This window comes from Dipodomys merriami, unplaced genomic scaffold (genome assembly GCF_024711535.1).
Source record: "Dipodomys merriami isolate MVZ:Mamm:240054 unplaced genomic scaffold, mDipMer1.0.p SCAF_1, whole genome shotgun sequence".
NCBI lineage: Eukaryota > Metazoa > Chordata > Mammalia > Rodentia > Heteromyidae > Dipodomys > Dipodomys merriami.
This window is the reverse complement of record NW_027202270.1, coordinates 63592469-63880826: the sequence shown is the minus strand read 5'-3', so window position 1 is coordinate 63880826 and position 288358 is coordinate 63592469. Positions and strand designations below refer to the sequence as shown.

At 40.4% G+C, this 288358-nt stretch overlaps 2 protein-coding genes across 7 annotated transcripts in view; both read left to right on the top strand.

Moving 5' to 3' along the window:
- The window catches only part of Kif5c (kinesin family member 5C), a 160794-nt gene extending 70242 nt beyond the window's left edge, over positions 1 to 90552 (top strand). The window contains exons 5-26 of the mRNA XM_070023492.1: positions 2014 to 2062; positions 2294 to 2349; positions 3078 to 3165; positions 7443 to 7567; positions 10213 to 10317; positions 10653 to 10801; positions 25079 to 25227; positions 36652 to 36827; positions 42783 to 42851; positions 44857 to 45063; positions 47490 to 47636; positions 52542 to 52730; positions 55213 to 55330; positions 58273 to 58349; positions 59585 to 59694; positions 61616 to 61717; positions 61949 to 62009; positions 67765 to 67836; positions 70892 to 70996; positions 72822 to 73038; positions 75108 to 75219; positions 86386 to 90552. Coding sequence (XP_069879593.1) covers positions 2014 to 2062; positions 2294 to 2349; positions 3078 to 3165; positions 7443 to 7567; positions 10213 to 10317; positions 10653 to 10801; positions 25079 to 25227; positions 36652 to 36827; positions 42783 to 42851; positions 44857 to 45063; positions 47490 to 47636; positions 52542 to 52730; positions 55213 to 55330; positions 58273 to 58349; positions 59585 to 59694; positions 61616 to 61717; positions 61949 to 62009; positions 67765 to 67836; positions 70892 to 70996; positions 72822 to 73038; positions 75108 to 75214 — 2478 coding nt within the window. The 3' untranslated portion in view covers positions 75215 to 75219; positions 86386 to 90552. The remainder of the gene's footprint in view (positions 1 to 2013; positions 2063 to 2293; positions 2350 to 3077; positions 3166 to 7442; positions 7568 to 10212; positions 10318 to 10652; positions 10802 to 25078; positions 25228 to 36651; positions 36828 to 42782; positions 42852 to 44856; positions 45064 to 47489; positions 47637 to 52541; positions 52731 to 55212; positions 55331 to 58272; positions 58350 to 59584; positions 59695 to 61615; positions 61718 to 61948; positions 62010 to 67764; positions 67837 to 70891; positions 70997 to 72821; positions 73039 to 75107; positions 75220 to 86385) is intronic.
- Positions 90553 to 102758: 12206 nt separating this feature from the next.
- On the top strand, positions 102759 to 277713 carry Lypd6b (LY6/PLAUR domain containing 6B). 6 transcript variants are annotated; one of them, XM_070036529.1, is made up of 8 exons: positions 102759 to 102872; positions 161787 to 161856; positions 235116 to 235196; positions 253512 to 253601; positions 266952 to 267099; positions 270216 to 270314; positions 274912 to 275039; positions 276554 to 277712. In XM_070036529.1, exons 4-8 carry the CDS (start codon positions 253521 to 253523, stop codon positions 276731 to 276733), a joined length of 636 nt encoding a protein of 211 aa, XP_069892630.1. In that variant the 5' UTR covers positions 102759 to 102872; positions 161787 to 161856; positions 235116 to 235196; positions 253512 to 253520; the 3' UTR covers positions 276734 to 277712. The 6 variants fall into 6 exon arrangements, with proteins under 6 accessions (XP_069892630.1, XP_069892825.1, XP_069892700.1 ...); XM_070036724.1 differs by having other exon boundaries at positions 235116 to 235388; XM_070036599.1 differs by lacking the exon at positions 161787 to 161856.
- The last annotated feature ends 10645 nt before the right edge of the window (positions 277714 to 288358 follow it).

Genomic DNA, 288358 nt, shown 5'->3' with positions numbered 1-288358 from the left:
GCAATAGCTATGTGCATCTGATCATGTAAAGTAATATTTATCAAAATGCAGTCCAGGAAATGGAAATGAGGGTTTTTTCCTCTTTGTTGATGTGTTTGTATTCTTTTCTTTTTGTCTTGTTTGTTTGTTCATCTGTCATTGGGAGGATAAGTGAGGGGCAGAGAAATGGTGGGACAATGAGTGAATAAATGCAGAAGTGGTACTCTCTGACACTATGTCAAAAATGAACCACCCAACTTCTAGGTGGGGAAGGGAGGGAAAAACTGGGAGAGAGCAAGGGACAGAGTGATATTGTTCAAAAAGAAATGTACTCTTCATCTCATATAACTATAACCCTTCCATATGTCATGTTTACAATAACAATCAATAAAAAACAAAAGAACTAGAAGTTCAAAGCAGTGAGTTGTTTAAATATTAGATAGTTATCCATGAAAGATGAACTTACAGCAAAGTTGGGAAGATGTTCAAGTAGACCAATCTTGTTGTGAAATAGGCCACCAGAAGAAGATGCCCAGCCTCAGATTCCAAGGTTCAAAGCCAGGGTCTCAAATCTTCCAAGGACTGGGAAGTAGTTCTACATGGAGACACATGAAAGATAATGAACCAGGGCTGAGTTAGGATAGGGATTACTGCTGGGGTAGGAAATGTTTATGTTTCACTAAGAAAAGACTGGACTGGTCCAGAGCCGGGATGTAGGGTTTCATCTATGCAGGGGCAGTCTCACTGTGTAAGTCTACCTACAGTCATGGTGGCATCATGGTGGGATATATTCTGAGGAAGGTCATGTTGTATTTTGTCTTTCTCTGAACATCATAGAGTGTGCCTGTACAAACTAGGGAAGCTATAATGTCACTAGGCAGCAGGATCTTATGGGACTACCATTATGTATGTGGTCCATTGTTGACCCAGACATCATTCTATGGTGCCTGATTATATTTTGCTGTTTGTCCATTACATCAGAAGGAAGATTTAAACAGATTGTAGGATGCTAGAAATTGTTTTTGACTTCATTAAAATCTAAGGGCTTCATGTGCTAGGTGAGAAAATTGAGGCCTACTATTTTGCTATGTGTACCTTCAATACTAAGACTATGTATGTAGTTTAAATAGTTTTTTAAATTATATTTTTATTACCTTTAAGTTGTTGTCCAAATGGGTTACCCTTCAACAAATCAGTTTGTAAGTACAATGGATCTGGACTGATCCCTTTCATCATTCTCCCCTGTCTTCATTTAAGTAGTTTGTAGAAAATCAACCAACATAATTATCCCCTGGAGAATTCAGAATTCAATTCCTAGATCATAGCCCCTTGAGATTCTGATCCAGTAGGGTTGCAATAGAGTTCAGAATTCTGCAATTGAAGCAAATTCTGTGGGTGAGACTGATACAAGTGGTCCTGGGCTAAGGCTTGAGAATAATTATTTGGGGGAGGGTATCCCTTTCCTCTCACAGAGTAATCATTTTTCATTAAACCACATTTTCCTCAAATCCTTTCTAGACTCTGAACCTGATTACCTTCACCAACACTCTACAAGTTACCTTACTGAACTCTTGTAGTTTCAAATGCCCTGCTTTTATCCTCACACCTGTGAAGGTGTGGGCTGTGTTCTTTTCCAGGACAAATGAGATTGTCAGTTTCTTGCAATCAAATGAGGTCTATTAATTTTTGAAAATTACTTGTAGATGATGTTATCTCTAGTGACTGTTACACATAGAAGTTTGGTTAGTGTTTCTTTAAGGTAAAACCTGGAATCCTGTAATAGTCCTTCTAGCATGTGATGTCTTCTGAATGGAAACCAACGAGTCAAGTGGGGCTGGAGGTTGATAATAATTAGTGAAGATGCACAGAGCAAGCTGATCAGGCTGGAAGCTCAGGACTCAGGACCATCACTTGCCATCTCCTTTTCTATTCTTCTTAGCAGTGCATCAGGAGAAAAGGTTTTCATACATTCTAATAATGTTTTTGAGATACAGTGTGGCATTTCTATTCCAATTTCAATTTGTCTTTAACCAGGTTTCCTATTTTGAGATCTACTTGGACAAAATAAGGGACTTACTTGATGGTGAGTAACTTGACTGCTTGTCTTTATTTGCTCTGTAACTCAAGTCCAGGAAGGTTAAAGTGAGTTACAGGACTTGCCTTCAGGCTGTCTGCTCATTCTTAGTCACAGCTTAAACTTACAAATTGCTAAAAGATTGAATTGCTTATCTTCTGTAACAATCTCTCTTTCTTCCAACACTGTGTCTTTAACTTTTCTTTTCTTCTTTGCATGTCCTCACTATCCTCTCTGCAGTCTCCAAAACCAATTTGGCTGTTCATGAAGATAAAAACAGAGTCCCATATGTAAAGGTATGAGGAAGACTTGATTGGCATTGTGGTTAATTTCTCTCCAGTTACTCCTGAAATAAATACTACGTAAAAGGCCTAGAATATTACATATCATGCTTATCTGATTGAAAAGAAAAATAAACATTTAGTAATAACAATTTAACTTTTATTTACTTAAGTTACACTTATCATTTATAGAGTCTATCTTTATATAAGAGTCTATCTTTTTTGTGCTGAGGATCAATCACATTTCCTTATACATGCTAAGCATATACTCTATCCTCAAAGCCTCTTTATGTAAATTATTATTTAAATTGCTTAATATCATTAACATTTAAAGAGGTTTTATATTGAGTGCAGTAATTTATGCTTTGTAGTTAGGGATAGCTACATTATGCCTAGAGTTTCAAAGCATCTATTGATAACTAAAGATAGAAGGCAAAGCTGCTTTGTCCATTCCTTCTTCTCATTGATTTTTTTTAACCTTTAATATGACTGCGTACTCCAAAACCTAGGAAAATCCAGCATTTCTTTTATAATTTATTTCTAGTATGCCAAGGGTTTGCTCAGATTTCTCTTTAATGTAGAATTCAAGCCCTAGGCAGGAGGAAAAGTAGTTGGGATCGATATTGCATTCTGGCTCTTTATCTAGACTTTTAGAAAGAAATGAAAAAATACTTAGTTGCTTCAGAGTCTTACTGCTTTTCAATTCTTTAATGGCTAACCTGACCTCACTGTGGTGCTTGCAGGGATGCACCGAGAGGTTTGTGTCAAGCCCCGAAGAAGTCATGGATGTGATAGATGAAGGCAAAGCGAACCGACACGTGGCTGTCACAAGTAAGTACAGTGGTGGGGTTTATTTCCCTGAGATTTAGGATGCAAATGTCTCCTAAGTGGGACATGTAGGTGATAAGGTACAACTAAAATAATTCCTGGGAAGGTGGTTGGAGGGCAGCAATTAGCACACAGACTCCAAGGTTCATATACCACCAGGTTGAGCTTGGGCAAAGCAGCTCCTGGGAAGGTTAATTCTGTTGTGCTTAGAGCAGTAAGGTCCTGACAATATTGTATGAGTCACTCACTGGGTTCTGATAATAGGTTTAGCTGGAACGTTAGGGGAAGCAAATAGCCAATCAAAGATGTGAGAAGTTAGCTTCTAAGTTTATTTATTTAAACCATGTTACTGTTCAGTTAAAAAAAAATCTCAAACCAGAGGTATGGCTCAAGAGAGAAATTTTCATATTAAGTACATTTCTTTTTGGACAGTATCATCCCTTTCTTCATTCTTCCCCAGTTTTTCCCTTTCATCTCTGCTCACAAATTGTTAATCCATTTCAACATAATGTCTACTTAGTACCACTTGTGCATTTGTTCACCCTTTGTCCCTCCCTTACTCCCTTTTCTGTACTCCCCTGCCCCCCAAGACAGATAAATGAACAAACAAGACAACACACACACACATACACACACACTTCATACGAAACACCAGAAGGCTAGGTTATCAGTGGGCACAGGTCAGTTGGCTCCTTTGCTCCACTGCTTCTGCCTTGACACATATATGTGTTTCACTACACGTGTGGTATGAGAGCCAGCAGCTGAGGTTCCTTCAAGAAATTGAGGTCATCTGTTTTATATGGAGGATATAGACAAAGAAGAGGGAATCCACAGAAAGCTGAAGGAACTAAGGTTTCTTAGCTTGGGGAAGAAAACTAGACGTGGACAAGATGTGTGGGCAGTGCAGCTTACCTTAACAACATAGTCTAGTGCTGATGTTGAGACAAAGGGTCAGCTTGCTCTGTGCCATCGCAGTAGGAGGACCACCAGATGATTGAAGCTTGAGGGAAGCAGGTGTTGACCTGTCACATGGAGAACTCTGCAAGCCTCATGCTGCCTGATAAAGTCCATGACCTGGGAACGTAGTGAATCAGCTGCTGTTTTGTAGAAGACTTAAGTTGTGGTTGGTTGACTGGTCTAGGTTCTTCAATTTTCTTCTACCTGTGGTTCTATGATTCTGTGATTCAGAACTGTTAAGTTTTCTACCCCAAGAACATGCAGCATAATATTCATATATGGGTCAAACTCCACTTCTGTTTCTCCTGCTTCAAAGTTACTCACTGTTCTGTTAGTCACAGATGATTCAGGGCGTGCCTGATTACCCCTTTTGGTCCTTTGGCTCAGAACTGCTGGGCACAGTGGCTTATATCTGGAAATCCAGCTACTTGGGAGGCAGTTGGTCCCAGCCTGGGCAACAGTGCATGACTCTATGTGAAAAATAACTAAAAGCAAAAAGATATAGAGGTACGGCTCAAGAGGTAGAACAATTGCTCAGGAAGTACCAGGTCCTGAGTTTAAACCCTATTACAACCACCACTACCAACAAAAAAAGAATAAAAAATAACTTTGTCTAGGATGTTGTCATCATCATCATCATCATCATAATTTTATCATGTGTTTTCTTTTTCTTTTTTTTTAAACCAATCATGGGGCTTGCAGTCAGGGCCTGGGCACTGTCTCTGAGCTTCTTTTGCTCAAAGCTAGCACTCTACCACTTGAGCCATAGCGCCAATGCTAGCCTTGTCTGTTTTATTGGTACTGAGGAATCAAACTCAGGGCTTCATGCATGCTGGGCAAGCACTCTACCACTGAGCCACATTCCCAGCCCCATGTGTTTATTTCTGGCAGTACTGAGGGCTTGAATTTACAGCCTCATGCTTAGGCAGTCCCTCTACCACTTGGGCCATGCCCATGGCCCTTTTGATTTGGTTATTTTTTTGAGATAGGGTCTCACATTTATGCCCAGGCCAGCATGGACTTTGAGCCTATATGTGCTTTCCACATAGCTGGGATGACAGATGCACACCACTGCACCTAGCTTTTTATTGGTTGAGATAATGTCTCCTAAACTTTGCTTTCTTTTTGCCCACCATCTTCCTGATCTTTGCCTCATGAGTAGCTAGAATTACAGATATAACCTACAGTGCCCATCCCAACTTTTCTGTCTGTGTGTCTGTGTGTGTGTGCGTGTGGACGTGTACACATGTGGCACGCATGTGTGTGTATGTCAAAACATACAGAACATAAAATTTACTATTTTAGTCATGTAGGTGTGTCCAGGGCTTTATTATAAGTACAGTTACGTTTGGTGCCATCTCTAGAACATTTCCATCTTTCCCAACTGAAATTCTTTATCTGTAAAACACTAATTCTGCATTTCCCATCTACCCAGCTACTATCGACTATCTCAAAAATTTGATAGCTCTAGCACCTCATCTACATGGAATCCTCAATGTTTGTGCTTTTGTGAATGGCTTATTTCAGTCCCCCCCACCAATAGTATGCAAGAGTTTCCGTTTCTGCACATCCGTGCCAACACTTGTTATTTTCTGTGGGTATGTGTGTGTGTTTATAGAAGCCATCCTAATGATTGTGAGGTGATTTCTGTTTGTGGGTTTGATTTATAGTTTGCTGATTATTAGTGACATTGAACATCTTTTGATGTGCTTATTGGCCATTTGCATATTGAGAAGTGTCCAAATTCTTTTTTATGCACTATTTGAGAGGTTTTATTATATTTTTAGTTCTTTATATATTTAGACATAAATATATAATTTATAATTATATAGGTATATAAATATCATATATATATAATTTATGCTATCTATGATTGGCAAAGCTCCCATTTTTTAAAAAAATTTATTTTATTTTATTTGTGAACTGTACAGAGGGGTTACAATCACATGGGCAGGATAATGCGTACATTTCTTACCAAGCATTGCAGCCTCCTCCTTTGGTTTACCCTTCACATCCCTTCCCAGCCTCCCCCCTCCCCCCCAATCCCAATCCCAATCCCAATCCTTCTCCTTCCCCCCCTTCTCTCCCCCCCCCCCCCCCCCCGCACCGACGTTGTAAAGCTCGTTTTGGACATGACAACTTGTACTTCTCATTGTTGGCAAAGCTCCCATTTTGTGGGTTGTCTTTTTATTCTGTTCACAGTTTCCTTTGATGCAGTTTTTTCTTCTTATTTTGTTCCTTGTGCTTTTGGTATCATATCTAAGAAAGATCACATCCAGATGCCTTTATGTTTTCTTCTATAGGTCTTACAGGTTTAGCTTTTACATTTAGGTTTTTGATCCTTTTGTTTTGTTTTGCTTTGCTTTGCTTTTTGCTGTGATGGAAACTGAACCCAGGACTTCTTGCATGCTAGACAAGTGCTCTACCATTGAGTTATATCACCAGCCCTTTTAAAAATTTTATTTTGGTACCTGGGATCACTAAGTTGCTTAGGCTGGTCTCCAATTTGTGATCTTCCTGCTTCATCCTTCCAAGTAGCTAGGATTACAGGTATACTTAGCTCTTTGATCCTTTTTGAGTTAGTTTTTTTTATGGTTTAAGCTAAAGCTCTAATTTCATTTCTATTATTACAAGTTTTTAAAATGAAATCTGTAGTTGTTTTCCCCCTGTTTTTTAAAAATAAAGTAAGGTGGCTTTGAAAAATGACCACCAGTGTTAACGGAGTGGGATATTTGCTGAGTCTTTTTGCCTCTTCGTTGAAGGAAGAATTTTTCTAGCAGTCTTCTAATGAAGCATATTTAATCAGTGAGAACTTCTGTGGATGTTAAAGCATGTTTAATCTTGAGAATTAAGCATGAGTATAGAGATGTATGTCTTAATCCTTCCTTAAGGAAGTTTTAATCCTTCCTTAAGAAAGCTTTAGGATATTCCTGATAAGACCTAGCTAACATGTATGACTAAAATAGTCTTCATCAGGTACTAATCACCAAGATACGGTCTGAGGGATGTAAAGTGGAGCCAGGAGGAAGCTGTGAATTTCTGGGAGAGCAGATGGGAATGGGACTTCAGACACACCTGGAGAATCTATAACCTTAATTGCTGGCTGGTAATTTTAGGTTAATTTCTTTGCTACTTGAAGACATTTTAAGTTTTTCATCTTCAGCATTAGCATTGTTTTTAAGTAGAAGCAGGGGTTTCTGTAAATTTTGAAATTGGCTCCAATTCAGAGAACTGGAGCTACTGTGCACGGTTGTGTTGTGTTTTTAAGACTAGAGATTTGCTACAGTATTTTCTATGGAGCAATAAACGATTTTCCTTTTTAGACATGAATGAGCACAGCTCTAGAAGTCACAGTATCTTCCTGATTAATATTAAACAAGAGAATGTAGAGACTGAAAAAAAACTCAGTGGGAAGCTTTATTTGGTTGACTTGGCTGGAAGCGAAAAGGTAATTGGTTTTTTATTTGTATTATCTATAATTTTCCTGTTATATTCTGTCATGTACAATCGTATAATTTTGTGCCTTTTTATTCCCTGGTTTTAAAGAGCTTTAAAAGTTTTTAATATTCAGCTAAGGTTATTAAATTTAACCTTTGTTTTCCTACTCTTTCTCTTTGAGTCCTGAAGTCCCCTGTTTGCATCGTGGGCAGGAATTTTGAAGGCTTCCTCAGACTTTATTTAATTGACCTAATGGCATTAGGTGGGTGTTTGTCTGAACTTAGTATGAGAAAGGCACTGCACAAATGTGGGCAGCACATCAACTTCTGAGGAAAGAAGGAGTTCCATGTTGTGTGAGACTTACGACAAGAAAGGACTTTGCTGTTGGAACATGGCAGGCTACCTCTGCAAGTTGATCTTGCTGGTGGAAGATATGGAGGCCAGGGATTCTCCCTGTATTCTCTGCTTCTCTCTAATAGTGTGTTTCATGAAAGTGTTTCATGCTGGTAGGCTTGGTTCCTCCAGGCCTGTGGTTAGTCTTCTTTATTTTTAATTATTTTTAAATTTTAATTTTCTTGTCAAGATGCTGTACAGAGAGGTCTGTGGTCAGTCTTTTAACCATGTGCTTTGACTATTCTCTAGTTTTGTTAGGACCCTCCTTTGTCATCTACCCTCTGTCCTGTGCCCTCCCAGACACTGATCTGGGTGCGCCACACTGCACATCAAATGGGCTTCCAGGAATCTCCAGTGGCCCCTTAGCAGTCCCCCTCCAAATCATCACTGCTGGCTTCTGCTGCCCCAGCATGGCTGGGCACGGGCAACATCACAGAGCCAGCCCCAGTGCACAATGCCCTTTCCTGCCATCATCACTGACATCAGCTGGCTGTCCCTATCAGGACAAGGCTTGGGGATGTTAGTCTCTAACTGTGCAGTTGAACCCCACTCACAGCACTGCACCATATTTGAAGTTATGGCCACTAATAGCTATGTAAGTAATGGTTACTTGAATTTTCCTCTCATTTGTATTTGCCGTGAGAGAACACATCAGTTGTGCCTGGTTAAGAACTATGTGTGTTGGTTAGTTTAGTTTAAATAGACACGAGGCTGGATGTCGTAGAGCAGCACTGTTTAGTTCCAGACTGACCATTAATTTGACTGTGGTGGCCTGTAAGGGTCTACATAACATGTCTTGCATAGAGATGAGTATTTAGGGCTGGAATGTACCCAAGAATTGCCTGTTGGCCAGAGATCAGAGTGGAAGACTTATTTATTTATTTATTTATTTTATTTTTTTTGTCGGTCGTGGGGCTTGAACTCTGGGCCTGGGTGTTGTCCCTGAGCTCTTCAGCTCAAGGCAAGCACTCCACCACTTGAGCTTCATGCATAGTAGGCAAGCAATTTACCACTAGGCCACATTCCCAGCCCCCAGAGTGAAGACTTGTTTGTACAGTGTTAAGGGCTTGTTGCTAATGGCCCTGAGAAGTGTTTTTAAAGTGTGTTTTTCTTGTGGCTCTTTTGTTCACATGTATCCATGTAAATGTATCAGTGTAACCTAGTAGAACAGAACTCTGGGCTTTGGTTCCCATCTCTTCTGAATGGCTTCTTCCATGGTGTCAGCACGACATCTTTGGAGCTCACTTCCTTGTGTGTGAAAAAGGAAAGTGAAGATAGTCCCTGCCTTGTATATTTCATGGACTTAGGATACTGAAATTTGAAAGCATCTTTAAAAACACAGTGTGAATAGACCGTTATGATTTGTGACCCATCATATACCTAATGCCCCTGTCTGTAAGCAGGGTGTCTGCACATGTAATTCCAAGAGACAAGATCAGTCCTATTTGAAGAAACCTCTGCCTGGACACGCCCCCCTCTATGGATTCTCTTATGTGTAATTGAAATTATCTTTGTATAGTTTGAGCTTATTCCTTCTCTCCCTATTCTTTAGAGAGCAGCAGCTCACGCTACTGCACTTGTCCAGGAAGCAGAGACATAAATTGTATTTAGTCCCTCCGGCTCTTCCACTCCTCTTGCCCACTGCCTTTCTACCCAGAGCAAATGCTATAAATATGAAATTACCAGTAATAACACAGCAGAGGAGGCACTTTGCATGGCCCTTCTGGCTGCAGAAGGAAAGACAGTTTTATAATGTAAAACATGGTGTTTTGATCTACCTCTCCCAGATTTTTTGGGTTTTGTTTTTCCCCTCTTTTTAACAGAGTAGGCAGGCAAGGAAGAGTCTGCACAGCCATCCCCAGCACCTGTGCTCCTTTGCCTGAATTTGGAGCTCTGAATTTACATTTCTTCCCTCAGCCCATTCTTCTAATGTGTCTCCCTGACTTCTCTGACAGGAGGCAGTGGCTGACTTTCTCAGGACCCAGTTTACCTCTGGTGACAGTGTTTCCAGAGCCTGGTTTCCCTGGATGGATGGGATGTCCCCCAGGGAAACATCCACAGCTCTCCCACTTGATGCAGCCATTCCACTAAAACCTAATCGAGAGGAAAATGACAGCCGGAGAGACCAAATCCCCAGCCCCCAGCTCCAGAGACCATTTGATCAATGTGATGCTTACTTTTGTTTTTCCTGCTTTCCAGGAGGATTTCCCTTTTGCTCTCATGGTGTCATCCTCTGAAACAATTTTTTCTTCTCTCCTGCAGGTCAGCAAGACTGGTGCTGAGGGAGCTGTTCTTGATGAAGCTAAAAATATCAATAAGTCTTTGTCCGCTCTCGGAAATGTGATCTCTGCCTTGGCAGAAGGGACAGTAAGTGATCCTGGCCCCTTCTATTAAATAACATTTTGAGAAACTGCCTTTGGGGTTTGCATTTTTTCTGTCACACACATCAGAGGTTCATTTGTTTTCCTGTTTGGAGGAAGACAGAGGAAATTCTGACTGTGGACGCCTATTGCTGGGTGATCCAGTTTATTAGAACAGTCATGCTGATTTCCAGTGATCCAGATCTCAGAGTGGGCATTCTAAACTCTGGAAAAATCCAAAGACCTAACTACTGGTTATAAATTTGCTTCTATCTAAGCTCAGTGTCTCCATTCCTGACCTGCCTGTTTGCTAACCCTCTAACTTGTTCTTCACCAAACTAGAAAACCCATGTGCCATACCGGGACAGCAAGATGACTCGGATTCTCCAAGACTCCCTAGGTGGGAACTGTAGAACCACCATCGTCATTTGCTGTTCTCCTTCTGTCTTCAATGAGGCTGAAACCAAGTCCACACTGATGTTCGGACAGAGGTGGGTATGGCCTCTCAGGATATGCGTGCTAAGCTGGTTTTTAGGTCCTAATCATGAGTTGTGTGGAAAAAATGTCAGAGAACAGTAAAGTGGGAGGCTCGTAGTCATATACTACATCTTGCAGGTGATTGTCAACTTGAAGTGTTGCTCATTGAGGCCAGAAGATAATTGTGTTTTTAAATAAAGGTCAGGAATATGCCAGGCAAATGTAGGGATATTTAATAAAGTCAACAAAACATCCAGAGGTGTAGATACATCTGTTAGGAACTGTGGGGTGTTACTTTTGTTCTTCGTGGAAGTTAACTTTTGGGTTCATCTGACTCCAAGTGTATAAATCTCAAGATTGGTAGCCACCTTTTACTTCACTACTTGGAATCCTTTACAAAGTTCTTGTCAAATAACTGGACAATGGTAAGTAGAAGCATAAATAGAAAAGAGAAGGAAAGGAATCCATCTCCCCTCTGAGACAAGAGGTACAGATTGTATGTGGGGAAAGAAGTAGATGGCCATCACCATTTCTCCTTCCAAAACGCCCAAGTGAGACCACCAAGGCCTCTGTAAGCACTCATGGCCCTAGAACCACTGAGTAATCCTAAGGGAGCATTCGTATATGGGGGGGGAGGGGTAGAGCTGCGGGTGGGGGGTAGAGGGGGGTTGCGTCTTAACCTTCCTTTCATGTCTTGCCATTTACGTTTTCACCTTCCTCCTCCTGTTGCCCAAGGCTGACCTTCAGTCTTGTTTTCTTAGTCCTGGTGTCCAGGCCTCATCTCTTAGTGCTAGTTTCCAGAGCGTTTCAGCCATGGGTTCTTTGGCACTAGTTTCCTGAGTACTGGGGTGATGTGGATTGAGATGATTGTGATTAGCGTCTTTGGTGCTCAGTGGGCCTGACTTGGAGCTGTGGGTTGGAAGATATGTATTGTCCAACCATCATTCCATTCAATTCTGAATAATCCTGTGGTTTGTAGATAGGCTGTCTGTTCACTGTGGGCCTTAGCTGCCTCATTTGTAAAAGAATATTCCCAGTGTTGTCCCCACCCCCCATCTTCTTCCTTGGAGTGTGTATTGTGTGGTTATACCTGAAAAAGGGAGTATTCTGCCTTAAGTTCTAGTCATTTCCAGAACCCTCAACAGAACATAGAATGACATGGTGACCGTGGCACCTGCGGGATGCCTAAATAATTAATGATTACGTTGAAATACTAATATATCTTTGAAGTTGGATTTAGGTCCTTACTTCCACCCAAATGGCTTCCTTGATTAAACAAGTGCTGCAGCCACTGGAAATGTGGTAGGACAGCACCTCGTTTCCTCAAGCACCCAGGATACTTATAGTCACCATCTGTTTCTGGGTAACACAGAATGCATTCTGCTCTCACTGCCCTTTCCTTCTCAGTGTCTTCACTTTGAGCCTTCACAGCTTCCTGTGAAGGTGTTTGACCAAACCAAACTAACTGCATACATACATACTCACTCAAACAACACTTCATCTCAGGGTACCATGGCACCATGGGGTATTGGATTATCTGATTTAAGGTTGCTATTGTAAAAAGTCCAAGTGATTATTTTCTCTCTTAGGCCAGCATAAACATTAGCATAAGCATTAGTATCAAATATGTGTTAGACATGTCACTCCTTCCAGCAATACCTCTCAGGTAGGCATGATCTCCCCTTTGCAACAGAGGATAAAATTGAGGCTGAGGCTCCACACCATTAGATAGCACACTGGAGACCACAGAACTTGCTAACCATGTAAGATGTATTATTTAAACCACTGCTTTTCTCACATACAGGTGATTTGATTGAGAACTTTTATATTAGCCTGTTTTCCACTGCTACAACAACACATCTAAGACTGGGTAATCTATCTATCTATCTAATCTATCTAATCTATCTATCTATCTATCTATCTATCTATCTATCTATCTATCTATCTATCTATCTATCTATCTATCTATCTATCTATCTATCTATCTATCTATCTAGTTGGTTGTGGGGCTTGAACTCTGGGCCTGGATGCTACCCTGAGCTCTTCAGCTACCACTTGAGCCACAATGCCACTTCCGGTTTTCTGGTGGCTAATTGGAGTTAAGAGTCTCATGGACTTTTCCTGCCCTGCTGGCTTAGAACCATGATCCTTAGATCTTAGTTTCCTGAGTAGCTAGGATTACAGGTGTGAGCCACTGGTTCCTGGCTGACTGGGTACTTTATAAATGAGGTAGCCATCTTGGCTCTTTGGAGGACCCCATGGTTGGTGACAGTAGTGCCCATGAGAAGGAGAGATCACATTGTGAGACAAGAAGGAAGCCAAAGAAGCTGGGGAACTTTGCTTCTTTTATAGTGATGCTCTTCTGAGTCCCGCATCCATTCCTGCTGAGTATAGTCTCCCCAATAACCCAATGACTTTGTAACAGGGTCATTTCTTGGAGATTTTACCATCTCTTACCTTGCCATACTGAGGACCAAATTCCTTGGTGGCACTATCAAACATTATCCAAACCCTTAGCAACATGAATTTGGGTGCAGTGGCTGAGCACAGCCCTCAGATCCAGAAAGCTCAGTACTGAAGCTAAGTTCTGCCACTGGCCTATTCTCTCCTTTACTTTTCCTTCCTGAGCCTCAAGACTCTGCACTGTTGAAAGAAGTAATATAACACTGATTGCAAGTTTCTCTTTGTTCTGTCTTAAAACAATCTTAAAGTACTGAGTTTGGGGAACATCATGGTAGTGGAGACTAGACTGCATGTAAGGAGCAGCATGGCAATGTAAGGGATAGGATGGAGTGAAATTAAATTATAAATACATTTCTAGGCTGAATAAATAAAAAGATATACTGCTTATAATTTAGGATAATGTCAAATATGTTTCCAGATGAAGTAGGTTGGTCTAATTTTATTGGAGTCATCTTGATTAGGAACAACATGATTGTAGGAAATGAATTTGTCATTGGTGTTGGTTTTCCACTGATCTTTTACCATGACTAGTGTGCAGAGGTCTCAGTAGATAATGCTTCATGATGAACAGGAGGACCTGAAGCCTGTTGTGTGGATTCTTGGATTAACTGACATCTTTGTGGCCTGGAATGAGTTGGAACTGCTGTGCTAATATATAATTAGAAATACATGAGTCTGTGCTCTCTTCCTTCTGTCCCCAAGTTAGCTAATTGATACTTTAAGGGTACCACACTTCTCCATAGGGCTTATACCTGCTTTATTGTTAAATGTACTCATTGAACTCAATTGTACAGCAGACATGGGTCTGAACATCGGATTAGACATGGTGGCCGATAACTAATGAGATTACATACTTTGAACTCAGAGAAGCTGCTGGGTACATCCTGAATTCAGTGTAACGAGGGTTCATTATGTTCTGGTTGCAGGATGGCCAAACCTTAGGGCAGGAGAAGGGGCTTCATTATTCCTTTGTGGTTCTCTCAAGAACCTAAGGGAAGTCTGTGTTTGTTACTGGGGTGAGCAGGATTGATGCTCTGAATAAAACAATAGTGTGTGCTTTGAAGCAGCAGAAACATGACAAGAGCACTGGCAGCTTGCATCAGGATTTTAGATGGAGTATGCAATTTAATTTTGCCTTGTCTGGATCTTGGTTTCAATGAAGAATATGGGCTGTCTTGTTCAGTCAGGCTTGTTTCTTTCGTCCCGAGTGCCTAGTACCATGCTAATGAACAGGTAAAAGGCACCATATCTCCCTCTGAGAACTTCAAGTGAGTTGAACATACTCAAGAGTCACAAAGCCAGACTTGAAGCACTGTCATTGATTTTTTTTCTTCTGGCCTCCAGTGTGTTATTCTTTAGTCTTTAATTACTCTTCCGAAGATGTTTTATAGTGCTACTTGAAAAAGATGTAATTTTTGAGGTGTGAACTCAAATCACCCAATTATCTTGGAAGCCTAGTTAATGTTCCTTGATTTGGGGTGTTGAAGGGAAGGAAGCCTTTAGGGGGACAGTCCAGTCAGTACCCGAAGGCCTGACTCAGCCAATGTTTGGCACCATGAGTTATGATTGATCGAGTATGAATAATGCAAAAGCTTTAGTTGTATGTGACATGTGGCAAGAGAATCGATAATTTAGTATAAGTAATATTCTTCCTCCTTTTCCTGATATGCACTGCTAAAAAAATCATAGTATTATTTTAATTGTGTCACCTGCCTTTTTTTTTTTTTTTAGTGGTAGCTAGATTAGACTGAACCTGCATAGTATATGTACAGTATTCATAGCATAAGATGTCACCTGCAGAGGTGGAGGGGAAGTTTTAGCCAAGGCATGCATTTGGCCACACTTCCAAACCAAAACAGACTGAAATCACAGTGTTGCTGAAACACCAGTAGGGTTAATGTTTAACTCTTGGAGGAAGAAATACTGTGTTGATTTAAGTTTAAATAGAGACCAGTTCCTTACTGAAGCCATTAAAGTTTGAATTTTTCCTCCCCAATCTCCTCCTTATAAGCAGGGAATCCTCTCTAGACACAGAGAAGCAACAGTATTTGGAGCAACAGTATTTCCTAAAGAAAGTTTAGGTGCCACAGGAGCAGATTAGAAAGTATAGTGTTATTTTTATGTGTCACCTTGGCTGGGCTATGGTACCTAGGTGTTTCATCAAATACAAATCTAGCAGTTGTTGTGAAGGCATTCTGTAGATGTTATTAATGCCCACAGTCTTTGGGGAAAGATTTTAAGATCTATGGGGAAAAGTCTGAATACCTACAATCTTTGACGAAGTCTTTAAAGATTTTGTGGTTAATGTCTACAATCTTTGAGGAAAGTAGATGACCCTGATAATGAAAGTGATGATGACTCTCATCCAGCCAACTAAAGGCCTCAAGAGCAACTCCTGCTGTTTCCCAGAGAAGAAATTCTGTCTCAGGACTGGACCATCAACTAACTCCATCTAAAGTTTCCAGCCTGCTGACCTGTCCTGTCACTTTTAGACTTGATAATCCTATAATTACATGGGCCAGTTTCTTTAAATAAACAATAAAAACAAGATACATTGTGATATATATATATATATACATACATATATATTCATACACTAGGATCATATCTATCTATATAGATAATAGAGATAGATAGATAGATGGATGGATAGATAGATAAATAGATGGAAGGATACATAATCCCCCTGCCCTCTCCTTACACTCTCCTCTATTGGCTTTGTATCTCTGGAATATTTGTCTGATAGAAGATGTTAGACCTCCTCCTATCCTCCACAGAGAGAGAATCTCAATCATGTAATCTCTCTCACACAAGCACCATTTGTGGTATACAGTCATGCAGATTAGATTTGTTCATGTATTTATGGTGTAAGATTGTTTATAGCACCTCAACCAAATATGAATAATTTCCTGATTACCTGGAGAGTCAAAGAAGATGCAGAAGTAAGAGATATGAAGGCTCTAAGAACCAGCATCTTCCTTTTCTCAACGTATGTAGAAGAAATTGCAGTGATAGACTCTGTGCATGTGTGTGTGCATGTATGTGTGTGTGTTCAGTAAATACCAGTATAGGAGATAATTGAGGAAATAGGTGTAAGTAGGATTTATCAGGAGGCAGAGTGGTCTGACTTAGTGGTTGTCAGTCTTTCCCCAGTTTAACAAGGGCTTTGTTCATGTCTAAATTCCTAGGATGCCTTCAGAGCATCGATATGGGTGCTCAGTCTCTGGGGTGGAAATGGACACATTCAATCCAGTTAGAAGCCTGGGCATATGTCTATCAGAATGTAAACTGCAGATTTTGAGATGCAGAGACTAAGGGCACCGAGAAGGCAGCAGTGCTTGAGAGAAAGAGGTAGACCTCTTTGTTTTCTTAGTGGAATATGCCTAATAGAATTGTTTAATATAACCATCTCAGTATTGGCACGGGGTGAAAGATGGATTGTGGCCTCTGTTCTTTGCTGCCCCTTGTCTGCCTTTTCCGAGGCAACATTCATTAGCTTTGAGGTCTAAAACCTTGGCCTAGATTTCTCTCTGCAGGGAAAAGAGATATTATACCTGGGCAAACCCAGATCATATGTTACTAAAGTGGCTCTTGATGCTCTTCAGCAAGCCAAAATAAAGAAAGAGAAGCTGAAAAATTGACACCTTGATAATGGTTCCCATTGAGGGGTGTCAGTTTTGCAGGCATATCTTGCCGTTAGGGTAGAATTGGATTACATTAAGTTTCTTCCCTAAGTAGCCTTTGGCTAGGATTTTGTTCATTCTTTCTATGGTTCTAATGTGTGGAATATGCATGTAGGTTTGCATGCACATTTTGGGTTCTAGTTGAAACCTAAGAATTTTTAGAAGTAAAGACTTGAGACCTTTCCACGCTCCTTTGTGAATGATTAGGTTACTTTGTATTAATCAAATTATCTCCCAGCCAGTTTGAGCAGTGGCTGAGTAAGGCTCCAGGGGATCATTGGCTTGTTTTCTCCTATATCCGACATACAATCCCTCAAGCTGTGTAGATGGATGGTAATGCTATTGCTAACCAGCCTGCATAACAACACTGGCCAATGAGAGAAAACATGGTAGTAGTCCCATGAGATTGTATCACCCAGTGACCTCATATCATCTAATGTGTAAGCATGCTGAAGTTCACACAAGGATGAAATTGCCTGATGGTGTATTTTCTCAGGACGTGTTCTGTTGTTAAGTAATGCATGACTATACAGTTATGAACCTCCAACAGGGAAAATTGGTAAAACCTCCCGTAAAAGGATTTCTTAATTTCTGCTATCTTGTTATGTTTCCTTGTAAGTTGTCTGAAATTCTTTTGGAAACCAGGCTAAGCAGTCACACATGTCGGTCTGTGCACAGACTTGAGGATTTGTGTGGATTTACTGTGTTTGAGCATGCTGATAATAACACTGATAAGTGTGATTACAGGCAGTAAGTATGTGGGAAGAACCAAAATAAAAGAGTTGGGAAGAAAAATCCTTTTTTCTCTCTGTTTTTAAAAAAATAAAATTAATTTTTATTGTAAAGGTGATGTAGAGAGGAGTTATAGTTGCATAAGTCAGGTAATGAATACATTTCATTTTGAAGAGTGTCACCTCTTCCCTACTTTTTAAAAAGTTTTTCCCTCCCAACCCCCTTCCCCCACAAATTGTATAGCTCATTTTCAACATCGTGTCTAGTGTGATATAAAGTATACAAGGCAAAAACACTGAAGCAGGAAACTTACACTAAAGGCAGGAGCTGAAAATTCAAGAGGAAGAATGTGGTTTTGGTTTTTTGTTTGTTTTATTGTGAGAATACAGTACAGAGGAGTTATAATTACATGGGCAAGATAACTAGTACATTTCTTATAAAGCATTGTTGCCTCCTCGTTGTTTTGTATATTATAAAATATATTTAATTAATTAAGTCTTTATAATATATATTTATTTTTTAATTATATAATTGTACAAAATAATAGATTTTGTTATATTTTGTATATAGTGCACTTTGGTTATTTTCATTTCCTCACTATAATTTTTTAAATTTTATTTAAGTAGTTGTACAAAGCAGTTTATGAATACAATGTATCTTGATCAATGTCATCACTTTCAACATTCTCACCTATCCCTGTCCTACTTACCTCTTCCTTCACTTTTTTTAATTTTATAGGATAGTGAATTCTTGACTTCATTCTTCTTCTTTCTCCTCTTCATTCATTTATCCCCTCTCCTTTTAATGCCATGTCTACCATATTTCAGTTAATATCTTTGTAGACACTTGCATACAACCCAACATACTTACTTACATATGTATAATGCTAATCGTAGCTTCCACATATGAAAACATGAAACATGAAACCTTTATCTCTCTGGGCCTGATTTACTTCACTTAACATTGTTTTTTCCAAATCTTTCCATTTCTTTACAAATGATATTATCATTCTTTTTAATGGATGAGTAAAATTACGTTGTATATATACTACCTTTTCTTGGTTTGTTCATCCATTGAGGGGCATCTGGACTGATTTAATACCTTGCAGAAAGTTCCTACCTGTGCTGGTAATAGTTTCATGGTCCTCTGGTCTTATGTTGAGGTCTTTGATCAATTTTGAATTGATGCTAGTGCAGGATAGTAGATAGGGATCTAGTTTCAGTTTTCTGCATGTTCAGTTTTTCCAGCATCATTCCTTGAAGAGAAGTTCTTTCTTCCCACCTATGTTTTTGGCTCTCTTATTGAATATTACATGGCTGTACATCTGTGGGTTTATTGTTGGGTCTTCTGTTCTATTCTGTTGGTCCTTAGGCCTGTATTTGTGCCAGTACCAAGCTGTTTTCATTACAATAGCTCAGTAGTAGAGTTTGAAGTTTAGTATTGTTATGCCTTAGGCACTACCTTTCCTATTAAGGATTGCTTTTGGGATTTGGGGTCTTTTGTGGTTCCATATGAATTTTTGGATTGTTTTCTCATCTCACTGAAGAATGAAATTGGCATTTTGCTGAGTATTGCATTTAATTTGTAGACTGCTTTGGGAAATAATGCCTTTTTTCACCATATTAATTCTGCCAATTGGGGAGCATGAAAGGTCTTTCTATTTCCTTATGTCTTATTCAATTTCCTTTAAATTTTTGAAGTTTGTACTGTAGTTTTTTTTTTGAGGCTATTACACATGGAGTTGTTTTCCTGATTTTAGTTTTAATCTTCTCATTGTTTGCGTATAGAAAAACTACTGATTTTGTGGGTTGATTTTTATATCCTACTACTTCACAAAAGATTTGAATTAGCTATAGTGGCTTAGGGGAATAGTCTATAGTAGAGTCCTTTAACTGTAGGCACACGTCATCTGCAAAAAGGGATAGTTTTACTTCTTCCCTCCCTATTTGGATCTCCTATATATTTTTCTCTGCTCTTGCTAGGCATTCCAGTAGGAAATGGTTTTGAAGTGATAGTAGGTAGGAACTCATGATCTAAATTTGCTTAAGTTCATGATAAAAGGAAAAGAGATTATAGAGATTCTATATCCTCTTGCTCTAGGTCTCTGAGGGGAATGGGAGACAGAGACTCTATTTTATTTTGCACAATTGCTTTTAACATCCTAGATAGAAGAATATTTGTTTTATTATGAAAAACCTTCTGGGCATAGAAATGTAATCTGTCTTAGTGATTCTAGTTTATTACATAATTGAGAATTTTTTGTGTCCAATGAGATTTGTTTCCTCCACTAATTAATTTTTTTATTACTGAATATAACAAACTGGCAGTAAATAGCATAAATGTAAATATATAATTTACAAAGGTTTTATTTTTTTCTTGGTTGTGGGGCTTGGACTCAGGGCCTGGGTGCTGTCCCTCAGCTCTTCAGCTCAAGGCAAGCGCTCTACCACTTGAGCCACAGCACCACTTCTGGTTTTCTGGTGGTTTATTGGAGATAAGAGTCTCTTGGACTTTACTCCCTGGGCTGGCCTCAGATCTCAGCCTGCTGCGTAGCTAGGATTATAGGTATGAGCCACTGGCACCCGGCTACAAAATTTTTATAAATGTACATACAACTGTACTCACTTCTCACTGTCTTAGTAGCCTCTTAGTCAGTTTCTATGTTTCAAGAGTAACTTGTCCTATCTTTGGTCATGATCTATTGTATTGCCCATCTTTAGACTTTATAAAAATGGGATCACATAGTACTTTTTTGTAGTTAGCTTCCTTTATCTGTTATTACATCTTTAATCTGTTATCTACATTACTTGGGGTAGTAGTTTATTCTTCACAATTGTATAGTATTGTTTGAATATGGCATATATGTATTCAATCCATTGTTGATGACTATTTGGTTTGTTTTCATTTTGAAGATATTTAAATAAAGTTATTATGAAATTGGTTGTCATGCTTTTAGGTGAACATGTGTCCTGTATCTGTTGGCTAAGAGTGGAGTTTCTGGATGATAGTTGAGATGATCAGTGTTAGGAGAGGCTATCAAGTGCCTTCTAAAATGATAGTAATAATTCATGTTCTCTTCAATAGGAGTACAGAGTTACAGTCACTGTTCTTCCTCACTCAAAGCTGGCATTTTTAAATAGCTTAAATTTTTAGCTATTCTAATAATCATCTTGTTGTAGTTTTAATTTGCATATCCCTATGATTAATGGCATCAAGTACCTTTTTCTTCATAATGTTTTATTGGCACTCCTTTTATGATGTGCTTGTTAGAAGTCTTTGAAAAAAAAGTCTTTGGATTTTTTAAAAAAATCTTTGAAAAAGTTGTTCTGTTAAGCTATTCTGTATGTTTAATATACATACGCTAATTAAATATCTTCTCCCATTGTACCTTTTAACTCTGTTAATGGTGGCTTTTAGTGATGAGAGGTTTTAATTTTAATGAAGTAAAATTTATTTTTTATGTTCCACTTAAGAAATCTTTGTCTAATCCAATCCCTTGAAGAGAGTCTCCTTTATAAGCTTTATTGATTCCCCCTGTGTATCATCTGGGATAGAATGTTTTATGTGGCATTGAAGTCTTCTTACATAAGATGAGTGGACTACCATTTCCTCCTGTCTTGGATGGGCATGTGATTACAGATTGGATGGTATGTATCTGGGTTTCTACTCTGAAGGTTGTTTTTTTTGGGGGGGGTAGGTTGTGGGGCTTGAACTCTGGGCCTGAGTGCTGTCCCTGAGTTCTTCAGCTCAAAGTGAGCACTCTACCACTTGAGCCATAGCACCACTTCCAGTTTTCTTGTGGTTAGTTGGAGTTAAGAGTCTCATGGACTTTCCTGCCCAGGCTGGCTTTGAACTGAGATACTCAGATCTCAGCCTCCTGAGTAGCTAATATTACAGGCATGAGCCACTGGCACTCAGCCACCATGTAATAAGTTTTAATAAGTTTTATAAGTTTTGTAAGTATTGCTTAACTTTCATCTTCAAAATGACTTTCATCTTGGCTTTATGTTGTTGTTGTCCATTGTGGGGCTTGAACTCAGGATCTGGAGCACTGTCCCTGAGCTTTTTTGTTCAAGACTAGAACTCTACCATTTGAACCATAGTTCCACTTCCAGTTTTTAGGTATCTAATTGGAGAGAAAAGTCTCATGGACTTCCCTTCCTGGGCTGGTTTCAAACCATGATCCTTAGATCTCAGCCTCTTGAGTAACTAGGATTACAGGGGTGAGCCATCAGTGCCTGGCTTTATTTTTGCCTTTTTTATTTCTATTATAAACTTTAGAATTAGCTTGCCAATTTAAACATGCGTGCACACACACACACACACACACACACACACACACACACACACACACACACACACACACACACACACACACACACACACACACACACACACACACACACACACACACACACACACACACAAAACACATTACCTCTTAGAAACAATTTTGTGAGAGTTAATATTCTTCCCTACCAATGTTGGCTGATTTTTTTCATATTGCTTTTAGGATATGTAAAAGCCTTTTTCCTGGCCCTTTGGGGTGAATGATGTTTAGGGACCCACTGGTGGTTTGAGTTTCGAGTGAAAGTTGGTTTGCATATCTTCTTTCTTCAGGATCTTTAATGTGCCATCTCTGCCCTATCCTATGCCCACACCCTTGGCTTGTACTATTGTGATATGATTAGCCAGTGGAAAAGGGACACAGGGAGTCTGAAGGACTGGCTGTGCCCCAGAGCAAAGATTGTTAGAGATCCCAACCAAACAACCTTTTTTCTGCTAACCCTCCTCTGGCTTCCCCTTCAGCCTCTGTGTGATAATGCCTCTCTCATTACTAGGTCCTCTCCATATTTTTGGTAAGCCCTCTCCAAATTAAACAGTTTGAACAGATCATCTGTTTCCTTTTAGGACATTGGATTCTACAGAAATAGAAGAAAAGGATTGTTGTGGGTTGCTTTAGGAGAGTTTTGAGAACCCAGGCCTGTTATGTTGGTGACAGTTTTGCTGGGCCTGTTTGCTGTGCCTTCCTCTGGCTAAACGTGGCTGAGTGTAATGTAGAGGCTCCATCTCTCTCTTTCTGGTATCATTTGGAAGCATCAAGGGACTTTTTTTTAATTTAAAAAGTTAGATTAGTAGTCTCCAAGTGTCCTTTTAAATGACAACAGGCATTTTAGCCATGAGTTATTTTTCATTTTCTGCCTTACTAAGTTGATAATGGATGCTGCTGTGTTTGTGCTTGTATCTCAGAAACATCCACAGCATCGCCTGAGGACATTAGAAGGTGAGGCGAGAATGTTACTAGAACAGACTTTCAAGAAGTAATAAAACCACTGCTATTTGAAAAACTAGAATTGCAGCACTTCTGGGGATGGCAGCCTCAAGCTACCTAGAATGAGAATTTTGCTAATTCCTTAGTGAGTTTTACACTGCAGTCATTTAACTCTTCTTTTGACAGTAGAATTATTTAGTTGTCTGCTTTAGGAATTAATTTTTGGAATGATATCTCTTACCACTGATTTCTTACACTAAAATAGAAATTATATTCTGAATGCCATATGATGACAGCAATAATTAACCTGGGTCATACCTCATCATGCTGACAAACAGGACAGTGCCAGACTGTTTGGAGTTTTAAACAAGAAAATGCAGCAAATGAAATGATGCCACATATTTACCCATGATTTTCACCGTCTTAAAAAGTAAATAATACAAGGAGCTGGTGGCCCATGTCTGTAATCCTAGCTATTCAGTAGGCTGAGATCTGAGATCACAGTTTGAAGCCAACCTGGAAAAGAAAAGTCCATGAGACTCTTATTTCCAATAAACTTCTCAGGAAAAGCTGGAAGTGGTGCTGTGGCTCAAGTGATAGAGCGCTAGCCTGGAGCAAAAGAAGCTCAGGGACAGCACCCAGGCCCTGAGTTCAAATCCCAGGACTGGAAAAAAAAAGTAAATAGTAAATGGAATTCTGCTGTGAGGAGTTTGCTTTTGAGTGAGACACTGCTAATTGGGTGCTAAATTTCTGTGAATGCATATGTACACTTTTTGTTTCAGTCCTGGTGCTCTCAGAGCCTAGGTGCTGTGATTTAGCTTTTTCTCTCAAGGCTAGCACTCTTACCACTTGAGCCAAAGCTCTACTTTTGGCTTTTTTTTTGTAGTTAATTGGAGAAAATCTCCTGGGTTGGTTTGAACTGCAGTCCTTAGATCTCAGCCTCCTAAGTAGCTAGGATTACAGATGTGAGCCACTGGTGCCTGGCTGAACTTTTTTTTTTTTTCTTTCTAACTTCCCATTTGTGCAACTGTTGATTCTCCCCTCATCCCCAGCTTGCCTTGGGTGTCTGTGTCTAGCCACCATCCACCTAACAACACAGACTTTGGCCATATGAAATTGCTTAAACTGGAAGTGATAAAGTGGTGTCCATTAGACATGCTTGTGACACATGTTATTTTTTTTTAATGTTTTAAATTGGAAAACAGAAATTAAAAAGTTTTAATTTCCAGCTGGGTGCCCGTGGTCACGCCTGTAATCCTACCTATTAAGGAGGCTGAGATCTGAGGATCAGAGTTCAAAACCAGCCTGGGCAGGAAAGTCCATGAGACTCTTAGCTCCAATAAACGACTATAGAACTGGAAGTAGTGCTGTGGCTCAAGTGGTAGACCATTCATCTTGAGCTGAAGAGCTGAGGAGCAACCTCCAGGCCCAGAGTTCAAGCCCATGACTGACCAAAAAAAAGTTTTCAATTTCCACCTTTTACAAAAAATGAGATGATGGCCTTTACTCCAGCCTGGTGATGCTTGTCTTTTTGGGGGTGGGTAGGTGGAGAGAAGGTCTATGCTCAACAGAGAACCACGGTGTGTTTTGGCTAGCCTCACTAGCCAACACATTAGGTACCAAATGGGAATGAGAGAAATAACTGAAAATCTGCTTTATGTTGTTGATGTAAGAACTCCAAGTTCCAAGAGGCCAGAGAATTTTCTCATTTGTCTTGTTATATCTCCAGTCCTTGTGTTCATTCACCTGAAAGGAAATTCTGCTTAGGAAGGTGTTACTAGCAGTGGTAACCAGGAGGCATAAAGGAGGATGCTGAACTTTGGAGAATGGTTCTTAGCTTATGTAGGGCTGAGGACTCAGCTTGAGACTGAGGTGGAAGGAATTGGGTAAGAGAGAATCCTGAGTTGCATCCTGGTGGGATGTGAAGGAAGAATGGAAAGGGTGAGTTTGAAACCCAAGAAGCAAAAATGCCATTAATCCAGCAAGGAGGGTGATAGGCATGGTTAGCACATATAGGATCCCTTGCTCTGCCCATGCCAGTCTTTGCTTGTAAAAGAAATCTGAGCTTTAGTTACACGGAAATCAGTGAATATGAATATCTGTTCTCAAGAGTTTCTCCCTTATGAATGCTTCTATTGCAGAGCTAAGACCATCAAGAATACAGTATCTGTGAACCTGGAACTGACAGCAGAAGAATGGAAGAAGAAATATGAAAAAGAGAAAGAGAAGAACAAGACCTTGAAGAATGTTATCCAGCATCTGGAGATGGAACTAAACAGGTGGAGGAATGGTAAGGATGGACAGAGGGGAAGAAGGAGGCAAGAACACCTGCCTTCTCTTTTCTGTGACTGTCAGCATCCTGACCCTGGGCAGCTCTTGGCCAATGGGACAGCTGTGGAGCCTGGGCCTCAAAACACCCTGAGTAGACAAGGACAAGCAGATGTTTCCTTATTCTCTGGCACAGGGCCCCACCTCTGGCCCCTTGCATGGCTGGTGCACACTGGCATGGATGACAGTTTGTAAGTTGGCTTGAATCTATTTCCCATGAGCTGGCCTCTGTCTGTAACTCGTCTTTCCTCTCAAGAACCCTGTTTGAAATGTAGCAGGCAACCCTTGAGACTTTGTGGCTCAGGTTGCTTTTGACTAAATGAAAAATGTCATTCACTTCCAAGAGTTTTACCATTGGTTTGGTGTTAAAAGTCACCCCTGGCAAATACTAAATTCCCCCCCCCCCCCACTTCATCATCATGCTCTGCTTCTTCAGAGCCAGAAATAGAGGCTGGCGAGGCCCTGTGCTAAAATGGAGACTGATGGGTCTGTTTCGTGACTAGCTTTCCTTTTTTTTTCCCCCAAAACATTCTCTTTGGTTTGTTCCAGTGAGAGAAAATATCTCAGAGAGATATATTCATCTCAGAGAGCTGACGTGTAGTGGGTGGGTGGGTTGTGGGTGAAGTGTTAGGAGGGGTTTCCAGATCCAAGTGCAGACAGATTATTTTAGTGATTTTAGCATTGTGATGGAATTCAGAGGGTGAATGTCTGTATGTATGGAAGGGTATTGAGTGCTTGGAAGTCGGTCCTCAGATCCTATACTGCTCTGCTTTGTCAATTCAAGTGCTCCAGGAGAACATAGCTCTCAGCTCTGGATGAATACAGGAGCCTGGGGGCTGCTCTGTAGGATTAGGAAGTATCCTGTCTGTTTAACAGAAGATCGTCCATGTTTGCCTTAATAGCCTTTTGCTATTAAGGGTAGGATGTCAATGACCTACTCTTTAATTGAGAAACAGTTACGTGGCAAACAAGAATTCAAGAGAGGATTAAAAAAAAAATGACCCACTAGCCTAAATAACAGGATTCTTCTCTTTTCCAAAGAGTTTTGTAGCTGTACATGTGTTTTGAAAGCTGCTAGAGTGATTGAATAATTCAGCACCTGGGGCTGGTAGCTGATTCCTTGCAGTTTGGCAGGGCTTTGAGAGTCGGGAGGGTAGAAGGTGAGATGGAAAGTGGCTATATGAAGTTTTATTCTATTTCTGGAATCCTCCTGGGTCAGTTCTCTGTTGGATGACTGTAAATCCTTTGGTAAAGGGCTAGGAGATTGGCCTTGGAGACATTGTGGACTGGGCTATTAACCTTGGTATTTTCCACCCTTTCTCATCACCTGTCATGCTCGAACAATCCGATTCACCATCTGTCACCCAGTGCTACCCTCTGGGACCTGTCCCTGCCTTGATTGCTCGACTCACCTGTGAGCCTGGCGTCTCAGGGGTTGCTCTGCCCTGCTCATGGCCTCCTCACTTGGCCTAGTTTGAACTGTTTGTTTGTTTTTTTTTTCACTTCATGTGCATGGTGAATCTCCTGAGAACTTGATTGTGGCTTTTGATGAGATCCCTTAACTTACATAATTTGGGGGAAAATAAAGCATGTTTTCTGACACACAATAGACCTGTGCTGAATGTATGATAAGCAAATGTGTGTTTCATGTAGACTCTGGAGACTAAAGGGTAGACAGTAGGATGTGATCATCAAGACAGACTCCAGTTACCATCAGTGCACATGTTGTGGGTGGTGTGTGTTACACACCAAGGAGGGAACAGACACCAAGCCTGGGGTGGCAGGGAGGACTGACTTGTGTTTAGAAGCCAGGAGAAGCTTCCTCAAATAAGCAGCATGGAGAATCAATCTGAGAGAAGCAGCAGTTTGTTGGGTGAAATAAGAGGTGTGAGATCATGATGAGGGTTCAAGGGGGTGGAAATTGAGTTTTTACCATAGTTCTATGAGGTGGGAAGAAGACGATCATTGTGGTTCTGGATCGGGGAACCATGATCTGAGATGAGCTTGGTATTGGTGGTCCCAGAAAAGGCTATAGGATTTTGGCCACCATGTTGGAAGCAATGAAAAACCATTTAGGCTGCAGAGGGTAAGATTTGAGTTTTGAACATCCCCTATTTGTGTTAGAGAATGGCCTGGGTGGGGAGAAATGAACTAAGGTAGTCTCCCAGGGGTGAGGGGATGGTAGTTGATTTGAAAGACATGGAAGTAGGAGAAAGAGAAATGAATGGACCCAAGAGGTATTTGGAAGGAGAAATTAGCAGGGTTTGGGGCGGGATTAGCTATGGGGAAAAGGAGGTATCAGAGGACTTCCAAGTTTTCTGTCTTAGCCAAGATGAATGGAGGTCAGAGCCCTTTCTTGAGGTGGGAAATACTGGAGAAGCACCCAACAGGGAAACGGAGATGAGAAGGGAAGGATGAAGGGATTGGGAAGCATCTAGAAGAATATTTCGGGTAATCATGTAGGTTTAAGGGTCTGAAGCCCAAGAGCTCTGTGGGCTGTAGAGGGAAATTCAGGCATCTTTGATCTTTTGGTAATGATTGAAGGTGAAGTAGGGGGTGAGAGAACCATGTGGACCATGGAGAGAAGAGAGAGAATGGAGGAGGAAAGAGTCTTAAGGGATCTCTGTCACCCCATCATCATTTCACTATTGAGTGACTGAGATGGGACAAAGGAAAGGGGGGGTCACTCATTAGAGCTCTGTTTCCTTCCTTCCTCCTTAAATGTAGAGGACACACAGTGATGTAGATTAGTCTGTGTGGGAGGCGGGCAGTGAGGAGACAAATGGCTCTAACAAACCCAGAGTACAGAGCTATCTCAAGGACTGACTGCCGGTCACAAGATCTATCAGCGTATGACACATGCACAACAAACCAAAGTGAGGGTTTTTTTGTTAAGCTTCAGGGGCTGGGTATTTAATCTACAACCAGTCTAGCCTTTGGGTCCACAGGTTTCACAGCTCTCCCAAGGGGATCTGACTCTGGTAGAGCTGGGACCTGACCCCCACAGTTCATTTCCTTCCTGTCATCAGGACTGTCTGCACATGGAGCTAGCACTCATGATTTATGTGCAAGCCAGTGAGATGAGTGTGAAAAGTGCCACCCCAGAGAAGAAAGAGCCCAGAAAGCCCTCTGGTGTCTGTGTGTCTGCCCTACTTCCTCAGAGCTGCTCCTGAGGGCTGGGCTGCTGTGGGATGGCATAGAGTTGGTATTCTCAAATCAGTAGGGCAGCAGTGTTGCCAACTTTCTTGAAATGACTTGCGGCAAGTTAATTCATCTCAACATTTCCGATCTAGAGTTTTCCACATTGGGATGTGACCGAGTTATAGACTTGTCAGAACTGTGCACCCTCCTAGAAAGAGATTGCTTTTGTTGCAGCATGTGTTTGTAATTTAAAACTTCACGGCTATACTCCAGCTGTGAGGGAGCAAGGAAAGAGTGCCGCAGAGAAGTGTGTGTGTATGTGTGTGTGCCCGTGTGTGCAGTGTATGCATGTTTGTACTTTTTACTGCTTACGGACATGGCGGTGGCAGTACAGGCAGGGGGAAATCAGCTGTAAATCAGTGGCAGCAGACAGCCGTGAGGGAGGAACGGAGACATGCCTGATCCAATTGGCAGTGACAGTGACAGTATAGGACCACAGGAGAGGGCAATCCCAGCAGCGTTCAGAAGGTATGAAATCCCACCCTCTCCCATGCCCAGAGGCAGATCTACCCTCCCACACTTCTGCTTAGACCAATTTGCAACCCATAAAGCTTAGTATGTTTGTGTGCTACCCAAATCTGTATGTTGGAATCCTTCCCTCAAAGTGATGGTGTTAGGAGTGGGGCCTCTGGAACATGATTATTTCCTGAGGATTAGCGCCCTTAAGAGAGTGCTGGGAGATTTTGCTTCTCTTTCTCTCTCTCTCTCTCTCTCTCTCTCTCTCTCTCTCTCTCTCTCTCTCTCTCTCTCTCTCACACACACACACACACACACACACACTTTACCCCCTCCCTCCCTGTGACTACCCTTCCCCCCAGCTTTGTGAAGAAGATAAGGTGACAAGATTTTACCTAAAAGAGGTCCCATACCAGAATACAACTCTGCTGACAGTCTTAGACCTCTATCTCTTGGCCCTTAAGAAATACATTTCTGTTGTCTAGAACCTGTCTTTGTTACTTGGTTGTCGCTACCGCCTCGACCAGCAAGGAAGACGCGACACCGAACTCTTCTCTCTGCAGTTTATTCAGGACCTTTGAGTAATCTTCTGACCCCAACCCCGGGGAGAATTCCCCACAGCCTTAAGTACCCGCTGGGTAGCCAACCCTGATACGCCACGTGGGAACCACCAATAGGTTCAGGTGCGCGGAAGCAAGCCAGATTCTTTGCCTTAGCCATATAAGGAGTTGTTTACCACAGAGAGCACTCGCCATCGGGAAGGCGGAGGGCGGAAGCCCGAGCCATCTTCCAGGTGCGGCCTCTCGCAGCTCTCTACACTTGGTCATGGCAGCCCTGTCTACCTGAGACAGCGAGTTACTTGAGCATGCAGGCCAGGCAGTTTTCTTCTCTAGGCACAGTTGAATCTTGAGTCTAAAAATAGGGCTTGTGGCTTTCAGCATATATTCTGCATCAAGCCTTCATTCATTCATTTTTGACATGGTTATTTGAGTAGGATATCTGTGTTCATGTGCATGGTGGCTTAGGAAGAGACTATAAACACACGAAGAGAGCAGCCCCTTTCCCGGTTCAATTCCTCAGTATCCTAGTTTAAGGTCCTAAGGTAGCAAGCAACAGCAACTGTCCCTACTTGTTATACTAGAAAGCAGTGCTTCCTTCAATTCTCTTTGTCTGATTGTGTTGGAGATTTGGAGGCCTAGGATAGAAGAATCATTACCATTCTTGGCGGTTCTTTGTGGAGGAGCAGGATTCTGAAATAAATTGTCTAATGAAGACTATATGTATGGTAATTCCTTCAAAGGAAGTGGAGATGCTGTTCTGAGAATAAATATCCAGTAATTTAAAAGCATTAGAAGTCCACCATAATCTACTAGTGACATCTTGTGGGCTGCAGAGAATTACCAGTCTTTTCTCAAATCTCGTGGCTCTGCTGGCACTTGAGCCTCATGAAAATTGGTTCACCTACTTGCTTAAGGAGCAGATGGAGTGGGGAAGTGGCCAGAAAATAGATTTCTTTTTAAGGTCTCTGTTGATTTGTGGAGCATATGTGTGAAAAGGACTTGAGCAAACCATATATGGGGATAGATTTCAATAGCTGGTTTCAGAGTGAATTATTGGCTTCCACATCACTCTTGCTTTCATCCATTTGAAAAAAAGCCACTTTCTTGACAGGGAGATGGTAAGATCTGAGGTCAGGGTCATGATGCTCACGATGGATGGGCTGCCAGATTGGTCTTTATTATGCTTACTTCTGATACTTTGAATTTTACACCAAATCTAAAGCAAGCGCGCACGCACACAACACACACACAACACACACACACACACAACACACACACACACACACACACACACACACACACACACACACACACAGCCATGAATGTTTTAAGATCTCTGAGTCAGAAAAAGAACTTGAAATTCCAGATGTCCAGAGAGAATGGCCTGACAGTCTGATGTATCTGCATAGTCTTTTCTCTTTAACAATTAAATATAAGACTGAATAACAGTGGATGTAGATGTATTCCATCTGCAGAAACCAAGTACATACATGGTTACCTCACAGATTGAGAAAGTATGGAAGAACTGGTCATCTCTAAAGATTTGGATTTGTTTAAAACTTGCCACACCAGCTGGCATGCTTCAGTAACTAGGTAAATCTGTTTCCTGTAGCCTTATGTGGGGGTTCGTGGATCTTTGTGACTACTGTCATGGATGCTGTTTGCTTTTTTGAGGGGAGAGGTGATGGTGGCATTGTGATCTTCCTGTCTCAGCTTGCCAAGTGATGGAATTACTGCTATCTGCCACCATGCCCAGTGAGATTTGTTCTTTCAGCATTAATTCTATAGAAGATGCCCATGGTCATAGATTCTCAGAACTGGAATTTCAAGTGATGAATTGAGATAGCTTCCCCTTTATAATAAAATTTTTTTAAAGTAATTGAGATAGCTATTTTGCTAGGCCCTGTTCTTTTTCTAAGCACAACCCAACTAATAATAATACTGGCTGCTTGGAGCCTTTTTAAGAGGTCATGAATATAAAGGGAATGTGGAGTCCTGGGTGACCAGTTTATGAGAAAATTGGGATTAGAGGATGTCTTAAGCTGCTTGTATTTTTAGGCATTAGGGTGAAGGATGCATTTGTATGCTAACTAACTTTATAAGGGAATCATTTTTCACCCTGACATTTTATAATAATACCTTGTAGGCCAGCTGCTCCTGCCCACCTGGCAACTTAAAAGATTTCCTTTTCATTTCTTTGATATAGAAATTACTTACAGTGGATTTGCCACTGGGCTTATTTAATTGGTATTAAAACAAAACACCTTGTTTGCCAAATCTACCATGGTTTCTGGTGGCTGCTGAGAGTGCACAGCAATTCGTGCCCTTGGAGTTGTCAGAGAATGCAATTACCTTTCTGTGTTCTCCTGAGGCCTTAGGGACCCACATGTCACAAAAAGGATAACTAGCTTGTTACTATTTCCGGTGTGAAATTTTAATGAATTCCTGACAGTCTAATGATTTTCTTTCAGTTAAAAAAAAAAGAACTGAAAAACCCCACCCTATTTTAGAACTTTTAACTAATAGACCTAATGAGAATTTTTGATTAGTCTGTCATTCTCCTCTGCCACAATTGATAGATTTTTTTTTTGGTAGAACTGTTATTTATGCTCTCTGGAGGTTTTCATTTTATAATTAGAATGCTCTCTGCAAGCCTTGTAGGTATGCTCCAAGTGAATGCACCCGTGTAAACACAAATCTCTTCAGTCCTTAAAGGTAATTACATCTGACAATGGTAAATGCCATGATGCTTATTTAAAGAAGGAGAGGTTTCTGGTTGGGGGAGGCCTTTCAGTCTAAAAATTTAGTATTACTAAGCTCTTTCTTTATAGACAGCAGGTATGGGCCTCGGGGGCTAGACTAGGAGAAACCTGCTTTTAATAAAGCTGACAAGAATAAAACCAGGGCTGATCTTCACTTGAGGGTCCTCTTGTACTTTGCTCCCAGCAGACTTCAGGGCAGTGGTCCTCTCGGGCTTGCTTCCATCTGTCTTCCTTGTTGCCTCAATATTCCATAATCATTTCAAGGGGGGGCTTCTCTGGAGATTCGGTCCACTGCAGTGCAGGGAATGTTCTCGATTAAGGTGGTAAGATTGCCATGGAGACAGACTGCCTGGTGTCAGGTCTTACATGGTCTGGGAATTTACAGTCCCCAGCCATCTTTGTGAGCTGGACAGTGTAGTTACCAGGGACCCTTCTGGAAGTCATTTTCTCAGTCCTTTGAAGGGCAGTGGTGTTTGGGAAGGCAGCCCTGGGTTCCTCTCTGGGCAGGAGCTGTGCTGCTTTTGTTTCTTCATGTTGTTGCTTTGTTCTTCTCTGTCTGAATGGCTGCTGCAAAAAATAATCCTGACTGCCTGACCTTTAGAATATAAACTGGCAAGAGCTGGCTGGTTAGATGTAGCTTTGTTGAGAGATGTGTTGAGGCTTTGATTCAGAGAACTGTTCATGAGAAAACAGAAAGTCGGCTGTAGGTTTCAAATATCGTTTTAATAATAATAAAAACAAACCTGAAAAAGGACTTGCATAACTACATTGTTTTATTTTTGGAACTAGGCTTCAGCTGCGGAGGTATTATAAAAATACTAGAAACATTAATCTTAGAATCAGTAACAATAATAATTTAACTGTGAAGCCTCAAAAATTCCACATTTGTTAGTGTAGGGGTCTGGGTAAGAGTTGGAGTTCAAAAAATAACACCTTGGTGCTTTTTATAGTTTTCACATTTTTCCTTGGAAACACACTGTGATGGAGGTTTTGTGATTTGTTCTTTAAGAAAAGCAAACTAAGGACATGAATTCTTTATTAATCAGATCTATGAAATGGCATTTTATGTTCTGCCTCAGCACTGGGGATGTTTGTGAGAGTCTGTCGGTCACTTTCAGGGTGCCTTGTGGCAGCTTGTTAGGTGTTTGAAACCTCAGATATTGCCTAGTTCTTCTTGATGTTGTGATTCCTTAATAGGAAAAAGAAAAAAAAAAGGGATAACTGTAGGGAGAGTCAGGCCTGTGACTTTTACTTAGAGCAGGTCCCTTGCAGGTCGCTGGTGTTCATCACCAATAGAAGAGAGGCATGAATTTAAAAAACAAAACCAGAACCACAACAAGACCAAAATAACCCCACTGTGTAATTCCTTTTTTTACCCAAGCTCCTGATCACATTGCCTTTCTAGCCATTTGGAACATGGAGTTCGTTCTTTCCAGATGTTTTTGTACCTTATTTTGTTCCTTGGAATGAGTAAATCTTTGGATAATATGGTTTTGGTTTGACTAGTTTCTGGTCTTGTGCAGCTAAAAATTTTACCCTCATCATGCTTAAATGGGAAGGTCAGATTCTTAGCACACTGGATTTGCCCTGTTCCCAGATTCCACACTCTAGACCTGAAGAATTATCAGTACCTTCAGAACCAAGTGGAAGGACCATGTGCCAAGTACCAGTGGTAGATTTCTTTGAAAAGGAGCAGAATTAGAAGGGGGGTGGCGAGGGGAGAGTAGGGATGCTCTATACTGCTTGCATTGTTTATGTTGATACTGTGTCCTAAATTATTTGCTTGCTTAGAAAATATCCATCCATCCATCCATCCATCCATCCATCCATCCATCCATCCATCCATCCATCCATTCATCCATCTTATTGTTCTTACAGCTCATGGATTTAGTAGGCTGTAGGGATTATAGATCCTTTAATTGGATGAAATCCAGCCAGCACACTAAGGTTGTTGATGGATGTTTTAAGCCAGGAACTGGAGCTGAATGAAATATTGATTTGGTTCAGGTTCAGTTCAAAGACTACTCTGATATTCTGGTTTTGTTTCAGGTCAATAATTTTAGAACAAAAAGGCTTAGGCATAGTACAGTCTACTTAAAAAGCAAGAGAAGGTTGGCTCTGTTTAGTATTTAGCAATGCAATAGTTTATTCTAAAATTTTGCTTCAGGTGTCTGTTTCAGATGGAACTGTGATAGAAAAGTGAAACCATTGGTGTGAATTTTACTTGACATGAAGGTGATTTTGTGATGATCAAGAGAGGTAATGAAATCACAAATATGGTTTTATTTATATTGAGACCCATGTGTTTGTTCTGGGGAGTTCTTTGAGGCATGATCTATACTGTCAAGGATAGTTGATGAAGATCTTAGTTCTTCTATCATTTATTTGAAAGTTTCCCTTTGGCTCAGGGCCATTTCTTGGGGAATTTCCATAAAATGGATTTTATGGGCTAAAACTGGGTGAGGCTCGAATGTTGCAGATGAACAAAAAGACTATAATGAAATGAGTGTGAGGTTACTGGCAAACATTGTGAGGAAAATGTGTTTGGTTTGGTTTGGTTTTGCTTTGCAAGAGGATACTGAGAGATTCACTTGGGCCAGGTAATTTTTTGTTTGTTTGTTTGTTTTTGATCTGGTCGTGGGGCCTGAACTCTGGGCTTGGGCGCTGTCCCTCAGCTCTTCAGCTCAAGGCTAGCGCTCTACCACTTGAGCCACAGCGCTACTTCCAGCTTTTTCCTTTTTGCTTATGTGGTGCTGAGGAATTGAACCCAGGGCCTCAGGCATGCAAGGCAAGCACTCTACCACTGAGCCACCTTCCCAGCCCCCCAGGTAGTTTTTTTTAAATATATATTTTTATTGTAAAGATACTGTACAAAGGGATTACAGTTACATGAGTAAGGTAATGAGTATATTTCTTGTCGAGCATTGTTACCTCCTCCTTTGTTTTTTCCCTACCATCCCTTCCCTCCCCACCGCCCCAACTTCTCCCCCCCTCCATGCACCCAAAGCTATAAAGTTCATTTTCAACATAGTGTCTTATACATCTCATTGTTACAATAGGTTATCCTGTATCCTTATTTCAGCATTTTGTTATTTTCCTTCCCCTCCCCAAATCAGAAAAATGTATATACAAGATGCAGGGCACTGGAATCAAATATAGTGAAAACAGGGGTTATACCACGGGGAAAGAACATACAAAAAACAAGGGAGGAGATAACAATGCTTGATAGGAAATGTTCTCATTACCTTGCTCATGTAACTGTAACCCCTCTGTATAGAATTTCTACAATAAAAATGTATTAAAAAAAGAAACAAAAAAATCACACAGTACATTGTAAGTACATTAAAAACAACAGCAACAAAGATAAAACCTCTTGTGTCCCTATCTTGGTGTTCATTTCACTTAGCATCATCTTATATGGTCACATGTACATAGCTTTTGACCTTTTCTGCTTGTCCTAGACATATACTAGTTATTGCAAATAAGGGAAACCATGGGACCTATGTTTCTTGGGGCTGGACCAGGTAGTTTTCTTGACTCCTTTCATGTGCTCTGTCTTTGCAAGGTGATTTTCTTTCTTGTTAGGACCAACCACTGGCCAGCTTGATGATTGATTCCTCAATTTGCATTGCCAGATTTAGCAGTTTCCTTTGAAGGCTTTAACAAACTCTACTCTGCAGACTGATAACTGATATGTATGGTGGATCTCTGCATGGTATTCTAGACTGGCAGTTTTTACTTTTTCTGGGACTACCTGACATCACAAGAAATTATTCAGTTTGAATGCTCCAGCAGAGCCAATTAATTTTGACTTCCTGGGGAAGAGAATAGAAGTGGGAAATATGTTTGCACAGTACCAGTGGCGTCCTCTGGTCCAGGCTGCCCTGACTTCCTCCTGCAGGCTCAGAGATTCCCAGGATGGGAGGACTGGGACCCCACAGTGTGCTGTTTAAACAATGGTGATGTGTTCCTTGATTTGGCTGTTCCCACTAATGACTCAGTAACGTGGTTAATTGGTAATTAGGATGTCTCAGAGGTCTGTTTCCCTTTGAATCAGTCACTAAGGAGAATAGGATTCTAGTCAATCCCAGCATATTTCTCAACAAAAGCAAAGTGTATACAGAAATTTCCAGACACAGATGCAACTTGGATTAGTTAAAGCCATGTGGCCATTGGAACCAGATAATTTATATAACTTGCATTGGGAGGGAGGGCCAGACTCCTTCCTTAATCTAGTGTTGGTCAACTAACTTTGACCTTTCTCCTCAAGCAGCCTAGGAACAAACTATGCAGGAGCTCTTTATTGTGCCCTCTGTAATTTTCATTGTGGGTAGTTTTAGAACTCTTCCTATAGGAGGGCCTGCTCCACTTCTTCAGTTCTCACTACACCTTTGCTCTGTTTTGCAGGAGAAGCTGTACCTGAGGATGAACAGATCAGTGCTAAGGACCAGAAGAACCTGGAACCCTGTGATAATACCCCCATCATAGACAACATTGCTCCTGTAGTTGCTGGCATCTCTTCAGAGGAGAAGGAGAAGTATGATGAGGAGATCTCCAGTCTATACAGACAACTGGATGATAAGGTCTGTAGCCACAGTTGACAGTTCCCACTCTGGTGCATTCATATCCAACCCCATGTACCAGGCTAATCTTCCCAATTCCCATTCTGATTTGGAGCATGCAAACTCAGGGAACTTACTTCCAGTGAGAAGAAGCACTTGGGGAGGTTTGAGTAGATGAGAGGACTTTGAGTTAGACTGAGAGGTAGAACCTGTTTAGAACTTTGACCTCTAGAATGTCAACTGGTTGATTATTACAGGAGAGTAGAGGTATGTAAATGTGTGTAAGCCTGTGTTTAAGTTTTCTTTTCTTTTCTGCTGTGAGCCTGTGCCTCTCCTCTTGGAAACTTCTTCAGTAGCTCTAGCTGGGGGCAAGTCAAATGTGAACTTAATCATGTAGTCCATGGGATGTGAAGTGTAATCATATTGTAGACTGATGGCTCCTTAATCTGTGAAGTATTATTATTGAATGAAGAACTTTGAGCATATTAATTAGGGATGCTTAACTTTAGAACAAACATTCAGGACTCAAATAATCCTGTTAATGAGTAAGTTAGGAGTCCTTGAAGAATATGTATCATTCATCCCCAATAAAGGTCAAGTAAGGAATCCCAGAGGCATAGGAAATGAAATTGATGTTTCATGTGATCTTGGCTTATTGCCCTTAGAATACTCTAAATCCTTTCAGTTCATTTCATTAAGGTTGCTGGTATTTTTAGTCTACTTTAATCTCGTCTGCTGTGGTTCAACCTCCAGTTCTTTGGGGATACATCTGGCTTGGTTATAACAGTTTTGGAATGTTAACATCACCGTTCATCCTAATTAGAGGCCTGTCGTTGGGGTGAAAGCGCAGTGTGGAGTCACCTTTCCAGACTGAATGTGACTGGTGGCCTAGAGTTCTGTTTGTTTGTGATTCGGGGCATTTGCATTATCCACAACATTAATCCAGGGTCACTGTACCCTTCTGAAAACTCATTCACAAAATAGACACACCTGTAAGTGAGTGGGTCATGTGCCCTCCATGCTCTGGACATCCCATCACCTTCTATTTTTATGCAGGCATTTTGCGGAAAGCCTTGAAGTGAGAAAGAAGCAGATCAATACTAAGTTAATAGTATATGCACTTTCTTGATTTCCCCAAAGAAGTGCCATTGTTGAAATAATAAAGAAATACTGCATGCCAGATTTCCTTATTTTATAATTGATGGACTGTAGTAATCCATAGAGTATTAGTGAACTAGGGGGTGAGATTTTATACTTGTGGCCTTCCATGGATGGAACTGGTGTCATTTACCTTGGTGGCATGTAGAATTTTCACTGACCTGGGAGAGAAGCTTTGGAGCATCTCAAATCTAGATTGTGAAATGTAGTGATGAGAAATGAGCTCAGTGACATGAAAGTGCGATATCCCAGGTACTCATCTAGTGGCTGGTGAGCTGGCCCTAGAGTCCCTGCCTCTTCACCCAGCAAAGGGCCATTTTCTGTTCTATTATCATTTTACAGCAGATGGTTATTGTGATGCTGAGAGATGCAGGAGAGAATGAAGATCTAGCCTTACAGGGCATCAAGATTTTGGTCTGCCCTGGTAACTCTGCTTGTGAGCTGCCTGATTTTGTCTTATTAGCTTTCAGTCTTATGTGTTCTCTCCAAGGTCCTAGAAGATGTTTCCATGTTTCTGGTGATTGCAGATGACTCGATATTTTGAGAGTCGCGACATGGCAGCTTCGAGATGATTGAATGGTAGAACTGAAAGTGTCTAGGTCTCAGTGAGACATTCTGAGTGACTTATTCAAGTTCACCTTGCTTAAAAGTGACAGATTCAGAATGAGAATACATATCTTGTGTGTGTGTGTGTGTGTGTGTGCGCGCGCGCACGTGTGCACACACCTTGAAGAATGCTAATCTTGTTCTACAGCTTGAGCCACATCTCAGTTGGCTGATTCCATTTTGGCTCTAGCCCTTTAACTAGGTAACTTGTCAGTGAAGCTCCAGTGAATCTTTTCTGTGCTTTCCCTCCAGGGACTACAGGCAGATATTCACCTAGGGTCGTGCCATGTGATGGGAAACCCCACATGGTGACATCAGACCTGGGACCCAAAAATGCCAAGTCCTGGGCTGATGTTCTTCCTGCTGATGGTTCTTTTCTCCTGTATAACACTGGGTTCACTCCTGGCATTTTAATAGGTTGCCGTGGAGATGAAAATTCCCTAGTTCAGAGCAGGTACAATGTAAATATTAGTTCCCTCCTTTCCAGCCTTCTCCACTTGGTTCTGTTTGCTTGAGGGAGAAGCCATATCAATGTGATATTGCACGGGAACCGAAGCAGTTATAACGGAAGCACCCTGATATTGGCATTGCTTCTCTCTCATTCTTAGTTGGAGATCTGTGAGAGGAGGCAAGTTTAAGTAGAATTATAAGTTGATTACTTATCATACTGGTTACAGTTGCAGTGAAATCATCTCAATAATTAAAATGTACTAGTGATCTTTTTTTTTTAATATTATTTTATTTTATTTGAGAACATACTGTACAGAGGGGCTACAATTACATGGGCAGGATAATGCATACATTTCTTACCAAGCATTGCAGCCTCCTCCTTTGTTTACCCTTCACCTCCCTTCCCAGCCTCCCCCCTCCCCCCACCCAATTATACACCCCTCCCCCCCCCACCGACATTGTAAAGCTGGTTTTGACATGACATTTTGTACTTCTCATTGTTGCAACAGGTCCACCTGAATCCTTAAACGACTTGTTTGCCCCCATCTCCTCCACATGTTATACTGACATCAAATATAGTGAAAGCGGGGGTTACACTGTGGGGGAGGGACATACAAAGCAACAAAGAAATAATCTTATAAATGCGTTAGAAACATATGCATGAAAGAAACGAAAACATTAAAATACTGGAGGGGATGTGGACAGAAAGGAACCTTACTTCATTGTTGGTGGGAATGTAAACAAACTTGTTCAACCACTTTGGAAAGCAGTATGGAGGTTCCTCAAAAGACTTCACATAGATCTCCCCTATGATCCAGCAATCCCACTTTTGGGCATTTACCCAAATGTATACAAACAAAATCACACTAAAGCTACCAGCACAACTATGTTTATTGCAGCATTATTTACCATAGCTAAGATATGGAACCAACCCAGATGCCCCTCAGTAGATGAATGGATCAAGAAAATGTGGTATATATACACAATGGAATTCTATGCCTCCATCAGAAAGAATGACATTTCCCCATTTGTTAGGAAATGGAAAGGCTTGGAAAAAATTATATTAAGTGAAGTAAGCCAGGCCCAAAGAAGCATAGGTCCCATGGTTTCCCTTATTTGCAATATCTAGTATAGGTATGAGTCAAGCAGAAAAGGTCAGATAATGTGATGTTAGGAAAATGAACCCTTAAATATGTATTTTAATGTTTTCGTTTCTTTCATACTAGTGATCTTTTGGCCACTAACTGACTACATTATTTAATGTGTAAGAAAATCCATCTACAAGATTATTTTCTGAAAAGTACTTAGAAATCTGTGATCTTTGACCAGATTTTTATAGTCATCATCAGATTGGAGGGTGGTTAAATTGGTCTTGAGAGATTCACCTGACCGTGTAGAGATGACTGTGTGTGTGGGGAAGCTGGGGTACATCTTATTCTGCAAGGCTTGAACTAACCAAAAAATCACAAACAGGCTCATGCCTGTAATCCTAGCTACTCAGGAGACTGAGATCTGAGGAGCCCAGTTCAAAGCTAGCCCTGGAGGAAGGTCCATGAGACTCTTATCTTCAGTTAACCACCAGAAAACTGGAAGTGGAGCTGTGTAAGTGTTAGAGTGTTAGCTTTGAGCAAAAATGCTCAGGGACAGCACCCAGGCCCTGAGTTCAAGCCCCATGACCACCACCACCAAAAAGGAAAGAATCACAATAGACCATGTTAATTCGTAGGAAGCTGACTTAGTAAAGGGTAAATATAGTTTAGAAAATGTCTCTATGCAAGTGATTCATATCCTTTTTAATGTAATGCTTGTTCTATATCCATCCCACATGGGGCCAGGGTCCTTGTTTTTTTCCATTGTGTCTTAAAAATCATGGTATGCCAGCTTGTCACCTGTCTAAAAGGCAGCCTACATCTATGCAGTATCATGAGTGCAATGTAAGAACAAAGGGCCCAGCATTCCGTTTCTCTGCCTTGGTACTTCTGATCTGGAGCAGGCTGCTCTTTGTCCCTGGGGAGAGAGATGGTGGCTCCCTGATGTTTAGCTCTTTGGCTCTTTTATGTTAAGCTGTTTAATATTTATGTCTTGAGGAACATAAACACAAAATTGTTCCTAGTAACTGACATGCTAAGTTTATAAAGTAGAAGAGAAAATATTTCCTCCTAAATACTTTGCTAGCTGTGAAAGTACCATTTTTGGGCAGTTCCACTCTGGTGTCATTTCTCTAATTCTCTTGCCAGAAATCTCAGTTGGAGAGGGAAGTCACCAGTATTTCATAAAATCACTCAAGAAACATGGGTGTGAAGGGGGGGGGGTCAATGGAAACAGCCCACAGGCATCATACATACAAGAAAAGGAGACACGGAGTCTGGACTGTTCTTGCTCTTTGGAAAGCATTCATCTGTTTACTGGTTTCAAATGTATGTACCAACATCACCGAACAGGATGGAGAGGATACATGGGCACTGAGGTGCTACAGGCCCTGGGGTTCCCCCCTCTCCACCTGACTTGTGGATTTGGCAGAAAGCACAGTACAGGTTTTTCTTTCTATTGGGTATTGATGAAGACACCTAGGCAGAACCTGGCATGGAACTGAGTTTAATGCTGTGTAGGGTTTTTCTCCTATTCCTAAGTGGGAGAAAGACAGATGTAAAGCCAGTTGTTAGGTTTGTAGTCTGTGCTTCAAATTGCATGAATTCCCAAGAGCATTGCCACAGCTGCTGCGTTCTGACACATTGGGTATCGTCCTGCCTGCGCTGTGGGTGGACAGTGCCTGGGGAGAGGCAGAGATGCTTGAGCCAGCAGTGAGAGGCAAGCAGTGAGTGTCCTTGCTTTTGTGGCAGCAACACCTAGTGGCAGAGCATGGGAGGAGAGCGAATGGCCTGTCTCACGTCAGTGATAGCCTGGGAAGCAAGCCTTAATGCCTGTGTACCTCCAGCTGCCTTCAGGGCTTTTCAGATGGTTCAGAAAATTAGTTTCCAGTCAAGAGAAGTCTGCTAATGCCTGTACATATTTTTTACTCACCGAAGTAAAAGCTTTGCAAAAATACTGGTCTTTCCTTTCCTGTCTCTCAGGAGGCACAGATCACTGGTTGCTGTGTTTGACAAGGTTTGGGGCATGGATATCTTATAGTAAAGACAATGAAAGATTCACTCCTTTTTGTTTTGTTTGGCTTTGTCAATACTGGGGTTTGAACTGAGGGCCTATGTACAGCCCTTCAGCTTTTTTTTGTTTTGTTTTGTTTTGTTTTTGCTCAAGGCTGGGACTCTACCACTTGAGCCATGGCTTCACTTCAGGCTTTTTGGTGGTTAATTGGAGATAAGAATGTCATAGGCTCTATTGCTTGAGCTGGCTTTGAACCATAATCATCAGATCTCAACCTCCTGAGTAGGTAGGATTACAGACATGAGCCACTGCTGCCTGGCAAACTCCCATTATTTTTTTTTATTTTGAATTAGGAATTTACTGTTAAAACTTTGCATAGAGAATGATATATATCCGTGTCCCAGCCCTAGGACTGATGAATAAACAGTACATAGGGGTGTATGTGTAGGATATTGCAGTTCCCAGAATATCCAGAAGTTCCATCTGCTGAAAAAGGTGAGTGAAGGCCCATGCTAACCAAACAAGGTCTCAGAATTCCCACCATCTTATTAACAAGCGTATGACTGGCAACTTGGTGCCCAGCTATTGTCGGGGAAACCAGGATATCAAAAATGACATAAGTAGCAAAAAAAAAATTTTAAACATGATGTTTCCTTTCAGGATGATGAAATTAACCAGCAGAGCCAGCTGGCTGAAAAGCTAAAGCAACAGATGTTGGATCAGGATGAGGTAAAGAATGCAATAAATTCCTCTTTGCAAAGTATTTTTATTGCTCTTTGTTGTTGATGTTCATTCCAGAAATTTAATTTGTGAAGCATTTCTTCAAAACTCATTGAATCATGGAGAAATTTCTTGGTAGGTTTCCTTTGAATGCCTGCTAAAAGCTGCTTTTGGCTGAATTTAGAAAATAAACGTCTGATTCTGTAGAGCTCTGGGGTTCTGAGATTAAGTAGCTGCTTGAGAAGTTTAGTCCTAGACAGGCAGGGCAGTGGTTGGGCAAGGATGACTTTTTAAAAAATTGTTATTGTAAAGGTGATATACAGAGGGGTTATAGTTACTTGAGCCAGGTAGTGAGTACATTTCTTTTTGAGCAATGTCACCTCTTCCCTCATTTTCTCCCAGGTTTTCCCTTCCCATCCACTCCCCCACAAACTGTATAGTTCATTTATAACATAGTGTCTAGTGAGTATCACGGCCGCATTTGTTTACCCTTTGTTCTATAATTTTGGTGCTCCTCCTTACCCTCCCCTAGACAGATAAACTTATATACAAAATAAAAGGTATAGGAAGCGAAAACAGTGATAACAGAGGGGAAAAATGCCTCTTGTTTCCATTTCTTACATCATTTTATATATGATCATATGCACATAGCTATTGAGCCTTTGCGATCCTCTCCTAAGAATGAAGGATGACTCTCTTCTTGGAGCCAGCACTCTAAAGCCTGGTTATTTTAGGTTTTTTGCATATCAGGTGGCCCAGGTTTTGATGTAGACTATGTTCTCCTTTTATAAGGAAAAACAAAAACATATCTAACAAAGTTAGAAGGTTGAGGAGGGGGAAGAAAGAAGAAAAGAAGTCCTGGTGCTTTATTAGCATATATTTGATAGTAAAAAGGAGTCAAATCATCTCAGTCCCTCTCTAAGGGCATTCCGTTCTGCAGTAAATGTCTTTATTGCACTGTTTTGCCAGGAGTTTTACAAACAGCAACCTAAGCAAAGGACAACCAGCCAGCCAGTCCATCACACATAGGTGATGAGTGGTTTCCTTGCCGAGGGTCACGTACACATTTCTTCCTTTTGTGCTTTAAGGTTCTTTTCCCCCACCTTCATTGCTAAAGTTCTATGGATTGGATCATATGATATAATCATGGCTTGGATTGATGTTCCCAGTTCCAGACAGATGTAACTGTTGCTATAGCCATTCTCTTCCTTTTTGTTCCTCTTCATCTCTCCAGTGTTAATGATTGTGGCTTCTGCTTAAGCTCTCCCCTTGATAGGGAGGAAATCTATGTCATTGTAATCAAATGAACCCTATTTAATTGATTTCTACTTTAACTAGAGTTGAGGTCCTCTGTTTGCTTAGCATTTCCTGTCCTCTACCTCCGTTCTGTTCCTTGCATCACTAACCTACTCTTCCTTGCATAGTAAAACTACCTGGGAAAACTTCCTTTTGTTACAGTGCATATTCTAATACTTTTCCCCGTTCATCACAGGAAAATCAGAAAATAACAATAGAAATGAAGATAATGAAAGTATCCACAAGATTAGGCACTTACTTCTATCTAGTATTAATGTTTAGGGGAGATCTTTCTGTATACTCATGACACATGTTAAGAAATAATTGCCTTTTAAATACAATTTTGGTTGACTTTGAAGTCTACATGCTTATAATGTGAAATCATGACATTTTTGAGCTATGTAAATATTCTCACAAAGCGTTTAGAAATGACTCCTTCATCTTTAAACACATGGAAAATAGCCAACTAGCTAAATGGGCAGTTGTTTTTGGTGTTTAGTTTATTCTTTGACATAAGCATCTTTACATTTAAAAATAAAAGGAAAAATACTTTTTTTAAAAAATTAAGAAAAAAATTGGCATCCATAACATACAGTGGCATTTCCTCTCATCCTGAGCTTTCCCGACTTGTTTCTTGATATGTGGTTGCAGAATTACTTTATATTGGGTAGAATACAGACCATAGATTCATAGACTCCATGCTGTCTCATTTCCCCAGCTTTTAGCTTCCACAAGAAGAGACTATGAGAAGATACAAGAGGAGCTGACACGTCTGCAGATTGAAAATGAGGCAGCCAAAGATGAGGTGAAAGAAGTCCTTCAGGCCCTGGAGGAGCTGGCTGTCAATTACGACCAGAAGTCACAGGAAGTGGAAGACAAGACGAGAGCCAATGAGCAGTTGACAGATGAGCTGGCCCAGAAAACGGTTGGAGCATTTGTGGCTAGGGGAGGGACTTCATCCCTGTACTCTATATTGATGTTTGTTGACTTAGTGCTTATTCTGTTAGATGCACTCTCTGAGGCCACTTTGACAGTTGGAATACTGTCCACACATCATGGGACTTTATAGCTTAACTGTTTTATATTCTGCCAATTTATAACATCAGCAGAATTTCTTTGTGCAGACTGGAGCCAGAAAAATCCTAAATTAAAAGTTTGACTTCATAACTCCTAAGCTTTACTCAAGACATTTGAACTTCTTAAATACTCTATTAAAATGTCAATAACATGGTCCTTGCATGGTGTGAGGACCAGTAATGGTTTATGAAAAATATTTAACATAAACCTGTGCATAAGCTACAATATTTATGATCAATGAATAAGCCTCAAAGTGTTATTACTAATAAGAGTGGAGGACCCACAGGAGGTATGGACTTCATTCTTCACGTTTCCACGATCCTAAGTGAAATCTCCTTCACCCCAGCTTCTTGTCCTACTTCTTACCTTCAGGAGCCCAAGACTCTGCTCTCCCTGTTTGCTGACCTGTATTAAGCCACTGCTTCAGTCTGTACATTGATTTATTTTCAGATTTTTTTCCTTGTGGAAGATGCTGCAGGTTTTCTACGGTGAGCTAGCAGCAGGCTTCGGGCACAGTGGGCCTTTGGTGTAGATGGATGGTGGTAGACAGTTGGGTGGTGGAAAAGCTTGTGGCTCTAACTCACTACCTGTGGTACCTCTGAGCAATGGACTGGTGTTATGCGATTGTGGCCAGTGTACCTTTTGGAAAATATTCAGTCCCATGCAAGGAGAAGAGCAGATGGTGAGGAAGGTGCTGATATGTTGGCTTTGGAGCAGAGAGGAAATGCTGCTACTCCTTGCACTCTGTTGAAAGGAGAAAGACCTTCCTGATGGCTTCCCAACATGGCGGCCACCACTTCTGTAGCTTTTAAAAACAAAGTTCAGAAAGCAGTGACAGTGCCACACAAAACAAACCCCTCTCGAAAGTCACTTTGCAGAGAAGAACCCTTAGGTTTTTCCCTGTTTAGTGTTTCTCTCTTAACTAGTCTTTGGTGCTAGTTTGTCACAAGTTCCGTAACCTTAAACGGGGCGCTGGTGGCTCACACCTGTAATCCTAGCTACTCAGGAGGCTGAGATCTGAGGATCATGGTTCCAAGCCAGCCTGGGATAAAAGGCCCATGAGGCTCTTATCTCCAATAAAGTAGTCGAAGGAAACTGGAAGTGGAGTTGTGGTTCAAGTGGTAGAGCACTAGCCTTAAGCACAAAGAGACTCAGGGACAGTGTCCAGGCCCAGAATTCAAGCCTCAGGACCAGAAAAAAAAATACAGTTCTTATTTCAGTCAAAACTAAGTATTATTCGAATCCTCTTTTTAGTCAGATGATTAAAAATACTCTAGTAAAACAGCTATTCATGGGAAAATTATATAAAGGTCTCTGAATTAACCTCCACAGTTTTAGGGGTAGGGGGATTTCTTCTTTGATTTTTGAATTAATACTATGACACCAGAAAATAGTTGTTTATATGCAGTGTTAGCTACTTGGGAGGCAGAGGTAAGATATTGTGTTCTTTACCTGGTTTAGGCAAAAGTGGAAGACCTACTGGAAAAATAACGAAAGCAAAACAGATGGAGTTATGGATCAAATAATAGAGCACCTGAGTTCAATCTTTACTACTGCCAAAAAAAACAAAGTAACAACAGCAAAAGAAACCCTAAACAAACAAAAAACACCTTTTAGTAACATGTGGAAGATGGAGAATAGATGCCTTTTTAGTTTGGTAGGTAAGAAAATAGAATTTTTGGTATATAGTAAGGAGTCATCTATTGTTGAACTTACGTAATCTGAAAAAGATGTTCAGTGTTTAATTCAGCTTCTCTGCAAAGATTAGAAGTCTTTCTAAGTTGTTTTTTAAATACATTAATGCTCCTCTGGACCATGTTTTTCAGACCCAGCTATTATTGTGAAGTAGGTGTGAATTTGGAAGTGGCCCAAGGATTGAGTTGGCTTGAGTAGAGGTGGACTGGCTAGTAGGCAGTTCAGGCCTTGAACTAAAGGAGGTGCATCTAGGGGTAGGAAGATATAACTAAATGTTATAACCTCAGGGACCCCTGTTTTTGTTTTCTTTTTAATAATGTCACTGACTTGGAAGTTGGCAGCTGAGTTGTAAACATGTAACATATTATGCTGTACAGTTTAATTTGTAGATATGAAGTCCCTCTTCTTTTTATTAGACAATGCAATCTTATACTCCACTTGGCCTTAAAAGTCCTTCTAGTTGAAATCACAAGAAATGATACAACTCCATCCCACATGAAGCCGGTACTCTTTGCAATGCTACATGTACGACATTGATTTGTAATCCTTTTTAATGTGTGGTTGCAATTTGTTTTTCAGACGACATTAACAACCACACAGAGAGAGCTGAGCCAGCTACAAGAGCTTAGCAACCACCAGAAGAAGAGGGCGACTGAAATCCTAAACTTGCTGTTGAAAGATCTGGGGGAGATAGGTGGGATTATTGGCACCAATGATGTGAAGACTGTAAGCCACCGTTTTTAAATCTCTGTACTCATTCTTATTGTGGTATGATTCTAAGTTAGCAAGCTCTGCTTTTAATCTGTTCTCAGCCTCCCATGCTTAGCAATGTGCTGAGCCTCTGCCTGGTGCTAGGAAATATTTGAATCAGTGAAAAAAAAAGGGCTGGCAGAATGCAGGGTAATTGTCAGAGTGAGGAGAGAAAAAAAAATAATCTGCCTTTCAGATCTTGAGAATGTCTTCAAATCTTGGTTGGCTTTGTGTAGATTGGTTTAGACTTGCCAGTGTCATAGAAGTTTGCAATTGGATAGCCGGAGCAACAGTTCTAGGCTCAGAAATGTTTTCCATTTTCTATAAAAAACCAATTCAGTGAGACTTCCCCAGTCAGGCTGTAGAATAAGATTTTAACAGCAACTGAAGACATAAAACCACATTTAATCATCTACAGCCTAAGAAGTTGGAATCTTGTTAGTCTGATGTGCATTACCTGGGAGTTTATTGGCAATACCAGCTCTGAGGCGGTATCTTAGATGGATTGATCACTGTCATCTTCACAAGATTCCCTAGGGTGATTCTCATGCTGGTTAATGTTAGGTGGATAATGCAAGAGACCTGGCCTTTCTTTCTTTTTCCTTTCTGTTAGCCTCAGCCTATTTTTATTTTCATTTCATTGGGATTTGGCCTCCTGGTAGCAAAATAGCTACTGTTATCACAAATCATCACATCTCGAAGCAACCACACCCAAAGCGGAATGGGCTGAAGAAGCCGACTATTATCCAGCAGTACATCTCCGGAGTCTCTAGGGTACATCTCCTACATTACATGATTGGCCTGCAGTGGGTCACATGACTGCTTCAAACGACAAGAAAAGCTGGGAAAGCAAAGGAGAATAGGATTAATTATAATTGGCATAAGCCAATCATGATCAATGCCTGATAAATAATACACACTGATGCTCCTGAAAGCAAGGAGAGGGGGAGAAATGGGGGGGGGGGAATAAAGCTGATCTGAAGATGAGAATAGAGAGCAAAGAGAAGGAAAATGTTAGCAACTAATCATTTGATAATTGGTCACAATATAGAGATACTGTTGCCATTAACTTGTTAAATATGTTAGGGACTTTTTTAAACCAGCTTTATTGAGGTAGAATTTATATATATATACACATATATATATTTATATATATGTATATATATACATATATATATTAAATGTACTATACTCAGTGTGCAGTTTGAGAAGTTTTGATTTGTGTACATCATGAAACCATCTCCACCCTAAGACAATGAACACAGGCACTGTCGGCCTTCAGTGCATGCAGGACTGCTTTTGGTTGCTATCTCTGTGATCAGAACTGTCTGCCAATACCACAATGTTTTGATGACCATAGCTTTATAATAGTGTAGTACTTCCTACAGAGTAGTCATTGGTAAATGTGTGTTGATTTAATGGAGCCAGGGAATTGTATTACATTGTTTTATTTCTATCTCATGAATCCCCCAAACTGAATTTTTATAGTTTGGCCATTTTACCTTTAAAAGGCTGAATTGTATATTCATCTGTTTCGTGGGAACACCCAGGCTGTGAGGTGGGATTGCTAAATGCAGGAAAAGGCTCCCAAGATTAGGCAGGCTTCCATTTATAGACTCTTAGGTCTGGGCCACAGAGAGCTACCCTGGAATGGTATCAACCAATCTAGGAGTTCTTGTAAACATAATTATTTGTTCATGAAACCTCTGTAGTAACTGAATATTTCATGAATCTTTGTGAATGAAATCATTTGTAGCACAGATTTCTCGGGTATTATAGGGTTAAGCCTGTTAAGTTCCAGTTTGGTGATTTTATATTTGAGGATTTAATTTTTCGAGCCATATGCTGGTGTTGAGCAATAAAATCCCAACATCGGGTTGATTAAATGGCCCTCACAATGCGAAGGTGGAGTTGATTTATGGAACTTGGCGCCTGCTCCTGATAATGGTGAGGGAAGGTATTTTTATGCTAAGTTCTAAAATAGAGCTGATGAAAATGCTAATGAAATCAGAGTGTCTTAGTGCCTTTGCCTCAAAAGGCATCCCTACCTTTGGGAATCTGAAGTATGATTGAGATTATTTTTAAGTATGCAATTGGATGCCTCTGAGATTATTTTTGGATTCCAGACATTGGCTGTTCTACTTAATTTCATTGATAACCCTGTTGATAATCATTCTCTTCTCCCTCCCCCCCCACTTATACTTAGGATTTAATCCTCAGAGCAGTGGGAGCTTAATGAAAATCTATGTATCTTTGGACTGTATGTTCCTAATTTGTAAAATGAAAAGAGTGAATCCAGATAATCTCACTTGTTAGGTTGGAAATAGTGTGACTTCTGTACCTGTTAGGTTCATCATGATAGCTACAGCTACTTTTCTTAATGGCTATGACTATCCATTGATATGGTAGTTATTTTGATATAAGAAAATGAACAGATGAATAAGGTCTGTTTAGTGATCTTGAAGTTTCGTTTCCAAAATTCTATTCAGTTCTCACATGTCTCTCCTGGTCCACAGTTCCAAATTATAGCATACTTGCACAGCCAGGAAACCAAAAAATACAAGCTTGTCTTGGAACCTTTCCAGAGTCCAGACAGTGTTTTGTCTAATAATCAGAACAAGATAACTCAGCAGACACAAGATAGATGAGTCCAGTGTTAACTTTATTAAGGTGCCATCCCTTTTCATTTCACTTATCAGAATCCCTAGGTATGCTTTAGAACAAAGATGTTCAAGAGTCTGAACACAAACCCAACAGGGTTGAGATAATATCTGCAATTATTATGTTTCAATTCAAAAGAATAATAAATTAAAAATACAGTTGAGGCAGAGTATATGAGATGTATTGACTTGGCTATCTACTTTTATTTTGTCCCTCGGGACTTCCTTTCATCCTACTCTGACTTTTAAGACTTTTACAATAGCCATTCTTTTTGGAATAACTGTCCTGGAAACTGTTGAACATAAAATGTCAAAATATATGAGCTGCAGCGGCAAGAATTGTCACAGTTAAGAAAATATTTGTTTGGGGTGTTGATTATTTTTTTCCCATCAAGCACAGGCTTAAAATCTTCTACATCTCTCAGGACAAAAGTTGGCTTAGAAGTTTGGAGGAAGAACTGCTTAGCTCTCACTTTGTAGGGAGCCCAGACAGACAGACACAAACATACACAATTACTCTTTCACAACTTGCTTGGGTCTGGGCACAGAAGATGATGGAGAAGACAGTTCTGCCATGTTCCTGAGCTATTGGTCCTGTAGTGTTTTCCCACTCGGAGCTGTGAGTTCTACATGAAAGACATGGATATTCTTTACTTATTTTCTTTCTTTCTTCTTTTCTCCTTTCCTTTTTCCTCTCTTCTCTTTTCATCCTCCCTTCCCCCCTTCTTTTTCTATTCTGACCTTGAACTTGAGATCCTCTGTCTCAGCTTTCCAAGTGCTGGGACTACAGACTTCACTACCCTGGTCAGATGATGTTCTTTATCTTTCTTTAGATATATGGGACAGACTTCATCAGACTTAGGAAGATACTTTCTTACTCTATTTCATTCTGGGCCTGTTGGCATAACAAAAGTGAATGTAAATGCTTGCAGACTTCTCTCAACCAGTGTCTCCATGCCACTGAATTTATAAAAAGAATGTAATGATAGTCCATGTTGGTAGGTAAAGCTTTAGCACTCAGAAATACAACTACCTTAGCAGGCATCCCTAAGGGTAGAGTTCTAGTTGTTAACTTAGGCTTTGCTTTGTTCTGATTGCTGTTGGAGTCATTATTAATAAATACTGTTGAATTATTGTAAGAGGATCAACGCTACGTTTATTATGTTAAAGTACTTGGCACTGTCAAGTATACTTCAAACTTGCTACCGGTTTTCAGGAATGATACTTGATTTCATTTTTCTCAGCTCTCAAATGTCTATTGAACAAAAATGGCTATGTGAGTTAATCACAGCAGTAATGACACAGGTGGGCAGTGCAACTATACTGTGGACCGTTGAAAGCCATAGAGTCATTGTCTTGAATCTACGGAAAACAGGTGTTTATGGCTGCATTCTAAACAGGCTTCTTGTTTTCGTATGAGGTGTTAGGCTGCCCTCTGCTGGCTAAATGTAGTAAACATACATGGCGTCTTATTTGGTCCATTGCTTGTCTGGACCATATTTGCATCTTAGCATAATGAGTTTCCTTCCCAAATATTTGGCATCGGTTTTTGTGTCCACTGGAACTATAAATTGTAAAACCAAATATATATTATGCAGGAATTCTGACTGTCAGGATCTTCCTCTTCTAAAAGTCAGTTTGGATTGTTGATTTCAGGTCTTAAATCATGCTTGGAAAGAAATGCAAAGGCAAGGAAACAATGGATTTGAAAGGAAGGATACATTCATATGCAATAGATCAGTATTTATTCTTTCACTTACTGCATATAGAAACATTCAAGGCATAAGATTGCTTTTCTATCTGAGTTAGCATACTGGAGAATGTAATTGAAGTTTTGATTTGTTTTTATAGAGATTAAGAGTTACCCATAGTATTATTTGGCCTTGTTGTTATAGAGGGACAGGGTTTAAGATAATGATTGTTTCTGAAGTTGTTTCCTTTAAAAAAATCTTCACTATATTTTCTCCCCATGTCCTGTCCCCCCCCCCCAAAAAAAAAACAATTGCAATGAGAAGCCTAGTTTAATTGATGATTAAATTGGGTAAAGGTTTATAATTGGAAGTTTCACCTGGGGTCAAGTCCATCATACTTTTCATAGGTCCAATGATGAGATTCTTAACTTGAAATCTTGGATATCTTGAGGCTCTGCAGTCAGGCTTCAGAGGCTCTGTGAAGCTCTGGAAATTGTAGGTGACAGATGTGTGTTCCCTCTTGTGCTCAGTTGGCAGATGTGAATGGAGTCATTGAGGAGGAGTTCACCATGGCCCGTCTGTACATCAGCAAGATGAAGTCAGAGGTCAAGTCCCTGGTGAACCGCAGCAAGCAGCTCGAGAGTGCCCAGATGGATTCCAACAGGAAGATGAATGCCAGTGAGCGGGAGCTGGCAGCATGCCAGCTGCTCATCTCCCAGGTGGGTCACCTTTTCCTCCTCACTCACACTGTGTTCTCTTGAGTTCTGCTTCCTCTGCGAGCCCTTACTGGTACTGCAGGAGTAGTTTATGCATTTTTATTGCCTCCTGAAGCAAAGGCTAGGGTTGTTCCTTTGCTGTTTTTGTTTATTTTGAGACAAGGTGTTACTGTGTAGCCCATGCTAGCCTAGAACTTATCACCTTCCTGCCTCGGCCCTCTGGCATTATAGAGTTGTGCTACCGTGCCTGGGTTGCCCGGGTTTATTCTTAAGGCAATATTATGCTAGATGAATACTAGAAAATTTTCTAAGTTCCTTCTTTGTCTTCTTTTTTTTAAAAATAGGATGTGGCTATATATCTCTACCTATGGATGGATAGAAGTATATATTCCCAGATTGGGTAGAATCTCCAAAATACTTTATCATCTAAGCTAACATACCTTCATATTTAATCTCTACCACAAGTACAATTTAAGATGGGAAAATAGAAACCATTGCTGCTGCTGCTGCTACCATTACTAATAGTAGCAGCAGGTAATACTTTATTGAGTGCTTGCCATGTACCATACACTGTGTTAAACACTTTATATGCATTTTCTCACTTGGTCCTAAACAGACCCTGGCAGGCATGTTTTATTTTTGTTTCTCTTTGCCCGATTAGGAAACTGAAACTGAGGTTAAATATTTGTTCAGATACATACAGTCAGTGAGTGGTGATAGAGCTGAGACACAGACCAAAGTCAGGATGAGCCCAAAGCCCATGTCTCCATGGGACTTTCAAGCCCAAGGGAAGGTTTCATGTCAGCAAAGCTAGTTACTCTTCTTCCCAAGAGAATGGCAGTTTTATTTCACTAAGATAGTTTCAGTAGACAGGCACCCCATTTCTTGGGTGGTTGTTGATACCTGAGCTTGCGGCATAAGTTTGAGGTTTTTTTGTGAGTGTTCTAATTGAGTGCTGTTCACTACCTTATGCCAGACATGAAAAGCAGCTTAAGTTACTTGGAGAAAACAGATACCAGCATGGATTGGGGTGTCAAACAATACAAGAGACAGATAAAAACGTATTTCCTTCAATCATGCTTTTAAGCACACTAATAAGTAATCATGGAAACATCTCCAATCTGATTGCCTAACATGGATCCAGCAGGTTCCATTTTATATTTAACATAATAAACAAGAATGTATCGAAGGGACTGTTCACTACTGGGTTGTGACAGTGAAGTTGATAAACCTGTATTGTTGCTAAAAACATAGTTGGCTCAGCCCTTTTGGAAAAATTGCAAATACAAAACCATAGACATGTAAGCATGTTGTGGTCTAATTATTTCTCTCATTCTGTTCTCTTCATACTGTTCTTTTATTGGTAATGAGATGGAAATTTTTTCTTTCTTGTGGTATTATTATATGTCAGTTAAAAATGTTAAAAGCTGAGTTCAAATCCCATGGCTAACAACAAAAAAAGAAAAAAATGTTAAAAGCTTTGGCATAATATGTTGACTAGTATTACTTTACATTAAAATCAAATAAATTACCCAAATATCTATTGCTAGACTAATGAAAAAGTTATGTGGAAGAATATCATTCACGTCTTTAAAAATCCATACTAGCCACTTGGAAAGTATAGTTATATTGAGTTAAGGGAAAATGAAAATGCTGAGTTATGTCTGTGCCATGCCGTATGCCTTGTAAAATGTCCTATAGCTAAGACCAGGAATATAGGGGCAAGGGTTGGTAAGTTAGAGGGCCTTGTGGATGACATTTATACCACCTTTTCTGAATTTTTATAACTTACTATCTGATCATTATATATTATCATTTATAAGAAGGCATTTTTATAATTTATAAAAGTCTAAAAGGGAAATGATAATCATTAGGAAACAATGTACCTCAAATCCGATTTTTAGATGACCTCTGACACAATAGTGTGAGTCTTGAGCAGTCCCACCCCTAACCATTGGGGGCCAGGGTCAGGATATGAGTGGAAGCCCTGTGGCCTTCAGCCCGGCATCCTCTCTCTCTAACAGGATGCACCAGCTCCTTGACTAAGTCCCTTCTGCACCTCTGTGAACTGGTGTGTGATCATTGCAAGGGAACTTTGGGCTTTGATGTTGGGGATTGAACTCGAGGCTTTGCGTGTACTAGGCAGATGATCTACCACTGGACTCTCACCCCAGCCCTCTGGCACACTGTGAGGAAGGCAACCAGCATGGGTATTGATCTCCACACTCAGTGAATGATAAAGGAGGGACGTGGCCATTAGCAGAAGCTGTGGAGAATGAATCAGAGAAGCATGTGGAAGAAAGACAGGACTGTCTTACCTCTCAGTTCTAACTCCCAGGCAAAGGGCAGAATATGCATCATTTGGTATTAGTCCTGAGGAAAAGGTGTGATCTGTTGGGTTTTCCTATTGGACTGTCCAAAGCAAGCCTAGGTGACCACTTGCCAGGCACTCACTCTTCCTTCTGATCTGTTTTCTTGTTCAAAGCATGAGGCCAAGATTAAATCTCTGACAGACTACATGCAGAACATGGAGCAGAAGAGGAGGCAGCTGGAAGAGTCCCAGGACTCACTCAGTGAAGAGCTGGCCAAGCTCCGAGCCCAGGGTAAATATTGACTACTTTGCAGGTGTCAAGTGCTTTGTCTAAGTCAGGCAGTCTCAAGTTGGCTGGAGTCCTAATGTTTAGTTTTTGTTCAGTTAAAGCACTTTTAAGAGAACAATAGCATAACCGAAACAGATAAGAGAAAAAAATGGAGAAAACTTAGGTAGTTCTCCTCTCCACAGTGAGTCTACCTATATTTCCATTTTCTCTTGGTCTACCTTGCTGCCCAGGCCAGAATCCTCCCCTCCAGCCAACCAACTGCCCAGTGCTCTCTGGTCTCTATACAAGGAAATAAAGATTGCAGCTATGTCTGTCTGCGAAGGGCTTCACTCTCAGCTACTGTGCTGCATCCAGAGGGATGACTTTAAAATTGAAATCGATCTTGTGCCAGAACTCATGTGTCTCCCCTTACCTTGCAGTTCTGCTGCTTTTAAAAGAATGTTTGATCTCCCATCCTAGCCTACCTGCTTGAAACAAACTTTTCCCTTTGTAGTACCAGAAATGTAGGGAAAACTTTATAAATATGAATAAATTCAAGTGGAAACTCATAAACTAGAATAGAAATCCATAAACTAGAACAGAATTAAGAAAGTGCATCATAGTCAGGTACCTCTGTAATCCTAGCTACTCAGGAGGCTGAGATTTGAAGATCGCTGTCTTGAGACTCTTTATCTCCAAGTAACCATCAAAAAAAAATGGAAGTGGTGCTATGGCTCAAACTGGTAGAGTTTTAGTAGTAGAGTGATAGAGTGCTCAGGCCCTGAGTTCAACCAACAAAAGCAACATCAACAAAAAAGAAAGTGAATTGTGCAATGTGAGACTAAACACACTTTGCAGGTTGCAATGAAAAATTATTTGCCACTAAGGGCTGGTTGCTCAGACCTGTAATTCTAGGTACTAAGGAGGCTGAGATCTGAGATCTGAAGCCAACCTAGGAAGGAAGTTTGTGAGATTCTCATCAATAGTTAGCCCGCCCCCCCCCCCCAAAAAAAGCAAAAAGCTGGAAGTGGAGCTGCAGCTAAAGTGGTAGATGGTTAGCCTTGAGTGAAAAATCTAAGGGACAGCACCTAGATCCTAAGTTCAAGCCCCAATACTGGCACACACACACACATACACCCAGACAATTATTACCCTTTTTGGAAAGCAATCTGAATAACTATACCACTTTTATACCATCTTATCCTCAAATACTCATTTTAGATGAAAGGTAAACCACATGGCCTGGTGCTGATGACTCACACCTGTAATAATAGCTATCCATGAGTCTGAGATCTGAGGATCCTGGTTTGAACTCTGTCTGGGCAGAAAAGTTTTTGGACTCTTAATTAACCAGCAAAATGCCAGAACAGGAAGTGTGAGTAAGAAGCTCAAGAGGTAGAGTGCCAGCTTTGAGTAGAAAAAGCCAAGTGTGTGTGTGCCAGTGCGTGTGCATACACACACACACAACCACAAACAATATAAAAGCAAACCATTTTAACAGTTAAATAAGCCCTGCAGAAGAACTTTTTTTTCCACAGAGGAGATGAAAGTAATGAAAGTGTGGAGAAAGACTCATGATACAATGTTGGGTGATGATTGTAATGAAGAATTGTATATTTATTGTGGTTATAACTATTACAATAAGTAGATTATTCCATCCTTAAAAATTACTATTTAAAATCAAAAATGATTTTGATAGCATGTTAGGACAGTCAACGATGTTATCTTTTTTCATTCCCTTTGTGATTTTACCATTATTTGTGCAGTAAATACATGTTGTTTCAAAAGCAAAGACAAACTAAAAGAGAGCATACTCCCTTTGTAGTAACTTGGTACCATTTTCATTATGTGGGAAAGAATAGAATGTACCACCAAAATCTGGCCCTGGGAAATAGCTTTTTAAAAAATGTTTTTATTGTGAAAATATTGTACAGAGGGGTTACAGTTACATGAGCAAGGTAATAAGTACATTTCTTATCAAGCATTGTTGCCTCCTCTTTTGTTTTTCCCCTACCATCCCTTCCCTCCCAACTACATTCCCTCCCCCCCCACACACACACACCTAAATTGTAAAGTTTGTTTTTCAACATAGCATCTTGAACATCTCACTGTTGCAATGGGTCCACCTGTATCCCTATTTAAACATTTTGTTTTTTAGGAAATTGTGTTTTTCCCTCTTGTACATGGTTCCTGCAGTAATGGCACTGCCACCTGCAGTGAGGCCACTGAATAGACATAAAACAGACTTGAAAGGAAGTGGAACTGGCCAGAGAGAAATCATCAATTAAATGTGACTGATTTGAACCTGCTTACTCCTACCCCGCTTCCTCAGCTCAGGCTGCCTATGCCACACACTCAGTGACCATTCCCGAGACAGGACTGCTGGGCCTGCCAGCCCTGCTCCACACGGGCCTCCTGGTGGACCTGGTATTTCCCTTGTTCTCATCCTTAGATTGTGGTCCTGCTCCAGATTCTTAGAAAATAAACAGTTTACCCATACCCATAGGAGATAAATGAGCACTTTCTAGAACTCTCCCAGGTGCATGGGCCCAAACACTGCCTTGCATTCACAGGGTGCCTTTTGATCTGCAAGGCATTGCTTATGTCATGTCCTCACAAAGGACAGGTGGGAAATAAGTTCCTAAGGTGTCAGGTGATTAGCGCCTGGAGGAGGACTTGGAGCGGGTGGGCTGTCGCCACCTAGCACGGTCTCCCTGCAGTCACATCTATCTCATGGCTGTGGTCCAGATGACCTAAGGATACCATAAGAGACACTGGTATCAGCTCTGGGCTTTTGGAGACCCTTTTCTTCATGTTGTGGTTGTCATTGGTGTTATCAGCTGATGTCCCTCCCTGTTATCATTTTTTTCTTGCCTTTTTTTTTTCTTTCAGTTTTTTTGGGAGGGGGGGAAAAGGGGTGAGTCCTACCAGCTAAATCATAAATCATCATTTATAATTCAAAACAGAAAAAATGCACGAAGTCAGTTTCCAGGATAAGGAAAAGGAACATCTCACGCGGCTGCAGGATGCCGAGGAAATGAAGGTATGTATTTAATCATTCCTTCCTCCAAGTCCAGCACGTATTCAATGCATTGAAATCCGCCTTTAAAAAAATCTGCCTTCTATAAGATTTGTGTATGGCAGTGTAGGGAGAGGAAGATTGGAGAGACCACTGCTAGGCTTCAGAGCAGATCTCAGAGTGTGGCTGGGCATAGACATAAAATGAAGAGAGGACTGTACAGGATGTCACAGCTAATGGCACCTTTCCCAGTCTTGATGAAGAGGAAGAGTAACACCTCTAATCACCGCCCAAGCCAGTGATTACACATCGCTGCATTCTCAGGAGAGGTTTAACTTTGGTGGAAATGTTTTGTCTTCCTGGAACTGGAAGAAACCTTTTTCCTTCACTCTGTAAACAAGGAACAGTTCATATTTGAGTTTCTACTTTAAACGCACAGATATTTGTTGCTTACAAATAGACAGTGCAGGAAAAGTGACTTGGAAATAAAATGTGTAGGGGAATAGCATGAGCTGTATGCAAAGACTAGGGGCTGGGAGCTGGTGGCTCATGCCTGCAATCCTAGCTACTCAGGAGGCTGAGAGCTAAGGATTACATGAAAAAACAGCCTGGGCAGGAAAGTCCATGAACTCTTACCTCCAGGTAGCCACCAGAAAGACTGGAAGTGGCACTGTGGCTCAAAGTGATAGAGCTTAGAGACAGCATCTAGACCCTGAGTTCAAGCCCTATGATTGACAGAAAAAGAGACAAGGGATTTGCATTCACTTTTGTTAGATTGTGACCCTCATTTGGCAAAATCCCCACAGTTAAAGCTTGACCACACGCGCCTTTGTTCTAGCCAACAGAACGCACGGGTCCTCTCATTTCAGAGTACTTAGAAAGTCATCTCGCATCTGCAGTGGGCAGGGTAGGAGTGTATGTCAATTGAAAAGATGAGAAAGTGAGGTCAATAGGTTATGCATCTGTGTGAGGTCACTCGGATAGTAAGAGGCCCATTCCTGCTAGGTGACCAGTCACAGACTAACTTTCTATTTAATCGGTAAACTGATTTGTTCCTAGGGACCAAGTTGATTTTAGAACAGATTCTCAGGCTTCATTGTGCCAGTAAGACAGGCCGGGGTGCTGGGGCATGAGATCCAGAAACGCCCTTAATTTGGGGATCTGACATCTGAGGGAGGTAGGCCTGGATCCAGGGCTTGTCACTGAGTGGGCTGGGTGCCAACGAGTGGATGACACATTTCTCCTGGCCTGGCTCACAGAAGGCACTAGAGCAACAGATGGAGAGTCACCGGGAAGCTCACCAGAAGCAGCTGTCCAGACTTCGAGACGAAATTGAAGAGAAGCAGAAAATCATTGATGAGATTCGGGAGTAAGTTGGCTGGGGGCTTGTGGGAAGTGGGGGTGGACATGGCTCAGTCTTCTTGGGCCAGTCTGGAAGGATGTGGCTTTTAGCCAAGGGCCCTTGTCTCCTCGTCCCATAGGCTCTAGAGCACTCTCCACCCTGGTGAGCTGAGGGCTGGGCATGCTGCTTCTGAGTTCTGTTCTCCCATCTGGAGCCTGGCCTCCTGGAGTTCTAGTGCTGCAGGTGGCAGCCAAGCCCAGCTGCCCTTCCTCAACACCCCTCCCTCCTCATCCTGGGCAAGCTCACTACACTGGTGACTCAGCTGGGCAGACACATGCCCCAGGAGTTGGGGAGATGGTCTGTATGCAAGTATAAGAGAAAAAAAAAATTCCTACATTGGGCTATCAGATCTGACCCTATCAGGAGTTCTCACAGGTTAATAAGCACTCTGGAGAAGGTAGTTGCCACCTGGCACTTTCTCCCCAGCCCTGGGCAACTACACAAGTGTCCTCAGGGACCCATGCTGTCATGTTTCTCTGTTTGCGAAGAGGTTGGCAGCCTGTGGCACTGCTGCCAGGGCTGCTGCTGTTGCAGTTTAACTCAGAGCTGTTGGGGAGCCCCTCATACCCCCCCTCACTGACAACACAAAAGCTTCCTTTCTGGTCTTCTCCTGTGGGTTCTTCATGTTTTTGCATAATGGATCCCCTTGACACTCTGAACAGAAAAATATTTTTAAGTGCTCTGGGGTGAGGTGGGGGGGGGTGGCATAGGAGAAAACAACAGTGTTTGTTACAGAGAAATCCATTCAATTGCCATGTAGTTTCTATCCATTATCCTCAAATTGAGTACCCCCTCCCCCCCCCCCCCCCCCCCGCTCCCCTACTAGACCAGGGTTCCTACCCCCTCTCACTTCTATCGGGGATGAAGAAGCAGATTTCTATATGGGAAGTAAAGTTATTTACTTAGGGTCACATTGCTAAAGAGGAATTAGACTAGAGTTAAGAGCTTAATTCTCTGGACTACTGATCCGAATCTCTTCTCAAAGTAAGTGAGCCGCTCCCACGGTGCATTTGCATTTTAAAGGAGAGCCATGTGGCAGGAGGGGCTCCTTGCACCTAAGAAAAGCATTTACCATCTCCTGTACCCTTCTTCTGGACCCTCCCCCGTGCTATCACTGGCTTTGTGCTTTTTTCCTGGTCACTATTCTACTCAGCCACCCTCAGAAGATTCAGATGTCCGAGCCAGGAAGAGGGATGGAAGGCAGGAGAGAAAGAGGGAGGGTTTGTGAGACAGTTGGTGGTGGAGTCGCATCTTTGGAGCTTGGGCCTTTCCAGTAGATACCCGGCTTTCATTCATGTAACATAGACATTGGTCCTTATAGTCATTTAGGCATGGGTATGCAAAAGACTTTATAAATACTGATATAAATGTTGACCAAATGAAGCCAGGACTCTCTACTCTTCCGAATTCCTTTCTCTGAATGCCTCCAGGAGGTGGGAACTGTCCTTTTGTGAGCTAGACCTTTGGACCTGGGAGATAGCTTCTCAACATCTTAACTACAGAGGAAGGGATGGCCAAATAAGGTTACCTGAGTAAGAGCCTGCCCTACTCTGCTGAGGAGGCAGAATTTCTCAAAGGGGGACTGACTGTTTTAAAACATCAGCCCTTTTCTAAGGTCATTATTTTCCCCTGAAGCTCTTGCACAAAAGCAACCTATAAATACATCCTCAAAGCCTTTGCTTCATGCATCTTAGATGCTTCCCAGAAATTAGTTTTCTCCTGGGCAGGGAAGAAGCTGTGAGGTTGTTCTCTGATCCTTCAGAATCCTCCAGAATTGCTGCTTTTATTGCACAGAACTAATGGGGCTGGAAGAGAACCATGGTTTTAGGTGGATGACTCAGAATTTCAGGCTGATTTGGAATATATTGCTTTTTCCTCTCAATTTCAGTTTGAATCAGAAGCTGCAACTGGAACAGGAGAAGCTGAGTTCTGATTATAACAAGCTGAAAATAGAGGACCAAGAGAGAGAAATGAAGCTGGAAAAGCTCTTGTGAGTGCACTTGAAATATTTCCTGATTCCTCTCACCACTGGGAAGTCTTTGAAAACCCTGCTTTTGTTCATTCCTAGATATTCTGGTTAGATTAGGTTTATTTCAAAGCAGACCATGGCTATTTGTGTGCTTGTGAGTTTGCTTTGTTGATTTATCCATAAGCGCAAATAGTGTCTGCCTAGTTCTAATTCCCTGATGGTGGCTTACGATTCCATTTATTTTTTTCTCAGATTGCTCAATGATAAAAGGGAGCAAGCAAGAGAGGATCTTAAGGGGCTGGAGGAGACAGTGGTGAGTCGAGACATTTTTCCAACTCATTTCATCTGTTGAAGTGTTTATTCTACACGTGTTATCAGTATGTTCTGTTTCCTGGCCTTGTGCTTGCTAGACAGGTGCTCTATCACTTTTTTGAGATAGGGTCTCCAGCTAACTGCCCATCTATCTACCACTACCTCCTACGTGGCTGAGATGACAGGCCTGAAACACCTTGCCCAGCCTTCCTGGGTACCTTTTTTTTTTTTGGCTGGTCATGGGGCTTGAATTCTGGGCCTGGGCTCTGTCCCTCAGCTCTTCAGCTTAAGGCTAGCACTCTACCTCTTGGCCACAGTGCCACTTCCGGTTTTCTGAGTGCTTTATTGGAGATAAGAGCCTCATGGACTTTTATGCCCAGGCTGGCTTTGAACCATGATCCTCAGATCTCAGCCTCCTTGAATAGCTAGGATTACAGGCATGAGCTACCAGTACCTGACCTATATACCTTTCTTAGGTACCATTTTAGATAGAAAATATCCTATGCAAAATATTCTAGAATTACTCCTGACACAATCAATCATCAGTCCTTAGTGATGGTGTCCTAGAGACCCTAAGTAAGAATTGAGCCTAGTTGCAAATCATTGCCTGCAGTTCTATAGATTCTGCACTTCAGTTTATTTTCATTCAACTCTTGCCATATTTTCTTAGTACCTACTAAAGGCTGGAATTCTTAGAAGAATATGCTTACATACAGCCAATTCAACAATGCAGATAAGATCACTGCCTCTGTGAAACTTACCTGTAGCTGAGAGGCACGGTAAACAATAAGGAGGGAAATCATGCCCTTTTATCTATGGTTGTCCTCTCCGAAGTCAACATACTCCAACAATAAAACTACAGTGACAAGAATTAGAGAGAAGGATCATACTGACATAACTTATTATACAATATTATAATTGTTCTATTTTATTATTGTTGTCCTCTTGTACCTAATTTATAAAGTAAACTTTATCCTAGATACGTATGCATAAGGGGAAAAAGTTATGTATAAGGTTTGCTACTATCTGTGGTTCTAGGCACCTAGTAGGGGTTTGGGAATGTTTCCCTCATAGCTAGGAGGGGGCTATTACTAGATAGTTATAGAAAGCTTGGAGGTGGTGGTTAGAAAAGGACCATAAGGAGGTGATATTTGAGCAGGGATTTGTAGTAGGCAAAGAGGTATGTGGTGGAGTATCTAGAGGTGAGCATTCTAAGCAGAGGCAATGGCTTGTAACCAGGCCCTGAGGTAGGCTGATGCTTGGCATATTGGAGCCCAGCAGAGAGGTTGTTTGTGGTTCTAGCTGAATGAAAGAGAGGTAGAAAATAGGCATAAAATAGATACAGACCTGCAAAGGACTTGATCCATGCAGGGTTTAGACAGAGAGAGGAGTGGCAGACCTTGGCATGTCTCTGGAAGTGCTCTGTACTTGAAATCCTCGTTGGTGTCCTCCATCCTGTCTGGATTCATTGGCCTCACACTCTCTGTCAGCTCTTGTTTCAGCTGCTTTCTGTATGGCTGCCTGGTTCTCAGGGTCCATGAGCCCTTCACCGTGAGCATTGGGCATGCCACACAGCGGCGGTTTAATGCATGTCATTCTCCCATGGGTGGGATTCGGTAACAGCATTTGTATTTGTAGGTCCCCAACAACCTGGGACCCCAAGCTGTGGGCATGATTCCCGAAGCCTGTGTGCGGGCTCCCGGCCTAGTTAGTATTTGTTGCTCTATAGAGCCAGGTTGAGGAAAGAGGACACAGCCCTTGAGGTCAGAGGTCAGATAGAGGGCTGATAGGAAGGTGGGCCCCTCCAGGGGGAAGGCTATGGGAGAAGGCAGCTGTGGAGACCCCAAAACGAAGCCATAACATTACTGCATCTACGTGTTTTACCAGAGAAGTGTGATACCCCTAATTGTAGCTAATTATAGAAATTCAGTAAAATATTGAACATTACATTTTTACTGTATTCTCGGCAGCCAGAGCTGAGTGATATTTCCGGATGTTTTCTTCTTGTATCCCCACAATCCTCATGTACTCCCTCACCCGTCCCCCACACCCTGCAATTGCTCTACCTCCCCTCTGTCCCCCTCACACCCATAGCTCAACCCTGCCTCACACACCACATGTGTGTCCCACACTCAGGCTCCCATCTGTGTTCACCCATCCACTGTCGTCCACACACAGGTGTTCAGAGGTTCACACACAGCTCACACCTCCTTGTATCACTGTACATCTACATCCTCATCATCATACTTCCTCATTTACACAAGTTACTTGGGGTGTACTTTGTGCTCAGACCCTTGCCCATTTCTACACTCCCTTGCATGTCATTTGCATGCTCACTCAGTATGCTTTCCTGACACCCCTGCATGTGATCACAATGACACACTCACACAGGTCAGTTGCTCACTCATTCCCACCTGTGCTCACCTGTGCCCAAACCCAGGCTCACGCGCATGCTTCCGTACTCACATGCCTCGCCCACTCTGATCCTCACCAGCTCCTTTGCCTTTTTCAATGCTTGGATGACTTGGATTTATTTTTCATCACTAGATTCTTCTGTCTAATCATATGGTGTTCTGCCTTCCCCGGCACTAACTGGTCACACACATGTCCATCTCACACCCAATGACTGGTCCACTGACTTGTGGCTCCTCATCCTCTCTCTTCCTTAACACCCACATGCGCCACACACAACACACACACACACAGACACACACACACACACACACACACACACAAATTTATATTTAAGATTGGCATCCTCCAGTATGTGTGGTGGGTTTGTTTGTTTGTTTGTTTGCCAGTCCTAGGTCTTGAACTCAGGGCCTGGACATTTCCCCTGAGCTTTTTTGTTTTTTGTTTTTGCCTTGAGCCAAGCTCCCTGTCCTGCTGGCTTTTTTGCAATTAATTGGAGATAAGATCTCTTGGACTTTCCTGCCCAGGATGGCTTCAAACCACAATCCTCAGATCTTCGCCTCCTCTGTAGCTAAGGATTGTGGGTGTGAACCACCAGTGCCCGGCCTCCAATGTGCTGTTTTAGACTCGGATGCTCTCTCTCAGGCTGTAGACACTGCCCTTAGCTGCCTCTTCTTGAGGCCTCCTAGCATAAGGCCTCTTTGCCTCTTGAGTGTTGAGGAAGGTAGGGACAGGGCCTGGCACCCATGGGTTAGAGTTTGAGTAGCCAACTGCAGACTGGGCAGTTTGGTGGGAATTATCAACTGGCCTTCATTGTGTCCCTGAGCTCTAGTCACCTTGCTCATGCAGTGCACTGTGCCATAGGTCATGGTGGGCTGGATCCTGCCTCCAGCCGTGCTGACACCTCTCTAGTCCTATCCTCACTGTCCACTGTCATGGAAGATGAGCCTTGAGCTTTGGCACAGGGATCAGCAGCCTGTGGCAGGAAGAGATCTGAGAGAAGTGAGCCAGGGTGATGAGGAACAGGATAAAGGAAAATCACCACCATAGGAAGTCAAGTGGTAAATGTGCATAAACTGCTTTCGGTGTCTTTGACTGCCCCTCCCAAACTGTTGATAGCTGAGACTACCTAAACACCCGAGAAAGGTGCCGGGCTCGGGACTCTGTATTGAGTAACACTGTATCCCAAGGAAACACCGGTCCCTGGGTGAGGTATCACACCTTCTCATTTCCCTGGTGTGGCTGTGCTTTTCCTGTGAAAATACTGACTGTGATTACAGTTTAGTCAGTAATGAGATCTCTGAGGTGGCAGGCTACTCAGGGCAGTTGCAGGCATTAAGAAGAGCAGGGGAATGATCTCCCAACAGCAGGGGCCAGGGACAGTGTGTCTATATAATTGTGAGCACCAGTCCCCACCGCCTGCCCGTGCTGAGAAGTAGCTCAGCCAAGGACAGATACCTCATGTTCATTATTCATAATAACAGACTTGCTTGGCTTCCTGCAGAAAGCGATTTGCCTCATTCGAGGATGCAATTGACTTCAGGTGCTTCTTATTTCAACACCAAATTGGACTCCGTAATAAGGCCTTAAATTAACAGAGATTCCTTATTCTCAGTCTCTTAGTGTTTCCGAAGTGTTGTGCCTGTTCCTTTTTAAGATGAGAGTGTGGGAATTGCATTCCCTACCATTCTGTGGTAGGTCAGTCTAGACAGATTGCAACCCTTGTGTTGGTGAGTGAAATCCTACTCGCCTTTAGGAAAGTGATGTAGAAGAAACATACATACCTCTTATAATAAATATATAATAACTTGAACCCAAGGAAAACTTTTGAACTTCTGGTCTTGTTAGCAAACTGTTGGGTTTGGTTTAGGCTTTTTGCCTTAGCTATATGATTCATAAAGCTTTGTTCATAGAAAACAATTAGAATTGAAGGCAAGGAACCCCACAAAACATTTCTCCAAGAATTTTATTACAATGGAAGAAACAATATAGACCTAATGAAGTCATGGTGCATGGTATTCAATGTGAAACATGAGTAAATTCATATTAATAATGTTTATTGAACACTTACGATGTGTTAGAAACTATCCTAGGTGTTTTCTAAGGATCTTCTCATTTAGTCTGGACAATTAAAAACCATGCTTTTAATCCACATGTTAAAACAGGTAAGCTGAAGCATAGGAAGGTTAGGTAATTGCTCACAATCCTTTGGATAAAAGGCTGAGAACTGGGCTGGGAAGGTGGCTCAGTGGTAGAGCGCTTGCCTTGCATGCATGAGGCCCTGGGTTCGATTCCTCAGCACCACATAAGCAGAAAAAAAAAGCTGGAAGTGGCACTGTGGCCCAAGTGGTAGAGCACTAGCCTTGAGCTGAAGATCTGAGGGACAGCGCCCAGGCCCAGAGTTCAGGCCCCACAATCAGACCAAAAAAAAAGGCTGAGAACTGCTGTACAGATGAGATGAGCTCAGTGGTTTAAAGGAAGCATGTAGGCTTAGACCCGAATGAGGGTGCGGTTAGGGTGAGAGAAATTACGGCTTTTAATTTCAACTTGTCAGTATTACATATAATGTTAACATGATAAATAAAAAGAAAACAAGAAGCTGCGTTCCAGTGGCTCATGCCTATAATCCTAACTACTCACGAGGCACAGATCTGATCACCATGGTTCAAAGCCAGCCTGGGAAGAAAAGTCCATGGGACTCTTTATTTCCAATAAATGACTCAAAACAAAAAAAAAAGCCAGAAGTGGAGCTGTGGCCCAAGTGGTAGAGCAAATGAAGTTCAGGAATAGCACTTAGGCCTTGAGTTCAAGTCCCAGGACCAGCCCAAAAAAAGAAAAAAAAAAAGAATGAAAGTAAAGGAAAGGTAAGTGGAAACCATTTAGAGGCAACATAGCTTACTTGGAAATTTTTGTGAGATAATTTGAACAAACTGGTTCCATCAAGAGTGGCACAGAGACCAGGTAATCTGAGTTCGAAGCCAGTCCAGGCAGGAAAAGTGCATGAGACTCTTTCTCTCCAATTAACTACTAACAAGCCAGAAGGAGAGCTGGGGGTCAAGTGGTGGAGTGGCATCCTTGAGCGAACAACTTAAGGGACAGTACCTGCTCTGAATTCACCCCATTGACTGGCACAAAACCAACCAACCAACCAACACAAAAGCCCTTGCACTGTGAGGTGCTGCTGTGGAGGGAAGGGTGTGATGTGCTGGGCAAGTCACAGGAGGCACCAACAGAGACAATGCTGGGCTCCAAAAGCAAGTTGGAAAAATCTGGGGCAAATGTGTCCCAAGTTCAGTGTCTTCTCACTGAAGTGGCATTAAAGAAAACCCAATTTTCTTTTCCAGTCTAGAGAGCTGCAGACTCTTCATAACCTCCGCAAGCTCTTTGTCCAGGATCTGACCACCCGAGTGAAAAAGGTGAGTTTCATTGTGTCTGAATGAGTCTGAGAAGAACAGAAGAGACGGCTGAGAGAATCATTTTCAGTTGAAATATTACCTGCTTAAACTGGGGCTGGCAGTACTTAAAAATTAATTACTTCATACCAGAGAATGTTATTAAAAGAATGTGCTAGAGGCAAAATTACTTGGGAACATTCTCCCATCTGATTTTTCCTTCTTAGTAAAAGGAAGCTATAGTGCTTGCTCTGGCCTTCCTTTGCATAAGCATATATTTATTTGGCCCCTTCTGAACGCAAACTATGTGCTTGGCACAGAATGGTCTTATCCTCAGGCAGTGTTGGTCTTGCAGCTTGATGTCAGATGGCCAAGGCCATCAGGAGGCTATTAGGGGCTGGGGACAGAGCTGGTGAAGTGGGTCAGTATCTATTCCCTCCTCCCCCCCTCCTCCCTTCCTTCCTCCCTTCCTTCCTTCTTTCCTCTTTTTTTTTCCTTTTGTGATGTTATCTTGGATTACTTACTCACAGCTGGTACTCTCCTACTTGAGCCACACCTCTGACCCAGCATTCTGCTGGTTAATTGGAAAAAGAGTCTCCAAGTTTATTCTGTTCTGGCTAGCTTTGAACTTCAATCCTGAGTAGCCAGGTTTACGTATGCAAACCACAGGTGCCTAGCTCCCCCATCCTCTTTTCCCACAAACCTTACATCGTGGGTAGTCAGAATTCTTCCAAAGCAGATGTGGAACGAAGCTCAGATATTAAGGTGTTAAGATGACATTGTATCAGATTTCGGGGAGGGGGGGAGAGCCAGATAGGTTTAGAATGCAGGTCTGTGGGTTTCTCTGTTTCTGAGCGTCTTTGGTCTTCATGTTATATAGTAATCTTGGGGAGATTCCACATTGGGACTCCCTGGGCAGCTTGCAGAAGTACAAGAGGTGATGGCAGCCAGAGAGCAACTGCTGCAAAACATTTTAATATGGAACAGTGGGTCATAGGCGAGATATGACAGGGTCAAAGGAGGGTGTTAAGAACAATGCTCATATGCATGTAAAGGTGAATGTATGTTTGAATGTATATATCTATTTATCCTTCATGCATATGTAAGTTTGAAATCTCAATGGGAGGGGGCCAAATATAGTAAAAAGAGGAGGTCATTGATGGAGTCTGGATTGATAGAGCTCAGGGTCAATAACATGATAGATATACTACTTGCTAAGAAGAAAAAGTTTATTTTTTCCTAGAAGTTAGTTTGAGAGCCAAGTATTTACAAGGAGCTGCATGTCTGTGGAAACAAGCCATACTTAGATCCTCAGTTAATGTGGAGGCTTGGTCCTTAGGGAAGGAGGGAAGAGAATGGAGAAGACTTAGGGAGGTTCAGGCAGCTATGGTGGGCATTTGCTGGGAATGGGCAAGTAGGTCGCTGAGCAGTAGTATGTATGTCAAGCTGAAACACAGAGCATGAATTTGGCTTGGTGCCTGACAACATTAGAACGGCCCAATGAATTTACAGTCCCGGGAATGCAAATTAAGAGAGAAAGTAGAGCATAATGGGATAGCAAAGTGATCAAGGCAGTAGATAAAGAACACAATCAACAAATGCACATGAGTGTGGGATCTGGACCAGGTAGGAGAGTGAGGCTCTGCAAGGAGAGACTAGAGGGAGGAAGGATACCTGATGAGAGTTTATGACAAGAACCGAAAAGATACAGCCTAAGGGAGGAGGAGGAGGCTTAAGAGAGGGTTAGGAGCTCAGACTGCCCCGACTTCATTGATAGAAAATCCTTGTGATCTACTTTTAGACCAGTATGATTTTTGTGTATATGTGTGTTTGTGTGTGTGCAATCCTGGGGCTTGAATTCGGCCTGGGTGCTGTCCTTGAGCTTTTTTGCTCAAAGCTAGCAATCTACCACTTGAGCCACAGCTCTGCTTCTAGCTTTTTGGTGGGGAATTGAAAATGAGAGTCACAGACTGGGCTGCTTGGGCTGGCTTCCAACTTCAGTCCTCAGATCTCATCCTCTTGAGTAGGGAGGATTACAGAGGTGAGCCCCTGGCATCCAGCAGCAAGCTGAGTTTTAACCAAAGATTCTTAGGGGATCCTATTGCAGGCTCCAGTTTTAGAACCTGTGTTTGAGATGCTTCCGTTTGAAACTATAGAAATAGTCATAAAATCATTACTCTTCAGAATGGGGTGAAGAGCCGGGTGCTAGTGGCTCATGCCTGTAATCCTAGCTACTCAGGAGGCTGAGATCTAAGGATCATTGTTCAAAGCCAGCCCAGGCAGGAACATCTGTGAGACTTAGCTCCAATTAACCACCAGAAAACCGAAGTGGCGCTTTTGCTCAAATGGGAGAGCGCTTGCCTTGAGCTGAAGAGCTCAGGGACAAAGCCCAAGCCCAGGATTCAAGCCCCATGACTGAAAAAAGAAGGAGGTGAAGATCCCTTCTATAATCGTATCAAGCAAATGTGTTTCGCAATTTTTGGATCCAGGATCTGTTCACACATGTATTTTCTGCAGTATCTATCTGCACCACCTTGCTTGTCAAAAGTGAGTGTTTTTGCCAATTTCAAGATCTGATAAATTTCAAGGATTTTCCCAGCACCTGGATCCTGTGACTGGGTTGAGACTGACTCACCGAGCCGTTGCCAAGTTGGGAGAAGGGACAAAAAAGGCCATTAACACTAACTGGTGGCAGTGTAGACACTTGTCTGGGACCATTGGTGACTTCTTAACATGGGTCTTTGCTTTATATATACACACTGGTTCTTTCTGAACACAGTTTTCTTTTTCGTCTTTTCTTTTTTGTTAAGAAACTCTATTTACCTACCTGCAGGGGGGAAAAACAGCCCTGAAAGTTTTTCTTGTTTAACTTTTTTTCTTTTTCACAATACTTGCAGTGCAAACTAGGGAAATTAATTGGGCCATTTGTTGACGTTAAACTTTTAGAACTTTATCTCTGCTTCTGGCTTACCTTTTGGTGGAAAATTTTTAAAGGACTTTTTACTATGTGGCATGCACATACTGGGCTGGGGTTGGAGGTGTGATGGCCACCCCCAGTTGGCGCTCCATGTTTACACAGAGTGTGGAGCTGGACAGCGATGATGGAGGGGGCAGTGCTGCCCAGAAGCAGAAGATTTCCTTCCTGGAGAATAACCTAGAGCAGCTCACCAAGGTGCACAAACAGGTAGGAGAGCTCCGCTGGCTTCAGCGACCGCCCTTTCCTTCCTGGAAAGCAGCCTCACCAGGTGGGCCACAGTTTGGAGAGAAGGCTCTGAAGTTGATAGCAAAAGGGATATACCTTGTCAGTGAATGTGAATGCTGGAAGGGTGCTTACAATCCTAGTTACTTCTTGATGGGCATGGTGGCATGCCTATGTAGTCCCAGCTAGTTAGGAGGCTTACGTGAGCCTACCATGTGAGACCAGCCTGGGAAACATATCAAGAAATGATCTGGAGAAAAACTAACAATAAGAATCTTTTAGTAGTGATTTCCTTGATATATAAAAGAGTTTCTCTAATGGCAGCCAGCTATTAAAGATAGAGTGGGAGCTCTCTAAGTTTGGGGAAGTGAGGCATTCAGAACCCTACCTTTCCATCCTGCCTTTACCCCAACCTTGGACTCCAGTTGGCCTGTTTCCTGTGATGCCCCTGAGGCCTTTGTGGCATCTAAGAAACACCAGGCACGCCCATTAAGCTGGTTCAGGTCCCTTTCGCACTTTTTTTTCATTGTTTTGTTTGTTTTTGCTTTTTACAACCAAGGGAGGAAGTACACAGCTTCCTTCCCATAGGTAGGAGAACAGGGATGTATCAAAACCAGTCCCTCCCTCCTTGCCCTGTTGCCCTGTTCCTGGTGAGCTTGGGTACCCTCTCTGACCATTACCATGCCGTGACATGTGATCAGTGTCACAGAGAGTGATAGCCATTTACACAGACACGCGCGCGCGCGCGCGCACACACACACACACACACCAAGCACTTAGGCAGGTCATTTGTCTTCATCTTTTCTGAATACTGGCATACTCCTTACTCTTGGGGATGGGACAGAAATGGTCCGACTGTTTGGACCACATGGCCACAGGGATGTAATTTCCTTTGACATGTTCTTTTTCAACGTGCTAGTGAATGGCATTTTCCCCTAGAGGCAGGATGATAGATCAACATGGTTGAAGTCATTCCAGCAAATGGTGAGAATTACGTAGGCTGAAACGTTCAGGCAACTTGAAATTTGGCTTCTGCAATCCATTATTTTATTCATGGGCTCAAGGAATACTGATTAAAATCCTAATTTCTGCCAGGCAGTTGCTGGGGTGGGGGTGGGGGGTCAGTAAAACAGGCCAGACTTGCAGGAGCTGGCTTTGATACCTTCCCAGTTTTCAAAATTTTCTTGATCTGCTTGGATCCTGACAATAGTGGCATTCAGTAGTTTCTTTGTTTTATAGATGTGAAACCCCCCAAAACATGTGGTACTCACATAATTTATACCAAGTTGGGTGGCAAGAAATAATGGGACTGACACTTGAGCCCACATTTCACCCAGGGTCAGCCTGTTCCTTGTGGCTAGATGAGAAGAAACAAACACTCCCCTCTTTTTTTCCTCTCAGCCTTTGTATCTGTGATTGGGCAGGATCCCAACACAATGCTAATGTAGACTGATGTTGACATGAAGAAGCACCATAGAAAGTTCCAGAACATGCATGTGTTTCATACCCTGCTTTTGAACGGACTTTAAATTTCTCAGTTTTCTCATGTTAATCACACTTCTCATGCACCAACAAAACAGGAAATAAGTCTTGCCTCAAAGTTTTGTGAGGCTAGAAATAGCCTTTAAATTTACATCTTTCCCACTCCCCAATTTCACATCCAGTTAACCCAGCAAACTAGAGTCTCAGGGCGTAGGATTTTTCCTTTTCTTTACCACTCACTGTTTCACTTGTTCAGCTGTTGCTCACTCTCATGTGGCTGTCCAGCCGGCAAGTGGTAACTGTGGCCCCCTTCACCTCTCTTGGACAGCTGGTCCGGGACAACGCCGACCTGCGCTGTGAGCTGCCCAAGCTGGAGAAGCGACTTCGCGCCACCGCCGAGCGTGTCAAGGCCCTGGAGAGTGCACTGAAGGAGGCTAAGGAGAACGCCATGCGTGATCGCAAACGCTACCAGCAGGAGGTGGATCGCATCAAGGAGGCCGTGCGAGCCAAGAACATGGCCAGGAGGGCACACTCAGCCCAGATCGGTATGCACAAACCCTCAGTGATCCATGAGGGGGGACCTATAGGACCCCCTCCATAAGATCCTGCTGATCTGAAAGGTTGCAAACCTACAGAACTTGGCACAAACCCTCAGTGATCCATGAGGGGGGACCTATAGGACCCCCTCCACTAAGATCCTGCTGATCTGAAAGGTTGCAAACCTACAGAACTTGGCCTCTCATGCTCATCCATGGGAAGCACCTGCTGCCCCATCATGAGACATGCCCTTTGCCCTGGGCTCTTGAGAGCTGGAGAGCTGGGCCAGAGAAGCCAGCTGGCTTTGGAGGCAAAGGTCTGGCTAGAATCAGAGCCACACTCTTGGGAATATTGGTATTCATATTCTCAGAAAAGCCTGCAAGGTTCCTTGTGTTCTGCTCCCAGCAAAGCTATAAAGAAGCCAGTATAGAGCCAGGGCCCCCGGGGAAAGCTGCTTGCAAGTGCAGGTCTGGAATAGCCTGGGAAGAGCCAGGCTGGCAACAGTGAGCGGGTGTGGCATCAGGCTGGCAGGGAGCCCTGGAGTTCCAGCCCCTAGAGGACCTACATGGATAGATTTGGGCATTTTGCCTATTTATGAAAGACAGTGTAGCTACTGAGTCATGGCCAGGTTAAAACCATCAGAATGAAAAGGGATTTAGGGATGTTCTCTGGAGAGGTTTTTTTTTTTAATTGAATACATGTAGTCTTACTTCCCATCAGATATTGCTGTCTTGTGATGTCTTGTGAGCCAGCGATTTGATGTTTCATTTAAAAATCCCTTAGATTAGTGATTCGTTGAACCTATTAGATTTCTCACCCTTTGAGAATCTAGGGCAAATTGGACTCTGTCCCCAGAAAACTCAGCACAAGTAGAATTCTGCATCTGGTTTTAGGGATTATACCGAGTGCTGTGAAATCCATGGGTCACCTGTAGATCAACCACAGATTAAAATCCAAAGTCCTTTCCTTCAGATTCTTTCTTATTTATTTACCAAATGTGTGTGTACATGTGTGTGTGCGTGTGTATGTGACAGTGTAATACTGGGGATTGAACTCAGAGCCTCACACTCTCTCTTGGCCTTTTCTGCTCAAGGCTAGTACTCTACCACTTGAACATACCTTCATTTTCTACTCTTTTTTTGTTTTTTTCTTTCCATATATATTTTTATTGTAGAAATACTGTACAGAGGGGTTACAGTTACATGAGTTACCTCCTCCTTTGTTTTTCCCCTACCATCCCTTCCCTTCCCACCTCCCCAACTCCTCCCCCCGAACCCTGAAATTGTAAAGTTCGTTTTCAACATAGTGTCTTATACATCTCATTGTTACAATGAGTCAACCGATATCCTTATTTAAGCATTTTGTTATATCCCTTCCCCTCCTCAAATATAAAAATGTACATACAAGATGCAGGGCACTGGAATCAAATACAGTGAAAACAGGGGTTATACCATAGGGAAAGAACATACAAAAGGAACAAGAGAATCACATAGTGCATTATAAGTACATTAAAAACAATAGCAAGAAAGAAAAAAACCACTTGTGTCCCTGTCTTGGGGTTCATTTCATTTAACATCATCTTATATGGTCATGTACATAGCTTTTAACCATTTTTACTTGTCCTAGACATGTACTAGTTATTTCAAATAAGGGAAACCATGGGACCTATGTTTCTTTGGGCCTGGCTTACATCACTTAATATAATTCACTCTTTACTTTTTTGCTGATTAAGTGGAGATAAGAGTCCCATGGATTTTTTTTTTTTCTGCTCTACTGCTTTCAAACCGTGATCCTCAGATCTCAATCTCCTGAGTAGCTAGGATTATAGGCCCGAACTATCTGCACCCAGCTTAAACATCGTTTTCTTAAAAATAAGTGGATGGTTAAGTTCTCTCTGCCCCCTGAACATGTAGGTACCATGGATCACTAACGGCACTGTGAAGAGGTCAGGCTTCCTGCTTTCAGAAAGGTTTAGTGATGTTGATAAGCACTGTGATTCTTGTCACCTGAAATGGTAGGTATTTGGGTTGCTGCTCCACTTCCATCTGAACATTGTTTTCTCTCCTTTTGAATACAGCTAAGCCTATCCGCCCCGGACACTACCCAGCATCATCTCCAACAGCTGTTCATGCCATCCGAGGGGGAGGAGGCGGCTCTTCAAACTCCTCTCACTACCAGAAATAAATAGAGTGAGTTCCTGCTGTCTGGGGGTGGTTTCTCTTTGGGACAGTCCTGGGGCTTATTTGGAGGCAGAGTTTTCTACTTGAGCTCCATGCATGCGATCTTTTAGATGAGAATTGTCTTGGGACTCCAGACTTGGCCTGGGGTCCCCACTGGGACATCTGGGGCTGGTTGGGAACCTGAGCCAGGCCTGGCCTGATCACCTCCAGGAAAAGGTGAGGTGTGGTACATGACTCACCTGAGCTTTTCTTTCATCCGTGGGGCTCCCCTGTGCAGCCAACATTCAGAAGGGCATTACCTGCTTGTCAGCTGCAGTAACTGAGCAGGCAGAAGTGGGAGGTGGCTTCAGGTGTCAGCAACTGAACAGGAAGAGCCCCGGTTATTGGCTCATCTTTTTCTACTTACTATCTGACCCCAAAGAACAGGGTTTTAAGGTAGTGTGCTCATTTACATTTATTTAGGTGGGTCTAGACGACTTTTTCTTCAATATAGTAGTCTCTAAGTCTCTCTGCCTATAACCCACATACCCAACGACAGAATGAAAGTGCTCTATGTTTTAGGAAAGAAGAAAAAAAGCAGAATCCGAAGCTTATCCTTGGTGACTAAATAGAGAGGTTCCTGGGTAGCCTGGCAGACAGCAGATGGCCAGAAAGCTTTGTTTAGCAAATCTCTGACTGTGTGTGTAGATGGGGAACATCGTCCTTAGACTCTGAGCAAGGCAGATGAACTTACACCTTGAGAAGTCTTGATGTTCATGGGTAATTGAACATGAAGAGCCCAGGTTATTGGCTCATCTTTTTCTACCTAGTATCTGCCCCGAAGAACAGGGCTTTAAGGAACTGTGCTCGTTTACATTAGTTTAGGTGGGTCGAGACCACTTTTTCTTCAAGAACGAGACCTTTCTGCATTGGGGTAAGAGCTGGAGCCCTCACTCAGATGTGATGACAGCATTGCTAAGGCTCAGCAGAAAGCTCTGGAGATGATTTGGTGGCCGGTCCTGGCAAGCTCTCACTTGGACTCGGCAGCGGGCCACCTTGTTCATAACAATTGGATATTATGCCTTTGCTGTTGATGGCACGTTGTCAGTATTGAGGCTGATCCTTGAAGGGTCTGAAGGATCATGTTGGGCAGTTTAGAGCAGATAAGCTTAGAAACAATGGCCTCAAACTGCAGTGGGGGCTGGAGGTGGAGCTCAAGGGTGGACCATGTGCCTAGATGCAAAAGGCCTGGGATCAGTTTCTAGTACAAACATTTTCAGCACTGATAATGGTAGCTATCTATCAGCATCATGGTGGCACCAGGGGCCAGGCTCCTGGAGTAACTTGAGGGTTAGACTTGTCTTTACCATGAACCCTAGGCGGTTTGGATGTCTACTACAATCAGAGAACTACTATTCTGCTGTTGCTGTGGCTTCCATAGGATGGAAGTTTTCACCTTTCTCATGTAAAATAAGTCTGAGGGATTCTTGTCAATGGAAACTTAGTCTCTTAACTTTAGACTCACTTCCCTCCAGAAGATCACCTCATGGTCACAAAGTGACTTCTACACTTTCACCCCTCATGTCTATGTTTCAAATGCAGTCTGTAAGAGGAATCAGGGGAGAGGCAAAACCAGCCCTCCTGGCTGAATCAGCATCCTTTAAGTCGCCTTCCTTCCAGAAGCTCCATTCAAGCTGATGCCTTCATCCCTCTGACGTCTAGAGGCAAGGCAGGCTGAAAAGGGAGTTTGAGGACCAAGAGAGTGGATGGTGGATCTAGCAGCCAGCACTCTGTAGTTCCCTGACGCTATTGAGGAGCTGCTCTGGCTGTATGCATTGTATACATTATTCCACCTGCTGTATGTATATGTCTGATTCCTGAAAGTTTTTAGTAGGTACATTGGTCCAAAAATGATATGATGGATAGTCACAGTATAGAATCTGATAGCCTTCCAGGCCTACATTTCATGTAAGGTCCATACAACCAAAGGTCAGTCATTTATCACCAGTATGACCTCTTCTGCTACTGATGATTGAAAGTCAGGACTTTTGGTGAGACTTTCATGACCTTCAGAATGACAGCCCAGCCCAGCCTCATCCATCAGGCAGTTGTGTGTGTATAGTGTGTGTGTGTGTGTGTGTGTGTGTGTGTGTGTGTGTGTGTGTGTGTGTGTGTGTGTGTGTGTATGAGAGAGAGAGAGAGAGAGAGAGAGAGAGAGAGAGAGAGAGAGAGAGAGGGAGAGAGAGGGCAGAGAGGGCAGAGAGAGCAGAGAGAGCAGAGAAAGAGGAAGGGGGGGATATGTACTGGTACTTAACTCAGGATCTGGGTCCTATCCCTTAGTGTTTTTGCTCAAGGCTAGAATTCTAGCACTTGAGCCAGAACTCAACTTCCAGCCTTTTACTGGCTACTTGGGAGATACTTGCTGCCCTGGATGGCTTTGAACTTTGATCCTCAGATATCAGCCTACTGAGTAGCCACTGGCTACTCGGAGGTGAGCCACTGGCACCTAGCTTTACTCATGGTATTCTATTTTATCTAAAATTAAAACTTCCTTAATTCTATCCATCTAGCTCTATCATTTATCCATCTAGTAGGTAAATACTTTTCTCCCACTGTCATTTGCCAGGATGATAGTGTGGTTGAAGGACTAACTCTGAACAGAGGATCTGGATTGTTGTCAGATGCCAGGTCTTTCACTTTAATTAAATTACTTGACCTCAATCAGTTTTCTCACCTGTGAACTGGGGAGAAGCTTCTACACTGACATTGACATGAAGTTAACATGGGTTCTGCTTCTGACCCTGGTGGCATATGCCAAATGCTCATGAAAGTGCTAATATGGATGAGTGCAGAACTTGGCACCCAGTTGCTGGTTGATAAATGTTGAATTTGTTCTCCTTTATTAAAGAGGGAAAATTAATCTCTTTGCTACTTTATAACCACTTGACACTTCTGACACCAGATTCTGCAGTGGTTATAGCTGGGTGTCTGACCGTCTAGTTCAGTTCTGACACTGTCTACTTGGAGACAGATGAGCCTGCACAGACCCGTAGGACAGTCCACCCTCTACTTCAGTCTTGGATTGTGACCTGTGCTTCTGGATATAAATCAAAGATCCAACACATCTTTAAGCTCAATGAAACTGTTCGAGCAGCCCACAGAAACTCGAGGGATTACGTTACTCATATTTACCCAATTGTTTTTAACTAGAAATGATACAAATGAACTACAGATGAACACAACAAGGCCTAATGGATGTGTGTGGATCCTCTGTAGGAGTCTCCAAACCATGATCTTCAGAATCTCAGATTCCTGATTAGCCTGGCAGCGATGTGAAGGATGTGGGGGTAGAGATGGGTGCCTGTTTACTATAAGGTGGGAAATACTGCAGCTGATTTCTAGGCTGAGCAGGAAGGGTGGAGGAAGAAATGTGGGTGCAGGGAAGAGACAGGTAAGGTGGGAAGGAAGGTTAAATGCATCTCATCTTAGTTGCTTCTCTTGTTGAGCAAGTAAACCTTGTTTATGAGCACAGAAGGCAGAGGATAGGAGGTGGGGCTGCCAGCGTGAGACCAGCAAAGGGGAAGTGAGCCTCTTGGACAGTGCCAAGTGAGTGCTTTTTGAGGCCTCATGCTTAGTTCTGTACAGACATCTGTCCAACTCCCTTGTTCTGAGGACCATGTTCATCACTGGTTCCTGGCAATGCTTTTTCAAGCCATCCTGGGACTTGTCAAAACATAACCACCAGATGGCGCCAGGGGGGCATTGCTGAAATGTTGGCTTTAAAAACTTAGAAAGCAGAGAAGCCTCTTTCTTTTCCATTCCTTTCCACTCCTCTCCTTTGTTTTTAGAATGTTATGCCTCGAACTTGAGGAGTGAAGAAGTACTTTTAGGCAATGAAGCTCACACAGTTCTGAATGGCATATATTTATATATGTATACATTTTAAATAGCACACATTTTCTCCTTACACAACTAGGCAAACAATTTAAACCACGGATTAAAAAATTAGAAATTAAAAACCACAGATTAAAAAAAATGCAGACTACTCAGCTTAATATAGTTTAGTAGTCAAGTGTGGTGGCATACACCTGTATTCCCAACTACTTGGGAGGCAACGCTTGAGAATATTGTGCTTCAAGACCAGCCTGGGTAAAAAGTTAGTGAGACCCGCCCCCCCTCCACTCCATCTCAATTGGGTGTGGTGACTTTTGCCCATAATTTCAGCTACAAAAGAGGTACAAGGAGGAGGATCATAGTTTGAGGTCAGCCCTGGAACAAAATAAGACAACCTGTCTGAAAAACAATGAAAGCAAAAAAAGGACCAAGAGTGTGGTTCAAATGGTAGAATGCCCGCCTCAAAATTGCAAAGCCCTGAGTTCAAACCCCAGTGCTGTCAGAAAGAAAATTACTATAAGATAATCATGACATGACCCATTATTCTGTTTGGTGAAATGAAAGCACTGAAAAAATCCCAGCCTGCCTTCATTGAATCTTTCTTCAAGCCAAGACACAGCGTTTTCTACTGAATCCAGCTCTTTGCTCCATAGCTCAAAGATTATTAACGTTGTGAAAAGTTGTGCCAACCCTGTCATTGCTATAGTGAATGTGAAGCTGTGGGTGTGTGGAGGTAGGCCGGAATGTGAATGTGAATGTTTGAGATTTCTGTAGCAATAAACACACAGAATTTTGATATTTTGAGGACTGTACTTCTACCAACAACTCTGTGTTAGGCCTAGAAATGGTATGCTTTTTTGGCAAACTTTCAGAACACATTTGATTTTTTTTTTTTTTAATCACAGTGACACAGACAAAAAAAACCAAACAAACTCATTTGAGGCTTTTACAGTACACCTGAGAAAAGCAAAGCAGTGTTTTTCTGTTACCTGGGACAGGGCCCTTGTACCTCCTGGCAGAACCCCTGGTTAACAGAGCCATAGCCTGTGAAGGAGCCCAGGAGATCAGTTGTGTGCTCTCTTTCTCTGTGATCTCTCTCACATCTCCTGAGCTAGGGACTGACCTCAAAAGATGGCTGTCTTTCTAGATCTCACTCTAGAGTGTCTGTTGTGAATATATTCATTGTTAATATGTGTAACATTTAACCTTTTAAATGGTAGGATGACAACCTAAGTAATGAAGATCTGTCAGCTTTCACCGCTACTTATTTGTGACATAATGGTCAGCTGTAACTGAGACTCTGAAATCCTGGATCCTTTGTTACCTGTGGATATGCTCCATTGAGAGCTCCGGTAGAGCCACTAGACCCAATATCTGAAATGCACAAATCAATTTTGAGTCTCAGAAGTCCCATCGTAGGAAGATGCAGTGAAACTCCAGGTGTACAGCAAAGATATTTATTATTTTCTAGCCTACCACTTACATCCCAGGTTTCCGGGGTTTTCAATGGCCTGTCCACTTTGCCACATTCACTACCCACAGTTGAAGTTCTCAACTTCATGTCTTCTGCCTCTTCCATCTACGAAATGAGAAAGTCCAACTTTTCTCTGAACCCCAGGCCGAAAGGAGCTTCCTCTCCCAGCATTTGGCTACTTACTGCAACAGCAAGGCCCTTTCTGACTGGTTCTTCCTGTGTGCCATCTGTTTCCTTGTTTGCTTGTCTGACCCACTACTTGCTGTTTTCTGTTTCTGAATCCTGCTTATTTTGCATTGGACTTTACTTTGACTTTTCTCCTGGTTTTGATACTCTACTAGTAAATAAATGCCTTGTATGTACCTAAGTGCAGACTCTCTCCTCAGCAGATGTAAGTTCACATGCACACGGAGCTGGGCCAGGAGTGGTTCTCAGGTTTAGTCTCTGAAATAGTGAACCAAGGGTCTCACAGATGGCAGTGGCATGAGGGAGCCATTAGCCATGTGTGATCCACCTATCAATCACCAGGCTATTCATCCTGCAACTAATGATTTCATCACCCGCTGGAGGTACACACAGGGAGGACTATGCCCAGGACAGGGTAGCTGGGTGGGCTCAGGACCTGTAGTCCTAGCTCTCATGCCCCGAGTCAATCACTCCAGCTTTCTGCCTCTGGAACATGTGCTCACCACCTACCTTCCTACAGGGTGCCGTGAGGGTATGTCAGTCTACCAAAGGTTAGACTATGCAGGGCATAGAACGAGCACTCAGAGATATTCTGAGGTACTTGCATTACCCGATGCTGCCTCCTCATCCTGTGTTCCAAAGACAAGGGAGGAGCTACTTGGACCTAGTGCCTGTTAGTGGTGGTCCTGACCAAGTACTTCATCTTCTGTGTAGCACATCTCAAATTTCTTGGTCTCACTCTCTTGAAAAGGATCCATGACATCAAACGACTTTAGTATTTATGGGTTATACTTACTCATATGTATTGTGTAAATTACGATGAAAATAAATATTGTCAGGTTAATTTAAAATAATTATAAAACCCATAGTTGATGCCATAAATGCCATTGTGTGTGTGTGTGTGTGTGTGTGTGTGTGTGTGCATGTGCGCACACTTGTATGCATGTACATATACTTGCTGGTCCTGGGGCTTGAACTTTTTTGCTCAAGGTTAGTGTTCTACCACTTGAGCTATAGCTCATCTGCTTTTTGGTGGTTAGTTGGAGATGAGTCTCATTGACTTTCCTGCTTGGGCTGGCTTTGAACTGTGATCCTCGTATCTCAGCCTCCTAGATTGTAGGCTTGAGCCACTGGCAATTTCTTCCTTTCTTCCTCCTTTCCTCTTCTTCCTCTGTTCTTCTTCCTCCTCCTCTTCTTCCTCATCTTCTTCTTCTTCCTCCTCCTCCTCCTCCTCCTCTTGCTCTTCCTAATGAAAAATAACTATTAAGAGAAAGGCTTAGCCCAATTACACCATTTTACATTTTTGTTTTGCTTCTTTGATGTTTGGCTCAATAGTTGACAGCTGCATTGATTCTCCTGTCTGTTTCTACACTTTGTACCTGAAGAAAAGTGGCCTTGTCAGGCGGGAGATTTCAGCCTCTGAACACAAAGAAGGCAGTGGCATAGAAAAATCAGTAATCCTCAACTTGATAGGCTTGTCTTCTGGGTGAGAGAAGAGAAAAAAAAGTCCCAGAATACCTGGTGAAAATTAGTCTCTTGCAAATATTGACTAATCTTGTAGTTTTGTTTATGAGAACAAACCTGCAAAACTACAGATGAATTGCAAGTTCAGAGAAGGAGGGCAGAGGTAGCTGCAGGCAGGCAGGCACCATGATGGGCATTTAGGGCTTTGCAGCTTGTACCTGGAGTACACAGGGAAACAAATGCAGCTCCCACTCTTGCCTTGTTCTTTCACACTTCTCAGTTTCCTGTTTCTCAGAGTGGTAGATTGTAGGCAGTGCCTCTAGGACACATTGTACCAAAGCTTCAGAAAGATGAATCCACTCCCATGCTGCCAGTGTTAAGTAAAGCACATTGGTAATTCTTGTAATGTGGGATTGAACTATAAAAAGACACAAGAAAGTATAAATCTGTGTACCATTTGGATTAAGCTTAAATCTACTGCAAGCAATTGCAAAAGCCAAACTTGGAGGATTGGAATCTCTAAATACTTCTTGTGAAAACCCTTTATATATAATTCGCTTCTTTCTGCAGCCTTCCCCACCTCTGCTAAAGAAAGGTGATACATATATATATATATATATATATATATATATATATATATATATATATATATATTTTATTTCCTTCTAAATCTGGTCACACGTTGCCACTCTGAATTATCATCCCCAGGTTGGCACAGTCTCAAAGCTGGTCCACTAACGGGTCACTTGTCCCAGTCCCCTGCCATTAGATGCATTTTGATTTGTTTGAACAATCTAAGAGAGGGTCAACAAGAAAGTGCTAAATAGTCAGAGATTTCCAGTCTTTCTGGACTGGACACTGTCAGCTGTGGTTTCTCTAAACCACTTGTCTTTAAATTTTAAATTTTATATCCATCTCACGTTTGAGTTTCTCAGAGAGGATGGGCATCCAGGCAACAAGGAGGATGGATGGGAACTTCAAGGTCAATTCATTTTTCCTGGGCCTGTTGGAGACTCAAGGCAGGGAAAGCCCATGACGATTTTTAACTCCAAATGAACAGGATCCTCCTTGTCTTTGGAAAGAAAAGACTGTGTATCAGGGAGTTCCTCTACTTCCCCTTCCATCCCCTGGTCACCATCTCAGTTCTGTCCCATTGTCCCTGAGGTGATTATACTCAGAAGACTAGGCCTCCTTCATGGCCCCCACTTCTTTCAGACTGTTGGCCCAGACATGCCCCATCTTGCACATGGGGGAGGATGAGGGGGTTTGAGCAAAAAGCCTTCTGTGGCAATTGTGTCACTTCATGGTCTGCTGGAGTTATTGAGGCTGCACTGTGGAGTTTGAGTTTCTAATGCTTGCTGTGTCAACACAGGTTGGCTGCAGCCCTTGGATCAGGCTGTAATTCCACAATGTCAAGTATGTGCCCAGCACCTCCCTGCCTGGAGGCGCACAGGAAGACCATCCCCACTGCCTGAGGTTGGGGTGAGGTGCTGAAAGAAAGGAAATGGAATTTCAGTACTGGTATTCCAAAAACTACTACTGCGCTTCTGGGGTTTCTACTTCCTGACTAAAGAGAAGCAGAATGGCCAATGTTAAATGTACCCTTCCCAGGTGTAGCACCTGTGGGCTTGTTAAAGAACCTGCACACAGGCAGCTATGCAGTTGTGGGGGATGATACAGTTAGAGGAAAAGAGTGTGGTGACTAAGTAAGTTCCTCAATTATTTATTGTTTGTGTCAGGAGGAGTTGGGATTCTTAACAAGAATGTGTGGTTTTCTCCTTCTACTCAATTTCTGCTCCTCTCTGTTTCCAATTACTTTTCTCTAGTCTACTTTTATAACCCCTTTCCATACTCTGAATTTTTCTATTTATATATAACTTATATCCCATTTATTTATAAAAAATATGTGAGTTTGCTTACAATATTGTAAGATATAAATCATGAGAGTGAGGAGAAAATTAAAACAGGCCAAGAAAGTATTACAGCAGGAATCTGAGATGTTTGCTGCAGCTGAGCATTGATTTAGATAGAATTCTTCTGGAGCAAAAGCAGGATGTCAGGGTATAGAGTTTTTATTTTTATTATTTTTATTTTTACTTTTTTTGGGGGGTCCAGTCATGGGGCCTGAACTCTGGGCCTGGGTGCTGTCCCTCAGCTCTTCAGCTCAAGGCTAGCGCTCTACCACTTGAGCCACAGTGCCACTTCCAGCTATTTTCTTTTTGCTTATGTGGTACTGAGGAATCGAACCAGGGTGTCATGCATGCAAGGCAAGTGCTCTACCACGGAGCCACCTTCCCAGCCCCTAGAGCTTTTATTTTTTATTTTACTTTATTTCATTTTATTTTTGGTTGGCTGTGGGGCTTGAACTCAGGGCCTTGGCACTATCCTTTGGCTTTTTTGCTCAAGGGAAGTGCTCTACCACTTTGAGCCACAGCTCCACTTCTAGTTTTCTAGTTAGTTAGAGATAAGAATCTCATGGACTTTCCTGTCTGGGCTAGCTTTGAACCACCATCATCAGATCTCACCTTACAAAGTAGCTAGGATTATAGGCATGAGCTGCCAGCACCCTGACTTATAGATGTTTTTTTGTTTATTTGTTTGTTTTAACAAAGAAGAACAGCTGGACTTTTCTGAGTGCCTGTCATTATACCATCATTTAGTTTCTTGAGAATAAAGCTCTATTCTCTTCACCCCCAGAGGACATGGTCCAGAACCTGAGAGGAACCACTTAGGAACTGGTCTATCCTCTCATTTTGGAGACCTGTCCAGGGCCAGAGGAACCTCTGCTAGGTAGTGGAGTGGAACTATCACGTTCACTGAAATAGCCCAGACTCTGAAAGACAAGTATTGAATATTTTTTCCTCACATGAGAAAACTAGACCCTTAAAAGGTAAAAAGGAAAAAAAAATGTCACGATTACAGATGGGAGGCTGTTTGGGTAGGGGCTGGGGTGGTGAAAGGAGAGTGATTGGTGAAGAATATGATCAAAGTTCATTCTTTATACACGTGTATGAAAATAGAACAGTGAGCCTCATTAAAACAAGAGCAGAAGAGCATAAGAAAGTATAGTAGGGCTGAATATGATCAATATGTCTTAGGGGATATGATCAATGTACCTTATAGGATATATGGTACTGCTGTTGCATTGAAACCCTTTTGTGCAATTAATATATTCTAATACAAATATAAAAGGGGGGTGTTGTACTCGGGAATTTCATTACTCTGGAAGGGGTAAAATGATCCTTTTGGAACTAGAACCTCTTCTCATAGAGAGCTCCAGTCCACCATGCCTGACTCTGAGCCATTTTGTTTGATCGTCTCCTTAGGGAAAAGGAGTTGCCTTGTGATAACTGACTTTTGGAAGAGAATGTTGAAATTGTGTCAGGACAGAATACTTAAAACCAGGATGTTGGAGGCTATGTTAGGTACCTAACAGCCATGTAAAATCTTTCTGTATATAATACTAGTTGCATATTGAAATGATAATAATTGAAGCTATCAGATTACATAAAATGTTATAAAATTAATTTTGCTTGTTTTTAATTTTTTTTGTGTGTGTTAGAACTAAGGTTTAAACTCTGGACCTTAGCTTTTTTTTTTTTTTGTCAGTTGTGGGGTTTTGTCGGTTGTGGGACTGGGCGCCGTTCCTGGGCTTTCTTGCCCAAGGCTAGCACTCTACCACTTTGAGCCACAGCTCCAAGTCTGGTTTTGGGGTAGTTAATTGGAGATAAGAGTCTCCTGGACTTTCCTGCTCAGGCTGGCCTCCAACTATGATTGTCAGATCTCGGCTTCTTGAGTAGCTTAAGATTACAACATGAGCCACCAGTACCCAGCTCTTGCTTACCTTTTTTTTTTTTCCTTCTCAAGGCTGGCACTCCACTGCTTGAGTCATAGCTCCACCTTCTTTTTTTTTTTTTTTTTTTTTTGCTGGAGATGAGATTCTTTAATTGGAGATGAGATTCTTAGGGATCTTTCTATCCAGGCTGGTCTTGAACTGAGATGCTCACTCATATTTAAGCTTTCTGAGTAGCTAGGCTTCCAGGTATTAGCCACCAGTGCCCGGCGCTGCCACCAGTGCTCACATTTTAAACACCTTGAATTTCAAAAAAGCAATCCTTTGCAGTAAATTTCTGCTGAGTCCTCTAACTCCTGTCTCCTCTCTGGTTCTCTTTCAACAGATCTGACTCTACGTAGCATGTCAAGGACTACATTAATCACCACTTCCTTTACTTCCCTCCCACCCCCGCCCCCACCCCCAATGGTTTCCATTTCTTTTCCATTTGCTTACTCCAGCCATCTGCAGTACACCGGTTTCAGGTGTGTTGAGCTATGTAGAATTTCTGTGTGTACAGATGTGTACTTGGACTTTTCTCTTTCTGAGAAACTGGAAGATGGTTAGTGAAGACCCACTTACTACTGTTACCACTGACTCAGCCTCCAGGGCATTGGGTGGTCTCTGGGGGGTCCTTGGAGCTTCCTCTCTCTGCAGTACACAGTCCCATCGGAGTGCCCTGATGTGCCATTCCCTAGGAGGGAACAACCAAGTGCCGGAGGCCGGTGGCCATCCTCTGCCTCCACTGTCTGGTTTCCTGTAAAATAAACACATTACTTTATATTTTTAGGGAACAAAAAAGTGCTGCTATAGGGTTCAAAATTTTCATTCTGAACACTTTTCCGAAAACAAATTACCCCAGAGGAGCATTTTGAATATCCTGGTTACATCTTGGAATCTGTGATATACACCTTTTAGTATGGCACCTGTTAACAATGCAAAGCAAATTTCTTCAAGGCAGAAAAACAATCCAACAGTAGCAATGCCGAGTTTGTTCATTCAAACACAGCTATGTAAATGTGAAAAGTCATGAGATTCACCTCTGAGCTACCTGCTACTGAACCTGCAGCAACTAGTCTCTGCTGGCCCTGTTGATTTGAACATCATACCTTCGAGAGTGTTGAAAACTACTGCAAGTTGGATGAGTGGAGATTGGCTGCCCTCCTCCTCGCTTCTTCCCCGATCCTTCCAGAACCTGCATTGGGGATGGCTTCACCATCTTATGCTTGAACAGGTACTGCTAAAACAAAACAAAACAACAAAATATTCAGCATCATTCCAATAGTTGAAAAAGAAAGCTCTTGAGGAAAGTAATTAACAAAATCTGCCTGTCTGTGAATAAGTTGCCATGACATTGTTATTTTAAGTCATCATTTTAGGCTATGTATTTGGATTCTCTCTTTGGCACCAACTAAGATTTGTGTTCTAAGCACAATTAGAAGAAATCAGTATAAATGAATTCCTTTCTTTTCTTTTCTTCCCCCCTTTTTCTTTCTTATCTATTACTTTATTCAAATACATGGCTCTAAAGCAGACTCCCTTAACTTCCAGTTGTGCATATTAAAAGGATCAATCTCCATGTAGTAAGCTTTGAGGGAAACTGACAGAGCTTCAAGTAAGCTGATCATGTCTGCTGCTATTGTTTTGAAAAAATTGGGAGTAAATCTGTTGACAACACAGCTAGCTGCAGTGATATTTCCCATCCTTCATCATACATGCCCAAGAAGTGCAAGCTGACACTGTACGTGCCCAAGAAGTGCAAGCTGACACTGTCTCCTGTGGCTGTCCCACTAGAATGATGTGTGTGCTAGGAGAGACTTTGGGCTTTCTTGTGGCCATAGGAGGATGGATCTGTGTGTGTGTGTGTGTGTGTGTGTGTGTGTGTGTGTGTGTGTGTGTGTGTGTGTGTGTGTGTGTGTGTGTGTGTGTGTGTGTGTGTGTGTGTCCCTGCGTGTATATGTCCACGTGTGAAGTGCATTGGCTTCTAAAGTTTTTTTGTGTTTTTTTTTTTTTTTTGGTGGTGGTATTGTTTGTTTTTGCCAGGGGGCTTGAGTTCAGGGCCTGGGTGTTATCCTTAGCTTTTACACTCAAGGCTAACACTCTACCACTTGAGCCACAGCTCTACTTCTGGCTTTTTGCTGGTTAATTGGAGATAAAAATTTCACAGACTTATGCACTTGGGCTGGCTTCAGACTGCAATCCACAGACCTCAGTATTCTGGTAGCTAGGATTACAGGCATGAGCCACTGGTTCCCAGCCTCAAATTCTTATTGTATAAAATTTTCCTAACAAAGCAATGCTGTTTTGACCTAATTTATTTGTTAAATGTTGCACTTTGTGTTTTGTTTGGTGGGGGAAGAAGAAAGGAAAGGGAAGTAGTTATTTCATTACAATAATGATTTTGCACTCACTCACAAATTTTTATTTTATTTTATTTTGTTGCCAGTGTCTATCCAACATAACAGCTCAACTCCTATTTGGAGTCTGATAGAAGGGTCCTTGTAGGACAGGTATCACAAACCTTATCAGGTAATAACAGATGCCACAAATTGTACACTTGTTCATATGTGTGCTTCTGACTGTGGAAGGTAAAACACAAGTCTTTGAGAGGATTGCCAGTTAAATTATCATCATCCATACTATATACTGTTGTCCATTGGGCAACTGTATTACTTGAAAATTGAACAAGAGACTGATTTTCTTAGCTTTCGTCAATATCCATCATAAGATGGATTATTTTAGATTCTTTCCAAACTAATTTTTCCCTGGGTGCCCTTTTTCTACTTCTGAAGATCGCTTGGCCCTTTCATGTTTCAAAAGGAAACGTTCATTTGTAGTTCCATATTACTTGATCTCTACAAGGGCCTTACAAAATTCACTTGACTTTTATTCACAGAGAAAGTTAGCTTTGATGTCCTTTAAAGATAATTCGGCTAGTTGCTGATCAGCCAGTCAGTTCACCTAGCTTCAATCTTTATAGGATCTCTGATCTAATTTTCCTACACTGTGATTAAAAGGTAGGCACCTCATTGGATTGCATTATGTAGTTATTCAAGTGGACACCTAAATTTCACTTTGTATAATGAGCCAGTTGTTCTATCAGGACCTATTATGTTTAGGTTTAGGCATGTTTTAGGCATTTTACAAAATGGTACACCTATGCAATTTTTTTATTTTTTAGACATGACTGCTTCCTATATTGTAAATGTAAAGCCTCATTTCTGAACCTCCAAGTATATGATTATGTTCTTTTGATTGTATACTGCTTTTACTAGTGTGTATGTATGTAATTTTTTTCTCTTCTGAATAATTTTCTATTTCATGCTACTTCTGGGAAGTTTACTCTTTGGTGCTGTCAGAGAATAATTGGATGATTTGTGCAAATAATCTCTACCTGCAGGATGATGTGTTGCTAATTTAAGAGAATATTGTTTGAGATACAAGATTTACGGTTAGAACTTGAAATACATTAATGCCAACTGAGTTTTTGGTCAATTACTTAAAGAATTCTGTATGCACATTATCTTTTCTTCAAATGCTGTACAGTTTGCTTTTATTGAATGTCAGGTAGTAGAGACAGAACAATAAGAGTAGTTAAGATTTTAAAGGAAATAGTATCATATGATTAACAAAATATGAATTTGTAGAAATATGGGGATAAATAAAAAAATGTTTGTCTAAAATATAGTATCTAGTGACTTTTTGAAGCCCTTGAGTTCACATAAGCAAGTGATACTCCAAGACAAGAATCATGCCTCAGCAGGATCCAAGGGGAACTTACCAGTTCCACCTTCCTGGAGGAATAACCAAACGTAAATAAATGCTTGTAATGATCTTCTCTTGAAGTGCTCAGTTCAGCAGGGCAGGCGCCATTGGGACTCTTAACTAGAAGACATATTGGAAAGTTCTTCATTGGCAGAATGTATGGGATGGTTTTTCTTCATTATCTCACCATTGTGTCATCACAATTATCTCGAATAAGCTAGAGTCTACCCTACTATAAAACAACTTCAGTTAACACTAACAATTTAGACATTTTTAAAATTTAAAAAGGTATCAAATAAGAACCAAGCAATTGCTGAAGGAGTCACCAAACCATGAAGTTGGCTTACTTACAATGAGTCTAACAGTTTTAAAGACTTTCCACGGTGTGCAGCCATGGGGGTGGGGAGGGTGGGGAAAGGGCATCCTGTAGCATTACATGTGTCTTGTTTGTAAAGTGTGATGTGTACTGCAGATGTGTGTTCTCTGGGCTTTATGTATCTGTACAGTAGTTTTCATTTTTAAAAAGTTGTGCACAAACTTGTTCCTGTGGTCTGAGGGGGAGAATGGAGGACCGGTGCAGTACGAGAGTACGTGCCTCAAAGGATCTGGAAGTTACCTTCCCCTAGCCCGTGGAAACTTTTGGTTATCTCTTGGATTCTAAGATGAAGATTTATGGTACTCTGGCAGATTGCATGTTGTATAATTTGAAAAATACTAAAAATGGATAATAAAATTGAATTAAACTTTGGCTGGTCTGTGTTTCCTTATTTGGTCATCATCCTTCAGGGCCTTTCTTACTCAGGTTGTTAAAATGGTAGGTGTAAAGGAGCCACAGTCTGCCCTGGAAGGATTGCATTTCAACAAGCAGCCACTCTGATGTGCAGCAGGAACAAAGTCAACTTCACTGTTTGCTTTTTTTTTTTTTTTTTAACTTTGCTTGAATATCTGCTCAATGTTGTTCTTTTCATTGAGTCATTCAAAAACAAAATACCTGTTTGTCCTACAACTCTGAACAGATAGCTGCAGATTTTTAAAAAAGTGTCTTATGAGCTGTGTGTGTGTGTGTGTGTGTGTGTGTGTGTGTGTGTGTGTGTGTGTTGCTCATGATCAAATCCAGGACTTTGTGATTGCTAGAGAAAAATTCAATCACTGAGTGATGCCTTCAGCATCCATAACTCAAGCCTATAATCACAGCTACTTCAATGCTGAGATCGTGAGAACGTGAGATTGAAGAATTTCTGTTCAAGGTCAGTCAGGACAAAGCATTCAAGAGACCTTGTCTCAATAAAAAGTTGGTTGAAGCAGTGTACATCTGTCACCTGTCATCCCAGCAACACAAGAATCATAAATAGAAGGATCACAATTTAGGCTAGCCTGGGCAAAAAGTAGGACCTGTTCAAAAAACAATGTGAGCCCAAATGGCTGGGGAGCATGATTGAAGGGTAGAGCACCTGCCCAGCAAGAACAAGGCCCTGAGTATTGCAGTCAATAAGTAAAGGAAGGAAAAAGGAAACGGATCCAGAGAAGAAGCTCAATAGATTACTCTATGAGCTAATTTCCTGAATTTCTGCCTGAGAAAACAATTCTTCTAATGGAAGACTAGAGAGCATTGGCATCCTTTTGCTAACCAATTGGAGCCCTGTATGTGCTGAAAGTGTGTTGGCATTTTGGGGGAATGATTGGGCTGTTGGTATTCCTATTTTACTACTTAGTATAAGGCTACAGATCTGAGATCCGTTAGAAGATAGAGACCCTGGAGTTAAAGCTTTTGGAAATAAATGGCAGGACATTGTGTGTGTGTGTGTGTGTGTGTGTGTGTGTGTGTGTGTGTGTGTGTGTTAAATTATTAGATTTCTTTAAAAGACTTACTTTGGGTCACTGAAATCTCATTACCATTCATGGAATTGTGTATGTAAAGATCCTTGTTCTTATTTTTGCTTGTTTGTTTGTTTGTTTGTTTGTTTGTTTGTTTGTTAGGTCTGGTGTGGTTAATGGTAAGAGCCAGCCAGTAAGCCTCTTTATTTTAATCAATTAAAAATGGAAAGGTTGAACGCCAAGTGAATGGTAATGAATGTACTTGGCACTGAGATGACATGCTTCTATGATTTTTTTTCTATTTTTCTTGAAATTATTCTCCAAAAACTCAAGAACTTGTTAAAGGTAAGCTCCAGTATTCCAGTGTGGGTAGGTGAATTCTCAGACTGACACCTGTTTAAGGTGGGAAAGCAGTCCTCAGAAAGAACAAGATTACAAAGCAAAATTCAACATAGATGGCAGTGACCCCCTACAGATCCCAGCATGCATCAGCCAGCAATGCAGTATGGCTGCTCTGATAAGTTCCTAAGTGTCTTTGTGAAGGTTTCCTGCCTTAAGCTCTGCACTGTTCTGGGGCTTTGCTTGGAAGCACAAAGCTGGAGTGTCTGAGGGACAAAATGGAACTAAAGCAGTGATCTGCAAAGGCAATTACCACTGATGTGTGTGTGGCAGGCTTACATCTGGCATTTGTGACAGGCTACATCTTGCGATTTGTCTTATGTACCTGATTCTGATTGTGCAGAAGCAGGAGGCTTCTCTCCTGACACATCAGATGAAAATGTGGGATCATTTGACAGAAAGCCTACTGAGCCATGGGATTTTTTACTTTCCCTTTGGCATTTGGTGGTTATTTATCCAATCTGCAAAGAAAACACCAATTTCTCTGTGGTTAGTTGGATTCAAAATGGTTGATGTTTTTAAAAAAAAAAAAAAAGCAAAAATCTTACAGGTCACCCTCACGGCAGGTCTTTCTTGCAGCACCCCGGATGACAAAGCTTGAATTCTCCATTGGCTCTGCTCCCCCTGTGCAGCAAAAGAAGTTTCCGCTGACTCAGGTCTCCTTCTAGCACTTGCCAAACTTTAACCCTGACCCATGACTGGATTGCAAATAGTTCTCATAGGGTATAGCTCCTCCCAAAGATTTACCCACCACAAAATCTGTTTCCTTCAGGATGTGTATATGAAATTAGAGAAATTGACTAACTTGTTCTAGATGACATGAAACGGCATCAGGAGCTTGAAGTGCTCGGAAAGGACAGAAAGCAGTCAATTCCAGAGACTATTCTGGCTGTGAGCCAGACACTGTTTTAAGTGCTTTACATACATTAATCCATCTAATCCTTCTAATAACCCCATGAGCTAGACACCATTATCTCCCCATTGCAGGCAAGGAAAGGACACCGAGAGGTTAAGTAGTTTGCCCAAGGTCTCACAGCTAGCAAGAGGAGAAGCAAGGATTTAAATCCCCATAGTCTTATTCTGAGGTTTTGGTTCTCAACTACTGGTAACACTGCCTCAAAACAGTGACATGGATGTGTGTGTGTGTGTGTGTGTTGATAAATATAATGATAACAAGCAGCCAATCTCTAAAAACCCGTTGGTAAACAATTTATGAAAACGTTAGTGATGGGAGCTGTTGGCTCACACCTGTAATCTTAGTGACTCAGGAGGCTGCCATTTTAGGATCAGTCAGCTGGGGAAGAAAAGTTTGTGAGAAGACTTATCTGCATTTAGCCATCAAAAAGCCACAAGTAGAGCTGTGACTTACGTGGTAGAATGCCAGCCTTGAGCAAAAAAGCCAAGTGAGATTGTGAGGCCCTGAAATCCTGCATACTTTATACTTCTGCAACTATTTGTAGGACTTGAAGGCCTCATTGTTTTAAAATGGGGAGTGAGTCAAAATAACCAAGGAGAAGCCTACTGCAGGCGGTGCAGTTCCCGGTCTGAACTTCCTGTTCTAAAGGAAGGCTGCATTTCAACCGTGCCCTTACCCATGTCAGACCCAGGCTCCAACATGACACAGCACACTATTAGTGCCACAGTCACTGTGAGTTTGACAACTTATGTCTTTGGGACATCATCTATCTCTGCACTTGCACATCTGTAGCAGATCTCTTCCTCGGGTTCTTTTCCAAGTACTTATCAGCACTGCCCATCTCATCGGCTCTTGGAGAAAGTATGGATGGCACTGGAGGGGCATCCTTACATCCACAAGGATATCTGAAAACCATCACAGCCCCCACTGAAGACAGATGACCTGTCATGATGATTAATTGGATCTCATTTTAGAGCTTTATGTTTTAGAAAGAGTAAACATGCCAATCATACCACACATGCATATGCAAGCCCAAGTACAGAACAAGGTAGAAACAGAAGTGGGATTTCCTTCCTAGCTCCCTTTATTGAAGACTCCATTACCTGTGCCTCTCCTGTCTTGGGATATTTCTGATACTGTGGTCTGGGAAGCCCAGACTCATGGCAGATGTCCAGCAAACAGAATGCTAACTCTTTCAGCCAATGCCCTAGTAGCTGCCTGCCTACACCCCTGGCCTCCAACCCATACCTCCAGTGTCCTTGCTGTCTTCTAATGCCCCCTTCTGGTGTGGCAATGCAACTGCAAAATTCTCCTGAACTTTGGGCTATCCGGCAATGACATTGCAGATATAGTCTACAATGGGAAGAAAGATGGACTAGGATTGAATCTGACTCTGAACTACCCATCCATCAGCTAGAAACATGGTCAACATGTTTTAACTATTCAGAAAATCAAGCACCTTATCTTTCACACTTATATTATTGAGATTTAGCTCATTGTCCTCTATTCTTAATAGTGTGTTATAGGGATTAAATGAGAAATTGCGAGAACGCATTTGGCCCAAAGATAAGGGAGTGTTAAAAAAAAAAAAACTTTCCTAGAAAAGGTATTTCCCATCTATTGCCTTCTATCTTATCACCAACAGAAGAAGAGAGAGAGGCATTAGGAATCATCTACTTTTTAGCTCTTTATTTAGAAACCTTCCTTTTTCTCACTCTCAGTCAGCTGGGGATAGTATAACAAAAGTATCACAGACCAAGCCAAGTGCTGGTGGCTCAAGCCTGTAATCCTAGTTACTCAGAGGCTTAAAATCTGAGGATCATGGTTTGGTGCCAGCCCAGGCAGAATAGTCTGTGAGACTCATCTCCAGTTAACCACCCCAAAACCAGAAGTGGAGCTGTGGCTTAAAGTAGTAGAGTGCTAGCCTTGAGCAGAAAAGTTCAAGGATAGTGCCCAGGTCCTGAGTTCAAGCCCTGTGACTACCTGCCCCCCCCAAAAAAAAAAAACCACAAAAAAATCACAAACCAGGTGCCTTATAAATAACGTGCTTATTTTTCACAGTTCTGGCGGCCCAAAGCCTGAGCTTAGGATCACAGTTTGAGGGTCCTCCTTCATGTTGCAGACCCTGACTTCTGATAATGTACTCACACAGTTGAAGAGAGTTCTTTTGGCTTTTTTTAAGGGCACTGATCCATTCTTGAAAAGATCCTCCTCATAACTTGTTCTTCAACTGCCCACTCATAATGTTGTCACATCGGGACCAGGGTTTCAGCCTATGAGCTGAGGTGTAGGATACATGCAATTCATTGTTCTCACTTCTCTTTTCTTTTAGGGGCCAAACCACTCTTAGGCTATTGTGATGAGTCAGCACATATCAGTCCCTGTGAAGAAGCTCAAGGAAAAGGGTTTCAGGCCAGTTTCTGTATTGTGCCTTGTGGCTTTTCACACTGGAGGCTCGTTAGGACTCAAAGTTCTGACCCCAACTCATGATTCAAGTTCATGTAATTTCCCACATATAAGAACAGAAACCCAGTAATTATAGTTAATGCTGAGAAATGAAATCCCAGCAGGATCTTTGCAGGAGCTAAGCAAGTTCCCTAAAGGGAGATTAAAAGACTCTTAGGAGTCATTTAGCCAAGCTGTATACAAAAGCACTCAACTTCTACTGGTATCTGAAAACAGGATCTTTTCTGTAGCAAGCCCAAGTATCTGAGAACTCCTTTCTGTATCAGACCTCACTGCCCAATTCAGTCCTCTCCTCAGCAAAAGAAAAATATTGGGCTGGAGAGGTGGCTCAGTGGGAGAGTGCTTTCCTTGCATGCATGAGGCCCTGGGTTCAATTCCTCAGCACCACATAAGCAGAAAAAGCTGGAAGTTGTGCTGTGGCTCAAGTGGTAGAGCTCTAGCCTTGAGCTGAAGAGCTGAAGGACAGCGCCCAGGCCCATAGTTCAGTTCCCACAACCGACCAAAAAGAAAAATATGATCATAGCCTCTGCTTTTTATGTATTGACTCCGTTCAGGTGGTAAACCCATAAAGGAACCACAAATCTCAGGAGGTGAAGTAACTTGTTCAAGTTCACATTGTTCTGTTGAGTGGAAAGCTTGGATTTCTTCTGTTACTGCCCCTTCTCTACTTGTCATTCACAAATCTATCAAGTTTTATCAAATGCATTTCACAGTTTTCCTTACGAGTTATAAATGAACAGTGCCTTTCAAATGGACTTTCAGTTGACTATATTGATAGAACAGAATACATGCAGCATATGAGAAAACATCTGGTAGATAATAGAAGCGTCGAATAGAAAAGGGACATTAAGATTGAGAATCAGCTGGTTCTACCCAGCGAGGTCAGATGAGTTCCTCATAGCATTCATGCAGCCAACAGATAATCCCGGCCCAGAACATTCCCCTCAATCTGTCCCTCTAGCCTGTGGCACAAAAAGATCAGAGCTGTAGTGGCAAAACAGGATTAACGATACTGCAGCCCTTTCTAACATAGTTTGATTAACCATTGCTATTTGTTATGTGGAAATGTTTGCTATTGTCATTTGTTGAGTTTATACTATGTGCCAGTGGCCCTGTGCACTTCAAGTCTTTTTTCCCCACCAGTCCTGAGGCTTGAAATTAGGTCCTGAGCCCAATCCCTTGAATTTAGGGCCTGGATGCTGTCTCAGTATATTTGCTCAACCATAGCTCTACTTCTGGCTTTTTGATAGTGAATTAGAGAATAGAGTCTCACAGACTTACTGCAATCTTCAGATCTCAGCCTTGAGCAACACAACAACATGAAGCAGCTGCTCTGACCACAGGGCCTCACTCCCATGGATCTGTGCCAGTGCTACAGTTGCAGGCATGAGCCACCAGCACGTGGCATCACTTTGGGATTCTGAGACTGGAGTTTCAGAAGATCCATTCTTCCCTTATGAACCAAAAGCTTCTAGCACATTACCTAATGACCTAAAGCACCTAGTATCTTATTCGATGTCCAGTAATAGTGCTACATGTGCTTTCTGGAATCTTTTACAAGGAAAAGATGAGAAGTGTTATTAATCTCAGTCTACAAATGAAGAAAGCTAGGTAGCCCAATGCTACAGAGCTGGGAAGTGGTAAAAATGGCATCACAGCCCATGTTCTTAGCTACAGGGCTGAACTTTCCTGGGGCTGCCTCATTGCCAAGGAGGACAGCAGGGAGAGAGCTCCAGTCTTACTTACTTCACTCGCAGATCCAAGTCACCTCACACCGGAGGAGCAGAATTCTGTGTGCAATAAACTGAAGCCTTCTGCCACAGTGTTAGCAATTATTCATTCTTTCACCTATTATCTGAATACCTGCCTTATACTCAGCAGAGCTGGGTAGAGGTGGTGACAGGAAAAGATAGACTCATTTCCTTCAACACAAATTAGAAACAAGTGAACAGCACTTTCTAAAACTATTTAGTACATTTGGTGGCTGTGGAGGTGATACTTTGAACTTGGTGGTCAGAAAAGGCTTCTGTGAATAAAAGCAGCATCTGTGGAAAGATCTGGAGAATGATATCAACAGAAGGGACAGCAAGCATAAAGGAAGGATTGCTAGAATTTCGAGTTTTCACAAAGAATTTTTTCTACTAGCGTATTGAAAATAATCCCTTACTTACCTACAAATGAGAAGTACCTTTATGTTGCCTTTGAAAGTGAGAAGTAAATTGGAGCTGGCCTCTGGTGGCTCACGCCTGTAATCCTAGCTACTCAGCAGGCTGAGATCTGGGCATCATGGTTTGAAGCCAGCCCAGACAGGAAAGGTATTTCCAATTAACCGCCAAAAAGCCAGAGTGAAGTTGTGGCTCAAGAAGAATGAAAATGCTAAGGGACAATGCCCAAGTCTTGAGTTCAAGCCCCAATACTTGAATTAGAGATAAGAGTCTCACAGATTTACCTGTCCAACCTGGCTTTGAACTGCAATCTTCAGATCTCACATGCTCGTGTGTACACACATGCACATGCACACACACACACACACACACACACACACAGATGATATGACACCAAGGGCTGATGATTTAGCTCAGTGGTGGAGTGCTTACCTATTACCTAGCATGTGCAAGCCCCTGAATTTGATCCCCATCACAATAAAACAATAATAATAATAAAAAACCCCGAAAGGACATTTTATAGCCAGCAACTCCAGGAACAGACTGTACATCGACACTCCATGCTTCCCTGCTTGTTCTGAATTCTAAGGAAAAAGAGTTAGTATATTTTAGACAGCCAAGCAAATTGCACTGGCCCACTGTGTGACTCCATTAGTATAAAAAATAATGCTGAGGGATTGCTATGGAAGAACTGATTTCCTGCCCAGCCTCGGGGTCAAGCACAGACCCAGGAAGCCACCTGCATTGTTTTATAGTCCTCTTCTCAGGGAAATGGAGCTGCAGCCTGCCACCTTGGAAATTCTGCTTGCTGGCCAAGTACGTGAGATGGATGCCCAACATACTTTGGGAAGGTTATTTCAACTTTCTGCTACATCAGGCTTCTGAGAGTGGTGAACATCAAAAAAAAAAAAAAAACCAAAAACTAAAATACACACACACACACACACACACACACACACACACACACACACACACTCCACACCACACCACACCACACACATATTCTTTGTCCTTACAAAGCTGGAGAGTCTCACAGACAGCAAGAGGCAATTGTGGATTTTGTCTGACCACTCTGGAGCTGGTGTTTCTGGGCATCCCTGAAATATCAGCTTGATACCACCCTTGCTGCAGCTGGTGCCTGCCCTATTCTTAGGTCAGACCCTCACCCCCCTCCTACCTGAAGGAAGTAGCTCCCAGAGTGGGGCTTACACAGTTCTACACTCCAAACAGACCTTTGTCCTCTCTCCCTTTCGCCCCGCAGGCAAGGCCCAGGGCTAGTGTCTAATCAGCTTGAGGTGTTAGGAAGCAGGACCTGTCTATGTTGTTGTAGGATGTCACTTGAATATGTTAGCTAAATAGCCTCAGGCCTTCGAATAGTCACACTAGTTAGATATGATTATGTAGAGGGGTATGTGTGTAGGGGGGGGCAGGGCCCCCTTTCCCATGAAATCATGTCAAGAAAGGCTTCTTTAAAATGTAAAGGGCTAAACACAGATGTGGCCACAGTTTTTTATTTCTTCTTTGCTTTAAGAGTGTTGACTGGGTGTGCTGAAGTTGTGGAATCCGGTGACTTTTCTCTTCCTTCCTTTGGGAGGGTGGAGTGGCACAGAGGCTCCTGGGCAGATGTGTGTCCAGCTGTCCTGACCTCTGGGCCTGCTCACTCACCTGTGAGTGAATGTGAGGTCACCTGGAGGTGAGAAGTGCTGTCTTACTCAGAACTCACTTTCTCTTCAGAGTCATAATTTCCCCTGGCCGGTGTCTCAGGCAGACCAGGGTCAGTTTCTCCCTGAGGATGTTTGGAAACCATGGCCTGTGTGGAGGAGCATCATGACAAGTCTCTCTCCTCCAAAGCCCCTGACAGGATGGCAGTGACTCTGGTTCTTGGTCCATACCTCTTTGCATAGCCAAGGACATCTATGGACAGCTCTTTAGGACAAATGTGTGTAGACACAGAATATTGAATCCAGGTGCAAAATCTGGGATCCTTGGTTGCGAATTTGTACTCTAAGGCTAGCTCTCAAAAGAGAATTCAAGTCTTCAAACAGTACTGAGAAAAATGGAGCCACTCACTAAAGGTTATTGTTTTTATACCTTTTGTTTTTTTTCATATGATTTATTAGTATCTCATTTTATAGGTGAGGAAACTGAGGCACGGGGTCATTAACAGACTCTAAGTGGTGACTGCCTTTGAATTCAACAGTTCGAACTTCCAAGCCAGTGAGCTTAAATTCTGATTGCTTAATAAAGATGATTTTTCCTGAATTTGGAGCTCTTCCTAATCCCAACATATCTGGCTCTTTTCCATACCAGTGACTCCCATATTGCTTATAATTAACTGAGTGGTGTTCTGTGCTAGGAATATTACATGCTCTGACTCATTGGAAAATGTGCTCAGAGAGAAAATAACATACAGCATTCACATAACATACACATTGAGTCCTAAATAAATGTAGGAAAAAAAATTAGGGAGGTAAATATAGCGTGACGATCAAGCACTTTCAAAATTTCTTTTCCTATGTGGAAAGAAACTGAAGATTACCTAGTTCCAATGTCACTTTCGTAGGCACCAGCAAAGAATGAAGAATAATAAACCCAGTAATTTGCAAGAGTTAATTGATCTGAGAGTTTTAAGAAGTCAATCAGTGACTTATGTACCCATTTCCAGCTCTTGGTGTCTACAAAGTATGAGAGAACCCACCATGCACTGGCATACATCCATGAGAGTGAGGCTCTGTGGTCAGAGCAACTGCTTCATGTTGTGTTGCTCAAGCACTTTGGACGCATTATTTCCTGCACCTCACAACAGTGTTAGACTTTCCTATGTCAGATACCATTTTTGAGTAGGAAACTTTTAGCAGAGATATATAGTCTCCTCCCTAACCCCCACACACTTGTCTAAAACTGCTTAGTAATGCCAGGAGAAGTTGTAGAAGGAGGGAAGAGGAGGAAGATGGAAGAGGGAAAGGGAAGAGGAAGAAAAGAAGGAGGAGGTGGTGTAAAGGCATTCTAGTGGCATCAGGAAAGAACTTGTGCCTTCCTGATCACACAGGCCTTTCTGGATGGCAACATTTAACAGGCTGGCCCAACCAAGGATCACACACAGTGAGTGGATCCTAAATCCCAGTGGTGGATCACACACTCTGCTGACTGAAACCAACACATGAAAAGAGCTAGGCTCTTATTGTATGTGGGACCCAGAGTGGCTCCCTTGTTCATCTCCATCTTCTGGCACCAGTGGCCCTCTTCCAGGGGGAGGCTCTACCACCCCTCCACCCTTAGTCACCAGCTTCTCCACTCACCATAGAAAGAGAAGCAACTTTGGCAGGGCATATCCAAGTCAGGCAGCCCCTGTGACTTTTTCTCAGGTTGGTCTTGCTCAGTGTGATACCAGGCAACTTGGCCCTGGCATGAAGCCTTTACTAGACAGCTCCATGTTTGCCTTTGAAGACTTAATATGTTGTCCACAGAAGTGTCCTCAAACAGTTCCTAGAAGGAATGATTTCCATGCCACTTTCAAGTTGTACAGTCATTTCTGTAGTACCCTTGGAATGTTATGTTCCTCCTTTTCTTCCCACTCCTCCCCCCTCCCCTCCCCCCTCCTCGTCTTCCTTCTTTTCCAGGTGGTACTGGGGTGTGAACTCAGGATCTCACACTTGCTAGGCGGCTAGGCAGATACTCTACACTTGAGCCACATCCCTAGCATGGATATGAGTCCATAAATGAAATCAAATGTGTGTGCCTGGCAGTATTGCATATCAGTGTGTGTGTGTGTGTGGTCATTTGTCTGTTGAGTAAAACCCTTAAAAAATATACCACTCTGGCTGGTGCCGCCGGTAGCTCATGCCTGTAATCCTAGCTACTCAGGAGGCTGAGATCTGAGGATCGTGGTTCAAAGCCGGGCAAAAGTCTCACAAGGAAGTCTGTGAGACTCTTATCTCCAATAAACCACTCAGAAAATTGGAAGTGGTGCTGTGGCTCAAGTGGTAGAGTGCTCGCCTTGAGCTGAAGAGCTGAGGGAGAGCGCCCAGTCCCAGAGTTCAAGCCCCATGTGTGTGTGTGTGTGTGTGTGTGTGTGTGTGTGTGTGTGTGTGTGTGTATGTATGTATATATATATCATTGTGTTTTGAAGCTGCTGGTGGCCTCAGTAAATGCTAGGGTAGGGGCTTGCGTCACACTTGTCCTTGAAAGGACCATGGCTGGAGCAAACTCCTGCCCTTTCTTTGCAGAAGTCCTACTTTCCTCAGCAGCAGGTCAGAGCATTCACCTTCTGCTGTGTTTAGTGGTGCAAGCCTGGGCTCCAGGCTCAGCTCTACCACCAGCTCTGGGATCCTGGACCAGTTGCCCAAATCCTGGACTGCTTTCCTACCAGGGCAAGTCTAGCAGGACACCATTCGGTTTCAGTTTCCACTCTGTGAAAATTCCACATTGAAGATGTGTTTGTCCACTTATAAAGGTGGAGGGGGGGGGAGAGGGGGCGTGTAGACCACCCACGAGCCAGCTGCTTGCCTGGCAGTGTTGGGGACGGAAGTAGCGCAGACTGGAAGGGTGCGTGCAAGCCAGGCAACTTGACTTAGGCTTTCATTTGATCAGATAGGAACGATGCTGGAGCAAGTCTGGGCTGCGGGGGCGGGGGGGGGGGGAGGGGGTCAGTAGAGTACCAAGCTGAACTCACAGGTAGTCAATGAACCCCTGCTCTGCCCCGGGTTTGTTTAAGGCAAGTTTCCTGCCGTCCTCGCTGGGGTTTACATCACAGGAGAGGGGAGGGCATCACTCACTGAGACGATTGCTTTATTTGTAGTTTAAAAGGGGTGTGTGTGTGTGTGTGTGTGTGTGTGTGTGTGTGTGTGTTGAGGTGTAGATAGGAGGGAGTGATCCGAACAGGGCTGAGTTGTTCCGGCTTCTCGTTTTCACCCCTGAGGGGCTCTGCTTCTCCATCTCACCGGCAACTCCAGGGTTCGGACTCGCGCCCTTCGTGCTCGGAGGGCGCCAGCCTTCGCCCCGGCCTCCCCCCCCCCCATCTTTCCTCTTCTCCCCTCCCCGCCCAACCCCAACCCTGCGGAGAATCTTCGTGCTTTTTTTTCCACGCGGAACGGGGAGCCCGGGCGGCCCCAGCGGGCGGGGCTCACCTGTCCCGACCCGGCCCCCTCCCGCGCGCGCCCCAGGTGGCTCGGGGCGGGGAGGAGCCGCGCCCCGCCCCGCGCGGCCGCTACCAACGCCAGCTCCCCACCGGCGGGGCGGGCGCGCCGGAGCCCGAGCCTGAGGCTGGCGCGAGGGCGCGGGGAGGTCCGGCCGGCGCGGACCGCGCAGGTGAGCCGGGCTGGCGCGGCGGGCTGGGGCTGGAGGGGCGCGCGGGGGCTGCGGCGCGGCTGCGGCGGGCGAGGCGCTGCGCCCCGCCCCGCCCCGCGCCCGCCCCGGGAGCCGGGAGCCTGCGGCGGGGTGGCGGTCCCGGAGCCGGGGCCGGACTGGCCGCTGCCAACAGCGACACTGGCGCTGGGGAGCGAGGCGGGGAGGAGTTGTGCGGGTCTCCGAGCACCCCGGGCGCCGCGGGCCGGTGCGGGTGCGGGAGGGGAGAGGCTGGGAAGGGGCGGGGGGGTGGTGGCAAACTACTGCGGAGGGTGCGGGGTTGTGCGGGGTTCAAAGCCGCCGGTGGAGCCGGAAGCCAGCGGGCTCTGCCTTCTTTCCCCCCGCCCCCTGCGGTGCTTCGGGCGCGGGTGCCTCTGCCTGGCCCTTCACTTTTGGTGTTAAATAACAACCAACCAACACGTTAGTTCGTTACCAGGGCCTCTGAAAAGCTGGGGCTGCCCGGCCGCTTCCGTTCCACGGGGCTTTGGTTGAATAGGGAGGCTGCGGGTCTGTGTGCCCTGGGGCATGGTTAGGATTCGGGAGTGCCGCCCGCCTCCCCGGGGACCCGAGTGACAAAGTGGCAGAAGTGTAGTGTGATGTGATATTTGAATTGCAACGACGAGCTCTGTGACCTTGAGTAAGTGACTTAACTTCGCTGAGCCTCAGTTTTCTTAAAGGTATCATCATGGTTACACCATACGTTGTACACTGCTTGATGAAATTCTCCATGGTTCCCCCTCCCCCCCCCCACCCCCATGGGCTAACTAAGATTTCCAGAGGTCTCCAGAGGTCTGCACGTTTCTGAACAGAAGGGAGATCCAGGAGGCTTATGTTAGCAGCCTTGAGGAGGTGTATGAATTGGGGGTGGGTCTCTCTCTGTACCACCCTGGACTGCTCATGGTGGGCATTGCTCCAGGGCACCAAAATCGAGAGGTGCCAGTGCTCAGGTCTGGCACACACAAAAAAGGGGGTGTTATTAAGCTATTCTCCCTATGAACAACTCTGTCAGAATTCTTCTCGTTGGATTGGACTTTGCTCACTTGAAAATTGCCTTATGCAATGTAGGCATTCACTGAAAAAAGAAGTGGAAGTTTTAGGTTTAGTTTTAGCTAAAGCTAGGAGCTCACATGAAGTTCCAGAGTTCTTACCCATAAGCATCTAAACTCTTTTATTCTCTTGTATAAACTGGCTCATAGCATGGAATAATAAATGAGGTTGGCACCTCATCTTCGGGCATTGATAGATAGATAACTTGCCCTCATTTCCATTTCCTTCATCCTTAAAGTAAGTCTTATTGAAACACTGAATCAAAGCAGGGCCAAGCCGTCTCAGCAGACTGGAGGTGGGCTTTTACAATAGGGATGGACTTATTACACAGGTCTATCTGTGCTTGGGATGATCAGCTCAGCCATTGTTATACACAGTTCCATCCCAACTACAGGAATTGTGAGTGAGGAGAAAACCTCCCAGAGAGTGCTCTGAGTTCTGGGAAAGCAATCACTACTTAATCTCTGCCCTTGTTCCCAAACACCTAAAGAAAGTTCAGATAGACTAGATACACTGTATTCCAGAATAGAGAATAAATGGCCTGGGTGCCATCATTTCTTAGTCAAGGCTTCATCCAAGGCACTGGAAGAACCCTGTGTGTCCACTTTTCATTCATTGTTTTGTTTATTCATTCACTTCTTCAACACTTAACATATGCACAGCACATACCAGGGCCTCTCGTGATGGGGAGAGTGCTTGCTTTCTTTGAGAAGCTCACAGTCTAATTGTAGGAATGCACATGGAGATAATGTGGTCTGGCTGTCCTGGGACTCTGTGAAGACCTCCCAACAGAACCATGGTTGCAATCAAAACTGGAGATGAGTAGGTTGTAAGGGAGAAATGGCCAAAAAACTTCCCACACCATGCAGTCAGGCTTCAGCTCCAGTGCTTTCTGATGCAATGTAATATCAAGCCGGGTATGTTACTGTCTCCCTTAAGGTGTTTGGGGTGTGTGTGTGGTTCAAAGCAATCTGCTCTTGGTTAGAAGGAGTTTTTACAGTTGCTTTTCCCTACCTTCTATGGGTTGATCAGAGCTCCATCTTGCCTTCACATCCAACATAGCATGAAGGACAGGACTAACTTTTCAGTCTTCCTTTAGATGAGAAAAGTAAATTTCTCCAGAAGTCTCCTGTGCCACTGAGGGTCCAGTGGCCTGAATGGTCATAACCTCACTCCTATATCAGTGATAGGGAGAGGGGAAGAGGGGGCTATCATCTTTTGTCCAGGCAGACTTATGCAATTGGGAGACAGCCTTACTTTCCCTGAGGTTCCATATCTCAACACAATCAGAATTCAAGGAAGAAAGTGAGATAGCTTGGGGGACTCATAGGTGGGCAGTGACTTGTATCTCCTCAGGCAATGGCAAGGGATTCATCAAGGCCTGGCATAAAGGGAAATTGGGGATATTCAGTACAAGAGGAAAAGTCTAGGGGGTAGCTGAGGGAGTAAAGGAGCTAAGGTTGGAGTAGCTAGAACAGATCCGTGCATACTATGCTGGATTCCATGGTAGGTGTCACTGAGAAGGCCTTAAAAGGTCTGAGTTTTAAGGATTTCTGAGATTTCTTACTCTTCTTAGTAATCCTGACAGTGACTCACTCTAAGGCTCTGAGGGTGGGGGTTGGTTGGTCTAGGAGGGGCCATGTGCTGTTGAAAAAAAAGCTTACAGATAGTTCTGCTAGGCCCTCTGTTCCCCACCCTTCCCCTGGGCCTCCCCAGCCCTCCTTCTGAGAAGTCCTGCTTGCTTAAAATCATGGCTTTGTTTCAGCATTGTTAGCTGTCTTCACACCAACAGGCTAGGACTTGGTGAAGTTGTAGCTAGTGGTAGATCCTGGACTAGAAAGCAGTTTTCCTGACACTGAGTTACTGGGTGACTGCATTAGAAGTTGCATTTTGTAGGAAAGCAGCCTCTACTGTCTACTATTTTAAAGTCATTTATTTTACCTGTTTTCGTTGAAAGCATGAGGTGAGTATAGCTCTTTGCTTCCATTTGGTATGGTGGCCATGAGTAGACATTTGGTATTTCATTGAGCAGCGATGTCTCATGATGCTGTATCCTCAAAGATCTAGTTAACAATTGGAACTAGACCAGGTCACTAATCCTGGAGGAGGAGGCAGGAGGAAGGCAATACATTTTTTTTTTTTTTCAGTTTTCATCAGTGTGACTGCTATTAGTTGGCCAAGATCCATGGAAGAATGTGCAGGAATGAGGTTAGAGACCTGTCTGGGGAGACCATTTACTCCATACTGAGCACCTACTGTGTGCTGCATATTGTTTTAGAGGCTAGAGATACAAGAGTACTCAAGAACGACAGAATTCTCCCCTCATGGAACTTACAGTCTCCTAGAAGGAGATAAATTAATTGTGTTTTGTCTAATACTACAGGAGCTGAGTACTACAATGAAAATTAGTCTGGGTTGAAAGAAGGGTTCAGTTGTTAGAAACAAGCCAGTCATAATGCTGTAAATCTCTCTTGATTTTAGTGGGAAATATATCATGAGCAGCTATGGATTGGGGGAAAAATGGACAGATATTCTCTTGGAAGAAGAATTTTTTTCTTAAACCTCCCATTATTTTTACAGTTACTTATAAAAACAGAGTACTAGGTGATAATGAAGAAATACAAGCAAAGAAAAAATAATATTTTCTTCACAAAGTGTTTAGTTTGGGTAATAGGAGAAAAAGTATAGTGACTAATGTAAGCATAGTGACTAAAAGTAAGTATAGTGACATCCATTGTTAGGGTTCATTATTTAAAAGATGAAAAAATAAATTTTGGTGCTTTAGAACATTACGACTTTTCTTGGTATTTAAAGATCCAGTTTTACTTGATAGGAAAAGTGCTGTCTTTACTAATGATTGTAGGAAATTTACCTCTCTTGAGTCTAAGGAAAATGAGCACATTTTTTTTTTACGAACTCATTTTTGGTATTTATAAAAAATATTTCAGGGGTTAATGGATAAGAATTTTCTAATTTTTGTATTTTATGACTGAATGTCAATGAGAAGCTATGTTTGGATCTGTGATTAGAAAGAGTACACAAATTCAAATTAAAATTTATAATATAGGAATTTTATAGAGGTAATTTTGCTTAGTAATATTTGTGGGTCTGTTTGTTTTTTTGTTGAGTTTTACAAGTTGTTTATATAGTCTGGATGAGTCTTTGGTTGGAAATATGATTTGCTAACTGTTACTTCTAGTCTGTTCCTTATCTTTTTGTCTTCTTAATAGTGTCAGTATCTAGTAGTGTAATTCTCAGAGTCATGTTTTTTTTTTTTTTTTTAAAGAATCAGGCTTTGCTGTTGTATTTAAGAATCCTTTGCCTAATCTTGCAAAAGGCCCATATGTTATTCTAGAAGGCTCATAGTTTTGTTTTATATTGGGTTTATGATCAACTTTTGAGTTAAGTATTTTGTATAAGGTGGAAAGAATAGGTCAAAAGCCAGGCACTAGTGGCCCACACCTATAATCCTAGCTACTCAGAAAGCTAGGACCTGATGATCAGTTTGAAGCCAGCTGGGGAAGGAAAGCCTGTAAGACCTCTATGTCTAATTAACCACCAAAAAAAATCCAGAAGTGGAACATTGGCTTAAATAGTAGAGCTTTGGACTTGAGCAGAAAAGCTCACAGACAGTGCCCAGGCTCTGAGTTCAAACCCCAGGACCAGTATATACTTACACACACACATACACCCCCACACCTCCCCACACAAAGGGTTGGTGTTTTTTGGGGGGAATGTGGAAATTCAGTTTTTTTCTGGTCCCAGTTAAAAACAGTAACATTTGCTTTTGTCAAAAATTATTTTGGTGTTTTTGTCAAAAATCACTTATCCATAGATGCAAGAGTTCATTGATTTTGCAGCTCTTTATTCTAATCATTGACCTACTGGCCTGCGCGATGTATCAATACTACACTGATTTAATTACTGTATATTTTAACAAGTTTTGAGAGCAGGTGGTAAAAGTTCTGCAATGTTGCACTTTTTCAAAATTTATATGGGACTTCTTTGCCTTTCCATGTGAATTGTAGAGTCACCTTGTCAATACCTACAAAAAAATTCTATTGGGATTATGATTTAAGTTGTATTTAATCAATAAATTTAGGAAAAATCAACATCCATGAACATGGTCATTATGTGCATTTATATGTCTTTGATTTCTTCAATAAGCATTTTTGTAATTGTAGACTGTCATGTCATCTACGCACATAGATTTTGGTGGAGAGTCCTGGATACTTTTATTTCTTTTGCTTGCTTTATTGAACTGGTGAAGAATTTTAGTACAGTGTCAAATAGGATTGGTGAAAGAGTATTTATTTCCTTGCCTTGTTCCTTATTGTAGGGAGAAAATAATCAACAATTCACTATTTAGTATCTAGCTGAGGTTTTTGGTAGATTTCCTGTAAGATTATTGAATTTCTTATCTGTATGTAGTTTATTGGAAATTTTTATTATGGTTGAATTTATAGTTTATTAAATACATTTTCTCCATTTATTTTCAGAGATATTCATTGTATTTAATATGATGAATTATTCTGAAAGTCAAAAGGCTTTGGGACCACAGATAACCTCTGCTGTATGTTTCTCTTTTATTAAACAATTGCTTAAAAATATGGACACTTCAGCCCAGAGTTTGTACTAAAATTAGCAGTTGGTTAGATTTAGCCAATAATTTCTGACTCTTTGGTCATAGTTTGCTAATGCCTCCTTCAGTTATTCAGGTATCTTTTGCAACAGTTAAAAAGAAGAAATTAATTTTATTTGCTTTTCACTTTGTTTCTAGCACTTTCAATTTCTTCCTGTAGATCTACATTTCTGCTGGTATCATATTGCTTCTGCATAAAGAACTTTGTTTAACATATCTGTTAGTGCAGATTTCTTGGCAGTTAATTATCGCAGTTTTGGTTATTCTGTAATAATCTTTATTTCTACTGCATTATTGAAAGGTTTTGCTCCTTTGTTTTCATACGTGCATGCCTTTGGAAAGGGGCCTTCTATAGTTCTTTTCTTTGTTCCTTTATGTGTAATGTTTCCTTTTTCTCTCATTGTATTGAAGATTTTCTTTGGTGTTTAGTTTTCAGCTTTTTAAACAGGATATGCTGAGGGTGGTGTGTGTGTGTGTGTATGTGTGTGTGTGTGTGTGTGTGTGTGTGTGTGTGTGTGTGTGTATACGTGCACCTGTGTATGTGTGTATATGCTTCTTGTTTATTCAGCTTGGTGTTCCTGTCCTTCCTAGACTTGTGGTTTGGAATCTTTCATAAATTCTTGAAAAATTCTTAGCAATTGCCTTTTTTTAAATCTTTAGTTCATCTTTCCTCCTTCTGAAATATCAGTTATATCTAGATTTACTCTAGTTATTCCTAAATTAGAATTTTAGTATAAATCACTCTGTTTGTACATTGTATAATTATTCTCCTTTTTTTTTGTTCTGGCCTTGGGGCTTGAATCTGTAGCTTATGAACTGTTCCTGAGATTATTTTGTCCAGCTCTCTTCTTGTTTTAATTTGAGTAATATCTATTGAAATTTTCCTTAGTTGTGTCAAATCTATTGAAATAATGCCTGTTGGAAGCATTTCCATTTCTGTCACTGTTTAGCCTTTGAAGAATTTCCAAGTGATTCTTTTCTGTAATATCTATCTCCTCCTAAAATTATACATTTCCCAAAATTAATAATCATATTGTTTACCCATTCCACTGGGGTCTTTTTACAAAGAATTACAGTTATTTCAAATTCTGTTTGATAACTTCAACACCCAAGTCATATCTGAGCCTGGTTCTGTTTATGTGTCTATTTTTTTTTTTTTTGGTTGGTTGTGGGGCCTGAACTCTGGGCCTGGGTGCTGTCCCTTAGCTCTTCAGCTCAAGGCTAGTGCTCTACCACTTGAGCCACAGCGCCATTTGTGGCTTTTTCTGTTTATGTGGTGTTGAGGAATTGAACCCAGGGCCTCATGCATGCAAGGCAAGCACTCTACCTACGAGCCATCTTCCCAGCCCCTATGAGTCTATATCATGAATGCATGGTTTTGTCTTGCTTTTCATGTGCCCTAGGATTTTTTTGTTGGTGTCAATTAGACATTTTGGTAGGGCATTAGACACTGAAACAATAGTTCTTATGCTTAGAAATAAGCCTGCCTTCCTACTTCTATGCCTTTGCTACAAGGATTGGTCAGTCTCTTAGGAGTTGACTGGTTTTGAGGTTTGTTGCTGCTATAGTTACTTCAGCACATGGTAGATTTCAAATTCTTTTAGTGATGCCTTATATCACTAGACGTTTTCTTAATGTTCATACCCCTGTGGGCCTACGGTCTCCATTTTGTTCTCTGCCTCTGAGTATTCTGACTCCATGTTCTTTCAGCTCTTCACCTGTATTCCATTCTTATTGGTTATGTGAAGCTTCTTAGATACACAGATGCACCTGCCCCACACAAGCAAATTCTTATGTCTTGCCTCTTCTTGCAGATACTGTTTTCCTTAGGTTTTTGGCTAGTGTGTTCTCCTGTGGCTTCAGTTGTTTAAGGAAGTTGAAGAAGTTTTGCATTTGCAGTTTATGTGGTTTTTCATGTGTCATAAGCATGGAGTGATGCTCCTTTCAGGTCTGTACATCCTGAGGAGAAGTCAAAACACCAGGTTCATGTTTTTAACTCCTTTTTATGAGCTTAATGTAAAATCTAGATTCTGTTTTTCTTCCTTCTGTGTGCTTTACAATGTCAGTTTCATATTTCATGCACACAGAATTTGTGCTTCATAACACATGCTTGAGAAGTATTAAAATAAAAAAAAATTTGGGTGCCAGGGTCTTGGTGAATGTATTTTGGGATCTGGGCTTAAGTGTTTTTTTTATAAGCTCCCCTGGTGATTCTGATGTTCATCTAGGTTGAGAAGCCCTGGTTTAAGTATCACTTGCAGCCTCTTCTTTCACAGAGGTGCTATGCCAGTATAAATGGCCAAATGAAATTTTAGGCTGCATTCATTCATCCAGTGGATTTGTTTCTCCCCTAATTGGGCTTTTAGAGGTAGTGAATTGCCTGAGATCTAGACTCATGGTCTCATAGAATGGGGAGGAAACTTAAGAGTTCTTCTCATTTAACTTTCCACTGCTTACATGAATAACCTCTTACTCTTACAACAATTTATGGCTGGGGTGCTACTGAAAGTGTTTCAGGGCTAGAAACTTTCTACCATTCAAAAGAATTTACCCCATTGCGAACTAGTTTTTCTCATTAGGGATGATTTCATTCTATTGAATTGAAATGAGCCCTTATGTAATCTACCAAATAATTCATATAATGTGCTGCTGTACATACTATTTGAAAAGCAATCCACTAGTATGACTCAGTGCATGTGCACACACACAACCATAAAAACATTTTATGAAACAGTACTTAACTGGGTTTTACCAGGTCTTGTGCTGCTACCTTGATTTTGAAATGTACCAATAATTTGCTTCTTGCAGTATGAGAAATGCTTGTCGGCCCAGGTAACAATGAATAAGCTTTCAGAGGGTACAGACCAGCTTTCTCTCAAAGGCTTCTGAATCTGTGTACAGTAATGATATTCCTCCAGTAGTGTTTCCAGCCTCTTCACTGTCCTGACAGTTGCATGCACTAGGCACTATTGTGGTGACGGGTGAAATGTCCATAGTTCCCTGCTCCTGGACTTTGTGGGGACTCAAGGCATGCAAAGTGAGTGTGGATGATGACATGGCTAAGTGTTCTTGAGGTCACAGATGAAAGGAAAGTTTTACTAGGGAAGACATATGGAATGGAAGGTTGAGAGGAGGTGGGGAAGGTTTGGAAGACAAAGGGAGATATTTTACTGGTCTATTATTACTAACCAGCTATTTTGGCTCATTCATTTATATCTGTTCATTCTTCTCTGAGTCCTTCAATGATGTATTACTAAGAAACATGCATTCTCAAAGCACACTGTGTGCTGTTCTTCATGATCCATTTTGTCTATGAGGCAAAGCATTCTTGTTTATCTTGAGACAGTGCCACCATCAAAACATTGCATAAAAGCCAGATATCACATCGTATATGAATGTATTATTCATTTGGGGACTATTTTACTATGGTGGGAAGTGGGGAGGGAAGTACACTATGGGAAAACAGGTACGGCGTATGCTATCTGTCCCTTTGAAAGGTACAGGAACCACAGTTTTTGAGCAAGTATAAGAAGAATTAGAACAAAACTGAGGGCCTGAATGTCCCATTATTGTGTGTGTACCACAGGGTGGGTATTAGTGTTTTAGAAAGATACACATTATAAGTTTCTCCCAGAATCTAGTGCCAAGATACTAGCTTATCCCTTAGGAGGAGTTGATACACAGTGGAGATCTTTATTATTCTTTGTATTTCTCTTTTTGCCTTGGCAGCTGGGAAGCCTGGAGCTAAACATAAAATAAACATAAAAATAATTGTAGTGATAATTTTGAGTTCTAAGTGTGAATGTGCCCTGTCTTAATATGATTTCTGTCTTTGTAAGACAATAGTAGGATCCCACCCAGGAGATACTTTCCTACATCACAGAAATAGTCACTATTTGTGTTTCAATCATAATTAGCCTAATTTAAGCATATGTGTGTATGTAGATACACATATGTATATATATACACACACACAAAATGATACCTTTCATACTATATTAAAACTAACTTTTTAAACTTTGCATTGATACAGATTTTCTAGACCATTAAATACTCCTTCACAGCATTGTCTTTAATTGATGGTGTATTTCATCATAAGGCTGTATCTCCTTGCTGTACTTCCAGCTTGGTTTCAGCTTTTGGCTAAATTTAGCTTTTGTCATGTATGGTGTGTACAGCTAAGTCTCTGAACATATCCATAATTTCCTTTAAATAAATTTCTAGAAGAGATATTATGTAAAAAGCTTGAAACATATTAAGGTTTGGGGTATATACCTTCCACACTGTCCTCCAGAAAGGACCAATCTGTAGAGTTTGTGATCCCTTTTTTCTCAAGCTTTCTCCAGTACCAGGATTATTATATTTTCAATCTATGTTAGGGGGCAGGACTTCTGGCTCTTTCCCAGTGAGGATGCTGGCAAATCCTCTTTCCTGGAAAGCTGCTATAAATCTGGGGAAAATGAATAGCACCACGTTATCACTCTGGTAATCCATCAAAGAGTGCAACCATCTGAGAAGTGGTTATCCTTGAGAAGCTGCTGAACTTGGAGCGAGAATAATGGGAATCTGTGGTGTTCTTGCCTGGAACTGCTCCCCACAACCCTTGTTCCCCCTTAGTGGGTGCAGAGGTGTTGCCTGAACTGGGTTGATGATCCACATCATCCTCACTACTGCTGAGACTGTGGGGAATCTCACAATTTGTGTCCGTGGATGGCTCTGTGCCTGGAAGTGTTTTTCCAGTCCCTTCCCCTCTGTTGCAGGTTTCCTTAAAACAATTCTTTTTTGTTTAAGGTAAACACTGGTGTTCGTTACTGAAAAAAAGAAAATAAACAAAGAGAAGAAAGTGCAAGGCATCCATAAGCCCACTTGATGTGTATTCTGCATCACCTTGTTTTCACAGAACTTCCTGTGATCATGGGAATGTTGTGTTGTACCCAACACTGTGGCCACTGTCCTCAGGTTTTTTTTGAATACTTGATATGTGACAAGTGAAACTGAAGACTGGAAGTTTTAATTTTGCTTAATTCTAAGTAATTTACATATAAATATTCATACATAGCTAGTGGTTTCGATATGAGTCTAGTTCCATTGATTTTATTGTGGAAGAATAAATCATAGTAACAGTGGATGAACACATCCAGTTATCTAGATTTTCTTTAATTTCTTTCCATTATATTTTGTAATTTTCAGTGTGCAAGTCTTAACGCTGTTCCCAAACGTTTTCTGATGCAGTGCACATGAGGTTATCAGTTTTATTTTTAGGGTGTTTTTTGGTAGTGCATAGAAATATAGTTGATTTTTTTTGTTGTTGTTGGTGGTGGTTGTGGGGCTTGAGCTCTGGACCTGGGCACTGTCCCTGAGCTCTTCAGCTCAAGGCAAGCACTCTACCACTTGAGCCATAGCACCACTTACAATTTTCTGGTGGTTAATTGGAGATAAGAGTCTCATGGACTTTCCTGCCCAGGCTGGCTTTGAACCGTGATCCTCAGACCTCAGCCTCCTGAGTAGCTAGGATTGCAGGCATGAGCCACTGGTACCCAGCTCAATTCTTATGTTTTGATCCTGTGTTCTAAAACCCTGCTGAACTTACTGGTCAGTGCTAATAGTGTTTTCATGAATTCACTGGGATTTCCTACTCACCTACCAGTGGAGGTATGTTACCTATCTTCCTTCTTTTATTCCAGTCTGTATGCCATCCATTCATTCATTTGTTCTTGCCTAATTGCCTTTGCTGGGAATGACAGTATGGGGTCAGAAAAAATCAGAATAGATATCCTTCCTTGTCTTACCTCTCTGATATTTCCCATTGGTAGCATTTATGAGACTTTTCTATGATCACTTTTATACTTTGAGAGTCTAGATAGTAGAGTTGCTGGCTTGTTTCTCACAGGGAAGGAATAAAACCTTTTTGTGGCCTATGCATTGGGAAGGTTGGCATAGTAGCCATTAAAAAGAAGTCCTTTAGCTGAAATGTCTGCTCATGTAATATCTATATGCTAAAGAGTTGGGCTGAAAGTTTTTCTTTTTTTCTTCTTTTAAATTTGAGATCAGGACTCAAACTCAGTACCTGATACTTTTGCTCATTGGCTAGCGTTCTACCAACTAAGCCATGCATCCAACCCTGTCTTCTCTTTCTCTTTCTCTTTCTCTTTGTCTTTTTCTTCCTCCCCTCCTCCTCTCTCTACATGTGTATATATATATATTCTTTTTTTCTTTCTTTCTTATGTTTGGCTGAAATTTTCTAACACATAAGCATTCACTCAAAACACAAATGAAATACTGGTATTTCCATATTGCTTGCCATTTTTTTGAATGCCCACCATGCTGCAGGTCCTGTACCAGGATAGCAAGATGAATTAAACATGGTGCCTCATCATGCTTATAGAGAGGACTTTGAAGCAGATAAACAGGAAACTTGGAAGTTAAAAATTCTGGCAAGTGATTTCCACTAAAGAGTAAGAATCAGAAGGAAACAGATCATAGATATAGGCTTCACCCTTGAGATTTTAGGATCTTAATTTATTGTTGAAACATTTACTTTCTATCTTGTAGAATCAAGTAATTTCAAAACGAACTGGAACATTAGAAATCATTTTTTTCCCTTGGGGTTCATTCCCCTAACATCAACTTATCTGACCTTTTCTGGTTGACTCAGACATATACTAGTTATTGCAAATAAGGGAAACCATGGGACCTTTGTTTCTTTGGGCCTGGCTTACTTCACTTAATATAATTTTTTCCAAGTCTTTCCATTTCCTAACAAATGGAGCAATGTCATTCTTTCTGATAGAGGCATAGAATTCCAGGGAATGAACCCCAAGATAAGGATTCAAATGTTTTTTCTTTCATGCAATTGTTTCTAACATATTCATAAGATGATTTCTATGTTGCTTTGTATGTCCCTCCCCCATGGTATAACCCCTGCTTTCACTGTATTTGATGTTGGTATAATTTGTGGAGGGGAAGGGCAAAAGCAAATCATTTAACTAGGGATACAGGTGGACCCATTGCAACAACGAATGAGATGGACAAGTCCTTATGTCGAAAAAACGAACTTTCCAACTTTGGTGGGGGAGGGGAGGATGGGAAGAGATGGGAAGGGGAAACAAAGAGGAGGCAAAAATGCTTGATAAAAAAATGTACTCATTATCTTGCCCATATAATTGTAACTCCTCTGTACGGTATTCTCACAATAAAAAAAGAAAAAAAGTCATTTTTTTCTGTTCCCATTAGAAATCATTTATCACTTTTCAATAGGAGTAACCTCTTATTTTATTCAACCATTCCTATTCTTTCTCATAAGCAACTCTTCTTTGGAATATTTTACTGTATTCTCTCTCTCTCCTCTCTCTCTCTCTCTCTCTCTCTCTCTCTCTCTCTCTCTCTCTAACACACACACACACACACACACACACACACACACACACACACACACACACACACACACACACACACATCCTTATAAGCCAGCGATCTATGTTCAGTCTGCTCCTGGCTCCATTTGTTGTGTCTGGCAGGTGTAATTCAACACCAGTCCCTACTATCATCTTCAGTATGACTGGTGTAGGATTCCTGCTTCACCTTACCTGCAGAGACTGTTCACTATTGTCCTTTCGAAAGATGCTTATGATGTGGAGCTGACAAGGAAGGGGGCATTATCCAGCTCCAAATCTGAGTTCCCCACAAAGCTTCCTGTTCTGTTTAATTGAATGTTCAACTTTCTTTGTAAAGATGACACACTGTCCAACACTATTTTACATGTGCCAATATATATACATGTGTATACACATACTTACATACATACATACATACGTACAAACATAGTTATACTGAAGTCATCTTTCCCAAAGAAAAATAAAATTAGTATTAGCAAAAGCAACACATCATGATTTTTAAAAGCTTAAATCCTTTTGTTTTTGAAAGTAAGTAACTGCAGAATTGCAAGGCCCATGTAGCTCCATTTTTACTTATCAATTTAGGAAGAAATTTTTCTTGTGTTATTATGTGCTATTTCTTATTATGATGAAAATAACTTCAGGTTACTTTTTTATCATTCTACTGGTGAAATAGAATACAAACCTTATGGTCTCAGGCTGCAAAAGAAAATGAATGGTGCCCACAAACCCTTCACATTTAATGATCTTTTAAACAAATCTGAAGCTCTCATTTCCCTTTTTAAAATTTATTAAATGTCTTGTTTTCCCTGTGATTCTGTGAGAAGGGGAGATAAGGCTGCAGAAAGCTTTTTAGTTCACATTGTTTTCTGCTTATGATACAGCAGCCAGTTCAATCAGAGGGGAATAGAAAATAACTACTGTTTGTGCTTTGTAAGCTGTTTGTGAAGTCCCCTCTAGTCCCTACAATGAAGCGTTGGCGGCTCTCCTTGCAGACTTCTCAAATGAAATCTCAGAAAAGGAGCAAATAGCACTTTAGAAATCAAACACAAATAGTGTATAGGGACCAATCCATCACATTGTAGAAATGACAGCAATCTAGGCAGCCATTTAATTTGATGCAAAAGAAGACAGGAAGTGCAAAGGGATACTGAGAAAGTTCCAGGTCATTGCAAGCTTCTGATGATCTGACCATGCTAGAGGTCAACTGTGGTGGTGGTGAGCTGGGGTGGAGGGTGGGTGGTTTGGGATTGAGTGGCTTTACCAGTGCTTCCTCTATGTGTGATAACTGTCTCATAAGACATACCAGTCTCAGTTGTTGCCTATTACTCCGTCTAAGCTCTGGAGCTGGCCTGGGACTTGCTAATTAGAATGGAGGCAAGAGAGTATGTGCAGGGCCTTTCCTAGAAAACTGGTACATGCAGAGGAAATTGCATTTGGACTAGCATCCAAGAATTCAAGTTTGGTCCTTGGTCCTCCTGCCTTCCTATCATATGACTTTGGGTAAGTCATGTTATCCCTCTAAACCATAATTTTCACCACAGCACACTACAGGTTTGGGTCAAATTTTTGATTTCCAAATGGAATTCCCAAGACTCCTTTGAGCCATCTCATAGGCAGACCAGGCACCAACAGTTGGGGTTGCTAACCCCTGACCAAAAGGCAGCAACCTCAGTTTCTGCAAGTGTTGGTTTGAATAAAAGGGTTGCATACTGCTAGGTGGTTTGCTCCCAAAGCTCTTTTCTTGCTTTTACATTCCAGTTGTTTAGAAGTCTGATGTCTGGTCCAGGCAGCAGTGAACGGGGCCTAGGGCACCCATTATCTGGGGACCACCCTTACTTTCTCAGGTAACGCCAGGAATGTGGGACTTCAGCAACAGAAACACCATTCCTTAGCAAGGACTGTGAAGCTGTCAGGGGGATGGAGTCTGTGTTTACTGGACCCAACTGCCACTTGGGGAATGGCTCATCACGCTCCTATTCGGGTATCGTTCCCCTTTGCTCCCAGACTGAAAGCTACCTAGGAGCCTTGTGATTTTGAAAGCAGCCCTAGTCTCCATCTCCATCCCTCTACACGAGCTGTCAGGCAGCTGAGCCCTGACCCCTTAATGGGAGTCTCTGAGGTTAAGGCGGTAATAACCACCTGTCAGTCACTCATGGGCTGCTGAGAGCTAGGCCTCCCAGTGAGTCACTTGCTAGCTCCTGTGATTCACCTCTTCTATTCCCTGTCAGGTTTTTGCTTGTCTCTTCTCTACCTGGGGAATATGTTCTTTTCATTCCTTAATAATCTGTCTTTCTCTAACACAAACTTTCTCCTTTCCTCTCTGGGAAGCAGCGTGCTTCACTTTGCATTGCTACAAGTGAAGGCTTGGAGGAGGTTTTCAATGCCACCACGGTTTCAAGCATATACTGTGCCTCTTGTTCCCCATCCCAAGATACCATGGTGAACACACAGGCCCACGAGAAAAGATTTGGCAGAGGAAACCATCATAAAAGAAGGATGTAATTGAGGAACAGAGAGCTGCAGACCCAGGGGTGTTGAACACTTTAATTAATGTGTATTAGAAATGAAGACTTGGCTATTTGAAAATGAAAAGTTAACTCTCCTGTCTCCATATCCATTCCTCCACCATTCATATCCTTGTCCCTTTGACGTGTGTTTTAACTCAGTCAGACTTTATTGAGCTCACATGATGAGACCAGGTGCTCTGGTGACCACTTGCCTAACAGAAAGGAGATAAGAGCCCAGGCCTTATTCTCCAGAGGTTCACAGCTGGGCTCTGGAGAGAAGCGAGCAAATGTGAGCAGCCTGTAGTCCTCATTTCTCTGCAGAGAACTTTTAGGGTGCTGAGGGTTACAAGATGGGTAGTCATGCACACTTGGCTGAGGCCAGGACAGGCTTCCTGCCTGTTTCCTAGGGAGTGACCTAGAGGGTGTAGGAAGAGGGTATGGCAAAGACTTGAGGGAGCTGGTAGGTGTAATAATGTCTAGGCTTAGTGGGGTAGAGAAGATCTAGAAGGAGAGGAGAGGAGGAGGAGAAGACAGCGGCACCCACAGTATTAGGGAACAGAGGTCTGGATGGATTAAGCAGACACCAGGTTGTGCTGACATTGAGTACTGTACCAATTACTGTACTAATATGCGTGTCAGTGTATTTTATCCTAAAGACATGAGGCCACACAGCACAATTTTAGGCAGGGTGGGCTAGGTTTGCAAGGCCATTTAACACGAGCAAGACCTCTAGTTCCTAGTGACTGGTATTTGAATCCTGGCTTTACCGCTTTTCAGCTGTGGGCAAGGTCACCACATCTCTGCAACCTGACATACATTCTATCTATCTATCTATCTATCTATCTATCTATCTATCTATCTATCTATCTATCTATCTATCTATCTATCTATCTATCTATCTATTTATCTATCTGTCATCCCTATTCTCATTTAGCTTTTTGCTTGAGGTTGGAGTTCTACCACTTGAACTATACCTTTACTCCTGACTTTTTTTTGCTGGTTAATCTCTGACTTGTCTGTCTGGGCTGGCTTCTAATCTGGATGCTCCGATCTCAGCCTTCTGAGTAGCTAGAATTACTATGCTTGAGCCATTAGTGCCAAGCCTCCTGATCTTTTTTTTTTTGGGTCTGGTCGTGGGGCCTGAACTCTGGGCCTGGGCACTGTCCCTCAGCTCTTCAGCTCAAGGCTAGCACTCTACCACTTGAGCCATAGCACCACTTCCGGCTTTTTTCTTTTTGCTTATGTGGTGCTGAGGAATCGAACCCAGGGCCTCAGACATGCAAGGAAAGCACTCTACCACTGAGCCACGTTCCCAGCCCAAGCCTCCTGATCTTTAAGGATAAAAATCCCATCTGTCTTGTAGGGTTCTTGTGAGAACTAGCTAAGTAAATTTACCAAAAAGTCTTATAATGGACACATTAAAATTAATGATCATTTTTCTGGAGAGGGAGCATATTAAGTAAACAATCTCCTTAGACTGTGAATGAGTTAACTATTTGCAGAGTAATGCCATTAAAACACAGTGGCTTAAAATATGGCAAAATCCAAGGTGGTAGCAATCATTTATTACTGCCGCATTTGAAACTTAAAATATAGGGGCAGGGTGGGCTAGGTTTGAGTATGCAGTTGTCTTGGATACCCAGTCCAGGCTCACATCTGTCTTAGATGGGGTCCAAGCTAAGGGCAGCAGCTCAGGGCAACTTTCCCAGAGCACTGGCAGATCTGTCTGTGTAAGAGGAAGCTGTGAGGTTTCTTAAGGCCTGGAATTCCACCAGCCAAAGCCCAGCTTGTATTGTTCTCTTTTGTAATAGGGAAAATGGAAAGCCACTTGGCAAAAAGCATGAGTTCAGAATGGATGAGGCTTTTGGGGCCAATAATGTGGGCTGTATCTGGCACCCCAGGGCTAGAGTTACGGCCTTTCTGCACCTTGTCTCAACACTGACCTTTGGGCCTAGCAAAGATGTTCTAAGGAAAACCCTGTTTTCAGGGAAATACATTAGGGTGGGTTGAGTCTAGATTCTGTGGGACGGGAAGGGTGAGGTGACCCTCTAGGAATGATAGAAAGCTTGGCAGTGAGAAGGTGTTTTCACAGGGACTCTCCCTCCATGCTCTCTCAGGCTTGGAGACTGCTGCACATTCTCTTTTAGGGGGTGGGGTTGTGATTCAAAATTAATTTTCCACCAGCATCAGCAGGTCCTATTGCAGGAGTTCTTCTGTAGGTCACACGTTCACAAGACATGATTAGCTCAACAGTGAAGAGAGATAAGAACCAGGGGATTCTCTGTAGTAATACCCACTTCACAGTGTATGCAGGTGAACAAGCAAGCAAGAAAGCATCATTACTGTGTACATGTCCAGTTGTAGAAGGAAAGGCACAAGATGACGTGTGATTTGGATCAGAGGCAATATGTTAGACATAAAACTTTGGGTAAGTCTTGTTCTCATTTCAGTAGTGCATCACCATAGTGGTAGGGGACTCACTTCTGAGCATTGGATCCTCCTTCCTCTTTTCCATTAAACTCTTAGACCTATGTCCTGTTTCCTGTCTAATGTTATTTGATGTTGCAGGGTCTTCTTGAACATGGTTTGTAGTGATTATGAACTGCTATGGTTAGACTTCATGTTTAAATTTACTAACAGAATCTGAATTTGTTTATGTCACTATGGTTTAGAAGAGGTTTATTCCCCAAGGTCTATGTGGTGGAAACTTTGTCCCCAGTGTAGTGGTACTGAGAGAGGTGTGGGACCTTTAGGAAATGGGCCTAGTGGAATATGATCAAGTCATCAGGACACTGCCTTTGGAAGTGACTATGGAAGTTCTTGCAAGATTGGGTTAGTGTTTATAAGACAAAGCAAAGACACTTCATGCGTTCTGTTCCTCCTGCATGCAGAAGTTTTCCCTACAGCTGTTCTGCTATGTGGTAGTACAGCCAGGGTTTTGTTTTTGTTTTTGTTTTTGTTTTTTGCCAGACACTAGTTCCTGTTATTTGAATTTTCCAAGTCACTGGAATGATGAATGAAAGAACCCTTCTCTTCATACACTACCCAGCCTTGGGTGTTTTGTGACAGCAACACAAGATGGATTAAAACATTAAGTTTTTAGATACTTTTCCCCAAGTACAGCTGAAGGAATTATGAGATTTTATTTTCTGAACTTCTTGATGTGTGCTTTCAGCTCTCTGGTATCCTGCTATGAGGCAAGTCTGACTGATCAGTTGACATTCCTAGGCAAATTCTGGGAGAGAGGACAGGGGAGGCAGCAGGTTAGCATTTATGGTGTGTAACTCTACCTCTCATATCTCCTGGACTCCTTGGGGTGTGGGACTGTGATGGGAGGAGTCAACTACAGTTCCTTTGCCAGCATGCAGTAATCTCTCTCTTCCCTGGCATCTCCTAAAAAGAAGAAAAAGGAGGAGGAAGAGAAGGAGGAGGAGGAGAGGAAAAGAAAGAAAAGGAGGAGGGATGGGAAGGACATACTTATAAGTTTACTTTTCTCTTTTATGTAATGCGTATATAAGTATATTTTGAAATGAAACATCTAATTTCTTAAGGTCCTGATCTCTTATCAGATTAAAAAATCAACAAATTCTCAAAAATTATATGAATAATTAAGTAGAAGATTCAGTTGAACATTTTTCAGGGAGAAAACGGAATTATATTCAAGTGTTCTTCTGGTCATAAATGTAGCACTGAGAAAACACATACAGCGTAGAATGGTGTGATTGGCATATGCATGAGAGTAGAGTGAGGCAGACATGACATATGTGTTTTCTCTAGTGCATCTCTTTGGGGAGGGAATTAAAATTAGGGATGACAAGATTGAGGACTCATAACTAGTTGTGCTAGAGAAACCTAATTTTCCTTTCCAACACACGCACACACGCGAGTGCGCGCACACACCCACACCCACACCCACCCACCCCCCCACGCGCACACCAACAATAAGAAAGCAAACCAGAAAGTTTAGATTCAAATACCAAGCCAAACATATATTTCAGAGGTAACAATCTTTTTTCCCCCTTAGAGTGATTGCCTCTAAAAGGCACAATTCAAAATAGGAAGTGCAAGAATGGACATGCTGAAATCGTAATGGTGTAATGCTATTTTGTTGAGTAAAAAATAGGGCTGGATAATGACGAATTGTAGCTATGCAAATGGAAAGAAAGATCATCGTGTCTTGTGCTTAGGGTGTGAACGGATGGCAAAAATCTGTCCATATTACTTAGTGGGGGAGATGAGCTCCTATGGAAGTTTTCTTTATTAACCTTAGGTTCCACCTATAGTTTGAAATGCTAAAATAGTTGGTTTGTTGGCAGCCTTTCCTGAATGTCCACTGCAAAGAGATAGCTGTAAGTTAACAAATAAGCCTTTTTTCTCTCTGTTTCTCCCTGCTTCCTTCCTTCTACTCTCTCCCAATAAACACAGAATTTGCATTTCAGGAACTTATATATTCCTGGGAATGACAAGACGCTGACATTAAAAAGCTAAAAACAAGTGTGAATTTATATAGTACATGTTGTGCAGTGCAGCTTTCTAATATGTCTAGAGGAAAAAGAAATCAATAGCGTGAAAATGATGGTTCTAAATCTTGACTGAATTAAACAATGAGTTTTTCCTACTTTTTCACTTTTATACCTCTTCAAGCCAGAGAGTGTTATTTCTGGTTGTTTCAGGCTTAGAAGAATATTGCCACCCAAGAAGTAGCATGAAATAAGCAGAAAATTCAAACAGTAGTTGGTGACTCAGCTACCATATACTTACATACCCTACAATTATACTCTCAAAGTCTTCTACTGAATGGGGTGAAGTGATTTCAAACAGAAGTTATTGCGTAGCTGACACCCCAACAAAGTCAAAATGACTTTGTGATGATTGGATTGGTTCATAATCTCTTACTGAGATTTCCCTAAAAATATTAGATACTGAGGCTGTTGTATTTTATATTAAAAATAATTGAAATGGCTATGCATAGAGCAACTAAGCTGTCAAATACCATCAGGAAGACTTGTTTAATGGGTTGTTTAATAAATGATTTAGACATAATCAGATGTCAGTTTGGACCCCAATAAACATGGCATATCTATAAAGTAAACTCTGCAAGGCTGAATATTGAAAATCAATTTATACAAAAGTTAGCAGAAAGTATATATTAGATCTGTGCAAAAATGACAACTTCCATGGTTAAAGCAAAAAAAATTAAGTAATTTATGAGGCAAAGAACAAATATCAGTATTTCAAGATTTAAAACTTCATGTAAGTAAGACAAGAGACTGAGGAAATTTACATTGATTTTTTTTTAACATATACGGGAATGTATGTCATAACTTTAGTATGCTGCTTACTCAAAAGTATAAGAGGAGGACTGGAGTTCTAACAAAAGAATCTGAGGTATAATACCTACTACTTACTGCATAGTTTTCTATGCCCACATAGACCTCCAGAATCAGATTAGACTGATTGTACTGTGTACAGAATGTGTTGTAACTAGCTTTTCTCACTGAGGAGCACAGAGGAATTACTAACCAGTCTCAAACATAGCATTATGTTATTTCAGAGTATTCATTCATGAGTGAGTAAAGCCCTGTCTTAACTAAGTTTTAATTTAGCTGAGTTTTACAACTTATTCAAACTCATGTTTTCCATGCTGGATGTTAAAGTTGTGGCAATCTAAGGATTACCTTCTAGTATTTCTTTAATTTATAAAGGCATGATCTATCTTTAGAGCTAAAGTTATGACATTCTGTGCAATCAAATGGATAGACAAAGAAGTCCACTTGAGACTGCTTTGATCAACAATTTTAAAGGTAGCATTTGCCACTGAAACCTGTTTTAGCAAATGAGGAAATATCATTTGAAAGCCCACGCTTTTCATAACATGTCATCAGTTATCTTTAAAGGCCTTAGTGACAGAAACATGTTAATTAGCGTCCATGAGCATCACTAGGTACAGTGACTGTAGCATTAGGTTAGGGCACTTTGTCAAGCATGTCATTCCTTATCTTGCTTTTAGAGGAGAGGAAATAAAGACACTAGAGACGTATCTTTGAGGTCACACAACAAGTTAACAGCAGATAAACATTAGAACCGGCAGCTCCAGAATTCCCACTGTGTGTAATTAGTTCACCACAGGCAGGAAATGACAGTACTGGGAATAAACGGCAGATGTAGTGTTTGAGGACATGGTGGCTGGTGGGAATTCACTGTGTTCTTCTGAATGGTTAATTAAGTTCATCTCTGAAAGTATGAAAGTCTCACATAGAACACAGAGGCCTCTCAGACAGGTATGGTCTTCCTGAGGGTCAAAGGAAACACCATGGCTAGCACCAACGACTTTGAGGCCCTTGCCTAGTGGACAGAAGCGAGCCTGAGTGATGAATTAGGTATTGCAGTCTCTGAGTTTTTGGGATTTCTGATCATCGTTTCTTTCACTCTTAAAAGACCACAGTGTGTCTGGGGAATGTGAAGTTGGGAGTGAAAGGCCATGGACTGACTGGACCATCTGAAAGTTTCCACTCCATTCCTCACCCTTTCTCTGAGTCATCTGGTCAGAGTATGTGCAGTATGAGGAGTACACGCTTTCTTCTTGTGTCTCCTTAGGAGCAGTGGGTACTGCATGTGTGGACATCTCCAAGTCTCAGGCACTTAACAAAACCATTTTACGAAGCAATGTGGTGCTTGAAAACTACTGCCTGGAGACTGGGTATGCATACAGAGAATCCTAGGGAAGATGGAGGCAGTCTGCCAAGTTGAATCCAAAGGCTGTTTCCATCAGGTGCTCTAACAAGCTCATCAGGCCTAGAATTATGATTATCTTAATTTCATTGACCTTCCTTGTAAGGACACAAGTAAGTATTTAATCACCAAGAGTTGACTGGAGAAAAATAAGTTGTGCTCCTCTTTTAGAACTTGGAGAGAAAGTGGGGTTTTAGGGGCTTGCTTTCCCTGCTGCTGAGTATGTAAGGTGTTTGGCATGCTCCCTAGGAGGCTCCATACTTCCTGAGAGATCATATGCTTCCTGGGAGAACCTTCTTGGAGATACCATGCTTCCATGCAGTCTTCATGCTTTCTGTCAGACCCCATGCTTTCTGGGAGTCTCCTGGCTTCCTTGGACTACCTGTGTTTCTTGGCAGACTCTTTACTTTGTAGAAGATGCTATTCATTTCTTGTTGCACCAAGCCTGGATAGTCAGACTAAGGTTTCCTGATTGGTAGCACCAGAACCACCTGAGAACATGTTAAAACTGAAGACTCAGCTTCTATCATTTGTCTTAACTCACTGTGCAATAAATCCTCATATATGCTCAAATTTGAGAAACACTGGGATTTAACATTCAGAAAGTTAAACTGGAAAAGAAAGCTCAATATATTTATATATTATTATTTATATATTATGACCCTTAGCAAGTATCTTAGTCCTTTGATATTTTAATAATTTAAACATTTTTCCTTGTTCTATTTTCAGAGTTGCAAATAATCTGTTTTGATGGTATTTACCTTCCTTTATTTTCTCTGTCAGATCACCCCCCTCTCCCTAACTCTCAACTAGACCAGTCTATTTTTGTCTATTTCTCTTTCCCCTGTTGCTCTACTGATCAACAGATTTCTGACCTCATATATATTTCGGTGTATTACAGAGTTATTCATATGACTTCTTTTTCCTTTCTCCCCTGTCCTTCACTTCCTGATTAGACTTTTAGTTTGTAGGTTCTACAAACTAACCGTATAAATACTTGTATATATGGAATATATGTGAATATATATGTATGTATATATATATATACACACACATGTCCATGAATGTATATATTTAAGGTCTAGCTTACACATATGAGTGAAAACATACAAATTTTCCTAAACATATTTTTCATTATAAGTTAAAATGGAAAGTGTATAATTTCAAAATACATTGTAAGTATGTATAAAGATTATTTATAGGGGCTTTAGTGGTAGGAATAGAAAAAGCAATACAGAGGGCTATTCTGATTGAAATGTAAGGTAAACATGTCTGCCATACCATGTGAAAACACTTGGTACAATGAATACACACTAAAATATATGAATTTCAGGAAAGTAAAAACCTGCTTTTTTTGGGGGATGGATATCAGCAAGAAGAGAGAGGGTAAATGGAGGTGAAAAAAGATGAATATGACCAAAGTAGTTTGTGGATATGCAAATGAACAAGGAAACTTGTTGAAATTATTTTAAGAAGGGAGGAAGAGGTAAAGGAGAGTGATAGAGGTAGTGAGTTTGATTGGGATCCATTGCATGCACATATAGAAATATCACAATGAACACCCCTTGTATTTCTTGTGTATGCTAATAAAAATGCTTTTTAGAAAAGATGCTAATCACTAATGGTTCCCACCTATAATCCTAGCTACTCAGGAGTATGTAAGAGATATAGATCTCAGGAAGCTAAGATCTGATGGGAATTGTGATTTGAAGCCACATCAGCAGAAAAATCTGTGAGACTCTTATTTTCAAATAACTAGTAAAAAGCCAGAAGTGGAGCTGTGGTTCCACTGGTAGAGTACCAGCTTAGAGCTAAGGGACAGCTCCCAGGCCCTGAGTTCAAATCCCAGTACAAGGCACCAAAAATAAAAATAAAAACAGAGAAATCCTCATTATGGACACTTCTAAGAATATATATATGTGAACACTAATAATTAATTTTCCCATCAGCTGCATTTTGTCAGATACCTTATATATGTTAAGGGTATATTTTTTGTTTTTTTTTCTGCATATAGTCTATAAAAACTTGACAGTTTTACTGATGGTAGGCATTATGCATACTTTTTTTGAACATCCGGATAATGGGAAAATATGTAAGTAAATCAAAACCTGAGGCATTCTCTTATACTTAGGTTTTCAGATCTTACATAAAGTGGTACTTCACTGACATTGTTGCTTTCGTTTGCTTTAAGAATTTTTTTTTCAGGTAGTAAGACCATATATTTTTCCCCCCTAATTTTTGTTTAGGTTGTATACAATATAAAAGGTATTCTGGTGTGATCATTAATGTCACAAATAGTTATTTAATAGTCAGAGTGGAGAATATTTTCTTCTTTGTGAAATGGAGAGCTTTCATCAGCTACTTACTAGTTCATTGTAGATGAATTGTCCTCAAGGGTAGAAAAGCTTTTGGTTTTGCAGGACGTTTGAGACTCCTCCTCTCAAACCTGCTTCATAGGTGTCATCTAGAGGGAAGAAAGGACTGCAGCTCAGACATTGATGATTTCAGCAAAGTCCTGCTTTCCTCAAGTCAGGTAAACATCTCAGAGACTTCCAGATATTTGAGGAAAGCCACTGTAAGGAAGCAGGTGTTTTTTGTTTTTGTTTTTGGAAGTTTCTTTGTTGAGACTAGGAAAATGCAAGCTACACTGAATCTTTACTCAAATCTCTGCTTCTTTAAAGGCAGTTTGAGAGAAAACTGGCATGTGGTTTTCAACCTCTGCAAGGGTGGAGAGGGTGTTGTGATTTCCCTGTAACATCTTTGCATGGTTGTGGAACACATCCGTACCCTTGACAATGCAGAATGTATTATGCAAGTGAAGAACTGGGTACATCCTGACATCCATAGACGAGACTCTTGTTCGAGTTCTAGTTGTTCCAAGAGTAGTTGTTGGTACAATTTACCAGTCAGAAGTACAGTGCAGAAGATAACTAAAAAATATTGTCAAACACTCAAACTTGACTTTGATCTTTTAGTAAACATAAAGAGGAATTTGAAATATATTTCCAAAAATTCCATATAAGATTGCTAAAAATTCTCTTCCTTCTCTTTTGTTCTACCCAATACTGTGTCACTTCTTAAAATTTACCTTTTCTTCTAAACTTGCTGAAGTTTCAGGAGCTATTATCTCTCCCTGCCCATGCCCAGTTCAATATGTGTACATCATTTTAGTCTCTCTGATGCTTCTTAATTTTCTGGTGATTTTCAACTGAAGAGAAAGAAATGATCTAGCAAATAGAGCTGTCCATTTTGTAGGTGAGGTTGTGTGGGTGGCTTGGAAAAGCATGATGAGGAAGGATTGTGGCTACGGCGTCATTAGTAATGTTGTATTTTTCTGACACCAGCTTCAGCCCTGAAGTCCATATTTATCACCTTGGTGACAGACTGGGCACACCTGTGAACAATGAAGTCACCACTTAGAGATGCCTATTGGAAAATTGTTTATGTAGCCTGTGAAACCCGGTTGATTAGGATAGAACAAAGATAGCAGATCTTAAGGTACCACCCTAAACCCTGTTGTGCCCCAGGTCTTGGCTAACAGCTTATTTATGCTGAGGAGCGGGTTAGGCAGGGAAGATGTGTGGTCTGGATATTGCATGAGCCAGGTTGGCACTGAAATGTGCTAAAGACTTGGAAGTATTGTTAAGTTTAAAAAAATGTCCTCATGGACATCCCCCTGGGTTTTGTGTATTATTTTTAGCCAGCTTGACCTCTCTTTATTGTGTAGTTAAGTGTCCAGCTGCCCCTGGTGTTGAACTACAGTTATGATTGGGACTCCTGCTCCTGGTTCCAGAGGCTTATGCTTAAACATGAACAGTTTTTGTTTTTATTGAAAGAAGCTTAGAATTTTTTACTCAGGCAAATATGTATATATGTATCATCTATACATGATAGATGATACATATATGCAATTAATATATATGATATATTACATTTTTCAGATTGTTCACTTGAAGTATGGATATATAAATTCTTGGAAAAATACCACTGGAGTTTTAAGTAAATGAAATTTGTGAATAAGTGATTTTTGTGTGATTGATAGAAATTAGGGGGGGGTGTGGGGGGGTGTGGATTTGTATTGGGCTTTGAACTCAGGGCCTCACACTTGGTAGTCAGATGCTCTACTGTTTGAGCCACAACCCCAGCCTTTAGCCTTTGTGCTTACTTAAAAGATTCCACTTCAGAAAAAAAAAATCTCACTTTTCCCCCAGGACTGGGCTTGGACTTTAGTCTTCTTTTCTACACAGCCTTCTATGTAGCGGGAATCGCAGGCCTCAGTTATCTGAGATGCAGGTGTCACTAACTTTTGGTCTGGTTGGCCTTCAATGGTAATGTTCTCCACCTCTGCTTCCCAAGTATCTGGGATTATAAACAAGAGCCACTGTACTTGTCCTAAACAAATATATTTTGAAAACAAGGCTTTCTGTGGCCTCTGCCCTGATCCTCCCGGATCTTATTCTTCCTGTTTCTCACTTAATATACTATGTTTTACCCAATGTGGTCCCCGTAATAGTATCCCAACCTGCTGGCTAGGGTCTGCTTGTTTCCTCCATATAAAGTTACCCACCTATCTGCCGGGCCAGCTCCCTGATTTCTTTCAGACTCAAATACGAGCTTTCACTAGGATGACGGTAACTTCCCCTCTGCTATTCACCTATTGACCCATTCATGTCGCATATCCTGCTCTCCTCTTTTTCTATATTTTACGTATTGATGTGGATGATCTTATTCTTTTTCTCACACTGGTATGGTGTGGCAACTTGTGTTCAGGGCCTGGTAGATTGCATTCCTGACTGTATTCCCAACATGTGGAATAGTTCTGGGACATCCTAACACTCACCAAGTAATGGCTGACTGCAAGGAGGGAAGGAACAACAGTGGGGGATGACTTGTCTAATCTGTCACAGCTCACTTCTTCATGGTGGAGAAGGCCCAGGACAAGCTGGCCCTCAGCCCTTCTCCCATTTTACAGAGCTGTCTGTGATTTTGAGGTGAACTTTCAGTCTCTGGCAGGCCTCAAAGTTAGTAACCACAAGAAGTCAGCTCTTGCTGAGATACGGAGTTAGAAACACATCTGGCAAAACCAGTTTTTTTCTCTCTCTCTCTCTATCACCCTCTCTCTCCCTTTCCCTCTCTCTCCCTCCCTCCCTCTGTCCTTCCCTCTCTCTCTCTTTCTCTCTTTCTCTCTCTCCTCTCTCTCTCTCCCTCCCACCCCCTTCTCTCTCTTCTCATTTCCAGGAAGCCCACAGGTAGTAACAGATGCAGCCTGACTTGATTTCTGGAAGGATAAAAACAGTCTATTTGCCATAGTAAACGGAATCTAAGGCACTGAGGTTTCATTATCTTTTGTCCATGGATAAAAGATGTATGAGTTACTTATCATTTAATCCCACATCCCGAATTAGTCCCACTGCTAGGTAAGGGGACAAGAGGAGCGGGACTTGTGTGTGGCTTTGTAAATAGTGATAAGATGGTGGGAATGTAAGACTCAGACTTGGCAGGGTCTGCCTGGAATTTCGCTGAGTCCATAGAAATACTTAATTAACTGCGCAAACATTCTATTCAAGATAAGACTATAACAGTTGCCTTGGGGAAAATTCTTTGAGTCAATATTTGTTTGATCTTTTATATAGTATTTTGGCTTTGGTATTCATGCTACAAGTTCCTATTATAAGTGCTGTTTTCTGAGATTTGTTCTGTTTGCATAGCAGGTCAGTTCGGGAAGGGGGAAAGAGTTGGAATCACTGTTTAAATAGAGATACTATGGACTTTCAAACAAATCTTGAAAAGTTTAAACTCTTCATTTTAAGAAGTTGAAAAATAAGTATTGATAACCTATCTGTATTAAATACTCTGGGGACTCTAAAATATAAAATAAGATCTTGGCCCTTAATTTGCTTATATGCAGTTGTAAAAATAAGACAGGATATGAATAGTGTATATAATACAACATACATATCCTAAATAGTATTAGTGGCTGTTATTTGTCACATTGGTAGCAATATCAGTGCTGAACATTGGCCAACTGCTTTTCTTCTTTCTGTCTTTTCTTTTTTCCCATTTTTGTCAGTATTAGGGTTTTGAACTCAGAGCTTTGCATTTGCCAAGTAGAATTTCTCCAGCTTGAGCTACACACCACCAGCCCTTTTTGCTTTTATTGTTGTTTTTCTGTATTTTTTAAAACAAGATTTTGTTTTATGGTTACGCCCAGGCAAGCCTCAACCTCAATCCTCCTATTTATGCTCCATGTGTAGCTGAGATGACAGGCATGTGCTTTGCCACTGCATCAAGCTTTTACACCCTATGTGGAGCAGACAATTCCATGGGACTTCCATCAGGTCTCTCAACCTGTTTGCTAAAAATTGAAAGCAATCCTCCCAAGAAGTTAGATTTATGGGCCTGAGCCATCAGTACTTTGTTTGCTCCTGTCTCTTTAGCTTATATGGCTGATCCACCTAGGTAGGAGCACAGGCCATGAGAAAGAGAGACAGACAGACAGACAGACAGACAGACAGACAGACAGACAGAGACAGAGAGGGAGGAAGTCAGGGTTCTGGAGAAGGAAACCTTGACAGACACAATAACAACACAGCTCAGAACCTAGGTAAATGAGAAGGGTTTAAGAAGGTTTATTAATCTGAAGCTGCAAATGTGATTAGTGCTTTGCTTTCAAAGTAGCACAGTTAAGTTGTAGAAAGAGGAACATGCCTGCTGTGCAGATCTGTGAGTGTACAGGTGGGGCTGAGTCAATATGGGTTTAGGTGAAATGGTGAGCTAATGTTTACTCCAAAGGTCAGCCTGCAGGTCACTTCTCTGAAAATACACACACACACACACACACACACACACACACACACACACACACACACACACACACACACACACACACACTTCTCTGAAAATACACACACACACACACACACACACACACACACACACACACACACACACACCCTTCTTTCCTTTTTTGTGGTTTCTGGTTTTAATTTATAGCATTTTCTCTCCTATGCTTTTGTAATTTTAGTTGCAGTTCTTTCTATATAGATTAAAAGCTCCAACTGTAATACCAGTAAATCAAGGACTCCCAGAGGTACAGAGCAGAGTTAGGGTACCATATAGTCCTCTGAAGTTTTCTCCCTGCTGCCAGTCTCTGCAGTCTATGTCCTGACTTACAGGACATAGGTGGAGTCTTTTTAGTCTCCTGTGAGTCAGCTGGAGAAGCTACTGGGTCCTTTCAGTTCCAGAGATGAATCATCAGGCTGTGTGTGTGTGTGTGTGTGTGTGTGTGTCTGTGTGTCTGTGTGTGTCTGTGTGTGTCTGTGTGTATAATATATATAATATTGGCATGATTAGAAGGTGACTAAATGAAAGAATATTCTCTCTTTAGAGGAAAAAAATGCTAGCTTATTTAAGGTAAGTGGTCTCCCTGGACCTACTATTTAGTTTTCTGGGAATGGATTAATTCCCAAAGCTCAAAATGGATTAATTCTCAAAGCTCAACATTTGTTGAGCTTTGAGAATATCCTATGAAATTGCTTTAAAATGTTAAAGTAAAATTTACTTTTCCAGTAGGCAATTCACTCGTGAGGTTTAACATTTTTTTTTTTGAGGTTTAACATTTAAATGCTGTTAAAAAAACAAAACACAAAAATGCATGCAATGAAAATTCTCCCGTACAATTCATCCTCTTTCAATCATTAAGAGTGTCTCTCCAAGCCAGGCGCTGGTGGCTCACGCCTGTAATCCTAGCTACTCAGGAGACTGAGATCTGAGGATCACAGTTCAAAGCCAGCCCGGGCAGGAGAGACTGTGAGACTCCTATCTCCAATAAACCACCAGAAAACCTGAAGTGGCGCTGTAGCTCAAGTGGTAGAGCACTCGCCTTGAGCTGAAGAGCTGAGGGACAGCGCCCAGGCCCAGAGTTCAAGCCCCACAACCGACAAAAAAAAAAAAAAAAAGAGTGTCTCTCCAAGATAATACATTTTTACCAGTTTCTTAAATATTTTACTATTGTACAGCATGGTACGGTCAGTCCTATAAGGAAAAAACATGTCTTTTCTCTCTGAGCCCCCCCCCCCCCCATAGCTTCAGGATCCACATTCTCAGATCCAACTAACTTGCAAATGGAAAATATTTGAAAAAGAAAGTACTTGTGTCTAACACATATAGACCTTTCCTCTTGTCATAGTACCCTATATAACACAGTGTGACCACTATTTACCTAGTATTTGCATTGTCCTAGGTATTGTAAGTAATGTAGAGATGATTTAAAGCATGTATAGAGGATATATGCAAATGCAATGCCCTTTCATGTAAGTGACTTAAGTATCTTATTGGTTTGGTGTCTACTGGAGTTTGGAAACAATCCTCTCAGAGGGGTGACTATATTTTATAAACCAGAAGTAGTCAATTTGCTATTTTAGGACCTTAATTATAAATCCAACAATTGCAAGATTTCTAGATGCTACAGTGTGTATGTTTGCTACTCCAGGAGTCTAGGACTCAGCCTCACCATGTTGGCATCCTCTGGGAACCAGTGAGAAGGCAGCGTCTCAGTCAGTATCAGATAGCTATGTTAGGAGGCGATACAGAGGCACAAGGAAACATGCAAAAAGCCCCTGCTGTTTGCCGTGTGCACAGCAGTGCCTCACCCTACAGCTGAAAGGACAGTTCTGCTCCTCCCAGTCATTATTAGGAAACAAGAAACATCCAATCAGGATTGGGCTGACCAGTTTTATATTGAGGGTAAGGATGGCTATATCTGTTCTGTTCTATTATGTTTTGTAGTATATGCATTTTATTCATTTCCACATGACTAAGCAATGAATTTAGATTTGATGCATGTATCCATGTTAAATCTGCTTCTGTGATGAAGATAAAGAGTTTTGGTGTGGGGAAATCCCCATCAACCAACAAAACATGATTTTAAACTCTTTCTTTTTTTGGTTCTGGGGCTTGAACTCTGGGCTTGAGCGCTGTCCCTGAGCTGTTGTGCTCAAGGCTAGGGCTCTACCACTTTGAGCCACAGCTCTACTTTTGGATTTTGGTGGTTAACTGGAGATAGTAAGTGGGATGGCTTTGGACCATGGCCTCCTGAGTGCCAAGGATTACAGGTGCGAGTCACCAGTGTCTGGCTGTGATTTTAAGCTCTTTTAAAAACTTTGACCTCATGAAGAAAAAAAAATGTTGTCTTGTGTACATGAATTACTAGAGGGCAGGAATTACTGACCATTCTTCGAGAGCAGGAACTTTGATGTAGATGTCAACTGTTCACTTGAATGTGAACAGTTTTAATGTGATCAGGAACATATGGAAATACTTTACACAAACAAGGAAGTTAGAAAATTGGTCATAGAGCTTGGGTATTTTGGGGGAACAGGGGTAGATAATTTGGAAATAAATGTCTCAGGCCAGGTGCCAGTGGTTTATCCTATAATCTTTGCTTTGGAGGCTAAGATTTGCTTGGGAGAATTGCCATTTGAGGCCAGGCTGGGTAGAAGTTTGTGAAATTTCCATTTCATTGGCAAAACCTGGATGTGGTGGTGCATGCTTGTTGTCCTAGCTGCAGTGAGAAACAAATATAGGAGGCTTGCAATTCAATTGCATGCCTGGGGAGAAAGCAAAACTTTACCTCATAAATAACCAGCCCCCAAATAGGTGCAGGCACCTCCTTAGCAAGTGTGAGGCACAGCGTTCAAGCTCTAGTACTATAAAACCTAAAATCAAATAAAGTAAATATCTCTAATCACTAAATGTCTTGTGTTCTCAAAAGGAGTTAAGGTAAACAGATATATAATCCATACGATTTAAAAAGCAATGTCAGTAGAATACTCTTCTGAGTGTGTTGTGATAGGTTTGAAGGTTGAGAGAAAATAGAAGCAAAACAAAAGTAAAATATAAAACAAGGTCCCAAGCCGAGCGTAATCCTAGCTGTTCAGGAGGCTGAGATTGGAAAATTACCGTTCAAAGCCAGCCCAGGCAGGAAAGGCTATGAGACTCTCATCTCCAATAAACCACTCAGAAAACCAGAAATGGATTGTTGGTGGGAATGTAAACTTGTTCAACCACTTTGGAAAGCAGTATGGAGGTTCCTCAAAAGACTTCACATAGATCTCCCCTATGATCCAGCAATCCCACTTTTGGGCATTTACCCAAATGTTTACAAACAAGACCACACTAAAGCTACCAGCACAACTATGTTTATTGCAGCATTATTTACCATAGCTAAGATATGGAACCAACCCAGATGCCCCTCAGTAGATGAATGGATCAAGAAAATGTGGTATATATACACAATGGAATTCTATGCCTCCATCAGAAAGAATGACATTACCCCATTTGTTAGGAAATGGAAAGGTTTGGAAAAAATTATATTAAGTGAAGTAAGCCAGGCCCAAAGAAGCATAGGTCCCATGGTTTCCCTTATTTGCAATATCTAGTATAGGTATGAGTCAAGCGGAAAAGGTCAGATAATGTGATGTTAGGAAAATGAACCCTTAAATATGTATTTTAATGTTTTCGTTTCTTTCATGCATGTGTTTCTAACGCATTTATAAGATTATTTCTTTGTTGCTTTGTATGTCCCTCCCCCACAGTGTAACCCCCGCTTTCACTATATTTGATGTCAGTATAACATGTGGAGGAGATGGGGACAAACAAGTCGTTTAAGGATTCAGGTGGACCTGTTGCAACAATGAGAAGTACAAAATGTCATGTCAAAACCAGCTTTACAATGTCGGTGTGGGGGGGGAGGGGGGTATGATTTGGTGGGGGGGAGGGGGGAGGCTGGGAAGGGAGGTGAAGGGTAAACAAAGGAGGAGGCTGCAATGCTTGGTAAGAAATGTATGCATTATCCTGCCCATGTAATTGTAGCCCCTTTGTACAGTATGTTCTCAAATAAAAAAAAAAAAAGTTTATAGAAAAAAAAAAAAAAAGAAAACCAGAAGTGGCACTGTGGCTCAAGTGGTAGAGCGCTAGCCTTGAGCTGAAGAGCTGAGGGAGAGCAGCCCAGGCTGAGAGTTCAAGCCCTACAACTGACAAAAATAAATAAATAAATAAAACCAAAAACAATAAAAAATAAAACTATCAAGGCTAGGAGATTGTGCCAATTCTGCTGATGAGGGAGGGGGCTGAGGGAGGAATCAGGTGGGTCCAAAGAGGGAGGGAGGGAGAGAGAGAGAGAGAGAGAGAGAGAGAGAGAGAGAGAGAGAGAGAGAGAGAGAGAGAGAGCTTATTCCAGTAAGCAATAAGAGTAAGTGGTTGAAACTAGATTTGAAAAAAATAAGGATATTGTCAAGAACATTTCATGTCTAAGAGTTCAAAACACTCTATTGCGTAATATCAAGGTTAGGATATGCTGGAATTGGAGTTTGTTCCTCCTTTGCTGGGGCGGGGGATGGGAGGAGAGGATGGTGAGTGAAAGAAAGCATTCTTATTTAGGAGGGATGTGGTTTGCAGCTTTCCTCCCACCGCACTGTGCACATGTACCTCCATATTTGTAATTCTAGGGGGTGACAAACTGTGCCTCTGGCTACAGTCAACCTTCCAGCCCGCTGTGATGGATGGGCATGAGAAACTTAGTGACCAGTGTCCTATAAAATGACACAGGGCACCCTGGTGGCTCATTTTGAATTCCCAGGAATGGGCAAAAAGTCAGACCAGCATGCTCCCAGAGCTCAAGCAGCCTGTCATGTCTTTATAGAAAGCTCTAGACAGCAGGAAGACTTAGACATCTACTAGACATAAGAGGTTAACTCTGAAAATACATTATCTCTGTATTTAGAAACCTTATTTTCATACATTTCAATTCCTGTGAAAGACAATGTGGCTTGTAGCAAGAAGTGGTAACTATAACTTAAAAAGCAAGATTTTAAAGAGCCTCTTCCTTCCTTCTTTCCTTCCTTCCTTCCTTCCTTCCTTCCTTCCTTCCTTCCTTCCTTCCTTCCTTCCTTCTTTCCTTCCTTCCTTCCTTCCTTCCTTCCTCCCTTCCTCCTTCCCTTCCCTTTCCTTCCCTTCTCTTCCGTTCCCTTCCTTTTTCTTCTTTCTCTTTGCTAGTACTGGATCTTGAACTCTCAACTTTTTCATTCATAGCTGGCACTCTTATCACTTGAGCCTTTAGTATTGGCTTTTTGCTGGTTATTTGGACATAAGAATCTCAAGAATTTGTCTGCCTGGGCTAGCCTTGAACCTTGATCCTCAGATCTCAGCCTCCTGAATAGCTAGGATTATAGGTGTATGCCACCAGCAACCAGTTTATCTTCCTCAGTTCTGAGCTCACCTGGGCCACAGTGAAAACACTGTACCATTAGCACAGCATAAGCCTCTCTCCTGGAAGTATCTGATGTCATTTTCTTAGATAAATTTCAAAGTGAAGAATGAACAAAACTTAATGCCGTGACTCAAGTTAGACACATTGATATGTATTCTGCTTGTCAGTTGGCTGAAATGATCAGGTGTGATTGAGAAAGGAGATTCCTAGGGTAAGGCATCAAGTCCTAGTGGTGTGGCTTTGGGTGAGCTCTGCTGCTACTCCCTGCAGGATGGACTTGTTGGAGAGGCTGCTGTGTCCTCTGAAGGTAAGGGCTGGGTCAGATTCACACAGGAATGCAACAGTCTACGTTGTTAATTCGCCTGGTAGACTGATCTTGCCAGGTCACAGTGCCAAGCTATCAGGCCAGTGGAGGACACTAAAGGGCACGCACCCATCTGTAGTGGTGGTGTGAATGCTGCTGAGATCTTGTCTTGCCGCCTCCCTGTACCCCTGAAGGTGCCATGATCCCTGGCAGAGGCCCTGGTGCCTCCTGCATTAGGGAGGTTTTCATTTGTACTGTCATTTGCTTCCTCTGTGTCTGTGAAATGCTTTGTATAGCCTGCTCTGAGGATTTGGAGGCCCAGTCCCTTTCTGTATGCCAATGGCTTGAATAATCACAATCCAGTAGTCACTTGATTCTTTGAAAACTCTGACCTTGGCCTTCTCTGGTAGAATTTTGATAGCTTCTGGGATGGCCACACAGCACCATGCAGAACAGTCTTCCCACTAATATGAGCCTAATGCCCAGCTAGAGCTTTAATTTTCAGGACAGACATGGAGGTCTAGCTAATTTCACGACTTGGAAAAATAAATGGAATTTTTTCCCATTTTATCTTTAACATTAATCATACAAGTAATCCATGAATATACAATTTAAAAATTATACTTTGAAAAATAGTGAAGTCATCTTTCTTATCAAAATTAGTTACCATGATTATCACAATCTCAGACACATTTTTCCATGTATAAATACTTTATGGAGGGAGGAGTATTGTCCAATTGCAACCAAGTTTCTGGAGATAACAAAGGCTATCTATAAATTCTGCAGAGCACAAGTCAAATCTATTATATGAGGCATTTTTATTCTAAGATGCTACTATGTATCTGCTGGATTTAGGCAGTATGCTTATGATTCAAGGAACTATAACATGTATCAAAAGAGGTACAAACATAAGTAGATTCATTGCTGATGTTTACTGAAATGATACAATGGAAGAAAAATGGTGGTGTCGTTATTGATGAGATTTTTGTTTTTTTTTATTGTAAAAATACTGTACAGTGGGATTACAGTCACATGAGCAAGGTAATGAGGTCATTTCCTATCGAGCATTGTTGCCTCCTCCTTTGACAAATGGAAATTTTTAAGACACTGTCACTAAATTTTCACTCTATAGATCAACACACATGACTATAGTGTAAGCTACCTCTGGTTTGTGGAGTTTGTGTTTATTTTTGAAACAAGCGTTAGGTTTTTAAAGAGGAGGTTGTAGAGTAAGAATCACACCATGCACATAGTACTCAGGTAAGGGGTAGGTTTATTCATTGTTCCGGCTGGTACCAGGCCATGTTGGCACTCCATGGGGCTGGGAAAGAGGGCATCTGGCCCTGGGCTAGGCCTTATCTAGGGTACGGGTGGGGGAAAGGTGTGGCCACATTGAATCCAGATGTGACCTCAGCAGATGCAGACGTGAGCTCTTCCAGGTGTGCCAGTTGTCTAGGCAACACAGGTACTGGGTGGAGACTTGGCTGCGAGGATGGCCGAGTCTGCTCACCATCCAGGAGCGGACCTCACAACAAGGTTTTGCTATATAGTGCGAGTTGAATTCAATTTCCTGCTTTGCTGTTATAAGTGCTGGGATTATAGAAGTGTTCCACCATGGTGGGCATGGAGATACTTATGAGCTCAACTCAGGTTTCTGAGGACAAGAGAGAGTATTTGTTGCTTATTGCTCTACAGTTTAGGCTGGTCTATAGCTGGTATCTTAACTGAAAAGATACCCACTGAGTAGCATTTAACTCTAGCCCTACCATTCCAGCTAACATCATATTTGGACTTTAGCCATAGTGACAGATATCAGAGAGTAAAACCTATCTGAATGTTGATGGCTTTTAGAAGTCAGATTTTCTTTTCTATGGCTGTTTTTGAAACAGACATTATTGTGTAAGGGTTTTGCTGGAATGATGATTTTGGAAGACAATGCAGATTAATTCTGCATTGAAGTTCAGAAGTGATGTTGAACTATCAGGCTGCTTTGAAGTCTCATTACTTATTAAAATGGCATTTCTATTCGTATTTCTCGCCTCATTTTCAGTAACTACATTCTGTTTTTTTTTTTTTTTTTTTTTTTTTAGCACATTCGGGTATTTGAAAAGTAATTTAATCCCACAGTGGGAATTACTAACCCAAGGGGGAGGTTGTGCTGGTGATGGTTAGCTTTGTAGGGCTAGAAGGCACGTTCAGGAATGGACTGCCCCTAACTTAACCATGCCACACACAGGAGCCAGCAGCCTCCAGGCAAAGGGGGTTGTCATTTCTCTCAAGCTTGACATCTCACAATTTTTTGAAGCAAAATCGGACTTGTTTCCTAATTTTTAAATCAACTGTTTTTTCCTTCTCTTCCTCCTTCCCTCTCTCCTTCCCTTCCTTCTTTCCTCCTTCCCTTTGCTAGTACTGGGCTTAAACTTAGACCCTTGCACTCTTATTCTGCTTTACTTGCTCACTGCTGGTACTTTACCATTTGAGCCATGCCTCCAGTCCAGTCTTTAGTTAATTGGAGATGGAATCTCAGACTTGTCTGCTTGGGCTGACTTTGAACTGTGATCCTTAGATCTCAGCCTCCTGAGCTGCTAGGATTACAGGCATGAGCCAATAGCATCTGGATGTGCCCATTTTTTAATCTCTAAGATAGCACTGCTTTGGTTGTCAACTGGCCAGAACACAGCAGAGCTATGTGTGTGTGTGTTTGTTTGCCAGAGCTGCCATAGCAAAGAAAACAGGATTCTACACAGTAGAAATGGACTGTGTCAAATGTGAAGTTAAACTGAAATCCAGGTGTCCAGAGGGCATTGCTCCCTCTGAAGGCATTGATAAAGGCTTTCCAGGGCTGTCTCTGGCTTCTAGTACTTTCCTTTTTTAAAAAAAAAATGCTTGTGGCAAGTCTTCACACGATATGATCCCGGTGTGCGTGTCTGTATCCAAATTAAGACACCAGTCACGGTAGATTAGGACTACCCTTTTCCAGTATGACCACATTCTAATTAATGCCATCTGCAATGAGTCTATTTCCAAATAATGTCACACCCTGAGATCCGAGGGTTAGAACTTCAACATGTGCATTTGGTGAAGGGTTCATAAGTCAACAATAATGGTAGGGTAACTATTAAATAGAACTAAAAGGTCTAGAGTGGTGGGATGTGCTATTTCTTTTGAGTTCTCTGGTATTTCTGGCTTTTAAAAATCCAGTACATTTTCTGTAGGATAATCACTGCAGAAAATACAGAAATTGTTTAACCTTATCATTAGTATATGTTTTGGTTTGTATCTCTGAAAATGTATGTCTATTTTGAAGAGATTAAGTTATAATCATAATGCAGTTATTAAGCCTAAAAATTTAAATATCTTATGCACAACTATCTAATTAATGTTTATATTTCTAATTGTTTTATGTATGGCTATATACTGTTTGATCCAAATAATGCCTTTGTTAAATGTTAACAAAATAAAATCATGAGTTTATTCAATGTAGTAATAAAATACTTTGTGTTAGAATAATACAAAAAAAAATCCAGTACATTAGGAAATGCCAAAGTAGCATGCATAGATTTGCTCTACTTAAAAAGAGTAGACAGAGGTTAACCTATATGCCATTTTGGTTTAAGTCACAGAATTTTTCTTTGAGGACAGTAGTAAGATGTAAGCCCTTCTCTAAGTTGAGCTGCTGTGTACAAAGGTGACTGGATGTGAGCCTGTTGCTGTCAACAGAAAGATGCAGGTGTCTTTGTCAGAGGACCTAGGGCCTTCTTGTTTACTGGCTTCTTGGAGATCCCAGATAGAAGACATAATAGAAGATCAAAGGCCTTTGTAATTACTTCCCCCCAGCAATTCTTGCTAATGCCTGCAGAGTTATTTGTTGGCTGTTTCAAGGACTGTGTCTAATTTCACTTTACATATAGACTTAGATGTTGCCTCCAAATTGCCTTGAGCTCCTCACCATTTTTCAGTTGGTGATTTTGTATAGCCCCATCATTTCTGAGCTGGTTTCAGAAGTGAAAGTCTCTTGGTGGGTGACTTGAAATCTTAGTCACATTTTTGAAGACTATCATGCACATGGAAAAGTGCGCATATAACAATAAATTTCAATGACTTGAACACACTGAACATACCTATGTAATGTTCCAACACCCTCCTGTCCTGTCCCCTCCTAGTCAGCACCCCATTATTCCTACTAAATCCTATCCCCATTATTATTATTATTTTTTGTCATGGTTAGATTATCTTTTTACTTTTTTTTTTTTTTTTTTGGCTAGTCCTGGGGCTTGAACTCAGGGCCTGGGCACTGTTGCCCAGTGTCTTTCCTCAAGGCTAGCACTCTGCCACTTGAGCTATAGTACCACTTCCAGCCTTTTCTGTTTGTGTGGTTTTGAGAAATCGAAGCCAGGGCTTCATGTATGTGAGGCAAACACTCTACCACTAAGCCACCTTCCCAGCCCCCTCTGTTTACATTTAATTAATTAATTAATTAATTCTTTTGTTGGTCATGGGACTTGAACTCTGGGCCTGGGTGCTGTCCTGAGCTCTTCAGCTCAAGGTGAGCGCTCTGTCATTTGAGCCACAGCACCACTTCCTGTTTTCTGGTGGTTAATTGGAGATGAGTCTCCTTGCCCAGGCTGGCTTTGAACTGCTGCCCTCAGATCTTAGTCTCGTGAGTAGCTAGGATTACAGCTGTGAGCCACCAGTGCCCGGCTCTGTTTACATTTTAAAACATACTTAATTTTTAATTAAAAAATTCAGATAAATTGTGTGTATTACTATATAGGATTTTGTTGTTGTTGTTTTTTGCAGTGATAGGGGTTGAACTCAGGAGCTTTGACATGCTAAATAATCACTCTACCACTGAGCTATATCCCCTGACTTCTTCCAGTCCACATTATGTGAGGTTTCATTCATGTTGTTGTTGTTTGATATTCCATGTAGTCCTCTTATTTTATTAATGAGAAATCTGTCTTCTATATAGGTATTGTGTAGTTCAGTTTTGGAATCACATTCTGAACAGCTCTCAACACTTCTGCTGGTGAATACATATTCATGTGATTCATTTGTTGCTCTCAAAGATTTGATTATAGGTCTCCCACCCCTGTTTACTCTATCTCCATGGGATATTTGAAGCTTATTTCTTTATCTCCAGCAATCATCTGCAGTACAGTTGAGGAGAAGAGCATCTGATAGGGTCTCGTAAGTTTTCCAGCAGTAACATGTGGCAAGAGATGTGAGCAATGGCAACATGTAGGTTGAAGATTCTGATGGACAATAGGGATGAAGTCCTGTATGTTTGCTTTTTTGCTTTGATTGTGGTGGTTGACTGAGCTTACATCAGGAAGCAAGCTGTGCTTTTTTCTTTTCCTTGTAGTACATTCTTTCTATGATAAATGGTTCTGGGTGCCTAGGCTTGAAAGTATTCGAGGGTGAGAAATTTGCATGATTATATTTTGAGAGAAAAATACTGAATCCTTCCTCTTTGTCCCCTGTACTAAGTCCTGCTTTTTCAAGCAAAAATGACAAGCCTTCTGATTGTAAATTATATTCAGAATTTTAATTTGTTTTGCTTTTGTCTATAAGAGTATTTGATTTAGGTTTTTTTGATGGTAGTGCTCAAGGATATTAAGATTAAAAATTAATCCTGCATGGAAATGCATGAATTAGGATACTTGTAAGGTACTTGAAAGTGTCTGGTGTTAGTCTGTGGCTGGTTATGTGAAGTTATTTGGGACTTTTCTTGCTCAAGTGGAGAGCCCAGGCTGGGTGGATTTCCATTGTATGGTTAATAATCACCTTGTAGTAAGGCAGCAGGAAAAGCTTGTCAGCTAAACTGGGTGCAGCCATAATTCAGGTCTCCCTTTCTACCTCATTGCCCATAGGAAATAAAGAATTCAGAGTGTGGAATTGTGTTCTCCTTGACTGTCTAGCCGTACCTCTACAGAGGAGATTCATGTGCCAGCACATGATATGGCTGTCAGGTAATAAAGACAGTGCAGAAACCAAGTCCAGGGACAAGAATCTGGGGACCGTGGACAGGGTACTCTTGAATGGGACTACAAAGGCCTGGAGCGTACCTGCTGCGCAGTTACTCTGAAAAGTAGGGAACTTGGCTCATTCTACACCTGGATGTTGCCCCAGCAAACAGCATTTTACTCTGTCTTCTCTTCTCTCACCTCAGTGTCAGACATCTCAAAATTTCACCTTTAAATGCTTCATAATGCATCTTCAAAGAATAAGTACCTTTGCCCTAGATTACCATTCTACCATGTTATACCTAAGATTTACGGAGATTCTGCCTTGGCATCTAATGCTTAGTATTTTCAAGTCTACCTGCTGATTCAACAGTTTTATTTTTGCAGTTTTATTTTTTTCACACTAGGTTGTGAACTGGGTTTGTGCATTGCCTTTGGTTGTTATGGCTTGTGAATTTCTTTAACCTGCCACAATCTCTACATGTTAACTTGTTAAAAATCTTTTGGGACAGTCTAGACTAGGTGTTATGAATGCCCCACATTATTGTGTCTTGAAGGCTTCCTTCTTTGCCATTTACTTATTCCTCTGTCCTGTGTATTTTCTGTAAGTGGAGGTTAGGTGTAGAGGTGGGAGTGGATTCTGGTTAAACATGGCCTGCAGAAAGCGTGGAGGTGAGGCTATGGACTTCATATGGAGAGGTCCTGTCATCTGTGTAGCTGATGCTGAGCTGGTGACAGCTGCCTCTTCCTACTGTGGCTGATATTTGGCATTAAGCAAAATGCAAATATGTTGTTTCTTAACAACTTGTCAACCCAGATTTTTTTTTCTCTTTTCAGTCCTGGGGCTTGAACTCAGGGCCTGTCCTTGAGCTTTTGTGCTCAAGGCTAGCTGTCTACCACTATTTAAGCCACAACTCCACTTCTGGTTTTGTCGTGGTTAATTGGAAATAAGAGTCTCACAGATTTTCCTGTCCAGGCTGGCTTCAAACCACAACCCTCAGATCTTAGTCCCCTGAGTAGCTAGGATTATAAGTATGAGCCACCAGCACTTGGTTTCAACCCATTAGGGACTGAACTCAGATCTTCCCACTTTTGTGGGTGTTTTATCATTTGAGCTATGCCTTCAGCATCAATCTGGGCATCTGATTCCAATTGTGTGTCTCTATGTTTCCGAAGATGAAAAGCATGGGCTACTCTGCCCAGCCATTACACCTCCCCCTTAACTAGAATAGCAGGTTTACATCACTGAGATGGAGTCTCATAAACTTCTTTTTGCCCAAGCTGCTCTCCAATTGTGATTCTACAGATCTACATCTTCCAAGTAGTTGAGATGACAGGCTTGAGAAATTTAAACTTCCTTTGATCCCCATTGAAACAGCTACTCCATTGGAATTTTAAAATAGATATTTTATAATTCTTTCATTCCGTCTGTATTGAGCTACTGGCATTCTTGTGTAAATATTTTTTTCTAGCCATTTTTTCTGAGTATGGATTTGGGACTTCTCTTTAGTTCATATAGTATAATCAATGATGGTTATGGTTATTATTACTATCATTATTAATTAGCAATACCAAGGTTTGAGTTCAGGGCCTTACTTGCTCTATTGTTGCTCTGTCACATGAGTCACACCTCTACTCCCGCTTTATGCTGCATATTTCCTCAGACATATATAGAGTTGTGCAAACTTTTCTGCTTAGACTCATTTTAAATGATGTTCCTCTGAATCTCAGCGTCTTAAGTGGCTAAGATTATAGGTATGGGCCACTGGCACTTAATTTCATATTATTTTTGACACTCTTTTTGTCCTTCAAGTTCAGTACCACAACTGATTGTGTGTTGTTTTCTGTTGTCATGTGTCTGACTCATCCTCTAGGCTTCCCGAGCTAGATTTTGATCAGTCGTTATTCTAAGAAATCACTGGTTTCTTTTTCAGGAAAATGCATTTAGAACCTCAAATCAGTGTAGCAGGTGGGATTCACGCTTATCCAATGGACGGAACTAGCAAGTGCATTGAAAAAATTAACAGAAGTTCTCAGATTACTAGGCTATTGGCTTGATAGTGGTTTTACAGGGCTGCCTTTCTGCATCCATCCTCCTTTGTATGTCTAATGTAGAATTCTTGGTTCTCAAAGTAAACATGACCATGATTTAGTGCTGCTGATTGGGAATGAGAACTTTTGTATGGACAGAGAAACCAGTCTCGGATGATGTTTAGGTCTCAAGTACGAGGACAAGGACAAGGTGCCCGCGACAGTGGCAGCAACAACGAAGTTGCTTAACAGTGTGTGCCCAGCAGTGACTCAAGTCTTTGTAGCTGTGTTAACCAGCCCTGAGAGCTGCTGTGCTAATATTGCCCATACTGATGAGGAAACCGACCCACAGTTGTCAGTTGTCCAGTTACATATCTTAGATCTGTTGGAGCTGGGTTTGCAGGAGATCAGGTTCTGCAGTCCACAGACTCAAAGGTCCACATGTTAACATCCCTCAGTGTCAAAAGGGACAGGTGTTTTTATGGATCCATTATTGATCTCTTGGTGTGCTAGGTCCCTTCAGCTTATTACTATTTTTTATTATTATTTGTACCCCACGTTGATGGCAAAGCTCATATAGAGGAACCCAGAGCCAAAATTTAAAAGAAGTAAAGGAAATACAATGGCCTACTGAAATGGAAACAGGTGTTCCAACAGAATCATTCATTTTTTTCCCCACATTTTTTCTTCTTGCTCTGTCTCTAAGCACATTGAGTTAGTTTATTGACAAGTTGTGCTTCTGTGAGAGTGAGGCTGTTTAAAGTAGTTTAACCCTTGGCAACTGGCTTAAGATGGGTTACATTTAGAAGTCTTTAGAATATTCTGTCAATTGGAGTGTGGATGTAGGAAATCAGTTTTCTTTAAGAACCAACTTTGCCAAGAGTCAGTTACATAGTAGTAGAATACAGGAGGTGCTCTGGTGCTAGGGACTATTGCTGAAGAACTCACCTAGAAATTTTTATTACAAAGTAACTTTTAAGGTATCTGTGATTTGAGGCTGTATTCTTTTTCCAACATTTCTGCCACTAATGTGGAAGAATTCACCTTTTACACAGGTTGTCCTCAAGTGGAGGTCAGAGCCTCAAGCAGAGCCTCTTGGTTAATGTAGGCAGCTGAAGAAAGGTCCATTAAAAAAAAAAACAAAACAACAACTCCGTCAAAATCCAGATCAAAGCCAGGAAGTTGTTCTCAGGTGGAAGGTCTTTTCAATGCATGAATGTACAACCAGTAAAGTTTTTTAACCAGAGTGCAATGTGAATTACATGTTTCCTAATTTGTCACTCTATCTGTCTGTCTGTCTGTCTGTCTGTCTGTCTATTCACTTCTCCCCAAAAGGTGAATCTGTTCAGTGTAGAACATCTTGTCATATCTGCTTTTAGTTTGTAATAATAAAACCAATAGAGGCCACATCTAGAAAACACAAAGCAGCCACCACCTGTTCTTTTCCTGATCAGAAACCAAGGGTAAAAGGATTCTGGGTTCCAGATTAGTGGATACTGGGTTTTCTTCACCCTTCCCGCCCCTCCTCTACCCCTATAGATCCAGGAGAGAATAGGAGTCCCAGGAAATTGTGCAGTACTGGGGACATGGGCTTCAGGTATCACAAACAATAAATTTGGAATTGGGTACTTGTCTGCTGCCTTTCTGTCTTTATTCCAGGATATCATTTCTGAACAAAGCTGTCTCCTCTGCCAAGCCAAAGCAAGGGGACAGGAACCAGACTCCGTTCTAAGCCAGTATAAACAAGATAGGATTGCTTGTCTTTCTGTCCGGGCAGATGTGTTGGTTTGGTAGAGCTGCTGTAGCAAACCACCACAGGCTGGATGGTTTCAATCACAGAAATATACTTTTTCATAGTTTTGAGTCTTATGATGGCTATGAGAGCAGGCTGTGTTCCCGACCTTTCTCCCTGCTTCTGTAGTTGGCAGTCATCTTCCTGTGACTTCACGTTGTCTTCCCTTTATAACATGTCTTCTAAATCTCCTTTTCTTATAAGAACACCTGTTATATTGGTGTAAAGCCAACTCTGATGATATTTTATCTTGATTGTCTCCTTAAAAATGTTGTCTCTAAACACAGTTACATTCTGTCATATTCGGGCATTAGAACTTTGCATATATACTTTCAGGGTGTAAAATTCTTCCCCTAACAAGAGGTAAAGAAACACAATCTTTGTTTTGAATATTAAATACCATATTTGTAACTGAGACTATGTATTCTGTATATTTGTAATGGAGACTAGTAAAATTAAGCTTTCTAAAATCTGCTTGCTTTCCAATAGGAAAACAGAAATGAGAACAATAGTAAAGTTGTGATCTGGTGGGAGGGTGACAAGTGAGGGTAATCTGGTCACAGATATGATCAAAGCCCACTATACACATGTATGCAAATGATCAAAGCCCACTATACACATGTATGCAAATGATCAAAGCCCACTATACACATGCATGCAAATGATCAAAGCCCACTATACACATGTATGCAAATGATTAAAGCCCACTATACACATGCATGCAAATGATCAAAGCCCACTATACACATGTATGCAATTGATCAATGCCCACTATACACATGTATGCAGTTGATCAAAGCCCACTATACACATGTATGCAGTTGATCAAAGCCCACTATACACATGTATGCAAATGATCAAAGCCCACTATACACATGTATGCAAATGGCATGATGAAACCTGGTATTTTATAAAATTAATGTATTTGAAAATGTTACATGATAAATATAAAAATATAAAAGATTAAGTTTAGCATGGGGATTATTTTAACTGTTGTTCTCCTTTCCATTTGAAGTACTTTTAGAACTTCAGATAGCTAATGAAAGGAAGGAAAAATTAGTTACCATAAATACCATTCTTTTCTTTTTGACAGTGCTGGGGTTTGAAATTAGGGCCTCACACTTGGTAGATTGGAGCTCTACCATTTGAGCCGTATCTCTAACCCTTTTTACTTATTTGTTTGTTTATTTATTTTTATTATTAATACTTTTTTATTGTGAAAATACCGTACAGAGAGGCTACAATTACATGAGTGAGGTAATGAGTACATTTCTTATCAAGCATTGTTGCCTCCTCCTTTGTTTCCCCTTACCATTCCTTCCCTTCCATCTCTCCTACCCCCTCCCCGCCAAAGTCTTGTACATCTCATTGTTGCAATGGGTCCACCTGTATCCCTATTTAAATGATTTGTCTTTTCCCCTCCCCTCCCCAAATTACACCAACATCCAATACAGTGAAAACAGAGGTTATACTGTGGGGGAGGGACATACAAAGCAACAAAGAAATCATCTTATAAATATGTTAGAAACAATAGCAAGAAAGAAAAAACATTTGCGTCCTTATCTTGGGGTTCATTTCACCTAACATCAACTTATCTGACCTTTGCTGCTTTTTTAAAATAGAATCTTGTGTTTTTGCCTGAGCTGGCCTGGCCCTCACTCTTCCTATTTAAAAAATAAAGCAAAAACTGGGATGACAAGTTTGTGCCATCATGTACAGATTGTTATTGTCTATGATAGGGGCTAGCTAACTTTATAGATGGACTAGCCTCGAAGCACAATGCTCTTGATTTTTGCCTCTTGAGTAGCTAGTATTACAGGCATACCCAGCCTGATTAATACCATTCTTGGTTATAATATACTTCTCCAGCAACAAAATCATGCAAATCTTCTACATCCTGTGGAGCCTCAGCCAGGTTTTTCTCATCTGTAAACAGATGCTCATAGTTACTTGGTGGCAGCTAGCAGAATTGGAACTTAGTACCCAAGGAAATTTCTGTATCCTTTATATGTCATATGTGCTGTACCAGAACACATACAAAATTTTATTTTTAAAAAATGTGTCTCTTTGGGTCCTATCTTTGAATCTGAGATTTTAGACACAAAGTCCAAGAATTTATTCTTTAAACATGTGCCTACAGAAATTCTTAGGCATGTGGATTTGATAATTACTGCTTTATTGACAGGGCTTGCAATTCCATTACACAATAATGACCATCTCACCTGTCTCTTTGCAGATAAATCATTCAGTACCTTGATGTCTGGGGCCTCTCATCTCCTTTCCACATTAGCCTTTGTAGGAACAGGCCTGGTATCTCATGGCTCCCCTGTCCTAGGTTCTCTGCCTCCTGCCTTTTGTATTGTTTATTCTCTGTGGCTATCAGATGTCTCCTGAGTTCCTTCTTTGTAAGTGTGTCTTCTAGAACCTTCTAAGGATACTCTAGAAAACAGGCTAACTGTATAACTCTTTCAGAATTTTTTTTTATGGAGTTTTTAGGTCCTAGGTGATTTGGGATGTGTTCCTAATCATGTGTGATCTATGTTCGCTGTAGGCTAGGTTATAACATCCCAGAATGTTGTTAGCTAATCAGAAATAACACAGGAATCAATACATTAATATAGTAAATGATCTTTCGTGTGAAGTTTTCTGATTTTTTTTACCTTGAACAAAATTAATGATTGAGCATGTTGTATTTTCTGTTTGATTAGCCATTTCTACATTACATGGAAAAATTTGTCATGTTCATAGGCAAATTCCAGCCACATTTTCTTGGCTCCTGCTTTGTGCTGGTGGTACCCATGGCTCTTTTAACAGTGTTAAGAATCAGGTCATTTCTGTATATCTCTACCACAAGACATGCCTCCTGAAAGCATAGCATCTAGGTGAAGGAATTCTTCTGACTGTACATCATAATATTTAGTAAAATTTAAGTCAATTGCTAGAGATTTTAGGTTAGGACTGTGTGCAGTGGTCAAACTACTTACTATAGTGTTGATACCTTAGATTTTTAGTGGTGATAAACTGTTAAGATTGTGAGATACTAGGACAAAGGGAGTTTGCAAAGATGAGATAAAACAATCTGAGCCTTTGAGAACAGAGGGGGAGAATGAAGACTAGCTAGAGCTACCACAAACTTCCTGGGCATCTTTTGAGAAGCTGTTTGTCTTCTTGGAGGCTCAATTTTCTCTCCCTCAAAATGACAATAATTCTAGTTTCTAATGTAGTGAGGATCAAAAGATAGAATGTAGATAAAGCATGCCAGAGACTGCCTGGCATATTGTGAAGTGGATTTGTATGCATGTTCAAAATCCTATGAATGTTGTTCTTAAATACTGAGAGAGCTATTTGGCACATACTGTAACCAACATAGATGGAGAACATTCCAAGCAATTAATTCAACCTTCTGTTGTACAGAAATCTATTAGGAGCCCCAATCAGGGTTGACTAGTAGATTTGATTTCAGCTTGGAAGGGGCCAGGTGGCGCTGATAGTGGCCAGGCCTTGTCTGAGTACAGTGGGAGAGCCAGGGTGGTCGACTGTTCAGGTTCTGGAGCAGAGATTGGAAACATGCCTGCTAAGTATTTGCCTGTCCTCTCCTCCAAATCATGGCTAAACTGTTTGGTCAGGGAATATTTGCTTCCATATATTTCCCCTTTTTTATGTTTGATACAATCAAATGATACTGCAAATGTATTAAAATAGTGGAGCTAGATGTAAATTCTTCTGGATGGTTATTCACACTATGTCTTGTGTGTTCAAAAATGTTATGATTGAATGGATAGATGAGAAAAATGTATAAAAAGCACTGATTTTGAATAATACAAGTGTTTCATGTATTAACAGCTTCCTGGCTGTTGTTTGATGATGATTTTAATTATTGTCATACAATTTTGTTCATCCTGTAGATGTCAGTCAACCTTTTAAAAGTGTTTATTTGGCTAGATGTATATTTTGCCTTGTAAATAGGCACACACCTATTATCCAAGCACTCAGGAGATGGAGTATTGTGAGGGAGATGGTTGGTGAGTGTGAAACTAATGTAGGCTGCATAGCAAGTTCAAAATCAGCCTAGGCTATATAATAAGACCTTCTCTCAAATAAAACTATGTATTAAAACATATTAATTGCTTGATAGGAAATGCACTCATTACCTTACTTATGTAACTAACCCTTCTGTACAGTATTTTTACAAGAAAAACATATAAAACAAATTAATTGCTTCAATAAATGCATTAAATACATTTGAAATTAAAATCAAGTCAAGAATAATGGCACACACCTTTAATCCCAGCTATGCAAGAGGAAAAGATTGAGAGGATTATGATTTGGAGGAAAAATTCATGAAATCCTATTTGAGAAAAGAAGCCAGAGCCATTGTTCCATGCCTGTAATACTAGCTACTCAAGAAGCTGAGATCTGAGGATCATGGCTTGAAGCTATCCTGGGCAGAAAAACTCTTTGATTCTCTTATCTCCAATTAACCACCCCCAAACTGGAAGTAGAGCTATGGCTCAAATGGTAGAGTGCTAGCTTTGAGCAAAAAGCTAAGTGCTCAGTTCCTTAGTTCATTCTCCAGTACTGGACCATGCACACATGCACATGGACACACGTGCACATGCATACACACACATAACGCCAAGTATGGTGAGACATACCTGTAATCCTATCTATGTGAGAAGCAGAGGTAGAGGTAGGAGGATCATGGTCCAAGACCAACCCTGGTACAAAGTGTGAGACCGTAGTTGATAAATAAAGTAAAATGGTTGGAAGTATGGCTCAAGTATGTGTATTTTGGTGTGTGTATACATTTATGCTACAGTTTGAATCATTAGTATTTCAAAGGCTCAGGTATCCTCATACTGTGTCACTATTGGTAGGAGATGGAACCTTAAGAATATTGGACTTAGGGGAGGATTGGACCTCATGTCTCATTCCTCTCCCTCTCCCTCTCTTTCCTTCCCTCTCTCTCTATCCCTCCCTCTCCTTCCCTCCCTCCCCCCCCCCCCCCGTCACTTGTAGGGCTTGAACTCAGGGCTTGGGCACTGTCCCTGAGCCCCTTTGTGCTCAAGGCTAGTGCTCCACCACTTGACCCACAGTGCCACTTTTTTGAGTAGTTTATTGCAGATAAGAGTCTCATGAGGACTTTTCTACCTGGGCTGGTTTCAAACCAGGATCTCAGATCTCAGTCTCCTGAATAGCTAGGATTACTAGGTGTGAACCACCAGTGCCTGGCATGTCTTTCTCTTTGTTTCGTAGCTACCATAAAGTGAGAAATCCTTCATTCATTCTCACTATGAGATTCTGTGCCACTACAGACCCAAAGCAGCATGACCAAGTATATGGACTGAAATCTCTGAAATTGTAAGCCCCAAATAATCAGTTTCTTCTTTTAAGTTGATTATCTCAGGGGTGTCATCTCAATAATGGGAAATCAACAAACACTACTTACTTGAAGAATAGTAGGTATTTGGAATAAGGTACTCATAGCCAAAGCATTTATTTTTCATATTTACGATGCAAATGTTGGCTTTCTTTACTCATATTTTCATTCTCTTCCTCTACTAATTGCACTAATAGTGTAAGATGGGGAAGGAGACACTGTATCCTGGGAATCTAAAATTTGGTGTCTTGGCACTTATTGTATATTGGAAGAGTGAAGAAATGATGTATATATTTCCATTGTTCTACTGTGGTGAGAACTTTTTGTCATTATAAGATGTTAAATTAATGATAACAGGTGACATTATTTTTTTAAAACCTTTCAGTTTTTGAAATACATAATTCGTCCTTGAATGGGCAGAAATCCAGCCAATGTCATTAACAGAACCTAGGCTTATATGCTGTTATTTTGGCTTTTTCCAAGTGGACTGATTTTCCACAAATGGAAAATAATTTCCAATTGACTAGAGGGTCATAATGACTCATATGGCAGTATAAAATCAACGTGCACTTCAATAATATGATGAAATTGGCTTTTCAAGTATTTCCTTTGCATTTGACACTTCATTTCTTTTAGCTTAAAAGAGGTCAAGAGAGGTATTCATAGAATATTAGAAGTGAAAATCACCTTTGTTGATAAGGTTAATATTCCTGGCTATTTCATGCAGAATTGTTTATAATAAACCAGACTAGCAAAATTCTGCTCATAACACTTGTTATAATTGGAGATGCTATGGTATCTTTTGGTTATTTTGAAAGAATATTTCATTTCTCAAAAAGTGAACTCAGTCTATGAAGGGAGATAGAAAAGGGACCAATGATATTGGAGACATAGAGGAAGTAGAAAGACTTTAAATCTTTAAAAACTTGATGCAAAATAATAGAAGTTTGCCTTTATTTATTTATTTATCTATCATGTTTCTAGTAATTGTGTATTTTATGAGAGTTGTTATTCATTTTAAAAGCATGAGAGTGTAAAACCACATTTAGTAATATTATATATTAAGCATGTTAACAGATTGAGGAGTGATTTATATTCAGACCTATTCTTTGAGTTTGGTGTTATTACTTTTTTCTTGAATTTGTTCTGGTTTATTCAGATTACTCTGAACATATGTGGGTACTTTGTGCTAGAAAAATGCTTAAAGTGTGATTATCTATGGAATAGAGGAAGCCTCTGTTCTTGAAGCTTTTGTCTACTAAGGAAAGATACAGATATTTTGATTTATCCCAAATGTAATAAAATATACCAGTTATATTTCACGTGTATGTTATTTATTCTGGTTTGTTTCTATGTCTTGGAAATTATAATTTTGGACCAAAGTATAGAATCTTAAAACAAATGAATGACTTTACATTTGTCCTTATTTAAATGTACAAATATAATATTCATGCACATATTGTTTATATGTTCTTTATTGCATATATAACTATATATCTAAAGATTATCTAAAAAATTAAGGAGGAGATTATATATAAGTACTGACAAGGTATATATATATTATAGGTTGTTTATATGGGATATATATATTTATACATATAAAGATTAAAGATTTGGTTCATTATTATGGTCTATTGAGGACACTGGATCTTGCTTTATAATACATTTATTTTGCCTAAAGTTTTAAGTCTTTGGTATTTTCAATAATCCTGCCAACTCTGTCCTCATTATTATTATTTTTAGTATTTTAATTTTATTGTCAAGGTGATGTATAGAGGGGTTACAATTACATGTAAGTAAATACTCTCCTCATTATTTTTGAGCAGGACAAATCCAAAACTAATCATGAACACTTCCTTTAATGAGCTTCCTATGGGCTTATATTCTTTGTAATGTCATTCTTTGGTTTTGAAAGTCAGTCTAAATCTACCAACATGTACTAAAGTTCAGTTTGTAGTCTTCTTGTCATCATTTCATTTATCTGTCTGTCACTCTACCTGTAAACCAGTCAACGTTGATAAATTGCACATGAGAATCACATGCTGCATCACTTCTGCAAATAAAGTATAATGAAGTTGCTGGCTATAATCCAGGAAGGGAGGACTTTGACATTGAAGACAATTTTAAGATGGGGTTGCAAATTTAAGCCAGTTTTGAGGACCATATTTTCAGAAATAATGTATTCAAGATGGAGGCTTGCTGGCAAGATAGTTAAAGATCCTTGGGGATTTGCACTGCTGGTGATATAGTATAGGTATTTGCATTTTGTTTATCAGTTGAAGATACAGTTTTGTAGACTTTTCTTCATGGTCTGGCAGTGTTGTGGATAGCTAGAATTATAGGTGTGAACCAGCAGGGCCTAATTCTTCATTTGTGTTTCCTATTAATCACTTTGAGATTCCTTTGCAACAATTTTGTCTTTCTAATTCTAACAGAAAAAGTTTTCCTGACCCTTTCTGTTGTTTCTGATAAATATTACCTTGACATTGTGGAGTTAGTATAAAAGTATTGAAACAATAAATGGATAAAATAAACACATATACTAAATAAGAAGATTTTGTCAAGCAAATGAGAAAATAACTATCTATGTAATGTTTGGTACTGATTTAAATTTTTTTGGTTCCTAGCTGTGAATAAACAGACATAATACATAGTATTTAAGTAAAGCTATTGTACCCTTTTCAGATGCTTGGTCACCCTCAAATATCAATATGCAATGTTACTAAATAAATGTGAAGGAAGTTTTGATAATGAATTTCTATTTCACATAAACAAAAAGCAAATAGAGCCTTATAACTTTGGGAAAATCAGGAACATGATAAAATCTTGGGGAAATATTTTGTACATAAGGGCCTGAATTGGATTTGCTAAACCAAACATTGAAAGGGTTGTCTTTAAAATACCCTGTACCCAGGCTAGGGAAAATAAATAGTGGAGAGACAGCTACTGGACTAGCCACTTGGGGATCAGGTTCTGAATGTAGTACTTCTTTGAACTCTAGAGCTACATTTCCCATAAGACTGGTGGGTAGCTTTGAAAGCAATCATCAGCTTACAGACTTAACTTTGTGAAGAAGGGTAATTAAGAACAGATTTTATAGCCAGGTTACCAGTGGCTCACGCTTGTAATCCTAGCTACTCAGGAGGCTGAGATCTGAGGATCATGGTTCAAAGCCAGCCCAGGCAGGAAAGTCCATGAAGCTCTTATTTTCAGTTAACCATTAGGAAACCAGAAGTGGTGCTGTGGCTCAAGTGGTAGAGTGCTTCCCTTAAGCTAAAGAGCTGAGGGACAGCGCGCCAGGCCCAGAGTTCAAGCCCCACAACTGACAAAAAAAGAAAAAAGAAAAAAAAAAGAACAGTTTTTTTTTATAAGAATATTTAAAACTAAGGATCAGGAGTATCATTTTTCAGTACTTAATTTAAGTTTTAGTTCTTGTCAACAGCTAGACTTAACTGGTTACTTGGTTGTAATTAGAGAGTTGAAAACTACCATCATATTGTGGTGGCTTCGATTGCTTAGTGTTACAGTGCCATTTATCAAAGGAATTTTAAGGAGGACAGGCACCTGTCACAGCTGGGTGTCAGTGGCTCACGCCTGTAATCCTAGCTACTCTGGAGGCTGAGATCTGAGGATCACGGTTCAAAGCCAGCCAGGCAGGAAAGTCTGTGAGACTCTTATCTCCTGTTAACCACCAGAAAACTGGAAGTAGCGCTGTGGCTCAAGGGGTAGATTGTTAGCCTTCAGCTGAAGAGCCAGTGCCCAGGCCCAGAGTTCAAGCCCCACAACTAACCAGAAACAAGAACAAGAACAAGAACAACAAAACAAGTAGATGCCAGGGGATATTGGTAGCTCACGCCTATAATCCTAGCTACTCAGGAGGCTGAGATCTGAGGATCACGGTTCAAAGCCCGTTCAGGCAGGAAAGTCTGTGAGACTCTTATCTCCAATAAACGACCAGAAAACCAGAAGTGATGCTGTAGCTCAAGTGGTAGAGCGCTAGCCTTAAGCTGAAGAGCTGAGGGACAGTATACAGGCCCAGAGTTCAAGCCCTACGACTGTCTCCCGTTTTTATTTTATTTTTGTTGGCATTACTTGGGTTTGACTTAGGGCTTTGTGCTTGCTGGGTAGGTACTCTTACTTCTGAGCTGCATCTTCAGGACATTTTGCTCTGGTTATTTTGCTTGGCTCATTCCTGTACTGTTATTTTCCTATTTTAAGTTTCCTTTCATACCCAACATGATAGGTGCCACAGTAGCTTCTTTTTATTGAGGAGCTTATGAGTTTTCTGCTTGGAGCTGGCCTAGAACCACAATCTTAACCTCCAGTGCAGTTGTGAAGGCATGTACCACCATGCCTGCTATTGATTAAGAAAGGTGGCTCAGATGCATGCCTGGGCTGGCCTCAAACTTGATTCACAATCTTAGCCTCTTAAACAGCTAGGATTATGGCATGAGCTAACAGCAACCAGATTTGTGCATTTTTTTTAAAACATTTAAGAACTTTTACTTTAAAAGGCTTACAGCATGAAAGTCAGTTATGATTAAGAGAATGGCAAAAGATTGAAAGGATAGTTTGTAGTTTCCTCTTGAAAAGCATAGCATGAGGTTCAATGTGAACCTATGCTCTAGATAAAGATAATTGAAGCCATTTGACTCCTAGTGAAAATGATTATGCTTGGTCAGCTGGTTTTTTCTTCTCCATTGAATGCAGTAGAGCCTTGTGATTTGTATACACATAGGTTGAACAATAAAAACTGTGTATTCTTACTGGTTTGGTTACTTATTGCTCTGTGTTCAGTGATGAAGCGATTGGGTTTTGTGGAATGGGAAAGGGGAGAGCAATGAATTGGGGTGGGGGTGGGGGTGCATGGGAGAACATAGGACTTAGCAGGAGATCCCAAGAAAGTGAGAAAACGTGACAGTGAGAAAGAGCAATCAGTAGAGGAGGTCGTTGGAAGGAAAGGAAAGGAAAAAGAGACAGACAGGGAGAAACATAGAATGTGTGTGTATGAGAGAGAGGGAGAGGGAGAGAGGGAGATAGAGAACATGAGAGTCAGTGTGCTCAGATAGACATAAACAGAGACATAGACATACACAGTGAGATATAGAGACAGAAGACTTAGATTCAGATCCAGAGAGAGAGAGAGAGGCATATAGTAAGAGGGAAATGTACAGGAACAAGCACTAGAAAAGGCAGAAGAGCTACTGGGAGAGGAAAACCAGGAAGAGGGGAGTCAACACATTTGAAGAGCTCTTGTGTTTGCTGTGGCTCAGAAATTCTCTTCGTGAGTTCCATAGATCAAACCCAAGTATATTGTATGCTGGTTATTGAACAGAAAATCATTTGAGAGATAAGTAGCTTAGTTACCCCTATGGGTTAAATTTCTTTGGTTTGCACCTAGTCTATGCTTTCAGATCTGAACTTGGGTCCTGAGCTGCATTAATCATTACTTAATATGTAAATGAGTTTACCCTGTTTCAAGTCAGTTTCAATCAGTAAGTAATTATGAAAATCAGTCTTAAAGATTCTGTAGAAAGGTGTTACTTTCCAGGTAGTAATTAAACCTCTCCATATCCCTGGGGGGTTGATTTCTTTTTCTTTTTCTTTTTTTTTTCTTCTTACTTGGTGTTGTGGGTTCCACCTGCCCCCTCTCCAATCTTGAAACTTCCTGCAGGTGAGAAAAGGTAGCAAGTTGATGACTGAGGGGTTCAATGGTTGTGGCCAGTAAAGGGCTCTTCAACAAAAGAAGAGCACGAAATGAATAGTATGTTTTAGAAAATAAAAATCAGCTGTTGTCTCCTGGCCTACAGGAAAAACTTAAAAGAGAATGAAAAACAGTGATAATAGACACTTTAAACCTCCAGTTATTCATGGGCATATTTGTGTATGTGGGATGGTGTGGGAGGAGTATGTGTGCTGGTCTGGGGGCTTGAACTCAGGGTCTCACATACTCACCTAACTTTTCCACTTGAGTCACATCTCCACTTGTGGCTTTTTGCAGGTAATTTGGAGAGAAGAGTCTTATGAATTTGGGTTTCAAATCTTCATCCTTAGATCTTAGCTTCCAGAATGGCAGGGATTATAGGTATGATAGACTGGCACCCGGCTTATGGTAGTATTTTTGAGCCAGACTTCAAAAATACGTAGTTAAATTTCTATCTTCAATGGGAGACAACTGTTACATCCAGCGCAGCAAGGTGTGTAGGTACCTAGACGAAGACACAAAGACAGCCTCAAGAAATCAAAGCAGGGTATCTAGGGGACATCTCATCTCACCAGACAAAGGCCTCCAATTCCTCTCCCAGGCAGATTTTATAATCCAGCATGATGTAAGTAGGAAAGGCAGTGAATGTGGGACATAACTTGTGATAGTTAGATAAGTTTCTTATTTTAAAACAACACAGACACTTCTCTTAGTAAAAACAACCACAAGCTGAGCATAACATTCTTGAGTAATATCCTACTTCTCCATCTTGATCTTGGATAAGAGCCAGGGCCACTATGCGCCTTGTGCATGCCTCTGCACTCCGCCTGAGCGACCCTGGTCCCGTAGGCATTCTTGGCATTGTGCCTTTGTATTCAAGTGTGCTTAAGAAGAACAGTGGTTGTCAACAAGCAACCAAACATGCTCATCCTTGAAATTTCTTTTTTAAAAAAGTATTTTTATTATCTTTAAGTAGTTACACAGAGGAGTTGTCATTCAACAAAGCAGTTCATGAACACAACGTGTCTTGGTCAATGTCACCCCTTCCAACATTTTTACCTATCCTTCCCCATCCACTCATTTCCTTATTTTTCTTAATTATGTACTGTATACATTGAATGTTTTTGGTTTGTAGCAGATAATCAGTTATTTGCTAATAACAACCCAAGCTATGATGATGATGATGGTGGTGGTGGTGGTGGTAGTGGTGGTGGTGATGGTTAATAAAGCCTTACAGAAGCTTTGTGATAGTAGAGAAGTTGTGCTAGAAAACTTGTTCTTCTCTGCTCTGCCCCAGCTTCCACACAGGGAACCTCTCCCCAGGAAGGGCGGGGCAGGAGCAGGTGCAAACACTGGTGCTGCTATTCAAAGCTATGTCTGCTGAGGTTGCAAACTTCACAGCAGGGTGCTAGAAAGGAATGTACTTTTGTGCACACCATGGGGGTGGGGGTGGGAATGCATTCTGGAGGGAAGTAGGTTTTCCAGATAAAAGACAGGCCACCTAGTTCAACTTATAAAAATGTATCTGTTGTTTGTGTGAAATTTCAGGGTATCCTGTGTTTTTATTTGCTAACCTAGCAACCCAGAGTGTCACTTCCTTTGGAGAATGTCAGATCTTAATGATGTTAGCTGGGGAATAATTGAGCCTGTCAGTCCCAGGTCTGTGGCATGTTCATCTCTTCTGAAATTCTTTTTTTTTTTCTTTTATGTGAAAGTACCATACAGAGGGGTTACAATTACATGGGCAAAGTAATGGGTACATTTCTTTTTTTTTCTTGTTTTTAATACTTTTTTTTTGTGAAAATACTGTACAGAGGGGTTACAATTACATGGGCAAGATAATGAGTACATTTCTTATCAAGCATTGTTCTCCTTCCCATCGCCCCCCCCCACCCCCCCGCCAGCCAAAGTTGTAAAGTTCGTTTTTCTTTCCTTTTTTTTTTTTTTTGGGTCCAGTTGTAGGGCCTGAACTCTGGGCCTGGGCACGGTCCCTCAGCTCTTCAGCTCAAGGCTAGCGCTCTACCACTTGAGCCACAGCGCCACTGAACTCTGGGCCTGGGCACTGTCCCTCAGCTCTTCAGCTCAAGGCTAGCGCTCTACCACTTGAGCCACAGCGCCACTTCAGCTTTTTTTCTTTTTGCTTATGTGGTGCTGAGGAATCAAACCCAGGGTCTCATGCATGCAAGGCAAGCACTCTACCACTGAGCCACCTTCCCAACCCCTAAAGTACGTTTTTCAACATAAAGGCTTGTACATCTCATTGTTGCAATGGGTCCACCTGTATCCCTATTTATAAATGATTTGTTGTTTTCCCTTCCCCTCCACAAATTATGCCAACATCAAATACAATGAAAACAGGGGTTATACTGTTGGGGAGGGACATACAAAGCAACAAAGAAATCATCTTATAAATATACAATCATCTTGTAAATAAACAATTGCATGAAAGAAAAAAAATTTGAATCCTTATCTTGGGGTTCATTTCACCTAACAGCAACTTATCTGACCTTTTCTGCTTGTCTCAGACATATACTAGTTATTGCAAATAAGGGAAACCATGGGACCTTATAACTTTTTCTTTAAAAAATTTAAACTGCTATTATTAAGGCAATGTACAGAAGGGTTACCCATTGTATATACCGATGAGTATATTTCTTTTGGGGCAAGGTCACCTCTTCCTTTGCTCTCAGTTTTCCCTTCCTTATCCCAAACACAAGTTGCTTATACCTTCTTAAGAAAGCAGAGGTAGATGTAATTGGAAATACTTTAAAGAAAGAAGGCAGAGTTTGTGGATCATGTATTGTTAAAGACTTAAAGGAAGTTACAGAGTAGACAACTAAAGAAAGCCTCTTAAATATATTAGATTGCTATACCAACTTTGGGAAGTCAGTGGTGGTTGATCTGTCAGAAGATCCATTGTGCTTGAATATTAAATTGGCAGTTTTCTTGAGGGTTTTGGTCATTTTATCATGTCACTAAATGATTTTTAATACACAGATGCAAGATAGAGTATTAAGCTGCTTTTGGGCAGTGTCCTTTAAGGGTCTTACAAATAGAAGAAGTAAATAATTACTGACACATTATAATTTTTTTGTTTGTTTTTTTGAGGTGGAAAATCCAGAGAGTTAAAAGTCCCAGCTCAGTACTCCCCCTGAAAGATTTCAGCACACCTTTGTGAGTAAGTGCCACTGTGTGTACATCCTGAATTCCACTTTGAGTCCCTGAGACCAGTTTCTGACGTGTTCTTTTACATTCTCAGACTTATTTTGGTAGGTGGTTTTGAAATCTGCTTTATCTGTGTGAATTGTAGAGGACATGACCAAGGAGATTTAAAATGAGGGTTTGATTTATCACTTTGCTTTTGAAAGTTAAGCTTATCTACTGTATGACTATCTTGGGACTTTGTTTTATATAGATATGACTCTACATATATTTTTTTCTTTTTAAAAATCTTAATGCTTTATAGGGGGAAGTTAAAAATAAATGTGAGGTGACAGGACTTTGATGCAAGCCATGTCCTGCACTTTTACAAGGCTCCCAGATGCCTTTCCCACATATTGAACTGTCACAGCAATGATCAGTAGCTTAGAATACCTCCTGCATTCCTGATCAGCTGCCAAAACAATTGCTTAAGTAAATGTTTCTTGAGTCCAGTGACCATTAACACCCTCCATATGCAAGTGGCTATGAGCTGGAATTTTGAAGGTCTGTTGCATATACTCAGTGGAATCTATGGAAAAAAAGAAAAAAGCATTGCTGTTGTGACTAATTGGAGTAAAGAGAGCAGGAACAGCTGCTTAAAAGGAATAGAAGATCTTCTTTCTCATCTATTTCTTCCAGACCAGAATGAGTCTCTTAACTGCCTAACAGTTCTCTTCTCCTAAGATATACCAGGGCTAGCAGGAGGAAATCCACATACTAAAATCTTTCCAACTGGGAATCCAGGAGTACATAAAACTGTCAGGTGTCACGTGTCCTCTGTAATGAAGTGAGTCTTAATGCCTGGAGGTAAATCTCAGATATCCCAGAATTCTCAAAGGCTTGATGTAGTACCCCAGGAGCAAGGATTACTTTAGGATCAAATGTGTTCTTTTATTTATCATTACTTAGTATATGTGTGTGAGTAATAGGTCTTGAACTCAAGGCCTCATGCTCTTATTAGCTTTTTTGCTTGAGGCTGGCACTCTATCACTCAACTCTACTTCCTAAATGGGTCCATTCAAAGTAGGGTGATCTTCATAAATATAAGTGTGATAGCCAGAGACTTCTAAAGCCTATTTTTCCCTAATCTGGGGGAAAACTAGTGTTAGGTGAATTGGCACTTAAGATGAGACCATACCTGATTGTTCCGTATTGTCCACTTGTAAATTTGTTGGCACAATAGTATAAAACTTGATAAGTCAGGGCCAGAGAATTGGCCAGAAGTTGTTTCCTAGATTCATTCAGATCACCCTGAACATGCTCAGTGGAAGTCTGGGCCATCCATTGTTAAGCAGCTTGTGTTCTGCATGAGCAACTTTTTCTTAAATATGGTCACTTTCATGTTTTTGTTCTAAAGATGACTGTTCATACCCACATATATCCTATTAGGAAGACATGTTAGTGATGTCTGCTAAAGGCTTATGGGGAAGGACTATGCTGGAGTACATCATAGCTTAAAGTAGGTTGAATCATACTTTAAAGTTATTATCAAACATAGCTCCTTTGCCTTTGGGTCTGGGTCTAACTCTAGAATTCTTCTCAACTCAGTGGTCAAAGAAAAACCTATTAGTCAGTTGGCATTCATGCATGAGTTGAGGCCAGTTTGCTGCTTTTGGCTTTGATTAATTTTTCTTTCTTTCTTTCCTTTTTTTAAAAATTAGTAATCAAAAGCAGTACCATGGACCTTATAAAAGTGAGTCATAGGCTGGGCTTGGCAGTAAAAGGGCTAGAGCTGGAGCCAGGGGATTGGTCTGCTGATGGGGCTGGGGTATTAACCTTCAGTTAGGACTGGGCACTGCAACCCTTGCTTTATTCCACTTGCATTGTTCCAAGTGGGAAGCAGCTGCTGTGACTAGCCTAGAGGATTTACAAAAGATTTCCCTGTATCGGGAGCTAACTGGTCACCATATCCTGTTCTTAAACAAGTTAGGTCTATTGCCCTTTCAACTTCTGTTGGGATTTATGAACCAAATATACCTTATTATTATGGGTCTTTTAAAGATGACGGCATTATGTAAGGTACTGAATTCATCTTTGGACTAACAGTTTAGAATCCTCTTTCAAAAATCCCTTTGCATACTGGGTTGTGAGTTTCCTAGCATTCAAAATGGAAGGAGGAGGAAAAAAATTCACTGCCTGTTTGTGCTAATAAGAGCTCTGGCCGCTCCTGCCACCCAGCTCTCTGGCATTTTAAATCCACAGTTCTGTAACTTGAACAAACATGTGGATGCTCTAATCTTGTAGGGCAAAGCTTTACTGTCTGAAAACAGTAAGGGCACTTACTTAAACAATAGACCCTCTTGTGTCAATTCTGCTGCTTTTAATAACTTACTTTGACATTTATTAGTCTATCATTGGCAAAAGAAGCCTATCTCCAGAGCCAGCTAATTACTCAGCTATTCACTATCAGCACAACTGCAAGCAGCCTAGCTACTTCTGCAGGGGGACACATTCCCACCAGAGCCAGCCTTGTATGTGACAGGTCACAGGGCTAGCAGTGATGAGCCCAAACCAGAGGGGATCTAGAACCCTCTGAGGAATTGCTAAAATGTTCCTTTTTCTTCAGTGTATTTCTCTTCTGTTGAGTACTGTTGAGCCTTGGATAGCTGAAAATAGGAAGTGAAAAAAACCAACACGTTGTGGGTATAGGAAGGGACACCACAGGTACTCCTTAAAGAGGCAGCCCTTCCTTATATGATGAGTTTAGTAGTAATGAGTATAACTATGGAAGCTGAGGTCATGCTGGACCGCCATCACATATGGTTGTGCCTATTGATTACTTCATAGGACACTGAGCCAAGGGGTGAAGTGGGGCCAAAATCCAGTTCACATACTGCCTGGCAGAAGGTTCCCTTGACCTGGAGAAAAGGAGGACCTTTGCAAATAGTCACACAGAACTGTCCTATCTCCTAGCTGTGCATGTGGTAAAACCCAGCTGCCTGGAGCAAGCACATTTTGCTAATTTGAACAAAGATACTATATGGTATGTAAGCACCCAGAGATTTTGTCCTTGGGCCTGACAGGAGGTCAGATTTTTATGTGAATTCTGAATTCTTCTTGTCAACAAGGCTTAGTAGCCAGGCTTCCAGTGAGATCTTGGAGGGCAGATGATAATATGATAATATGATAATATGATAATAACACATGATAATATGCATAATCAATTGTTACCTTTTAACTCTATTCAGCCCCACTGACTACTCAGGAAGAAAGTAGCAGTTTGTTAAAAAGGGATGGATAGAGATAGAGATAGTAGTTGTGGAGGTGGGAGGCAAGGGATGGTAGAGGAAAAACAAAGGAGGAGGCAACAATGCTCCATAGGAAATGTACTCATTACCTTGCACAGTATTTTTACAATAAAAAACGTACAAAAAAAGAGATAGAGAACAAAATGGTCTGTAGACATCTACTACAGCTTCTGTTTTCATCATATTTCTTTCTCAGAAGTATGTACTGCTTTCACCAAGGGATTCACTTCAAAAAGCAAAGTAATATTTTTAAGGTAAATACATATTTCCTTTTTTATTTTTTTATTGTGAAAAAACTGTACAGAGGGGTTACAATTACATGGGCAAGATAATGAGTATATTTCTTATCAAGCATTGTAGCCTCCTCCTTTGTTTCCCCTTCCCATCCCTTCCAAGCTTCCCCCCCCCAAATACATATTTCTTTACAACAATTCATTGTGAATAATGTAATAATGATGACCTTTGTTGTTTTGCTCAAGCCAACTTATAGCTGGCATGAATGGCATTAGGAAACACTGATTTAGCATAAAGAGGCCCAGGGTAAGGTGAAATGATCAGAGGCCTTCTCAGTAGTGTGGGTTTCTCACAATTTCTGTTAAAAAGCAAAGCAAAGAAAACATTTGCACTGTCACAGGAGGTGTTTGGGTTCAGAGGCACAAGTGTGTACATGTCTCTGTGTTTGTGTATACTACTTCCTAAACAAAATTTTCAGAGAAAAAGACTGTGGTCACTTCGAATTCCTAAAGGGAGACTAGAAGATGTAGGAACGGGATGCTGTTTAGAAGCTTAGGCACACGCCCACATTTTTCTGGAGGGAAAAGATAGCTAGTAAAGCCAGAAAGTCCTAGGAGATGAACACATCCATTAACTCATACTTAACTCAGTGTCTCCTTCTGGGTTCCCGTGTGCTCATTTTCTATCTTGATCTTCTTTTTACATGCAAGGACAGACCTACCTTCTCATCCACCAATGATTCAGATTTGCCATCTTCACTTAATAATTCCTGCAGTTGAGGTGTATGTACAGGAACAGGCAGGAAACTCGGGCATTGTTCGGAGTTGTCTTTGTATCCAGTGGCAACATTAGTTTACACTTACATAAAGAAAAAAAAGTGTTGTCTGACATAATATCAGAAAACTGCTGTCACAGGCCTTTGAAACAATTAGTTTGGACTATTTCACAGTGCATTAAGCTTAACAATGTCAATCTGTACCTAAATGCCTTTCAAGAAATCTTTGCAATGAGGTCAAAATTTAGGTTGGCAAAAAAGACAACCTTAAATAGGCAATTTCATTATTTTCAACAGCCTTTTAGAGATAAAAAGATAATTTACCTACAATAAATTTAGATAATTTACCTACAATACATTTAGACACATGCAGATGTCTATGAAACTATCTGCAAGCAAGGTATGATTACATTCATCACCTTTAAATGTTTCTTGTGCCTCCTGGAACTCCCTACATTCACTTCCTTCTGTCTCTTTTCCTGGAAAGGTGGTGCTTTCTGTCATGGTAGCATCAGTTGGCATTTTCTAGAATTCAAATTAAGAGTATAGAGCACATAATTTTTTAAAAATCTTTTTTCTTTCACTTATTGTGAGTTTGATATTTGTTGTATACAGTGATTGTGAGATTTCTAGCTACTGTGACTACCATTAGTTAATTCCATTATAGAATTATTAATCTGTTGATGGAAATTTGAGTTATTTTTCTCTTTGGGCTTTAATAAATTAAGGTACTCTGAACATTTGTGTTCCTATCTTTGTATAGCAAAGTATTTTTTTCTTTTCTCTTGGGTAAACAGCTATGGGTGCAGTAGTTGGATAATATAGTATTTGTGAAAATGGTATGGCTACTTATTAGTTACATCAGTATGATAAAGTACTATACAATTTATCAAATAGTTCACCATTATATAGCCCACAAACAATATATAAGAGTTTCAGGTTTTGTACTCTTGCCTACCCATGGTATGTTAGTCATTTTATCATGTGTTTTAATTTACATTTTCCAACTGAATACCAATGTTAAAAATCTTTTATGTATTTGGTGAGGTTTCTGCCTGTTAAAATATTAGATTGTTTGTTCTTTCATTGGAGCATTTTTATGAATTGTGTATGTAAGTCTTCTGTCTGAAAATCTTTCTAACCCTTTGTCTTGTTATGCGACTAACAGTGTCTTTCAAAAAACGTTTAAATTTTAGTGAAATTCATTTTATCAACTTAAAAACTGGATCTTGTTTTTGGTGTAAAGAAATTGTTCCTTAGCCCCAAATCACAAAGATTTTCTCCTAGAAGTTTTATAGTTTCAGGTTTCACTGTTAGGTCTTCGATCTATTTTAAGTCCTATTTTTAAATGGAAGAATATATATATATATATATAAATTCAATGTTTTCCAGATTTATATACTACTATTCCATCACTATTGCCGACATCTGTCCTTTTCTTCATTCAATGGCCACTGCACATTTGTCAGAAATAAGCCATTCATATAATTTCAGTATAGTTCTAATTCTGGACCTTCTTATGTTCACTGTCTATATGCTTATACTATAACTTGATTACTGCAGCTGTGAAGTTTGTGTTGAAATCAAGTTGTTTTAGTTACTCTGGGTCTCTGCATGCTTATATAAGTTTTAGAATTAGCTTGTCAGTTTCTACAAAAAGCTCTGGTTAGATTTTGATTAAATGGTGTTAAAGCTATAGACTGATTAGTGGAGAGCTACCATTTTAACAATAAATATCTGCAGTAGATGAACAATGCTACAAAACTCACTCTTCATTTTTTTCTTTTCTTGGTTTTAGCAATGTTATATAGTTTTCAGTGCCTATATCCTTCATGTTTTAGTCAAACTTGTCCATCAGTGTTTCTTTTTTGGGCAATGTAGTAAATTATATTCTCTGCTCAAATTTAAATTTCTGGATTTTAGTGGCATATTAAAAGTACAGTTGATATTTGTATATTGATCCTATATTTGGTAACCTTGTTAATATCACTTATTAATATTAGTATGAAAATTCTACACATGACATCCTTCAAGATAGTTTTTTTTTGGTCAATCATGGGGCTTGAACTCTGGGCCGGGAGCTGCCCCCCAGTTCTTCAGCTCAAGGCTAGTGCTCTACTACTTGAGCCACAGTGCCACTTCCAGCTTTTTCTGTTCATATGGTGCTGAGGAATTGAACTCAGGGCCTCATGCATGCAAGGCAACTACTCTACTACTGAGCCAACTTTCCAGCCCTCCAATATAGTTTTACTTGATCTGTCTGATACTTTTCATTTCTTGTCTTGATTCATTACACTAGCTAGATCCTTCTTACAATGTTGAACAGAAGAGGGGAAAGCTAGCATCTTTGCTTTCATAACAATATTCAATATTTTACCATTAGCTAGTATAAAGACTATAGATTTGTTGTAGATTTTTTTTTTTGTCTTTTCTTTTTTGGTACTGGGGATCGAACCCAGGACGCTGCACTTGCTAGGCAAGCGCTTTGCCACTGAGCTACATCCCAGCCCTGTAGATTTTTTTTTTGTCGGTCATGGGGTTTGAATTCTGGGCTTGGGTGCTGTCCTTGGATTCTTCAGCTCAAGGCAAGCACTCTACCGCTTGAGCCACAGCTCCACTTCCAGATTTTTAGTGGTTTATTGGAGATAAGAGTCTCACGGACTTTCCTGCCTGGGTTTTCTTTGAACCGTGATTCTCAGATCTCAGCCTCCTGAGTAGCTAGGATTATAGGCATGAGCCACCAGCGCCCGGCTTGTAGATACTCTTTTCAGGGCTAATACATTCCTAGTTTTCTGGGATTTTATCAAATTTTTTGTATGTTTCTGGAGATAATCATGTTATTTTTCTTTTTAAGTTGGCAGTATGCGAAAGTATATAAAATTTTATTTTTAGCAAATTTTAAGTCAACCTTGAATTCTTGTAAAAAATGTAGGGTCATGGTGCATTACCTTTTACCTATTATTAGAGTTTGCAAATATTTTTATTATAATTTTTATATCTATGCCCCAAACTACATTGATTTTATGTTTTCTTGTCTTATATGTGTTATTGTGATTTTGTTATTAGACTAGTGCTAGTTTCATGGAATCACTAGGGAAGTGTTTCTGAAAAGCAATCTACTGTACTACCAATTTTCTTTTCTCTGAATACTCCTTTCTCAGCCTACTTTAAAGATCTCTTCTTCCTCCTTTTCCTCCATCTGTCTCTATTTCTAGAGACTGGACACGAGTCCTTCAACATTCTAGACTAGCATTCTCCTTGAGAGCTACATTCCAATACCTGTTTTGTGAGATACAGGTTTACTGCTTAGCTCAGGCTAGTCTCAAATTCACATTCCTCCTGCCTTAGTCTGTCAAGTGCTGAGACGAATGGTGTGTGCCACCATACCTCGAATTGTCTTTTTTTAATTTCCAGTTCGGAGCAATTTTATTATTATATATCATATTAAGGAGGCAATTGGATGTGCCAAGTCTACTTTAGAGACATGTTGCTTAAGAACATAAATCTGAGAGTCATTCAACATATAGAAGGCATTAAGAGGGTAGATATGAATGAGATCCTCTGAGGAGTAAATGTAGATGAAGAATGACAGCTGGCTGAAGAGGGGAATTACCCAACGTTTATAGGCCAGAAAGATAAGGAACAGCTGTCAAAGGAGTCCAAGAAGGGCTGACCACAGAGAGAGGATGAGATCTAATAGAGTGACATTGTAAGGGCCAAGAGAAGAAAGTATTTCAGTTAAAAAAAATGAGATATACTATATAAGTTGTCCATGAGAATAAGTTCTTAGAATTGGCTTTGGGGTTTGGAAAATTGGAGAACATTGATCAGTTTGACAGACTCACACTTGTGAAGTGGTGTGAATGAGTGTCTAGTTGGTGTAGATTCAACAGAGAATGGAGAAGTGATAGCACTAGGCATAGGTGGTCTTCCGAGTCATGTTGCAATAGAGAAGGCAGAAATGGGGGTGAAAGTGGATGCCTATGTTTGACATGCCTATATGTTCTAGAAATACAAGAAAATTATCTCTGCTTACCTTGGAATTCCTTCTGGCTACCTTGAGTGGACTGGAGTACAGAGTGGGCTAGAGGAATATTTTACTTTACCCTTTATAACTTGATGTACTACTTGATTTTCCCATCAAGCTTGCATTGCTCTTTTTTTTGAACACAATCCTTGTATAATCCTTATAATAACATGTGAAAATACACATAAAATTAGAATGTAGTTCATCTAGTATGCTAAGGTTAAACAAACAATATTTACCCATGCATAGAAAAGACAGGAAGATGTGTAAAAGTCTGAAAAATAATATAATGAACAAGAGGAGAAGATATAAAGAAAGGTACAATAGGACAGGACTTAAGAACTCAGGAAACCTACTGTCTGAAATAAGCTGACTGAAGCATCCAAGAAATCAGTGTATGAAAATGTGATTTCATTTTTGATAATTTTTAAAGGTTTCATCTGTACTCAAAGTCTACCTGTGAAATGTATAAGAAGATGGCTTGTAGAGAAAAGTGTTAGTTTGCCTGCTGCCATGGTGCCATTATTTATATCAGTATTCAGTGACTTTGAAAAGCATATCAGTTAGATGATAAATGATACAGTTCTCCTATTTAATGGATGTAGGGATGTGGAACCCTTAAACACTTACAAATAGCTCAGAAACCTTGGGTGGTTTTGCTCAAACATCTGCTTACTACATGGAAGAAGGCTTGTTAGTCAATGAGATTAAATGAATGTCAAAATAAATTTTGAGATTTAAAATTCTGTGATGAAATGGAAGACAAATGCCATTCAGAATGGGAAGAAACACTATTGTAAAAATTTCTGTTCTAAGTGAGAAATATGAGGGCGAATTCCTAGAGACCAGAGAAACAATACTAAATATAAAATGTGTTGCAAACAGTTAGGTTTGTGCAAGTTCTTTCATGTATATAATTCCATTTGAGAGTCAGCCATGACCTCCTCTTTCTCTTCATCCTCCTCTTCCTTTTTTTCTTTTACTTCAGCATTGAACTTTGAACATAGGGCCTTGTACTGACTTGGTTTTTTTTGTTTGGCTGGTGCTCTGTCATTTGAGCCATGCCTCCATCCTGCTTTTTTCAAGAATTAAACATTTTTCTTTATATTTTGTTGGGCTATGGGGGTAGTAGGGTGGAATTTAGGAGAAGACCTAGAGACTTCCCCACAAGGTCTTGCCTTACATCTTCCAGGAGGTTTTGGAGACTTGCCTCTGAGATTCCACTTCCAGACCTGCTTTTTGATGGTTGTTTTGGAGGTAGAGTCTTGTAGACTTTTCTGTCCAGGTTGACTTTGAAACATCATCCTCTAGATCTCAGTCTTCTGAGTAGCTAGGATTACAGGCATATCCCATCACTGCCTGATTACCCTGGCATATCTATACATATCTCTATCTATCTATCTATCTATCTATCTATCTATCTATCTATCTATCTATCTATCTATCTATCTATCTATCTATCTATCTATCTATCTATCTATCTATCTAGGGCAGTCCAGTGCCTTGGAAACAGGTCCTGGGTGCTATACCTGAGCTTTCTTGCTCAAGGCTGGTGCTCTACTCCTTGAGCCCCAGTTCTACTTCTAGCTTTTTGGTGGTTAATTAGACAAGAATCTCACAGATTTTACTTTCAACTATGATCCTCAGATCTCAGCCTCCTGAGTAGCTAGGATTAAAGTAAGCCACTGATGCCCAGCTTCTCTAGTATTTCTTTTGAAAATGATATGGAAATTACTAGAGAATAAAATACAGCTTTCTTTATGCTCTATCCTTGATAGCATACCTCTGGAAGCCTTCTTCATGCTCTGAATAGGTTTTTTTTTTTTCTGATTAAGGCCCAACAGTGAGCTTCAGTGGCTTCCTGGGGTAAGCGCATTGTTCCTTCTTCTGGAGGCTAAGTTATCTAATATATAGAAAGTACGTTTGCTGCATAAGGCATTGAGAAAAAGATCTTGAGTTTTGGACTGAATATGCTTGTTCATTTCCGAAGTGGAATAGTAGTTGGTTAACTATTGTGAGGTTGGATATGTCATTTATCTTGACATTGGAGATTCCAATTCTTTGTTGTTCCCTTCAAAAGTCCAGTAAACAAAGGATAGAGCTGCTGTGGATAGAACTTCAAGTGCTGGACCTGATACCCACTTGAGAATCTTAGTCCTTTTCTCACATACAGACTTTTGAATTAAGAGCTTCAGTTGGAATTTAAGGATTGTAAGAAAAAAAAAAGCTTATAGCTAATCACTCTTTCAGCTCTCTTTCTGCATGCACAATCATTGGAGAAAAATCATCATTCTAAATCTTTCATCTCAATGCTAAGTGATATTTCATTTTGTTCCAGGAATCTAGCATTTGGATACATATTTCCTTTGGAAAGTATTAGCATTTTGTTTTGCTGAATTAAGCATCTCATGGTAAAGAAACCCCCCAGTGAAGCCTTTTCCTGCTATCTTAAAACCCTATCAAGACTCTACACAACTGAGAGAAGGAAATAGTACCTTAAGGCTTAGCAAGAACTCATAAATGCTGGTCCCTTTAAAGCTGGCCTGTCAGCAGCCTGCAAATTAGAACTATTGGGAATGTTGAAACTTAAAGTTCATCTTTAACATGAAGGGGCTTCACACACAAACAGTTTTGAGGGCTAATCTTTAGTGACAGCTCCAGAGACAGGAGACTCAAGTGTTATTAGGATAATGCAAGCCTGCTTCCATCCTGAGCCCTTTTGGCTTTCATTCTGGGCATCAGCCAGTCATTGCCAAGAATATTTCTGATCAAACTGATTCCAGTTGTATATATGTAGAGAATCTATGTAGTAGAAAATATGTAGAGAATTGTGCAGCATTGTATTCCATAGTACATTTTGTATATATCATACTATCCATTAATATCAGTGATCCTAATTTCAATGTGGACTTTCAAGTTTTTAAATTATTTTTTATTTTTTTAACATTGACTTCTTGAACAGAAAATCCATAAGATTGAGAGGCAATTCTCATCACAGTGCCTTAAATGAATGCTTTCCTTTCTATATCTGTAAATGGAGATTCAAATAAGCTCTCTATCTATCTTACTTACTTTTTTGTTGTTGTTTTTGTTTTTTTCCTTTTTTTGGGTCCAGTCATGTAGCCTGAACTCTGGGCTTGGGCGCTGTCCCTCAGCTCTTCAGCTCAAGGCTAGCGCTCTACCCCTTGAGCCACAGCACCACTTCCGGCTTTTTTCTTTTTGCTTATGTGGTACTGAGGAATCAAACTCAGGGCCTCAGGCATGCAAGGCAAGTGCTCTACCACTGAGCCCTTACTGGGATGTTTTTATGGTTAGTGGATGACAAGATGTCACACCCCTCGATGAACTAGAATCCTGGTTGTGGTGGAGACTTGCTATGCTCACTTGTATCTAGCTCATGACTTGAAAGGGTGCTTCTTTTTTTTGACTCCCTTGCAACTGGGCAGGTCCATGGACTGCTTTTGAACATGAGTCACTTCCATGGCAGACCATTTAATTGCTGTCATGAGGCTCTTTTGAACTCTTTTGCTGTTGGGGTGATGATGGAAATGTGTTTCCACAGCTTAGAGCTATTTGCAGTTCTAAGACAACACTGAATACAGTTATGTGGAAGAGATACTTAGCCCAATAGTAGGCTTTAAGAAAGTAAGAAATGGACCCAGAAAGAGTTGTTTGTTTAGTAGCATAATCTAGTTTATTCACACTCCTCTAGGTATAAGGTCATAAAATTATTACTGTAGTTACTAGTCAGAAGTCTTTTACTTCTATCCTAATATTTATCATGAGTTTTCCAATATGCTATTTTCTGATGCTTAATAGATTTGAATATAATTATTTTGACTCTCTTCCTGTCCTCTAACCTCCAAGAATCTCCAGGGTCCTCAAAGAACAAACTGTAAGAATTCATAACATATCAACAGTTATAGCACAAAAGATAGAAACTGAGTTCAAGAAGTATGATGTCTGGTATATAATTGGTACTCAAACATTTATTGATAATGGGAAGATAAACTGGATTGTGGACTGTTAACTATGATTCCATGTAACAAAATCCAACGAACCTCTGTTTTCATCTTTCTTGACTTTGTAGGCAGAATTTAGCATATTTCATCACTGTCTTTGCTAGAATTTGTGGCAGCCTTGTCAACCAGTGTTAAGAGCTGGTGGTGCTTAATGGGAGAACCTTAGGTTATTGGGGGTGCTCACTTGGAAGAGACTAAGATGGATAAGAATGACTGAGTTACCTCTCATGACAGCAAGTTGTGATATAAGCCTGAGTCTGAAAGCTGAATTTCTCTGACTTCCTGTCTGGTAATGTGATCTCTTCCTTTGGCATACACTGCTGTCAGTTTGATGACACCTGCCACAGGGATTTCCTGCGAGCATGCGCCATGCAGTTTGGAATTGGAGCTTCTAAAACTGCAAGCTAAGGAAATAGAAAGACTTGGAAAAAAATCGTATTAAGTGAAGTAACCCAGTCCCAAAGAAATTTAGGTCCCTTGGTTTCCCTTATTTGCAATAATTAGTATACATATTAGGATAATCTTATCCGAGGAGCTGAAAAGCTCAAAAATCCATGTACATATGACCATAATAAGATGATGCTAAGTGAAATGAACCCCAAGATATGGACACAAGAGGTCTCTCTCTATTGTTATTGTTTTAAATGTGCCATGTGATTTTATTTGTTGTTGTTCTTCTTTCCTTTGTATGTTCTTTCCCCTATGGCATATCCCTGTTGTCACTGTACTTGATTTTGGTACCCTGCATCTTGTATATACGTATGTCTATTCTAGGGAGGGGAAGGGGAATAACAAAACACTGAAACAAGGACACAGTATGACCCATTGCAACAATGAGACACACAGGACAGTATATTGGAAATGAACTTTACAACTTCGGGTGGGGTGGGGGAGGGAGATGGAATGGAGGAGGAGGCAGTGTAGGGGAGGGAAGGGATAGTAGGATAACAACAAGGAAGGGAAGGAGTAGCAATGATCAACATGTAATGTACTCATTGCCTTACTCATGTAACTGTAACCCCTCTGTACAGCATCTTTACAATAAAATTTTAAAAAAGAAAACTCTTTCCTTATTAACTTACCCAGTTTGTGGTATTGCGTTATTAACAACAGACAATGGATTAAAATTCTGATCTCTGACTCCTTTGACTCACGAATCTCCTGATTTTCCTCTGAATTTTCCCAGGGGCCATTCCTTTGATGAGTTTTTCTCTTTCTATTTCTAATTACTAGAATGTGCTAGAACTAGGATTTGAATTTCTCAGTCATGTCTGTTTTCTGTTTTAGTGCTGGATGATTGCCTTTTTATTGGTTTATATGTTTTCTTTTATCCATAATAGCCATGTCCAGTTTATCCTACATTCCTGATAATTTTCTTTATTAGTTTACACATTTTTACTCTCAAAAATAATTTCATCATATGGACAACTTATTTTGTTTTAAATCAAATGTGTCATTAAAAAGCCCCCCCCCCACCTCAGTGGCTGACTATAAAGGTTAGAGATAAGTACTTGCCTGGATTTAATCTTTAGTGTTACATAAACAAACAAACAATTTTTCAATTCAAGCTTTTGGAATGCATATGAATTCATCATTTGTCAGTGTGTAGAAGTGGCTAGGCTTAAAATGTGAAAGTGGTCTCTATAGCAAAGTCACTTTCCTTTGTTGAATAGGGAGGAGCCATGTTTTTCATCTATCATTTTCTTCTCTCTCTCTCTCTCTCTCTCTCTCTCTCTCTCTCTCTCTCTCTCTCTCTCTCTCTCTCTCTCTCTCGTTTTTTTGTCGGTTGTGAGGCCTGAAATCTGGGCCTGGGCGCTGTCCCTCAGCCCTTCAGCTCAAGGCTAGCGTTCTACCACTTGAGCCACAGCGCCACTTTCAGCTTTTTCTGCTTATGTGGTCTGAGGAATCAAACCCAGGGCCTCAGACATGCAAGGCAAGCACTCTACCACTGAGCCAACTTCCCAGCCCTGTTCATTTATCATTGTTTGGCCTGGTTCTTTGGGTTATCTCAATCCATATTCTTGAAGTCATCCCATTTCTTATTCTTGTAAAAAAAAATCCTAAATAAGTGGGCGAAAGACTTAAAGAGAAGCTTCTCTGAAGAAGAAAGAAGGATGGCCAATAGACACATGAAGAAATGTTCAACATCCCTAGCCATAAAAGAAATGCAAATCAAAACAACATTGAGATATCACCTCACTCCAGTTAGAACAGCAAAAATCAAGAACTCTAATAACAACAGATGCTGGAGGGGATGTGGACAGAAAGGAACCTTACTTCATTGTTGGTGGGAATGTAAACTTGTTCAACCACTTTGGAAAGCAGTATGGAGGTTCCTCAAAAGACTTCACATAGATCTCCCCTATGATCCAGCAATCCCACTTTTGGGCATTTACCCAAATGTTTACAAACAAGACCACACTAAAGCTACCAGCACAACTATGTTTATTGCAGCATTATTTACCATAGCTAAGATATGGAACCAACCCAGATGCCCCTCAGTAGATGAATGGATCAAGAAAATGTGGTATATATACACAATGGAATTCTATGCCTCCATCAGAAAGAATGACATTTCCCCATTTGTTAGGAAATGGAAAGGTTTGGAAAAAATTATATTAAGTGAAGTAAGCCAGGCCCAAAGAAGCATAGGTCCCATGGTTTCCCTTATTTGCAATATCTAGTATAGGTATGAGTCAAGCGGAAAAGGCCAGATAATGTGATGTTAGGAAAATGAACCCTTAAATATGTATTTTAATGTTTTCGTTTCTTTCATGCATGTATTTCTAATGCATTTATAAGATTATTCCTTTATTGCTTTGTATGTCCCTCCCCCACAGTGTAACCCCCGCTTTCACTATATTTGATATCAGTATATCATGTGGAGGAGATGGGGACAAACAAATCGTTTAAGGATTCAGGTGGACCTGTTGCAACAATGAGAAGTACAAAATGTCATGTCAAAACCAGCTTTACAATTTCGGTGTGGGGGGGGGAGGGGGGTATAATTGGGTGGGGGGAGGGGGGTAAAATTGGGTGGGGGGAGGGGGGAGGCAGGGAAGGGAAGTGAAGGGTAAACAAAGGAGGAGGCTGCAATGCTTGGTAAGAAATGTATGCATTATTCTGCCCATGTAATTGTAGCCCCTCTGTACAGTATGTTCTCAAATAAAATAAAATACAATTTAAAAAAAAAAATCCTCTTCTTACTATAGTAACTAGCCATTTCTATGTAACAAATCACTCCAAAATGTTGTGATGTAAAGTGCCCATAATCATTTGTTTTCTGTCAGTTTCTGTGGTCAGGAATCTTAAGTGGCTTAGCTGGGAAGTTCTGGATCAGTTTCTCAAGAGACTCTCAATAGATACTGAGCAGAGTTAGTCCTTTGAAGCTTTTCTGTGGCTAGAAGGTTTAGTTCAAAGGTGACTGCCATGACTGGCATTTCATTCTGGCTAGTTAGTCACTCTTCTTGGGGGCATCATGAGTCTGTATGGGCACCCCCAATGCATAGTGCTTAGCTTTCTCTAGACAAAGTGATCCAAGAGCCCAAGGAAAATTCCCAGTTTGACGTGACTTCAGAAGTCTTTCTATCTAGTTCTATTGGTCATATAATAGACCTTCTCAGTCGGTGTGTATTGCTGAAGATAGAGGGCCACTAAAGAGGAGTGCTGGGAGGAATTGGGGCTATTATGGAAGCCAGCTTCAACAGTAACTGAAGATCATCATATGAATTTTTTTTGGATATGATATATAATTTTAACAGAATACAGGAAAACTAACTGTGAGTACTTAGATACTACTCAACAAAAAAGGAAATGGATGAAGCTGGGTGCTGGTGGCTCAAGTCTGTAATCCTAGCTACTCAGAAAGCTGAGGATCGTGGTGGTTCAAAGTCAGCCTGGGTAGGAAGGAAAGTCCGTGAGATTCTTATCTCCAATAAACCACCAGAAAACTGGAAGTGGCACTGTAGCTAAAGTGGTAGAGTGCTAGCCTTGAGCTGAAGAGCTGAAGGATAGCTCCCAGGCCCTGAGTTCAGGCCCCACAACTGACAAAAAAAAGGGGGGAGGAAATGGATGAATTTTTGGTGGATTCTTTGCTTGAGTAGGACCCTCAACAAAGAAAGTAGTTGGGGTTGCCCTAAGCAGTCTAAATAAAAATAAAATAAAGTATCTTTTTAGATACTTTCTTAAATAATGTCTTTTGTTCTTGGTTCTTTTTACTCTGTCACACTTCTCTGAACCCAAGTATTTTAAGTAAATAAAACAAATAGGGGCACAAAAAGTTTTAAACAGAGTGGATATAGTTACTATCAAAAGCAGGAGTATGGGAACGGATGGAAAGGGGACAAAGGAGGAGGCAACAATGCTTGATAAGAAATGTACTCGTTATCTTGCCTATGTTATTGTAACTCCTCTGTATGGTATTTTCACAATAAAAAAATAAAAACAACAGAAAAGAAAATTTTCTTTTAAGTTAAAAAAAAGCAGTGTTCTTAGTTGGTGAGTGTTGGTCAAATAGTAGATATGTACCAGACCATTTTTCAAAATTTGCATCTTACTTAGTTCTTCCACAGGCCATTAATGGAAGATGATATTTTTCCTAATTTAAATATGACAGAACTGGCACATAGTGATTCATCCAGGACTATGTCATGAATGACTTGAACGGGTGTCAATCTGTTTCCAAAGGTCAATGCTAATCTACTACCTCTGGCTGTATTCCATTGATGCACACACACACATACACACACGCACACACATGCATGTACACACAGAGATTAATATTTGGGCATCAGAAAATTTAAAAGTTCTGGAGCTTTGTCTTATTTGGAATGAGTTGTCAAAGCTAAAAGATTCACAGTAATATAGTATTGTAAATGAAAACACTTTGAAAGTGAAAAGTGGTTTATAAATGCAAGATAGTTATGTTATTAATAGCATTCATCTCAAAGAAGTATGGAAATGAATTGTGCATAATTACTGCATTTCTTCTGCAGTCATATTATAGTAGAGCACCTGACCATTAATCTTTATCCTACTAAAACAGTAAGAGTCTATCCAGGTAATACACTGGAATTAATATGTAATTAAAGAAAATTATCATTTGCTTGTCTATGATGGAAAGAGCAATATTTCAAGTTATTATACATTCTAGACTAACAATTTTTTTATGAGAAAAGCTTGCTGAAATGTATAATTTAGGAAGATACCAAATCATCAGTTTAAATTTAAGACATAAAAACCTTTATATCTTTTAAAGCATTTGGCTGTAATGTCAGTATGGTGTAATACTTGTGTGCAACATGAAGACATTGCTTTTTTGACAGCTACTATTTAAAGAAAATAGGCCTTGGGAATGGGGAAAGCATGTTTCTCTTGCATTTTGCCCTCTTTTGGCATGTTCTTTGATGGCATTAACACATTAATGAAGAGCTCTGATGATGATCTTGAGAGTGAGGATGATATGCAGCCCTCATTACATTGCCTTGGCACTGGGCCCACAGGCACCAGCAGCCAGAACCTTGATTTCATTTGAAAAGGAGTTAGAAGAATGTGTAGAAGGTCATGGCCATCAATCTGTTGTCACTCTGCTGGATAGAATCTGTTTAAGGAGAGGCCTGAAACAGATTTTAAAATCTTCAATGAAGGCCCTCAAGTGACAGTGTTGAGCTTACTACTTTCTAGTGAAAATGCGTGATCTCTGAAACAGAACCCACAAGTGCTGCACAACAAAAATAGAGAAAATGCTTTTGTTTAAAATGATCTCAGCTAGAGTCAGCATATATTGTCATTATATACAGTGAGGCATGAATAGGAAAGTTAAAAAAGAGAGACAACATTTTTCAGTCTTGCGAAGCTTTATTTACTTCACATTCTCCTGAGTGGGTCAGGAGTGGTCCTCCTGAGCTCATATATTCTGCACAAGGCTTCTTGCTGGTTGGAAGGCACAATACAGTCTTGTGGACTCTCAGTTTCCCAGAGTGTACTTCTGGTATCACCAGCTGAAGCCATGAGGTCTTTGGATATTATGTTATGCCTTTTGTTCTACTTTTTCCTCTTTATTTTTAAAGGTATTTCAGAAAAGAAATATATTGAATTTGAGTCTTCCAACACAAGATGAGATTTCGTTTTGTGAAATTTTATCTCTTAGCTGCGTATATAAAAATTAAAATTCTGATACATATTCAAATATCTCTTTTATTTACCATTGTTAATGTAAACTCTTGTCTACTATAAAGTTTCAACAATGATATTTCATGGTGACCCCATAGTCCATCAAACTGATATATATTGCCATTTATTCTTTTTCTCTTCTTCATTTAGATTATAAAATTTCCTCTCATCAATGATAATGTAATACATTTCTACATGAAGATATATTCTTTTCATTTTTCTATTTTTTCAAATTTTATTTATTGTAAAGATGTTGTACAGAGGGGTTACAGTTACATGAGTAAGGCAATGAGTACTTGATCATTGCTAACCCTTCCCTTCCCTGTTTTTGTCCCACTATCCCTTCCCTCCCCCACCTCCCACATTCCTCCCACCCCACCCCATTCCTCCCATCCCCTGCCCTAAGTTGTAAAGTTCATTTCTAATACACCATCCTATGGGTGTCATTGTTGCAATGGGTCATCCTGTGTCCTTGTTTCAGCGTTTTGTTATTCCCCTTCCCCTCCCCAGATTAGACAAATGTATATACAAGATGCAGGGTACCAAAACCAAGTACAGTGACAACAGGGGATATGCCATAGGGGGAAGAACATACAAAGAAAATAAAAAAATGCCATAGTGCATTTAAAACAATAACAATAAAGAGAGACTTCTTGTATCCATATCTTGGGGTTCATTTCACTTAGCATCATCTTATATGGGCATATGTGCATAGCTTTAGAGCTTTTCAGCTCCTCTGATTAGTAGTATACTAATTATTGCAAATAAGGGAAACTGTGGCACTTAAATTTCCTTGGGACTGGGTTACTTCATTTAATTTGATTTTTTCTAAGTCTCCATTTCCTAACAAATGGGGAGATGTCCTTATTTCTGATGGAAACATAGAATTCCATTGTATATGTAGCACATTTTCATGATCCACTCATCTATTGAGGGGCATCTGTGTTGGTTCCTTGGCTATGGTAAATAATGCTGCAGTAGTTGTGCTTGTAGCTTTAGTATGATCTTGTTTGTGATCATTTGGGTAAATGCCCAAAAGTGGGCTCTATGGAGTCTTTGGGGAACCTCCATACTGCTTTCCAGAGTGGTTGAACAAGTTTACACTCCCACCAACAATGCAGTAGGGTTCCCTTTGGCCACATTCCACCCCCCAGTATCTGTTGTTATTAGATTTCTTGATTATAACCTTTATAATTGGGGTGAGGTGGAATCTCAATGTTGTTTTGATTTGCATTTCTTTTATGGCCACAGAAGTTGAGCATTTCTTCATGTGTCTATCAGCCATTCGTATTTGCTTTTCAAAGAAGTCTCTCTTTAATCTTTAGCTCACTTATTAATGGACTGGTTGTTTGAGGATTTGTGTGACTTAATTTTTTAGATATGAGGCCCTCGTCTGTTGTAGAGCTGGTGAAGATCTTCTCCCAGTCTGTAGACTTTCTATTGATCTTACTAGCTATGTCCTTTGCCATGTAGAAGCTCTGCAGTTTCACGCAATCCCATTTGTCCAACCTTTTATTGATTTTTTGTGTTTTTGGGTCTCTATTAAGAAAATTTTGGCCTGTGCCAAGGAACCCTAGAGTTTCTCCTATTCCTTCCTGTAATGTTTTCAGGGTATCTGTTTTGACTTCGAGGTCTTTGATCCATTTGGAGTTAATTCTGGTGCAGAGTGATATATAAGGATTTAATTTTAGTTTTCTATAGGTGTTTAACCAATTTTTCCAGTATCATTTACTGAAGAGGCTGTTTTTCTTCCATTTTATTTTTTTTAGGTTCCCTTTCAAAGATTAGATGGCTATAAGTCTGCGGGTTCATTTCTGGGTCTTCAGTTCTATTCCACTGTTCTTCAGGTCTATTCTTGTGCCAGTACCAAGATGTTTTGATTACTCTGGCCTTGGATTTCTCTTAAGGATAGTTTTTTTTCCCATTTTTCTAACTTTTTTGAGGGGGTCTACATTTTTAAAGAGTCAATTTAAAGAGTTAAGGCCACTTTTATTGTTTACACAATTCAGCGTCATAGATTTGCTATCCTACTAGATGGTGAGTGAATTTTTTTTATTGTGAAAATACCGTGCAGACGAGTTACAATTACATGGATAAGGTAATGAGTACATTTCTTATCAAGCTTTGTTGCCTCCTCCTTTGTTTCCCCTTCCCATCCCTTCCTATCTCCCTTCTCCCCCACCCTGCTTCCCCCTACTACCCCTCCAGCCGAAGTTGTAAAGTTTGTATTTCGACATAAAGTCTTGTACATCTCATTGTTGCAATGAGTCCACCTGTATCCCTATTTAAACAGTTTGTTTTTTCCCTTCCCCTCCACAAAGTATACCAACATCAAATACAGTGAAAACAGGGGTTATATCGTGGGGGAGGAACATACAAAACAACAAAGAAATCATCTTATAAATGTGTTAGAAACAATTGCAAGAAAGAAAAAAAAACATTTGAATCCTGATCTTGGGGTTCATTTCACCTAACATAGGAATTTTTATCTTTTTAAAAATTTTAAACTTTTGAGAGTCTGATCAAGTGTCTAGGCTTGATTAGACTGTACTGATTTGCCTAAGTGTCTGATGATATCAAAAACAGTTCTAGCAGTACACAGAATTCATCCATTGGTTCCATTGAAAAAGTGTTTAGTGAAGGGCTGTTCCCATAGAAGTATGTACAAAGTTAGTGGCAAGCAATCAACTATAACGGTGCAAAGCTATGGTCAGCCTAGACTAAAGGAAGGGAAAGGGAAGGACATGATGTGAGCACTTAGAGCTAGAGGTATGGAGGAGGCCAGGGTCTGCTGTCTCTGTGGCTGAGCAGGTATACAGCCTCTAAAATCGATGCTGGAAGTAGGAAGGACAGCTCTAACCTTCCTTTCTCCAGCTCCCCACTCCCACCCCCTGCCCTTCTAGGCTACTATCAGTATCTTATATTTGTCTAAACCTGTCCCAGAGCCTTGTTGAGACTGCTTTCAGGAGCCATCCTCCCGGGGCACAGAACAGAACAATGGATCCAGGGCTAGTGGTGGTGAGATGGCACACAAACAGAGAATAGCCTAGAATAATAATGATGGGAAGTTTTTGTTTTTGTTTTAGATCAATGACAGTATAGAACACATCTAGAATCTGAAATTTGGTCACAGTTTACATCTCTTCTTGACTGTAGTCTCCCAGAAAGGCCTTAAGTATTGCAATCCCTTTATTATGAAAACTAGGTCACAGAGAAAGTACAAGAGCTCTCTGTACAGTTAGCCTGGGACAAGTTGCAGATCTGTGGGCTCTGTGCTTGCTCATTCCTTGGCAGCCTCATAGTCATCTCAAGGCAATTCTTGACTATTCCTGACCACAGCAGTTCCACTGATCCTCAGCTTCTAACCAACCCACTGCAGGTTCTCTCTGAACAGGTTTTGTAGTGTCAAGTACACACTTAGGCCACTTGTCTAGGTAAGAACTTAATTGTCAGATGGCATTCTACTGATCGGTTTTTCTCAATGGGGTTGATGGCTTCTGAGTGTTTATAGACTTTGGGGATTTGTGAGTCCTTTATGTGAAGTCTTAAATGTTCCTTTCATTTGGATAGCAATTCAAATGGAATCCAGACATAGTCTTATTTGGATGGCTGTCTTATACCTGAGTACCAGGACATGATCCCACTCTTGTGCTTGCATTTATTTGTGTTTGATGTCAAGGAGAACCGAAGTAATCAGATTAGAATTAATTTGATCCCAAATTTTATCTTCAAAGATCAAATACCCACAAAGCAAACACATTAAGTGTAAACCCCATAGGGACAGTGGTAGGAAAATCCAGCCGACACACGGAACATGGGTAGAAATGCTTGCAGAGATCTGAAGGTCTGAAGCTGCGGCAATCAGTACTATTTAGACTGCTCCTGGTCAGTAGTGTGATTCCAGCAGAATATCATGTAGAGGCTGTTACTGTGATTAATCCCAATGCTATTCATTGGCTGCAGAGTTCTGATGGTGTTCGATTTATGTATGTTCTCCAATGAACAATGGAGTTGTGAAGGCTAGAGCAATATGTCTATAGATCTTGTCTCTGGTCTCATACTGGTTGTTTTCTAAGTAAAACACTGGTAATAATAATTAACACTAGGAGATTCAAGGCAATATTTTCTTTAAAGAGATCTGCACATAAATCAGTAATAATACCTGTCATAGAGGAAAGACAATTTTGACTTCTGTGTGCAGATGGGAGGAAAGAAAGAGAGAAAGAAATTTGGGGCAGGGAGAAGAGATAAAGACAACTTTTAAACGTGCTTGAAAAAGATTTTTATGAATTTCCAGTCCAAGAATTCATGGGGTGATCTAGTAGCACATATTTAGAAAAATAGCCACATGACATTAACTAATATCTACTTATGAACTCTTTTGTTTCTGCCATAACTATAACTACAGTGAACTCTCATAAATATTTGCTGACTGGGTTTCTGTGTATTAATTTTACTTGTTGAAAACATGAAGATGTCTCTTCCTTTTAATCCTTCACTGCACAGCCCCTTCAAGAATGTGGCTTGCATGAATGCAATACTTCCTGAGGAATACCAACAGATAGTTCTAAGACAGACTGGCTTGTAATATTTTTACTAGTGAATACACATTGTCTCCTGTGTGAATACATCAGATAAGGTATCAATACTCAGAGAAATTATATGCATGTGGGAAACACAGTAATCATGTGTTGACCTGGAATGCATCGGCCTGTTCCTTAGGTAGGAGTTCTAAAACACATTGAGTAATTGAGGATCATATGATTCTATGAACAGGTGTATATGCTGGAGTTGCCTGGTATTCTCAGCTAGGCAATAACTTTTGTTCTTAGCAACCCACAAAAGTAGAATTTCATTTAACACTTATGAAGTTGAAATAGCAGGATAGTTACTATATTATTGATGCTTTCTTTTCTTCAAATAGAGTTTATCAGAGATAGAATATAATAACAGTGTATAAATAATTTGGATCTGACACAGAAATGTGTTACCAATTTCTCTTCCCCCAGCCAATTGACCTCTCTACTTCTTTGCTTTAGGATTACGTGAAAAAGACCCTGAATTCCACAAGTGAAGATTCTAGTTACAGTGTTGTTCTGTCTCAACTCCTTCTTTACTTCCTGCTCCCCAACCTAAACCCATTGTCCAAGTTGAAAGAAAAGTGATACAGAAATGGCTACACCAACTTGTTCATTTATTTGTTTTGTGTTTTACCTAGAGGCCAATGCTAACCTCTTAGCCAAGGAAGCTTTGGATTTTTTTCCCTAAGAAGAAAGTTGGTATGGGTTGGTGTGATCAGACTGCATCTATCAGAAAGCTTCTAAGAGGAAGTTGAACCCTCCTAGTCACCTCATCCTGCCACCCCAAAACCTCTCCCTGGCAAAACCCAGAAAGATAAACACATCCTTCCCTACCAGTGCATGCCACAACTTTACACATCACTGATCTCCAAGCCTGTTTGCTAAAGCCAAACAATGCCTAGTCCAAACAAAGCCCTCCACAAAGCCACGCCTGGCTTGCAAGTTAGAATAAGTAGATTACTTTCTAGACAGGACTGGAGGTTTCAGCTGCCAAAACACTGTCTTTCCTGCGCCTGGAAGCCTTTTCTTTGCTCAGAACCCTCTTCCTCCCTCAGGAAAGCCTCTCTGTCTCCAGGGGCCTTGGGACCTTTCCAGAAACATCCTTCTGTCAGGAAGCATATCAACCCTTCACTCATGTCAATCACAATGGGGAGGGACTGGCTTAGGATGGATTAATTAGTATGTGAGTAATGTGGTCAAGATGCTCTAGAGCCAGTTTTGGTGGTTAGGACCATGATACCCTCCAGTCTTCACAACTGTGGTTAAGTCAGTCAGTATCACAACTCCCTTTCCCAAGAACACACACACTTGGAGCTTTGTGTGTGTGTGTGTGTGTGTGTGTGTGTGTGTGTGTGTGTGTGTGTGCTTTAATTCCAATAATCTTTTCTCAATTTCTATTCTCCTCTTGTCTAATATATCAGTAGTTCTGATTTCTTTCACTGTAATGATATACAGGTTCATTTTCCTTCTTCATAGGTTATGTTTGTAGACAGACCTTCAGTGATGTTCTCTTGATAGTAAATTTGTTTTGTATTTATGAGAAGATGTATTCCTTTCATTCTCCTTCTTAAAAAAGAGCTTCATTTGATGTTCTAATGAATGGTTATCTGCCCCTAGAACTTTGAGGAAAATATCACTTCCCTTATTGTTTCTGAGAAAACTGTCAGTACAGTTGTTATCTCTTTTTGGACTTTTACATTGTTATTGTCTTGGTATCTCACATGTCATTTGTGTGTTTGTAGATGTGGAAAAGCTATTTATTCTTCTGTTTGGGATTCAGTGTGTTTTCTGAATCTTGGGATTGGTGTCTTTCATCACTTCTAGAAAAATCCTGGTCATTATGTCTCCAAATTGTCCTTCTTCCCTTGTCTGTTTTTCCTCTCTTAGGAAACTTGGTTCTATAGCGCATATTTTTCTTGTCTTTACCTTTCTTTTTATTTTATTTTATTTTATTTGTGAACATACTATACAGAGGGGTTACAATTACATGGGCAGTATAATGCATACATTTCTTACCAAGCATTTCAGCCTCCTCCTTTGTTTACACTTCACATCCCTTCCCAGCCTCCCCCCTCCCCCCCAATCATCCCCCCCCACCAAAGTTGTAAAGCTCGTTTTCCACATGACAACTTGTACTTCTCATTGTTGCAACAGGTACACCTGTATCCTTAAACGACTTGTTTTTCCCCATTTCCTCCACAAGTTATACTGACATCAAATATAGTGAAAGCAGGGGTTATACTGTGGGGGAAGAACATACAAAGCAACAAAGAAATAATCTTATACATGCGTTAGAAACACATGCATGAAAGAAAAAAAACATTAAAATACATATCTAAGGGTTCATTTTCCTAACATCACATTATCTGACCTTTTCTGCTTGACTCAGACATATACTAGATATTGCAAATAAGGGAAACCATGGGACCTATCTTTCTTTGGGCCTGGCTTACTTCACTTAATATAATTTTTTCCAAGTTTTTCCATTTCCTAACAAATGGGGTAATGTCATTCTTTCTGATGGAGGCATAGAATTCCATTGTGTATATATACCACATTTTCTTGATCCATTCATCTACTGAGGGGCATCTGGGTTGGTTCCATATCTTAGCTATGGTAAATAATGCTGCAGTAAACATAGTTGTGCTGGTAGCTTTAGTGTGGTCTTGTTTGTAAACATTTGGGTAAATGCCTCAAAGTGGGATTGCTGGGTCATAGGGGAGCCCTATGTGAAGTCTTTTGAGGAACCTCCATACTGCTTTCCAAAGTGGTTGAACAAGTTTATATTCCCACCAACAATGTAGTAGGGTTCCCTTCTGTCCACATCCCCTCCAGCATCTGTTGTTGTTAGAGTTCTTGATTTTTGCCATTCTAACTGGATTGAGGTGGTATCTCAATGTTGTTTTGATTTGCATTTCTTTTATGGCTAGGGATGTTGAGCATTTCTTCATGTGTCTATTGGCCATCCTTCTTTCTTCTTCAGAGAAGTTTCTCTTTAAGTCTTTAGCCCACTTATTTATTGGGCAGTTGTTTCTTTGAGGACTTGTTGTTGGGGGATTTAATTTTTTGAGTTCCAAGTATATTTTAGATATGAGACCCTTGTCTGTTGTATGGCTAGTAAAGATCCTCTCCCAATCCGTGGGCTTTCTATTGATCTTGCTAGCTATGTCCTTTGCCATGCAAAGCTCTGCAACTTCATGCAATCCCATTTGTCCAACCTTTCTTTGATTTGTTGTGTTTCCGGGTCTCTATTCAGAAAATTTTGGCCTGAGCCAAGGAGACCTAGGGTTTCTCCTATTCCATCCTGTAATGTTTTCAAAGTGTCTGCTTTGACTTCAAGGTCTTTAATCCATTTGGAGCTGATTCTGGTGCAGGGTGATATATAAGGATTTAGCTTTAATTTTCTACATGTAGTTAACCAATTTTGCCAGCACCATTTACTGAAGAGGCTGTCTTTCTTCCATTCTATTGTTTTAGCTCCCTTATCGAAGATTAGATGGCTATAGGTCTGTAGGTTCATTTCTGGGTTTTCAATTCTATTCCATTGGTCCTGAGGTCTGTTCTTATGCCAATACCAAGCTGTTTTGATTACTATGGCTTTATAGTAGAGTTTGAAATTTGGTATTGATATTCCTCCAGCAGTGTTCTTTCCATTGAGGAGCGTTTTTGCTATTCGGGGTCTTTTATTGTTCCATATGAATTTTTGGATTGCCTCTTCTATTTCCTTGAAGAATGTGGTTGGAATTTTGATAGGTATCGCGTTGAATTTGTAGATAGCCTTGGGAAGTATTGCCATTTTCACGATGTTAATCTTTCCAATCCAGGAGCATGGGAGGTTTTGCCATTTTCTAAGTTCTGTTTTGATTTCCTTTTTCAAGATTTTAAAGTTTTCATCATAGAGGTCCTTCACTTCTTTGGTTAATTCCTAGGTATTTTTTACCTTTCTTTACTATACTCAGATCACTTTTTTTCTTTCACAGTACTGGGGTTGGAGCTCAGGACCTCACATATGCTAGGCAGGTACTATACCACACAAGCCCTCCTGCCCCAAACTCTCAGCCCTTTTCTTTACTCTCACTGAGTTACTAGTTTTCCTTTCAAGTCCACGATCTCAATTATTGAGTTTTCAATTTCATATTGTTTTGTTGTTGTTTTTTTTTGAAGTAGTCTTTGGCTAGCTTACCATCTTTGTTTTTAAAAAATTCCTTTTGTTGGTTCATTGTTTTCATTTCATGCCTTGTCAAATGAAGTATTTCATATATGAAGCTTGAGGATACTAAATGTTTGGCAACAGAGGTTATGGTTCTCTTGTTTATTAATTCTGACAACTCATTTGTGTTTCTTTGTTTTCTTATATGTTGAGGACTTTTTCTGAGAGGGGATGGATATTTGATTTAATTTAATACTGAGGGCTTAAATGCAGAACTTTTCTCATGAAATTTTCTATTTATTATGCTTTGAGCATGGGAGCAGGACTGATCTGGTACTGCTTTAGCCAACATGGAAGGTCTAGCTTCCTGCTCAATTCTCAGGTTCATCTATTCACCATGTGAGGGGTCTGGTGCTCACGTGCTGCTTCCAGAGAGCTTAGTAACACTTGTTCCCATGGTGACATTGACTTGTGTATGTCTTACCATTCACCATTTTAATTTTGTGTTACATTTCTCCTTTCCTCCTTCCCTCCTTCTCTCCGTTCCCCTTTCTACCCCTCCCTTGTATATGGCATGTATATGTGTATAGCTGTGCATTTCTTACAGTGCCAGGAATTGAACCCAGGGCCTCATGCATGGTAATACTGACCTATATTCCCAAGCTCTGACTGTGTGCTTTTTGGGGAGCATTTTCTTTTGGAAGAGACAATAAGTAAAATAATGAAATTATGTTTCTCTTTGAAATGCATTCTAAGTTTTTGTTTGTTATTTTTATGAAGGATCTTAGTACATTATAGTGGAAAACTTTGCAGAATCCATGCTAAAAGCAGAAAAATTAATCTCTTGCGAGGATGTCCAGTTCCCTGTGTCAGTTGAAGGTAACTTGAGTATGCTGAGCCTTATACTCGGTGTAATGGTTCCCCAAAACCCGTCATATTATAATCTACCTTATGCTCTTTTTGACCAAACTGATTGCCTAGGTGTCATTGGCCAGAAGTGTATCTTCAAAACTAGTTCTACATAAGTTAATGACTTTATTTTTATTTGTGTTTTGAAAGACAAGGTGAGTTCATAGAACATTCCATAGTAGAGTTTTGTCATTTCAATTAACTGTATTCTAAAATTGCTTAAGCTTGCTGCAATTGATCAGCTCTGTTAAAGAAGTAAATTATGCTCTTTACTTGAATATTTAAAAAATATAGGTTTTATAACTGTTTATTTTTATTATCTTTAAGTAGTTAAACAAAGGAATTGCCATTTAACAAAGCAATTTATGCATACAATGTATAAAAGATACGTATTTATTTTTTATTTTTTAAAATATTTTTTATTGTGAAGATACTGTACAAAGGGTTACAATTACATGAGTAAGGTAATGAGTACATTTCCTATCAAGCATTGTTACCCCCTCCTTTGTTTTCCCCCTACTATCCTTTCCCTCCCTCCCTGCCCACCTCTCCAATCTCCCATCCCTCCCCCTCAGCCCAAGCTGTAGTGTCTTGTATGTCTCATTGTTACAATGGGTCAACCTGTATCTTTGTTTCAGCATTGTTTTTCTAATTTGGGGAGAGGAAGAGAAACAACAAAATGCTGAAACAAGATATGTATTTAAAAGATATGTTTAAGCTGGATGTGGTGACTCATGTCTGTAATCCTCGCTACTCAGGAGGCTGAGATCTGAGGATCTCAGTTCAAAGCCAGCTCAGGCAGGAAAGTCCATAAAACCATTTTCTCCAATTAACCACCAGAAAACCAGAAGTGGCACTGTGGCTCAAAGTGGTAGAGCATTAACCTTGAATAAAGAAGCTCAGGGACAGTGCCTTGGGCCTCAGTTCACACTGGTGGACTGGCGCGCACACACACACACACACCCACACACACATACACACAGAGAAACACACAGACACAGACAGACAGACAGACAGACACACACACACACACACACACACACACGATATGTTTTAGGATATGTTTTAGCTAATCTGTATTAGTCACACTTTTTATTTAAGGGAAACAGCGAAATCATTTGAAATCTTTTGTCTCTTTCCACTTGGATATGATAACACTATGGCTTGTTAAAAAAACTCAGTCTGGACCAGGCCACACATAGCACTCTTCTGTAATTGAATTGCATTTCCTAGATGGCTTAACAGAGATCTGGGTTTGGCATATAGGGATGTTTCTTAGATAGGTGAGTCTTTAATTACCAGAGCAAATTGTTTGCTTTGTATTAGAGATCCACATCATGGACTTTAGGAATACTTTCTGGAAACTGACTCCTTGTCCTGGTTCTAATCATTGGTACATCTCCTTCCATTGTCATGTTGTGTAGCTGCTGTAATTACATGAGAGAGTCTCACAAAAATGGAAGGTGTAGATAAAGCTCGGTTTACTTGCTCTTAATCGAGGCAATCTTTAGTCTTGCCTGCTGTGGATATAGACCTTTGAAAGCAATGCATAAGGCATTCAGCATTTTCCAATGAATAGCAGTAAGAGGGTTTTTGAATGTGAATTTCAATTTCTTACATTTTCTCTTTTCAAAAATAACCTTTCAAAACAAGACAGAATTTCTTGGGGGCAATTACAGAACCTTTTGTATCAACAAGGTGCACTAGACAAGAATGTTTATCTGTTCACTGCTCATGTGCACAAGGATGTGCCAATGTAGAACATGTCACCTGCCTTTTATTTTTGTTTGAGAGATGATTCTATTTTTAATCTTGCCTGGTATTCTGATCCACTTGATTATATAGAAGAAAATTTGATGAGAATTTTGTAAGCTACCTGACTTTACTTCACAAAAGATAAGGAAGAGCTCACCTGGAATATCTTATCTCTTTTCTTTTAAAATATGGTGAATAGTCCTGATTGGTAACATTAGGATGCTGAATGGGTGAATAGCAAAGAACATACAAGGTTGGGGGGTGGGGTTTAGTTGCATGGTCCTAGAGTTGTACATTTGGGAGATATCTTTCAAATACAAAGAGATCCACTGGTGGTTATCTATTGGCCTCTTATGAGGCAAGAATAAGCAAATGCATGCAGTTTTGAAAAAGCCATCTCCTGTAGATTTCTTAGGCCTTAATAAGAAAAGAAAAATGAATGAAAGAAAGAAAAAAGGAAAGGAAATATGAGTCATAGTAGGCATTTTTCTTAGATATGAGCAATGTTTACTTTTTAAATTTTTTTTGCCAGTCCAGGGGCTTGAACTCCGGTCCTGGGTGCTGTCCCTGAGCTTCTTTTGTTCAAGGCTAGTGCTCTGCCACTTGAGCCACAGCACCACTTCCAGATTTTTCTTAGTAGTGTATTGTCTCATGGATTTTTCTGCCCAGATGGCTTTGAACCACAATCCTCAGATCTCAGCCTCCTGAGTATAGCCTGTCTATGAGAAATGTTTAAAAGCTTGAGATAAATGTAAGCATCAGAATGTCACTGGGAGTGTGGCCTGAGGGATATGGACAAGTGCCAGGTCCGGCCTGACCTCATCCTAAACTTCTGACCTGCTTTTAGGGAACCAGCCTTCACATCTATTGGGAAATTTTGGGGGGATGTATACAGTTAGCTATTTCATGCAGAAGTAGAAATGCCTAGTAGGCTACATGTGTTTTCCCTTCCTGGCTTCTACTTGGAGATAATATTTATATTAGTGGAATGCAGCTTTTCCTGTGGATAGCCAGCATCCATCTACTGGGCAGGAGAAATGGCCTTTGACGAAGGGGTGTGGAATGCTACATACTTTTTTGTGAGTTAGAGGCTTTTGCAGTGGTATCCCAGGTGATGGTTCCCATGATGATACATTTTATGTAGCTTTGTTTACAGAACCCAGAACCTGTACAGATGCTTTTCAACTTATCATGGATTTAAGTGCCAATACAACCATCTGAGGTTGAAGCCATCATAAACTAAAAATGAGTTTAATATATTTTACCTACCCAGCATCCTGCCTTGGTAACACTATGCTGTAGGGTCTCAGATATTTCCCTTTGTGATCAGATGAGTGAATGGGAATTCCAGCTTGCCACTCACTGCTACCATGCATCATAAGAGAAGGGCCCACTACATTTTTCTAGCTTGGGAAAAGACCAGAAGTGAAAATACAAGCTATGATTTCGATAGAATATAAATCACTTTCTCATCTTGTCAAGTTGTAAAGCAAGCCATGGTTAAAGCAGAACGTTTCCGTTTAAGTCTGTTCCACACCATTAATTTCTGACTCAATGCTTGGTGCCAGGTAGGAGCTGTGAGTACTGGCTATTGAATTGGGCCAGAGTACCACCTTCCAAAGAGGCCAAGGCATCAAGGAAGGAAGGAGAAAGAGCAGGAAGATAGCTGCCCAGACTGGAGATGCTGGGATGCTAAGGAACAACGTTGTCTGACTTTTTCCTCTTTGTCCTTCTTGCTTCCATTTTTTTCTTTGGTGAAAAACAGTGACTCTTTTTTTTCTCTGTGTTTTGTTTATTGTCCTTCAAATTTCTGCTTTTGCATCATCCATTGCCCTCATGTTTGATCCAGGAACTCAGGTTTTGTGTTCAAATACAGTGGATGCATCATCACCTTCCTTCCTGTGTGCTGCCCAAGAGGCTGAGGGGATAGGACTCTGAGTGGAGACTCTGCTCACCGCATCTTGAGAAAAGTCCGTGCTTTAGTCTGTCTTGGAGTTACTCATGATATGGGCAGAGGTTTTGTTCTGTCACAGGTCTCTCACTGACATAGTTCCAGATGCTGTAATTGACTGTTCCTTAATCTTCACTACTAAAATGGCAAATTTCTTTTTTTTTAAATTTTTTAAAAATTTATTTATTTTTTATTGTGAAAATACTGTACAGAGGGGTTACAATTACATGGGCAAGATAATGAATACATTTCTTATCAAGCATTGTAGCGTCCTCCTTTGTTTCCCCTTCCTCTCCCTTCCCAGCCTCCTCCCGCCCTCTCCACCCAATCCTCCCCCCCCCCCCCCCACCAAAGTTGTAAAGTTTGTTGTCGACATGACAACTTCTACTTCTCATTGTTGCAACGGGTCAACCTGTATACTTATTTAAACGACTTGTTTTTCCCCTTCCCCTCCACAAATTATACCGACATCAAATACAGTGAAAGCAGGGGTTATACTGTGGGGGAGGGACATACAAAGCAACAAAGAAATAATCTTATAAATGCGTTAGAAACAAATGTATGAAAGAAAAAAACATTTGAATACATATCTTAGGGTTCATTTTCCTAACATCACCTTTTCTGCTTGACTCAGACATATGCTAGATATTGCAAATAAGGGAAACCATGGGACCTATGTTTCTTTGGGCCTGGCTTACTTCACTTAATATAATTTTTTCCAAATCTTTCCATTTCCTAACAAATGGGGCAATGTCATTCTTTTTTTTTTATGCCAATTGTGGGGCCTGAACTCTGGGCCTGGGCACTGTCTCCCAGCTCTTCAGCTGTAGACCAGCACTCTACCACTTGAGCCTCAGCCCCACTTCTGGCTTTTTCTACTTATGTGGTGCTGAGGAATCGAATCTAGGGCCTCATGCATGCAAGGTAAGCACTGTACCAGAGCCACCTTCCCAGCCCATGGCAATGTCATTCTTTCTGATGGAGGCATAGAATACCATTGTGTATATATACCACATTTTCTTGATCCATTCATCTATTGAGGGGCATCTGGGTTGGTTCCATATCTTAGCTATAGTAAATAATGCTGCAATAAACATAGTTGTGCTGGTAGCTTTAGTGTAGTCTTGTTTGTGATCATTTGGGTAAATGACCAAAAGTGGGATTGCTGGGTCATAGGGGAGCTCTATGTGGAGTCTTTTGAGGAACCTCCATACTAGTTTCCAAAGTGGTTGAACAAGTTTACACTCCCACCAACAATGAAGTAAAGTTCCCTTCTGTCCACATCCCCTCCAGCATCTGTTGTTATTAGAGTTCTTGATTTTTGCCATTCTAACTGGAGTGAGGTGGTATCTTAATGTTGTTTTGATTTGCATTTCTTTTATGGCTAGGGATGTTGAGCATTTCTTCATGTGTCTATTGGCCATCCTTCTTTCTTCTTCAGAGAAGTTTCTCTTTAAGTCTTTAGCCCACTTATTTATTGGGCAGTTGTTTCTTTGAGGATTTGTTGTTGGGGGATTTAATTTTCTGAGTTCCAAGTATATTTTAGATATGAGACCCTTGTCTGTTGTATGGCTAGTGAAGATCTTCTCCCAATCCATAGGCTTTCTATTGATCTTGCTAACTATGTCCTTTGCTATGCAGAAACTCTGCAACTTCATGCAATCCCATAAAATGGCAAATTTCTTAATTTACAGAAAAAATTTACCAGCTCTAGTATTTTAGGGGAAAAAGAACTTTAAATATTCTTTAAGGGGAGGTATGGAGAAAGGAAGAACCACTGTTTTTTTTTTAATTTAATTTTATTGTCAGGTGTTAAACAGAGGGGTTACATACGTAAGGTAGTGAGTACGTTTCTTGTTGAACTTGTTACTCCCTCCCTCCTTTTCTTCCTACTTTCCTACCCCCAATCTCCCTCCCACACCAAAGTTGTACAGTTCATTTCCAACATACTGTCTTGTGAGTATCATTGTTGCATTGCGTCACCCTTCATCCTTTGTCTCACAATTTTGTTGTCCCCCTTCCCTAATTCAGATAAAAGTATATACAATATCCAGGGCACTAAAATCAAATACAGTACAACAGGGGATTAAACCATAGGGAAAAAAACACAAAAGAAAAAAGAAATCACATAGTACATTAAAAACAACAACAAAGAAAAACCTCATGTTCCCATGTATTGAAGTTCATTTCACTTGAATATCAGAGTAGTTTGGTTCATATCTTATAGCCCCTAACATAATGAATGTTTAGGCAAGTATGGGTAAAAAGGAGCAAAGGTACCTGGAAAGTTTTGTTCTATACCAGAGGTAAATTTAAGGGGCTTGTTGGAAAACCAGAGGTATCTACACTTGAAAGAGGGTATTAGAGATGTTCCTAATGAATTATGTCTCAGCAGGATTGTGATTTTCTGTGACTGGGGGAATGATTATTCACTGAAGTCTCCTTGCTATTCCTGCTTACGTTGAAAATTCCCATCCACTCCATCCATGTCCTACCAGATCTTTCTGCCTGGAGACTAGTGGATGCTGCATAAAACCCAGTCTTTCTTAAACCTGGTTTTGTGGCTGGAAAAGGCAATTGAACATAAGAACCTCTTCATAACTTGTCCCTAGCCTAAAAGCTCCTACTTACATAAAGCTTTTTAGCTTGTCTACAACATCTGTCATAATGACAGCCTTCCATGCTCAGTTGTTTAAATATGCCACACTTCACCTGCCATTGGCAACCCTCCTGAACTAGCCTGTGTTTGTTAATCATATGGATGGTGTATTATATTCACAAGTGGATGCAGAGAAGATATTTTGATTGAACTAAAATGCTCACCACATGAGCTATTTATGCTTAGAGAAATATAGATTATTATGATCTAGAGTTTCATTAATCTCGGGGATTATGCTGCTGCTTACTGGTTAAATAATGTGCTTTTGGTAACTTCCAGAACCATACCAAGTTTTTATGCATAGAATATTGCAGCATGAAGGTAGGTTTGATATTAATTTGCAATCCTGAAATTCATTTAATCTTGTGGGCTTTTGTACTGTAACTTTCTTCATGTTGTCAGTGTGAAAGTACTTCACATAGCTTTGCGTCTTAATCTTGTAGTTCTGTGCACTGATGATAAGCAGCATTTTCTTGCTTTATTTTGCGTTGATGTTATTGTTATTGTGCTGTTCCAGGGGTTTGAATTTAAGGCCTAGGCACTGTCCCTAAGCTTTTCTGTTCAAGGCTAGTGCTAGCATTTAAACCATAGCTCCACTTATGGCTTTTTTAAGGTGCTTAAGTAGAAGAGTCTCATGGAAGTTGAGTGCTGGTGACTCATGCCTGTAAATCCTAGCTACTCAGGAGGCTGAGATCTGAGGATTGTAGTTCAAAGCCAGCCCAGGCAGGAAAGTCCATGAACTCTTATCTCCAATTAATCACCAGAAAACAGGAAATGGTGCTGTGACTCAAGTGGTAGAGTGCTTGCCTTGAGTTGAAGAGCTCAGGGATAGTGCCCAGGCCCAGAGTTCAAGCCCCAGGACCAACCAAAAAAAAAAAAAATCTCATGGACTTTCCTGCCTAGGCTGGCTTTGAACCATAATCCTTAGATCTCAGCTTCTTGAGTAGCTAGGATTATAGGTGTGAACCACTGGCTTGTATTACTTTTTTTATATGAACAACCAATGGTTTAAATAACCTCCATTATACTGGCTATACTAAGTAAGGAGAGAAGAGATGAGACGAAAGGGAGAAAGTAAGCCCTAGGAGAAGGGGATGAGTGCATTAATTAAGTAGCTCATCTTTAGGCTCCTAACCTATATGGGGGCCTATATAACTTATCAATTTCAATTCTTTCAATTCTTTAAAGCTTTAAGATTAGGAAATTATCAGGGCTGGAAATTCCTGAACATAATGTTCTGTATAAATACCATGATCTAACCGATTGTGCCTCTGGAGCTCTATCACTAATGATCTGGTTTGGATTGAAGTGTCTTCCAATAGCTCATGTGTTCAAGGCTTGGTCCTCAGTGCAGAAGTATTGAGACCTGAGGCCTTTGGGTTGTGATTAGTCCCTTAGGGTTCTGACCTCATTAGTGGTCTGAATGAATGAATCCATTGATGTATTTATAGATGAATGGAGTGGGAGTAGGAATTTTGTTATAGGATTGCAGATATGAGCCACTAGCACCTAGCTGAAAACTTCAGTTTTCTAGAGCCATGATGGACTCCTCAGGTGCAATAAATAAAAGCAACATTCTGGATGGAACTTAAGTATCCTTGGTGGTAGCTTTACACTCTGAGGGTTCATGTGGAAATAGATTCGCTTTCTAAGCAGCATGATTTGGTTTCCATATGAGCCAAAGGAAGGTGACTGAGGAAAGGTACATAGTTCCTAACATGTAGGACACAAGTCAATGTGTTCTTCCTCAGGGAAGGGGTTGGATTCAGCTCCAATACCTCAATTTCTGGCAGCTGCAGTGGGTACTGGGAAAGCTTTATGTTTTGGCCACCTCTCCTTTTCTGCAGATGGAAATGAATTCACTGGCAGCTGTACAATGAGAGGAGTAGGGCTTTGAAGCTCTTTTAGAGCTGCTTAGCCAGGAGAGTTACTGCTAAAGACCATGGACAACTTATTTCCATCTTACAGATGTGCAGTTTGCTAACTGCACTTGGCCTTGCCCCATTAAATTAGCCTCACTCTTGGTAGCTTGTTGAAAGAATTGCTAGGGCTCTGCTTCATTGCTCCTTGGCAGGCAGTTTAGTAGAACACTTTGTTAGCAAGTGCCAAGATAGAATACTGAGACTTAGAATTAAGCCTGCTCAAAGCCCCTCGGCTTCTGTGGACTGATGCTTTTATTTATTGACTTATTCAAAAAAATTTTTATGGTACATTCCACTGGAGTGACAGGCCAAGAACAGTTATGGTCAAGAACTATACTGCTTGTCTAGCTACAGTTTCTACTTCTCTTTTTACTGTATGCAGAGATTTAAGGTATCACAGACTCATTTCTGTGCTGATTGGTGTCACTTCCTCTTTTGTCACCAGAAGATTGAAAGGTCCTAGGCTCATTTGGGAAAGTGAGTGTTTTGGTCTGGGAGAGTGTCTGCACTATACCTTTGGTATAGTGAGGCCCTGTGATTGGTACACCATGGGCCGTGAACACAGTGTAAGTGTTAGTGCCCTTCCCTGACCCCGTCAGCTTTTAAGTGATGGAAAGGGAGGCAGTAGAGCCAGTACAAACCTGCTTTATTGCAAGGTCATAACTAAAAATTGCGGTTGCTTTCTCCTTGTGTTGAGAACATTTGGAAATCTATGTAGAGTGGGTATATTTCAAGAATTTGAGAAGTACTCCATCAGTATAGGTGGTTGTGCTATCCCTTCAGGAACAGAAAAACGTCCTGACAGCCTGCTTCAGTTGGCTTTAACTTTCTCTATTCTGGATTCTTTGCAAGTATTAAAAATAACGAAAAGGCCAGAAAAAGGATCTTTATACCTGCTTTTGGTGTGCTTTAGTTTCAGTGTGGAGATGCAGGTATTTATTGTGAATGAGCTGAAAGAGTGAATTTTCAAAGAATTTGCTCAGCCAATATTTACTAAGATATCAGAGATAGAGAGCAGTGACTTAAACACAATTCTTGCTCTCTGGGATATAAATATTTTGAGAGAAGAGGGAAAATAAGCAGGCCAATGTTTCTGGTACTGTGTAAGAAGAAAGGAAGGGAAGGAAGGGAGGGAGGAAGTTAGAAATGAGGGACGGAGGAAAAAAGAAGAAAGATCGGAGAGAGGAGGGAAGGAGGGAGGAAGGAAGGAAAGAGAGAAGGAAGCCGGAAAAAGGGAGGAAGGGGAGAGAACGAGAGGCTGGAAGAGAGGAACAAAGAGCAAACATGCAAACAAAGAAGGGGCTAGGGATGTTTTGAAGAAATATGGCTGGGAAAAGCTTCTCTGATAGGGGACATTTTAGTAGAGACCTGAAGGAAGCAGGCAGAGAGCCTGAGGCCATGAGGAAGCGTGGGCAGAGGGTACCATGAGGGTACCATGGTCAACCCTTCTCTACATCTTTTCCCTAAAGGCCTGTCTTGCTACCCTGGCTGATTGTGATTTATAACCTAAAACTGGCCACTCCTAAGCGAGTAATACCTAGAACTCAAATTATTTAAGTAATTGTTGAGTTCCCAACTTATTATCTTGTTATTATGTGGAATTCTGACTTTTTAGAGAGCTGCAAAAAGACTCTATCTAACTTACCAAATTCTCTTGCTTCAAAGGTATTTGTGGGAACAGAGAGCTATTCCATGGGGGATTAGAATGCTTATATGAATGAAGAGTCATTTTACGGCCTCTGGAGTTCAGATCTCTAGAGTATTTGTCTGAAATAAAAGCAGATTTGAATCAATGATATAACTTGAAGTTATGCCAGCAACCCCATTCCCTCCCAGCATATGATGTGGCAGGAGGAAAAGTTAGTGTAGAAGGAGCCTAAAGAATGCCTTGGCTTTGAATAAGTAAAATCTGGAAGTAAGCCAGGATCCATCTTGAAACCATGTAGCCAAATTAGGCTGTCAATCACTATTTGCCAGCCCAGAGCTTCTGCATAAAGATGTTAGAAATTGGTGTGTTGGAGTTGTAAGTGATAATGAAGCTGACTAGGTTAAGAAGATGCTAAATTAATGGAAGTTCTAATATTTTAAAACCAAAGTTGCTTTAGAATCATGGGAAACACTTAGAACAACCAGCAACTCTTCAACTATTACTTCTATCTGATCTTCCAGGTTCTCTTATAAAGACTATTGTGTGCTTTTTAAAAAACCCCTGAAGGTTTGCATTAGAAGGGTGAATATTTTCTGTATATTTAAATATGCATATATGTAATTTTCCTAAAGTATTAAAATGAGGTGTTTTTTTTTTTCCTTACACAGTATCTTACTATGTTGTCAAGCCTGTCTCATATTTTTAGACTTAAGTGGTCCTGTCCTGTTATCTCAGCCTCCTGAGTAGCTGGGATTACATGTGTGCACCACTACATCCTGCCAGGAGATCTAAAATATTTTTAAAGAAATAACTAAGTAACTTCTACAAATGATGAGAGATAATTTACCAATGTCTTATGTGATTTCAAGAGAAACCTTTGGTGATTCTCCCTCACTCCAGGCTGAGTAAGAGAATTTCTGCTGAGCTCCCATAGTATCTTGTATGTCTTTATGGAATGATGAGTTATTAAGGTTTATGTCTAATTCTGAGCTTCCTAGTAATCAAAGAAAAAGGAAAACTATATATTGTCTTGATAGATTTTCAGGGTCAAGTAAGTGTTAACAAAACATTGCTTCCACAGATCTATTTGTTTCACTTGGTGTGAAATTCTTGAAAGCCTCTGAGGAAACAGAGTGTCATAAGAAAGGTTTTCAATATGAAATAAGTGCTATTGCCCAGGCTGAATGAAAGACAAATGTGGCCTTTGGTGGAACTTGGTGGCCTTTCTGGATCCTGTGTTCCCCTTACTTCCAGCAGATCCCTTGTCAACACATCCCTTCCTACATGCTAATTACCCACAAGCCATCATATTTTATGCCCACCAGCTTGCTTTATCTTCATGTTTGCAACCAGTAGCTGCTCCACTAAGAGACTGAGCTGTGTGCAGGCTGAGGCGTCTGGTGGAGTGTGTGATGGGGGGAAAGAATCCCACAGACCACGGAGTGGAAGGATCATCGCCGATACAGGACTTGCTGCATGCCTTTGCAGGGTGACATTGGGTTTGCTGACTGGCACGCTTTATGAGAAAATAATTATTTCGTGAAAGTAAATGGGAATACAGGTGAGGAGAAGCTAATGAATATTTGCTTCATTAAAAATGTTTTTTTTTTTTTTTTTTTTTTTTTTTTTTTTTTTTTTTTAGCAGTGCTAAGAAATGCAAAGAGGTACTTTACTTGTTCAGGGAAGGAAGATTAATTGATGTTTGCTGTGTATGTAGATTCAGAGAAAGAAGGAGAGAGGAAAATTAAAAATCCTTTGATCTTGCAAAAATAATTCTTTATTTAAATGTTTTCTGATGGGGATATTTTCATTGGAATTGGAGAATAAGTGAAGAAAGGTGGTGAGTGGCTATATACTTGGAATCCAAGGTGGTCTAAGGAGAAAGGAAATACACTCATACTGAACATCTATTTTCTAGGCATCTTGTACAGAAGTTTAGATGTTTATTTTGTCCTTTAATTCTGGTGGGTTTTCTGTGAGTCAGGGGAGATGGCATGAGGAGAATTAAGAGCATGTTAATTGGTATGAATATCAGAGTCAGGATCACATTCTCTGACATGTGTCCCAAGCCCAAGCTAATTTTCCTACTTGTATGTAAGGGACCCAGAGAGACTTCAGAGCTATTGCAAGGGGGTTATTTCCAGCAAATCTGTCATTATCTATATATACTAAAACATATGGCTCCCAAATCTCTGTGTGTCTTTATTTTAAACATATATGGCCATTTGGGATTTGCTAATTAAAAATGTGTTTGAAAACTTACATCTAAAACATAAACTGAAGAATAGTCAATTAAAAAAAAATATTTTATGTGTCAGGGTTCCAAAGCAGATGCTCAATAAATATCTGTGAACACAAGAGAGAAATAACCATTAGAGTCTTTTAAATATGCTCTGGTTTGTTTAACCAAATCTCTATTAATAGATCCTTAGAGTGTTTCCATTTTTCATAACTTATACTACAGTACAAATAATCCCCTATACATCCACCTTTGTACTTTGTAAAGAGACTTTCTATTATTTTATTATAACAGATTCTAGAAAGTGGCTTGCCAGGGCAAAGAAATACATGTTTAAGTTTTAGTATTTGATAGTAGAGGGTGTGGAAGAGTGCTAGACTTGTGTGAAAAAGCCAAGCAAGAGGGTAAGGCCCTGAGTTCAAGCTCTGGTACTGGCACAAACACAAAAAGAATTTAGTACTTTTTTCTGAGACAGTTTGGTAAAATACAGTGATACTGCCTGGGAAATGATTATTTTCCTCTCATCCTGGCTAAAATAAGGAGTTAGTCTTCTCTGTTTAAAGTATCACTAAGTTCCTAAAATCAGAGGCTTATTGCCTCTTCTGTGTAGGAGCTAGGGCGATATAAGATGGAGTCCTTTCTCCTGGGCTGGGAGAAGGTGTGTGATGGTGTTGTTATCCAATGAAACTAACTTTCTTAACCACCATCCATGTTCTTTCTGCTATTCTCAGCATCTCTGTTTGAATGTGCACATTTTGTCTCTTGTTATTGGTAACTATCCTAGGGAGAAAAAAAAAAGTCTAGAATTAGTAAGTGGAATTTGACCTCTTTCTAAGAAATTGGATGGATTTCTGAATCACGTTTAACCTCTACCATTTGTGATCTTGTTCCCACCCCAACCAACTGATGACAGAGGTGGACGAGCCAATCTTTCTCTTATCTGGCAAGAATGCAGAGAAGCAGGTGGCCTTAATCTTTGCCACTTAAGCAGGTGTGGCTAGGAGATCACCTGGCTACAGTAGCCAGGAGCACTGGTCCACATGATCCCAACGTTAGTAACAGCGTATCCTGTAAGTTCCTTTCTCTCAGCAGAAATGAAAGCTGTGGAAAATAGCCTATTCCTCTTTTTGTTGAATTTTCAGGAAGTTCACAACCAAGTGTAAATCTTTTGTTATTGTTATTTGTTTTTGCTATTTGTTATTTTGTTATTGTTATTGTGTTTTGTTATTTTGTTATTTGTTATATTGGGTCCTGGGGCTTGAACTCAGAGCCTGGAGTTGTCCCTGAGCTTTTTTGCTCAAGGCAGTACTCCACCACTTGAGCCACATCTCCACTTCCAGCTTTTTTTTGGTATTTAATTGGAGATAATAGGCTCATAGACTTTCCTGCCTAGGCTGATGTTGAACCAATATCCTTAGATCTCAGCCTCCTGAGTAGTTAGGATTACAGGCAAGTCAATCTGCTCCGGGCTGTCCAAGTGTAAATCTTAATGAACTCATTCATTCATTTATACATGGAGATCTATTCCATGTCAAGCACCAAAAAGCTGGCAACATTGTGGATTAAAGGACCAGGGTCCTCCTCCCAGTAAATTGGCTCCAGTTTCTCACCCCAGAGGGAGTAGTTCATTGCCTCTAGAGGCTTTGGCTTTGGATGCTTGGCTGGGAACGGGGAGGGAGGGCTCAGCCTTTCCCATGGAACTCAGCCCCTTCTCTGCTCAACTTATTAACACTAGAAAGGAGGTGGCTCATTTTCCTCCTCAGGTAGAGACAAAGCTGCTGTTGTCTTGGGCACAGGGCCTTTGGTGACTTGATTCGCTGCCAGCCTGGCCTGTGCTGATTTTCAGATGGAGACCTGCAGATATCATCTGCCGCCTCATTAGGCCGACACTCTTCCTGCCCCCTCTTGTAATAATGTCACTGGAGCACTTAATAATTTTAGGTAAATGCTGGAAGCATGCACTTCAGAGGTAACCCAGGGTCAGCAGCGACAGATGCTCTAAAAGGCCATTGTTTTCCCTGCTCACTGTTCTGCTTGGACTCCAACCGGCAAAGAGGACCAGTAATTGGGCAAATGTAACTTGCTAAGGAGCAGAATGTACAGTAATACCACAGTTTTAAAAAACCTCATTCAAATTGGCAGAATTTCAAGATGAAGGGGACAGTGAAACTGGATAGTTGCCAGGAACTTCAAGAACAGAGCTTTGTGTTTTCCAGAGAAGGCAGCGAGGGGCCCTTCAGTATTTGAAGATGTATAAGGTGGACAATATGCATGATTGCCTCTCCCTTTCCAAAGACAATGAGAGACACATAAGTCTTCAGTTGATTCAAAGAGGAATTAGGTTATATGCTGAAAAGAATTTCTTAACTGGAAAAGCTCCTGAATGGGGCATATCTGTTTTTTGTTTTTGTTTTTGTTTTTTTTTTTTCTGTCGCTGTTTGTGTGTTTTGTCCTTTGGGAGTAAGCAGGTATTTTTTTTTTTAAACTAGACTGGGATTCTAGAAATGGGTCCAAAGGCTGACACCAGGATGTGAGCTAATTCACAGTAGCACACACCTGCCCTCAGAGGGTTATGTGGATGTACAGGAAATGGACAGGTGACTGTGGAGATCTGGGCTTGTGGCCACATAGCTTACAGTCTTCTCTATGAGTCTGAACCAGGCATCTAAGACCTTGGCTGAGTTTATGACTCAGCATGGCAGTTCTGGCTTTCCTTATGGAACCAAAGTATTGGGGTAGGAAGGACTTCCCTGAGAGTGGAACTGCCTGGAAGTATCAGGGTCCTTGATTCCCCCCACAGGTTAGTGAATATGTGAGGCCCAGAGAAAGTAAGTTGGAGAAGTTAGGGAGAGCAAGGACTGGCGGAGTAGGGGCTTCATCCTTAACCCTTGGGAGCTTGGCCAGATCTTATTCACACCTGATCAGCCATGAGGACCATGGCCTCTTCTGCCCTTAAGTTAAAATAATTTATTAGACTTATTTCTGTTTCCAGGAAACTTCTGTATTAATGAATGGTGTTTAATTCTCTATACTGTCTAAAAGAGGGTTGTTCATCTCTCTATGACTGGATGACCAAAAAAAAAAAAACAAACAGAATAATATTATGTGCACATCATTGGATGTGGTAGCCTGGTACATTTCAACATCTTGACCAGAGTTTTTCTCTGCCTTAGATTGCCTTCTGCCCCCAAAGAACTTTGGCCCGTTTGTCCTGTCTTGATCATTAGCTCAGCATAAAAGTTGAGTGAAAGCTTCAGTCTGAGAAATAAAGTAACACTTTAGAAAAAGTGTTAGATTTTATGCTCGATAGGAAATGGACTCATTACCCTGCTTATGTAACTGTAACCCTTCTGTACGGTATCTTTACAATAAAAAACATATATTTAAATAAACAAAAGAAAAAGTGTTAGATTTTATAGAAATAACTGCAAATTTTATTCCACTAATGGAGACTTTCTTTTTTTTAATGCCTAATATGTTTCTAAGACTGGATTACTGATTAATAGGTATACAAATCCCTGTCCTTGTGTGTCTTACCTTCTATTGTCAGAGATGAAAATTTGAGCTACAAAAATCATGTCAGATAGGATCCATTGAAGCGCATCTGGGCTGTTGTTATACCTTGGTTATGGTAAACAGTGCAGCAATAAACATGTTTGTACTGGAGGCTTTCCCATGCCCTGATTTGTAATCTTTTGGATAAATGTCCAAGAATGGTATCACTGGGTCACAGAGTACACAGGTTATTTCTATGTTTAGTTTTTTTTGTTTGTTTGTTTTTATTTTTAGGAATCTCCAAGCTGCTTTCCAGAATGGCTGAATAAGTTTACATTCCCACCAACAGAGTATTAGGTTCCTTTTCCCCCAACATCTGCATTAGCATTTGTTGTTGTTTGTGTTCTGGATGATGATCATTTAAACTGGGATGAGATGGAATCTCAGTATTATTTCGATTTGCATTTCCTTTATGGCCAGAGATGTTGAGCATTTTTTTTTATGTCTACTGGACATTTTTGCTTCTTCTGAGAAGTCTCTATTTAGCTCATTTGCCCATTTATCAAGTGGGTTGTTGATTCTTTAAGTGTTTAGTTTCATGGCTCTTTGTGTATTCTGAATATTAGGCCATTGTCTGATATATTAGTGGACAAAAATCTCCCATTGTGTTGGCTGTCTTTTTAGCTTATTAGTTATATTCTTTGCTATACAGATTTTCTGCTATTATTAGCATATCTATTCCTATATACTTTTGTTCTAGTTAATGAGCTAATCATTACACATTATTATTTAAAAACATCAATATTTCCTGTTTTCCTTGTTTTATTTTCCTACTATCCTTTTTCCTACTAAGGACCCCTGTGACGGCCTTCCTTCCTCCCTCCCTCCCTCCCTCCCTTCCTTCCTTCCTTCCTTCCTTCCTTCCTTCCTTCCTTCCTTCCTTCCTTCCTTCCTTCCTTCCTTCCTTCCTGGGATTGAACCTAAGGTCTCCTGTTAGCAAGCTGTGTACTTTACTATTTGAGCCACATCTCCAGTCCATAATACCCCTAGTTTTTATATTCAAAAATCCACTGGTTTTGCATCAAACTTGATGATGAGTGATAGCTTTCTATATAAGAAATCAACACACTTTGGTTTCCAATTCACTTTCTTGGTTAGTGGCATGTAAACGTCCAGTTGGTTTTTGGGTCTGTCAATGACAGTGAGTGTGAGGTGTAGGAAGGACAGGAGTGAACGTGGCAATTCTTGATCACCTTTGCTGAGGATGTGGATATCTCCATAGCTCCATAGCTCCAACACCACTAAATTTGACTTATATCATTTGATTATTTTAGAAACTTTTGAAAATGATAAAAAAAACCATTCACTGAATTCTCACCCCAAAGAATAGGGAAACAAATTAACTGTGGGTGGCAATAACTTGTTCCTTCAATCTCAGCAGTTTTAGATTCGGTTGTTTCTTCTGAGATGCATATAGACAGAATCATCATTAGATGCAGTCAGTAACCCCACAGAGCTTAATTCTTTTTAAATTGTAATTATAACTAATGAAATGCTAAGTTGAGAACAGCTGTACAAGAATATTTAACAGATCTCTTGGTGTTTTTGTTTTCTAACTTTTGATATTACTTTCAAGTGGCTAGCTTTTTTGAGTTGTTATTTGATGTTTTACATCAGAAACTGAAAATCAACCTGACATTTAGCAAAGAAAGAATTATCTGGTTTCTGTGTAAGCCTCTCATCATAGGTGACTTTGAGCTAGGTGAAGAGGGGTTTTTAGCTTAGTGTTCAAAACTGAGCAGGCCCACTCATTGCAAAGTCACAACTAGGACTGTTGGGTGTAATAAATAATACCTGTTTGCAGGCTTATCGCATGTTGGGGAGATGGACTGACCCATGTCAATAGTTGTGTCCTGATGTAGCAACTGGCGAACCATTGCCCAGCCTTTCCTGTGTCTGTGTGCTGGTGAAACTGAGGTTTAGTTTAAAAAAGTAGCACAGAGAAGAAGCAAGAATGGATGTAGGATAATCAGCACTGACTTTTTTTTTTGCCTCTGATATTTCTGGCCAAAGTAGAACCGCTGTGTGGCCTTTTAGATATGGACCAATGATTAGAATCATAGCCTATTTATGTTCATGGGACCATAGGAACAGAGGAGGGCAGCTAAATCTAATGGGACATCAGAAAATTCACCCCCAGAAGAGGAGATACCAGAGAAGAAAATGTCTAATTCTTCCACACTTGTTGGGCCTTCAAACAAACAAGGTTTTATGCTTTCTATTCCTAATTTTCATTTTCTTTTAAGAGTTGGTGTGTGTGTGTGTGTGTGTGTGTGTGTGTGTGTGTGTGTGTGTGTGTGTGTGTGTGTGTGTGTGTGTGTGTGTGTGTGTAAAACTCCTTTCTGTAAATTAGAGTTTCTCAACATGAAGTCTGTGGATGGACTGCCGGTCCTGAGCACTCTCCCATCTCTCTTCCTCATCCACCTTTCCCTCTTTCCATGTAAGTGAACACATGAATATTTGCATTTTTTTTATGGCATCCACTAAATTCCCCAAGAAGTCTCAAACCTTTGAGAAATAAACTTAAAAAATGTTTTATGGTTATCTTTTTTTTTGTCGGTCGGGCCTGGGCACTGTCCCTCAGCTCTTCAGCTCAAGGCTAGCGCTCTACCATTTGAGCCACAGCACTGCTTCTGGCTTTTTCTGCTTATGTGGTGCTGAGGAATCGAACCCAGGGCCTCATGCATGTAAGGCAAGCATTCTACCACTGAGTCACCTTCACAGGCCCTTATAATTATTTTTAAGTGGTTGTAAAAAGGAGTTGCTGATTAACAGAACAGTTTATGAATACTGTGTCTTGATCAGCACCAGATAATTCTTTGCTAAATGTCAGGTTGATTTTCAGTTTCTGATATAAAACATCAAAAACTCAAAAAAAGCTAGCCATTTGGAAGTAATATTAAAAAAAAGTTAAAAAAAACCCCATCACCTTGGAAAAAGATATTTTTAACATGGGGGGAATTTTTTCCTTCTTCTGAAGGAATTTAAGCAGAGAAATCTTTTTTTTTTTCATGATCTCACATTTTTTATTAAGTTTTTTTTATTGTGAAAATACCATACAGAGGGGTTACAATTACATGAGCAAAGTAATGAGCACATTTCTTTTTTTTTTTAATTTCAAATAGCAAGAAGTTTTTATTTTTTTTAATTTAATTTAATTTTATTTGTGAACATACTGTACAGAGGGGTTACAATTACATGGGCAGGATAATGCATACATTTCTTACCAAGCATTGCAGCCACCTCCTTTGTTTACCCTTCACATCCCTTCCCAGCCTCCCCCCCCAATCCCAATCCTTCTCCTTCCCCCCCCCCCCACCGACGTTGTAAATAAGCAGAGAAGTCTTATAATCAAATTAGAGATCGTTTGAAAGGCCCAGTAAGAGAACCCCAAGATACTAAGGACCCTCTGAACTTTATACAGTCAGACCAGAATTACAGCTATAAGGGCCATCATTGGGAAACCCTAAATATTAATCCCAAATATGTAAGGAAGAGCAATCCCAGGATTGATATTGGAGATTTGAGACTAGTAGTTATGGGGTCAGAAGACCTTTCTACTTGCCTGCTGGTACTAGGATCAAATATTATGGAGCCTTTTCTAGACTTTTTCCAGATTTCCTAGCAACACTGTCAGGCAGGGTGAACTTAAACTTCCCATAGAAAGTTCTAGAATTGAGTCTAGAATATAGATCTCACCAGACCAGTGGCATTTCTGGGTAACGGATCTAGTATAGTCTTGTGCTGACTCTCCAATGAAACATGTGCCTTGTCTGGTTCTCAGCAGTACCTTCTGAGTATTAGCTCAAATTCTCCTTGAGCCATACTGGGTCCAAAGGTCCAGTGCTATGCTTCCAGAAGCTTTGGGGATAGTTGTATAGTCAAAGATGCTACATATTCAAAACAAAACAAAAAATTTTTTTAAAAGGGCAGAAATCCCACAGTGTGGCAATTTGAGACAATGTAAATTGGATGCAAGTACCTGGTTACCTTTGGCTTATAATAAACAGAATAATTTAAGTCACTAACTCAGAAGAAGCCACCTCTGAAGGGCAGGCTTTTCTGCCTCTTGTAAAGCACTGAAAGGAATTTAAATTAATTCTTGTTTGAGAGGAATGTATTCCTATATTGTGATTAGCTGTAGTCAGAGTAAATTGTCTGTTGTTTCGTGTGACTGAAAAAAGCCTTGGGATTGGGTAGGGCAGGCTTGGCTGATTACAAATTTATGCAAATATATGAGTCTCTCTTTGTCTCTCTCTCTCCTAGTAGTCGGTGTGTATATCTGCCTGAGATAGTTGTAGCCTTATCTTTTCAGAAGTGGTAGTAGCCATATGTTCGGAGATATGGGTAGATGAGATTCTTCTGGACTTCCAGACATGTTAAGGCTGTGGGGATAGATCTCTCCTGTCTGTTATTATTTCAGTACATAAGAAATACTAGGAAATCACCTCTATGCAAGATTCCAGTGCCTCGCATTCCCTGGAGTGCTCTACATTTTCCCTTCTGATCTGGGCAGCTACATGTGAAAATTGGTCAAACATGTCAAACTTTGGATACTTCTTTTAAAAGCTTTTAGTCAAACATTTTCTTTGTAATTCGAAACTGTTACATCTTCCCAGGGAAAAGAAAAGCAGGATTCACAGTTGCTTTGGACAAATTGGAGGCATTTAGAAAAGAGCCATAAAAGTGATTAAGGGCTGGAGGCAATGACTGAAAAGAGATTAAAAGAGTGAAATTCAGATCTTCACCCAACTTTTGCAGGTGTGGGAGGAGCAGAGCAAAACTCTTTGAGGATGATACATTGTTAGAGAAGGAGGAGGGACTGGCTAAGTCTCTTAAGTCTGTTTTTGGGTCGTGAACTACGTGAAGTGAACTACGTATACTCCAGTAACATCTCTGACCTCTCTTCTAGAAGAATGTCCAAGTTCACACACTCTTGGTCCATTTCTTTCTCACTCCAGTCTGTGTGTGTGTGTGTGTGTGTGTGTGTGTGTGTGTGTGTGTGTGTGTGCGCGCGCGCGTGTGCACGCATGTGTGCAGCTGCTGCATTTGAACTCAGCTTTGTATTTTCTGGGCAAGTGCACTAACTACTGCTTGAGCCATACTCACAACGCTTTTGGCTCTAGTTCATTTCAAGATCCGGAGTATACTCCTCCTATTTAGACCTCCTAAAGTATCTGGGATGACAGTTGGTCCTGCCACATCCTTAATACTTCTGTTCAGATAGACTCTCACAAACTTTTCCTGGGCTGGCCTAGAACTGAAACCCTCCCAATATCTGCCTTCTGAGGATCTAGACATGAGCTACTCATACTTGGCCCCAAAATATAGATTTTCCTATGAAAGTTTCCATTTAAATACACTCTGTGTTGGACTAATTAACTACCTCACTACACCATGTTAGCATCTAGTCTGTCAATTCATCCTCTTGTTTAAAGAAGTGCTGAGGAAGGCGAAGGCAATAGCAAACATGTAGAGGAAGACAGGTTGGCTGGCCTGAAAAGAGTATATGTTAATCATGGCATGGAGGGGAACACGCATGTTACTGACCTTCTACAGCCTGCAGTGTACTCACCCAATGTAGCATCACCAAGCCAATACATATCTAGAGGCTGTGGGAAGTGCTAAGGAGCAGTAGAGGGTGCTGTGTGAGAGAGTGCCAGAAAGATCTGGGAGGAACTTTGTAAAAAGTTACTAAAATGGAGAACTAAAGGATCAGTAAAAGATGGACATGGGAGGGGGAAGGAAGGGCATTCCAGGCATTCAGAGATAGGCAGAAATGACCAGAGATCTAGAAAGAATGTGAGAAATTGTGTGTCTAGTTACTTCCTGATCCTCAGTGTGTCTGTTATTTAAAAATATACTGCATGCATGAAGCAAGAACTGGGGGACTTTTTTTTTTTTATCTTTTTGAGAAACACATACACACACATTCTTCTTTTTGTCTCTGAGCTATGCATTGTCCACTTGTTTGGCTCCAGTTTTGTTTTGTTTTTTTTTTTGGTCATGGGGCTTGAACTCTGGGCCCAGGTGCTATTCCTGAGCTCTTCAGCAAAAGGCAAATGCTCTACCCCTTGAGCTATAGCGCCACTTCTGGTTTTCTGGTGGTTCTTTGGAGATAAGAGTCTCATGGACTTTCCTGCCCAGGCTTGCTTTGAACTGTGATCCTCAGCTCTCAGCCTCCTGAGTAGCTAGGATTACAGGCGTGAGCCACGGATACCCAGCCCTGGCTCCAGTTTTCATCTGAAGGTTGCTCACATGCCACTGGTCCTTGGCCGTCCTTAGCTGAAAGTTCAGTACTGCCTTGGTCTGTGGCTCTCCTACAGGTCAGAAGTGATGAGCATACTTTTGTATTTCTCTGGGGCATATTGGTTTTCCAGAGAATTATCTGCTGTCCTTGGTTGAGGAAAAAGTAAGGCAGAGTATGAAGAAAGCATGGAAAGGTGTATGTTTTCTCTGCATGCTGCTGTGACAGGGGTGAGTACCTAAGTAGTCAGAGCATCATTTAATACTCTAGGTTTTAGTCTCACCCTGCAACCCCATCCCACTGCTTCTCTGTGCCTGATGCTTTGGAGACGGGCAAAACGTGTGTGTGTGTGTGTGTGTGTGTGTGTGTGTGTGTGTGTGTGTGTGTGTGTGTGTGTGTGTTGTTTTATTTCCCAAAGGATGAGGTCCTAATCTTTTAGAGGACCAACCCATCTTGCTATATTGGACTAGAGAAAGACCCTGGAAGTCTAATAAAGTTGCTTTGCCTGCTTTTAAATAATCATTCTGTTTTATCATAAGATCCACCCTGCTTTCCTACTGCATCTGCAGACTCTGAAGTCCCTCAGAATTTTACAGAGTGAAATTTGTTTGCTGCTTGTTTATATCTTACTCTTTGCTGTTCTCAGCTGTTAGATTCCATTTGTTCTACTGTTTTCCGAAGTCTATCCCTGGGAGCTATTTTTTTTTATGTTGTCTTTATCTTAATAAAGAAAAATTAAACAGTATTGACCAATCATATTTTTGGAGGGAATTTGGGAAAGAAAGGATGGAAGTGTATTGTACCATTTGAACTATATACCCAGCCCTTTTGTTTATATTTTGTTTTGGAGATAGGATCTTCACTGATATTTTTGCTTGGGTTAGTCTTGAATTTATGATCCTACTGTCTTTACCTTCCAAGTAGGTAGAATTATGGCATGCACTATTGTGGCTGGCTGTTGGGGATTTTTTTTTAACAGGAAAGCTTCCTATGCCATGTTCTAATTCCCTCCTTCCCTTCTTTTGCTAGCTTTCCATCACTTTGACAAAATGTACTGTGATAAACTACCTGAGATAATCAATTTATAAGAAGGAAAGGTTTATTCTGGCTAACAGTTTCAGAGGTTGCAGTGCATGGTTGCTTGACCCCTTGCTTTTGGGCCTATATATCTAGTCAGCACAACCTGGAAGAGAGTATATGGAAGGGCAAAGCAGTTTACATGGCAGCTAGGAAGGAAAGAGAAATGGGAAGGGATCAGCTTCTGATATCTCCTTAGGTGGCCCATTTCCCAGCTACCCACTTTCCTTCCACTAGGATTCCATCACCACCCCAAATCACCACAGGCTGAGGACCAATTCTTCAACACATGGGCCATTGGGAGACATTCAAGATCCAAACTACAGCAGATTTCAATCTATCAAGTTTTTAAAAATCTTTACAAAGGTAGTCTAGTACCAGTCCTTCCTCACATCCTACAGACATACTTACACTTCGTTTTACATTCTAAAATAATTACTCTTCAGTCATTCTTTTTGCTCCAAAATTTTTCTTCTCCTCTTTCTAACACTAAATCATAGGTTAGCTTAACTGTTTTCAGTTTTATCCCCCAACTAGCATCACTCTATGACTTCTCTCCCATTATTGCCATGACTCTTTGAAAGGTCACCACTTTGATGATCTCTCCATTCTCCTCTTCAGCGTCTTCCTCTGTTGCTGTGGATTCTTGACCTTGATTCTTCCATCGCTTCATGATCTTAGCTGCCCTTCTGCTCTGGTTTCATGGGTTTGTCTCATCTGAAAGCTTTTTCATCTGTTCACCCCTGAACATGTGCATTCTCAAAGGCCTGGCCCTAGGCTGTCCACCCTCCTCCCCAACCCAGCTTCTGAAATAAACATATCCATGCCTGTGTGGACTGCTGTTGCCTTTAAGCAGAGCGTGAGTACTGGATTTACATTGTCAGCATGACCCTTTCCCTTGACAGAATCCAATACTACCGATGCCTTTTGGAGAAGGTTACTTAGAGGTCTTGCTGAAATCTCAAATTCATACATCTAAAATCCACTCAGTTTTGTCTCTCACAGCCTGTTCGTCCTCCACTATTTTCCATTCCTGTTAATGGTGTTGCTTGCTATGCTCTGATTCATGAAAGCTAAAATCCTCACCATCATTTTATAGTCAGTACTTTTCCTTACCCCAGAATTGAATTAGTTACTTAGTTCTCATTATGTCTCAGGTCCTATCTCTTGCCTTTGTTTTTGCCTTTGTTCAGAATCTCATCACCTCTTGCTTGAATGAATGCAAAACATTCTCACTGTTCTTCCTACCTCTTTTTTCTCTTTTCTCCGTCTATTTCTATACCAGTGTAGACCTAGAGACACTAAAAAGAACTGTGATTTTTTTTAAAAGATTGACTATTTCCTCTATCATATACTAAACAGGGGAGCAATAGAAAACAAGCTTGGAATAGAGATTTGGACCCTATTCTAGTGGGTCTGAATGAACATATGGGCATGGGCTTTCTTTGCTTTGATGATACTGACAGTTTGTGGAGTGTGTCATACAATCAGGTGGCCTTATCTGGCTCTGTTTAAAGCTGCGTTGTGTGTGGTCTGTTTAGTGCAGGAAGCTGGAGAGCAGTTAGAAGCCCCTGACCTAGTGCAAGGCAGGTGATCCATGCTGGAGCCAGGGCTTTGCGGAAGCAAGCCTGGAAATAGGGGGCAGTCATGGGTATTTTTGCAGGACAGAAGTGACTCAATTATACTCCAGTATTGTGGATCTTTGAACTAATTGGATTTGTAAAGGGAGAGAGTGCACCCTGTTAAGGATGTGACCCGGGAGGTCAGCATGAGTCCAGACTAGGAAGATAGCTTCATGAGCATGAGGAACTATATTGGGAAGGGGATAGGGTTTTGTGGTAAAGGTGATGTGTTCAGCATTTTGCTACTGCCATGAATTAAACAGTGTGCCCCCTCCAAAAGACCAATCTAAGTCACTACTCCCAATATCTTTGCAGATGTAATTAAGTTAAGGATCTCAGGATGAGTGAGTATATTCTGGTTTTCATGTAGATTTAGATTCAATGACCTTGTTCTTATAAGAGAAAGCAAAGAGAGGTATGGAAAAAGGGGAAGGGCATGTGAAAACAAAGCAGAGGCTGGAGTTGTATAGCTGCAAATCAAGAACTGTCAGACTTGCTAAGCTACTAGGAAGCAGGAGAGATACATGTACAGATTCTTCCTCAGTGTCTCCAGTAGGAACTCATTCTGCCCCATCTTGATTCTACACTTCTGGCCTGCAGAACTGTGAGGGAATAATTTCTGTTGATAGCAGCAACCGTTTTGGTAATTAGTTGTAGTAGCCTTAGGATAGATACTTCTTGAGCTATGTTCAGATTTTAAAATTGTTAACAAGAATTTACTGAGCAGTTCTAGTTGTCACTTTGTTATTTTGAATGATCCATTGAGAAGATAGACATTTAGTGGAAGATCTTAGTGCTGATGGTTTGGTGGGGGTGCGGGGTGGGGAAGGGGAAAGGAGTACTAGTGTGAAAAAATGTGGCAAGTAGAGAAGACTTGTTTTCCTGCAGGGAAAATGATTTCAGAAGCAAGAAGCAGTGGTTGAGCCTTTGCTGAGTCTCTATTTTGTGTTTGATGCTGTTCTGGGCACTGAAAGGAATACCAGATACCAAGATTCCGCCAGTAATTTAACCAAGCCAATATGTAGTCATAAAGAAGGAGTATAAGGAATATTAAACAGGATAAGAAAGTTGAGTTTTAAAAAATTAGCTAGGTACTTGAAATTTAAATAATTCCCCATCGCATTTGAGATTGTGGCAGAGTTGTGTCCCTTGACCCTTTAAAGTCAGCTACCCCTTGGCTTGAAGCATGGCACATGCTGGTCTAACAGCAGCCTGTAATTTGTAGGCTTAGAAACCATCCATTCCTTTCTTAGTTTCTTCCTAGGAAAAACCTCTGCAGCAGGCAGACTCAGCAGGGTAGACATACAATCACCCTCTGGTAATGGGAGCTGAATAAATTTAAGGACTGTCTTATCTAAATGGCTTGACAAGTTCTCCGTTCACCTGGCTAATTGCTTCAGTCTGATCACCCTTTTTTCTCCACTGCCAAGACGTGGCTGGTATGAGTGTCAGCAGTCATCTGTGGCGGAAATGAGCCCTGAACAAGAACTCTGCCCATCTCTGCAGCCTGGAGAGGTCCAAGGGGCCTTGTTTGCTAACCCCAGGAATGCCGGAGGCCTTTACTTCTAAAACAAATGGATCTCAGAATTGTTTCTGTATACTTCTGGGCAAAAGCTGGGCCTAGTGTAGGGGGGCTGTATGTCCAGAGGCTGATGAGGTCACATAAGCAAGCTGGCTCTGGGACATGAGGACAGGCTTTCTAACTGTCACTGATACTGTGGCTTTTTCTACAGCTCATTTTGTTATGGCTGCTCTGGATACAGTGTCCTCCCCTTGAGTCATGAGATAGGAAGTCAGCTCTAGTGCCCACCTATGCTGTATAACACAGATGATCAGCAGTCAGGGCAGAAATTAAGCTATGGTGTTCACTGCTCCTGTCTCAACAAAGGACATCCGCCAGCTCTCCTGTATGAACTCTTCCAGTGAAAGGAATGTAATTACTTGTGAGTCAGGGCTTAAGACAACTGGGACTCCTTTTGTTCCTGATAGTCTCTGCTCTAGATTTAATTGCTGTAAAGTTCAAGGTACTTTTTCCCCTAATACTTTTTTTTTCTTCCTTTTAGGAAAAGGGAGAAATTGAGGTTGGTTCAGGCATCCGAACCAACCAGGGTTATCTAGGCAAGAGAAACAAATGCAATTTCTGGAAGCAGCATCTGGAAGAGGCTGTTTGTAGGGCAACTCGGTGACAGCATTTGGCAAAGGCAGGAGCATACTCAAATGCCTGGATGGGATGGATGGCAGTGCTCTCCAGCTTTGGAGTCCCAGTCTTTGTGAGGAGTTTTTGAGTATCACTTTCTTTGGATTTAGGCATGACTATTTGGGGAGAAGGTTAACAGTGAAGTCCTTGAGTAGTATTTCTCTGGGAATCCTGGCAACCAGAGGAAATAATCCAAGGGAAGGCCTTAGTGAATGTTTTCTGAAGCTACCATCACAAAATACCTTAGATGCTATATCTTAAGCAACAATAGAAACTTTATTTTCTCACAGTTCTGAAGGCTAAAAGTTTGACAACGTGTGGGCAGGCTTAGGATATTCTCCAGTTCTCTTTATCTTTGGTTTGTAGATAGCTGAGTCGTCCTGAATCTTCATATGACCTAACATTTCTGTTAGTCTATGTCCTACTTGCTTCTTATGGTGTCTTATAACATCACTGGGCATACTGGATTAGTGGGCCCCAACCCAGTGTTCATACTGATTTAACAGCCTCTTTGAAGACCTTGTCTTCAGTATGTACTGAAAGCTAATATTTCAATATATTTTTGACACAAGGGGGATATAATTCAGCTCACAACAGAAGGGAATTAGCATTCAACCAAATTCAAGTTCAGCTTTATTAGCTACTGATAAACTCTAATTGTTTTGTCTTGGTTCTGTCTTTGAGAATGGATTCAGGACAGTAAGACTTTATGTTTGAGAGGGAAGGGCGGGGCTGAATATCTAGAAAATCTGAATGATTTGAAGGACTACTTGGACCCTTAAAATGATTGTAATCTTTAAGCTGTTCATACTTAACTTTTTACCTCATCCACCTCTAGAATGCGCATTATTGGTGCCCTGGGAAGTGAGGTAGAGAGCTGAGTACCATCTAGTTGTGAGAAGGATTCCTGATATGCTAATTTGAGCTACTTTGTACTAGCATTCTGTTGAGAAGCAGCTTCTACAATCCGTAGGATTTTTTGTTTGTTTGTTTTATGAGTAAAACAAACAAAAAATTCATCTACTGAGGGGCATCTGTGTTGGTTCCATATCTTAGCTATGGTAAATAGTGCTGCAATAAACATAGTTGTGCTGGTAGCTTTAGTGTGGTCTTGTTTGTAAACATTTGGGTAAATGCCCGAAAGTGGGATTGCTGGGTCATAGGGGAGCTCTATGTGGAGTCTTTTTTTTTTTTTTTTTTGGTCCGGTTGTGGGACCTGAACTCTGGGCCTGGGCGCTGTCCCTTAGCTCTTCAGGTCAAAGCTAGCGCTCTACCACTTGAGCCACAGCGCCACTTTCTTTTTGCTTATGGGGTGCTGAGGAATCAAACCCAGGGCCTCATGCATGCAAGGCAAGTGCTCTACAACTGAGCAACCTTCCCAGTCTTATGTGGAGTCTTTTGAGGAACCTCCATACTGCTTTCCAAAGTGTTTAAACAAGTTTACACTCCCACCAACAATGCAGTAGTGTTCCCTTCTGGCCACATCCCCTCCAGCATCTGTTGTTGTTAGAGTTCTTGATTATAGCCATTCTAACTGGGGTGAGATGGAATCTCAATATTGCTTTGATTAGAATTTCTTTTATGGCTGGAGAGGTTGAGCATTTCTTCATGTGTCTATTGGCCATTCTTATTTCCTCTTCAGAGAAGTTTTCGTTTTAAGTCTTTAGCCAACTTATTTATAGGGCAGTTGTTTCTTTGAGGACTTGTTGTTGGGGGATTTACTTTTTTTGAGTTCCAAGTATATTTTAGATATGAGACCCTTGTCTGTTGTATGGCTAGTGAAGATCTTCTCCCAATTCCTGGGCTTTCTATTGATCTTGCTAGCTATGTCCTTTGCCATGCAGAAGCTCTTCAATTTCATGCAATCCCATTTGTCCAACCTTTCTTCAATTTGTTGTGTTTCTGGGTCTCTATTAAGAAAATTTTGGCCTGTGCCAAGGAGACCTAGGGTTTCTCCTATTCCTTTCTGTAATGTTTTCAGGGTGTCTGCTTTGACTCCGGGGTCTTTGATCCATTTTGAGGTGATTCTGGTGCAGGGTGATATAGAAGGATCTAGAGTTAATTTTCTATAGGTGATTAATCAATTTTGCCAGCACCATTTACTGAAGAGGCTGTCTTTCTTCCATTCGATTTATTTTTAACTTACTTATCCAAGATTAGGTGGCTATAGATCTGTGGGTTCATTTCTGGGTTTTTGATTCTATTCCATTGGTCCTCAGGTCTGTCCTTGTGCCAGTACCAAGCTGTTTTGATTACTATGGCTTTGTAGTAGAGTTTGAAATTTGGTACTGATATTCCTCCAGCACTATTCTTTCTGTTAAGGATTGTTTTTTCTATTGGAGTCTTTTATTACTCCATATGAATTTTTGGATTGCTTCTTCTATCTCATTGAAGAATGATGTTGGAATATTGATAGGTATTGCATTGAATCAGAAAGAATGACATTGCCCATTTGTTAGGAAATGGAAAGACTTGGAAAAAATTATATTAAATGAAGTAAGCCAGGCCCAAAGAAACATAGGCCCCATGGTTTCCCTTTTTTGCAACAACTAGTATATGTCTAGGACAAGCAGAAAAGGCCAAAAGCTATGTACATATGACCATATAAGATGATGTTAAGTGAAATGAACCCCAAGATAGGGACAAGTGGTTTTTTTCTTTCTTGCTATTGTTTCTTCATATTTATAATATACCATGTGATTTTTTTTGTTGCTTTGTATGTTCCTCCCCCATGGTATAATCCATTTTCACCATATTTGATATCTGTGTCCTGCATCTTATATATACACTTCTCTAATTTGGGGAGGGGAAGGGAAAAAAGAAAATGCTTAAATAAGGGTACAAGTTGACCCATTTTAACAATGAGATGCACAAAACACTATGTTGAAAAATTAACTTTACAATTTAGGTAGAGTGTAGTTGTGGAGGTGGGAGGGAAGGGATGGTAGGGGAAAAACAGAGGAGGATGTAATAATGCTTGATAGGAAATTACTTATTACCTTGTTCTGTACTTCTGTTCTTGTACTGTAACCCTTCTGTACAGTATTTTTACAATAAAAAAGTATATGCAAAAAAGAAATACTGGATGCTAACCTATATAACAAAAAGGATAATCTCAACATTTAGTCTTTATTCAAAAAGAAAACCAACAATAACAAAACTCTTGCTCTAAAAGTCAGTCTTTACAAACTTGCAGGAGGAACTCAGAGCTTAATGTTCTATAACTTTCTAAAACAGCTTTTGTTGTTAAAATACCGTGTTTCCAGCTAACTGTACCCAAAAGCAGTGAATGAACTTCAGCTCAGCCAAATGCTAACACTCTGAGATGACAGCAGATCCTCCCATCTGAGGAATTTTTACTGCACACAGTGGTCTGAATCCTTTATGGCTCTTGATTTTGCTTGCTATTCCCTTGCTACTGAGCAGAATGGGCTTTCTGTTGTGGTTGTTGTTCCTGTGGGCAGCTTAGGATGACTCCCACTAGGCCACTTTTGTGAATTCAGGTAGACAGTGGTGTTCCCCCTCACACCATCTGTTCTTCACTTCAAAAATGAAAACCTTTGTGGAGTGGAGCTTCCCTCTTCCCTTTCAGTTATTCAGTTTTCTGGTTGGGGATTGCCGTTCCTGTGAGTACACACATTTCTGCACAGAAGGCAGGTTACAATGAAAGCTTTTGGATAGGCAGCATTGAAAGAAAGACGTGCCTTTCAGTTTGATTTTGTGAGGGTGTTTTATCCGCAGGGTAGAAACCAGCACTTCATGGTACTGCAGTTTCTGAGTTCTGGATATCAGCTGTTTTGATAGAAACTCATTATCCCTGGGTTGGGGGTCAAGAATGACACATTTGGACAGCTCTGGGCAGTGATATTGAATGTTACAGGGTATGTTGGCCACATAGTGGGGGATATCTAATCTCATTCCTGCCTTAAATATAAAGAACATTAATTAAGATTGTGGGGAGGGATTCACCAAACCCTTAGGGAAGAAACTGTTTAATGGTTTTTATTTTCTTGCCACTGCTGTGGATTCTGAAAGCAGGATTCGTATAATTAATTGGTTCCTTGTGGAGTAGCTCTTCTGCTTCTTCTGTAGTCACTGTTGTTAGGATGAAGTTAATATTTAAAAAAATTAAGACTCTTCACATTTTAAATGCTCAGTAATTATATGGTCAATTAACTGTATGAAGTAGATTCTGGGATAAACAACAGTGGTGTTTACTTGATGAAATATTATTCAGTCATAAAAAGGACTGACATTCTGACATATGCTACAGTAACAGATGAGCCTTCACAACACTATACAAAGTAAAATAAGCTAGACAGAAATATAACAGGTATCATAGTAACCAAGGTAGGCAAATTCATAGAGACAGAAGGTAAGAGAGAGGCCATCAAAGCTAAAGGGAGGGGAGGTGGGGAGTTAGTGGGGTTTTTGATTATTGGTTTGTTTTGTGTGTGTGTGTGCGCGCGCGCATGTGCGCACATGCACGCAGGCGTGCATGTGTGCCAGTCCTGGGGCTTGAACTCAGGGTTTGGGTGCTGTTTCTGAGTTTTCTTGCTCAAGGCTAGCAGTGGGTTAGTGTTTAATGGGTATGAGCTCCCAACTGAGGTAATGAGTAAGTTCTGGAAACGGATAATGGCAATGGTTACACAAAACTATGAATCTACTCAGTGCCACTGGATTGAATTCTTTAAAGTGGTTAGAATAGTAAACTTCATGTCTTGTTTGGGGGGGGCAGTTAAGGGGAGAGGAAAAGTAGGTGATACAGTAATAATATTCAATGTACGTACATCAAAATGGAAGTAGGAAACGTGAAAGGATGGGTGAGGTTGGGATTGATTGAGGGGTGGGGAACGTGATGGAAGGATGACATTGATCAAGATGCATTACACACACAAATTTACATTGAATGCAATCACTTTATACAAGTATTTGAAGATAACTAAGAATTTAAATAAAAACCAAGCAGTAAACTTTTTGCATAATAAAAAAAAGTCTTCAAAAGGTTGGCCCTCATACAGGTATGGCACATAGGACTTATACAAGTGAAAAAACAAAAAATAAACTTTTATCCTTTAGATTTATATTTCTTGAGCTTATTAATCTGTCTGTGGTGAGATTTCTATGGCTCTGCCCTAATTGGCAATGGTGTAAAACCATTGCTAAATGGCTTTAAACAGGTTCCTACCAGGAGGACAACAGTCTCACATGGTAGTCAAATTCCCACCCAACTTTTTGTTAAGAGAAATGATGGGGCATGGAGTTTATTGATTGCTCCAGAACGGATCATTTTAGCTCCTGGATCAAGCCAGGAGGTCAGATTATTATTTACTTCTTTTATTTTTTTAAACTAATTACTTTTGTGAACCACATTAACATCATATTTCATATGAAAAATATAGTAAGTTATTTTCTACTGTATCTGCTCAGAGGTCCTGTCAATTAAAAATATTCACTTCTCTAATTTGTTGAGGGGAAGGGAAAATAGAAAATGCTTAAATAAGGATACAGGTTGACCCACTGTAACAATCAGATATACAAAACACTGTTGAAAACAAACTTTACAACTTCAATGGGGGGTAGGGGTAGTTGTGGAGGTGGTAGGGAAGGGATGGTAGGGTGAAAACAAAGGAGGAGGCAACAATGATCAATAGGAAATGTACTCATTATCTTGCTCATGTAACTGTAACCCTTCTGTACAGCATTTTTACAATAAAAAAGTACAAAAAAGAATTGATGTACATTATTGCATAGCCTAGCATTTCTGAAAGTTTCAGAGCAGGCTTGTAGTCAGGAAAGCTGCGAAAGAGCTATTACTGACATGGTGATTTCAGTGTTACTGTAGGGGCAGAATTCCTTCTTGGAGGACTTCAGACTTCCCTGTCAGAGCCTCAGTTGTTTGAATGAAGCCCACTTATATTATGAAGGGTGATTTACTTGACTGAAAATCTTCTGATAGCACATCTTAGAAAAATACCTTCCCAGAAACATCTGTACTGGTATTTAACCAAACATTGGGAGCACTATAGCCTAGTGAAGCTGACACATAAACTGTCACAAATAGGGGTATATCTCATAGAATTTTATTAATGTTGGGTATAATTCTTGTTTTATATTTACTTCAGTGCAAGTAGGGAAAGATTCCAGTTCCCTCCACCTCCTCATCTAGATTTGAGTCTCATGTTGTCATTATTTCATCAGCTGGTAGGGCTTTCCTCCAAACCAAGATTATAATGCCATAGAGTCTTCTTTGTGGATATGGTGAATGTGTGAATGCTACAGCTTGCCAAATACCCCAATGGAAGTCAGTGTAATGGAGAGTTCTGCCAGCCCTTTGTTAAACAACCATTTTTGTGGAGGGATGTGATGAGGTGAATGATTTCACCATTTATTCTCACTTCTAATTAGACAGAGCCCAGGTGTGTTAGTAAAATGTTAGCTCAGTCTCTGTTACACAAATGGTTCTACCTTGATCTGATTCCATGGGATTTCATGCATTTGATATTGTTCAGTGGATTGTTTTTGCAGCTCTATTCTCTAAAGTCTTCAGATATCTGGAGACCTGCTTGTTTTGGTTAGAAAGTATTCCAATTGTTTATCAACTCTGATCTTTGTTTTCCCCTTGCTTTGAAAGCCTGGCTACTCTAGATGCAAACTTCATTGTTCAGAGTGGACCTGGATAGCCACACTAGCTTTCTTAAAGTTAAGAATCTCAGCTATTGTAAATAACTTCCAAATTTCCAGTAGGGAGCTCTGTATTAGGCTGTAGGAGATCCATGTAGACTTTTAAATTCCTTGAGACTCTATTTTGCTCATCTCCTTGGCAGTTTGCCAAGGCAGTTTTCTATCCTACTGTACCCCCTGCTGTACACCATGGTCCTGCAGTTTGGAAGCCTGGTTTGAACTTGTTACAAGTCTAGAGAATGGGATCAAAGACTTCTGTGCTTACCAAAGAAGACATCTTATTTTATCACTTTAAAGAGATCCCATCCAGAGTATGCTTCCCAGTGCTGGCTTCATGGTTTATGGGCTGAGAGGTGATGCTCAAAAGTATTTTAACTAAGTAAAATATATTCTTTACTGCACTTAGTTCATATGGACTAATTACCGAGCATCTATAATTATCGAACATTTAAATACTAAATTTTGAAAATACTTACTGATCTGAAATAGGAAGAGGGTGTTGCTTTGACAAAAAAAGAGACAATAATGTAGATGTGGGCACATATAAGGTTCTGTGTTTCAGTGATGATGACTTTTTATTTCGTTTTCCCTTTTCACTTTAGGGGTGGTGAACAGGTTAGATTGTTAGGTAATTTGTGTTTTCTAAGTTGAAAAAATCAAAAGCAGAGGCCTTGTTAGCTGAAGTCAGGCTGCAAATGTCAAGCAATGTCAAGGAACGTCTGCCGCCTCAGGGACTGAACCATCTGCTGTATAACCTTTTCCCAGGCTGTTCCCATAATGTACTTCCAGCCCAGCGGCCTCTGCCGCGCAAAAAGACCTCCCACCTTGCATGTGAACAGTGGCAAGGATGGAGCAAGTACCCAGAGGAAATGGTTTGAGAATGTGAGCCAATTGAGCCAGGGCCATATTTGCATTCTTTTTTTTTTCTTGTCAAAAGAGCAGATTGAATTATTAGTGCTGGTATTTGTTAATGATAATTATATGTTTTAAGTACAAAGCAGAATTCTGTAAAATATCTACTAGTCTGCCTTGTTCTTTGCCTTTGTAAATAGATGACATTGTACTACCCTAATTAGGCCCCAAAAAACAAGTAGGAATCTGTATATCATCATCACTCTTCTCCTCAAGGGATACTGGGAGGTGTATGAGCTATGGAAGAATCTGCCATTAATAATTGCAAAGAATGTGAAGCTCATGGGGATGGCAGTCTAGCCTTGAAATATACAGAGAGCAGGGTCATTTTCCAAGGCAAGAAAAATTAATTCCTTGTAAGTCATAGTATTAACCACAGTGTTGGGAATGTAACCATCATCGCATTGATAGTGATAACCATGATGATGAACAGTACCTAATGATTATTAGCCATCACCATCACCAACATCACTACCGCTAACCTTTCTTAGCTTAAAATTTCTGCCAAGTATCACTAAGATTTATGTACATCCTGGGAAGAAGATTCTAATAATATGTACTTTTTATAGTTGAGGAAATTGACAGTTAAAGAGATTAGGTAAGTTCCCAAAGTTAGACCACTAAGCCAAAATATAGCAGGACTAACCAGGCACTGGTGGCTCACCATTATAATCCTAGCTACTCAGAATGTTAAGATCCCAGTTGGAAGCTGGCCTGGGCAGATAAATCCAAGAAACTCTTATCTCCAGTTAACCAGCAAAGGTGAGAAGTAGAGATGTTACTCAAGTGGGGAAAAAAAAACCAGTCTTGAGTGAAAAAGCTAACGAAGAACATAAGGCCCTAAGTTCAAGCCCTAGTATACCAGAAAAACAAAACAAAACAAAACTAGTGTCAGAACTAGGGAACAACCCAGCAAACAGCACAGAACAGGATCCAGCTCACATGCAAATATGTAAGTCTGGAACTTGCTGATTTCCACACTTACATCTGGCCAAAACTTACCATTGACATTTTATCTCTGCAAGAGCCAAAAATTTGCCAAACAAAAACCCAAAACATGAGAAGTTCTTTGCTTATTTTGACCAGTACAAAACTGACAGTGTTGGGGCTCCCTGAATTCTTGACACATATCACCTGGACTACAGAATCACCTAGTTCATTCTTTTTTTCTGTGTGTGCAGGTCCTGGGGTTTGAACTCAAAGCCTGGCACTGTCCTTGGTTCTTTTTATCAAGACTAGTGCTCTACTACTTGAACTCCACTTTTTGGCTTTTTGCTGGTGAGAGATAAGAGCCACACAGCCTGCCCAGGTTGGTTTTGAACTGCTATCTTCAAATCTTAGCCTTCTGAGCTACGAGGATTATAAGCATAAGCCATTTGTACCTGGCACTGACTTGTTCATTCTTGCATGTCCCCTTGATTCTCACTTGATGCTTCTGACCTTGGTTTTCTCATGCCATGAATATGTCTACACCCTTCATCATGGACTTAAGATCTATGGAATATTTAAGATCTATGGAACAAAATACTTGCAGAGAAGCCCAGTCAGTCATGGTATTTCTGGCCTTGTATCATAGACTAAAAGAAATAAAATCCTTCATTTCTACCACATCCCTTTCAAAGAGCTACCTTGGTATAAAAGATTTGCATCTGTCTCTCCAGATGTGATCATTAACTGGCCGTAGCTTTTCCCAAGTCAGTGTGCTGACTTCAGTGCCCTCATTGGCCAGGTGTGTGGGATGAGAATTTGGAAGCTCTGTGCAGTGACTGGTAAAGCTGCTGGCAAACAGACAAGTGACCTGGTTTCACATGTGTGTATTTGTGTTCAAAGCATTATTGATAATAAAGCCTCATTTGTTCAAGGCTATCTACCAGTTACCTATTGCATAATAAACCACTCCCCTCCATTTGTGGTTTAAAACAACTGTTTCATTTGTTGGTGATTCTGTGGGTCGGCAAGTTTGGTTGGGTTCAACTGTGTGGTCCTGCAGCTAGTCTCACATGAAGTTCCTTATTACTCTTCCCTTAGCTGGTACCTAGGAGCTGGCTGGGAAGATAAATTTCTATCCCATGGCTTCATCCTCCAGGAGGCTAGCTTAGGTTCCTTTCCATGACAAAACCAGCAAGTGAACAAGAGCAGAAAGTGCCATCTTAAAGCTGAACTCAAATCACCCAACCTATTCGACCTCATTTGTTGGTCAGAGATTCACAGGGCTAGCCCAGATGTAAGCGAGGAAAGCTGGAATTGGACTCTACCTCTTAATGGGACTAGTTACAAAGAATTGACAGCTATTTAAAATTCATCACAGACTCTTCATTTTCATATTTCAAAGGCAATTTGAAATTATTTCTGAAGTATTTGATTTTATCTTTAAATAATCCTGGAGTGAGGGTGGTCTTAGCCAGTGAGAAGATAACCCTGGAACCAAGGTCTTCAGGAACACACCCAAGAATATAATGAAAACAGCAGAAGCCAGTAGCAAACATCACTCTTATTATTAAGCCAACTACTGTTTCAATCCATACTCATTTAGTCATACAAAATCTTATGCATAGCTAGTATTTTTATCCCTACTCTATAATTGGGTAATTCCAAAAAGTGTGATTTAAGCCCAAAATACATGTGGTTGAGTACATTGCTAAAGCTCCAAAATATACTTAAGGAAAGAGTTAACCATATGCCTGATCAAAACATACCTATAGTTTAGGGTAAAAAAGTAGCTAGGCCTTACGGCTAGCATGTCATGTATGGAAGACTGTGGGGAAGCAAGTCTGTGGGGGAACCAAGTAACTTCTCTTGGTCATAAAGTAAGGCAGAACTAGGATTCTCCCAAAAGAGGCCAGGCCCCAAAGTCTGAATATTAACCCAAAGTACCTCTGAAATTATTAGAAATTTATTTTTTCTGACTTCTTGCTCAACTCTCTTAAGGATGATGATAGTTTGTAGAGACAATAGGATTGGGTCTTTGGGTCAATAGGATTAGACCTTTCTGTGCACATCATATGTCAGTCTGGTCATATTGTACAAGACCCTGCCTGGAGTTACACTCATCCATGAAACAGAAAGTGAATCTTGGGCCTGACAGTGTCTCCTGGCAAATGCATTCTCTAAAAGAATGAGAATATTTAATGGGGCTCATAGCTTTTAAGGGAGCCTCTTGTTTTTGGCTACTGTTAATCAAAAAGACTTGGCCCCACCTTAGGACCAATGGAATAGAATTGAAAACCCAGAAATGGACCCACAGACCTATATACACCTAATCTTGGATAAGGGATCTAAAAAAATAGAATGGAAGAAAGACAGCCTCTTCAGTAAATGGTGCTGGCAAAACTGGTTAATCACCTGTGGAAAACTAACACTAGATCTTTCTATATCACCTGCACCAGAATCAACTCCAAATGGATCAAAGACCTTGGAGTCAAAGCAGACACCCTGAAAACATTACAGAAAGAAATAGGAGAAATGTTAGGTCTCCTTGGCACAGGCCGAAATTTTCTTAATAGAGACCCAGAAACACAACAAATCAAAGAAAGGTTGGACAAATGGGATTGCATGAAGCTGCAGAGCTTCTGCATGGCAAAGGACATAGCTAGCAAGATCAATAGAAAGCCCATGGATTGGGAGAAGATCTTCACTAGCCATATAACGAACAAGGGTATCATATCTAAAATATACCTGGACAAAGGAGGAGGCTACAATGCTTGATAAGAAATGTACTCATTATCTTGCCCATGTAGTTGTAACCCCTCTGTACAGTATTTTCACAATAAAAAAATAAAATATACCTGGAACTCAAAAAAGTAAATCCCCCAACAACAAATCCTCAAAGAAACAACTGCCTGATAAGTAAGTTGGCTAAAGACTTAAAAAGAAAACTTCTCTGAAGAGGAAATAAGAATGGCCAATAGACACATGAAGAAATGCCCAACTCTGTAGCCGTAAAAGAAATGCAAATCAAAACAACATTGAGGTTCCACCTCACCCCAGTTAGAATGGCTATAATCAAGAACTCTAATAACAACAGATGCTGGAGGGTATGTGGACAGAAGGGAACCCTACTGCATTGTTGGTGGGAATGTAAAGTTGTTCAACCACTTTGGAAAGCAGTATGGAGGTTCCTCAAAAAACTCCACGTAGATCTCCTCTATGACCCAGCAATCACACTTTTGGGCATTTACCCAACTGATCACAAACAAGACCATACTAAGGCTACCAGCACAACTATGTTTATTGCAGCATTATTTACCATAGCTAAGATATGGAACCAACACAGATGCCCCTCAGTAGATGAATGGATCAAGAAAATGTGGTATATATATACACACAATGGAATTCTATGCCTCCATCAGAAAGAATGACATTGCCCTATTTGTTAGGAAATGGAAAGACTTGGAGAAAAATATATTAAGTGAAGTAAACCAGGCCCAAAGAAACATAGGTCCCATGGTTTCCCTTGTTTGCAATAACTAGTATATGTCTGGGACAAGCAGAAAAGCTCAGATAAGTGAAACAAACCCCAAGATAGGGACACAAGTGTTTTTTTCTTTCTTGCTATTGTTTCTAACGTATTTATAATGTACCGGGTGATTTTTGTTTCTTTGTATGTTCCTCCCCCTTGGTATGGTATAACCCCTATTTTCACTGTATTTGATATTGGTAAAATTTGGGGAGGGGAAGGGAAAAAACAAAATGTTTAATTAGGGATACAGTGTGACCCATTCTAACAATGAGATGTACAAGACGCTATGTTGAAAAACCAACTTTACAATTTAGGCGGGGGGTTGGGGGGGAGAGGTGTAGGGGGTGTAGTTGAGGAGGTGGGAGGGAAGGGATGGTAGGGGAAAAACAAGGAAGGAGGCAACAATGCTTGATAAGAAATGTACTCATTACCTTGCTCATGTAACTGTAACCCCTCTGTACAGTATTTTCACAATAAAGAACTTATTTTTTAAAAAAAGAAAGATTTGGCCCCAAGGGAAAGAATGTTGTGTTTACTTAGCTTTTTGTTTTAGGGCTATCCAACAGAAACAGTGACTAGAAAGCTGTTTTTATAAAGTACTTGTGGAACTAAATTTAGCCTGATCTCCAGGTAGTATAGGTGTATTATCTGAGGACAACTGACAAATCTCACTGACTTTTCTGAGGTCATTCTTGTAGCTATGGATGAAGTGGGCAAAATACCCATACCTTAGCGATGAACCCTTGGTTTCCTCCTCAGTCTGAGGATGAAATACATTTAGCTTCTAGGAGTAGATCTGTGACTCTGAATGGCCATTTCTCACTCCATAGTTAGCACTAGAGTAGAGCAGAGACCTTCAGTCTCAGGCTCAAGTGAAGTTATCAACCCACCTCAAATTCCACTGAGGTCTCTAGATTACTCAACTGATGGTGTTATCCTCCTATGTTGACTCAAGTTAGCATCCATGACTGTTGCTGGGGAGTATTGCTACAACTTCTGCATACATGAAAACCTGTGTTACCCCCAGACCTTTTCAAGTTAGAAGAGACAAGAGAAGCTGGGGCCAAGACTAGGGAGACCTATTCTACAGGGCACCCTGTCCCTTCTATCATCTTCACCCTACCTCACAGGAACTGTTCTGCAGGACAGATTTCTTGATTGTCAAGCACAAAATCCTGGAGACATTTTCCTCCTACTAGTGGGAACTCCTGTTACTCTCATAATCCATTCTTTCAGCTAGTGTACAATCATCTACTGCATTAAGTGCTTCTTCCTTCTTCCTTCTTTTTTTTTCAAACCAAGTAGAACAGTATATTCCCTGGTGTAGAAAAGCAGGCTTCTAGAGCAGAGATTAGGCTGTTTCTCTTTCAAACAGTTCTTTACGGTCAGCTGTTGGAGCTGAACAACTCAGCTTGCCGCTAGGACAGACCACAGGCAGGAAGCTGCCTCTGTTTCAGAGCCTTTGTGGCTGTGCTTTCCCTGCCATGAACTTAATTGCTTCCTGTGATGTATCTGGCAAGCAGATCAGTACTCTTAGCTTACCTGGGTTGATGAGCCTTGTCTCCCAAAGCCTGAGCTTCACGTTTCACCAGGAGCATGGTTGATTCAAGAGTTGTGGTTGGTTTTGCTCATGTTAGCTCCTCTGGAGGAGAGGTTCCTGTTTAGTAAGATGAATGACATCATCATGCATTGGACATGGAGCTGTGGAGACAGATGTGAGTGTGCCCAGATGTATGAGTTACATGGAGGGATGCAGGTGAGACACAGCTGGGCCTTCCCAGACAGTGGGAGAGTAGGCAGGATTTAGTGGGCTTAAAAAATTGTGGTTCACTGTAGTATCCTCGAATGCATGAAAAAAAATCCTCCATGCATGAAAACCTAATCATAAACCTAACCTAATCCTCATTGAGAATGGTTCCAGTATGACATTTCCTTGACTTCTCTGGGTTTAACTTCTCTCCAGATTATTGTATTAATTGCCCCCTTTCTTGTTGGTTTTATTACCAATGCAGAAAAACAATACTTAAGAGTTTGTGGAGATCCCTCCTTTTCTTATTCTTACAGGGAAGATGATTGCTCAATAATAAACAGAAGGGAGTTAAAACAAAAACTAGTGCTTTGCTCAAGGCTGGCTCTTGGCAGGAAAGACAGGGAGAGGACTTTAAGTGGTTAGAATGCACATTTGCACATTTGTACATCATCCACCCATTAGATTCTGATTCACAGTCACAGCCATTGTCCTGACTTACCCATCATCCTCGGTGACTCTTTCTATAAAATTTGCTATCAACAATCCAACTAAAGCACAGTATTCCAAGTTTAACCTTGTCCTTGACAGGAAGCCTTTCTAAAATAGGAATGTAACCTTCCTCTGTGTCTAAACATGACAAGCCTATGCACATTTTGCCTGTTTTCACCACAACTGCAACTCCATATTTAACCTATGAACACTGAATTCTAATTATTAACTCTTCTCCCTCCCCCACCCATTTGCTAAATGTGCTTTGCTAAGATAAAGAAGATACAGTTACTGGCTACTCTGGGATTGCAGATCTATGTGATTACCTAGCGTGGTGCCACCAGATGAAAAAGAGTGAGTGATGATCAGGCAACCTATAGCTGACATGCTGACCCTAGGGCCTAGCTTTTTACCCTAAACTATAGGTATGTCTTGATCAGGCATGTGGTTAACTCTTTCCTTAAGTGTATTTTGGAGCTTTAGCAATGTTCTCAAACAGATGTAGTTTGGGCTCAAATCACACATTTTGGTATTATCCAACACAACCTATTATGAGGTAATAATGTAGCACTTACTTGCCAGCTATTAAGTCTATCTATTATTTTTTATATTTTAAGAACTTTTGTCCACAAGTAAGCAGTAGTTTAATGCCTCTCTCCCAGAGGATACTTTGTAATTCTAAGAAATAATTTCTAATAAATTAGAATAATGCCATAGAGGAAGTAATGGGGAACACGGTGCCTCAGGAAGTGAAAACCCCTAATGCATTCATTGACCTGCTCTTGAGGTAGGTTCTGACTTGGAAAGGGATGTAGTTCCCACTTGTAAAATTATCAAATTAGACTACTGCTGGATGTTGGTGACTCAGCCGGTAATCCTGGTTACTCAGCAGGCTAAGACATGGAGGATCATGGTTCAAAGCCAGCCCAGGGAGAAAAATCCATGAGACTGTATGGCCAGTTAATGAGCAAAAGGCTGATTGAAGTAAATATGGCTCAAGAGGTCAAGTACCAGTCATGAGCAAGCAAATAGAGAGAGCAATTAGGCCCTGTGTTCAAGTTTTAGTATCAGTACACACACACACACACACACACACACACACACACACACACACACACACACACACACACACACACACACACACACACACACACCACTACCATCACCATCATCACCACTACTACCACTGCCACCACCACCAAAACAAAGCAAAAAAAACCACCAACAGCATCAGAACTAGACTACCAGATTGGAGTCTTTCATTTTCCCATCAACATGTTTGTTTTCCCTGTTTTAATAAGATATAATTTTAGTTTTATACAAAGGATTCATAAAATGACCAAGACACTGACCAAGTAGAGAACCAGTGTGTGTTCCTACAGAGTTTCTGTCCACTGAAGCTACACATGTCTTCTCTGTCATTTCTCAACTATCTCCAGTCCATCTGTTATTGCCAGGGGCACAAGGGATAGTTCTGTGATAGCTTTCTTTGAACTGTGAGCTGAAATGCAGACTTTAAGTATAAGGTTTTAAGATGTTAGGGAAGAAAGTGACATTGATTTATTTGTGCTGTTCTTGGCTGGCCAGAGAAACCTGTCCTGTCAGGTAAGGAACAACTGCTCTTATCCTAACTAATGACTTCAAGAGAATATTACTCATCCCATCATTACCGGTCCCTATGAGTCATTCAGGCCTCATATCCTGGTTTCCACTGGAGAAGAATCTTCAATGGAATGGACAATGGAAGTTTAGGGCCAAAATTCCTGTTTACTAATATGAAATATACAAATGGGTCTCACACATGGAGCCATGTCTCTATAGGTCCAGATCTTTAGTAGCCGATGTCTACTTGAGAAATTATTTTGGCCAGTTGTCAGAAGTGGCTATCTTAATGGCTAGTTTTAAATGATCACATGAATTACCAAGCTTTCCAGATGGCCTGGAGTTGGTCTCTGTCCTGTTAACCTCTTGTAGTGCTGCATGCTGACCTCCCAGAGAGCCTTCATACTTGGCATGTGCCAGTGTAGCTGAGTTCTTCCGAGAAGCAGCTGCCATCATTCCTGTTCTATAAATACCACCTGTCTTCTGTCATGTCACTGCTCTGTGCTATTCATAAATCTTGTATATGATTTGGATGACAAATATGATAGTGAAGTGTCCTGGATCAAGTTTGGATGTTACAGAGATCAATATTGATTGACATGTGTATTCAGATAATTTCAAAACACATTTGGAAGTTCTTACTATTTTTATTCATTACAAATTAGACAAATGTAACTTTGAGTAGGAGCTTTTCTTGAGACTTGGTTGGGCTATCATGGGTGTACAGGAAAGCTTGACATGTAGAAAATAAGAGAATATCCAAGGCAGAATGCAAGGTAAGAATTGTGGGTTAGTAGAAAATCCTACCTCTTCTGCAGATTCTTAACTAATCCTTCCTGGGTTTAAATAAAATCAACAGTTGCTATTATAACAGTGACTCTGTCACCCTTTTCTATCTTCAGGCACTTGAAATATATCATTAAACATCAGAATTAATCCAAGGTTATTTAGACTGTAGATTGAATTCCTTAGGACAGGGACCTCTCTCCTTCATCTTCAGTTCCTAGGACTAAGAAAAAGAAATGCTTTATAAAGAGATGTGTATGAGACAATTAGTAGCTGTGAAAATAAAATAGATGATGATCTATAACCCGAGTGGTTTGATGGGCTGTCATACAGGATCAGAGTTCGATGAAAACCTGGTCACCAGCAGGAGTAGCAGCCCTGGGATTCTTGAAGAGTGCTAGTTCAGAAGGCAATAATGTGCCTCAGGGTAGGTTGACGTTTACAGCTGTCCATGATTCCTGTGTCAAAATAGGAAGGCTCAGCCCAAGCAAATGCTAAGGAAACAAAACCAACTCTTTTATTACTCCCCACAACATTTATAGCCAGACCCAATTCAATGCCCTTATCCTTGAGGCATTCTGACAGTCATTTTAATGATTTATTTTCTTTTTGACCACCAAAAAACAAATAAAATATTTTATCACCTTTTGGGTAGACGATGTCTTTCTCTTCATTTCATCACTTTCTGGGTCTATAAAATTCCCCTTACCTTTCAGTTTTTATAACTCCTGGGTACAAATTCTGCTTGTCTTATTCCTTATGTAAGGTCTTTTTGTTTAAAATTTGATTTTTTTTAGAAATCATTTCTAGTTCTCCATCCCTGGCCTATTTTTTTGTTTTTGTTGTTTTGTGTCTGTGGAGGTGAGGGTGGTGGAGAATATGAAATGAGAGAATCAGGAAAGGCCATATGTTTGTAATAACACATGGATGGAAGGAAGAGATTTTGAATAAGAAAAAAATAATTTTCAGTGCTAGTCTCCACTGTTTAGAGATATAAGAAATTTATTTTCTTATTTTTGGCGTTGAAAAAGCAGTTGTATTAGTTTAAGAGGAAAACAGTACTTCTGAAATTTGCTCTGTGGCTTCTTTCCCAGGATCTACAATAAAAACCAATGATCTGTGGGAGTGCTCAGGGCAATGTGATTGCCTGCTTCCATTCTGGACTGTATGTCTTCAACCCAAGCTCCCTGCTTTATGGTTCCCAAGCTCATTGTTTCTACTCTTTGCCCCTTTGGCTTATTTCTGCCTCATTTTCCAGATGTCTCCTTATATTAAGGTGTCAACAGCAGGATCCTCCCTCAGACCAGTCATCATGAGCCTCAAAAACTATTTGAACACATGTACAAATTTGTAAGGGCAAAATTATTTCCCATAGGTGCTTTCAAAGCTGAGTCGATGCAGCATGTGACTATGTTAAGCTAAGTGATACAATCTGTTTATGTAGGACTCCTGATCAGATATGAATTAATGCTCTAAAGATGATCATTATGACAACCTGAGTCATCCAGACAGCTAAGTGGACATGATATCTGAATCTTTCTGAACTGGTGCATTTCCCTCCCCCAGGAGAATGTCATCGAAACCATTGAGGATCTTCAACAAGAAGGTTGAGAAAGATTAGATTCTCCTTCCTTCTTCTGGGCTGAGGTGAGACTTGTGGTTCCATGCTCCTGGTCCTCAGAACTTAAGCATCTAATTGGAATTGATACCATTAGTCCAACAACTCTCAAGCTTTTGAACTGCACAGCAATTTTCTGCATCCACAGCTTAAAGATGGATGATCATGGGCTTCTCAGGCTCCGTAACTGCATGAGCCACTTATAATAGATTTCATTATAGGTATGTAAAATAGTCACTCTCTGTCTATGTCTCTCTGTCTCTCTCTCTTTCTCTCTGTCTGTCTCTGGCAGTACTGGGATTTGAACTCAGGGCCTCACACTTGCTAGGCAGGTGCTCGATGGCTGAGTCTTATCTCTAGTTCCTTTATTCACTGGTTACATTTGAGATAAAGTCTTGCTTTCTGCTCAAGCTCGTGCCTAATTTCAATCTGCCTATTTACACCTCCCACGTAGCTAGGATGACAGGTGAGGATGACAGGTGTCTGCCCTTGTGTTCCAACTATTGGTCAAGAACCCTTTTTTTCCCCCAAAGCTCTTATTGAACCACAATCATCCAGATTGTGTGTGTGTGTGTGTGTGTTTGTGTGTGTGTGTGTGTTATTGCTCCTGTTTCACTAAAGAACTGTGACTAATATACATGTGAAGAAGAATTTTGCTTGATCCAGATGTAGTCTAAAGAGAAAGCCTATTTGTGTATTAGTTGCTCTAAGAGGCAACAACACTAGTGTTACATATTTTTTGTTTTGTTTTAAAAGATATCATTGGTGGGTGTCCATGGCTCACACCTATAATCCTAGCTACTCAGGAGACTGAGATCTGAGGATCATGTTTCAAAGCCAGCCAGGGCAAGAAAGTCTATGAAACCCTTATCATCAATTAACTACCGAAAAGCCAGAAATGGCACTATGACTCAAATTGTGGAGCACTAGCTTTGAGCAGAACAGCTCAAGGACAGCACCCATCCCCTGAATTCAAGCTCCAAGACTGACATCTTAAAAAAAGAGAGAGAGAAAAAAAGCAAAGGAAATAAAGAACATTGTGTTTTGAAATTTCTTGCAAAATTCATTAATTCCTATCTAGCAAGTTGTTGTTATTCTGTGGCTATTATGTTGATTGTTTGAACCCCAATGCTTTATATTTATTATTGACTTCAGCTTTGTGCTTTAGTATATCAGATATTACATTTACATCTTGTTTAAATTTTATGGTAACGATGCTGTACAGAGGGATTACAGTTACATGAGTAAGACAATGAGTACATTTCTTGTTGATCATTGTTACCCCTTCCCTTGTTTAACATCTGAAACATAGTAGTTGCTTTTCTAGGTCTTGTCCTATTATTAGATTGATAAGAAGCTTTATCTTCATTCGAGTGCTTAATAATGTTAAACAGTAAGTAAGGACAGAGGTCCCTAAACATTTAGTATTGAGGATTGTCTGTTAAAAATATTATCAGCAGCTCATAATTGAACACCATTTCCCCAACAATAAAAAATGTTATGTATTGTCTTGCTAAAATCTACATCATGTATATCAATCCACTTATTTAATCTATTGGAACATGTCACAATGGAAAGGTGATTTGTCAGGCAGTATTTTACCTTACATTTATCCATTCTAGACCTAACTAATCTTTTACCTCTATTAATCTTCACCTTTAACTATTAATTTAGAGATACATTCATTTGTGAATCTTCAACATAATATTCAGTAATAATATATAATTTCTAGCCAGGCATCAATAGCTCATGCCTATAATCCTAGCTACTCAGGAGGCTGAGATCTGAGAACTTCAGTTTGGAGCCAGCTGCAGCAGACCAGGACTCCAGATTCTTATCTCTAAATAAACAGTTAAAAGCTAGGAGTTGAGGTGTGGCTTATGTGGTCAAGTGTCAGCCATGATCAAAAAAACCAAGTGAAAGCAAGAGTTCCTGAGTACTACTATGTATGTGTGCGTGTGATACAGACACAGACAGAGATGATTCCTGCTTTCAAAGAGTTTTGTGTCAAGAGAAGGGGAAAGATTTCATTATAACACTCTTTTGATAATATATACAAATACGTATTTGTGTTGCTTATTTAATAAAGATGCAGTTTTATAAACACACGATAGTAAACATAATGCTAATAAATACATGTTTAAGAGAACAGAGAACAGTGTGGTGAGCTCAAGGAGAAGTGAAGTAATGTTTAACTTGGACCTGACAAAATAAGGAAGCTATCATTTGTTTCAGAAAGATGCTAGGGCATTCAAAAGTAGTGAAGTTTCTATTGGTCAGTTAAGTGGAGCCTGGATTCTGACCCAGACCTCTTAGCTATCATGACCTCTTGATTTCCAGACCTGTTGCTAGCACTTACTCATGTTTTCTATTGACTTTATTGCTTCTCTTTCAATCCTTTGACTCACAAACTTACAAACTATGTCTTATTTTTCACTTTGGTGAGGTATTCAGGCTAGTCAGGGCTCCCTAGCAGTTTATAGGACCTCCCTGGAGCCTACCTACATTCTAGCCTGACTTCCATCCTAGGGATTCTATGGTGTGATGATCATAATAAAAGATCTTGCAGGCAGCCATTCAAACTTCTTTACTTTGAAATGTGTCATCTACTTTCATAGTTGAGTTGTCTGTGAAAATGTGAAGTGGACCGATTCAGCTACGTTTGCATTTGGTAGAACATGAGAAATGGTATTTCTGTGATGATGTGTAGAGAGCAGAGGAACCCAACATGCACCTGGGGATTGGTGGGTTGCAGGTGGAATTGACAACATTGGTAGAGGAAGTCCCCAAAGCTCATGAGCTGAGGAAATTTCATCAGTGTTACACACAGAATAAAGCTGGAACACTCCTATGCCAATTGTTTTTTGTTTTTCTTGCAAATGCATTTGGAATTATATTTGGTGGGGAAATGCTTTTAATCTCTATTTCTAGGCAATAGGTAGCAAGTTGGCTCTGTTAACTCAGAGCTGACTAGAATTCTGCTGTTAGTGTCCTGGTAGTAAAGAGAGATGCTTATTATATTTGGTTTCTGTAGCTCTTCTTCCATCTGGCCATTTTCTCCTGTCTCTTATTCCTCATTCACTTTGTTTTTATCAAGTCAGGAATGTTGCTTTTTTTTTTTTGTAAAGAAAGTGGGTGTAAATTACCACAGGCAATGAAACAAGTCATGCATTCCTTTTTTGGCTTCCAGGGCAGACGTTTTGGGAGTCCGCAGCAGGATGCTTTGCATGGGGATATGCAAAGGAATGGGAAGAGATGGCTAATGCTCTGTGAGCAAATCTCATGCCTGCCGGGCACTTCATTATCCATTGCCTGCAATGAGCAACTTCAGCAGGCGGCTGTGTGGAAGGCTTTTCACAGGGGCTGGTGGTGGCTTAGCTAAATCAGCCACCCGATAACAAGAAAGCTCCAACTGTGTTGTTCTTGTACACAACCTGGCACTGTCTGTCTCCTGGCTTCCAGACATTAATTTCTACAACTGAAAGCAAAAAGCCCTAGAAGGGACCTAATACTTCTTGAGCATTTATTATATGCAGGAATTGCATATGTGCTCATTAATTCTTTTTAATTTTTACTATGTCTTATAATTTGCTTCTGACCACAGCTTTCCTGAAATTTAAATATATTTTCCAGGTAGTAATGGAGAAACTAAGATTCTAAGAAGTTAAGCCTTTGGCTCAGGTTAAATAGTATCAAGCACTTCCTAAGTGAAGATCAGATCCTAAGTTTACAATCAGAGTAGGTATCACAGATTCCAATTAAATCCAAAACTCTCTGAGCCTTAAAGCATAACTCTCTGTGCTCCATTAGGTTAGAGATTTAATACTAACGCCCAGGTTGAAAAGCCATTAAACTTCCTCAGTACCTTTAATGGAATCCTATGGATAGTAGTTCATTGTTCTTACATTCAATAATACCAGAGTTTTAATATGTATTTTTGATCTCTTAAAAATCTAAGATACCTTAAAGGACAACATCTTGTCCCCACTATGATTTACAGTCAGTACAAAATTAACTGAAAGTCGATTTTCTGTCACTTTTCTCCTCCTTCCTATGCTAGGAGAGGGAATGGTGCTACTGAAGGCTAGCCTTTGAGCCTCCAGGAAACACCAAAAGCAACTTTGCCAGGCAGCTTCTGTTCACAGAACAGTGGATGAAGTGAAAGAACTTGCTTCTGTAGCAATTCCAGATGGGCAGCAAACTCACCTTGCCTTTGAAATTTCATTTTCTTCACATTAAACTCAAGGAACTTCTTCAAATGCCTTTTTTTCCTGATACGAATATTAGTCACAAGACAGCCTGGTCTTTCTTATGAGCTCCTAGAAACCTACTAATAGTGAATAGTCTTTTCTTTCTCAACCACAATGTGTCTGTCTACTTACTCTAGCCAAAACAGGCCTGATTAATAAATCCATCAAAGACCAGTCTGCACAAAATGTACTTTCTACCTTCCCCAATAGAATGAAAGGCAGCCTTTTAGAAGTTGGTGGGGGTAGAAATTCCTTCTTTTTAATTACCTCAAGAATAAAAATATACATCTATCAGTTCCAAACTTGTCTGCTTACTACTGTGATCGGGAGATTATTTATTGCTTCTTCCTGAGCTAAATAATAGCTTCCCATGTTTTAGTTCCTGCTGGATACAGTGATGTCAGAATCATTGATGGGTGGCAAGCAGGGCACAGGAGTGCATGCTGGGAGGCCTGCTCTCCTGCCCACAGCCGTGCTAAAGTGTTGGTCATTGATGAAGAACGGAAAAGGAAAGTCTGTACATCAGGTTTACCAGGTGAGGTGATCCAAGAGTCTCAGATTGTTCTAGCATAATTATAGATCTTTGATGGAAATTAGAAAGTTCTGCATTATGCAGATGGCTTTTAGAAGCAACACAAGATATTTTACTTCTTAAACCAAGTCCATTCATCTCAATAACTCTTAGCAGCTAGCTGGCAGTGCTGATAACTATTGTAAAATCCAGATCTTACACATCGGTGAATTACTCATGAAGCAGAGAGAGCTGTGTGATTTATTAAGGAGATTTTATATTCCTAACAGGGGCGATTAAAAAGACAGGCTCTAGTGCTCAGATCAGTACATGTGTCGCTAATGTAATTTTCCCACAGATTTCTAACTGAGATATATTTGTGTTAGCAGTGTAGGTGAATATGTGGAAAGTCATTTTAATTTGTTATTTTTAAACCAGGCATTCTGGATAGCCAGGAATTAGTGAATTTACAGAGAACTGCTAATTCATATGTTAGAGTCTCCTTGTAAACAAAACCACTTTCCTCTCAGCATTTTCCATCCTTCAGTGGAGACATGTGTTGGCTTGTATGCCATTTGTCTAAATTAATGGTAAGAACCACCATTATTAGTTTAGAAACTCTTTTAGTTACTGCATAATTCACAAAATAAGAGAAAGCTAGGCATCAGTGGCTCATGCGTATAATCCTAGCTACTCAGGAGGTTGAGGTCTGAGAACATCAGTTCCAAGCCATCCTGGGCAGGACACTCTATGAGATCTTTTCTACAATTAAGCAGAAAAACACTGAAAATGGAACCATAGCTCTAGTTATAGAATGCAAGCCTTGAGTGAAGAAACTAAGGGAAAGCGTTCAAGCTCAAGTACTGGCATACACAAAAACACTATAGAGAAAAATCTTTCTATCCAAGTTAAGACATAAAGAGATATAACTTCAGCAGCAACTTGCTACAGATTATCACTTTTATTTATTTTTCCTGACAATGTGAAAAGGGATCCAGAAAGCCTGTCTCTCTGTAAGCTGGTGAGAAAGTGGGTTCTGGTTTACCTAAGTTTCCTCCAGAAGATGTAATCAGTGTTTGTTGTCAAAGAAGAGGAATACTCTTGTTTCAGCTAAGATGCTTTGCCTGTGTTGATAAACATAGTGAAGGTGCTGGCAGGCCCGTGTGGAAAAGGGAGGAGGGCACATTATGACTGAAGTCCAAAAAAAATAGATTTATTGGAAGTGGCGCTGTAGCTCAAGTGGTAGAGCGCTCGCCTTGAGCTGAAGAGCTGAGGGACAGTGCTCAGACTCAGAGTTCAAGCCCCACAACCGACAAAAAAAAAAAAAAGAGTTATTGTTGGTTCTGTTGGGCTCTTTTTGTTTGTTTGTTTGTTTGATTTCTCCTAGACTTAATTCAACAGGCAACACATCCATAGTACCATGTTATCTGCTGCTCTACAAGTAAGAGCTGCCTGATTTAATGATTCCCTGCTTCTGGGTCATAATTCTTTGGTAACAGGGAGAATTCCAAACTCACATCTCCATCTTCTCTAGGCATATCTGAAACTTTTCTTAAGGTGTTTTTTGTTTGTTTTTACTGGAGGTATTGTTGTTTTCTGGTTTTGTTTTAGCTTTAGGAAGAGTGTTCAAAAAGAGACAAAAAGAGGGGAAGAAAAAAATAAGCAAATGTTAAAATATAAGGAGTTTGATAGACTACTAACTAGATCCTTTTTTTTGTTAGAAGTTACTCGAGTTTTATATTTACAGGCAGAAGCTTAACGTAAGGCCCTCAATTGCTCCCTCCTGACTGAGTATCCAGAAGCTGTGTCCCATGGCATTGGTCTGCTTAGGGTGTATATGGACTGGCTGCACTAGAGGTATCATAAAGGCTTACAGGGAATCCAAGTGCATGGAGTGATTATTGCTCTCTGAGCTCTGGGCTGCCCAATTAAATAAAGCTAAAAAGGTCTTTTGTCTGGTTTTATTTGCGCTGTGACTTTAGACCACGCTGGTCCTGCGTCCTCTCTGCCTTTGGATGTGGTTGGACCAGATCAGAAGCGTGTTAGATGTTTCAAGCCATGAAACTCTATACTCAAGTGAAATTTCCTTTAAAAAGCAATGTTCATTCTCATTTAAATGGAGATAAAGGAACAGAGTACTGCACCCTTCTTATTATATATACTTCATTTCAAGCAATCCATAGTCCTATCTAGTCCAATCTGGTGTCAGGCCTCCAGGTGCAGCAAGACCCATTCAACGAAGGCAAATGCAGGTAACGTTCCCTTTGTCATTCCTGAATCAGAGAGAGAGTTTCTTACAAGTTTTAAATCAACCAGCCCCAAATGGCTTAATCCATCTTAAGCTAGTAAACATTAGTCATCCTTCTCTTTCAGAGTAACCAGGCCCTTTCAGCTTCCCTTTTGTTCAGTGATAACAGATGAGCAGATGAATCTGGGCTTCAGAGTCTGTCAGGCACGCCCACCTCATGATCCAAGTCCATTGGGCCTCAGCTACCCACATGTGAGTGCCAGAAGTTTAGACTCCTCCTCTCTTCACCCCTTCAATGCCCCTGCCACATTATCAATTTTCCTCAGTTCTGTGCTGATCACAAAGGTTTCCCTTACACAAAAATCATATTGCTTGAAAAACCAAAAACACAACTTCTGATTTTCAAAATTCTCAATGGTAATTTATGTTTCCTCTCAAATTCAACCTTCGACCTGTTTGCAGTACCCATACCATTTCACTATCTCTCATTTCATGCTCTCTCTCATTTCGTTCCCTCTCTGTTCTTTGCCTCCAAATGTGTGTTCATGGTCTTTCCCCATCTTTCCCCCCATATATGTCCCTCACCAAATATCCTTTACAAGTCATCCTCCAAGTCTCCTGTTCCCTCTTTCCCTCCCATGGTGTGTGCATATGTGTGTGTGTGTGTGTGTGTGTGTGTGTACATATATTTGGGTGTATGTCTATGATAAATATAAACTTTTTATTTGATGTTTAGTAATTATGTATTATTGGGGTACAATGTGATATTTCAATATATTAAATATATAAAAATCAAATCAAAGTAATTGGCATTATTTTACCTCAAACTTTTTTGGTTTCTTTGTGTTGGAAATATTCAAAATCTTCCCTACCAGCTATTTTTATAAAGACAATTAATTAGTGTCAATTATGATTGTACCTAATGTTCAGAACATTAAGGATTATTTCTCCTATCCACTTCTGTGCCCATTAATCTTCCTCTTTCCTTTCCAATTCCCTTAACCCTGCCCATCCTCTAGTTGCCACTGTCTCTACTTCTGTGAGAACAATTTCAAATTTTACAAATTGATATAAAAATTATTCATATTTATCAGGTACCATGAACTATTTAAATATATGTATATAACTAATAATGTTCAAAGTAAGGTAGACATTGTTTTCTCAAATATTTACTTGTAGTTAAAGCCTTCAAAATACTTTCTTCTAGTTTTTGCATTGACTAGCCTTTCTCTACCTCTTCCAAGATCAACATTTTTATATTCCATGTATTAAGTGAGAACATGTAGTATTAGTCTTGCTGTGTCTGATATGTTATTCCAAACAATGGGGTTTCATGTTTTGCGGCTGAATGATATTCCATTGTGTATATGTAATGTATTTTCTTTACCCATTGAACCTGTTGGTAGACCCCTTCATTCAGTTACTGTCTTTACTAGTAATAGTATTCCCTCTCTCCCTCCCTCCCTCCCTCCCTCTCTCCCTCTCTCTCTCCCTCTCTCCCTCTCTTCCTCCTTCTCTCCCTCCCTCTCTCTCTTTCTCTCTTTCTCTCCTTCCTTCCTTCCTTCCTTCCTTCTTTCCTTCCTTCCTTCCTTCTTTTTTTGTCGGTTGTGGGGCTTCAACTCTGGGCTGGTCACTGTCCCTCAGCGCTTCAGCTCAAGGTGAGCACTCTACAACTTGAGCCACATCACCACTTCTGGTTTTCTGATGGTTAATTGGAGATAAGAGTCTCACGGAGTTTCCTGCCTGGGCTGGCTTTGAACCACAATCCTCAGATCTCAGCCTCCTGAGTAGCTAGGATTACAGGCGAGAACTATCAGTCCCCAGCTTAATAATGTTTCTTTGACTATCTTAACATCTACTTTTCCCCCATGAAGATTGTAAATACTTTTTGTCACTAACCAAATATCCTTTACAAGTCACCCTTCAAGTCCCATGTTTCCTCTTCTCCTAAGAATCCTATGATATTTAGCAAGAAGGCAGCATGGCATGGCAACAAGATTACAGAGCAGAGGAAAGGGAGAATGAAGACTACTGCCCTAGACTCTATGACATACCTGGAAAACACTGTTGGCTAAGAAATGAAGTTAATTAAGGGATGGGCTAACCCACTTCACCATGGGTTGTCAGAATCAAAAGAAATACTATGTGTGGATGCACTTAATCTATTTTAAGCACTTTACATTTTAAATTTTTTATTGTTTTATTCCATTTTTAATAAGATGCTTTTGTGAGGCATTACCACTGTCAAATCTCACAGTGCTTAATTCCTTTTATTTAGCTGGCACCTTTAGCCTTCTTCTATGTCCATGATTAGTAGATTTCATCTTTTAAAGTGTCCCTGAGGTCTTGAATGATCCACTCAGCCTTTTTAATTCTTTGTTCTGTCTTCCTCGACATGTTCTAAGACCTCTTTCTTGTCTTCAAGTTCTAATATTCTGTCTTCAATTTGATCCAGTCTACTGGAGACTTTGAACTAAGCTTTTACTTAACTTTTTTAAACTTTTCAGTTCCAGGATTTCAGAAACTCTTTACTGAGTTTTTCTTGTTCTCACTTTCTTCTTTCATCCATCAAGCTCTTCACTAGCACTCCTGGAGTCTACACAGGCATTTACTCATGTTCTCTTTGATCTTATTGGTCTTTCCTATCATCTTTTTTTTTTTGATTCTTCATCTGAGATTTTATCCATTTCACTGTAGTGTTTGTTATTGTAGAATTGTTAAATTTTGGAGAAGTCAAGTGTTCATAATTTTTGTATTTCTTCATTGGGATTTGTGAATCTCAGGCCCCATCATTGGCAAGAAGTTTTGGTCTCTTGTAGTCTTTCAGTAGAACTATTCTCAGTGATTAAGTAAGACAGTGTAGTAGCAATGTTGGAGTACAATTTCTGCACTGGGCTGGGGGGGGGTCTGACTCAGTAGTGAAATACTCATGCTTAAGGGGCCTGGCCTGATCCTTGAAACTGCTTAGATTGAGGCAATATAGCTAAACTTTCTTGTAGAAAGTTCAATTGTCTACTTCTGGGCTGTTTTCTCTGCAATGCCTGCTGATCTCAGATGTTTACAGACCCCATTCAGCAGTTACCTTCTTCTGAGCAAAAGGCTGTGGAAGTCTAATGGTTCTGAGGGGATGAACTTGAGACCTCCATTCCTCTAGGTAGCAAACACAAGAAAAGCCAAAATGCAGTTGCCAGACATGGTCCTTAATGGCCTCAAACTCTGACCAACAGTTCTTGTTGTAGTGAGGAGGGAGATATGAAAGTGGTATGATTCACAGTCTGGACTTAGGTCTCAGTCTTTCCTAAAATAATCACATGTGGGAAAGTTGTTCCCAGAGATGAGCTTCAGTTTTTTCAGATCCTGTCCAGCAGTCAGCTCTCTGTCCTATGTGGAGGAAGAGGCTGTATCATTTTATTTGGAGGCGGGCTCATGTCCCTCTAACCCAACCAGGAGTCAGACCTTGAAGTGGAATTCTATGCCAATCATAGCCCCAGTGCTTTGTTTCTGTGATGACCTTTGTGCAAAGGGACTCTCTCATTGCCAGAGAGATAAAGGCTTTGATAGCTTTATGCTCCACCATCAGAACTCCCTACTGCTTGAGCATCTCCACACAATTGTGTCAGGCCTTCTCTCATCATGGTAACCTGTTCTGGCCAGCTCCCACCCAACATTGTACTAGGGCAGCCCAAGATTTCTTGGGCTGTGATGTTTCTTGTTTTCAATTTCCCAGATCAACTCAGTTTCAAAATGTAGGTGCTATCTCAAGATGGCAATTTGCTATAGTTCTCAAGAGGAGGGGAACAACAGAAAGTCTTTCTTTAACATTGAAATAGCTCTTATCTTACCAAATCTCTGCACTGGGCTTATGGAGGTATGGACTTACCTTGTAATTAAATTGCTTGCCTCTTTCAAAGGCTGTCTGGTTTACCTTGTGATTATGTTTTCAGTTGTGTCTTCCAGGAAGCTGGGGCCAGAGTTTGGAACTGTTCGCTGCTTTTCTCTGTTTCTCCTTGGTTTTCTGCTATCCTGCCATCACTTTGGTAGTGCCTGATGCTTATTCTCTCATAAGAGCATAATCTCTCCTATGTTACCTATCTCTTTTTATTCACAGAGTCAAACAATGGATGATTCTATAATGCTATCTTGTCCCACTTCTTTTTAAAAAAAATTTATTGAAAAAGTGATGTACAGAGAGGTTACAGTTACATAAATCAGGTAATGAGTACATTTTTTTTTGAACAGTGTCACCTCTTCCCTCATTTTCTCCCAGTTTTCCCTTCCCAACTCCCCCCCCCCCACACACACACAACAAGTTGTATAGTTCATTCTCAACACAGTGTCTGGTAAGTATCACTGCTAAATTGGTTCACCTTTTGTCACACCATTTCTGTGCTTCCCTTTACCTTCCCCTAAACTGATAAACTTACATACACAACAGAAGGTACCGAACTCAGAAGCAGGGACAAAGGAGAAAAAGAAAAGAAAACAAAACAAAAAAACAAAATAACCAACCCCACCCCTTGTTTCAATTTCTTAGAGCTCATTTTGGTAAATACCATTTTATATGATAATATGTACATACATTTTCAATTTTAAAAGTTTATTAGATTAATGCTTTTTCCATAAATAAAAATTCCAAAGATAAATTTATATCAACCATGCCAAAACATGACACTTCTCAGCCAATACACAGCATCATTACTCACACCAAAGGAAGCCAACTACATGCAAGACATTTATCAATGTGTGACCAAGCTACAGCTATAGAACTTTCTGAAATCTATCCTTCTGCAGGCCCAGCAAACCCAAACTTGTTGAGGAATACTTGAAAGAGCTTCCCTTCACACACTTCCATTGTCTAAAGGTATAGAAGAAGTTAAATATATGAATAGCATAATATAGCATGTATTATAATAATAACATGTATAACTGTCTAGAAGGCGTTACTAAGGCATTGTGTTTTTAAGTTTTTGAAATTTTCTTTGAAGGAATTCATGAACAGCCAAATTGTTAGAATGGTGGCTGTTACTGTGGTCATTGTTTTGATGATTTGAGATCAGATTGGCCCTTTTTTTTTTTTAAATCCCTTCAACTTCAACCTCTCTCTTATCAACTTATAACCTCCTATTGTTTTGAGTTAATGGGAAGAAAAATGAGTAATTATTCTTGTTTAATCAGGGTGAAGCACAGGCCATGCAGGTCCTCTGTGCAAACATTATTTCTTCTTATTAAACACATTGTCCCACAAAATGTTTCTTGAAAGAAAATGTGACCGCCTTCATTCTCCTTCCCATATTCCATAATTTTTAGTGAACATTTGGGCCCATGCCCTGTGCCCAGCCCATGGCTGGTGCTGAAAGATTTTGGCATGTAATGACTTAAAGATGGTGGAGCAGGGAGGCAAATATCTCTTGGACACATGGCACCATGCCCTGGAACTGATATATGGGCTTCTGGGGTATTCTGGAATGATACACAAGGTTTTCTTTTTTTCCCTCTCCCAGTGGACCAATTAAAGAAACCATCAGAGATAATAATGAGGATCTAAAGCCCCAAACTAGAGCAATCTCACATTAACCTGGTAAACAACAATAGTGATTGCCATCTGCTGACTCACCTCCTCCTAAAGAGAACTGGAGTTCAGTCAGGCTACCCTGGCCTCCTGTAAACTGGGAACATCACCGGGATTAGAACAATTAGAGTGACTTTCTGAGCTAGTTCAGAATTTGCTTAATCATACCCATTTCATTGAGCAATGGTTAGGGTTAGGAGGTTGAAGGAGGAATCAAAATGCAAGATTTTGTAGGAAAAAAAAATTAGATGGAAGGAAGTTAAATTGATTCTCTTCCCTAGTCAGTTTGGGACTATCAGAAAAGAAGACAACTAGTAGTTGTGGAGATGGGAGAAAAGGGATGGTAGGGGAAAAACAAACGAGGAGACAACGATGCTTGATAAGAAATGTACTCATTACCTTGCTCATGTAACTATAACCCCTCCTCTGTACAGTATTCTCACAATTAAAAACTTATTAAAAAGAAAAAGAAGACAACTAGTATCTATGACCAGGTGTAAGTATAAGGCAATTGATTTGGAAAAATATTTCTTTGAGGCCTGCTTGGGAAAGAATTAATGAGATCACAAAAGGAAGCAGCTGGTAAGTTCCAGAAAACCTTTTTTAAATAGAAGCCCAAAATTTGAATAATACCAAAATAGGCATTGCATGTATTTAAATATGTATGACAAATTGACATCATTTCTTAGCCGGTCCCATGACTTTATTGTTTTAAAATGACCATTCTCTAGGTGGTAGGAAGGCATTGTACAGAAGATGAGAATCACAGTAAAGCAAGCAATGAAAATGTGTGATAGACTATTACAAACTAAGCATATTCCTCTTGGTAAGCCATATTTAAGAAGTTTTAAAGGCAGTATAGTATAGGATTTTAAACCAAGAGGTTTAGAATTGAACCTGAATTTCAGTTTTCTACTTGATTAACTAGCTTTGTAACTTTGAGCAAGTTATTTATACTCTTTTGGAACTTTCGTTTGTTCAGCTGTAAGGTGGAGATAGCAAGAGTTCCACCTCCCTGTGATGGTGTGCAAATTACATGAATTAATGTTGTTAATTCCCTGACACTTCCCAAGCCCTCAATAGATTATCAGTGAAATAATGCAAAGTAAAAGTCACTGAGAAATGGCACTTGATTTTAGCAATGGGAAAAACAGAAGGATTGCCTTTAACTATTGGTTGAAAAATGGGTTTAGTGTACTTACAGTGTTAAAGTGGGACTACTTTATGAAACTAATTTAAATGTGCATTTTGAATGAAAGGAGTACAATGATGGAAATTGTGAGTGAAGATGATGAAGTTGGCAAAGGTATATTTTTCAAGCTTTTAGCCAGGAAAATGTTACTCTTGTCATTTCCCATGGTGCTGTTCCATTTTCTTCTCTAAAAGCAGATGATTTGGAGTGTTCTAGGTTATCTTTTCTTGGGATATCTTTTCCCAGTTCATCTTGCTCTTTGGTCTGTACAAATGTTAAACAGAGACACAGCAGGAAGAAGATAAATGCCCACTGAAACTGGGGACTGTATTCTGTTTTCTCTCATTTACTTCTCTCTGAATATTGTGTTTATTATTCCTCTTGTATCAGAAAACAAAGATGCAGGAAGTGGTGCTGTGGCTCAAGTGGTAGAGCACTAGCCTTGAGCCAGAGAGCTGAGGGATAGTACCCAGGCTCAGAGTTCAAGTCCCATGACCAACAAAAAAAAGAAAAAGAAAATAGAGATGGAGAGGTTTTAGATTCTGGAGTCTAATTGGGAGAAACTATTTTCCTATTAAAAAACAAAACAAAAAAAACATCTTGAATCTCCTGTGACTTATGCTGTCCAGGTGTGGGTGGGTTTATTCTCCCTACCTTGTCTTCCTCTGCTCCCAGGACTTCAAACCCTTGTACTGAGGGTGGGAAAAGTGATTAACATTCCCTGCCCAGCCTAGCCCAAAGTCATTACTCAGACAAGTTCTGATGAAAAAATACTGCCTTTGGAGGAAGATGTATGAATTTGCCAAAGAAAGGAATGTAGCTCTGGGACCTCCTAGCTGCAGGGTTATGTAAATCACTCAACACTAATAAAGTTGAAGTTATGAAAATAAGTAATTTCCATTTGTACCTCAGCTAATTAGTCCAAAGAAAATGGTAACAGGATGCATTCCATAACTACTCAGGAGATAATGTTGGACAACTGGCTCCAGAGAAATGGCTTTAACTGTGCCTCTTGCTAAGATGTTGCAGGTGGGTAGCTAATTTTATTAATGTATCATGTCTTCTAGGCATGATTCCAAGAGTTTGAGACAAATTGACTCACTCACTTGAGATCATCATTGTTTATTATTATAGGAGGAATCGGAGGCACAGTAACGTACCCAATATTATATGTTGATTTTTAAGACTTGATTCTATAGGAAATGTAGACTAAGAATAGAAAAATATATTTCACATATTCATTATGCGGAGGATTAGAAAATTTTATCCTTAATCCATAGGCCCAGGGAGCTACTGCTTCTTTGGTTTGAGAGTGGGATATAGATACTTGTGCAGTCTGACCAGTGAGGTCTTTATGCTGCAGCCACAGGGCATGTCTTGCCTGGGGACCTCAGAACCTCAAATCTGGTCCCAGGAAGTGCTGAGCTATTTCTAATATTTTTAAAGAGCTTAAAACAATTATTCATAGAAGCATATTAAAACAACATGGTCCAATGAGTATAACATTTTTTGCATTTATTCAGAATTTTATGTGTTGTAATAATTTAGTTATTTTTGTGTGGAACATTTTTCATAGGCAATTATGTGTTTCTAATAGGTAACTATTATCTTTTATGCACAGTTTATATAAGTCTTTCTAAACATGGAATCTGGGGTTTGGAGTGGGGAACAAGACAGAAATGGACCTTGAGGTGTGCGGTTTAGCACATATTGACCTGTATCGAGAGAAGAGCTATTCATACTCAACAAATCAGCCTACTGGAATGGACATGCCTTCTATTCTGAAAGAAGTCAATGTTCCATTTCCCTTTATTTTCCTCATCTGCATTCCTAATTTGCTTTATTTCATGACTCTGAGTAGTACTTACCAAGATCACAGGGAATTTTGCTAGTGAAATTTGTAAAATGTAATTAGGATGGTGAATTGTTGGGTAGGTCCTACCAAATGATGCGTTTCAAAGTCAGACAAGGCTGTTTTAGTATTATTTGCTCACTCTTTCTTTTCTCCTTCCTTCCTTCCTTCTTTCCTTCCCTTTTCTTTCTCTCTCTTTCTTTCTCTTTCTCTCTTTCTTCCTCTCTCTCTTTCCCTCCCTGCTTCCCTCCTTCCCCCCCCCCTTTCTTTCTTATTTTTGGTTACCATTCTGAGACTTGAATTCAGGGCCTGCAGCTATCCCTGAGCTTGTTTACTCATGGCTAGCATTCTACCACTTGAGCCACACCACCACATCTTGCTCTTTTTGTTGGTTAATTGAAGATAAGAGTCACACGGACTCTTGTGTCCTACTCCTTTGAACCACGATGCTTAGGTTTCAGCCTTCTGAGTGTAACTAGCCACCAGTGACTGTCTTGCTGTTCAGATTTTTCAAGCTACCAGACCACTGGGCTTTAACCAAATAGTATGTCAATAACCATAAACTATAAGGCTTATTAAATTATTTTGTTTAAATTGAATTTTTGTGGTATTGGGTGGGGTTTGAATTCATAACTTTGGGCTTTCTAGGCTGGTACTCTACCACTTGAGCCACAATGTGACCTTCAATTAATTTTTGGGTAAGTTATATATTGTGTTTTCATTACTATCTACTTGTCTCAATTCAACTTCTTAGAATTTAACCTTATCATACTATTTTCAGAAGCTACTATTACCATATAATAAATGGCCACATGAATTTGAGTCCATTTCTGGTCTCTTCTCTGTTCCCTTTGACTATTTATATGCTAGTGCTGTACTGTTTTAATGATTACGGTGTTAGAGTATTTTAATATCTACTAGGACTACATCCCCTAAATTAAATATTAAGTTGTCTACTCACTTCACGTTATATAAAAATGGCAGAAAACTGAGGTTTCAACACAGCCTCAAGTGAAGAGAGGCCTGGTGTCTTGGAAACTGGCAATACAGAAATGAAAGTTGACAGTGTGAGCTTGAGAGTGATCCTTAAGGAAAGTATGCTATATTCTATAATAGCATAGTCAGGAGAAGAAATGGTAGAAACCTAAAAGCTTGAAACCTGGGCAGGTGGAAAAAGGAAAAGGAGCCAAGAGAAAATGGATATGGTCTTTATGATTAAAGTTTGGTTATTCCAGCAAAATCAGAAAGGCCTACAGTAGAGAAGGGTGAAATATTTCTGTCTACCCTTGCTATGGGAAGGTGATCAGAGATAGGAAGTGGGCTGTGGAGAGGAGGGGTCAGGGTCAAGTGTGTCAAGGAGGCTTTCCATCATTTTGCTCTGAGCAGTTGACAGGACTGGAGAGACAGTGACCCTTAGCCCTAAGGCTGACAGTGCAAGCAGATGTGGCTTTGGGGACAAGAGAATAAGCCTTACCATGTGCTCCCCAAGAAGATAATTGAAGTTGTTTCATTGTCTACTTGTTTCTAAGCAATAGTACCAAATCAACTTAGCAATACATCTCACTGGAAAGGATCTAGGACAGTGCCTTTTGATGCTAAATTATTATGGAAATACATAGTAGTGTTTAGCAGAGGGGGAAATGGCAATGCTTTTTTCCTTCCTTTTGAAATGATTAGATCTGCTAGGCTCTGTCTACACCTTCCCCAAATCTGCAGGACTAAAGATAGGCAAAATGTGGCTTATAGATCCGGATTCCAGAGTGTGAATGTAGAATTTCAAACTAAATGTAGAATTGCTGAATGATGACTTCATTCCCCTGAAAACAACCTTAATAACCTTTGGTACAACCTGTAACCACCCCATCCCCAATTTCCTCCTTACATCCTGGCATGACTGCACCCCTCTTACCTCACAGCCATGTGTGGAGGGTTAATTAGTTTCGGATGGGAGAGTTCTTTGAAGATGAATCATATACTGTAGTAAATGTGCTAATTTGAGGCTTCACAGCCCTTGAGTTTGGATAATTACCTGCTGCCCAAGCCCAGGCACCAAAGGGTAAATGGAAATTGCTGTTTTGGAGTGAAGGGAATGGACTTTAGTACGTTGAGTCAGAGCAAAGTCACCCTTATTCAAATTCACTTACTGACTGTCCTGTACAAAGCGTGGTGGGCAGCTGTGGTGAGTGGGAAAGAGGTGAAGGCCCCGAAACATAGTACCTGTGCTCACTGCTGTAGTGATTATCACGCATGGTTAAGAACAATTGCCTAGCATTGTGATTCCATGGACTCAAAGTCTTTGGACATCATTGGTTACGAAGCCAGCATGGACTACAGTGTGCTCTCTATCTGGCATACTACATATATTAGGTAGGGTCTGTAGTCCTCTCACCTCCCATAGATGGTTTTTGTATCAAAATAGTCAAGTCTTTATTAGCCACATTTACTGAGAAGAGTCCTTGCACCCATTTTTAAAGAAAGAGAAAAAGAAAGAATTACTCTTTTAGTGTCTGTGGTTACATGTCATTTTCAAACAACAAGAAACAAAAAAAAAGGACATTCAATATGCTTTGTTTTAAGCACAAGTTAAAGGGGCCATTTTAGGCACTATCAAGGAACACTTTGCCAATAAGGAGTTTTATGGTCTGGAAATGGGTATAGAATATGGATGAGATTTCCATGTCCTTTTTCAGCTGAACTTTAAATTTTTTTTTTCCTTTTGAAGTGTCCTTGAATGAGAGAAACAGAGAGTAGAGGAACAGGAGGAGGAAGAAAAGAAGAGGAGAAAGAGAAAGAGAAGAATAACCTAAGAAAGGTGAGTATAAGTACATGAAGAAGGTAAAGTAAAAGGCTTTCTTGGGCAAATGAGAGAACACTGCCATAGAGAGAAGATTTTTAGGACTATGGAAGATGAGAGATCACCAGAAGAAATATGTAATTTAGTATTGTGTGATGCAGCTTTTCATTGCTATGACAAAATACCTGAGAAAAATCAGCTTAAAAGAGCTACAATTTATTTTAGCTAATGCTTTCAGAGGTTTCCCTTCATGGTCACTGGCCCTGTTGTATATGGGCTTTGGTGAGGCAGAACATCATGGTGAAGAGTATGTGGTGGAGTACTTCTGCTCAGCTTATGAAGGCCAGGAAACAGAGCAAGAGGAAGGGGCCAGGAACAAGCCATACAGCCAAGGGCATGCCTTCAAGAACCCACTTGCTTCAGTGACCTCCTAAGGTTCCATTCCAATAGCCCATCACATTTGAACCATTAGTGGACTAATCCACCAGGGAGATCAGAGCCCTCATGGTTCAATCATTTTCCCATAGTTTCACCCCTTGAACAATGCTGCACTGTGGAACAAACCTTCAGATAATTAATATTTTAGAGGAAGCTTTTAAATTTAAAAGAGAAGCTCATTGTTGAGTGAAAATCTAGTGCTTCTAGGTTTGTGCTTTTTCTGGCTAATACTTTTAGCTGCTTGGTTCCCTTTTCTTTTTTCTTTTCAGTATTGGAGTGCAAACTTAGGGCCTTGTGTTTGCTAGGCAAGTGTTCTAACACTTGAGTCAAGTCTCTAACCTCTTGGGTTTTTTTTGATATAAATGTTCTTAGGGAAAAAATAAGGCAAATCACACATTAACAGGGATGTTAGTACTCCCTGAATTGTTTATATTTAAATAAATGTATACCCCCTACACATCTATTATATAAAATGCAGTAAGAAAGCATAACCCAGAATACAGTTACTGAGGTTCTGTGCCTCAGTGCTATCTGTTCATTGCAATGTATACTCATTTCCCTCAGCTGTTTCATTGAAATTCAATCTTTCTCATCTCTCCCTACTTATTTAATGATGTGTTTCAGTGATGACAGGAGCAGAAAAGATAAAATTTCAGTGGAGTTGTGATATTCGTATAAGATTATAAAATATTCAACCAGATTTATCTTCTGGCATAGTGCTCAGTCGTGTTTTCATTCTTTTACTGAAATCCTCCTTATTCCCTGATTGATTGGATGACTGACTCTAGTTGGTTTCCTACCACCTAAGAGATCAGAACAGTAGCACTTACACTTTACTAGTGAAGAAACTACTGTTTATTCACTGCGGCTGTTCCTGTAATAGCTCTGTTATAGCAAGCCATGATACTCAGGCCCAGAGTGGCTATTTTCCTGATGTTTACAGGTTGATTCAAGACTTAGTTTGGGTCCTCGCAGGAACCAAATGACATGATCAAACTTGTATTATTTGAGAGAATTAACAAGGGGCAGTTCTCTATGGCACAGACTGGATTTCACAAAGCCAATAATAGATAGTAGCAGACTAAGATTAGCAGAAGATCTATTTCTACCATAATTTTTTGACCTAAGAAAACAAAGGGAGGAAATGTTTACTAGCATCTGGGAGTATTATAAAATGGCACCTGATAGGGAGGTAGCAAGAATAGATACCCAGTATCAATGTCATCCAAACCTTGAATCTATGATTTTGCACTGTTGGCCAAATGGAAAGGGAAATGGAAAGTAGAAGCCAATGGAAAGGGAATTGTGTGAGTGGATTTTATAGCTTGCCTTCCAAGGATAGAACTGAAAGGGAGGGATTGGGGTAGGTCTGGAGAACAAAGGGAAGAGCCCAGCAAAATCATTTCCCTTTCACTAGTCTGGCTCATCTCAAGAGGATATTATGGCTATGGTGTGTTTAAGGCCCTGAAAGTCTGTATGGAGCCACATGCAAATGTACTAGGTCTTTGTTGGGGGGCCTTTGATGATGGAAAATGAGTTTTCATAGTCTCCACAAGACTAGCTTATCAGAATGATAAAAGATTGGTCACTTAAATAAACAATTGAGATGGAAATGGAAGTTTTGCTGGTAGTAAAGAAAGAAAACATTTTCAATTGGCAATCCCAGTATAGTTCTCTAATCTCTAAGAGGCCCTCATCCCATTTATAATGATGGATGAGAACTTGCTCTGCCAAGCAGTGCTAAATAAGGGAGAACTGTCTGTTGTCCACAAACAGCCTCCAAGCTGTTCTCAGGCTAAATGCAAAGCCACGGATTAGAATAAGCACAAAAAGGTTCTGTGAATGAGAAATATTTGAATTGGTCTTCCAATGTAGGGTATGTATTTCAGGCAGTGAAATAATGATATGCATGCCAGCACTGAGCTTGTTACTTCTAAAAGCAAATGCTACAAAAACTAATGAAGATTTCTCATGAGTATAGGCAAAAATATAGAGAGATTGATCAGAAAACCAGGCTGGAGGCATTACTCAAGTGGTAGGGTGACAGCTGTTAGCAAAAATGTTGAGCCCGTACAAGGCCATGGAGTTCAAGCCTCAGGACTGGGAAAAACATAACAAAACAAACAACCCCCCCTCTCCCACATAATATATGGAAATGCTCTGAAGCCTAAACATTGTTTCTACAACATTTTAGAGTAGGATTTTTTTGTTATTTTTGTTGTTGTTAATTTATCTTCAGAGAAGATTTATTTCCTGTCTCTTATGGTCAGATAAGTATAGAATTTGAGAACTGAAAATATGTATATTGAATTTCCATATTAACTCTTCAAGGGTATTAAAAGAGCTTCATTATATTGTCTGATATGATCATCCATATATGGACAGTGTCTACATTTGGTGTTCTAATTGATTCATAATTTGACTTCATAATTTGACCCAAAAATAACTCTGCAATATATATTAGACAGATAGTATTATTATTTTGCATATATAACATACTATACATAATATCTATTATCTATTTTCTATAACTATGTATCCATATATAGCGAAAGAGAGAAGATATATACTGTAAATATATATAATCTCTTTTACAGATAGGAAAAGCAAGTTTTGAAGGAATTGAGAAGGTCTAGGAAATGACAGAGTTTGTACCCAGGCCTTGGTATTTCCAAAGGTCAATTTTTTTCCTCTATTATACCAAGCAGCCTTTTTACTTGATTTACCCTTATAGGATTGTGAACCACATCATAAACCATTAAATGTCATTTTTCCAGTTGCAATTAAAACACTTCTTAATGCAAATAATTTTTCAGTTTCCTCTTGGAATATGAAATTATGCACACATTTATCTTTATATATGTACAGTTTTTTCTGCTCCAAGTGGTAATAGTGACAATTTATACAGCAAGTGACACACTGTAACTTTATTATATATGCAGGATGCAGAAAATTTTTCCTTAGGACTGCTTTTATAAGCTTGTCAGCTTCCAGAAAGTTCTTTAACTAATCTGTTCTGGGTTTTGTGACTATGCAAAAGTCAGCACAATATTTGTTTACCGTAGCATACAGTTCATTCTTGGTTTCAAATGCCCTTCTGTTCCAAAATGATGCCTACAAACCTTCCTTCACTTGTGTGATAAGTTTTTTTTTTGTTGTTGTTGTTTTTTTGGGTCTGGTTGTGGGACCTGAACTCTGGGCCTGGGCGCTGTCCCCCAGCTCTTCAGCTCAAGGCTAGCACTCTACCACTTCCGGCTTTTTTCTTTTTCTGCGTATGTGGTGCTGAGGAATCGAACCCAGGGCCTCATGCATGCAAGGCAAGTGCTCTACCACTGAGCCACCTTCCCAGCCCCATGTTTTTTGACAGAGACGCAAGAATATAATTGAGCAGATGGCTGCTTTATAAACAATGGCAAGTGACATAAAACCTTAGGACAGGAAAAAGAAGACAGGACAACAAATGCATCATAATAATTCTGCTCTTACAAGTCTGTTGAAAAATGCCTATGTGTTTATGATTGGCAGTCCAACTACAATACTGCCAATCCAGTCTCTTAAACAGACTTCCAAGTTTATTTTTACAATCCTGCTTAAGATAGCACTTAAGCAATTAATCCACTCAATAAGATACATATGTGTATGTGTATATGCAGATATACACAGATCCATACTCACATATACATGCAAATGAATCAATCATCTGTGGTTTTTGCTTTTGCATATCCTGTCATATTAGAATATATTTGGCGAGATTAAAGTAAGAAACATGTATGGAACACTTTATTTCTGTGCACATTTTTCTATGTCAGCTGAGGTAAAACAAAGGAAAAGAATGTGAGTCATCAATTTACACATGGAATGACCCAGAATGCTAAATTTTCCCAGCCAAGTTCTTAGTGCCATGTGTTAGAGAATGTATCCTTGGCACCATTCTCTCTATTCGACAATGTAGAGTAACTGATCCTTAGCCAGCTGTCCAACATTTCAGCCTTGAATTCTATTATGAGAGCTTTGATTGATTATTAAAGGAGTCCAATAAAGCAAGCAAAGATTTGGAACATAAAAATAATGTCTCCTGTGCCCATCCTGTGTTGCTGCCTATTTAGCTCCACGTAGCTCTGCTCAATGCTCAGTGATAGCACAATCATCTGTGTGCCTGTAGCTAGCTTGCAGAACTTCTGTCCAATTAGGTCTTTCTCTCAAGTTTAAAGATACCCCTCTTCCACAGAGAATAAATAAATCTCTCAATTACTTACTTATAACAGAAAAATCTCTACTGAATTACTTTCAATATTATGCCCTTGGCTTTTTAAAAGAATTGGTCAAATGACAGATGTCTCTAGAGCTCTTCAAAGCAAATTTTAGGTCTGATTCTTTTGTTATTTTGTAGCTTCTGTGTAATAACTCACAGGACTCATTAACTTGAGAATAAGCATTGGGAAGAGTTTACCTTTCTAGAATACTGAGAATTAATAATGCCTTTCGCATTGCCTGCCTGGATTTCTTGGAAGTACACAGCAAAGGACAGCACAGCAGAGAGCATATTCATAGAAGACCCCATGTTTGTGAGATCTTTACCGTCCCTTCATCCAAAATAGATTTTACTCAATATCTTAGGATCCTTAAATGTGTACATGCCTTGGTATAAACCAGCTGAGCCATTTATAAAAGCAAATTGGGTCAAAGTTACAGCACTTACATGGAAGAAATTTTCAAATTGAACCAACACATCATCATCATCATCATCATTATTACTTTGCTTGCTTATATCCAGTGCTCTACCACTTGAGCCATGCCTCCAGACCAATATTTTGCTGGTTAATTAGAGATGGAGTCTGCCTAAGCTGTCTTCAAACAGCAGTCCTCCCAATCTCAGCCTTCTAAGTAAATGGGATTACAGACACGAGTCAGTAGTACTCACCTATTTTTATTAAGTTCTAGTTGGGATTCTTTTTTCCAGCAGTGGTTCTAGGGCTTGAACTCAGAGCCTGAGCGCTGTCTCTGTGCATTTTTGCCCAAGACTAGCATTCTACCACTTGAGCCACAGCTCCACTTCTACTTCCAGCTTTTTGATGGTTAATTGCAGATAAGAATCTTATGGAATTTCCTGCTTGGGCTATCTTCAAACCATGATCTCAGATCTGAGCCTCCTGAGTAGTTAGGATTACAGGAGTGAGCCATTTGTTGTTGGCATAGTTAGGATCTTAAAATGTCCCTTAAAGATTCATGTGTTAAACGCTTGTTCTCCAGGATGGTCCCAGTGAGAGGTCTTCACCCAATTGGCGTAGAAGACCTCAGATACTTAGCCTTTTCTCTCTTTTGCTTTCTGGCCACAAAATGAGCAGTTTTGTCCCATTGAGATTCCCTCACCTCAAGTCCCCCAAATATGAAAGCCAACTGATCCTGGCATGAAACTTTCAAAACTATGAACCAAAATAAAGCTTTTCTGGCTACAAGTTCCTTACCTCAGGTATTTGTTATAGTAACAGAAAGCAAACTGATACCAGTTCCTCATGTTCCTCATGTGTCCAAATGGTTAGATAAACTATTACAAACCAATACTGATTCTTATTAAAGTGAATCTCGTTTCTAATTCTTCAACATTTTAAGATTTTACAACTTGTCTACTATCATACTTCTTTAGTGTCATGAAAACATTCTCAAAAAGCAAAACCATACTGTGAACAAAAATACATTTGAAAAGCCACTACTTTAGAAGCATCTGTTAGCTTCTCCTTAAAATTTGAATCATATTCAAAAAGATAGCTTTACTTGAATCTTCTCCACTCAAATTGCATCTTATTTTCTCTGTATTAAACTCAAAATTGCGTTTAAAATTGATTTGAACAATGAAATTATTTTAACATCAACACAGTTTAAATGTGATCTTTGATCAGGTTGCATGCAATAGAAAAGACATGTCTTTGAGATGTATTTTTTTTGTTTGTGTTCTTGAAAGTAGTGTGATAAGAACCTAAAACGTTGTGGAAACATTATGTTACATTTATGACTTTTATGACATAACTGGAATTCTTCATTAATCTCCTCCCATAACAATAATAAATGATTAGAAGTGGAAGGAAGATGGCAGTCATTTATTTCAACTTCCAACTTGCAGTAGGGACAATTTCTGAATCTTTTTAAGAAATTAATGTGCAGGACTCAACAGTGCTAGATTTGTTTCAATTAAAGTTTTCAATTAATACAGCTGAACAGTTATATCCCATAATATCATCTATACTCTCTTCCTTAAGAGGAAAGTCTGAAGACTCTAAAGGGGGGGAGAGAGAGACAAGAGGGGAACTAGGCAACTAAGTTTTCTTGAATCTATGTCTAAAGCTATGGCTCAAGTGGTAGAGGGTCTGCCTTGTAAGTATGGGGCCCTGAGTTCAAACCCTAGTCTCTCTCACACACAAAGATTTCTTAAATTCCATCTAAGTAAAAGATACTTTACTTATACAGTTACCCTTAATCTACATAATTTATCTATAAAACTCTAAACTTGAAAATGTAGGTTTATCTGAATCAGAATCCCTTTATTTTTTCTCCCCTCAAAGAGGATTATAATAAATCTTGTCAGGCACATCTTATCAGTGGCGGACATTGACTATATGCTGCTAGTAGTTTATGAGAGTACAGGAATTTGGTCTTCCTTTTTCACCATTGTATGCATAGTATGCAGCACAATACTTGGTATAAACACTTTTAACTTAGGGTCTTGCTACTCTCATGATGTGGACAAGCGAAAGTCCTCCAAGTACCACAAGCAGTCAGTAAATCCATCCAAGAAGATAGAACTAATCTGAGAAGTGGCTCCTAATGGCTAGAGGAGGTTAGAAACTGAATCCCCATTTCCCCTGTAAGAAAGGGAGACTGAACATAAATCCCATGAATAACCTGTTCCTAAATTGAAGCAGAATATCACCATTCACCTTCTTGCTTTTATAGCCAGAAGCAATCTACAACTCTGCAGATAGTAGAGTTTTCTGGAAAATTAGAGTTTTCTGGAAAATATCCCTTTTTAGAGGAGTGTCCTAATCTGTTCCATGTTTTTTCTGAGTAAATTTCTCAACACTTGTTTTGAATTTTCACTTTGTGTCTATGCATTTTATAAGGGAATTCAGGCCTATCAAAGATTGTCATTAAAGTGTTTTATTGTGGGATAAGTGGTGCTCTCAGGAAGGTGTGAATGTGAGTGTTGATAGGTATATAAGACATAGTAAGGTGTTTCTTTGAAATTATTAGTTTCATTTGTCTCACTGGCAGTTGAAGTTGGTTTTGTGCTTGCTGACTCATTTTTAGCAATTGCGTAAGAAATGTCAGTATTCACCACCTCATTTTGGTATCATCAGTTTCTCTTTGAGACCACCATTTCCTTATTGGCTTTGGACATTCTGCCAATTCCTCACTGCCCATAACCTTTGTTTTATTCACTAAGAAAGTCACTCCGTAGAGGTCATAGCTAATGGTGTTGGTCCTATTCCAAAAAGCATTTGCTGAGTCTCTGGCATGAGCTAAGCATGGATATGGAGAATATAAAAAAGAAAATACTATTGGTCATTTTCCTACCTCCAAGAAGTTCAGTGATGCACTACTTCCTGAGGCCCCCCAGGGACTTTCCACATTGTCTGGGGAAGTGTAAAATGCCACATGTAGGATTTGAAATGTTCATGCTTCTGAACCAAATACCATTTATTGACTCCTTTACTCTGGGCAGTAATGGGACAAAATCTCAGGAGAGGCTTCCTTAATTTACAAATCTGGCTGTATGCCGTCCTCCAGATTGCCCAGCCCTTCTGCATCTCTACAAATATCCCTCACAGATAGCTCCTCCTTCTCTGGGAATAGAAGCCCTCTGAATTCTGGAGCAGAAGTTATATCTTTCAAAGGAGAAACTTGTAAAGCACGTGAACGGCTTCTTCTCACAAAGACGACTACCTGGGGAACAGACAAAAATAAGAAGCCCTCTTTAGGGAAGGATGTTCCAAGCTACCACCGAGTCTGCGGAGTGTGCACATACATTCCAAAATGTATGTGTGGAGCTTCTTCTTAGTGTCACAATATATATAAAAAAATGCCTACCTCAGGAAGCTGAGTCATTGAAGTCATACTCCGAAACAGCAAGCTGTGGGTTTCTGATTCTTTTGAGATACTTCACTCCAGGGGAAACAGATCTGAATGCACAATTCTGAAAATTACTTTAGGAAACTCAAGGATACCCCTTGTCCAGGATGAAGAAGTAGCATTGATCTCTGTGTCAGCTTTGGAGAAAAAGCCTGAATGGTTTATTCTGAATGATAATTAAGATCTTCCCCCCTTCTCTGGAACAAAATATAAGCCCTTCTGTAACCTTACTCTAAAACACAGATTGTAGCTAGAGCCTACTCAGCAAAACCTTGTCAGACAATTTTTAGTTCACTGTCTTCGTGAAATGACTCACAATGTAAAACAATACTCAGTAACTCTAGTCATTTACTTTTTCATTATCCTAATGTCTTTTGGTCATGAAAACTGAAACAGTCATGTTAACACAAACCTATATGCTCAGAGAGAGAGAGAGAGACAGAGAGAGAGAGACAGAGACAGAGACAGAGACAGAGACAGAGACAGAGACAGAGACAGAGAGAGAAAAAGAGAGGAGAGAAGAGAGAAGAGAGAGAGAAATGCTTGGGAGACATGTATGGTGATAGATTATGAAGTTTGCTCTTTTTTATCTAGTGCTTCACTTTTTAATTTAGTGCTTTTCTTCATTTGACAGGTAAAACCTTTGCAGTGTTGTAGAATTCTGATAGAATGAGGCTATGCTGTTTCAGTTTAAAATAGAAATGAAAATACATTTTCTCTATAGGAAAGTAACATTCTATGCAAGCAGTTTACTGTGTTTTCTCACAAGTTCCCTCTTTTATTTGGTATAGGAAGTTTTCTGATCAGAGAGTATCTTGGGAGTATGTAGTGAAGATCTTTATATATATATATATATATATATATATATATATATATTACCTGTCAGCCTCAGTTTCCTTATTTGCACAATGGCAATGATGTTTTAGCCTCTCCAATGCTGTTTTAAACAATGGAGAAACCAAAAAAGGAATCTAATTCTTAGGCTTTTTATTTGTTTAGTGTTTATAAGTTGTCTACCATCCACTCATTTATTCAGAGAAGCCTTTGATGTATCTGAATTCCATCTTCCTCTATATTCATCATTGTTGGCATTTTATTCCAGGAGCTAGAAGTAAGGGTAGGGATTTTGGACCAGTTACTCTACAGAGACAATATGTTCTTGGCATTTTTCAAAATTAGATCATCCAAAATTAAACAGTATATCCATTTTTCTGAATCTGAAAAGCTTGCATTAAGTGACAATGTGATGTGGCCTCATTGCTTCATGACTGTCCACGCCCAGCCTCACCCATGGGCTCTGCTCCCAGCTGAGTACATTTTTTTTTGTCAGTCTTGGGACTTGAACTCTGGGCTTGGGTGCTGTCCCTCAGCTCTTCAGTTCAAGGCAAGTGCTCTACCACTTGAGCCACGGTACCACTTCCAGTTTTCTGGTTTGTTGGAGGTAAGAGTTTTATGGACTTTCCTGCCAGGACTGGCCTTGAACCATGATCCTCTGAGTAGCTAGGATTACAGGTATGAGCCACTGGCCCCCAGCCCCAGCTGAGTGCTTTGTGTACATTTCATCCTCTGGTCTATCCACTGTTCCTATGCTTGTTCTACACGGGGAGAAGCTGAGGCTGAAAGTTTCAGCAGCTTGTCTAAGGCATTACAGCTGCTTAATGATAGAAAAGGGATTTGAATGTACTCAATGTGATCTTGAACTCCATAATCTTAGATATACTCTCCACATTGTAAGAACACCCATGGATTTTTATTGGAATACCATCATCCTCAGGTTTTAGAAAAAGGGATTAGTCTCTCCCTCTCAAAAATTATATTTGATGTTTATTATATTAGATGTTATATTATATTAGATGTTTATTCCTTGGTCATATATTTATAGTGACTAAAGAGCAGACCAATGTAGACAGATAAAGAGTATAAGAAGGATCTGTATCAGTGTAACAACTTAGCTGCGTTGGGTAATGAAACTAGCTAAATGACTACTTCTTCAGAAAGAACGTAATGGAATTAATCCTAGCTACCCAGGAAGCTCAGATCTCAGGATCAAGTTCAAAACTAGCCTGAGCAGAAAAGACCATGAGACCTTTATGTCCAGTTAATGAGCAAGAAGCTGGAAATGGATGTATGACTAAAGTGGTAGAGGGCCAGCCTTTACTGAAAAAGCCAAGCAAGAGTGTAAGTCCCTAAATTCAAGCCCCAGTACCAGTGCATACATGTACACACACACACACACACACACACACACACACACACACACACACACACACACACACACACACACACACACACACACACACACACACACACATTTAGAAATCCCAAAGTTGTAACAGAACTTTGTTGTTGTTATCTGTTTTTTTTTTTTTACATCAAGGGCATTCTTCTTAGTGACTCAGGTTCACTATGGCAAAAGCCATCTATAGGAATTATATGTTGTGATTCCTTTTGTCTCATAGTTCTTCTTCTTGAATATGAATTGTTGGCCATTGTGAATCATATTCACAAGAGGGAAAGTAGAATCCACACGTTATTCTCTGGCTTTAAACACAGTGTTCATGGGAGGGATTATGTGAAAGCATGAAGAGATACCTTTGAAAATATCCGTATGCCACTGAGACCAGTTGATTCAGCAAGAAGAAAATGAGTCCATGCAACATTATTGAACTCTAATATCCCACCATCTTCCCAGAACTCTTATTATGTGTGTTTTTATTTACACAATCCTATGTGATTCTATCTGAGCCTGTATTTGATGCTCACCATTACTCAAATGTGTGGGCAGTGTGGGTATTATTTAGCCATTTTACAGATGAGGAAATTGAGGTTAATAGAGTTTAAAGAGCTTGCCCAAGGTCAGGCAGTTAATAAAGAGCAGAGCCAGCAGATGAAGTTAAGTCTTTGGACTCTAGGTTGCATGTTTGCTTTTGTTCCCTCATATCCTTTTCATTTGTCAAAGAGGAGTGCCACTATAGATTTTCTCACTGGCAGCTCTGATTCTGGAGGATAGAACTTCTGGACCTCAAATGGCATAGCTTTTACTTGGAACTATGAACATGTCTGCTGTTCCTTTGAGTTCCAGCCCTGCCTACTTGCCCTTGCCCCCAGTGTGGCAGAAGCAGATAGGCTTTTCAATGGTGACTCGTTTGTGTTTGTGTGTGTGTGTGTGTGTGCGCACGCACACATGCGTGCATGCACGTGTGCTCTCATGTGTCCATACTGAGGCTTGAACTCAGGGCCTCTACACTGTTTATTAGCTTTTTTTCATTCAACAATGGTGGCACTTTACCACTTGAGCCACAGTTCAAGTATTTTGGTGGTTAATGGGAAGGCAAGAGTCTTTTTCTTTTTCTTTCTTTTTTTGTTTGTCAGTCATGGGGTGTGAACTCTGGGCCTGGACTCTGTCCATCAGCTCTTCAGCCCAAGGCTAGAGCTCTGCCACTTGAGCCACAGTGCCACTTCTGGCTTTTTCTGCTTATGTGGTGCTGAGGAATCAAACCCAGGGCCTCATGCAAGCAAGGCAAGCACTCTGCCACTGAGCCACCTTCCCAGCATGGCAATTTTTAAAATTGTGAATAAGTGATTACATAATTTGACAAATTTCACAGTACTGTGGGATAGTGATGCTTAGTTAAAGTCACAAAGACATTCTTACCTTCATGGGGCAAATTGTCTATCGCGGTCTAAAGCTTATGAGTTCTATGAGCTTTGACAATACAGTTGTTTTCTCCATATTGGGTGATATGAACATTTCTTTCCTTTTGCTTAGTGTCAGCTGTTCCCTCTTTCCCACTCATTCCCTCCCTCCAATTACTGCCATTGAGTTGCTTAGTTCATTTTGATCAATGTCCAGTGCAGCTGATGGGTTCCACTGTTGTATGTTGTCCCCTGTTTGCCTCTAGTTCTGTGTCCTCCTTCTAATTTCCCTCTGATGTGCACATATATGCCATATGTGTGATCAGCAGCATGGGGTCATTTAGTAATGATTCGACCAGATGAGTGCAGGTCCTTTGTTTCTTGAGTCATGTTTACTTTGTCATATCACCTTAGGTTTTAGTTTTAACATCCACTTATCAGGGAGACCATGTACCATTTGTCTCTTTGCTCTTGGCTTACCTCACTCAACATGATTTCTTCTAAGTTCCATCCATTTCCCTGCAAATGGAAGGCAAGAGTCTTACAGACTTTCTTTCCTGGGTTGGCTTTGAACTGTGTTCCTCAGAACTCAGCCTCTTGAGAAGTTAGGATTATAGATGTGAGCCACAGGTGCCCAGTTCACAGTGATTTATGTTTCTCTACATAAATCTGTGCTTTCGAATCTAGCAATGATTGTATTTCCCAGACTCATTGTCCTGTTAGTCATTGTCCCAATTTTTGTAGTTTCTTCCATGTTTTGAAAGAATTGTAGATTTGATGGACACATAGTCTAATGGCTTCAGGTGAACAAGCCTAGAACTGTGGTTGATTTAAGAGACCACAAGATTTAGCACAAAGTCAACCAGCTAGCCTCAGGCACCCATGAAATGGGGAGCAGTAGGTCAGTGCTGGCAACTTGTTCTTCCTAAATCTGGAAGGCCAGAGGGCATCTTTCTGAAATTCAGCTGGCTAGTACAGAGAACTGACCAGTAGAAATAAATAACTTTATCTGACTAAAAAGAATGATGTTTATTTGCAGGGACCGGCTCCACACAACAGGTAGATAGTTGAATAATTTAGAATCATGGAGCTTTGCAAACAGAAACAAAATTTACTCTCATGGATATAGAAACCTCTAATAAGCTGAACTAGTCTGTCTTTTCCTGATAGACATATGACATTGACCTAATTCCTGAAGTCAGAATGCTGCTCGTCTGTCATGCTCTAGCTGTGGCTGTCATCCAGATATTTATCTTCTCAGAAAATCGAGCGTTTGCCAAAAACATCAACTTCTACAATGTGAGGCCTCCTCTCGACCGTAAGTAGTGCTTGCCATCCTCCTTCATGACTGTGGGTTCAGTGTCCATTTGAAGCCCCCCTTCTCTTTCCATCTGTCATACTTGGCCTTTTTTGCAAGGTTTGGTTTATACCTAAAATAAAACAGAAATGCTTCATCCCTCCTGTGGGTGAGGGCATGGCAACAGAGGGGTTTCTCCATTTCCTTAAAACAGTCTTAAAGGGTTTCATGCTTTAAAACCAAATTTTGAACACTGACCCCCATCATAGCTTAGTAGAGGAAATTCTGTGTTGATTTCTTCATTGGAGAAGGCTTTGGGGTATAAGCAGCTTCTCCATAAATAGACTCATTCTTTCAGGTGGCCATGAACAGTTTTGAAAACAAATTAGAATGTGAAATTTGGATAGCAATATGACTTGCATCTTCATTAATGCTATGAAGAGTGCCACTAGCAAGTGTTATACAAGGTATTTTCCAGTAATAGTTTAAAAATAGGCAAATATTCACATGTTCATCGAGGATATGTGTTAATATATTTTATACACATAAGTGCGTATTTGTGTCTGGGTACATGTGTGTCAACAGCCCTTCCTTCTCTCTTTTAGACAAGTAAAACTTCTTGCTTTGTTGGAGATACATTTTAATAAAAATTATTGTATACTTGTGAAGGCTTATGATTCCCACCACTAGAAGAGAATGAAAATCATCATGAAGGCCTTTAAAATTCACACAGGAAGCTATACTGAGATGCGTTGGTCAACAGGGTTCAATGTGGGAGACATTTTCTTTTCCTCTCTTTCCTAAAACTCTCCACAGACTGCTGAGACACAGACAGGGTGGGACCCTCTCTCTTTTTGCTACCCCTAAATAAAGTCTCTATACCTACTGCTTTTTGCTTTGTGTTTTATTATTTAGGACATTCATTGTTTTCTCTGCATCTCTTTCTATGCACATATGTATAAAAGAGGGTAAAAATAATTATTTATGATATCAAGATTCAAAGGAGCTCTTAGTTATATACTAAAATTTTCAGTGATTATTTTACATATAAGAGTTTAGACATGTAGTAAACTGAGATCACATAAACTGAGTTCTACATTAGTTTTCCCCTTTATACTATAAAATTTCCATATCCTTGGAAATTTTTACATTGGAAGGGGTGTCATTGATGAATATTCATAAACTGCTTTGTTAAATGACAACTCCTTTGTACAACTATTTAAAAATAATAATAGTAAATAATGTAAAAGTAATGCAGCAGCTTATGTGAAAGGAAACAAATGCAAAATTTTGTCTCTGCTGAGCTTATAATTGTGAAAAATTATAGAACTACATAAATGACAATAGTAAAATAGTTCAAGAGAAAAGAGACATTCATATGTTGAAGGGATTTTATTAAATAGGTAATAAACAGTGGACTTAATTACTTAAAAATTGGCTGATTTGTAGTTTATTTATCCATCTGATATCAGAAAAAAAAACCCACAAGCAAGTTAAGTGTTAAACTCATTGTTTCTTCATTGAAAATCTCTTAAAACATACTTTTCCTTTAAATTAGCTAATGATCTTAAAATAGATACTCTGGAATGAAATTGCTAAATAAAAAAGGTTTTATCAATTTATATTCTATACATCCACTATTAACTATCAGTATTTTTCATACTAGTTAATAGGTGAAAATGCCATTGTTTTTACTGGCCTACCTAATGTACTTTTATGTATAGTCCAAACTGACATGCACTATTTTTAATTTCATGTCCTCTGAACTTTAACTTTGGATATATTTTCTCTGATTTATGCAACAGTACCTCAGCTCTGCCCATCTGAGATACACACCGTTGGCCACTTTCCACCTCAACTTCTGATTATGGTATTCGGATGGCTTAGGAGTTCACCTTGACTTTTCTCTGTTTCATTGTCCCAAACTGGAAGAATTAAAATTTTTACAGAGAGCCATATATCCTAGTCTATATCACAATGTGTATTTTATTTTTTTCTTGTCTATTAAAATAACAAGATACAAGAGACTGAGAAGGAGAGACTCTTAGTTGAAAGCCAGCCTGGGCAGAAAAGTTTGCAAAACTTCATCTTAATTTATATCTCAGTCTGGGTGCAGTGGCATGTTCTTGCCTTCCTAGACTGTATAGGAGACTGAGGTTGGAGGGTCTCAGACCTTGGCCAGTCTAGGCAGAAAAGTTCACAAGAATCCCTCTCCATAGAAGGGAAGCTGGACAGAGGGTGGCATCTTTGACCTAACAATAGGAAGCCTAAAGTCAGCAGATCAAAAAATATCCATCTCAAAAATTGGGCTGGAGTCATGCTCAAGTGTCAGAGCACCACCTAACAAGCACAAAGCCCTGAGTTCAATCCTCAGTATCGCCAAATAATAACAAGAAGAAGATCCAAGAGGGAAAAGACATAAACACAAAACTATCCAGACTGCAGGAACTTAGGACTTCTCCTTTCCCTAGCACTTTGGCTTGAGTATAAGGACTTTATATTGAAGGTTACATACCTGGTCAAGGCCTAGTACTATAATAATAGGCATATAGCCCATGAGATGGTTTGAAGATAAATATGGCCATAATGGGAGGCACTCTGGAGGGAAACAAGCAGGATTTGATGTGTAGATGTTTGTATATAAGTCCTCCTTATTCCTCACTGCACCTCTGCATTCATGGTGATCTTCATTATTACTATTATATCTCAAAGGTTAAAAGTCCAGCACTAACTAGTGGGGGAGGTGAAATTCAAACAGGTTAATCTGGACTCATTTGTTTCAGAAAGAATATGGATCAAATTATTGTTTCCAGTATAACTACCACCAGTTCCCATTCCTTTAACCACTAATTATTCCAAATTCTAAGCAATAATAGAATGAGTCTATGGATTTTTTAAAACTATTTGTGTCATCATTTTCATTACTCTGTAATAGAAATTCATAGAAGTACTTAATGACAAATGAGTAAAGAAAATACCCAAAAGTCTGATGAATAAAGCTAACTCTCTAAGAAGGAATATTCTAAAAATGATATGAGTTTTGTTTTCTCTAATAAAGGTTGCTAATTTGATGCTATGCCTGATATTGGAAATTGCCATCGCATTTGACCTATTTCACTTTGCATTTGTCTTTAAAGCCACACCATTTCCAAACAGCTTCAAGTGTTTTACCTGTGAAAATGCAGGGGATAATTACAATTGCAATCGATGGGCAGAAGACAAGTGGTGTCCACAAAGTAAGTGTTCTGAGTTTGGATGACTTTCATGATCTGACTACATTTACCTTTTCCCTGACTTGCTTGAGCAGAGATTCTTGTGTAATAGATTAGCATACCTACAGCCTGATGGTGTTCCTTATGGTATCTAGAAATGTTATTCTAAGGACCTGTTCAGATGTCAGACTATCCTGAGAGGAACTTGGAAACTGGCTGTAGCATAGCCTTACTTAGCTGTTTTGAACACTCTGAGGAAGAATTTCTTAAATGGTATTTATCTAGCAGAACAGATAGACCACAGTGTTGATTATGGCATTCTAACAATTTCAGAAATGCTGCTGGATGATACACTGCAAGGGTAGTACTTACTGCCTTCAAGCAAAGGAAGTTTTCTCTATGCTTGAGGTACATTAATGCTTGGGAAACTCATTCATTCTTTTTTATTTTATTTATTATTATTTATTTTAATGTTTATGTTTATCATTAAGATGATGTACAGAGGGGTTGCAGTTACAAAAGTCAGGTAATGTGTACATTTCTTTTTGAACAGTGTTCAACCAACATTTGAGTCGCCTTTAGTTCGTTTAGTTTATCTGTATACCATCAGTGCTGGGATCTTATTAGGAGCTCAGTAAATATTTGTTGACAGAATAAATGGATGCCTTTGATTCAATAGTTAGGAATATCTTCTCAATAGTTTTGACTATATATCAACTACTAAGACTATATATATATATGTATGTATATAGTCTTATATATATAAATATATATATTTTAAAATATTTGTGGCATCATTTTTATTACTCTGTAATAGAAATTCATAGAAGTACTAAGACCTGAATGACCAAGACAAACCAGCTAGCTAAAGATCTGTAGGAAGAGGAAGTAGCAAATGTGAAGGTTTCAAGGGCTAAAGACTGTTCTTCAATGAACGGTCAGAAGACTGGCCTGGCCACTGTGGTGTAGTGGGAGGTAGAAAAAGGATCTGAGGAGGGACAAATGGATCAAGGACATGTAGCTTTTCTTTCTGATAGACTTAGGATTTCATTGTTAATGTGATGGGAAGGCAGTAGTTTTAACCTAGGGAGTATGTGTTACTAGTTGTGTTCTAAAAGATTGCTTTGGAGAATGGATGGTTGTGGAAAAAAGCAAAAATGGACACCAACTAGAGACTACCTTTTTTTTTTTTTTCTGTTAGATAATGGGGCCTTACACCAGATTGGTAGGAATCAAATTGTTGGGAACTTGAATGATTTATCTCCAAAACATAAATGTAAAGAAGATTGTATATGCTATTGGAAGATTTGTGATTGAAAATATAAACTTTAGAGCTATTAGAGATGGGGCTGTTCAGATCTTAAGGTATAGTTTTTTTTTCTTTAAAGGATTTTAGATATAAAAGAAGTGAAAACAAACAAACATAATAGTAAAATGAATTCTTCTAGACTTAGAGATTGTTAGTGTGGGCCCACTCTAACCTTAAATCTGTTTGAACTTTAGTCCAAATTACTTATAGCAGTGAAATAATCTTCCTTCTCCCAGATGAAAATTATTTGTAGAACCAGTAAATAATACACCCTGAAGACCTTAACGGGCTTGAGAATCTTCCACTGTAAATTAGCACATATGCCTGTGACCTATGTGCTGTGTAGTTCACTAAAAGCCATTGTAACAGGTACGTAGCATGCATGACTAATTCTATGTTTTAGAATTTCATCTCTTGACACATGGTCAAACAAAAACAGGACTATTGCTGTCCATCCTCAAGACCATATCAAAGTTGAAAAGGGTGGAAGTTTACTTCTGCATTGTCTACTCTGAGAAGTTATCCTTAAAGGAATCATCAGGGAATGAGCCTGCATTCCAACACAGCATGCAGCTCATTGTTGACTATCTGCCAGTCAAGCTCCAAACACACCACCCATCTGGGTTTACAACCACGGGTGTCATTTCTTACTTTTCATTTTGTCATTGTTTAGAGGAGTGATAGTCAACCATTTTGTGGGGATGAACAGGCCTGAAGCTATTGTCCTTTGTCATCTCAGGTTTCCTTGCTTCCTTATGGCTTCATTTCTGTGGTCTGATGGTGTTGTTAAAAGAGGTTCTCTATGTAACTGGATATGACAAGAATGACATTTCTTCTTTTATTTGACTTGGCTTTTGTGCTGACTTGTTCAAGCTGTTTTCATATGTGTGATGTATATGAGGTGTTTTGCATGAACTCATGTGGCTACCAGTTTTTAAATTCTTCTGTGTTTGGAATATAAGTTGAAAACATTTTTCCAAAAGATGCAGTGACTCCTTTTCCTTCTGAATTCAAAGGTTACAACTTTTTCTTTGTGATTATGTGTGCTTGTCCCGGGGCTTGAACTTGGGCCTAGATGTTGTCCTTGAACTTTATTACGCAAGGCTAGTGCTCTACCACCTGAGCTACAGCTCTACTTCAGGTGGTTCATTGGAGATGAGTCTCACCATCTTTCCTGCCTGGGTTGGCTTTGAGATGCATTCTTCAGATCTCAGCCTCCTGAGTAGCTAGGATTACATTTGTGAGCCACCAGCACCTAGCTAAGGTCACAACTCTTGTAGAGTACTCTGCAGTACTGTCAAGTTTAATATTAAGTATCCTGGCAGGCAAGATAGTCTTGATTAAGAATACAAAACATTGTAAACTTCTGGGATTAGAATCCTACTTTTCATCCATGTGACCATAGGCAAGAAACTGTTTCCAGATTTCTTTATCTCTATACGATATGACCTATCTTGAGGCTTATGGTAAAGACTAAATGAGTGAACTTGAGTAATAAGTGCCTGGTTAATGGTAAGTACCTAGTATGTGCTTATTATTGCTAATATTATTTAAAGGTAACTATATCCCTGTCAAAGTGCAAGCGTACTAACAGTGATTTACTGAAAAGAAAATGAGCTTAAAGAATCCAATGTGAGCTGGGCACTGTTGGTTCATACTTGTAATCCTAGCTACTCAGGAGGCTGAGATCTGAGAATCACAGTTCAAAGCAAGGCTGGTCAAAGAAAGTCTGTGAGACTCTTATCTCAGATAAACCACTAAGAATCCAGAAGTGGCACTGTGGCTTAAGTGGTAGAACACTAGCCTTGAGCTGAAGAGCTGAAGGACAGTGCCCAGTCCCAGATTTCAAGCCCTACAATGAGGAGGAGGAGGAGAAGGAGAAGGAGGAGGGGAGGAGGAAGAAGAGGAAGAAGAGGAAGGAGAAGAATCATCTAATGTGACTGTTTGTGACAAAAGCAGTTCTGTAAGCTCAGTCTTCTTAACTTCACTCCCATATTTTTTCAACCAGTCAATGACATTGTGTTGTGGTCTTTGATATATGAACTAAGAAGCAACTTTTTGACTTGAAGTAGCTACAGAAAAGACACAGATACAGCCGAGCACTGGCGGCTCAGGCCTGTAATCCTAGCTACTCAGGAGGCTGAGATCTGAGGATCACGGTTCAAAGCCAACCCAGGCAGGAAAGTCAGTGAACTCTTATCTCCAATAAACCACCAGAAAACCGGAAGTGGCACTGTGACTCAAGTAGTAGAGCGCTAGCCTTGAGCTGAAGAGCTGAATGACAGCACCCAGGCCCAGAGTCCAAGCCTGATGACCAACAACAACAAAAAGAAGACATAGACCCAAAGCAGAATATCCTAGGATGTTGGCTAGAATCATTTTCTTTGAACAACCCTAAGTAATAAAAAGTGGTTAAAATAATAAGGATAACCCTGAGTGGAAATGGGAAAATTATACAAAATTATATAGGGAAGATGGGAAACAGGAAGCAAGTGTTAATGAAAGAAGAGGAAAAACATGAAAGTACGTTGATAAGGAAAAGCCAAATATATTGGAAGGATTAAAACAGGCATAACAACTAAGAAAGATGAATGAAAGAATGATGATCTTGATGGATGGTTGGGAGCATCTGTTTGCCATATGGCCTAGAGGAAAGAAGTGTGAAATGAATTAGCAACAAGTATTTGACCCATTTCATTTTACACTCCCAGTTTTCATCTTCTTTAAAGCTCCAAATACATACTTCAGAGGGAGAGAGAAGAGACCAGAAACATAATACTTACCTATTCAATGAACAGATCCATGTTTTTGTTTGTGTTGGTCATGGGGCTTGAACTCTAGACCTGGGCTTGTCCCTCAGCTTTTCAGCTCAAGGCTAGCACTCTACCTCCTGAGCCACAGTGCCACTTTTGGTTTTCTAGTGGTTTAGTGGAGATAAGAGTCTCATAGACTTTCCTGCCCAGGCTGGCTTTTGAATGGTTATCCTCAAATCTCAGCCTCCTGAGTAGCTAGGATTGTAGGTGTGAGGTACCAGCACCCAGCTTCAGACCCATGATGTGTGATGAAAAGTTTTCACATTCTTTCCCCAGTTTTAGCTGACTCAGAAGGATGGGTGTCCATTTATATTCATTTTCAAAGCATACATCTACTTCAGAAGCTGATGTGTTAGCAAAAATATTACCTAGTAACACTATTGCTCAGTTCTTGAATTTCTCCCTTAAGAAACTAAGGATCATCCTGATTTTTAGCTTTTTCATTGAGCAGTCTCTTTTCTTCTGTAGAAAATGAAGTATTTTTGTTTCTTTTATATAGACACTCAATATTGTTTGACAGTTCATCACTTCACCAACCAGGGAAGAAGTACCATCACCAAAAAGTGTGCATCTAAAAATGAATGCCATTTTGTTGGCTGCCGTCACAGTCAAGATTCTGAACATACGGTAAAGACAGCATGTTTGCATGAATATGTGCAATGTTACTGCCTAAGGTTTTATGCTAGTGGTCTTAAGTTATGCAGAGAAGAAGCAGGAAAGATAAATATGGTAGACATGTTTTGAGAAAAGGGTCCATTACAGTGCTATCCTTCAACAATAGATGTTACTAAAAAGGAATAATTCCCAAAGAACTATCAATCCCATAGAATAATTATTCCCAGAGATCTATCAGTTATTTGCATAGAATTCTATGGGAATTACCATTCTACAGGAATTTTCTGAGACTCGGCCTCAGATGTTCTGTGAAAGGTTTGAAACTATCTCTGGTGGCTCAAAACGAACCATGTATGAGAATGAGGAATATTAGAGAGCCTGGTGTGAAAAATCACCAAGAACATGAGAACACTGCCCAGGGGAAAAAGAGAAAAGTAGTGGCAGCTTTTCTCAAGAAAATCTTGTCTCACTTCTACCTCTGCTCTGAAGAAGAAGTGAGCGTCTGAAAGGATAGGTGAACTATAGATGCATTTTGGATAAATTGGCCTCTTTCATTTTCTCATGTTGTCAATCAAAGTGAGAGTTTAACTTTTTCTATGTACCTGGAACACCTGAAACTTTTGAGAAAATGGTACTTGAAAGTGTATTCACTTCATGAGGATTTAGAATTGAGGCAGCCTCTATGTACAGAAAATGGCTCTGACTTTAGTGGCTATTAGTTCTGGTTACACAAGGAACACTTGGGCAGCTTTCACAAGGTATGTCGGTGGGAATGGGAGAGGAACATCTCAGATGCACTGAAATGGATACTCAGGGTTGAGGATCTGGGTAGCAAGATTGTGTGTGTGTGTGTGTGTGTGTGTGTGTGTGTGTGTGTGTGTGTGTGTGTGTGTGTGTGTGTGTATGTGTGCGTGTGCGTATGTGCGCGTGCACGTGCCGGTCCTGGGGCTTGAACTAAGGGCCTGAGCACTGACCCTGAGCTGTTTTGCTGAAGGCTCCAGAGCTCCTCCTCCTCCTTCTATTCCTCCTCCTCCTCTTCCTCCTTTTCTTCCTTCCTTCTTCCTTCCTTCCTTCCTTCCTTCCTTCCTTCCTTCCTTCCTTTCTCTCTTTCTTTCTTCTTTTTTAGTGGTTAACTGGAGATAAGAGTCTCACAGACTTTCCTGCCTGGTATTGGCTTTGAACCATGATCCTCAGATCTCAGCCTCCTGAGTAGTTAGGATTACAGGTGTGAGCTACCATCACCCACCAGCAAGAAAGAGTTCTTTGAAAGGTCTCTCCAGTGAATCAGATGAGCAATGATAGTTGAGAACTATTGGTGTCTATGCCTTTCTGTCGCCTCACCATCCTAGAAGCTTCTAAGAATGAATGGCCTTATCCAGTCAAGGCATGGTACCAAGTACATGCTGGAAATATTCTCAGGGACACTTCAGGTGGAGCTGAACAATCCCTTCTCTTCTTGCTATATTTTACCCCTTTCCTCTTCCTGTTAACTACTCTTTTTTCCCTCTTCTTTTTCTTTGTAACAGGAATGTAGGTCTTGCTGCGAAGGAATGATCTGCAATGTCGAGTTGCCCACCAACCACACAAATGCAGTCTTTGCTGTAATGCATGCTCAGAGAACATCTGGCAGCAGTGCCCCCGTGCCCTACCTACCAGTATTTGCCTGGGTCTTCATGCTTCTGCTGCTACGATACCACCATCCCTAGGAAGGATAGAGACTAGCCCTCAAAAGCACAAGGCAGAAACAGTGTGTGCAGTGAACTTTGGAATGAAGACCTATCTTGCACTTGGTGAACAGCACACATTGGACCCTGAAACAAGCCAGTGGTTTGCACTGAGGATGGGGACTGTAGGGACTGAGAGGACTGACTGCCTCCCAGGCTTTCAATCAAAGTGAAAGTTCTACAGGAAGGACCCTGCCAGAATCTCTGACACGTTACAGTAGCCTAATAAGTCCTAAAAGACTGAAAGGACCTCTTGACCTCATGGACTCCCTCAGAGGCTGCTGGATCAGACTCTCTGGTTTCTATGATTCACTCAGAGCATCTCTGTGAAATCTAACCCTTCCCCCCCCCCAAGAGAAAAGTTTCCCTAATGTATCAGTTAGCTTTCTATTACTATAACAATTACCTGAGATAATCAACTTATAAAAAAGGAAAGGTTTACTTTGGCTGGCAGTTTTGGAGGATGGCATCCATACTAGTTAGCCAAGTTATATTTGGGTGTGTGGTGAGGAGAAAGAAGAGCCAGGATCCTAAAACCCTTTTCAAGAGTATTCCCTCATTGACCTAAAACCTCCCAGTAGTCCCTGCCACTGAATGGCTCTACCACCTTCTAATAGCACCACAGATTGGAAACAAAGCCTTTAACCCATGGGTTTTTGGGGGGACACTCAGACTCCAAGCTATAGCACTCATGAGCATAGTCGACAGGAAAAGCAACTGTAAAAAGAAAACTTCCAGTTGAAATAATATGGAATTTATTTGCCACTTGTGAGGGGAATGGGGGGGGGGAATAAAGCTGTGGATTATACAAGTAAATGCATGCTGTGTATTTGTTGACTGACACAAAGGTCTCTGATGAAACGTTTACAGAGTCACTGAACTTGTGTTTCCACATACTGTGGGTGATACATGCTAGATTAAAAAAATAAAATTTCATTCTAACATGGCTTAGTTTGTTTTTGTCTTTTTCTGGAAGAATCCTCTAGGGGAACTGAATATAAACTGGTACACTGACAAGACCAGGAGACTACTCTGATTCAGGGAGGTGATATTTTTATCGCATGATGCTCCTTCAGTGGCACCAGATTAGAGATTCCTAGTCAGATGAAGTGACGGGAGACATTTCCCCTGTCAGGCCACCTCCTCTCTGAAGGTCAGGCCCAGCAAAACAAAAAACAAAAAACAACAAAAAACCCAACTAAACCTGGGGTGAAATGCTTAATCTGGCTGTTTTTTCTTTCTCTTTTCTAATAGAGTCTCACAATTTCTTTTTGCATTGTTATTATTTAGGTGATGTACAAAGGATGTACCATTTCATAAGTGAGGTAATGAGTACATTTCTTTTTGGGCAATGTCACCCCTTCCTTCACTCTCTCCCTGTTTTTTCCTCCTGTCTCCACCCCAATCTCAGAATATCAAATGAATATCTTTTCCCTGCTTAAAGAACCTGGAAACTTTTTCCCCCTATAAGTGAACATGCATAATTAGAATACTGGCCTCTCTACAGAACCCACTGATGCTGCTGTTTTTGCATGGACTCACCTGTGCCATGAGTTGGCAAACCGTCTTGTCAAGCCAAATTGATCACACCACCTACTTTTTGTTAATAAAGTTTTATTAGAACACAACCACCAACATCCATCCCTTCATGTATTGTCTTTGCCTTTATTCTACAATGGCAGGATTGCCACATGATACACATATCGTGTACAGAAAGTACAGGTCTGCAGAGTCTGAAAGCCTTACTCTATAGCCCTTTATAGCAAATGTTTGCTGACCCCCTACTGTAAGAATTGAAGACTGCTTACAAAGAAAGCTACTTTCTTTGCAGGGTCCTTGGCGTTCATAAGGGTTACTTGTCTGGCCCATGATTTGCTAGATGCTTGTTTTGTTTTCTTTGTCCTTTGTGTCAGTGAATTTTCTTCTGTTTTGATGGATTGTCCATTTATTCAGTTCTGTCTCCTGGTAGTTTTGTGCTGATGTCAGAAGTTGGGCTGTAATTGTCTCTTCTTGCCTTTGATGTACTACTGGGAGAGTTTCTTTAGTGTCACATAAAACAGGGAGGGGCAGACAACTTATCTCCCTGTCTTAGGCCCAACCTTAGACTCACCTGGAAGCATCAGTTTTGAAACCTGATGTAGATTTATTCCACTTTTCACTCAACACCTTGAAGTATTTGCGTTTTCATAGCTTATGCTTGTTTGAAATTAATTATATATGGCTTCCCTTAGAACATTTTAATAGCATCTTTGGTGTCTTTTTATTCCTCAGGGTTTCTTTTGACTGTGTAATTGACGAATTGTCTGTTTAAAAAAAAATTAGCAGACAGTAAATTATTCTTTTCTGATTTTCTTTCTGCTGCCTAGATTAATGAATTTTCTGCTGTTTTTTCGTGTGTGCATGTGTGTGTGTGCATGCATGTACAAGTGGGCTTATTTTTTCTTTCCATAGAAAACATCCTCATTTTTTCTTCTATACCCCGTATCTCATGTTTTTTGGGGGATTCATTCATCTACACTCTGTTAGGCAAAGGAGGGGCTATACAGAGGAAGAAATTTCTGGAAGATAGCTGACTCGGCAGGAGATGCCAGATTTGCAAATAAAAACAGCCCATTAAATTTGAGTTTCAGGCCAGGCACTGGTGGCTCATGCCTATAATTCTAGATATTGAGGAGGCTGAGTATCCAAAGGATTGTGGCTCTGAGCCAGATTCCACATCCAAAATAACCAGCAAAATTCTGGGCTAGGGACTAGGCATGGTTCAGGTGGTAGTATATTAGTCCTAAATAAGTGAGTTGAGCAAGTATAAAATGTTGAGTTCAAATCATGATACTATAAAAGTAAAAGAATTTCAGAAAAATAACCAGCAATTTTTCACATGTTATTCATGAATTTGCAAGTCTGATCTACCCAAAGAAATCATTTCAAATGTGATAAACCAGGATTTCCTGTGTAACACCAAAACAATCTTGGGAATATTGATTTAGTCAATCTCAGGTGATGCCTAAGCCTAACTCCAATATTGAACTTTTAAAAAAAATGAAATTAGCTTCTGCATGATTATGATGCTTAGCCAGATGCATTCCCGCTCACCTAAGAGAATGGTTACATAATTGAAGTGTGAATGAATGACAAACCTAGGGAACACCAACTTGGGATTGGGTGGTGTTCTCAAAGAGTGGTTCCCAGACTGCCACAGTCAGCATCACCCAGAAATTCATCGCCAAGAAATGCAAATTGTCAAGCTTCATCTTGGACCCAGTGAATTGGAAACTCTGAGGGCTCAATCTGTATGTTAACAAGGTCTCCAGGTACCTCTGCCACATGTCCAAGTTCATAAGCCAACCAAACCAGACCTCCAACCCCAGAAAGTCATATTCTCTATTTCTACATAAGATCAGAAAAACTGTATTTTTAATAACCCCCTCAAAAAAGTAATACCAGTTACCAAACAAATGAATAAAGGATAGGGTTGATAATAGTAACCAAAGGTTACTATTTATATTCTACCCTGATAACTCTATGTATATATAAGTTGACTCAGGGGTCAAAAGAAAATTTAAAACCTGGAATCCAAACACTAAATCTAATCAGGAATCTTTTTTGTGGATTTATTTATTTATCTAGTCTGTTGTATAGGATTGTGAAACTGCCAAGTATCCAAAATTTCAGACGGATTAATTAATTTGACCTTAGTGAAAAAGAAATAGAAATAATTTGGTTTCAAAATGTTTTCCCTCCTTGACTCTCTTTCTCTCCTCATCATTTTCTCTTTTCTTTTACAGTAATGGAGATTAAAAACAAGACTTCAGTGTGCTTCAGTTTTCTACCACGTGAGGCACATCCCCAGCTCATCTGTTTTTATCTTGTTTTTGAGATAGAGCTCAGTGATTGTCTAGGCTGCCTTCAAACTTCAATCCTCTTCCACCACCTCTTGAATAGGTAGGAATACAAATTTTTAGAAACACACTCATCTTGTTTTTGATCCAGAGTCTTAGTAACTTTTGCTTAAACTGGACTCAAACTGTAATCTTCCCATCTCTGCCTCCCAGTACATGGGATTACAGGTGTGTGCCCCCATACATAGCTCAGTCCAGCATTTTTATCATGTTTTCCATATTCTCTCTTCTTCCTAGTCTCCCCAATTGCCTCAGTCTCTATTTTGTCACATGATGGAACTAGAGGCCAAACTGTTTTGGGGTGCAGGGTATGAGAACCATGGTCTGAACTATAAAAAAATCAAGCTCATACAGCTCAATGCCAGAAATACTATTTGTCACATCTGAGAATCTGTATTTTAACAAGACTGTACAGTTTCTAGGCTGTAATCATCATACATCTCCTAAACCTTCTCATGAGGACTTTTAAAAATAAAAATCAGTCCTGAGCTGGGAAAGTGGCTCAGTGGTAGAGTGCTTGCCTTGCATGCATGAGGCCCTGGGTTTGATTTCTCAGCACCACATAAGCAGAAAAAGCCGGAAGTGGCTCAAGTGGAAGAGCACTAACCTCGAGCTGAAGAGCTAAGGGAGTTCAGGCTCCACGACAAACAAAAAAAAAGAAAGAAAAAGAAAATGAGAAATAAAAATAATCAGTCCCAGCTAAGGGGTTGAAAAGAGCCTGAAAGACATGGCAGCATAGCGGGGCTGTGGTGAAGAGTTTTCTTGAGAGGCTTGAGCCAGGTGGCAGCTCTGAGAAGGGAGACCAGGGTCCCTGCTGGGCAGGCAGGATAAGCCCAGATAAGGCCACTGGATATCATGGCTGGCCTTGTAAGGCAATAAGAAGTGATACAAAGCAAAGGACAAAAACAGGTCTAAGCATAGAGGAAAAATCAGTCCCTGCCCTCCCCCCTCCCCAGTTCCAAATAGTACCTAGAGACATGGTTTCTAGGACGTGGTCCTCAGTCGAAGATGTCTCATATAGTGCCATATCTATTAGATGACTTCAGCTACAGGTTACAGAGACTCTCTACCAAGATGATATATATATAAATTTCTTGACTCACACAACAGCAAGTTCAGAGACTGGGTTTCAGTAGGGTTTAAGCCAATGAGTCTAGCTCTATTCTCTGCTATTCTTTTGGCTGTCATCTCCTGCATGTCCTTTGGTCACCAGATGCCATGGCTGCCTATCCAGAGTTTAAGGAAATAGGGATGCTGCTGGAAGCTCTCCAAGAAAATAAGAGCTTCATCCAGGATAAAGCAGTGAAGATATGGTCACCCTTGTCTTAGTGCAACCCAGAAGGTGAGCACCATGTCTCCTGAGGGCTATGTGGTGGTGAATGCTGCAGGGGAGATAACTGAACAGAACAGGAAATGAGAAAGAACACAGGATATGATAATGGGTGGTTCACCAGAAATCTGCTACCCATTCTCACATTGTGAGGCTGTGAGGGGAGGCAGCTGGTAAGGTGGCAGAGCAAAGCTATCAAGCGAGAGACAAGAAAGCTGTGCCATCCAGAGCTATATAGACTTGCCCAGGCACACAACTAGCTAGAAGCAGAGCCAGACACAGTCGCTTGCCTGCTGACTGCAATTCCCATCATTCTCTCTTTGATTAATGTTGATTGTAAATCTGCAAAGAGGGGACAGAGTATGGAGTACTTCCCAAATTATTCTCCGAGAGAGCCTTTTCTGGGAGTCTAGAGTCTGGGGCTTGCAGAACTAGTTTTGTGTAGCCAACACTGCCTTACAAAGTTTGAAAGATCTGAGGTGAAACTACAAAAAACATAAGAATACATAAGAAACAGACTCATATAACACAAAATATATAAATACATGCTGGATGAATGAGTTTTAAACCTTCAGAAATATTTATCCAAGATTCAAGGCTCCTCTGTCGTGTACAGACATGTTGCTAGCATCTGTAGGTGAGCAGCAGCAGAAAATGTGGAAACTGCTTTAAAAGTGAGGGAGCTTCATCTACTTTCTTTGGTTTTGTTCTTATCTCTGTTCTGTATGTGGTGTCCTGATTATAAACCAAGTCATGAGCACCAGTCCTTCGGGCTCCAGTGCAAACCAATCAAGAAGGCAATGTCTTCAGATTGTTTTCTCTTCCTGTCTTAACATGTGTCCCCTGCAGAATTCCCTGAAATAGTCATTTGTTAAGTCTAAATATGAAATCAATCTTGAGTCAGAAAAATGTGTTGGTCCTGAATGATAAGTATGTATCCTCATTTTGAGTAATGAAGTTAGATTAGAATTACTTAACAGGCTGAGAATGCCTTTTTGGACACACAGAAGTCTGGAAAAACATTCGCGCGCGCATGCGTGCGTGCGTGCTTGCGTGTGTGTGTGTGTGTGTGTGTGTGTGTGTGTGTGTGTGTGTGTGTGTGTGTGTGTGTGTGTGTGCGCGCGCACGCGCGCCAGTCCTGAGCTTGAACTCAGGGAAGGAGCTCCGTCCCTGAGCTTTTCTTTGCTCAAGGCTAGTGTTCTGCTGCAGCTTTACTTCCCCTGCCTACCCCCTGGCCTCCCTTTTTTTGTTCTTTTTCATGGTTAATTGGAGATAAGACTCTCACAGACTTATCTGTTTGGTTTCACACAATGATCCTCAGATCTCATTCTCCTGAGTAACTAGTATTATAGGTGTGAGCTATCAGTGCCCAGCTGAATGTACTTTTATATCCTAGCCACCAAAGGAAAATGAAGATGTAAGTACGCTAAAAGAATAATTCTGGTGGTTCATGTCTGTAATCCTAGCTACTGAGGTGGCTGAAATCTGAGAACTCAGGTTCAAAGCTAGCCATAGCAGGAAAGTCCATGAGACTTTTACCTCCAATGAGCTTCCAAAAAGTTAGAAACGGAGCTGTGTCTCAATGGTACAACACTAGCCTTTAGCAAAAAAACTCAAAGATAGCACCCAGGTTCTGAATAAAAATAGGCACAAAATATTGAAAAAGAAAATAATGATGCATTTTGCCAAATTTAGGTAAGCATATTCTTTTTCAGGGCTTGAATGCAAGTCCTTGAGCTCTTGCTCAGATTTTTCCATCATGGTTGGTTTTCCACTATGGGAGGCATGTATTCAATCTAGCTGTTTTGGTATTCATTGGAAATTGAGTCTTGTGGACTTTTCTTCCTAAGTTGGCTTTGAATCTATATCCTGAAACTTCGACCTCCTTGGGAAGTAGGATTACAGGTGTGAGCCACCAGTGCCCACATTTCTTTTAGTGTGTATTTTCTTTTTTTGTTGTTCTGTTATTACTGGTCTCATATTGAAAACATATATTTGGGTTCATATACTCTTCAGCTTTCTTCAATTTACTCTTTTTAAAAAAAATTTTATTGTGAAAATACCGTACAGAACTCTAACAACAACAGATGCTGGAGGGGATGTGGACAGAAGGGAACCCTACTGCATTGTTAGTGGGAGTGTAAACTTGTTCAACCACTTTGGAAAGCAGTATGGAGTTTCCTCAAACAAGTCCACATAGAACTCCTCTATGACCCAGCAATCCCACTTTTGGGCATTTACCCAAATGATCACAAACAAGACCATACTAAAGCTACCAGCACAACTATGTTTAGGCAGCATTATTTACCATAGCTAAGATCTGGAACCAACCCAGATGCCCCTCAGTAGATAAATGGATCAAAAAAATGTGGTATATATACCATGGAATTCTATGCCTCCATAGAAAGAATGACATTGCCTCATTAGTTCGGAAGTGGAAAGACTTGGTCCCATGGGTTCCCTTATTTGCAATAACTAGTATATGTCTGGGACAAGCAGAAAAGGTCAAAAGCTATGTACATTGACCATATAAGATGATGCTAAGCTGGGCGCTGGTGGCTCATGCCTGTAATCCTAGCTACTCAGGAGGCTGAGATCTGAGGATCGAGGTTCAAAGCCAGCCTGGGCAGGAGAGACTGTCAGACTCCTATCTCCAATAAACCACCAGAAAACCAGAAGTGGTGCTGTAGCTCAAGTGGTAGAGTGCTCGCCTTGAGCTGAAGAGCTGAGGGACAGCGCCCAGGCCCAGAGTTCAAGCCCCACGACCGACAAAAAAAAAAAAAAAAAAAAAAGATGATGCTAAGCGAAATAAATCCCAAGATAGGGACACAAATGTTTTTTTTTTTTCTTTCTTGCTATTGTTTCTAATGTATTTATAATGTACAATGTGGTTTTTTTTTTTTGTTTCCTTGTATGTTCCTCCCCCAGTAAAACCCCTGTTTTCATTGTATTTGATGTAGGTGCCCTGCATCTTGTATATATACTTCTCTAATTTGGGGAGGGGAAGGGAAAAAACAAAATGTTTAAATAAGGATACAGGCTGACCCATTGTAACAATGAGATGCACTATGTTGAAAAACGAACTTTATAATTTAGGTGGGGGAGGGGAGGAGTGTATTTGTGGAGGTGGGAGGGGATGGGAGGAGGGAAGGGATGGTAGGGGAAAAACAAAGAAGGAGGTAACAATGCTTGCTAGGAAATGTACTCATTACCTTGCTCATGTAACTGTAACCCCTCTGTACAGTATTTTTACAATAAAAAACATATAAAAATTCAGGAATTTGAAAAAAAGACAAGACAGATTTTGGTCATGTTTGCAACAATGTCTCAGTTTTAACCTGAGGCAGAGAACAGCTCTTTGATATAATAGATTAGTGAAATAATTTTACACACCATCTGTATATTTCTTTTTAATGCAAAGTCTACAAGTGAAAAGTGAGTTTAATTAAATGGAAACATAATCCATGATTAAGATAATGAAGTACCTATGGCAAAGAGAGGAATATGGTAAAAACTTAACCCATGTTAGCAAGAAAATAGTAAAAATAGTTTGAGATCCAACTTCTTGAGGGGGGAGGGGGAGGAAGGGATGAGAAAGGAAGAATGCTATGTGTCTACTTTTTGAGCAAGGCGTGGGGCAAGGCCGAATCTTTCCCATTTCATTATCTACTGCTCTGGAAATGCAATTACCTGCAGTAGTTTGATGTCCCTTGTCAGATGTGGATAAGTGTTTGTGCTAACGATGCAAGGACAGTGCTGTGTGCAAGTGGGATGCAGCTCCAAGGACACGTGCAGAATTCTAATGAGCATTTACTTCTCTTACATTGAGAAGTCTGTACAGTGCCTTGAGGGGATGCATAACCTGAGATTTAAACAGTCCAGAAGAGAAACAACACAGGAAGAAGGGTTTCTCAATGCTTGCTCTGCTGGGTTTAGCAGTACCCTAAATATGGGCATACAGTTTATTATAGCTGGTGACACATTGAGAGCCTTAGTTGTTGCAGCTTTGAGCATTTGTAAGCAGCCAGAGTTGAAATGGCTTTGTCCTACACACAGACTTTTGGCCCAGAGGAGACAGGAGCCCAGGTTGGTAGCTGTGACCGGCTGTTACTGGTTGCATTTCTCTTGAATGGAGGATCTGTGGATGATGCTTAGATCATTCAGGCAGGGTAAAGATGACTAGTTTATATGGTGGCACAGAAAGGGACTTTGCTGACTAATATATAATCCCACTTAGAAATCAAGTACTTCCCACTCCCTGTTTTGCTCCTGGATAATCAAGAGTCCTGCCTTCGTATGATAATTTCCTAAGGCTGGTATGTATTCATCCTTTGTAGAGAGTAGTTAAATACTGGTCTCTGGCAGAATTTTTAATAAAAATGAATAGGCAGAGAGGAGGGAAAATAAAGGAAGAAGCCTCTAGTCTAACCATCATCAGAGCTTCTGACTTAGTCTTTGAAAAACTGAATGTGGTCTGGGCATGTGACCAGATTTGATTGTAAACTAAACAGTGGCACAAAGGATCCTTAACTGCCTGCTTCTTCCAGCTCTGAACACACCACACACCACAGGCAAGCCATCGCTTTCCCCAGTGGGGAATGCTTGTTACACTGGATCCAATAAAGTTGTTAGCCTCACCAGCATTTGATTTTCGGTTTGAGTTTGTTATTCATTCCTCTCCTACCTCCTCAGCATTCAGAGAGTATCAAGCAAGGACACTTTTTAGTATTTGGTAGTCAGTAAGTACAACAAACAAATAGGAATTTGTATTACCTCATACTTTCATTTCAAGTCAATTACTATGTTTTCTGCACTAACCTTTCTATTTCCTATGGTTTCTGAGATATTCCTTCTGCACCTTACTAAATTGGCTTCATTTTCTTGATATAGAGACTTTCATTTAGTTTGCATTAACTGGTTAGATTTTTTTCAACTTCAAATGCCTCGTTTTTGCAAACAATAAGAAGTATCTGCTTTGTATTATCTATTTTGCAAGGTTTCCATTTAATGAATTGTTTGGTTAATTTTCTTTTAGGCAAATTAATTTATCCAAGCTATTAATACCAATTATTAATGCTTTTCATTTTGTAGATCTCAGCAATCTCTGTACGACACAATCTGCAACAAAATAGAAATTGATTCCACGAAGTTCGGTAACACTGCAGCATTTGTAACCTTTGCAACAATGCTTATTTTCAAGGCTCAGTTTAATTATCCTTCTTTTGCCTCCATCTCACGATGCTGATGATGACCACTTCTATTATACTTGACAGTTAAAAGTAACTTCATTTTGAGTGTTCCTACACTGTCCTTGATTCTTGTCACATAAGGGCATAGTAATGGGCCCATCAGAAAAGCTTTAACCCAGTGTATCTGTGCCTGAGATTTTTGAATGTTGAAAGGAAGATAGGCAAGGCAAGGCAAAGCAAGGCAGGAAGGGAAAGGAAAGAGAGGAAAGCAAAGGAGATGAGAGGAAAGTAGAGGAGGGGAAAGGAGAGGAGGGGAGAGCAGGGGAGAGGAGAGGAGAGGAGGGGAGAGCAGGGGAGAGGAAAGACAGGAGAGGAGAGGAGAGGAGAAGAGACGAGAGGAGAGAAAAGTCTCTCAGCCAAAGATGGTATAGGAACTATACCTCCTACAGAATCTCCTACCTGATTCTCTCTGAGATGTAAGGCCCTTAGAAAGCAAGAGAGATTGCAACTCTTGTCTACCTCAATACTCTTACAGTGACTTTCCAATTATTCCTGTTTTGGCATCTTTTCATTGTATCCCTTCTCCTCAGAACTGGTTTCATGACTCTCTTTCTCTCTGTGGTGCAGCTTATGCTTACTCATATGTTTGAATCATTCCTGACTGGCTCTCTGGGTCCCATTATTTCTTGATTACACATTTACTCTACATTTGCTTCTACTGCCCAATTTTATTTGCTCAATCCTGTCTTGTTTTGGAAGTCATTTCCATTCCAGATTCCCATAGAGGTAGGCTCTGTGCAACCTTAAGGTCAGCTCACCTGGCCCCTGGGAGTTGTGGTCCCAGTGGTAGCATGCTTGTGGTAGTAGGACTCACAGATGAGATAGCATGAGATTCCCTAGTGCCCGTCTTTTGCATGGCCACTGGAGAAGGGCAGTTTCCTTTAAATGTAACCAAAAGTGGATTGAGTGCTGTGATGGACCACCATCCCAAAAATACGTGGAGATACACCCTGGAGCTGTTTTTAAAAAAAAAAAACCAAATATGACAATATGGGACATCATTCTTAGTTTCTCTTTTTCACTTATAACCCCTACCATTCTGCAACCATGAATTTATTTCATCAGCATTTGAATTTCAATTAACAAGACCATAACTTGCCAACTATCACCTTGTCTGTGGCTTGATATT

Excerpts from the sequence above, each read along its gene's own strand:
- Lypd6b (XM_070036809.1), top strand. The coding sequence starts at position 253,521 with ATGAGAGAAACAGAGAGTAGAGGAACAGGAGGAGGAAGAAAAGAAGAG. Across the intron at positions 253,602-266,951 it reads AGAAGAATAACCTAAGAAAG|ACATATGACATTGACCTAAT; the intron begins GTGAGTATAAGT and ends TTTTCCTGATAG. Across the intron at positions 267,100-270,215 it reads TGTGAGGCCTCCTCTCGACC|CCACACCATTTCCAAACAGC; the intron begins GTAAGTAGTGCT and ends TTGTCTTTAAAG.